The 278,378-nt window shown below is 57.1% G+C and overlaps 5 protein-coding genes across 10 annotated transcripts; 3 read left to right on the top strand and 2 right to left on the bottom strand.

Moving 5' to 3' along the window:
* Nucleotides 1–11,395: 11,395 nt before the first annotated feature.
* ETV5 (ETS variant transcription factor 5) lies at nt 11,396–40,557 on the bottom strand. Of its 4 annotated transcripts, none has more exons than XM_075937333.1 (13): nt 40,430–40,557; nt 37,360–37,507; nt 37,137–37,224; nt 36,969–37,016; nt 36,606–36,656; nt 26,146–26,275; nt 25,231–25,506; nt 21,841–22,100; nt 20,245–20,307; nt 18,649–18,717; nt 18,258–18,427; nt 15,462–15,563; nt 11,396–13,395 (listed from the first exon to the last, which is right to left on the bottom strand). In XM_075937333.1, the coding sequence occupies exons 2-13, from the start codon at nt 37,402–37,404 to the stop codon at nt 13,174–13,176; spliced, it is 1,524 nt and encodes a 507-aa protein (XP_075793448.1). In that variant the 5' UTR covers nt 37,405–37,507; nt 40,430–40,557; the 3' UTR covers nt 11,396–13,173. The 4 variants fall into 4 exon arrangements, with proteins under 4 accessions (XP_075793448.1, XP_075793450.1, XP_075793449.1 ...); XM_075937335.1 differs by having other exon boundaries at nt 37,137–37,221; XM_075937334.1 differs by lacking the exon at nt 40,430–40,557 and adding an exon at nt 37,676–37,829.
* Nucleotides 40,558–49,037: 8,480 nt separating this feature from the next.
* DGKG (diacylglycerol kinase gamma) lies at nt 49,038–178,596 on the bottom strand. 3 transcript variants are annotated; one of them, XM_075937330.1, is made up of 27 exons: nt 178,073–178,596; nt 128,727–129,054; nt 116,833–116,909; nt 109,828–109,848; nt 108,281–108,446; nt 106,578–106,640; nt 105,094–105,351; nt 102,705–102,875; nt 95,532–95,581; nt 94,260–94,334; nt 92,880–92,999; nt 88,720–88,837; nt 88,054–88,142; nt 86,296–86,412; nt 85,454–85,552; nt 84,028–84,144; nt 82,345–82,418; nt 82,075–82,149; nt 81,896–81,981; nt 81,483–81,572; nt 76,871–77,031; nt 75,549–75,613; nt 74,147–74,237; nt 62,612–62,813; nt 59,385–59,505; nt 58,542–58,602; nt 49,038–55,286 (listed from the first exon to the last, which is right to left on the bottom strand). In XM_075937330.1, exons 2-27 carry the CDS (start codon nt 128,791–128,793, stop codon nt 55,188–55,190), a joined length of 2,733 nt encoding a protein of 910 aa, XP_075793445.1. In that variant the 5' UTR covers nt 128,794–129,054; nt 178,073–178,596; the 3' UTR covers nt 49,038–55,187. The 3 variants fall into 3 exon arrangements, with proteins under 3 accessions (XP_075793445.1, XP_075793446.1, XP_075793447.1); XM_075937331.1 differs by lacking the exon at nt 178,073–178,596 and adding an exon at nt 145,844–146,886; XM_075937332.1 differs by lacking the exon at nt 109,828–109,848 and having other exon boundaries at nt 178,073–178,594.
* Nucleotides 178,597–187,799: 9,203 nt separating this feature from the next.
* PTTG1IP (PTTG1 interacting protein) lies at nt 187,800–203,860 on the top strand. Its single transcript, XM_075937329.1, has 7 exons — nt 187,800–187,966; nt 191,781–191,833; nt 194,907–195,015; nt 199,615–199,720; nt 199,839–199,904; nt 200,777–200,823; nt 202,058–203,860. The coding sequence occupies exons 1-7, from the start codon at nt 187,885–187,887 to the stop codon at nt 202,102–202,104; spliced, it is 510 nt and encodes a 169-aa protein (XP_075793444.1). The 5' UTR covers nt 187,800–187,884; the 3' UTR covers nt 202,105–203,860.
* A 17,325-nt stretch (nt 203,861–221,185) lies between these two features.
* Nucleotides 221,186–237,354, top strand: SUMO3 (small ubiquitin like modifier 3). The gene is made up of 4 exons (XM_075937327.1): nt 221,186–221,370; nt 230,867–230,995; nt 233,132–233,203; nt 235,917–237,354. Exons 1-4 carry the CDS (start codon nt 221,350–221,352, stop codon nt 235,977–235,979), a joined length of 285 nt encoding a protein of 94 aa, XP_075793442.1. The 5' UTR covers nt 221,186–221,349; the 3' UTR covers nt 235,980–237,354.
* An 8,644-nt stretch (nt 237,355–245,998) lies between these two features.
* On the top strand, nt 245,999–268,027 carry UBE2G2 (ubiquitin conjugating enzyme E2 G2). Its single transcript, XM_075937326.1, has 6 exons — nt 245,999–246,116; nt 257,804–257,839; nt 257,928–257,973; nt 263,088–263,206; nt 264,972–265,112; nt 265,928–268,027. Exons 1-6 carry the CDS (start codon nt 246,074–246,076, stop codon nt 266,038–266,040), a joined length of 498 nt encoding a protein of 165 aa, XP_075793441.1. The 5' UTR covers nt 245,999–246,073; the 3' UTR covers nt 266,041–268,027.
* The last annotated feature ends 10,351 nt before the right edge of the window (nt 268,028–278,378 follow it).

Raw genomic sequence — 278,378 nt, 5'->3', positions numbered from 1 at the left:
GAGCTGAGTAAACTGAGTTGGGGGAAAGGGCTTGAACTGGCCTGTGTCATGCCTGCCAGGGGTGAGCTGTAAGACTGGTTCAACCTGCCTTGTGCGCCCTGCCCCTCCTTATTCCCCCCCCCCCCACCCCCGGCTTGTTCTAAGGATAGACCTAAAGCAGATTCCATCAGGGGTCTTTTTGCTAGTCCACTGGGAGCTGGAATTTCTTGCCAGCCTAGGTGGTGGCTAAAGAGTTTAAATCATTAAGTGCTGAAGTGCCTGGTTTGGCCTGGAGCCAGACCCATTGTGGCCCGCAGGGAGGCTGGTGGGAATGACAGGCGGGCGGCTGGTAGGAGCAGCAGCAGGTGGGCAGCAGAGTGGCTGGTGGGAATGGGCGGCCAGTAGGAGAAGCAGCAGGAGGCTGGCAGGAGGGACCAGCCAGCAGGGGCAGCACACAAGTAGCATCATATTAGGCTCTATGAGGGAAGTCATCAGGGTGATGTGTCTGGGTCCGCACTGACTGGACAGAGCTGTAAGTGGGGCGTTTGACGTGGGGTACGGGGAACGTTTGGGTATGTGAATGGGACCGTTCCATTGCTGGACTGGTGAGCCATTTGATCTGGGATGGTTACTCATGGGTTGGTTGTGAACTCTGGGGTTACGTCTAGACAGGCATGATTTTCCGCAAATGCTTTTAACGGAAAAGTTTTCCGTTAAAAGCATTTTCAGAACAGAGCGTCTAGGTTGGCACGGATGCTTTTCTGCAAAAGCACTTTTTGCGGAAAAGCGTCCGTGCCAATCTAGACGCGCTTTTCCGCAAAACAGCCCCGATCGCCATTTTTGCGATCGTTGCTTTTTTGCGGAAAACAAATCTGAGCTGTCTACATTGGCCCTTTCGCGCAAAAGTTTTGCACAAAAGGGACATTTGCCTGAACGGGAGTAGCATGGTATTTCTGCAAGAAGCACTGATTTCTTACAGTAGGAAGTCAGTGCTTTTGCGGAAATTCAAGTGGCCAGTGTAGACAGCTGGCAAGTTTTTCTGGAAAAACTGGCCAGTCTAGACACAGCCTGGTTGTGGTATTTTCCCAAGCTAATGCCATGTGACTTCTCTCTCTCTTTCATTAAAAGTTATTTTCTACGCTGTGGAGGGGTAGCCCCGCCCCTCCCGGAAGCCGCCGGGACACCGCGATCGCGGGGGGAAGGCTCACCCCCTGGAGCGGCGTGCATAGCCGCCTGTCGTCCCCGAGCGGGGGGGCCGGCGCACCGGCCGGGTGACGAGCCGGGGCCGGCAGACAGCGCCAAGAGGGGGCAGGGGAAAGTGGCCGTGGTAGTGACGTCACGGGGAGGCCGGCCCGGGGGCGGGCCGGAGGCCGACGAAGGGGGTGACGTCATCTGCCTGCGACCGGCGGGCAGTTTAAAAGGTCGCAGTGTGCCAGCAATCTGGGGGGACGCCGAGGAGACGCACCCCCCCCAGGAGCTGGTGAGCAGACGCAGGTACTGGAGACCCTGGGTCGGGGTCCGGAGCGAGGGCGGGCCCGGACCCCCTTCCCCCAACCGGGCGAGCTGAGCCGAGCAAAGCCGGGCGCATTGGGCCATTAACGACCGTAGAAACCGAGGGGGGTGGACGTAAGCCCCTCTGCACGGGGGAAACCCCTACACACGCTCAGACTCTGTGCTTGCGAGGGGGGAAGCATCGCCCCTCAGAGGCACCCAGGGGTGTGTGAATTTCCCAGGCTACTGGGTGGGGGCTCGAGTCGGTTGTGTGCGAGATGGATGAAAAGGGACCCCTACATATCGCACCCGGCTCCGGCTGCTGCCGGCGCTACTTGGCAGAAGGGTTACACGATGTTACCACAGCCTGTGGCTATGGGTCTTTCTCTGCTCTCCCTATCTGGAGAGCAAGGTTCCCCTGTGGGCAGGCTGCTTCCAGTGTCCCTCCTTCGCATGCTGCTGTTGCGGGGTGGGACAGGAGCCTGCTGCTCCTGAAGCAGCTTGGGACCCGAGACGCCCCAGCTGGATGAGTGCAGGGTCCCTCGCACCGCCGCATGGGGCGGCTCACAGGGGGATCGCCTTCCCACTGGCCTTCACGCAGGCCAGCTTCCCACATCCCCGCGGCAACTGCTGCCATGGAGAAGCATCGCTAGGGACGTGCCAAGTGTATCGGCGCCCGGGGAAGCAGCACCATGCGAGCACCGGTTCCCCACACGCCCAGGACCAGCGCTGCCCGCCCTGAGGAGGTGGGACGTGCCACGGACAGGCTCAGGGCAAGAAGCAATAGATGGGGACGACTCCCCAGCCCTGCGAACCTTTGTTAGGGGAGAGGGGGCACTTGTCAGCTCCTCAGAAGACAGCTGATGTGGGGGGCAGGGGAGAACATGGCAACAGGGGACCCCCAGGAGCTCCTGGGTAGCATGAGCTGGCCAGTGGGGACTCTGCTGCCAGCCTTGGGGGAGTGAGCGGAGCCCCCTTGCCCTGCCCCCAAACCAAGTGGCTCTGCCACGCAGTGCGCAGCCATGATGCCCAGAGCGGGGAGCCAGGGGGCAGAGGCCTCTTCCCGGAGCAGCAAGTTGGAGGGGCTTCTTCCCGGGCTCTGCCATTTCCTCCTGCTCGTGTTCTTCTCCAAGCCAGCCAGCTCACCAGACTCCCTGCCCACACCATCGGGCCAGCAGACCCCCTCCTATTCTGACTGCCTGCTGCTCTCTGTGGTCTAAATGGCACCCCAGGGGGAACAGCCTCCTACAGAGCCAGCCCTAAGATATGGCACATCAGGGCCACCGCATTGGACCCCATGCTCCAGAGTTGGAACAGCCCCTGGCAGCCCGCCTACTAGATCCTACCCTGCCCCCAAGGCCTCCTGCCTGCCAGCAGGCCCCTCTGATCGGCACCTCCCTCTCAGCCTGCCTCAGAACAGCTGTTTCCTACTGTCAGAGGGACTGGAGGGGAGAGGTGCAAGGGTGCAGGGAACTTGCAGAGGAGGGAGTGGGAAAGTGATGGAGCAGGTGTAGGAAGAAGCAGGTTGGGGTGGGGCCTTGGAGGAAGGGGGGAGAGGCGGCAGGGCCTTGGCAGAGCTGGGTGGGGGAGCACCCCTGGCAGAAGAAACCAACTCTGTCCCAGACCCCTGCACCCCACTGGGGATGGCTCTGGACCCCATCACATGATCTCATAGTTAATGTAGTCAGTTTAGTGCAGTAGTTTCTATGCTTGCTGTACAACTGTTTCCTTGAAGCACAACATTGGGGGTCTGGGCTGAGACCGCAGAAAAAGGAGTTACCTGCATGCTGTTTGTGGCCACGCTGTTCCAGGACTTCTGTGTCCCGCCTAACATAAACAGGCACCATGAAGAAAACACCTGGACTCCCCAGTGCTGAGGGGGACAGGAAACAGGTCGGCAAAGCCCTGAGAGACGCACTCACTCGGCAGAGGGGTAAACCGAGGAATATTCTCCGATATTCACTTTTTAAGACATCACCATTTCAGGGAACATTCTTGCCAGTAAGGAAGTTTTATGAGCAGAGTGAACAGAATGCAAGAGAATTTGTTTAGATGTTTGACTCACTGACTACATCTAGACTGGCATGATTTTCCGCTAAAAGCATTTGCGGAAAAGAGCGTCTAGATTGGCACGGACGCTTTTCTGCAAAAGCACTTTTGCGCAAAAGCATCCGTGGCCAATCTAGACACGGTTTTGCACAAGAAAGCCCCGACTGCCATTTTCACGATCGGGGCTTTTTTGTGCAAAACAAATCTGAGCTGTCTACACTGGCCCTTTTGCGCAAAAGCTTTGCGCAAAAGGACTTTTGCCCGAACGGGAGCAGCATAGTATTTCGGCAAGAAGCACTGATTTCTTACATGAGATTGTCAGTGTTCTTGCGGAAATTCAAGCGGTCAGTGTAGCCAGCTGGCAAGTTTTTCCGCAAAAGCAGCTGCCAGTCTAGACACAGCCACTATGTGTGGGCTTTTTTTTTTTTGCATCACTATATCAGATCTCATCAGAGCAGACACGGAGGCCTGTAATGTGTGGACACACCAACGAGGACGAGGGGAAGGCGAGTGGCTAGTAGTGGAGATCTGAATTTTTTCTGGGTCTCTCTAGCCCCAGACATTAGCAAAAAGCAGCAACTCATGCTGTGTCTGCTCCCGACTGGCTCTTTATTCCTTATAAATCAGATCAGTCCCGAGGACCAGATTCAGAAAACTTTAATCCCCCTGCGCGGTGAATCTTTAACCCCCTCCCCCCTGGTGGCTGTGTGGTTCGCTCCCTAGAAGTCACTGTTTATTTTAGCCCAGCTTGGTTTTGTTTGACAGGCGAGAGGCCGGCTTTGTCAATATTGGGAGAAGGGCGAGACTCGGGCAGTAATCCGCTCCTGGCGTTTAGTGGGGAGCGCTGTAACCACACAGCTGTGATACTGGCACTGCCCTCTGGTAAGAGCCCAACAGTGATTCTAGTTCACTGCTAGAGTCGGAAAAGTGTAGCAGGGCCCGTCTGCCCCTCCCCATCTTTGGATCTCACTGGCTTGGCTTCCGGCGCTGGCATTCCAGCTACCCATCACTGCTGCAAGATTATTCTGTTCAGCTCCATCTTAGTGCTGTCAGGTCTTCCACACCCTTTGAAGATGGCAGAATAAGGAGGGATTCCGCTGTCACCCTTCCCTGCCAGGTCTCCTGTAGCCAAAGCTGCCTCCTTCTCTGAGGGCTCCTAGGTTTAGTGATCTCTTTTGTCCCATTGAGATCGGTATGGAACCGCCCTGCCATGTGCTTCAGCACCTTCCTTGCCCCTGTTCCTGGGAGGTGAGGTGACTCCTTGCTTCCCAGCAGCATGTGAGCAGGTTGCAGGACCAAGGCCAGGTGGGCAGGTGAGCCTGCTGCTGCCCACCGACTGGAAGAGGAGTCCGTCAATGTTCTTCTTAAAGGTTCATTGTTCCACACGTGTCCGTTCAAAATGGGCCAGGAATCCTTAAGAAAAATAAGAGATCCATATAGGCAATTTCTGAGGCCACATCTTCACTCTGGGGAAGATAGATGCTGCTGTGATTGATCTTCCGGCATTCGATTTAGTGGGTCTAGTAAGGCCGTGTCTTCACTTGGGGGAAGATCGATGCTATCGTGATTGATATTCTGGAGTTTGATTTAGCAGGTCTAGTTAAGACCTGCTGAATCAAACTCAGAGGGTGCCCCCCTCAGCAGCCAGTATTGCTCCTGTGAGGAGTAAGGGAAGCTGACAGGAGCGTTTGCTCCCCTCGGCCTCCCGCTGTGGGGACAGCAGGGAAACTCAAATCAAAGTACGTCGACTCTAGCTACATAATTAGCATAGCTGGAGTTGCATCTCTTAATTCGAACTTCCCCATTAGTGCGGACCTGGCCTCATAGGCTACAGCAGGGTTAGGTCAACAGTGCAAGATATAGGACTGGGCACTAGTTTGGTGCCAGAAAATTTAGTGCATGGTTGAAGGATTCTACAGTTAACACCAATTCCTACCCCTGGCAAACCCCACAAGAATGCCTGTGGAGTGAAAACTCTTATGGGTCAATGGAGCTTTGGGTGACTTTCCTGGGGCAGGGAGTTGTCATGACCAATTAGGGGGAAAAGTCTTGGTTTGCTGTATTTTGACAGGGTTTTTTCCACCCCCCCCAATTATTTCTTTGATAAGGGTTGGTGCATTAGTGCCATTAGAAATAGAAGGTTTCCTTAGGTCAAGGGTGGGGAACCTTGTTTGGGTCGGGAGGGCCGCACACAAGTGAGAAGCAAAAAAACAAAACAAAAGCCCCACTGACATGGCCCCGACTGAGGAGAAAGACCCTCCCCCCATTCCTCTCACACACCAGAACCTGAGGGGGGCCCTAGCCTAATAGATTTTGTGTGCTCCAGCGTCACAGTGAGGTAGTGGAGCTGGCCTTAGTTACCTCAGACAGCCCCACAGCTCTAAGGCAAAGAAGGGGCCCGGACCCTCGCATGGGGGGGGGGGGGCGCTCCGGAGAAGCACTCCAGAGTCGGACACATCAATGTGCACCCTTTAGGTTCCTGTCAGCCATGTTCTGCTACAGAATGTTCTAGAAGGTTTGCGCTGAGAAGCAAATGCTTGTTGCAAAGCCAAGAGCTCCGCGGCAGAGCCTCTTTCCTCACCGCTGACTTGCAAAAAGCCCACATAGCTCACGCAAAGGCCGCAAGCTGGAGCTATTTGACTGGACTCACCAAACGCCGGCTCCAGGAGATGTTTGCCTAAGCTAACACCCACTGAAATCCTGCATGGAAGGCACCCTGCTCCTCCAGTGGCGAGCTCCAGCCATTTCCCAGGGCTTACACAGTCTACAGGAGCCCTTCTGCAGCCCCGTTTGAAGGGTCTGAGGCAAGAGCGGTCTCTAGGCCTTCTCCAGCTGCAGTTCCTAAGGGACAGTGCGGACACAGGGTGCACCACTCACCACTGGTCTGGTGCATCCTCCTGGTCACTCTGGGAGTTAGCTCGAGGCTGACACCCCCGTCCGTGGCTCCCATACTATTATTCTGTCCCTGCATCTGCCTGCAGCCCCACTCACAGCCTCGGGTACCACAGCGCCCTTTCCACGCCTCAGCTCTCTGGCCGTCCAGAGCTTAGTGCTTCAGTCTAGCAATCACGCCACTTCCCCAAGGGAGAGAGGGGCCTAGGCTTGCCCCTACTATCCCAGGGAGCCTGCTGTGCCTCTTGATCCTCACGCCGCTGCTACAATCCCCTGGGCCACAACTCCAGCACCTTCTTCACCCTCAGCTGCTCATCCTTGCAGCCATCCAGCCAGAAGCTCCCTCTTGCTCCCCTAGTAGTCCCTGCCCGTAACTGACCTGTCCATGGTGCTAGCTTTCTTTCAGCCTGCAAGGGACACAGTCCTCCCTCCTTGGGCTCCTGGCCCTGACTGACCCGTCTCTCACCTGCAGGCCCTCTTAGGTGAGCCTGCTGGGCCTGATTGGCTGCTCCTTGCAGCCTCTTCCCTGATTGGCTGCGCCTCTCACAGCCTCTCTGGGCTGCTCGGTGGACTATGCTTCACTGCTCTCTCCTGAGGTTAACCCTTTCTAGACCTGTGAAGGGCACGCACCCCATCACAGCAGCCCATACCAACACAGCCTTTTGGATGGAGAAGCATCAACCATGCAGCTCTCTGACACCCCAGGCAGAAGGAGAATCCAGCCCCCGAGGGAGGCCACTGGGGACCCTCTGAAGACAAATGAAAGTTGTGTGGTTGCCTCCAATACTGTAGAGATTGTGTGCCCTCCCGGCAGAACGAAGGCTCCAGCTAAGTAGCCTAAATATAAAATACACAAGAGATTCCTGAGCATCTAACTGGCTTGAGTTTAACAGAAGCCATCTTGCATAGTGCAACATGCACTAACAATGGATTGTTCCATGAGGAGCACGCATGGAGGGGGAAGTCTCATTCTTTTTTTGGCCGATGGCTATGGACTGCATGGAAACAGAGTTGCTTTCTCCCCTGCCACGCCGGGCAAAGGTGCAGCTCCTAAACAAAGCCTCTGGCCAGCTGATGAAGGGTGGCAAAGGGTGCTAGGTTTGGGCCAGGCTAGCTGCATTTCCGGATTGCACAGCCAACACAGGGGCAAACGGCTGCTTGGGTCACAGATTCGGCTGGTTTCATAGCATGGCGGAGGCGGGAAGGATAGCTTAGTGGTTTGAGCATTGGCCTGCTAAGGATTGAACTCACAACCCTGAATTTGAGGGGGGCCATTTAGGGATTTGGGGCAAAAATTTGTCAGGGATGTTGGTCCTGCTGAGAAGGCAGGGGACTGGACTCAATGACCTTTCAAGATCCCTTCCAGTTCTAGGAGACAGGCAATCTCCATTAATTTGAAAAAAAAGGACTCGTTTGTTTCCACAGAGGCTGCATTCTGCCTTTGCAAGGGAAAGCTGGCCGGCTGGAGGCTGAGCGATGGTAAATGAGCCATTGAGCTTGGCTAGGTGTCCTAGCCTGGAGCACTGGATTCGCTTCTCTCTGGGCCTCAGCTTCTTCACCTCCAGTGAGGGGCTGGTAATACGGCCCTGTCTGTGAAGAGAAGGTCTCCCGGAGTGTGAAGATAGCACTGGGGGGCTCCCCCGGTTCCCTGGAGAGGGCGGGATGAGCTGCAGGAGACCGCGTTCACACCGGTTCGTGCTACCTCCTGAACATTTGACCTTAGACCACAGGCAGGTCTGATCGCTTTGTTTAGCCCTGCAAAGATCAGCTGGCTTCCCAGTGGTCCCTGCCTGCTGGCAGACAAGCCCTGTGGTAGCCAATTAGGACACGTAAACACTGGACTGGAGGGGAAGCGGGTAAGAAAACAGGACGGCCATTGAATCCAACCTTCAGCATTTGCTGCCTAACTTGCAGGGTCAGGTGCTGAGCTGCCCCGGTCAGATGCGAAGCAGCGGGGGGACTTTCTGGCCGCCCTTGCTGTTCTCGGGGACATCCTACTGCCAGCTGCCTGGTTTGGGGCAGCGCCGGCCTCCGAAGCAGCAGCCATGTTCATCGCTATGGCAACCAGGCCTGGCAATGCAGCCGCACAGAAGCCAGGCTCCGCTCCTGGGGTGCCCCACGGCGCGAACCGGGGAGCGCAGGAGGCAGAGCGACCTCAGCGGAGAGGCCCCCCAGCCCCCGCCCGCAGGCTTTGAAGAGGCACGTTCCCCTTTTGCGCTGCGTGCAGGAGCGCCAGCCAAGTGCTACGGGACTGGCTGAGAGGCTTCGAATCACCGGCACTCGGCCTTGTCACAGCGGCTGCCCCCCAAACCGGCTGCCTGCCAGCTCAGCATCGGCCACTGGGTGAACGAGGGGTAGCCATCTGCCCGGGCGTCGGGGCTGTGACAAACTGAGAGCTCCCCCCTTGGCATGGCGGAGGTTTGGCTCTGGCCACGTTGCCATGCGAAAGGCGTATTCTGCCCCACAGCAGCAGAGGAGAGGCCGGTGGGCTGCACCGAGGCCTGGACCGTCGTAGTGAAGGGGCTCTCCAGGGTCCCTGGGGCAAACAAGTTGGGTTCCATGCTCCACGGCTCCTACAGAGAGGCTGCTGCAGAACCGCTGTCCTCGGAGGGCTGGAAACCATCGTCTCATTCCAGCCTTAGTTCATCCCCGCTTGCACTTCGGCCTAGATTTTCCATTTGCTCCTCACCTTCCCTGAGCTCACTGCACATACACCACGGGAAAGACCAGCTGGCTCAGCCTTCATTGTGCTTCTCCACAAGCCACTCTCTCGCAGGCCTCTCCTCTGCTGGCGTGAGCCGGCCTTTCCCCGAACCTGCTCCCCTGTAAACTCATCTTAATGTGCAAGAACATAAGAACAGCCAGACTGAGACTCGGTCAGCCCAAAGGTCCATCTAGCCCGGTGTCCTGTCTGCCGACAGGGGCCCATACCAGATGCCCCAGAGGGAGTGAACAGAACAGGGAATCATTAAGTGATCCCTCTCCTGTCATCTATTTCCAGCCCTTGACAAACAGAAGCTAGGGACACCACTCCTACCCATCCTGGCTAATAGCCATTGATGGACCTAACTTCTATGAATCTATCTAGGTCTTTTTAATGAACCCTGTTCAAGTCCTAGTCTTCACCACATCCTCTGGCAAGGAGTTCCACAGGTTGACTGCGCATTGAGTGAAGAAATACTGCCTTTTGTTTTAAACCTGCTACCTATTAATTTCAATTGGTGACCCCTAGTTCTTATGTTATGGGAACAATAACTTTTCCTTATTCACTTTCTCCACACCAGTCATGATTTTATAGCCCTCTATCATATCCCCTTCCTCAGTCTCCTCGTTTCTAAGCTGAGAAGCCCCAGTCTTTTTAATCTCTCTTCATAGGGCAGCTCCCAGAGATTCCTCTGCTCTGTCTCCTGCCTCTCGCAACCAGGTTCAGCTCACTGGCTCAGCCACTTCACTGGGATGTGAAGCCACATCATGTGACCAAGCAGTCTGGGAGGGCATGTGACCCCCGCCTGCCTGCGCTGCGTGAGTGAGCAGAACTGGCACAGGACTCCGAGTGCGCTCACACCGCCTGGCACGGCAGCACTGCTGTGTATCTGCTGCCGCTGGCAATGCCTTGCCAGGATCCCAGCTGCCTTTTCCCCAGTCACAGCATATTGGTGGTGCACAGACCCCCTGCCCTTGGCTCACAGGGGCAGCTCTTGCCCCTCAGCCGGTAGAGGAAATTCTTACGATTAGCTCCTAAGTGCCTCGCGCTACGTGTTATTGGAGTCCAAACTTGGACTAGAAGCAGCTGCCTGCCCTGAGGGCATGCTCCTGAGCAGCCCAGGCACACGCGAGTCACCTCTCTCCAATTGCAAGGCATTTTCAAACCCTGTCCCCAGCTCCCGCAGAGGGGAATCAAACCTGAGTCTGCGACACCCCAGGCCAGGGCTCTAAACCCTGGGATCAGTTAGAGCGGCACCCACCATCCCTCCTCTGGCAGGGGGTCTGGTAGTGCACCCCCCAGATCAGTTCCCAGGGGGACGGAGGGCTGCTCGGGTTGGCGCGTGGAGCTTTCTGGGGGTAGGTGCCTAGAGGGAAGCAGCAGCATACGCACTCGGAGGCAGGACGTGAGCCCTGCAGAGAACTTTTACAGTGAGGATTCAGGCACCAGAAGAGTTTAGGTGCCCCCAGGGTTCTAGCTGGCATCAGAACTCAGCGCAGACTCTGAGCAGAGCCCAAGACAAGGCCCGGGGGGTTCACACCCGCTTCTGCCCCTCTGCCTCTCAACCCAAGGCAAAATCCTGCAAGGGGAGGGCAAGTGTAATCACGGTCAGTTTCCTTCTGCCCCTTCCATAACATTGAGCAGGAAAAGGAAGCCGGCGCTAACCCTAGCGAAGAGGCTTGGGGCTGCGGGGAACCCTGAATACTGCCCCAGGGGTGGGGTGGGGGTATTAAAAAGCTCTCAGTAGCAGGGCAGCACGAAAGGCCTGCCCATGACTATAGAAATTCAGAGCCAGGCCCCTCCCTGCGTGTCTCCATGCATTGCCCTGCGACGAGGCATTGCACTAGTCAGGCAGGGCAGCCGGCCGGAGAGCTGCTGAAGCCCCTTCGGGGTCTCTCTATGGCGCACGTGTTTCTAAGTTGAAGTAGGACAGCTCGGAAAGTGCAGCCACAGCCAAAGCTGGGCCACTCGTTCCCAGGTCAGACCTCCCCAGAAGCATCTCCTGCCACATGTGAGCTAGAAGAGCATTCGGAGTGTTGCCATTTCATGATCCCGTTGGCCTCACTGTGCTCCCCCCCCCAAACGCCACCTTGCCCTCCACGGAAGGATTTTCAGAGGCTGTGTGAGCAAAGAGAAACGACTTTCCCAGGCAGGGATCCCTGGCATCGATGGGACCCCCGCACAGTGATCTGGAGGCAAATCAGAAACACCTTCCCCAAGCCTTATTTTCAGGACACAGAGGACACCTGGGAGACGAAAGCGAAAGGAGCAGCCGGGAAGGAACAGAAAGCAAAACCCTTTATTGTACACAGTACAGAATGTAACGCAGCTTTGCAGGGGGCGCCCGGCCCTGCTCACGGAAAGCTCAGTCGTCAAATTAACCCTTTCTGCACTGTCGACTTTCCACCCTGAATAAAAGCCAGCGTCCACCTCTCGGTGCAGGAGCGATGCCTGCCCCCCACATTTCAGGACTGTACAGGCCACTTTATACATCACGGGGAGAGAAATGTAGGCTACAAAGAGTTAATCGTCATACTTCCAAAAAAAAGTAACGACTCAGTCAACAAACCCAAACCAAGTTAACTAAGAAAGAAAAAACCCCCTATACAGCATTTACAACAAAAACGTATAGATAGTCGGGGGGAAAAGATGCATATAGGTATCGTATATGGGAGTGGTGCGGGTTAGTTAGGAAGCGGCAACTGAGTGAGGGTGTGGGGTTTAGGTGAACCAGAGTAAGTTTTGTTTATGGTGAGTCAGCCCTGACCTCCTCCCCCATCCAGGTATTACAGCCTAATTCTTTTTTTAAAAAGCCTGCTCCTATAAAATATGCAGCTCAGCCTAACCACACGGAAGAAGGAACCGTGACGTGCAACTCACAGGGAGGGTTCTATTATTCGTTTGTTTCACACACGGTCTCAAGCCCAAAGAGTGCGGTGGAGGGTTAAAATTGGAGCAGTGAAACGGAGGGGAATAGGTAGTTGGGGAGGACCATGGTAGCCGGGCCACCGGCTGGTACGCCTCGGAGAGTTAACCCAAGGGGATATGCATGGATTATATACACAGAATTCCCAGAGCATGGGAGCTGCATACGCAGGACCCAAACAGCGGCGCCCGGCTGCCTGGCAGAAGCACGCTCCGAAACGCACAGCGCGCCGGCGTTCTGTTCAGTACCCGACGCGAAGTGTGCAAAGCAGGCGCGAACGGGCGTGGCTGGTGGTGAAGGCGCCAGGCAGGACACCACGTCCTCAGAGCACTGGCGCTGCCACGGAGAACAGAAGCCCCGGGCTCGCAAACAGCAGCTTTGCCTTAAAATACAAAAGACTACAAAATTGGTTTATAAACTTTCCCCCAACATGTGGGGGAAAACCCCCTGCCACAACCCCTTCTTCCCCTGCAATGAAAGCCCGCTCCCGAGCATCCAACAGGGAGGAGGCGACGGACTCCACAGATCAGGAGCCAGTTTGGGAGTTATGGGAGCTGTGTGGTGGGGTTTGTTTTTGTTGCGAGAGAAAACGGAGGTTTCCTCGGCTCCAACTGGAGTGCCATGCATTTGAAACCACCCAGAACGGCGTCCCACTGCCAGGATGCCATGCACCACACTTTAAGCCTAAACCAGACTAGCTCGGATTGCCCCCTCGCCCTGCGAATCCATTGTCTGTGCAAAACAAAGCCCTTTCCAACACACAAGGCAGCTACGAGTATTGTGATTGATACAAAGCAGATTGTCTGGACGATGTGCTGTACACTCGCTGTCGAGCCACGTTCCGGGGGGGCACAACGGCCACGCCTCCCACGTATGTCCACAGCAACGTGGCCTGGAACAAAGACTTCACCTTAGCCCCCTCCCTGGAAGTCTCTCCGTGGCTGCAGCCTTTGGCAGACCTACCCCTAGTCCTTAAGCTACCGGATTCTGTCGTCAGCGGGGCCACTGGATGTACATTTGAGAGGCTCCACCAGCATGCTCACAGAGTCCAGTTTGACGAAGAGCAAACATTCGTTACAAAGCCACTGCTCGTTTGCCCCGACGTGGCCATGCAGCGCTAGCGGTCAGCCAGTCAGTAAGCAAAGCCCTCCGCATAGGGCAGGCCGCTGCAGTGATCCATCTCCAGGAGGTAAGCCGGGTTGTCTTCGAAATGCGTCAGAGGCAAGGTGTCATCTTCAGTCACCGGGCAGTCGGGCTCGGTTTTCAGGAAGGGGCGCTGATTGTCCGGATAGGCCATGGAGAAGAGGGCATCAGGGTCACAGACGAATTTGTAGACGTACCGCTCGCCGGCCACCTGGAAGCGGAGACACCGCTACGTTAGGGTGGGAGAACGGGGAGGCTACTGCGCATTCCTGGACATTCGGCTCCTTCTACTTGGAAAGGCTGTTGGCACTGCTTTGCCCCAAAAGGGGGAACAATGCAGAGCCAGGAGCTGAAAACCCCCAAAAAACGGATGGGTCATTTCTGCAGGCTGTCAAATACCCCTATAGATCAGGGTCAATGTTGCTGCTAATCTTTCCTAACCCTGTGCGTATTTTTTTCTATTGGTGTGCAGAATAAGTTTTGCTATGTGCACCAAGCCATGTGCACCACCAGGAGAAACCCAAACTTAGCAGGGCGCCTACAGCTAATCAGCTGGGCGGCATTTGACTCTCTCCTGAGCAGCTGTACAAGCGCACAGCTTACAGGGAACACGGATACAGGTGCGCCAGATAGAAAGAGATTGTGGAAGGGGAGATGTGTATGTGTTGGCAGAGATTTTCCAAGAGACGTCTAGGGAGTCTGGACATATATTGGCCATTACATTGGAATGGAAGATGTGCTTCAATCCCTTCGAGAAGGCTTTCAGAGAGGTAAACCGCAGTGGTTCTTAAGGGAGCTTTAGTGGAGCAGTGCTGTTCAACATATTCGTAAACGATCGGAAACACGGGGTAAACAGTGAGGTGGCAAAATGTGCTGACGATACCAAATCATTCACAAGGGTCCAGTGCAAAGCAGTCCACAAGGAATTACAAAGGGGCCTTACAAAACCAGGGGACTAGGCAAGAAAACGACTGACGAAATTCAATGTCGATAAATGCAAAGTAATGTGCACTGGAAAACGTAATCAACTCTACGTGCAAAATGAGAGCTTAAAAAGACTTTTTGTCTTGGAAAGAGGAGACTCAAGTGGGACAGGAGTGAGGTCTATAAAATCATGAATGACATGGAGAAAAAAAAATGGGTTATATACTCTGTCACATACCACGAGAACCAGGGGTCAACCCAATGTAATTAACAGGCAGCAGGTTTAAACAAAGGGAAGGATTTCTTCACACAACAGTCAACCTGTGACACATGGTTCTAGGGGATGTGATAAAGGCCCAAAATAGAAGTGGGTTCAAAAAGGACTTGGATAAATCGATGAAGGACGGGTCCATCAATGGCTTTTGCCTAAGATGGCCAGGGATGCAACTCCATGCTCTGGGGCTGTGTCTAGACTGGCAAGTTTTTCCGCAAAATCATTTGATTTTGCGGGAAAAACTTGCCAGCTGTCTACACTGGCCACTTGAATTTCCGGAAAAGCACTGACGATCTCCTGTAAAATCATCAGTGCTTTTCCAGAAATACTATGCTGCTCCCATGCGGGCAAAAGTCTTTTTCCGAAAGACTTTTGCGCAAAAGGGCCAGTGTAGACAGCACAGGACTGTTTTCCGCAAAAAAGCCCCGATTGCGAAAATGGCAATCGGGGCTTTTTTGTGGAAAACCGTGTCTAGATTGTCCACGGACGCTTTTCCACAAAAAGTGCTTTTGCGGAAAAGCATCCTGCCAATCTAGACGTGATTTTTCTGAAAATGCTTTTAACGGAAAACTTTTCCGTTAAAAGCATTTTCGGAAAATCATGCCAGCGTAGACGTAGCCTGGGTGTCCCTAAACATCTGACTGCCAGAAGCTGGAAGTGGGTGACGGGAGGGACCATTTGATGATTCCCGGTTGTGTTCGCTCCCTGGGGCACCTAGCACTGGGCTTGGTCCCAGTGGGGCCGTCATGTTCTTAGACTCTCGAATGCCACACGCTGCTTGGGATCCGTGGATGTGGCTTGAAAGGGATGGGTCAGTTCTGCCACTAGCGCAGAATACTGGAGGAAGAAGCCCTCGACCGAGCACTCGTGCGGCCAAGACCAGAAGTTAAGCGGTACAATTTGCATACGGGCCAGAGGGTTCGTTCACCAGGCCCTGGGTGCCAGGGCAGGCTACTGTTCACAGCACTGCCGTTTGGCCGGGGGCATTGATTGCCACTCTACCCACCGTCCGGCTGCAGCAGCCCGCCCCCCTTTCCTCAGGGAGACACTGACCTCACAGCCCTCACCGACCCACTCACCTTCTGCATTATGCCCTTTTCATAGTAGTAGCGCAGAGAACGACTGAGCTTGTCGTAGTTCATGGCCGGTCGGTTCTTCTGGATTCCCCACCGTCGAGCCACCTGAAGAGAGAGAGGGGATGGGCATGAAGGCCCAGGGGTGCTCTGAGGGGTTTGCCATGGGGTAGGCTGACAGATGGGTCACCAAGAGCCTGGGTGATCAGAGTCCTCCAACAGGCGCAGAGCCAGGTACAGGACCCGCGTGTACCTGCTGTGCTCCCACAGGGGGTAGAGGAGAGCCGCCAAAGCCGGTTCACATGTCACGGAGCAGCCAAGCGACAGCCGCTGGCGTCAACCCCCGGGCCCGTGTCCCATTACCAGATCCCGGAGCCACCCGCAGCCTCAGAATCCAGCAGGCTGCCCGAGCCATCACTGCGCCCCAACCCTGGGGTATCGACCAAGAGCCATTAGCACGCGCCAGCTAAGCGCTGTGGTTTCCATTGCAGTCGATAAGGCATTACTGGAACGGTCCCCTCCGAAACCCGAGAGCGAGGCAGCCGCAGGCAGGAGCTGCTAATGGGCTGCAAGCGAGCCCGGTCGTTTCTAAGCAGATTCCAGAATAGCCTGAAGAGGTTTACTCATTTCCGTTCCCTCGGGGAGCAGGCTGATGACACGAGGCTGCTGCCAGCCAACTCCCCCTCCCCAGGGATTCCTGGAACGGACAATAAGCCACATGGCACCATTAGCCACTTGGAGACAGTGTCAGGAAACTTCATTCATCTAAGCGCGCTAAGCCAAGCCCCATGCAGCTGGGGCAGCGTGACAGAGGGGAACGCACACTGGGGCCCGAGGCAGCAACCTGAGCAGGGCCCAGAGCAGCTCACAGGGCAGCTAAACACCCTAGTTCCTGTTGGGGGACCCCTTTCTACTCACAGGGATGAGAACCTGCCGAGGATTTGGGCCTGCAGGAGCCAAATGGCTCCGGGGCGGAGGGCTGGACTCAGAGCACGGAGCAGCACAGCAAGGGCTTAGCGCTGGCTCGAAAGCAAAGCGGCGACCCCCGGAGGGCAAAGGAAACCCCCCCACCCCCACATGGCGCTCAGGGCGTCTCTGCTGGGAGCCCGCCCGGAGCACGCGGCCTCTTCCTGCCACCACTTCCATGCGCAACGAGACAGCTCCATGCAGCCCCGTCGCCATGGTTACCCCATCGTCTCCCTGCACCAGGCCTCCCTCGCTGGAGGGGGCCGCGGAAGGGCCCCACCTGCCCCCCAGCTGCACGACCCTGCGGGCCGGAGAGCCCCGCAAGGTCTACTCCTGGCCAGCCAGGCTCCAGGAGCACGCAGGCCAGTTTGCCCTTCGCCAGAGGAAGGCCTGGCTTCCCGACCTCGCTTGCTCTTGGCTGGGGAGAGGGCCAGCTTCCTGTCCGCTCTGCTCCACGAGGAGAGGCTGCGGCGTCCCAGGCTCCCTGCTCTGTGGTTTCTGCCACGTGCTCCACCCCGGCCACACGCCCCCGCCCCCATCCAGCCCTCCACGGCACTGACGGCAGACTCATGGCGAAAGCATCTGCAGGCTGGAGAGCCGCCTGTCAGCGTTCGGAGGGTGCTAGGCTGGAAGACAATCAAAGCCCCTTGATTAGGGAGCCTGCCAAAAAAGCCGTTTGAAAACCACAATTTCCATGCCGGGCGCAACAGAGATTATGGATCATTACCCACAATGCACCGCTCAGCGATGCAGCTGGTTTCAATTACTTAAACGGCTGCTTCCTCTGCGTCACCCTGCAGACATGCCCCGATGCTCCTCGCACAGGGTTTGTTAAGCAGCAAAGCGGCTCCCTTGGCCTCGCCCGGGCAGATCTGACAGCTGTGCCATGCACCCGCAGAGCGGCAGGGCCCCACCCGGGTTCCCCACAGAGGTCACGAAGCAACAGGCTCCCGGCACAGACTGGCTTGTGTGGGAGGGAACGCTCTTCCAAAGGCGGCCCGGGCAGAGCTCCGTCCTGGCTGGTGGGAATATGGGCCCCATGTGGAGAGCAGGGGTCATGAGTGCAGCTCACACCGCACCCACAGGCCTTCAGGCAGCTGCAAGGTGGGAACTGTTCCCTCTCTCCTCACTGTGCCACCTGTTAACTCTGAAACCTAGTGATGACAAGCAACATTAACCGTTTCCACTATAATCATTATGGAACCCTAAATCTACCTCCATATTCCTGCCCCATCTCCAGCACTCACTCTGCCTGCGCCCTCTGCATTTCCAACACGAGGCAGACGCCATGGCCAGCTCAGTGCTGACTCCACAGATAGCTCGGCCCCCCGTCGTCCTAGGTGAGCCAGAGTCTCGAACCTCCTCCAGCGCTGGGCAAAAGCCAGACTATGTCCTGTAGGGCTGGGGTGCCTAGGGGAGCTAGCCATGGCCTCAGAGTCCTAGCCACTGCCCGACTGTATACCACAGAGGCTTCGTTCGCTCTCTCCCATCACCCCAAGGGCTCCGTCGGCCTCTGTCAGAGGCTGCAAAGCTGCTCCACACAGCCCCTGCTCACGGAGCCCACAGTCTCCCCTCTGGAGACCCCGAGGCCCTGGCACACCCAGCCCCCACCGGAGATGTAGCCTCCCCACGACGTGACCGTAAAGGAGGGAGCCCTGAGCAGGCAGCAGCTCCAGACCAGTCATTGGCTTCTGATAAAAGAGTAACGCCCCCCCACCCGCTCGTTGTTCACCCCACCCTGCGGCACAGCAACGCCCTGAACACCAAGGGGCAGCGGGCTAGGAACCGAGTCCCGTTTCCCGGCCGGATCGAAGGCAGCCGCCGCCGGCTCCATACCTCTTCGGGCTCGATCAGCTTGAACTCCATTCCCCGGCCCGTCCAGGCAATGAAGTGGGCGTTGGCCGGGTCGTCCAGGAGCGTCACCAGGAACTGCCAAAGCTGCAGCGAGCCCCGTCTCTGGTACGGCGGCCCCTCCCGATACAGGGTGGGCTCCTGCTTCACTTTCCCTGCACGTGAGGAGACACGTTAGCTCACCTCGCCGTGGACCCGCGCGCCTGCCGCCAGCGCTGGAGCCAGGCCGTCCGAGGAGGCCACCGTGCCGTCATGGTGCACGGCACGAGTCCAGCGCTGGCATCTCTTCACCACTGGTTTGAGGGCAGGCGGGGGGTGTTACCCTGCTTTTGTAGGAGCAGCCAGACCTGCCCCACCCACCCACCCAGCATCTTACCTTCCAGCCTCTCCGGCACGACGCACGTGTCGTCGAAGTACAGCCGGGCCTCTTTGTCATAGGAAAAGCCTGAGAAGAAAGCGTCCCGTTAGGGCCGCGGCCCGGAGCAGAGTGGTGACCTCTGGTGAAGCTTGCGCCGCACAGGTACACGAGCGTGAGTAGCTGACGGTGCTAACCCGGCCCGGATCAGAAGTCACCTGGGCACCCGGCAGCTCCCACCTTTGCTGAGGGAGGGCACGGCTTTCCCACAAGGCCCAGCACCTTCGGAAGCTGAGCTCTGTCATCTCGCATGATTGCGGCGCGCCCCGGCCTAGCAGAAGGGTTCCCCCCACCCTACCCGGACAGGCATGAATTAACGCCGCCTGGCCGGCTCGGCACGGTCACGAGGCTTTCAAGCGCCCCTGGACAACGTGCGGAAGTCCCCGGCGTCCCAACCACGGTGTCCCAACCACGGCGTCCCAACCACGGCGTCCGCTGGACCCTTGTGCCAGGGTCAGCAGCTGCGGAGTCAGACCCTGTGAAAACCACCGCGATGGACAAACTCATCCCACCTTCCTTGGATGAGCTGATCCAAAGCTCAGCTCCAACCCCTACTGGCCTATGGGCAGGCCTGGACCTGGCGTGGTTCCCCCCCTTCACCTCGAGGCCAGAGCTAACAGCGGGAGAGAGTCAGCGTGGTTCACGGAGAGGAACTCCGAGCACAGACCCACGTCTGGGCGGGACAGGGCATCGCTCCGGTAACTGAAAACCCTGAGACTGTCTACGTGGGGCAGGTGATCCCGGCTCAGAGGCGCGGCGCTGGGGTGTGCGGCTGGGCGAGGCCGTGTGGTTTCCCCTTGCTCTCGCTCACAGCTGGGATGCTCAGGTGAGGCGGCAGTTGACAGGGAGACGCGCTATTATTAGCAGCTGCACCAGGCACAGCCACCGGTACCAGCATCTAATACACTCGAGCGCGGGGCAGGAAGGAAGAACCCTGCTGCGGTACGCAGGAGCCTCAACAGTCGCCCGGAAGGATACCGAGGGCGTGCTGGGGGGCCGATGGGATCTCGAACGAACGCAGAGGGCCCGCTGCAGCTGTGCCCTGCTTCCCAGGGAGCGGCTTTGCCTGACAGCCGGGGGGGCGGGGGAGAGCGAGGGGGTAATCTTTCCAAGGACACCTTGCGCCGTGGGTGGACAGCGCTGCTGGAGGGGAGCCGGGACGCCAGGCGAGGAGATCGGAGGCACGCTAAGCTCCTCGCCCAGGCACCCAGAAGCACCGAGCGCGCTACTGGCTTCCGCCTGCCCCCCACGCGCTGCGGGACCGGACGGGAAAGTGCCCAGCCGGCAGAGCGACGGGGAGGGGGCGGGCCTTGTGCCTCTGCGGAGTGGCTCCAGCCAGCCTGGGGAAACGCCACGGGGGCAGGCCCCGGAGCCGGGGAAAGTCACGCTCACGTCGGCCTGCTTCTCAGGCCTCTCCCTCTTCTAAAGCAATGGCGGCTCGGTCACTGGAGCAGCCCCGTCGAGGGGCCCTTGTCGGGGCCCTGTGTCAGCAGCCACCACCCCCTCCGCCCCCGTCAGCGGCACCCCGGCCGGCCCCTCCGCCTCGCGCAGGCTTACCTTCCTGGCCCGCGGGGAAGTAGCCCCCTCCTCCCATGTACGCCGACTGGCAGGTAGGCACTTCTGCAAGCGAGAAACAGCCGAGTGAGCCTGCGCCGGCCCGGCTACACGCTGGCTGCAGGGCCCCGCAGAAGCAGCGTGCTGGGACCGCCCCGCCCGGCTCCCCTCCGGAAGGCAGCGGTGCGCAGGGCCGGCACGCGCGAGGGCTCAGCTCCTCTGGGCGGGAGCGGCGGCAGGACACGGGCCGCAGTACCGCCCGGAGCAGCAGGGGGCACTCACGAGGCGGCCAGAATTTGTGGCCATTCATAGGCTCTTGCAACTGCGGATCCGGAGGGCCCTTATCAACGCCCCTTGACCCATCCCACAGGGCACAGCCCCCTCGGCATCCACCCCCAGCTCTGCGCTGTGTGGGCGCAACACGAACAGGGGGAGGTACCCGCACCGAGTCCTGGCTCCTTCCTGGTTTGGAATAGGGATGCAAGCGACTAGCCCCCCAAATAGCAAAGAGTTGCCCCCCCTTGACAGAGGCAGCAAGGGGGGGGGAGCAGGAGCCGGTTCCCCCCAGCACTGTCTCTGTGGGGGGTAGGGGGGTAGGAGAGCTAACCCCACTGGGCTTATCGATTTGCCGATAGAAAATCCATCGACTAGTCGATTAGCAGATGCAACAAAATGTAACGTCCCTAGCTGGGAAAAGGTGATCCAGAGCGGACTGGTGTGGGTCCCAGGCTCCCGAGGACCCAGGTTCAAATCCGCCTTTGGAGGCATTCAGCAGGGAAAAGTCTGTTTCTTCTAACCCGTGTTAGGAGATGGTCTTAAGAGACCAAGCCCAATATTTTTTCCTCTCCCGAACAGCTCAGGGAACACGAGAAGGGAGGGAAGTTGGAAATAAACAAGAGTCCATTAAAAACGTTCGATCCCCGCCCCCCCACACATCTGCTCCATCTTGTTGCTGACGCCTGCTCTCAATCCTGCCTTTGAGAGGTCACTGTATTTTTAGGCCTAAGGCGATTAGAGGATTTTCCGCTGGGCAGCGAGGCCCTGCGGTGTCCGCAGCCCACAGAAATCGCACCGTGGGTCACCGCAGCCAGTCCCCCGGGGCCCAGGGGAAAGCTTCGCCCCAGCCCACCTCGCTCGGCCGTGCGCTCGGGGAACTTTCGCCCCTGTGCACTCGGAGGGGGGGGACAGTTGGTCTGCACGCGGCTCTGCAGCGGGCACCGGCCCGGGCAGGACTGCTGTGCGGATTAGGGGAGCTTAGATCTGGCAACATCTGTTGAGGGCCCGAGGCTTGTTCTTTCGAGACACGAAAGGACCGGCAAGAGCAGCGTGTGGGCCGTGGCTCCCCTGCGCCCGCGGCTGGCAGCTCTGACGTCACACCACGCTCGTGCGCCGTTAGCAAGGCACCTGGGAGGGATCCTGGCACAGCTGATACCCCAGCTGTTCAGGAGAGGCCTCCTCGCACCAGGGCCCAGGCCGGCTGTGTGGCTCTGTCCGGGCAGGAGGCGCTACCTTCCAGAGGGCCTCAGCAAAGCCTGGGCAGCCCCCAACCCCCAGCAGGGCCCTGGCGAACGCGGGCAGGGGCCTGGCTCCCGTACAAACCTGAGTCAATGCAGTAATCCCTGGGTTCCTGCTTAATGCCCATCGGCGACTGGTAGCCGTGCCGCGGGGGGCCGGGCAGGCCCGGGGCCCCGTGCTCGTACAGAGGGTCGGGGTACTCCTGTTTGAATCCCTGAGGCGGGTGGGGAGCGGCCGGGACTATCGGCTCAGACATCTGCCTGTGGTAGACGGGGCGACTGTCCCCAGCAAGGCCCGGCGGAGGAGGGAACGGGTGGCAGGGCTCCGACAGCTGTCTCTGAAACCTGGAGGGGAGAGAGAAGGGGGGGGTGTCACTGTACGGTGAAACCACCCATCCCCCACTCCGCTGAGGCAGCCCTGCACTATGGGGGGAGCCTGCCCCTCTCTTTATCCCACCACGTCCCTCACCCCCCGCCCCCGTTTGCAAGGCCCCAGGGACCCTCCAGGGGACAGTCATTAACCGGAGGCTCCAGGCATCACACGCGCCCAGGAGGAGACAAAAGCAGCTGCCAGGAGGGCCCGGGGGCTTTGGCCCGTGGCAGACCCAGGCAGGAGTCTTGGGGAGACGTGGGGGGAGGGGGCAGGGGCTGACCCCTCCAACATCCAGCCAGCCCCCAAGAGCGCCACTCCCCAGGCAGGGCGACGGCTCAGGAGGTCTAGTCTGTGCCACGGCTTCCCGGGCACTGCCCCATGAGCCCACCCTGTGCCAGTGCAGCTTGGCCCCTGCCTATGCCTGGCTGCTCAGTGAGCCACCGCCACAGGGCTGGGGACCGCGCGGGGCCCCCCCCGTCTCTCAGGGACGTCGGCCATCTTTGTGAGTGGGGCATTCGCAGTAGGTCAGTTTGGTCCTTCTCAGTAGGGCTGCTGGCCCCCACGTGCCAGCCCCTGGTCAGCTGGGTGCTGCCTGCCTGGAGGCAATTCCCACCGACGTGGCTCCGGCACCCACGGCCCACGTGGCTGTGACCTGGCATTTGAGCAGGCGAGCGAGATGGGGACCTGCCTCCCGAGCCCCAGCCCTGCCCCTTGTGGAGTTAGAGAGCCCCCCGAACAGGGGAGAGACCTTCCCCCCGGATCCTCTCCCCACACGCGGGCTAAGAAGCCACTGAAAGCTGCCAGGTGGGTGACGGCGGGGAGCCCGAGTTACCACTGGCTGGACCTGGTAGGGGGTACGCCAGGCAGGGGAGGAGAAAAGCATCTTTCCCCAGCTGCGATGCTCCAGAGGCCGAGCGCCGGGACTTGGGATAGATGCAGACAGCAGCCCGGCCTGGCCCCTTCCCCATATATCGCCTCTCCGCTCCGCAGCACCTTGAAAGGCCACGGCGACCGATCAGTGCCTTTCCCAAGCACCCAGGTCCCGTAACCGGAGCCCTTGCAGCTGCCGGGCCTGGATTACTCCACTTCCGACGGGCACCCCCCTAACCTTTCAGCCTGAAACCCTAGCCCCGCGCTGGTATGGCTTCTGCAGGAAGAGGCACTTCCGGATGGGCGCAAGCCAAGAGCCCCGGCATAGCTGGCCGGTCGTCTGGAGCGCACTGCCCTGCGGGCGGCAGGCCAGCGCCGTTCACGAGGACTGTGGGGAGGGGGGAGCAGAGAGACGGGAGCAGAGCTCTCCAGGGCGGTGGGCTCCGCGCGCGAAGCCCCGTGTTGACGGCCGTTCCTATGGTTTCCACTTGGGCAGATTAGCCAAGCATTTCGCAGCTCCTCCGGCTCAGAATAAAACCCGGCGCCCTGACCTTCGTTTGGCGACCTCCCCTGCCCGCCCGGCCTGCCCCTCCGTGGGACCACGCAGCCGGGGCAGCCAGCCGAGCGCCTGGCGACGGAGGTAGCTGCCCCCCTCGCTTTTCCCTCCCCCATCACATGCGTGGGGGGCAGCTACCTCAGGCGAAGGCACACGGGGGGTGCAGACTTCCTGCCCCCGAGCGAAGCACAAGGCCCAGCGAGGCCTTTAAAGCCGTCTCGGGAGCAGCTCCCGCATAAGCGAAGGGACACGAGCAAACTGCTAGAACCGAAAGGATTTTGTGGCAGCCGGTCTGACTGCAGATATATCCCCCAGCGCTCGCCCCGGGGAAGCGGGGTGCGGGGCTCCACAGAGAAGGCTCGGACACACAGCAAGGGGAAGGCTTCCAAGCCACCAGGGGCCAAGGAGGGTCAAACGTCAAGTGACTTCCACACAGGAGGGAGCGAGCCCATCTCCACAGACAGGAGCAGGTGGTACGGCCTGGGGTGCTGGAGAACTGGGTGAAGGGGAGACCATGGGGGGGGGGGGGTTGCCTTGTTCTGCAGAACAGACAGGCGCTCCTAACAAGTCAGCCACACACACAAGCCATCCGCCTGGCTCGTGCAGGGAGGCGTCGCACGGTCCGCATGCCAGGTAGTCATCCGGCTTGAGTTAGGCGCGGGCCCTTCAGAGAACGGGGCGTAGTCCGTCAAGATACAGAATGGGCAAGGGGGTCACAAGCAGCGTTCCCTGTAAGCTGAGCACTTGGGCGGCCACCCAGGAGAGATTCAAATGCCGCCCAGCTGATGAGCACAGTGCCCAGAACTGGCAGCATGCGTTTCTACTGGTGGTGCACATCCACACATGATTCGGTGCACATAACAAAATTGATTCCACACCAGGATGGAAAAAAATCTCGGGGGGGAACATTGGTCACGATGCCGAAAGCGTATCTACAGATATGCGAGGCACGTTCTAAAGAGGAGAATCATCTAAAGCCATTAGTAAGTGAAGACAGACGCAACGTGGGAACGGCCGGCCGACAGTTTGAGAAAATCTCTTCCATTCCCACCCAGGCTCTTTGTGGTCCAAAGACCTGGCTGCTCCGCTTCCTAAGTCAAGTTAGCTGATGAGTCCCAGCCCGAGGACTGGCTGGCTAAGTTCTGCCACAACACTCCCAGCGGGCCACAATCCGTTCATTTATTGTAGCATCCGTCTACAGAGCAAACCGGCCAAGCCAACAGCTCCTCCCTGGAGGAAGCCTCTCAACAGGGTGGGAAGGGCAGTGCTACCAAGGCCAATGCCCTCTCTCTTTGGGGCACGGCCCAGCCCGTCTCCAAGGCTGCCGACCGGTGTCTTTTCAGAGCGAAAAAGCCGCGGCGAGCCCCAGCCGTTGGAGGGTGCTGCGGCAAAGGAAGCTTTCAATATTAATGCTGATCATTTCGGCAACAGAGCAAAGCGCTGGGAGAGGAGCCCTCTGGCCAGGGATCCAAGACAGAGCGGGGAGAGGGCTCTGGAGAGCAACGCCCCATAGAAAACTATTCCCCCACTAAGTCCTCCAAACACGCCATGCGGGGCCTGAGCCGCACGGGTCCTCTCGGCTAGGGGCGTCGACAGCATCACTGAGCATGCTCCGCACGAGCCACGCAGCAAACCCAACCCCACCCCGCCACACGAGCAAAGCTAACGCTGCTTACCTGTGCTCCGGTGGATACTGGTGTTCGGGCATCATCTTTGGCATGTGCATGGGCTGATGCGGTGGCCGGGGCATGACGAAGGTTTGCTGCCGGGGCTCCTGCAGAGCGTGCGGGGCAGGTGGAGGAGCCCCCCGCAGCGGGCCTGCGGGGGCCACATGGGCCGAGGCCTGCGCTGCCGCCGGGGGAGGGAGGGAGGAACCCGGCTGGGCAGGAGACACGGGGGTGGCCGGTGGGGTTAATGGCTTGAACCCAGCTGGGGGCTTCCTGTCGTAGGCACTGCGTGGAGAAGATGGAGAAGCAGTGAGCGCAGTCTGACCACGGCTGCTTGGACCCCCCTGGTCTGTCTGCATTTCTGGGGCCGCCCGATCGCCGGCGGGCCTTTGGGCTTGCCGCGAGCCGGCAGCTGGACCGACCTCGGCCCTGTCACGCCGACAGTGAACACACAGCTGAGCATCGGCAGTGCCCACGAGCAGTCGGACGGCGCTTGGAGGCAGCCGTGCCGCGTTCATTTCCTGCCCCTACACGCAGTGCTAGCCAGGATCCCTGCAGCCCTCCGGATGGCCGAACGTCAACGTACACGGGCCCTCCAAAACCAACTTCTCCCACAACCAAACCCTAACGCGCAGGAGTATTTAGGGCCGTTTTCCCAGCTTCCACCGGCCGCGGTGATGGAAACATCCAGAAGTTGGCTGTTCTGTGCAGCCAGGCGTTGCTCACCCTTCTCTGGCTCTGGAGCGCCATTAGGAAGACGCTTGCTCTCCAAGCGAGCGCGCTTTCCCATCTCCCCACCGGCGAGGGGTTTTCATGAACTCGGGGCAGGCGGGAACATCTGTATCAAACAGACTGCCCATGCCTCCCGGGCCCCACAACACCCCCCACTGTCTGCTCCCCGGGGGCGAGCCCAGAGCTACCTACCAATAGGTGTAGAGGCACTTGTCTCCATAGGTAGCACAGAGAGCCTGTTCGCGGCTGCAGGACGGCGGCTCGGAGGAAGGGCTATGGAGCTCCCGCTTGATCTTGGTCGGAGGCGGGGCGTGGAGGACCACTGAAATCAGAAGCGGGAAGGAAGTGATTAACACGCACCGCAGCTTCGCGTGCGCCCTACTTGGGCCGGCGTGGATTTCAGCGCGTGCCGAGCCAGGCGGGAGAAGGAAGCGGACGGATACGTTCAGTACTTAGCTGCACACGTTAGTTCCCGCGCAACACAATACTTCCCCATCAGGGAGTCCTAGCTCATCGCATTCCAACGGAGGCACCTTTACGTTTCAAACCGGACATTTCAGGCCCTATTCTGGGACAGGGAGACGCGCTCACCGGGTCCCGCTGGGGAGGCCGGGCATACGGCAGGGCAGCCGGCCAAGCGGGAATACATGGACCCAATGGAGTTTTGGGCAGGCCTGTCGGATTGTTCCAGCACATCCTCGGAAGTCAGGAGCTTCCGGCCGGAGGACAGCCGCCCAGGAGGGCCAAGGACCAATGCTCCGTTTCCCGCACAGAAGCGTTCCCAGTGAAGTGGCTGGGATAGCAGGGGATTCTAGGAACGGCAGCACCTTCTTGCTCAGCGCGAAGCAGCCAGCTGCAAAGCGCGATCTGGTTGTGCACTGGGGCCGGAGGAGATGGGCAGGGTTTATTCCCTAGCATAGAGCCGGTATCTCCCCCTGTGTGTGTGTGTGTGTGGGGGGGGGAACCCTTAATAGGAGACCGGCCGAATTCCCCCAGCTCTTCGCAATAATCCTGCAAGAGCTGGCGGAGCCCAGCGGCTCCCCACGCTGCGGAAAACGCTGCGACTTTTCCCTCTCTGCACCACTGAGATGCCACCTGTGGAACAAGAGAGGGGCCTGACCCCTCAGCAGCCCCCAGTGGCATGCCCTGGATGGCCACCGGCTCAGGATGGACAGGCCGGGCCGAGGCCCTCCGGCCGGCGTGAGGCAGGAGCTTGGGCCTGGTTTCCACGGAGCCCTCCCGGCCTCGGCAGCTACGCCAAGCCTGCTGAGATGCCTCTGGGCTTTAACAGGAAGTGGGCCGCTCCCTGGGTGCCAGCCAGTCTGAGCCCCGCACACAACAAACGTGGAGACTGAGGCCCGTCGGGGCTACACGGTTACGTCGACCCAGCCACGTCGCTCAGGAGCGATAAATCCACCCAAGCTACCCCGGGCGCGGGCAGGGTGACTGGCTCTGACGAGTTGCTCACAGCAATGCCAGTTAGATCTGCTCTAGGAAGAAGTAACTTTGCTGCGAATCCCGCTCTCGCTGGCTCCCACCACTAGGCCGTACTGCCCCAGCAGGAGTCCACGCAGAACCTCTCTTTGGGGGGAGGGATAGCTCAGCGGTTTGAGCATTGGCCTGCTAAACCCAGGATTGTGAGTTCAATCCTTGAGAGGGGCTATTTCGGGATCTGGGGCAAATCTGTCAGGGATGGTCCTTGGTCCTGCTGGGAAGGCAGGGGACTGGACTCAATGACCTTTCAAGGTCCCTTCCAGCTCTAGGAGATAGGCAATCGCCATTCATTTCTCTGGTCGGGCAGCAGCTGCAGTCCTGCACCGTCGGGGACCCCATGGCTGCTCCAGCGTGGGAGCATTGACAAGGAGACATTCCTGGACCGGCGGTGGGAGCAGAGCCCCCAGATGGGGCACCAGCGGCTGAGGTCGGGAGCAGAGTTGAGTTCGTGAGGGGGTGGCGGGGGAGGCTGAAGGTTAACTGGGTAACCAGTAAGCACGTACCTGTCCGGCATGCGTCTGGCTAACCCAACCCTGCCCCACCCCAGCATGCCACCGCCCACAAACCATGGATCCGGTTAACGATCCCGGACGGTTCGTACATCCCTCACGACAGTCCCCAGGACGCCAGGCTGCAGCATTAGGCAGTATTTGTATAAGTGGATATTTGTCACCACACCCTAATTTGGATTCAAAGTTTAATCAGGAGCCCTCGGAGCAACACGGAAAGATGCCCAGCTGCTCCGGCGCGAGGACAGGAAGACTCAGCCCTGAACGGAGGCCGAGGATACGGGCAACACCTTTTACCAGGCAGCTTTGCCTCGCAGACAACCCCCCACTCAAACGCCTCCTCCCCAGAGCCAGCTGCAAACCAAGCCGCAGAGCCCAACGTCGAGCGGATTTTACAGCAAGGAAGCGTTCCCTCCAAAAGCGAGCAGCGCACCGACCCCCAGATGCCTTGTCCCGGGAACACCCTGGCAGAAGGACCGCGGAGGATGCTCGGAAGCGGTGGAGCTAAGCAAGCCGGAAAGGCGCACCTGTTGGCCAAGGACAGGCCTGCTCAAAACTTGGGGCAACCACGTTCTGAAGCAGCCCAGATGGGCGGCTCCGGTCTGATCTCCCCGGGGTTCGAAAGGCAGGCGAGGCTAACAGGCGAGCAGGCTGGCGAGACCTGCCCCTGGGGTCGGGCCGCTGAGCCGCCCCCTGGATTTCACCTGGCTCGTTTCCGCTATAAAACCCACGCGTGGCCCTTTGGCGCCTGGGAAACTCACACAAGTATACGCAGTGGCACGAGCTTTCGTGGGCAACAGCCACGGGGGTCAGGCTTCCGGATGCGGTGGCCGTGACAGCCCAGCGAGGGGGACCCAGCCATGGGCAGGCATCTCCCGGCTCTCTGGCACGGGGTGACCTTGGGTCCTGCTCAGTTATCTGATGCCGACGGCTCCTCTGGGACGGCTTTAGGTGACATCCGAGCAGGCGGCAGTCGGGGAGCCGAACGGGGGCGGGAACATGCCCAGCTTGGGCTCCGATAGCTCCGGGCCCATCTGAGTTCTGCTTTCCCGCAGCAGTTACATTTGCTGCTGGGTATCTTGCCTCTCCAGGAGAGGCAGAAGCAGCCGCATCGGCTGGCGTCTTCAGGCCTGCGCCAGCTCTGGCGGCCGGAGGCGCTGCACAAGACGCTGGAGCAAAGCCAGTTCTTTTCACAGGACTCTCCCTCCCCGCTGTGCTTGGTCAGCCGCTATCGGTCCTGTTTCGGCCCGGGTCTGGTCTGCTGGGGAGGGCTGGGCAACTCCCCTCTGATCCGACTTCAAGGCCCCGAGCTGGGATGCCGTATCCCCCCTCTCCCGGCTGATAAAACCCCAGCTTGCGCGAATTGCGCCGAGACGCCGGCGGGCACCTAACCACGCTCCCCTACGTTCAAGGAGCTGTCCCCAAAAACAGTGACCAGCAAGAGCTCCACGCAATCCTGTTCTGGCCTCGGACCTGCCTCCTCCCATGCCCGGGCTGGGCTTTGCCCCCCTCCCTCCTTCCCAATGACAGGATCCCAGCAGACCGGGAGGTCCCAGGCCGGATCGCCTAGCAGCATGGATGGGCCGTCGGAGAGCAAGGCGCAGGAACTCTCCAGTCCAGGCGGAACCTCTCCAGTCCGGCAACATCCGTGGCCTGGCGCGGTTTGAGTCAGCCCAATGTCCACATTTCATGGGGGTGGACATTCCTCCATCCCAAAAAGTTGGCTTCAGCCCCCAGGCCTGGCTCTCGGAGCTCTGTGCTGTTGGTTAGCGCCAGTTTACCCCGGGATGTCCTCCAAGAGCCCAGCAAGCGGTGGCTGTGCTGGCAATGCTGCTAGGCACTCCTGACCTCCGTGGTCTGGCAAATTCTCCGGTTCGGCACCGGGCAGGTCCCAAGGGTGCCGGACTAGAGAGGTTCAACCTGCGGCGGATGGCAGAGCACAGCCAGGCCTTGGCGCCCAGGGAAGAACCGAGAGGCCCCCCCACCTCCTCTCTGAGTGCGCCCCAGCAGCCAGGAGTCGGGGGCAGGCAGCAGGCAAGCGCTGGAGGCCATGCAACTGCACAGGGGGAGGACCAGGAGTCCCATTTTTCTAGTAGACTGCAGGCACAGCAACCCTCCCCCCCACTTGCACAGCAGTTGTGACAAATCCAACCTCCCTCCCTCCCCGGCCGATCGCTGGCCGTCTGAACGGGCACTTGGCTTTGGGGGAACACTGGCAGTGAAGGGAGACAGCTCACGACGGGGGGAGAAAACCCCCACGCCCCCGAGTCATTCAAAGGACAGTGCCCCTTGAAAACCTCAGCCAGATCCCGCTGCCCCCGGCCGGCTCACAGAGCCCGGCCACTATATATAATTTTTTAAACCAACTAATAAATGCTTAGCCTATTTAATGTCTAAAAGCAGCCGCACTAGGCAAGCGCGGACGTCAGAGGGCTTTACCCAGCAATGGCTGAACAAGACAGCCGGGCTTAAACAGCGGCGGAGCATTAACTCCAGGCGTCCGACACATCCCACGGGCACCAGGACCAGCCCCCCGCAGTGCATCGTGGGCCAGTGCCCCATCACGGAACCCCCTGGGCTCAGCTGGTACTGGTGAGGCTTCGCAGCGCAGCTCTCCAGTTCGCCCTCAGGCCGGGAGAGGCGGAGGCAGCTCCAGGCTTAGCTAATTAAGCTGGTCTTAAAAAACACACCACACCACACAACACATTCCCCGAGATCTGTGGGGTTTGCTTGGGCAGCCCCCTGAATGCCAGGCAGAGTAGATTCAAGGAGCCCCATTTCTCTCACCCCACGGGCCAAGGGGCTGTCCTCTGGCATATCTAGGGTTAATCCCCTCCCTCGGCGCAAGGGCCCATCACCCCTAGAGGCCTGGGCTTGCTGAGCAGCCGGGAAGCCAAAGGAAACGAATTTTGGAGGCGCTCCAGCTGCCCATCACGGGCCTGTTTCTCTTCGGCAGCCTCTGTGTTCTCGGGAGCGGGCTGTTTTTCCGCCAGCACAACAATGGGGCCTGGTTATTCATTGAAAAAGTCTGCAAGCGGGCACCGCCCTCCATTCACGACCAATTTGGAACGCTCCATTCATTCAGAGACCCAAAAAAAGCCCCAAAACCCAGCCCGCTCCCTCCCGCTCGGCGCTACCATTCAAGAAAAGGGAAACGACACTTAAGAGCATAACAGAGACCAGCTGTGCCCACAGAGGAGCCTGCGCACCGCACGACATTTACATAAGGAATCCAAGCACCCGGCCCTCAGCGTCTCGCTCCAACCCGGCCGGATTGCGCAACGAGGGCCGGAAACGGCGGTCGGCTGCAGGGGACAGCGAGAAAGTTAAAGGCAGGCTGCTGAGTCCCACACAGAGCGGCTGCGTGCCAAAGCCTGGGCAAGATCCCCCTGCCTCCGGCCACACCTCCGCACCCTTGCTTTGGGGAGCAAATCGAAGCAGTGGCAACCCCCCGATCGCCCCGGCATGTCGGGGGGAGCCAGCCCAACAGGGCAGCTTGGCTGGGGTGGGTGGGAAAAGCTCCAGAGCAGGGAAGGAGCGCAGAGGTCTCAAAAGCAGCAAGAGAACATCCGTGCAGGCGTGCAACCTTGTCAGTCTCCCGCTCAGCCCTAGAAGTAGAAGCGAACCGTCCAACTCCAGCGCGGCTCAGCACACGCCTCTCGCCCCGGCGCTGTGGGGGTGCAGCCCCGCGACGTGCGCACGTCTCACCTGGCCAGGTGAGCGACCGCCCCTTCCACGTTCTGCTGCACCCTGGGAGCAGCAACCCTCTAGGAGCCACTGGTGAAAAGAACCCACCTGCCTGCCCAGCCGGGGGTTCACGACGGCGGTTTCTTACCACCCGATGGTGCGTTCCACGATTCACACCTGAGCCCCCCCGCCCCCGTTCTATTGAACCCACATTGCCAGCCGGCCAGAGTACCCAGCACTAGAGACGTCCCCTTCGATTCTTGAAAAAAAACTCTAAACTTTGCCCCTGTCCTGCCCCCGTTCCCTAGCTCACTACAGCCTCCCGGGACCCTCGCACGGGGAGGGGGGGGTGAGTTGCTGTCGGAAAGGGAAAGAAATGGAGGTCGCCAACTATGTCCCGGACTGGTCTTTGCAGAGGGGGCCAACTATCCTAGGGGCTCTCAACCTTTCCCACACTGCAGGGGGGAGGGATGGGGCCTTAAAGACGGGGTGAATGGAGTTACAAACCCCCGAGGCCCTAAAATAAATTCTATAAATGACTCAGGGCAAGAATCCCAACCCAGCCCCGAGAGCGGATCCCATCTTGTCCCTCGGAGGAGGAGAATGAACGACACTTTTCAAGCTCTAATTGAAGCCTTCAGCTCGCCCACATTTCTCATCAGCCTCGGGCTTTGATTTTCTCGCTTGTAGAAGCCGGATCTGGCCCGGGGGGGGGGGGGGGAGCAGAGTTAGGGTGAGCCATTCACAAGCAAGTTCAAGGGTACAGTCTTAGTCTAACCCTTCCCCCCCTCCCCTGCAGTATAACACCCCCAACGCCTGTCTCCGCTGCACTGACTTGGAAGGGATGCTCGGGACCCCAGTTTCGGCCCAGATCTCGATTCGGCAGAAAGAAGCTCCGAGAAGGGCCACTGAACAGGCGGATGTTCCTGGCTGGTTGTGCAGCTACCCCACGAAGGCAGTGAGCGCCGGTTAATAGGACCGGTCCGCTCCACTGGTTTCAGCTCTCCCAGCGGAGAGCAATGCAAGGCCAAACCATCCGGCACCCCGGCGCTCCCTTGGTTTGCTGGCACGTTTCACGGCTGTGGCTGATACCAGCAGGGCGCCGACACGCAGGGCCGGGGCTGCCGGAGGACACACGGCACGCCGCAGAACACCAGCTTTCGAGGTTTTAACCACAAACCCCTCTCTCCTCTGAAGCGAAAGCAATGTGACTTCATTCGCTGTCATGGCGGAAGGAGCCCCTGGGGCCGGAGGGGAGTTTGCACACGAAAATCACGGATGCTTGACAGAGCACCACCAGCGTAACAGCCTGTTAGACGGGGTGGAGCCCGCACGGCAGATCCCCGTGCGCATCCATGAAAGCAACGCCACAGGGAACAGCCCTTAGGACCAGGGCCTACCCATCCAACGGGCCTGAACGGCCAGCGGTCACGGAGCCTGGAGTCCCACCTCTCCATCCTGGGCGCTGGGCGCATCCACCTCCGGCCATTGCTGGGAGATCAATGTGGCACCTATAACCGGGAGAAGAGCTCGGGGAAAAGACCATTTGGCCTTTGATGCCCGAGAGGAACCTTAGACCAGGCCCCCCGATCCCCAGCAGAGCGAAGGAGAATTTCTCCTGACCCCTAGACTAGGACACAGCTCGGCCTGGCAGACTTCCACTATAAATCCTGCAATTTCCACAGTGTTCATTGTAAAGCCTTTTCCCAACAGAATGATTTAAACGTTGTCAAGTGGGCAAAATTAGGGTTTTTAGTTTCACGGGGCGGGAAGTGATTTGGGGGTGAGAATATTTCAAGACAGTAAACACCGATTCCAACGGGGGTGTTTTACAGCCACATGCAAACTTGTCCCATCTCAAAACATACGAAAAAAATATCCTTAAAAAAAAATCAAACAAGGTCTCAAGCAGCGTTTCTCTCCCAGTGCCTCTCCGCCAGGGCCGGCATTAGGCTCAGTGCCTAGGGCCCACGATACTTTTAGGGGCCCACAAACATGTTTTAATTTCTTTTAAAAACAGAAGAAAAAAAATGAACTTTTAGGGTCGAAGAAAATGTTTTCATTGTTTTCCTCACATCAGAAAAAAATGAAACTTCTAGGGCCCATGAAAATCTATTCAATTTTGCCTCAAACAGAAAAAAAAGTTGAAGTTATATCAAAAATAATTTTTAATTTTTTTTTGAATGGAGGAAGGGGACCACGAAGACAGAAGTGTCTAAGGCCTACGAAAGTCACAATGCGGCTCTGCTCTCCGCAACTGTTGATCCTCACCAACGGAAATAAAGAGCAGCGGGTGAGTTTGGAAAAAAAAAAAAGGAATCGAGGTGTACCCACAGCGGCCAGTTCTAAAGTGAAACCATTCCGCGCCTCGGTGCAGCCCACGGTGCTGTGGCCTGGCCTCCCGTCAGGCTAGAGAACTCCAGCTTGCGGGGGGAGGAGAGCTCACCGAAAAGAGGTGAAATTAACAGCAAAAACGGGTAACAGCTTCCCTCCCCGGAGCCGCCTCCGCTGGGGCAGGCGAGGGGCGACGGAGAGAGCGAGCGAAGGCGTAACCCAGCCACGGAAGGGCGCCCGCTGCCACGGAAGGGTCACTACGGCACGTTCTGTGCCCCGGAGAGGCAGCTGTGCAACCGGAGAAGACCCCCGGCATTCCGGTGGCGGCGGCGGGGCGGCTCCTCCCCCAGCGGATAGCGAGAGGATTACCTCACGCCAGCGCATACGAGCGGGATGAAGCCAAACCGACCACACCCAAAGCCCGGCCAGTTCAGGACAGCAAGCCCCTCCCCCAGGTTAACGCCCCCGCCCGTCTCCGCAAGAGCAAACAAGCACCCACGTGTCCTGTGTGTGGACGCCACGTAGCAACAGGCCTAGGAACCTCACCAGTCTCTGTCCGCGGCGTGCGTGTGCTCTCCGCACGCCCCTTTGTGCTGCTGGGCCGTTCGGCCGGCAAAAGGGAAGCTGCTGGGGGCAAGGCCGCCCTCCAGCCCCAAGGAGGCTGCAAGTGGGGGCAGTTCAGGCCCCCCCACGATCCGGGGCACCACGTAATTCGTGCATCCCCCTTTACAGGCCGGCAGCTACTCGGCGTTAGCCCCCCACGCCAGCCTCCTTTTGTGGCAAGTCCTGGAAGTTCCTCGAGCCACTGTCTAACCAAGGACACGGCCCCCATATGCCTCACTCCCCGCCAGCACCATTAGGAGAGGGCTGCGTTTCCTCCCTCTCTCTAGCCAGTGGTGGAGAGAGGGAGAAGGCTGCCAAGAAGCCGACACTGGCTACTCCCAGCCTTGCCAGAGAGCCCCCCCATCTCACTCCTCCCTCGAGGGGCAGCTCGAGCGGTTCTGAAGCCCCTGGCCCAGGAGGCCTGGAAGCACCCCAGGACAGGCTCCCAAATGCTGCTTGGACCCCTCCGCCCCCCCCACGCTTATCTAACTCCTCCAGACCTCTCCCTTCAACTCACACTTCGGCTCCACAGCAGCCAGCTGCCCGGTGCAGGCCCCGGGTTTCCCCAGGCAAGACGGCGGTGGCACCGCAACCACGTACAGCCCCCCCCGCCTTCCTCTTCCCCCTCTGCCTCAGGCGCTCTAGGTCCCCAGGGCGGGAGGAGGAAGTGCCTTAGCCTTAAGAAAAATTCCGCAGAGCCGGTGGGCACCGCTACGCCATAAAACCGAGATGTGGATTTGCCTGCACGAAGCTCATTTCAGGTTCCATGGAACCCCCCTTTGCTCCATCCTCTTCTGCAGGGACAGGACGCAGTTTAACGACCCGAGCCTCTTCGACCCACAAGCGCACGTCCCCCTGCTCGCGCCACAGCCCCCAGGAGCGGCCCTTTGGGCTCTCGCTATACTCCTCCGGCTCCAAGGCACAAGGCTGCCGAGAGGCCCCGACAGAGTCTCTCCCCAAGAGAGCCCCCCTCCCACACCCACACGGCAGTTTGAACTGCCCCGGGCAAGAACCGGGCTGGAATGTCAACCGCGACCTGTGTGCCCGACTCCCGGCTGCCTTTCATCGCGAGGCAGCCGAACCCCTGGCCGGCGGGAGCCGCGGCGTGGCAAGCTGCCCGCTCCCTCCCAAGCAATCACAGAGCGGTAATTAACGTGCATTTGCGCCAGCCTGCGATCCCGGGCGGCGTGCTGTGACAAAGTCGAAGCAAAGAATCTGTTCGACCGCAGGCTACGCTCGATTCGGTAGCAGGATGACTTAGCACAAAGGCCTATTAATAAAACACCCTGGCGGTATTTATGTTTGCAGCTAACAATCCAGGAACATCCTACTTTGATTTGGCCTCTGATGCCAGCCCGGCTGGTCCAAAACACACCCCGAGAGGTTATACAGACCAGCCGTTTGCTGCACAGAAAAGGGGGGAAAAATATAGGTGCTCTAACGGGCTCAGGTGTTATCTATCAGGCGCGGTGAGTAAGGAACAATTCCCGCTCTGATGTAATTCACCAGGGACTGCATTTTCATCAATCGTCTCTTCAACATGTCTGCTTGCCAGTGACTAATGCACACTGCTCGAGTTTCACCAGTCAGCTTTGCCCTTGACCATCTCCCTAAGCTACAACTCGGGAAGTGCGGTGGCTGTCAAGGCCGCCCCAGAGACACTAGCGAGCCAAGAAGCGCTGCACCTGCGTTCCTCCCGGAGTGAGCCTCAAAGCTATTGTGCGACAGGCAGCGAGTGGGTGTACAAGAGAACCCCAGAGATCTAAGGTCCCAGTGCTACACTATCTTCACACAGCTGCGTAGTCAAGTCAGGGGGCTTAGACACACAGCCCCGCCTCGGCTCCAGGAGCCAACGCCATGCAAGCCCGCATGCGACCTTCCTCGAAAGCCTGGCCCATGACAAGCGCGCGCAGAAAAACAGTGGCACGGCGATACGGGAGGGAACAGCGGCGTGGCATTTTGCAGAACATTCACTTCCATCAGCGAATCAACGCATTTCCCAGCAAAACCCACAGAGTTACTCACAGTTATCGGACGGAAAATCCGGGACAAATTGTTCATCGTCAGGAACTTGGGCTGGAAAAGAAAGACGCGGCTGTCAGAGGCGCGAGTTGCTCCAAAGACACACCCATTAGAACAGGGGCGGGGAGCCTTGTTTGAGTTGGGGGCCGGTGACCCACAGAAATCAGCCGGGGACCACACACACAGCCATGGGCGGATAGTGGGGGACTGGAGCATCAACACAGGCTCCCCAATGTTGGGGGGCGCCCTGAGCCTCGGGGGCCAGATCCAGACAAGCTGAGGGCCGCATCTGGACCCCGGGCCTGAAGTTCCCCACCCCTGCATTAGAAAGTGCTATATGGAATGAGGGCCGAGATGAAGACTTACCTTCAGCTAACCATGCCTCCTGAAGTTGGCTGAGATCTTGGAACAGCTCTGAAACAGAATAAAAGGATTGTGTAGGACAGCTCCAGAAAGATTCCACTCGTACGAAGCAAAAAGGCAGTAGCCACAACTTCAACTGAATCTCAGTGAAGAGCAGGACACGTAGCTAACCTTCTGAATCATGCGCCAGATCCGTGTCCAAAAACTTCCTTTTTCTATCCGTCACTGGCCGGCCTCGACACTCCTCCGGGCAGGGCTGCTGAAAGAGAGAGCGTGTATTTCCATGAAGGACACGGCCAGCGTACGGCAGACAGCCCCTACTAGCCAAAGGCAGGAAACCTCATGGCAGGAGAGATGAAACACAACAAGGACGCGCGAGGCAAACAGGACTTACCCCTGGGACCATGAAAGGGACTTGCTGATCATAGAAGCCGTCCATGGTGCTTCCGATCTCTTTAGTATCCCCTTGAATGTTTTCAGCATGGAAGCCAAGTCCAGAGAAGGAGGCGTTTCTTCAAGTTGCTGCTCTGGCGGATCGAACGCTGAGGAACAAAAAAGATGCAAAGCATCAAGATCCGCCTTTAAGCCTGCCCAGACTTCCCTGTCTCTAATGGCATGGAATGAACCCTGCCTGCGAGCTTTAAAGATTAACTGCTGGGCTCAATTAACACACACACAAACACGCTATGTTTAAAGACTAATCCATTTACTCTCTGATATTTTCTCCCCTTGCCAATTAACTTGCTATGATTGATCATCTTCAGCCACAAGTTTCTCCTCTATAACTTCACTTCTAGCTGGAACAAAGAGGTCATAACCTGTGCTTTGTGATGTCACAGAGTTACCATGGAAACTGCTGTGACATCACTAATGATTGATTGCAACTGCTTAAAAGCAAGCATATGGGCCAAGGCGTGGATTACAAGCAAGCGATCAGATTGCCCAGAGTACAAATATTTTCTCTCTACATGGCTAAAAGATAGCTATAAATAGCAACACGTCCATGGAAAGTAAGTCCCAGTTTACTTAACGATATGAAAGAGCTAATCTATCAGAAGACAACAGAAAACAAAGTTTAACTCTTCTGGGTACTTCCAGGGGAAGACAATCCTTTTCTAGGAAGCATCTCAATGGAATAAAAATTATTGTTTCAAGAAAAGCACTTGCGTCTTCCTGAGCCCCTCACGGGCTGTTCGAGAAGTTAAATCCTCAATAACAAAAAGCAACTGTTTTCTACATGTTCAGTGACACCGAAGCCAACCCGAAGTGGAAAATCACTACTCCCTCGTGCTGTTGATGCAATTCTTGCCGCACCAGAAGCTGGGCTCTTGTAAATTAATCAAAGAGCAACTTTTGCTGAATTGCTTTTTGAAAACCCGGGGTAGTTGCAGTGTGAAATGGAGAGCAAAATTGTCGTGCCTCTACATTTTCAGCAGATTTTTTTTAAAGCATATGCCTTCCACTTCCCCTCTCCATAAACAGAAATAAGGAATTTAGTCGTTAAATATTCAGCACGCAGCGAAAAAAATGTACACCACAAGTTTCATAACACCTAGGAGGGGAGGGAGTTTTCCAGCTTCCACATCCAAAGAGCATTCATCGTGTCTTACAGCCTGAAGCCCGCTCTTAAAATGTCAGAGTCCTGCTCCAACACACAGCCGTGCAGGAAAGAAGGCAAAAGAGACGCCTCGAATCCAAAACTCCTTCCCAACTAGGCTTGGGCCCAGTTATTTCATAACAGCAGCATTTTTAGACCTCGTGTATTTAGCTCAGCCCCTTCCTTGCCTGTTCCCTTCTCTGTGCCCCCAAGAAAGTTTTAACACAGCCAAACAATACAATTAGCATCCCCTCCCCCACAACACAAAACTGGCCTTAGCTTTATGAATGGAAGAGGGAGCAGCAGCAGGTAGAGTGTAACTGGATCCCCAGCGCAGGGCCCCATTCACAAAACAAGGCACACACTTCCCAGCTTTCCCCATTCATGAAACGCCTTCAGATGAGCCCCCCGCCCCCACAGCCCTAGGAGAGACACTCAGCCCCCACCCCCGCGGTTTGAGGGAAGCTCAATGCTTCATTCACACAAAACCCAGCTTCATTCACAAATCGCCCACATTCGCAGAGCAGCGAGCAGCCGCGGCCAAGCTTAGCCATTTCGCCAGGCAGCCTCCAGCTACAACGGGCGGCCGCGCGCCCCTACACTCCAGCCCCATCCACCTGCGCCCGCCCCCACATGCTGTGCACCCCAAAACCTGCCACCCCGAAAACCTTATAGCCACCACCTGCACACCCGCGAACCCTCGTGTACTGCAAACACGCGAACCCCAGGCTCCCCCAAATCTACCTCTAGTGCCCCATCGTACCCCCAGCTCCAGCCTCCTGCGCCCCCGCCTGCACCCCCAAACCTTGCGTGCTTTTTCTAGCGCTCCCAAACCTCGTGCCCCCTGCATTCCCACCCTCTGCATCCCCATCCCTGCGCGCCCCCCGCCTACACCCCAACCCCGTGCACCTTCCTCGGCACTAGCACCTCCCCCCGCACCCCCTCTGCACTCCAACCCCCGTGTGCCTTTTCTGGCACCAGTACTCCTGCAGACTCCCCTCTGCACCCCATGCCCCCTTCTGCACCCCAACCCCCGTGCGTCTTTTCCGGAACCAGCACCCCTCGCACCCCCATCCCCTCTTCTGCACCCCAACCCCCGTGAGCCTTTTCCGGCACCAGCACCCCCCGCACCCCATCCCCGCTTCTGCACCCCAACTCCCGTGAGCCTTTTCCGGCACCAGCACCCCCCGCACCCCCATCCCCGCTTCTGCACCCCAACCCCCGTGCGCCTTCTCCGGCACCAGCACCCCCCGCACCCCTCTCTGCACCCCACCCCCGCTTCTGCACCCCAACCCCCATGTGCCTTCTCCGGCACCAGCACCCCCTCTGCACCCCCATTTCCCCCTTCTGCACCCCAACCCCCATGCGCCTTCTCCAGCACCAGCACCCCCTCTGCACCCCCATCCCCGCTTCTGCACCCCAATCCCCATGCACCTTCTCCGGCACCAGCACCCCCTCTGCACCCCCTGCACCCCCATCCCCGCTTCTACACCCCAACCCCCGTGCGCCTTCTCCAGCACCAGCACCCCCTCTGCACCCCCATCCCCGCTTCTACACCCCAACCCCCGTGCGCCTTCTCCAGCACCAGCACCCCCTCTGCACCCCCATCCCCGCTTCTACACCCCAATCCCCATGCACCTTCTCCGGCACCAGCACCCCCTCTGCACCCCCTGCACCCCCATCCCCGCTTCTACACCCCAATCCCCATGTGCCTTCTCCGGCACCAGCACCCCCTCTGCACCCCCCTGCACCCCATCCCCGCTTCTGCACCCCAATCCCCGTGCGCCTTCTCCGGCACCTGCCCGCCGCGCCCCGCCTGCACCCCTCCCTCGGGAATGGCTGCGGCCGCGCCCCGGCCCGCGCTCACCGAGTCCCGCAGCCCCTCGCCGCCGCCGCCGCCGCGGAATCGCTCGCAGCCAGAGTCTTTGGGCTGCCAGAACCCGAGCGGCCTCCTGAGCCCGCCCCCTCCTGTTCCTATTGGCCCACAGACCCTCCAGCAGCCGTCAATCACTGCTTGTTTACCCTTTCAGCCGCCCAATAGCGCGCGCCGCTGCAATGCCTCCCGTGCTGATTGGTCCCAGCGGCCCATCGGCGTGTTCTGCACCCGCCTCCTCCCAGTACTAATATCCATAATGTGGTCTTCGGGGAGCGCCAGCCAATCGGCGCGACCTGATTTGCATAATCACGGAGAGAACGTTTTTCATTCATAAAAAAACGCGTCCTGAGGGGGAGGCCGAGCGAAGGAAGGATTTAAAGGGACAGCGCCCCGCCGAGACACCACCAGATGGTCGTTAGGCTTCAGAGTGAACGCAGGGGCCTCTCTGGGCCCTTTTACCGCCCCGCCAGGCTACAGACCCTGGATGGTGCCGGGGAAGTGCCCTGAACCCCCAGCACCAGCGCTCAAACCCTGCAGCTACTGAGGGCTGGTAGGGGGGCACCAGCCCCGTCTCCCTTGGAACAGCTCACAGGCTGGCGGGGCCAGCACAGTGCCTGGCCAGGAGTCAGGGTAAGAGTCTTGCCTGAGTATTTTCCATGCCGGAAATAGCTTACATCAAGCAGCGTAGGGCCTGGCCATATGAGAGGCCAGTAAAATCCACTGACCCCCACTCTGAATTTTCTCAAACTGGGTTGATAAATAAAGGAGAGAAGAGATGATTCCCTCCAGATACAGGCAGTTTGGGTCAACCCTTGTCTCAGCCTTCCCCTTCCCTAACTGGAAAAACTGAAACAACAACGAATAGTCCTGCAGCACCTTAGAGACGAACAAAACCTGTTGGGCACGGCCACGCTACCATCTACAACAGGGGTCTCCAACCTTTGTAAGCACAGGATCACATTTTGAATTGAAGTGCAATCCAGGATCTCCCTCAAACCCAAACACCCTGCCCTGCCTCCTTCGTGCTCCTTCTCCGAGCCCCATCCCTGCTCACTCCGGCCTCCCTCCCTTTCACCAGGCTGGGGCAGAGGGCTGGGGTACAGGCTCTGGTCTTGGGCTAAGGGATTTGGAGTGTGAGGGGCTCTGAGCTGAGCCTGGGGCAGGGAGTTGAGGTACAGGAGGGGGCTCAGAGTACAGGCTCTGGGAGAGAGTTTGGGTCCAGGGGGATCAGGGCTGGGGGGGCAGGTGGGGGTTCATGACTGGGGCGGGGGTTTGGAGCTGGCTCTAGCTGGGCCCTGTTTACCTCAGGTGGCTCCTGGGTGGTGGTGCAGTGGGGCTAAGGCAGCTCACCCTGCCCTGGCCCTGGCCCACTCCCAAAAGCAACCAGCAAACCCCCTCCCAAGTCCTGTTGTGCGCCCCCCCATTCTGTGGAGATAGAATACAGAGTGGGGGGGGCACCCTGACATCAACGCCCTTCCTCTCTCTTCCCTGCTCTGCACAGCCAGCAGGAGGCTGGCTGGGGGGGGGGGGGGGATACCTCCAAGGCAAAGGGCAGCAGTGGGGGGAGGGACAGCTGAATACCAGCACTTCACAGCCTCTTGGCCAAACCAGTGAGGATCACCGGTCAGAGGCTCCAGGCTCTACCAGTCGATCCCCGTCCCCTGGTTGGTGACCACTGCTCTACGTGTTTTGTCAGTCTCTAAAGATGCTGCAGGAATATTTGTTGTTTTTTTCAGTTTTCCCAGTTACAGACTAACACAGCTCCCCCTCTGAAACCCTTCGCTAACTGTTCCCGGTTGACAGGCGGGAGGCCAGGGCTGAGAAAAAAAACAGGTGATTGCCCTTGTAAAATGAGTAGTGCTTGGAGTAAATCTGCGATCAATTTCCTAAGGCAGCGTTTTGCTGGCCAGCTGCTATGGTTCACTTCTGAGGGCGCCTTCCTCGCTTATTTAAATAAACAAATACACGGATAATCTCACGAATGATAAAATTGGGGGGAAAGGGAGGTCGGAGACGGCAGTGGTGAGACACAACCCTGCCAAGCTCACACTTGCGTGAACGAGGGCACGTAGAGCGACCCCCTTGGCTGGTAATAGCTAGAAGGCCGCCATCTTTTGTTTACGGTCCAGCTCGCTCCGTCCCAGAGCGCCTTTGCTCCGGATTTTCTGAAATGCCAGTGCTTAAGTTCCTTCTGCGTGTGCTCTGTCCATACCTACAAGTGTGTAGTTTACGGAGCTCGTCACTTTCTGCTTCATGCGCTACCCATGCTTCACCTGACAGAGTTTGCAATTGATTGTCCTTTGGACATGGGTCACATGGATCGGAAGCGGATAGATTTGTATTGGCTTCTCTCTGTGAGTTTTGGGAACCCTCACTGTATTTTTATAGCGTGGCAAAAGAAAAACTCCAATCATTCATTGTTTTGGAGTCAAAATGAGAATGGATCTAGAGTTTTCATATTGACTGATGAAGGAATCCTTGATGAACGGATGTTACTTTGAAGCAACGCTGCCGACGCGGGTTAGTTAGAGAATTAGTCTGTTTTTACAACTGCGCCTTTTATGCACTTCTAAAGCGTTTGGGTTTCTATAGTCAGTGTCCCTTCTGTGAAAATAATAATGGGGTTTACGGGATGGGGCCTCTTGGATTGCCATAGGGCAGGGCGGCCGGGTGTCATAATCCAGCCCTGTGTATTCTTAGTAAAAGTCAGGGCCAAGTCATGGGCATTACGCAGTCAGGAACCCCAACCCTGTCCCTGACTTTCACTAAGAATACACTGCGGGGGGGCTGGGGTGGGGGGAGGCAAACAGAGCACTGGGCTTGCAGGTCTCCAGCCAGTGAGCACGTACACACACACACACACACACACACACACACAGACACACAGATGTGCACACACACACACACACACAGTGACACACACACATGCACAGATACACTAACACACTGACGCATGCACACGCACATACACTGACACACACACAGACACACACACACACACGCACATATACCCCCTAACACACACACACACGCACATACGCTGACACATATGCAAACACACACACTGACACACACACAGAAAAACACACTGACACACATGCACATACTAACACACACTGACACACACACACTGATACACAGATGCACACTCTGACACGCGCACACATGCATACACATACGCACATACGCTGACACACACATGCAAACACACACACTGACACACTGAAATACAGACCACACATGCACACACTAATACACAGACACACACTGACACACACACACATACTGATGCACATACACACCCTGACATGCACTGACACACACATACTAATGCACACACACACACACACACACACACACACATACACACACACACCCTGCACCTGCAATACGCACACATTGCCTACTCTGCCAGGGAATTGCCCCCTTCTGCGGATGAGCTCACAGCTCACAGCCCAGCAGTGCGCCCATGCACAGGGCAGTCACAAGCCCAGCACAGAGGCCTCATTGTGAGGGGTAAGTGTGACAGCAGAGGCTGGAGGAGACAGAGGCACCCAGGGCCCAGCCGAGCAGAGGCCCTGGCACATCCCTGGGCACACGCTCGCTGTCGTGTCTCTCTTGCCGGGCGCACAGCCCCACCGCTCATTCATCCGCCAGCAGCAAGGGGCAGGCCCCAGGACCCCCCCATTGTAGTCGGTCCAAGCAGCCCAGCCGGCATGGACTCCCCCAGCATCGCGCCTGGCAGCATGTGCCACTTCTGGGCCTCGCTGGCTTTGCTCCACGAGACCCTTCCCCTCCCATGCCAGCGCCCGCGGCAGAGCGGGCAGCACAGCTCTGACTGCGGCCCACAAGGTGTCACCCCACAGAGGCAGGGCCCCACAGGGTTGTGGATTCGCTTCAAGACAGAGGCGCTTAGGGGTCGTTGCTTTTATTAACCTCACTACGTCTCTACTTGGAAACGCTTACGCCCCTTCAGTCTGCGGGGAGTCCTGTCCCGGTCACCTCGCACCCAGCCGCAGTGGACGTGGCTCTAGCTAGGGGGAACCAGGGCACCCTTCGAGGTCTGGGTCCCTGGTGAGACTCAGCTAGCCAGCATAGGGAGTTGCTGGTGAAGGCCGTCTGATAAAGAACACCTGGTATTTTCACCAGCAGGGCTCGTGGCTGGCCTAGAGGAATACAAGTTTAACCCCTGCAGGCCTACATATGGCTTTTATGTGACACAAGGGAAGCCACTAGGGCACTGAGCACCTCAGCAGAGTCTAAGCTAGCTCTGCTAATTAGCTCGGCAGAACCTCCCCTTTGCTAGAGAGAAAACGGGTGTTTAGATCCACCAGCTGGCAGGTGGCCCCCTCTTGCTCCTAGCTGGAAAGGACAATGGTTCTAGACACAAGGAGTCCTGGGTTCACAATGGGCATTCTTCATCAGCCCTTATCCATAAATAAATGAATGGGAAGTAGATAGCAACTGGTATAAATTAGAAACTATGAAGTGTAGGAAAATGATAAAGGAAGCTAAAGACACTAGGAAAACTCTATGGCTGGCTAGGCTACGATAAGAAGGAGTTTTTACAGTGCATTAGAAACAAAAGAACTGCTAGCAATGGTAAAGGTCCATTACTAGATGAAGTGACAAAATTATTAATGAGGCCAATGTTCAATAAATATTTGTTCTCTGTTTGGAACATAGCAGGATAGTGTATTCAAAATTCCAGTCCTTTAGTAACTAAGGAGGAAATTACCTTCTATGAGGGATACATATTTTTAAACCATCAGTCTCAGAAAATTTGCACCCAAGAGTCCTAAAAGAGTTGGTTTAGGAGTTGGTTTCCATGTAGGTTAATTTGTAATAACTCATGGGATTACTGGAGACCGCCCCAAAGATTGCAAGGGTGCAAATGTTGTGCCAATATTCAAACAGGGAATGTGGGCGGACTAGCATAACAATAGGCCAGTTAGCCTGACATCAGTCCCAGAAAACATAACGGAAAAGCTGACCCAAGATTCAATGAATAAAGAATTCAAGCGTAAGACTATAATTAACGCCAATGTGGTTTTATGGAAAATAAGTCTTGTCCAACCCGATTTCTCTTGCTCCAGCTGCTAACTGGTCAAAAAGGAAGCGGTGAGGTGACTTGATACAAGTGTGTCGGTGTCGTCAGAGGGAGAAACGGCCCGTATTAAAGGTCTTCAGTTGCAGGGAAAGGCAGAACCACCACCCTGGGCTGGAAGCTGCAGTCGGCCAAAGCAAGAAGTGGGACCGATATTTCCCAGGAGACGAGTCACCATTGGAAGACCTGGAAGTGGGGACGTCACCAGCTCCTGGGACCTTTTCCTCCAGCCGGGGGGCCTTTCTCCAAACTCAGGGGATGGGGTGGGGGGGGAGTTTCAAAGGCCTAGTTCCAGCCTTGGCTTCTATGAACCTCCTGCAGCCAGATCCCAATTCTGGCATGAGCAGGCAACCTGGCTCTGCAGTAGGGGAGTGTGTGGCACACACAGGCACATGCACACAGGCAGGCGTTCTCGCACGCACACAGGCAGGCGTTCTCGCACGCACACACAGGCAGGCGTTCTTGCACGCACACACAGGCAGGCGTTCTTGCACGTACACAGACAGGCAGGCGTTCTTGCACGTACACAGACAGGCATTCTCCCACACACAGCCAGGAGTTCTCGCACATGTACACCGGCAGGCGTTCTTGCACACACAGAGGCAGGTGTTCTCGCACGCACACACAGCCGGGTGTTCTTGCACGTACACAGACAGGCATTCTTGCACATATGCACAGGCTTTGCTTGTGTGTGTGTGCAAGACCACTTGCCTGCATGTGCGCACAAGAGACTCTTTTGCGCGCGCGTGCGCGCACACACACACACGCAGGCGTTCTCGCATGCACACACAGGCAGGCATTCTTGCACACACAGCATTGGGGGAAACCCCAGGCCTCTGCTGAGATCTGTTCTTCTGTCCCTCTGAGCATGGACTGTTTTCTGAAAGCCCTCACCAAATACCCAGTGCTGGGCTGCTGGGGGGGACCCCCACAGGGCAGTGCGCGTGGCTGGGACCCCACGGGGCAGTGTGGCTGGGACGCCACGGGGAGCGTGGCTGGGACCCCACGGGGCAGTGTGGCTGGGACCCCACAGGGCAGCGTGGCTGGGACCCCACAGGGAGCGTGGCTGGGATTCCACGGGGCAGTGTGGCTGGGACCCCACAGGGAGTGTGGCTGAGACCCCACAGGGAGCGTGGCTGGGATCCCACGGGGCAGTGTGGCTGGGACGCCACGGGGAGCGTGGCTGGGACCCCACGGGGCAGCGTGGCTGGGACCCCACAGGGCAGCGTGGCTGGGACCCCACAGGGAGCGTGGCTGGGATTCCACGGGGCAGTGTGGCTGGGACCCCACAGGGAGTGTGGCTGAGACCCCACAGGGAGCGTGGCTGGGATCCCACGGGGCAGTGTGGCTGGGACCCCACAGGGAGCGTGGCTGGGACCCCACGGGGCAGTGTGGCTGGGACCCCACAGGGAGCGTGGCTGGGATCCCACGGGGCAGTGTGGCTGGGACCCCACAGGGAGCGTGGCTGAAACCCCACGGGGCAGCATGGCTGGGACCCCACAGGGAGTGTGGCTGGGACCCCACAGGGAGCGTGGCTGAGACCCCATGGGGCAGCGTGGCTGGGACCCCACAGGGAGCGTGGCTGAGACCCCACGGGGCAGCGTGGCTGGGACCCCACAGGGAGCGTGGCTGAGACCCCATGGGGCAGTGTGGCTGGGACCCCACAGGGAGCGTGGCTGAGACCCCACAGGGAGCGTGGCTGGGACCCCACAGGGCAGGGCACGTGGCTGCCGTGGGACCCCCGCCCTCCCTGCCTGCTGATGCGCTCGGTCCTTGCTCCCCACCTGGCCCTGCTCCGCTCGCCCCGTTCCCCGGGCCCGAGCCGGGTTCCTCTCGCTCGTTGTGCGCTGGCGCTCTGAGGAGCCGCGGGGGTCCTGGGCGTCACAGTGGCCTGGCTCTCTCAGCCCCAGCTGCCCCTGCCCACGCGGGGCCCCACCCTGCCTGGGGAAAGACTTGGACCCTTCCCCCCAGCGGCAGGCCGGGGGACGGGCCTTCCCCAGCTGCGGGCGCGGCTCCGTGGCCAAGGCAGGGCTGCTGCTCCCCGGCCATCGGCGCCAAGGGGCCGTAGCTCTCAGAGCCCCAGAGGCAGGGCCAGGAGCCCACTCGCAGGGCCACGGGACTGGGCTGCCCCTGGCCTCGGCCTCTCTTCCACAGGGCAGGGGCTGGGGGTCTGCCTGCCCAGCCCTGCCCCAGGCCTGTCCCTGAGCAGGAGACGTTGGCGCCTCCCCGGTGCCTTTGTGGCGGGGGAGGGGAGACCGAGTGGGCTAAATTTAGAGGCCCCTCCAAAGAATCAATGGGGCTAAATTTAGCCCCTTACGCCTCCCCCGGAGAGCGCAGCTTGGTGCTGGCAGCGCACAACCGCCCCTCCCCCCGCAGTGGGCGGCCGTTCCCTGGAAACAAGCCACGGATCAGCTGCAAACGGGAGGCCGGGACGGCGCGGGTCGGGCCTGGTCCTCGGAGAGCCGCCCGGCTCCAGCCTCCCGCCGGGGGCCCGGTGAGCCTGGCTGCACCGGGGGCTTTGTGGGGCCCCGTCTGCCACGGGAACAGGCCGGGGGAAAGTCTCACCGCCCCCCTGCTGGTGCAGGGACGGGTGGGACGCCCCAGAGCTCACCGGGGCTCCGCCTAGCCCCAAGGGGCTGCTTACGGCCCCTTCCCGGCCAGCTCAACCTCCCCGCCGCTCGCGCCTCGGCTGCCTGGGAGAGGAGCACGTGCGACGTGATGAAACCTTCTCTGCCGGGCAGCGTGGGGCCCAGGGTCGGGGGTCTGAGCCCCTGGCCTGCTCAGGGAGGCCCTCACCCCACGGGGGCTGGGAGCCGGCAGGCCGTGGTGCTAACGGGCAGGGGAGGCAGCTTCCGCTCCCCGGGGGGTGTGGGGGGCAGGACTTGTTTTGGCCCCATGGGGACTCCTGGCTGGGACACAGCTGAGCGGCCCCTCCCAGCAGTGGGCACCTTGCAGAGAGGGGAGTTTTCCCTCCTGGGCCTGGCTCAGGGCAGGGGCCGAAACGCATGAACGGGGGCACAGGAGCCGACACGGTGGGTCACGCACCCCCAGAAAACAATGCTCAGCACCCACCAGCCCCAGCTGTTTGAGGGCTGGGGCGGGTGCTTGCAGGGGGAGGAGAACCAAGAACGGTGCAGGAAGGATCCTCGGGGGAGAGGTTGGCGCTGGAGCAGGAAGAGGCAGAATGAGGGTGGGGCTTCGGGGAAGGGAGGGCGTGGCTTTGGGGGAAGGGGCGGGGCCTTGGGAAGTGAGGGCGGAGCCTCAGGGAAGGGGGCGGGGCCTCAGAGGGGCGCAGGAGGTGGAAAAATAAAAGCCAGCACCTGTGCTTGGGGCTTAAAGGGCCAACCCACCGCTTCTAGCTGCGCGCTCTTCCATGGCACCGTTCCACGCGCTGTTCTGAGCAGCCTCGCCGCGGCCTGCAGTGCGTGCGAAGGGGCGGCCGGTCCGGAGGCCACGTGGCAACGCACCCGACATACCCCAGCCCAGCCGCCGCTCCCTTAGCCTTTTATTTGCTGTAAAACCACAGGGCTCAGGGGCCACACGTAGACAGAGGGACGCCACAAATCCACACAGATCCATGCAGGGGGCCGCACGTGGCCGGGGGCGGAGGGCGAGGGGGTGCACGGCAGCCCGGGAACCGGGGCTGTGCGGGAGCCGCGCTGCACCTCCGGGGGGCTGTGCGTTCGGTTTGCCCGCCCCGTGGCAGCAGCGGGAGGACACGACGCCTCGCTCAGCGCAGTGCCCTGCAGAGGATGGCCGTGCCGTGCCGTGCCGTGCCGTGCCGCAGCGTTGGGGCAGGGGGCCCGGCCCACAGCAACGTGCCCTCCCCGGGCAGGACACAGAAGGCAAGAACCGGCGATTTCCCAGCCCCCCTCTGTTTCCCAGGGGGTCTTCCTCCCATCTGGGCATCCCCACTGGATGGGAGAGGAGGCAGGACGCAGAGGGGCGAGCAGTGGGCAGGGAAGCAGAGCCTCGTGGGCAGTGGGGAGCTAGCGAGAGGAGAAGAGCCGGGGGCTGCCTGCAGAGAGGCTGTTGGGGGGGTGCACGGTGCTGTACTCTGCCCCACTTGGCTCTGGGGAGCTGGCCAGGGCGTGCAAAGCCCCAGGAGCTTCCCGGCGGATGCAGACGTCTGGCTCTCAGGACGGGCTGAGAGGCAAGGGCCACGTGGGAGCAGGGCTCGGTCCGGCTCTGTTTCTGGGCCGGGCACTCTCTCAGGCCTGCTTACGGACACAGCGAACGTGGGCCCCCGCCGCTCCCCCCCCCAAACTTCCCTCCCAGCTGCCCCACCGGGCTCAGCGGAGGAGCCTCCATTTCCAGCACGGACACTGCAGCTGCTTGTCCCGGCTGTGAGTTCGCCCTCGCGGCGCCACACGCCCGGCGGAGAAGCCCAGGCGCCAAGGGAGAGAGGCCCTGGCGCGGGGGGCGGGGGATTCCCGCTCACGACCGAACGTCGCTGGGTCTTCCTGCCACAGGCCCTCGGGCACAGCCTGGGGTCTGAGCGAGCGAGCGACGGTTCATCGCTACCCAGCAAATTCGGCAGCTGGCACCTGCATGGCTGCCGCAAGAGCAAATAGAGTTTCTTCCAGCTCGCCCCCCCCCAGAGCAGCGTTGTGAAAATGGGGGGATGGGGTGCTCCCCTTTTTTCCAGGCGCGTGAGCCGACAGGACTCGGAATGGGGCCGGGCAGGAGGCGTGTCGGATGAGAAGGGGCTATTTTCACATGGGCACGTTTCGGACCAGTTCCGCTGTCCACCCACCCTTCGCGGGCCCGGGTGCCAAATCCGCTGGTGTGAATCCCAAAGACCACGGAGATTTTCACCCTCTGGGCCAAACAGAGAAGGGCTCTTCTCCTGCCAACAGCCTGTCCAGTTCCAGAGCGAGCGTCCTCATCTCCAGCGCTTCCGGGAGCACGTCTTTCAAGCTAGCGGCCCGGCAAAGTCTCCCCCCGGCAGCGGGTGTGGAGAACACGCACTGCTCGTGTTTCACGTCCTTTCATCTGCTGCTGACTCCCACATACCCCTGTTCAAATCCAAGGGACACGGACGGACACGCTGCCTCGCCCGGCGCCGACGCCATGGGGCCAAAAAGGATGGAGCAGCACTCTCGGGTGCAGCCTTTCCTGGATACCTCAGCCACGGTCTCCAGCCTCTTCTTGACTATTTCCTGTGCTACGCTCTCCCCAAACGCTAGGCTGAGTGACAGACGAACTGACTCAGCACGAGGCGCACGACCAGCCACCCAGTGCGGTGGACAAGCTGCCGAACTTCCTCCCTTCCCTCTCGGAGAGAAACGAGGCCCACCTGCACTCGGACCCACTGCCCCACCCTGCCCTGGCTGGTGAGTTGGTTCTGAGAACAGCACAGCGTAGACGGCAGCGGGTTGGCACCCTCTGAGATCCTGTCACCCGCTGTAGGTGTAGCTAATTCCCATTGACTTCACCTCCTGACGTTAAGCGTGTGTTCAAGTGTGTTGCGGCTTGGCCAGCGTCTACACTGAAATAATCACCTGGGCCCAGGGTAGCTGACTTGAGCTTGGCAATACAACCGTAGGGTAGATGTTTAGTCTCAGAGTCCCGGGCCAGTGGTGGCTTTGCCGGGGGTCTTTTACAACGGCAGAGCTGTCCCCCGAAGGACCATTGCCCTGGCAGGAAAAGCGCCCATGTATGGACTTTGCCTCGATTCTATTTCAAGTTGGCCGAGAATTTTTGGCCAACAATGTTTTTCCGTTGAAAAATGCGGGTTCGTTGTCCCTGGAACAGTTCACGAGCCAGGCGCCAATTCGTTGGGTCTCCTGACCCAGAAAAAACCGTGGTGGGGAGGAGGGAAGTTCTGACGCTGTCCAATGGAAACGTTTCTCCCCTTTCTGAAGGAACCAGTCCAGTTTGCGGCGTGAAGGAGGTTGGGGGCGAAGGCTGCGCTAGCTCGCCCCAGAGGGTTCGTTAAAGGAAGCAGCAGAAAGGTCAGGCCTGAGCTGTCAATTCTCCAGTTCAGAAATAGATTCAAGATTTTGACTCTTCACCCTGATTCGAGAGGGGAGGGTGGGAATAAAAAGTCAAACAGCGGGAGAGCTGTTTCCGACTCCGCTTGGGTTACATCCCAAACCACGGACTTGTTTCTGATTCCTAATCGGCACCGCCCCTGGGGCCCCCCGCAGGCTGGTCCCCGGCCCAGACTGCTCTGGGGCGCGTGGGCCAAACCCAGCCCTCCTGCGGGCTGTGCTCATTGCGCTGACGACGCTACTTCCCGTGCATTTCCAGAACATTTCTGTAGGCTCGCTCGTTGCATTCCTTGCCCGCAGTTCCAACCAGCTCAGTACTGCGGGCTCATTTCTCCAGCCGCTCCGGGGCTCGCAACCCTCGTCGCTGCAGCAGACCTAAGCAGCTGACCCACAGGAAGTCTCCCCCAGCTTCCCTCCACGGCCGGGACCACGCTCTGCTGTTTGGAGTCCAACCCCCTGCTCGGGTCCCATCCAATCTGAATGGACGTTTCAGATTCCCGTCCTGCTTCCCAACGTCGCGCCCACAGGCTTGCTTGGTGCTCGCCTCCTCCCCACAGCTCAGCCCCCTGCAAAGCCACATCCTCCTCCGGGTGTGAGGGGGCTCCCTTGGGCCCGCAGGTGCTGGAGGGCTTTGTGCTACAGCCAGCGCCCTGAGCGGGTGGAGACCGGAGGGACGTGCCAAGCCCCGTGCTAAGAGAGGTCGGCAGGGCCGCCCTGCAAGGGGAAGGGGCAGGCTTGGTGAGCGAGGTGGAGGAACTCAGATGGTTGGATGTTACCAGGCTTTCGGAAGGAGCCCCACTGACGTCATTCTGAGCGGAGCGTGATTTTGATCATCGTACCAGCAGCTCATGTGTCCCCACAGGCGAACAGAGAGGCTGAGAGAACCGTAAACATCCGGGGGAGGAGGATCCATTCCTTGCTCTTCCGAGTGACAGATCAACACCCCGGGACGTGGTCTGCACAAGTCCTGACAGGGAGACACCTCGGATTCTTTTCCAACTGTCGCTCTGCCTCCCAAGCGGTCAGACGTCCATGGAGCGGCCAGATCAGATTAAACAAAAGTTTCAAAGAGCATAGGAGTTGCTCAGGGTGTCGCTCAGGAAACCCGTGGGCCTAGATTGTGGGGACCGCATTCGTGTCAAACTGGACGATGACACGGGACGGACACGCGCAGCCGTCCAGGGAAAATTCAGCATCCAGATCAACCACCATCAAGACCAACCGTGGCGAGCCCAGCAGAAGCTGAAAGAAGAACTCAAAGAGCAAAGCGCAGAGAGGGCGAGTCATGAGAAGACGACAAAGCCAGCATGCCCAGCCGACCACTGGGCAACCGAGGCGTTCTGCGTTTGGGTGACGTCGTTAGAAGACCAGTACGACTTAGGCACCCAACAGACTGGTCCGTACTGAAGCTAGAACCAGCCGCATGTGCATGGTAGGAATATTGGGGGGGGGAGAGGGGCTGCGAATGTGTATTACTCTGTTCCACCACCAGTGGTGCGGGGTTCACCCTACCGGTATCTAAACGAACCACAGCCTGGAGGAGCCTCTGAAGAGCACATCTCGGGGCACAGGCAAGTGCTGGGCACAGCCCCCAGCTGGCAGAGGAGCGGGACCCCCCGGTGGTGTGTTGAAGATGCAGAGCGGAGATTCCACAGGGCTGCGGACGAGATCTGAATGTGGATCTCCACGGCAGGAAAGCGCGGGAGTGAGCCGCCAGCCTATCCCCACCCCCCTCTGGGCTCCCCTCGCTGACGGCTCTTCCCTCCCCCCCGGCACGGCTGTGCCGTAGAAAACCGACGCCTCTCTGCCGAGCGAGCTCAGGGTTGACTTGGATTGCATCCCCAGACCACCGCCCCTTCCAAGGCCGCTCACGAGCCTGCCCCCGCACAGCACAAGTCCTCACGCCGAGGCGCGATGGTCTCTGGTGGCAGCGGGGAGGCCTAGGTTGGAAAACGATTTCCCTGGGCGGGTGGGGAAGCACTAGGATGGGTTCCCTAGGGCGGGGGTGGAATCTCCATCTCTAGAGGGCTGTGTCTAGACTGGCCAGTTTTTCCGGAAAATCAGCCGCTTTTCCGGAAAAACTTGCCAGCTGTCTACACCGGCTGCTTGAATTTCCGCAAAAGCACTGACTTCCTACTGTAAGAAATCAGTGCTTCTTGCGGAAATACCATGCTGCTCCCGTTCGGGCAAAAGTCCCTTTTGTGCAAAAGGGCCAGTGTAGACAGCTCAGATTTGTTTTGTGCAAAAAAGCCCCGATCATGAAAATAGCGATTGGGGCTTTTTTGCGCAAAAGCGCATCTAGATTGGCACGGACGCTTTTCCACAAAAAGTGATTTTGCAGAAAAGCATCTCTAGACGCTCTTTTCCCAAAATGCTTTTAACAGAAAACTTTTCCGTTAAAAGCATTTCCGGAAAATCATGCCAATTTAGACGTAGCCGAGGTGTGTAAGTCCCAGCTTGACCAAGCCCTGGCTGGGCTGATTGAGTTGGGTTGGTCCTTCTTTGGGTAGGGGGCTGGACTTGCTGGCTCCTGAGGTCTCTGCCCGCCCGCCTTTGCCCCCCAGTGAAGGCTGCCATATCACATCTGAAATTCAACTCAGGCGTTTGCCAGCGGGCTAAGGAGCCCTTCAGGGGTGTCTGGGGCTCTCTCTCTGTGCCAGGGAAGTTTCACTGCTGCCGAGCGCTTCCTTCTTAAAGGACAAGACTCTGTTCAATAAATACCCACACGGGAGCAGACAGGTGGGGTCTGAAAGCGGAGCCGCTGGAGGCCAGCAGCCTGGTAAGGCCTATGTTTGACCAGCGGCACGTTCCAAGGGTGGTCTCCTCTGGTTTACCCTGAGTTCAGTTCTGGCCTCCAAGGACGGGCTCTCTGTCAGCGGCCTCCCCCGTCCCGTCTGGCTCCCTCTCTCCAGCTCTCGCTCGCGCCCACACAGGTTTGACACGGAACGACAAACGCGCTTCTGATTAGCCAAAAAAGCGAGGGGCGGGATTTGAAAGGGTGGAAGTAGGGCAGTGTGAGAAAAGGCCCCCTTGCCCTCCCCCTCCTCAGTGTTCTCGAAGCTAGGACAATAAATACCCCTTACAACGCGGAGGATTTGGTGAGCCCCGGCACAGTGCAGGGACACAGCCGGTGTCCTCAGACAGCATTAAACAATAAATAAGTGACACTCGGTGTCTTGCCCGGTTGCCGTTGCACCGGCAACTTTGGGGGACGGGCAGAGAGTTAGTGGTTTAAATAAAAAGAAAGAAACCAACTCTCGGCTGCAGCGTGGGCCAGGTACGGTACCCCAGCCCCACCAGGCCTCGCGGGCGGCTCTCTTTCCAGAGCCTAGCCCATCTTCGCAAGGGAGTCTCAGGCGCCTCCAGGGAGATAGCCCTCCCCCCGGCATTGCGGCTTGTCCTCTGGGAAACGTCTCCTGGTTGTCAAGGCTGCCCGGAAGGTGTGCGTGTGCCCGTGTGCATGTCCAACCCCTCGGCGCCCCGCCGGCTGCTCCTCCCCACTTCACGCCAGGGCCCCGGCGTTGCTGTTCCCAAAGCGGCGCCGGAAGTCAGGAACTCCGAAGAGAGGAAGGGTCCTTCTCCACGCGCTTCCCTTGCCGCAGCGGCTGGCGGCGTTGCCGCCTCCGGACCTGGCTTCTCTGCGCGCTTAGTCCCGAGTTCGGTTTCTTCTCCTCAGGAAGAAGAAGCTGCTCTTCTGGGGAGGGCCCAGCAGCATCGGCACTTGGCTCTTGTGGGTAATTTTGATCTGAAAGTCGAGACAGCAAACAGCTCGATCAGTAAGGCCCCTCGGAGAGGTCACTCTGCCTGGCCTCGTCTCCTCAGCAACGGCTGCCAGCCATGACTGGGGTTGCCAGATGGTTGAAACAAAAATACCGAACACCCCCCTTCCCCCCCAAAAAAAACACCGGGAAAAAATTCTGTTGAAGGGGGGGAAAAAGGGGGGGAGGGGAGACCAAAGTTGTTGAGCAAAAAAAAGGGGACTTATTAAGCCAAAAAATTAAAATAAAATAGCATTAAAACAGCATTGCTTCCCCTAGGTCTTTTGGTGGCAGCCATTTTGTGCCAGCAACCTTGGGGAACCAGGTAAGCATGGGGGCTGGGGTCAGGGGGCTGGAGGTGTTGGGGGCCAGAGGGGGCTCGGAGGGGGAGGGAGGAGACCGGGCGCTGAGTGTTTGTAGGGTTGCCAGGTGCCCGGCGTTTTCAGCTCCTGGCTGGGGAAAAATTCAGAAAACACCAGACAGCTCCGGTGTCCGATATTCTCTGAATTTTTTTTACCGGACAGGAGGCGAAAATACCGGACTGTCCGGGTGGATACTGGACACCTGGCAACCCTCGCCATGGCCACCGGCCCTGCACTTTGGGAAGGCAGTGATGATTGTAGGATAGGTCCCCCGGACCCTTCTCCGAATGGGCCACGCCACGCGTGAAGCCAGAGCCCTGGGGGCCTGTGCCCCACACAGCAGCGCCCCGCTTGGCCCCCACGCTCCCGGCTCCTCTCGAGAACAGGCCGCACTTTGCTCCTCCGCCAAGCGCCGGGTTTCCAGGGCCACGGAGGGGGGTGCCGTGGGGGGCTCCTCGCACGCCAGCTGCAGCCAGGCGTCTCTAGGGCGCAGCAGCGTAAGTGACCAAACCCAGGCACCTGCGAAAGTAAAGGCCTGTCCGTGGCCGTCACCCCCCCGTCACGTGGCGCTCGAAGGGGGAGCCCGGGGGTTCTGACAGGCTTCTGAGGGAAGCTGCCGTGGAGCTGCTGCCACGGGGCCCACACATGCCAGACCCGCCTGGAAAATACACTGTCTCCCCCGGGAGGGGCTGCCCGGCGGGGTGAACGGCTCACAGGATTTTACCATCCGGCGGCATTTCCACGGCAGGACCCAGGCAACAGCATGCAAGACACGAGGGTGGAATACCTTCACGGGGGGAGGGGAGGGCCTTCTGAACAGCGCCCAAGAGATTTGGGAGCCCAAGTGCCATTCTCAAGCATCACGGCCCGGATCCCCGTGTTATTTTGATCACCGGCCCCAAGGGGAGTGAGGCACTGCAGTGCCGTGGCAGGTCTGAGATCCCGTTGACAGTCGGGGGGAATTCGACTCCTCCGTCTGCTTTGGGACATCTCCCCCCGCAGCAGGGACTTGCCGGATTAAGGGCGTCCTAGCTTTGCCCAGGCACACGGCAGAGCCGGGCCGGGGCCGTGTCCCTGGGAGCCGCCAGCCGGCCTCAATGCCATGGAGCAAAGGGGCTGGTCTGATGGGGGTCCTGGGCCGGGACGCTCACTCTCCCGGAGCTCCTGTCCCCGGCGGGTGCTGCACCCGGCCATGCAGGCCCTGCCGCGAGCCGAGCATGCTGCAGGGACAGAAATAGCAGGTTGCCAGGGCTCCGGTGCCACCCACCCGGAAGCTCCCAAGCACTTTCCATGCGTTCTCACGCCAGGGATGGGGGGAGGACTGGTGCCATCCTCGTGCTTCGCTTGTGTTCACCAGGGGGTCGCCTCCTGGCCTGGCACGGGCAGGGGCCAGCGTCCTGGGACAAGCCGCCGCAGGCAGCTGGGAGCCCCAGGATCTCTGCCAGCTGAGCTCGGGGGGCACTCGGTCAGTGCCCCCCCCCCCCGCTCTGTGCCCTGCCTCTGGAGGCCTTGAAGTTACTGAGGTGGGGCCGGTCGTGGGCCTGAAAATCCCCCCATGGAAAAGGAGCCCCAATGCCAAGAGGCTGGAGTTTTGTGCGGGTTTCTAAGAGCCCCCCAGCTTCCCAGGCCCGGCCTCCCCACTCAGTGCTGCGCCGGCAGCCAAGGGCAACCCCAGAGGCTTTGGCGGCGCCTGTTCCCGCCCCAGAGAGGCGCCCCGGCGGCCCCATGCGCTCGGGGCCAGCCCCCCGGCCCTGCTGCCAACGTGTCTCCATCAGAAAGGGGGTCTCGGCAGGCTCTTCGGAGGGCCGAGGCAGGCACAGGGCGGCGACCCAGCAGGGAGACACTTGGGGCACGTCTGCTCACTGCGCTCCCCAACAGCAGGGAGCCAAAAAGAGCCCCCCCCACCGGGCCCCCATTTGTTCGTTAGCCTCGGCCTTTCCGAGCCCGGCGCCAGGGCCACGCACTGTGCGTGGGGCCCCCCGTGGGCTGGGCCCTCCCCAGTGGGGCCCCTGTGGCCAGCCCCCCGCCCGTGTCACGTGCCGTCCAAGGGCCCTTGCGGGTAACCCAGTCCCCCCGGGCTGGTCTGCGGCCCCGTCGCTAGGCCTGGGCACGTTCTAGCCCCTTCTTGGGCGTCTAGCGCCGAGTCTCACCCCTCCTGGGGCTTAGGCCACTTCTCGTGGGGCCGGGGACCCGGCCTGCTGCGCCGGGTGCCAGCCACGTGCTGCCTCCTTCAGCGGGTGCTGCTGCTATTGTAACCGCCAGCGTGTGGCTTCGAACCGGGGACCCCGTCAGCCTCCCCTGCCCCAGCACTCCAGGCGCTGCACTCCCTGCCGGAGCCGGACACCAGCAACAGAGCAGCCTACGCCCTGCCCCTCCTTTTATCTGAGCCCCTGCACTCCGATTGGCTGCTTCTGAGCAGCCCTTCTAGGCCGGGCTGGAGGACCCGCCTTCGCTGCTCCTTTTGCTGGGGCGCTGGGTGGCAGGACAGCGGAGGCCGCCTAGGGCCCGGTGCAGCCCGTCACACGGTGTAACAGCTCCGACCAGGCCCCAGCCCCCTTCCCCTCTCTGCACGTGGGACTCGGGCTTTTGAGCCTCTTTCTGAGGCGGCAGGGCCGGGGGCACATTGCTTGGGCTCTTGGGCCTCTCTGGAGGGGGAGAGCGGCCAGGAGACAGTGACTTGGGGGGGCTGTGGGGTGATGAGGTCCCCTCCCGCCCCAGTGGGGGGGGACAAGGGACAGCTGCCGTCCAGTAGTGTACGTAGGGAAATCTTGGGGGGTTTCTCTGCATTGCTTATCCCGTCACTGAGGCAGGCCCCCGCCTCCAGCAGCTGCTCTTGCTGGGGGTCCCCGGCTTCCCCCCCGGTGCCCGCTGCCGACTCACTGTGCAGGGAGGCTGCATCCAGGGCTCTCCGTCCACCTGCATGGGGAGCAGCTTCGCTGTCCTGGAACCGCAAACACACAGGGCGCAGGGTGAGGCCTGGGAGGGCTGGGGGGACGGACACGGACGGGAGCACCCGGGGATGTGGGATGGACGCAGGAGGCTGCTGCAAGAGTCCGAGGCCAGAGGGACCCCAGAGATCCTCCCGTCCGACCCCCCGTCTAGCGCGGGGCTCCCAGACCATCCAGGCAGCAAACCCGGCCGGGGCAGAGCGAGGCAGGGCACGCCCCAGCCCGCCACGCTCCTGCGACGAAGCGCTCTGGCCTCGCCCCCAGCCTCAGGGCTGGCCCTGGCCTCGGCCACCGGCTCCCAGCTCGGCTCCCGGCCCCGGCTGTGGTCTCACCTGCGGCCCCAGCCAGGCGATCCAGGGAGCTAGCCCACCCACGTGCCCCCGAAGGCTCCCTGCGCACGAGGCGGGGCCCAGGGCTGGGGACACCGCCGGGCGCTAGTGGACTCCTCTGGGGAGGTGCCTGCCCCTCGGTAGCCCACCCGCCAGGTGAAACAAGGGAGCGGCCCGAGACTCGGCGGCCCGCAGGCTCCGGAGCAAACAGCAGCAGAGGCGAGTCCGACGCCCACGGCCTGGGAGCGCCACTCAGGGGAGGGCCCAGCCGTGCGCCGGGCTGCCCACACCCACGCCCCGCTCAGGCCAGAGGGAGGGCGGGGAGCGGGGGCCTGGCGCGGGGCAGCGCCCATGGGAGGAGGGCCACGCTGGCCAGCGTGACCTTGCCACCCACGCAAGGCAGGCGGGGCGGGACTGACTCCCAGTGGGCGCAGGCGGGACGGTACCTGATGGTGACGGAGGAGCACTGGGCCAGTCTCTTCCCAGCACTCTTCAGGCCGGTGTAGATCTGCCCCATCTCCATCGCCCCCTCCAGCCCCACCACTTCCAGGAGCTGGTCGCTGAGGTCTGGGAGGAGAGAGACAAACCGCAGCATGGAGGGGCCGGACGGGCCCATGTCCCCACACAGCCCTCCCCCGGCCGCGGGGCTAGCGCGAATTACCCCTGCTCCTTCCTACTCCTGCTTGAGGACAGGAGCCAGGCCTCGGGGACCGACATTTCCACAGCGACCGCGCTCGCCATCCCCACGAGGCAGCCCCTGAGGAGCAGAACTCGGCAGCCGCTGGAAACACAGCAGCCATGCTGCCTAGTGGTCAGGGCCGGGGCGCCAATACCTCGCCTAAAGGCAAGGCGAGGGGCGTTTGCTGAACAGATGGATTCAGCCTGGGCACTGAGGGGTAAGAGCTGTGAACCCCTGACTGGCCACCCACGCCTCGCCAACCCCCGGCGTTGGGATGTGCCCTGTGGTCACAAACCAAGCCCAGGGCCCCGCGACAGCGCACCGAACGCACATTGCTAGAATGGGGAGAGCCCCCGGGAATGGACAGGAGTCCCCGGGGAACGACAGGAATCTGGCCTTGCCACCAGAGATCCTAGACCACAGGCAAATGGAGCAGCTGCAGACAGGCCCGTGGGGTGTTCAGAGAGGTTCTGCTCCCATGAGAGATTCCTGGCCAGGTGTCTCAGCTTTAAAAGGAAGTTTTCCTTCACACAGTGCATGGTAAACCTGTGGAACTCCTTGCCGGAGGATGTTGTGAAGGCCAGGATTTCAACGGGGTTCAAAAAAGAGCTAGATAGATTCCTGGAGGTTAGGTCCCTCGATCGCTCTTAGCCAGGCTGGGCAGAGATGTGTCCCTAGTCTCTGTTTGTCAGAGGCTGGGAAGGGGCGACAGGGGAGGGATCACTGGTTGGTTCTCTGTTCTGTTCCCTCCCTCTGGGGCACCTGGCGTTGGCCACTGAGGGCAGACAGGACACGGGGCTGGATGGGCCTTTGGGCTGACGTTCTTACACGGAGCCATCTGCACATCAGGCGTTCAGAAAGGTCCCCCAGCAGTGTGCGGGGGCTCGGCCTGCCCCGGGCTGGGCCAGTTCCCACACAGCATATCGCAGAGAACGGGCCACGGCAATGGGGCAACTAGCTGCCCCCTGGCTCTGCGGGCTGGAGCTAGAGCCCTTGGGCTTGCGGCCCAGCTCCCAAGAGCACTGCTTGGAGCAGTCCCGGACAGGGCCCGAGTGCCTGTCTGAAGGTGCTTCTGCTTGTGCCTGGCGTCCCTGGTCCCTGCTGCCTTGCGGGGCCCACTCGGCCTCTGGGCAAAGACAGAGCCGCGTCGGCCTGTGGGGATTGCCTTGCAGGCACTGAGACCCGAGGGACCTTCCGGGAGGACTTCAAAGGCAGAGGCCCACAAAGCAGCCGCCCGCGAGGCTTGGAGAAGGCTGGTTCAGCGGGGCTGGTGGCAGAGGGACAGGCCCCGAGAACGAGGAAGGTGCAAAGAGAAGGAAGAGGGAGGCGGAGAACAGAAAAGGTCGGAGGAGAGGGCCCCCCGACCTCAGCCTGCAGGGGTGCTGTGTGTGCAGCTGGGGAAGGAGGCTCACACACCAGCCCATGCCGCTCTCGGAAGGCCCCAAGCACAGCTCGGAGCCGTGGCGGGAGGCGTTCTCGTGGCTCGGAGCCGTGGCGGGAGGCATTCTTGCAGCTCGGAGCCGCGGCGGGAGGCGTTCTCGTGGCTCGGAGCCGTGGCGGGAGGCGTTCTCGTGGCTCGGAGCCGTGGCGGGAGGCGTTCTTGTGGCTCGGAGCCGTGGCGGGAGGCGTTCTCGTGGCTCGGAGCCGTGGCGGGAGGCATTCTCGTGGCTCGGAGCCGTGGCGGGAGGCATTCTCGTGGCTCGGAGCCATGGCGGGAGGCGTTCTTGCAGCTCGGAGCCGTGGCAGGATGCGTTCTTGCAGCTCGGAGCCGTGGCGGGAGGCGTTCTTGCAGCTCGAAGCCACGGCGGGAGGCGTTCTTGCAGCTCGGAGCCACGGCGGGAGGCGTTCTTGCAGCTCGGAGCCACGGCGGGAGGCGTTCTTGCAGCTCGGAGCCGTGGCGGGATGCGTTCTTGCAGCTCAGAGCCGTGGCGGGAGGCGTTCTTGCAGCTCGGAGCCACGGCGGGAGGCGTTCTTGCAGCTCGGAGCCGTGGCGAGAGGCGTTCTCGTGGCTCGGAGCCCTGGCGGGAGGCGTTCTTGCAGCTCGGAGCCGTGGTGGGAGGCGTTCTTGCAGCTCGGAGCCGTGGCGGGAGGCGTTCTCGTGGCTTGGAGCCGCGGCAAGAGGTGTCCTCGTGGCTCGTGGCTTGGAGCCGCGGTGGGAGGCATTCTCATGGCTCAGAGCCATGGCAGGAGGTGTCCTCATGGCTCGGATCCGTGGCGGAAGGCGTCCTCATGGCTCGGAGCTGCGGCGGGAGGCGTTCTCGTGGCTCGGAGCCATGGCAGGAGGTGTCCTCATGGCTTGGAGCCGTGGCGGGAGGCGTCCTCATGGCTCGGAGCCGCAGTGGGAGGCGTTCTCGTGGCTCTGAGCCGCAGTGGGAGGCGTTCTCGTGGCTCTGAGCCGCAGTGGGAGGCGTTCTCGTGGCTCTGAGCCGCGGCGGGAGGCGCTCTTGTGGCTCGGAACCGTGGCGGGAGGCGTTCTCGCAGCTTGGAGCAGCCGGGGCTCAGGGCTCGGGATGCTGGCCCGATTCCGGCTCTTCCCCACTAGCTCATGGTAAGCCGTCCCCAAGGGAGCTGAGCAGCCGACCGCTCTCTGTCCCCGGGGCCCAACCCGGCCAGTCCTGCCCACCCCCCACTGCATGCGCCCCACCACGCAGACAAGAGGAAGAAATAACCCAGGTGGTGTCTGGGAGGGGGTTCACTGGCAGCTCTCCCCAGCACAGTGCAACCAGCCTCCTCACCTCAGACAGAGCCCTGCCACGGACACCGGCCCCGAGCCTCACGCCGACCTCCCTGAGATCTGCGTCCAACAATCCCGCGCCACCCGCCGGCCTACTGCTAGCCCGTCTCCAGCCGGCTGCTTCTCCCACCCTGCGGGCTGGGCTGCAGGCCCCCGGCTGGCCGGCCTCCCCGCTCCTCCGCCACACCCGGGCACTCTACCCACCACCCCAGGGCGAGGGGAGAGATCTCACTCCCTGCCTCCCCGCACCCGCGGCTCACCTTGGACGCAGAACTTGAGTTCCTTGGCGTCGGTGACCACCGTGGAGTGCAGCTTTTCGGGCACTTTCTTGCTCATCCGGTTGTAGCTGCGCTGCCGCTTGGTCTCGCCCCAGAGGTTGGAGCCGCCGTACATGCTGGGGATGTTGAGCACGGCGATGCCCTCCAGCGAGGTGCTGCTCAGGTCCAGCAGCGTGCCGTCGCACTGCAGACAGACAGACACACTGTAGACACACTGCCGTCGCGCTGCAGACAGACAGACACACTGCCGTCGCACTGCAGACAGACAGACACACTGTAGACACACTGCCGTCGCACTGCAGACAGACAGACACACTGCCGTCGCACTGCAGACAGACAGACAGACACACTGCCGTCGCACTGCAGACAGACAGACACACTGCGTCGCACTGCAGACAGACAGACACACTGCCGTCGCACTGTAGACAGACAGACACACTGTAGACACACTGCTGTCACTCTGCAGACGGACAGACACACTGCCGTCGCACTGTAGACAGACAGACACACTGCAGACACACTGCTGTCACTCTGCAGACAGACAGACACACTGCCGTCGCACTGCAGACAGACAGACACACTGCGTCGCACTGCAGACAGACAGACACACTGTAGACACACTGCTGTCACTCTGTAGACAGACAGACACACTGCCGTCGCACTGCAGACAGACAGACACACTGCATCGCACTGCAGACAGACAGACACACTGTAGACACACTGCTGTCACTCTGCAGATGGACAGACACACTGCCGTCGCACTGTAGACAGACAGACACATTGTAGACACACTGCTGTCACTCTGCAGACAGACAGACACACTGCCGTCGCACTGCAGACAGACAGACACACTGCGTCGCACTGCAGACAGACAGACACACTGTAGACACACTGCTGTCACTCTGTAGACAGACAGACACACTGCCGTCGCACTGCAGACAGACAGACACACTGTAGACACACTGCTGTCGCACTGTAGACAGACAGACACACTGTAGGCACACTGCCGTCACTCTGTAGACAGACAGACACACTGCCGTCGCACTGCAGACGGACGGACACACTGTAGACACACTGCTGTCACTCTGTAGACAGACAGACACACTGCCGTCACACTGCACACAGACAGACACATTGTAGACACACTGCTGTCACTCTGCAGACAGACAGACACACTGCCGTCGCACTGTAGACAGACAGACATACTGTAGACACACTGCCGTCACACTGCACACAGACAGACACACTGTAGACACACTGCCGTCACGCTGCAGACAGACAGACACACTGTAGGCACACTGCCGTCACTCTGTAGACAGACAGACACACTGTAGACACACTGCCATCGCACTGCAGACAGACAGACACACTGTAGACACACTGCCGTTGCACTGCAGACAGACAGGCACACTGCCTTCGCACTGCAGACAGACACACTACCGTGGCACTGCAGACAGACATACTGTAGACACACTGCCGTCACACTGCAGACAAACACACAGCCGTGGCATTGCAGACAGACAGACACACTGCTGTGGCATTGCAGACAGACATGCTACCATGGCACTGCAGATAGACAGACACGCTGCCATTGCACTGCAGACAGTCATACTGTAGACTCACTGCCATCGCACTGTAGACAGACAGTCTGTAGACACACTGCTGTGGCACTGCAGACAGGCAGACACACTATAGTGGCACTGCAGACAGACACACTGTAGACACACTGCAGACAGACAGACACACTATCGTGGCACTGCAGAGAGACACACTGCTGTTGTACTGCAGGCAGACACACTACCGTGGCACTGCAGATAGGCAGACATGATGCGGTGCCACTGCCATATCACTGCAGACCCACAGATATGCTATCGTGGCACTGCAGATAGACACACTGCCATGGCACTGCAGACAGACAGACACACTGCCGTGGCACTGCAGACAGACAGACACACTGCCGTGGCACTGCAGACAAACACACTGCCGTGGCACTGCAGACAGACAGACACACTGCCGTGGCACTGCAGACAAACACACTGCCGTGGCACTGCAGACAGGCAGACACACTGCCGTGGCACTGCAGACAGACAAACACACTGCCGTGGCACTGCAGACAGACAGACACACTGCCGTGGCACTGCAGACAGACAAACACACTGCCGTGGCACTGCAGACAGACAGACACACTGCCGTGGCACTGCAGACAGGCAGACACACTGCCGTGGCACTGCAGACAAACACACTGCCGTGGCACTGCAGACAGACAGACACACTGCCGTGGCACTGCAGACAGACAGACACACTGCCGTGGCACTGCAGACAGACAGACACACTGCCGTGGCACTGCAGACAAACACACTGCCGTGGCACTGCAGACAAACACACTGCCGTGGCACTGCAGACAGACACACTGCCGTGGCACTGCAGACAGGCAGACACACTGCCGTGGCACTGCAGACAGGCCGGCATGCTGCCGTGGTGCTGCAGATAGACGGACACATTGCTGTGGCCCTGCAAACAGACGGACACACGGCCATCGCGCTGTAGACAGACCAGCCGATGGGGTCAGTGAAGGGCAAGTAGGCTTGTGAGTGGGCCGTGTGAGCGGCTGCCTTCATCTCAGTGGGCAGCAGGGTTGAAATTGGCCACGTGCACATTGAATACACGCAGACTATGTCATAACCAGTCACAGAAACGCTTAATCATTTGTATATTCATAGAAATGTCATCAACTTCAAATAGTTCAAGAAAAGTTACGTTACATCACACTCAAATTAAATTACCAGCGCAAGTAACAACCTCCCAGGCCCACTGGTGTCGTACCCAGGACGCTTTCCCAGGACGGGGGTAACTAGCTAACTGCGCTTAGGTACCTAGAATTTGCGGGGGCCTCCCTCTCACTCCTTTTCTCCTGCTCGTACGTGAGCATTTGTTTCTAATATTGTATTGGGGGCGTGGGGAGTGGAGGGTGTACATCAGAAATCTCTAAGGGTGTGTCTACGCAGCACCCTTCGCTCCAACTAAGCGACGCAAATTGTAGCATTTATTTCGATGCTCTTTTGAAATAGCCGATTTTGTCACTTGGCGCAGTCTACGCCGTGCCAAATTTTGAAATAACTCGCTATTCCGAAATGCCTCTTGCGCCTCGTGGAATGAGGGTGACTGGAACATCAGGCTAAGCCCCCCCGTTATTTCAAACTCTATTTCAAAATAACGGGCTGCTTCAATAGATGCAGCATAGCTATTTCAGGATACTTCCGGTATCCTGAAATAGCTCCGCAGTGTAGACATGACCTAACAGCATTCCAGCGCTCACATAATCTTTGACCGTCTGGTTCTCTCTTTTGGCTACAAGATTTTTTATGATATGTTTTAAATGAGCATTTAAAAACCGCAGAGAAGTCAGCTTAGCTTTTTTTTTTTCAAGTAATTTCAAGTAGAACTGATGTCACTAAATGGACAAATATCACCATTCAGAGTTCACCATGTTTTATCTACATCCGCTCAGAAAACTCCCACCGCTCAGCCGCCTTTGCTTGTGGCCTCTTCTCTTATTACTTGACGTGACTTTAGAGAATCATCAAGCCTTATTCCTGTGATGATGGTTCCTTCTAAATGCGCTTTGGAAAACGGCGTTGACTTTGGCAGAAAATAATAGGAAAGATGGGAAAGAAGAAATGGTCAAAGGATTCACTATTTGGGGTCTTTATCAAGGCTTCTCAGCATTATACAGAAAAATTGCAGACTGAAAATGCCATTAAAAGGTGTGTGTGGCTTTTGAAAGGACTAGAGGAGAGGACAAGTAAACAGAGCTGGGAACTTTAATTGTATAAACAACTTTAATTCCTCTGCCAGCACTCAAGCATGGAGAGTATTTTATAAGCACACAGTACTTGGACTGGCATTATCGTCTGATTGGGAAGGCTGATAACCGATAACTGGCAAAATTAAGGGTGGTTCTCCAAGGAGGCAGAGAGCAAATTCCTTCCTTGATATTGCAAAAAACGCCATTCATGTATGCAGGGGAACATATCCTTTTTTTTTTTTGTATTCCAAATGTATTTTCTAGGCTGCAAAGCATCTGTTCTTTTGCCTGCTAAGTTATAGCTGAGCAAGGATCAGAATTTTTTGTTTCCTCTTGGATTTTGATGATGCTGGAGAATTTCTATCCTCCAGGTTTGTCAAAGAAGACGGTGTGTCGGGTAACAAAGAACTCTTCCGAGTCCTCGTTGCTAGAATTTTGACTCTTTTTCTTGCTGAGCAAAGGCCTTAGTCTTCTTTTTCACAGAATCGTATAAACGTTGGGCGGGAAGAGACTTCAAGAGGTCCCCTAGTCCAGCTGTCCATGCTGAGGCAGAACCAGAAAAACCAAGACCAACCCTGACAACTGTTTGTCTCACCTGTTCTTAACGCTCTCCAGTGGTGGGGACTCCACAGCCTCCTTTACAGAATTACAGAAATCCAGGAGTGGGAAGGAAGTTGTAAAACAATTCACGCTCAAGTGAGGACATTTTAAATAGTCATGCTCCAAAAATTAGGGAATTGTAAATATCACTGCATGAGAATATGTGTGATTCTGCCTGCAAATGAATATACCAATACACACACACACACACACACACACACAATGCTTGGAAGTCATGTTTAGCTCATCCTTGCTTGTGAAAAGCCACAAATGGAGGAGGTGGGGTTACACATACACACACACACACACACACACATACACACACACACACACACACACACACACACACACACACAATGCTTGGAAGTCATGTTTAGCACACACACACAATGCTTGGAAGTCATTTTTAGCACACACACACACAAAATGCTTGGAAGTCATTTTTAGCTCACCTTTGCTTGTGAAGAGCCAGAAATGGAGGAGAAGGGGTTACACACACGCACACACACACACACACACACACACACACACACACACACTCAATGATGCTTGGAAGTCATTTTAGCTCACACTTGCACACACACACACACACACACAATGATGCTTGGAAGTCATTTTAGCTCACACTTGCACACACACACACACACACACACACAATGATGCTTGGAAGTCATTTTAGCTCACACTTGCACACACACACACACACACACACACACACACACACACACACACACAATGATGCTTGGAAGTCATTTTAGCTCACCCTTGCTTGTGAAGAGCTAGAAAAAGGGGAGGAGGGGTTACACATTTTAAGCCAAGCTGAAAATCTTGGGTGGTTTGTTTCAGTTCCTCATTCTTCGGTGCATTTTTGAAAAAAATAATCCGTCGAAAGATCCTCCCGCATCTCGAGGTGCACGGTGGGTGCCTGGTTTGATGCCGCTCAGCTCACTGGCCTTTCTCCGTGGGTCTTTAACAGGGTAGCTTCTGGGCATGTCCAGACGTTGCGCTTCCATCCGGCAGGACTGGGCCGGTGAAGAGAGGAAGCGCCCAAGACCCGCCGATGCAATAGGGTCAGGGTCACGAAGGTGACGGAACGCGGTGTCATTCCATGGAGTTCACAGAGCTCATCCCCCGTGGAGCGAGGGGAGCTGGTCCTCCCCTCCTCCTTGAGCAGTGCAGGGGAGGGGCAAGCCACAGGCCTGGGCCTGGGCCGAGAACGCTGGAAGGCCCCGATGTGCTGAGACTGGACAGAGCTGCCCCGTTGGGAGGTGTGAACACCCCGGGGGAGTGCAGCCCCTCGCTGCTAACTCACGCCCACGTGCATGCAAGTAGCCACGTCAGGCCAGATTTACAAGGCAGCTGGCTGCTAAGGATGCAGGCAGGCGCCCTAAGGGAATAAACTACCCCAGAAAAAGCGCACTGGTGCGGGGGGTCCCGTGTCCATGCCGGGGGCGGGGCGCATCGTTTGGATGACTCTGGTAGAAACTGCCATTGCACTGCAGACAGACACACTGCCAGCACACTGCAGACAGACAGACACTCTGCTGGCGCACTACAGACAGACACACTACTGGTGCACTGCAGGCAGACAGACACACTGCTGTCACACTGCAGACAGACACACTGCCGTCACACTGCAATTGCACTGTAGACACACTGTTGTCGCACTGCAGACAGACAAACTGTAGACACACTGCAGTCGCACTGCAGACAGACACACTGCCGTCACACTGCAGTTACACTGCAGACACACTGCTGTCACACTGCAGACAGACAGGCACACTGTCATCGCACTGCAGACAGACACTCTGCCGTCGAACTGCAGACAGACACTCTGCCGGCACACTGCAGACAGACAGACACACTGCCGTCACACTGCAATTGCACTGCAGACACACTGTTGTCGCACTGAAGACAGACAGACACTCCGCCGTTGCACTGCAGACACACTGCCGTCACACTGCCGACAGACACACTGCCGACACACTGCCATTGCACTGCAGACAGACACACTGTAGACACACTGCCATCATGCTGCAGAGAGACAGACACACTGCCGTCGCGCTGCAGACAGACACACTGCCATTGCACTGCAGACAGACAGACACACTGCTGTCGCGCTGCAGACAGACAGACACACTGCCGTCGCGCTGCAGACAGACACACTGCCGTCGCACTGCAGACAGACAGACACACTGCCGTCGCGCTGCAGAGAGACAGACACACTGCCGTCGCACTGCAGACAGACACACTGCCATTGCACTGCAGACAGACAGACACACTGCCGTCGCGCTGCAGACAGACAGACACACTGCCGTCGCGCTGCAGACAGACAGACACACTGCCGTCGCGCTGCAGACAGACACACTGCCATCGCACTGCAGACAGACAGACACACTGCCGTCGCGCTGCAGACAGACACACTGCCATTGCACTGCAGACAGACAGACACACTGCCGTCGCGCTGCAGACAGACAGACACACTGCCGTCGCGCTGCAGACAGACACACTGCCGTCGCACTGCAGACAGACAGACACACTGCCGTCGCGCTGCAGACAGACACACTGCCGTCGCGCTGCAGACAGACACACTGCCGTCGCACTGCAGACAGACACACTGTAGACACACTGCCGTCGCACTGCAGACAGACAGACACACTGCCGTCGCACTGCAGACAGACAGACACACTGCCGTCGCGCTGCAGACAGACAGATACACTACTGTCAGCAGCTTTCTAGTGCAGACAGGGCTGTAGGCCCCCACCACTAGCACGGACCACACAAGAGATCGACAGTGAGGAACAGGCTGCTGTGCCGACAACACGCTGGCTAGAGCAGCCACTGACCCGGTGAAGCGAAAGAAGGAACAGACCCAGGCCTGCAGCTAAGCTGGAAACGGGCATCAGATAAACCGTCTGTAGGCCACCACTGCTCTGAACAGGGAAGGGACGGAGGTGGTGACTCGGTCCAATAAGGACGCCGCCCGCTAAGTCTTACGCACGCTGGTGCCTTCAGGGGGTTGGGGAGGTGAGCGTATTAGAAAGGGCCGCCAGCCACTGCTGGGCTTGGCAGAACTTGGGTGGGTTTGTAGAGGGAGAAACATTGTTCTCCTTGGCCTCTGAGGACAGGGCAGGGAGCAAGGGGCTTACACTGCAGCAAGGGAGGTTTAGGCGGGACAGCAGAAATAACTTCCTGCCTGGGGGTGACACGCTGGAATAAATTGCCTAGGGAGGCTGTGGAATCTCCAGCCCTGGAGATATTTAAGAGCAGGTCGGACAGACACCTGTCAGGGATGGACGGTGTCCGGTCCTGCCAGCCCTAGGATTCTGTGATTAACACGGAGCATCACCCCCGCCTCCCCGACGCAGAGGAGCATCCAAGGAGCAGGGAACGTGTTCCCCGAGTGCCAGCGTGGTACAATGGGTTCTTTGAGAGGGGGCAGCTGGCAGGGAGGCTGGCTGGAGAAATGTGCAGCTGGGGAAACCCAGATTTGTGTCCAGGAGCCGTCCCGTCGCAGTTGCCAATTTCCAAAACAAAACTGCCATTTCTCTGCCCGCATGGCAGTTGCCTCAGAGCCGGAGGGAGGACGGGCTGGGAATTTCAACCGAAACTCCCGCTGGGTTAACGCTTTGCTGCCTGGCATGGCGCTGTCTGCGGCACACGCGCGTCGGATCTGGAGTGCCGGCGCATCGCTGCGTGGTGTGGCTCCCGCGCCCGGCTCAGAGACACGGGGATTTTAACAACCCCTCCACCTTTTCCTCATCCCATGGCCCAGTCGGGTGGGGTCCCTCTGTCCAGAGCAAGCTGGAATTCTTGCCAGGCCACGGACGGACCAGTTCAGGGAGGCTGGCCAGCCGCATAGCTGGAAACCGGGGCTAGGGAGAAAGGCACCACCTTGGGGATCAGGCCAGAAACGTGGCCGCTTGGCAGGTCAGGCCCCTCCAGTGCCTGCACTAGCGATGCTGCCTTTCCGTTAGTCATTCCTCTGGACTACTTCAACCAACCTGTGGAACTCCTTGCCAGAGGATGTGCTGAAGACTAGGACTTGAACAGGGTTCAAAAAAGAGCTAGATAGATTCCTGGAGGTTAGGTCCATCAGTGGCTATTGGCCAGGATGGGTAGGCATGGTGTCCCTGGCCTCTGTTTGTCAGATGATAGGGGAGGGATCACGTGAGGATCCCGTTGTGGTCCCTCCCTCTGGGGGATCCGGCATGGGCCGCTGTGGGCAGACAGGACACTGGGCTGGATGGACCGTTGGTCTGACCCAGTCTGGCCGTTCTTAAGTTCTTCTGTTCAAATCCCGGTGACCGGGGTTGGTGCGGGGACGTGGGGGAGACGCAGGAGTCACTCGACAATCTGGTGGCCCTTGTGGCCTTAAAAGCTGCGACTCTGCTCCCCTGCCCACGTGCCTGATCTCTCACCGAACCACATCCTCCTGCGCTCCCGTTGGCATTGACTGCGCATGGCAGTCGCTGCCAGGCATCTCCCCCCGGACAAGCCCCCTTGGGGCAGGGCCTGGCCCCGGGACCTCCCAGGCTGCAGTGGGCGAGGCTACAATGCGGGGTCCACAGCTCGCCGGGTGAGCTGAGGAGGGGCTCCGCGGAGAGGGGTGTCCAAGGCCAGGGGAGGAGCTTGGGGTGGCTGGGGGGTGGAGGGGGGCCGGCAGAGGCCCCTGGAGCTGGGGGAGGTGAGGTGGCCCTGGCAGAGGTCACCCTATCTGCTGTGCTTTGGGGGCCCTTTGACCCCAGCGTTGGCGCCCGTGTCCTTCTCCCCGGTGGTGACTCGCTGGCTTTGCTGCATCTTTCCTGCCCCTGGCTGCTGTGAGCCCACGCGGGCTGCCCGGGGTGACACAGGGACGCGCCGTTTCTGCCCCGGCAGCCCAAGAGTCTCTTTCACGGGAGGGTGGGCACCCAGCCACGAGGCCACAATGGAGGGGCTGAAAGGGGCGGGGCCTGCTGCCAAGTCTTTGGCACCGAACTGGACCTTCTTTGCTTGACTGACACTCGAGGACAGGACCCCTGCCCCTTGCCCACGCTGGGGAGCGACGCCCCCACCTCCCGGCCAGGCACCTAGCACTGCAATGGATCTGAACTGTGGGGCAGGCCCCAGTCCCGTGGCTCTACCTGGCCACGGGCGCACGGTGCGGCCCGGAAACCGGCTTTCAGAGCGCTCCTCCGCTTCGGCTCCGCTGCCACGCACGGGCCAGCTGGCCTCAGAATTCCACCTGACTCGTGGCCCGAGGGCCGGTGCTGAGGGGTCTGGATGCTTTGCCAAGGAGCAGAGAGGGCGAAGGGGGGTTTCCACCACCTCGCTCCAGCTCAGCATCCCACCCCCAGGCCTCGCCTCAGAGCAGATCGGTTCCTTTCCTGCCTTGCACCCCGGGATCCCTTCTCCACTAGCTCAGCACAGGTCGCTCGGCCTGGCCAGCGGACACTCCTGGGGCTGGCGTTCTAGGCTCGCTGCCTGGGCACAGCTAGCTGGGGGATGGGTTCCCTCCTGCCCGAGGGAGGAGAACGCCACTGCTGGCGGTAAAATCCACGTGCGTGTGGCTGGGCTGAGAGCACAGCGCCGTCTGACTCACACGGGCCCCTCCATCCTACGCCATCGCGCCCTCCTCCCTGGTTCCACCTCCCACCCTTGTCGGGTTTCACATGCAGCACCCTGCCCCCTTCCCGTCCCCTCCCAGCCCTTCCTACCCAGGCTGTAATTAAGGTAAGAGATACACTGGGGAGATTAGGGGTTTCTTTGCGGGACATGAATTAAACTGCAAGCGGCCTTTCTCTTTTCCAGCCCTCATGAATAAGCAATGAAAGGTTCATTTATTCAGCGATAAGGGAAGCGGGGAGTTTACGGAAAAACCCACCGCGCTGTGAAACGGCCGCGCGCTTAGCAACCACAGGCAAGCAGCTCCCTCCGCTAATTAAAGGCTGTTTCCATGTCGCCCGAAGACGGCTGTGCGCAGGCCCGGCGTTCACAGAGAGCGCCTGTTCCCGGCCTGCCTCCGTCCAGCTGCGAGGCACGCCCAGGGGAATTCTGATCTCCCGCCACGGGCAGGAGCGAGGGCAGGGGCCCGGCTCCGAGCGCTCTGGTGCGTGTTTAGAGAGAAGTCCCCTCGCAAATACACAGACGTGACCTGAATATTTCCCCGAGCTTCTTGCCTGTTTCCTTTCCCCAGACGCTTGCTCCTTTCCCCCGGCTTCCTGCCTGCGCCCAGCAGCGCTGGGGACACCCCGCTCCGGGAGGGACGGAGCCAATCAGGCAGGGCTACGGAGCGCCTGTGTTTACACGCCAACTGCTCGGGGCTCTCCCACGAAGAGCAAGAGGCCGGCTTGACGGGAACGCGCTAGAACGTCTGCAAGGCGCAGTGACGTCGGTCCGTTTCAGGTCGGGGCTGGGCTCGCTTGCACAGCCCTACGGACCCCATTCTGCCAGGCGCTGGGGAGCTGCAGAGGGCAAAGCCCCGCCTGCCCCAAAGAGCGTACTGTCTGCTCGCCGAACGCAGCGGCGGGGCCTTGCTGGGGCTCAGCTCTCGGCCTTTGCTCGGAAACGATATTTGAGGGACACAAAACTGGAGGGGGCCTGTATGGTCGGATCCCTGCAGCGACGAGCAACGTTTTCCAAATCACCTACAGGGCAGAGGTGCCTAAAATGAGCAAAAGCACCTAAGTGATTTAGGAGCCTAGGGCTCACTTCCAAGAGTGGCAGGCACTTACGGTCACAAGTTCAAAGGTATTTAGACACCCGAGGACAGACACGTGTCTGGCAGGGCCTTCGAAAGCATCTAAGTAGGTTCAGTGTCTCACCGATCCGATGGGAGTTAGGCACGCAGGTGCTTTCGAACCTAGCTGCATCTTTATGCACCTAAATACCTTTGACAATCTGGCCGTAAGCGCTGAAGCCCCTTTTGAAAAGGGGATTTGGGTTCCTAAGAGGTCTCCTCTGCCAATAAATATTCCGATGCCAGCCGGCGACCCTCCACGATCCACTGCCATCCCGGACGTCCCTGAGGGGGCAGATGGCCGGAGCTCCCCTTTCCTTCCCAGGAGCTCAGCCTCCCGGAGGAGTCGCTTGCGGGCCCCCGTCAGTGCCACGCGGGGGCCAAGGGGGCTCACCTCCACCTCCAGGTACTCGTGCAGCTTCTTGCAGGTGGCAGCAAAGGTCTCCGTCGTGCCGAATTCGAAGTACCACAGCTTGTTCTTCATCCTGGCCCACGGGACAGAGCGGGGACAGGCGTGAGCGTGTCTGCCGGAGACCCGGCTCCCTCCCCACAGCCCCGCTGGCAGGGGACTGGCCGGCCAGGGGCTGAGCTGCTGCCCGCACGCCTGTCTCCCACAACCAGCGGGCTGGCAAGGGAAGGCGTCTCCTCGGCAGCCGCCGTGACACCCGCGCTCAGCCCAGAGTCGAAGGGAATATGGGCCGTTGGGGGCGGGGGGCTGGCGAGGCCCGAGCAGGGCAGTTTCTGCAGCTCTGCCGCCACTGAGCTGCCTTCCGCCGAGCTGGGCAGCCGGGCAGCGTCCGGAGCGCAGGAATTCCTGCTTTCGGCCAGGCCCGGCGTCGCCCAGGAGGCGCCCACGTGCTGGTTCCACCCCCTACCCGGCAAACCCAGCAGACCACTGCGGGGTGCCCAGGGCACCGGTCTGCAGAAACCCCAGTCACAGCGGGGCTCCCCGTGGGCGGAGGTGGCTGGGGCAGCGGCTCCTCTCCAACCCCGGCTCTCCTCTCGGGGGAAGGGGGACGGGGACAGGAGACCTCCAGCCAGCCCTCTGCTCCACCCCCGCCCGCACTGCCCGGGCCAGGGACCCTACCAGCCCCTGGGCCGTCCTGCTGCTGGGAGGGGAGGACTGAGCTGGCCCCAGTGGCAGCGGGGGGGGCACACGGAGAAGGGGGCCGGGGAGCGCTCTGCCCAGGGGATGCAGCGAGGGGTCAGTGGAATCCCGGAGGCACAGCTAGCTCGGTTCACCAGCCACTGAACAGAGCCGGGCCAGGCCGGACAGGGGACCCCACGGGTGAGTGGCTGGGGCGCCTCATGTCTTGTGCTCCCAGGGGTGTGAATCGAAGGGCGAATTCACACCTCGCCAGCCCAACGGGGGGTCCCACAAGGCTCCCCCCAGCTCGGGACAATGCAGAGAGCTCCCCTGCCTAGCTCCTGGGCTGCCCACTGGTCCCAGGGCCACGGCTCCATGCCCCCTTGTGGGGCGCTGGGACGGTGGGGGGTCGGGAGGAAGCCACCGTCTGCGATATCGGAAGCCCCGGAGGTGTGGGCGCCTGGGGCCAGGAAATGGGAGGAAAGACGAACGACGCCGAACCTCGGAGGCCCAACGCGCCCCATGGCCACGGCCACGCTGGCACCACAGGCCTCGGGCGCTGGGTCGTGCGCGCCCGGACCAAAGCCCCCGCAGCGAGATGGGCCGGCGCGGCACGGCCTCCCCCACCGCTCGGGTGCCTCCCGGCGCATTCGCAGCAGGGCCCGGGGCCCTGTCCACAGCCCGTGCGCGCCGGAGCGGCCGGGGGTACCTGCTGTTGAACTTCTCCGGGTGCTTCTCTCTCATCAGGTGGAAGCGATGCGCGATGGAGGCGTCCTGCAGGGAGGGGGGCCACGGGCACGTCAGCTGCCTTGGGACAGGCCGGCTGGCAACAGGGGCCTTGCCCGAAAAATCCCGGCAAAGTAACACGGGCGCGGAGACCCAGCCAAGTAGGCGCCACCTCTTTAGCCGGGAGCAGAGCATTACGCCGGGCTGCCACCTGGCCCCCCCGCGCCACCCCCGTCCCGCTCCACCACCCTGCCCCCCCGCTCCTTCCCGTCCTCACCCCGCTCCACCCCGTCCCCCCCCCTCCCCTCCGTCCTCACCTGGCCCCCCCGCGCCACCCCCGTCCCGCTCCACCACCCTGCCCCCCCGCTCCTTCCCGTCCTCACCCCGCTCCACCCCTGCCCCCCCCGCTCCTTCCCGTCCTCACCCCGCTCCACCCCTGCCCCCCCGCTCCTTCCCGTCCTCACCCCGCTCCACCCCTGCCCCCCCGCTCCTTCCCGTCCTCACCCCGCTCCACCCCTGCCCCCCCCGCTCCTTCCTGTCCTCACCCCGCTCCACCCCTGCCCCCCCGCTCCTTCCTGTCCTCACCCCGCTCCACCCCTGCCCCCCCGCTCCTTCCCGTCCTCACCCCGCTCCACCTCCTGTCCCCCCCGCTCCTTCCTGTCCTCACCCCGCTCCACCCCCTGTCCCCCCCACTCCTTCCCGTCCTCACCCCGCTCCACCTCCTGTCCCCCCCGCTCCTTCCTGTCCTCACCCCGCTCCACCCCCTGTCCTCACCCCACTCCACCCCGCTGTCCCTTCTGCTCCCCCCATCCTGCTCCACCCCCTGCCTCCAGCCCACTCCCCTCCCATCCTCACCCCGTTCCACCCTCCTGTCCCCCCTGCTCCCTCCATCCTGCTCCATCCCCTGCCCCCAGCCCACTCCAGCCCCCCAACTCACCTTTCTCCACCCCAGTCCCCATCCCGCTCCACCCCCCGTCCCCAGCCCACTCTTCCCCTGTCCTCCAGCCCACTCCACCCTGAGTTCCCAGTCTGCTCCTCCCTGCCCCCAGCCCGGCTCCCATCCGCATTGCTCGGGGAAGTGAGATGAGCTGGGGCCGGTTGCTCCGCTTCCCACCTCCCTGATGAGTGCAGGGGTAGGCTGACCCTGCTGCCAGTGCCAGGCCCCCGGTAGCCTCTGGGCAGCCCCCCGCTGAACTACCCTACGGAGGGACGGCTCTGCTTCCAGCCACCGGCCCAGCACGGCCTAGGGGCTCTGCCCCCCAGCGCCTGTAGCCCGGCCACAGCAGGGCCAGCCGAGCCACTCACCACGCCGATGGAGAAGTAGTTGTTGATGATGCTGTACGGGACGGGGTCGCCATTCTCCTCCTTGTCGGCGGGGATGACGTCAATGCGCCAGCGGTCCAGCATGACCTCCGTGCTGTGCTCCACGTCCTTCAGCACCTTCAGCAGGCTGCCCCCCTCGTAACCTGGCGGGCGGAGCGGGGGGCTCGCCGTTAGTGCCGGGCGGGGCCGGGGAGGGGGTCACCCAGGGGCCTCGCTGGGGCAGCACCCAGGCCACGAGGAGCTGGCGGCAGGAGGCCCCGGCCACACCAGGCCCCGTGTAGCGCAGGGCCTAGCTGGGGGGACGGGGGGACAGCCAGGGCTGGTGGCGTCACACAGGGCCCCGCACTGGCTGCACTGGCAGACCTGACCATGCGGCGGGGAGGGCCTCTGCGGGGCCGGGGGCAGGGCAAGACGGGAGCGTGTGGGGGAGCCAGGTCTGGGCAGACGCAGGAGATGGGGGGCACCGGCACTTCCTCACCAAGGGTCAAACCCAGGCCTCAGTGGGGAAGGCACCAAACTCTGTCCAACAGCTCATCAGGGAGACACCCCGCGCTTCAGTGACTGGTGTCAGGGCGGGGTCTGGGGGCCCCGGGGCAGAGCCGGGTCGGGGTCTGGGGGTCCCCAGGGCAGAGCCAGGTCGAGGGCTGAGGGCCCACAGGGCAGAGCTAGGTCGGGTTCCCGGGGCAGATCCGGGTTGGGGTCTGGGGGTCCCCGGGGCAGAGCCGGGTCAGGGTCTGGGGGCCCCCGGAGTAGAGCCGGGTCAGGGTCTGGGGGCCCCCGGAGCAGAGCAGGGTCGGGGTCTGGGGGGCCCGGGGCAGAGCCGGGTCAGGGTCTGGGGGCCCCCGGGGCAGAGCCGGGTCGGGGTCTGGGGGCCCCCGGAGCAGAGCCGGGTCAGGGTCTGGGGGTCCCCAGAGCAGAGCCGGGTCGGGGTCTGGGGGTTCCCGGGGCAGAGCCGGGTTGGGGTCTGGGGGCCCCCGGAACAGAGCCGGGTCGGGGTCTGGGGGTCCCCAGGGCAGAGCCGGGTCGGGGTCTGGGGGTCCCCGGGGCAGAGCCGGGTCGGGGTCTGGGGGTCCCCGGGGCAGAGCCGGGTCGGGGTCTGGGGTCCCCGGGGCAGAGCCGGGTCGGGGTCTGGGGGTCCCCGGGGCAGAGCCGGGTTGGGGTCTGGGGTCCCCAGGGCAGAGCTGGGTTGGGGTCTGGGGCCCCCGGGGCAGAGCCGGGTTGGGGTCTGGGGGCCCCCGGGGCAGAGCCGGGTCGGGGTCTGGGGGCCCCCGGGACAGAGCCGGGTCGGGGTCTGGGGGTCCCCAGGGCAGAGCCGGGTCAGGGTCTGGGGGTCCCCGGGGCAGAGCCGGGTCAGGGTCTGGGGTCCCCGGGGCAGAGCCGGGTTGGGGTCTGGGGGCCCCCGGGGCAGAGCCGGGTCGGGGTCTGGGGGCCCCCGGGGCAGAGCCGGGTCGGGGTCTGGGGGCCCCCGGGGCAGAGCCGGGTCGGGGTCTGGGAGTCCCCGGGGCAGAGCCGGGTCGGGGTCTGGGGCCCCCGGGGCAGAGCCGGGTTGGAGTCTGGGGGCCCCCGGGGCAGAGCCGGGTCGGGGTCTGGAGGTCCCCGGGGCAGAGCCGGGTCGGGGTCTGGAGGTCCCCGGGGCAGAGCCGGGTCGGGGTCTGGGGGTCCCCGGGGCAGAGCCGGGTCGGGGTCTGGGGGTCCCCGGGGCAGAGCCGGGTTGGGGTCTGGGGGTCCCCGGGGCAGAGCCGGGTCGGGGTCTGGGAGTCCCCGGGGCAGAGCCGGGTTGGGGTCTGGAGGTCCCCGGGGCAGAGCCGGGTCGGGGTCTGGGAGTCCCCGGGGCAGAGCCGGGTTGGGGTCTGGAGGTCCCCGGGGCAGAGCCGGGTCGGGGTCTGGGGGTCCCCGGGGCAGAGCCGGGTCGGGGTCTGGGGGTCCCCGGGGCAGAGCCAGGTTGGGGTCTGGAGCCCCCGGGGCAGAGCCGGGTTCGGGTCTGGGGGTCCCCGGGGCAGAGCCGGGTTGGGGTCTGGAGGTCCCCGGGGCAGAGCCGGGTTGGGGTCTGGGGGTCCCCGGGGCAGAGCCGGGTTGGGGTCTGGAGCCCCCGGGGCAGAGCCGGGTTCGGGTCTGGGGGTCCCCGGGGCAGAGCCGGGTTGGGGTCTGGAGGTCCCCGGGGCAGAGCCGGGTCGGGGTCTGGGGGTCCCCGGGGCAGAGCCTCGCCGCTCCTCTGGCTCTTGCTAGAACAGCAGCTTAGGCCCTGGGTGCCCCTGCCCAGAGAGGGACTCAGGCGGTTCTCGTGGGCCCTCTGGCCTGCTCTGTACCCCGTCCTGGAGCCACAGGAGTGAGAGCGGCATCCAGCCGGGAGCTGAGCCGCGGAGAGTCACGGCCAGGCCGGCCGCCCCGGGCACCCTCCCCTCACCGAGGCTCTTCTCCGGGGCCCGTTGCAGGCCAGCCGGGCTCCTCCCTTGGCGAGGCTGGCGCGTGGGTGCATCCGGCCCCTCCTCTCTGCTGCCGGGCTGCTCTCCCCTGTGGCGGCTCATCCCAGGCCGCCGGGGAAGGCAGCGGGGTCCGGCCCAGCATCACAGGAGCCCGGCACCGAGTCACGAGGGCCTGCTCCTGGCTCCGGGTAAAGAAACCCGGAAGGGCACGCTCCATCAACAGCAGGCACCGCTGGGGGCTCGTCAGGTCGCTCCTGCCAGGGTCTCAGCTGTTTTGCCCGGCTTCAGCCCCCATCGCTGCGTCTCTGCCACGTCCCGGCCAGGCCAGCCGGGGGATGAGCTAGCGCCAGCGTCGGGGGCTGCCTCCCCGAGGGGCTACGAAGGGCGACCCATCGCACGGAGCCCCGAGAGGCACGCAGTGGCCATGGCGGTGACGGCGACCGCCCCTCAGCTCCGGGCCGGACCCACAAGGGCCTCTCCGGGCAGCACTCACCGGCTGAGCCTGGAGGCCTACCCGGGCCGGGTCAGTGGCCTTGAATGCTGCAGGAATGCTGCAAACAGCCCTTTGGGACAGACCTCCCGGCTCCGTCACGCACCATCACCAGGAGAGGGTGGTTCGTAGCCAGAGAGAGCAGAGTGCAAACGCCCGGCTGGACCCAGTAAGGCTGCTCCTGGAGAGGCTGGGGACACCTCACTTTGGTGAGGGCCGAACCGAAACTGGGCTGTTCAGCACATCGCACGCTCCACGCACGCTCCATGCACACTCCACGCACGCTTCACACACGCTCCACGCACGCTCCATGCACACGCCACACACGCTTGTGTTGCTCCATGTACGCACTGCACGCTTCAAACTGGGCCATCCAGCGCATCGCACGCTCCATGCACACTCCACGCACGCTTGCGTTGATCCATGTATGCACTGCACGCTTCAAACTGGGCCATCCAGCGCATCGCACGCTCCATGCACACTCCACGCACGCTTGCATTGCTCCATGTATGCACTGCACGCTTCAAACTCGGCCATTCAGCGCATCGCACGCTCCATGCACACGCCACACACGCTTGCGTTGATCCATGTATGCACTGCACGCTTCAAACTGGGCCATCCAGCGCATCGCACGCTCCATGCACACTCCACGCACGCTTGCGTTGCTCCATGTACACACTGCACGCTTCAAACTGGGCCATCCAGCGCATCGCACGCTCCATGCACACTCCACACACGCTTGCATTGATCCATGTATGCACTGCACGCTTCAAACTGGGCCATCCAGCACATCGCACGCTCCATGCACACTCCACACACGCTTGCGTTGATCCATGTATGCACTGCACGCTTCAAACTGGGCCATCCAGCGCATCGCACGCTCCACGCATACTCCACGCACGCTTGCGTTGATCCATGTATGCACTGCACACTTCAAACTGGGCCATCCAGCGCATCACATGCTCCATGCACACTCCACACACGCTTGCGTTGATCCATGTATGCACTGCACGCTTGCATTTCTCCATGAATGCATTGCACGCTTCAAACTGGGCCATCCAGAGCATCGCATGCTCCATGCACGCTCCACGCACGCTTGCGTTTCTCCATGAATGCATTGCACGCTTCAAACTGGGCCATCCAGCGCATCGCACGCTCCACGCACACTCCACGCACGCTTGCGTTGCTCCATGCATGCATTGCACGCTGCACATACGCGCCAGACTCGGCCATCCAGTGCATCGCATGCTCCACAGGGCTCCATTTCCTTGGTGCTCCAGGTTGGGCAGGGCTGCCAGGCAGGAAAACCCCGAGCCTTAGATTGGAGTTTGGCGCAATGCCCCTTGCCAGGCTCGGTGCAAGAGAGCAGAGAGCCACCCAGCGTGACTCCAGAGTGGGGGCTGGATGCGCACGCTGGCGAGAACTCCCTCCTCTACCTTCTGTAGAGACACAGCAGCACCCCTCCATAGGCCTCCACGCGCGTCACAACGGAGGCCGGAGTCCGTATCCCCATTTTACCGAGGCGCAGAGCGTTAAGCGGCCTGCATAAGGTCGCACAGCCAGGAATAGAACCCGTGTACTGGGTCCCAGTCCGGTGCTCTGCCCACTAGGCCCCACAGCCCCCACCAGGGCATAGGGAGGAGCCCCTCGCCCCCTTCCGGAGAGCCCAGGAAAGCCTCACCTCCGCCCCAGCGCAGGCACCTGGCCAAGTCGTTGCCGGTTCCCAGCGGCAGGACGGCCACGGGCGGGTGCTTCGGCATGTTGGCCTTGTCTGCAGCGCAAAGGGAGAGGGCCGTTAGCATTGACCCCGGCCGGGCACCGCGCGGCTGGGCGCCCCCGACAACCCCACCACGCCAGGAAGGGCTAAAAAGTGTCTTCGTGGCACTGCAGGGCGGGAGCAGACCTGGGAGAGCGCAGCGTTCTCCGCCCCCGGCCATTCCTCCCACACGGGGCGGGAGCTCCAGGCCCTCCCCGACCCGGGCAGGCTCCAGCCCACGACGGGAGAGAGCCAGCTCCCATCCCAGCGTCTCTGCCGGGGTCCAAGCTCGCCCGCGCCACGGCGCTACCGAGCTCCGGCCCCCGCTCCCTAGTCACCTATGCAGTCCAGGATCCAGCCGACCGTCCCGTCCCCGCCGCAGGCCAGGACCCGGAAGTGGGGCGTGTCATGGAAAAAGTTCAACCTGGAAAGTGGCAGCACAAGGCGGGGGAGTCAGGGGCCGGCTTGTGGCTGGCGGGGTGGGCGAGGCGGGGGGGGGGGCGGGGACGCGGCATACCCCGGCGTCGGGCCCCCTCGGTCCAGGTTGTACACTTGGCGGGGGTTGAGCAGGTAGTGGAACTTCCGAAGGACTCTGCGGAGAAAGCGGCGAGTGAGGCAGGAACGGCCCCTGGCCACGAGGGAGAAATGGGCCGTCTGGCCTGGGGGAGGGCGGCCAGGGACCCACCGCAGGGCCCGGCGGGTCCCTGGGGATCCGGCTGCCCAGATCCGGGGGCCTGCCTGGGGAGGCAAAGGCTCAGGCGGTGGCTCCGGGGAGCAGAGGACGTACCTTTCTCCTTGTCTCCCTCCGCTCTTCGGGTTCACGAACACCAGCAGGGGGTGGGTCCCAGGCCGGGGGGTGATCTGCAACACAGACCGCAGAACACGGGCCCGTGGGACAGGGCTGAAAGGGGGGAGGGCGCCTCGGAGAGCCGGAGGGCCCTGCCGTAGAGGAAGTGGCACAGGACGGGCCGGCCCGGGCTCTAGGGAGGGGGGAGGAAGGCGCCAGCGAGGGACACGGCGCCAGCAGGTGCTGGGGGACACGACAATGTGCGTCGGGGTGCGGGTGCCAGGCCTGTTGCGCCAGGCGCTGTACAAACACAGATCGAGGGGCCAGTCCCGGACACCGTCCGTATAAGACGAGAGGCGACAGGTGGATGCCGGAGGCCGAGGGGGAGCATGGAGACGATGCTAGTGCCATAAAATGACCGGGCCTTGGCGTTTCGGAAGCGTCATCTCAGAACCAAGAGGCTCCGAAAGGGACAAGTAAAGGCTAGTGCAGGGACGGGGTCACAGAGTCACTGAGCGTGACCCCAGCTGGCCAGGACTGGCAGGGGCCTCGGGAGATCGAGTCCAGCCCCCTGCCCTCACGGCAGGTCCAAGCACCGTCTAGATCATCCCTGACAGGCGTCTGTCCAACCTGCTCTGAGATATCTCCGGTGATGGGGATTCCACAACCTCCCCAGGCAACTTATCCCAGTGTTTCACCACCCTGACAGGCAGGAAGTTTTTCCTAATGTCCAACCTAAACCTCCCTTGCTGTAATTGAAGCCCATTGCTTCTTGTCCTATCCTCAGAGGCCAAGCTGAACAATTTTTCTCCCTCCTCCTTGTAACCCCCTTTTATATACTTGAAAACTGCTCTCATATCCCCTCTCAGTCTTCTCCTTTCGAAACTAAACAAGCCCAATTCCTTCAGCCTCCCCTCATCGCTCATGTTCTCTCGACCTTTAATCATTCTTGTTGCTCTTCTCTGGACCCTCCCCAATTTCTCCACATCCTTCTTGAAATGCGGCACCCAGAACGGGACACAAGACTCCAACTGAGGCCTAACCAGCACAGAGCAGAGCGGGAGAACGACTCCTCGTGTCTTGCTCACAGCACTCCTGTTAATGCCTCCCAGAATCATGTTTGCTTTTTTTGCCATATTGTCACACTGTTGACTCCTAGGGTATGTCTACACTGCCAGCCTAGTTCGAACTAGGGTGGCTAATGTAGGCAACCGAAGTTGCAAATGAAGCCCGGGATTTGAATTTCCCCGGCTTCATTTGCATCTTGCCAGGCGCCGCCAATTTTAAAGCCCCGCTAGTTCGGACTCCGTGCCCGCGGCTACTCACGGCACGAACTAGGTAGTTCGGACTAGGCTTCCTATTCCGAACTACCGTTACTCCTCCCAAATTTGACCCCTGCAGAACCCCACTTGTTATGCCCTTCCAGCATGACTGTGAACCATTGATAACTACTCTCTGGGAACGGTTATCCAGACTCTTACGCACCCACCTTACAGTAGCCCCGTCTAGGGTGTATTTCTCTAGCTTATTGCTAAGAAAGTCAGGTGAGAACAGTCTAGCCCCCGTCAGGCCCACATCCCCGACTGGCCTAGGCCTGAGACGTCAGCGCCCCGGCCCTGGGCTTGTCGCTCCCAGCCCAGCGTCTGCGCCGCCCGGAGACGGAAGCAGCTCGGAGCCACCTGCCTGCAGGCCGTGCCCGTCCAGCGTGGTGGTGTTGAATTTGAAGGTCTGGGTGGTGTCATCTGGGCAGGTGCTGGCCGGGGACTCGCTGTCGGATTTCCTGGGGTGGGACTGCCGGTCCTTCGGGAAGCACAAGGATGCACAGGGTGTAAGATGGGAAGGAAGAGCGGCGCGGAGAAGGGGCTAGGCCAGTTGCCAGAGCGGGGGCGGGGTCTGGGACAGGGTAGAGGCGGGTTCTGGGGCAGAGCAGGGGTGGGGCCTGGGGCAGAGCGGGGGCAGGGCCTGGGACAGGGGAGAGGCGGAGCCTGGGACAGAGCAGGGGCGGGGCCTGGGACAGGGGAGAGGTGGGGCCTGGGGCAGAGCGGGGGCGGGGCCTGGGACAGGGGAGAGGCGGGGCCTGGGGCAGAGCGGGGGCAGGGCCTGGGACAGGGGAGAGGCGGGGCCTGGGGCAGAGCGGGGGCGGGGCCTGGGACAGGGGAGAGGCGAGGCCTGGGGCAGAGCGGGGACGAGGCCTGAGGCAGGGGGGAGGCGGGGCCTAGGGCAGAGCGGGGACGAGGCCTGGGGCAGGGCAGGGGCGGGGCCTGGGGCAGGGCAGGGGCGGGGCCTGGGGCAGAGCAGGGGCGGGGCCTGGGGCAGGGCGGGAGCGGGGCCTGGGGCAGAGCGGGGGCGGGGCCTGGGGCAGAGCGGGGGCGGGGCCTGGGACAGGGGAGAGGCGGGGCCTGGGGCAGAGTGGGGACGAGGCCTGGGGCAGGGGGGAGGCGGGGCCTAGGGCAGAGCGGGGACGAGGCCTGGGGCAGGGCAGGGGCGGGGCCTGGGGCAGGGCAGGGGCGGGGCCTGGGGCAGAGCGGGGGCGGGGCCTGGGACAGGGGAGAGGCGGGGCCTGGGGCAGGGCGGGGGCGGGGCCTGGGGCAGAGCAGGGGCGGGGCCTGGGGCAGGGCGGGGGCGGGGCGTGGGTGGTGCTGCGGGCGGAAGAGGCAGACCCGGGAGCTGCCCTGGCGGAGGGGAAGCGTCGCCCCCGCCCACGCGGGTGTGGTCTGCTGTGCCGCGTGCCCTGCGAAGCGGAGCCGATCTCCGAAGCCCCGTGGAAGGCCGGGGATGCTGCGGCCGGGTGCCCTGCCTGACCCCTCCGGCCCGTGGCAGGGCAGCGCTCTCAGGCCGTCTGCCCTCGCAGCCCTACACTGTGAAGGGGCCGGGTGACCAGAGTCCAGGCTGTGCCGCGTGGTGCCCTGCGGGCGGCGGCATCGGGACACGGCGCCGTGTCTGTGGCGAGAGCCGGGAGCATGCCGCAGGGCCGGGCTGCCGGTTCAGGGCCGGCTGCCTGGGCTGGGGTCACCTTGCTCCCCGGGCTGGCAGGGGGGCGCCACGCCCTGGAGCAGGCTGGCTGGGGGGCTGGTGAGGGCGTGTGCGCGCCCGTGTAGGCACGACCTACCAGAACCACCGGGCAGATGTCGGAGGGCAGCAAGACGTGGTCCTTGAGCTGCCCCCCGTCGCACTCCGGCTTCACGTGGGAGGCACATTTGTTGTGAAGCTGGAGGGAGAGAGAGGAAGGAGGGTGAGCGTGGGACCGGCCTTCCCCTGGCCCCGGAGAGCCCGGCGCTGTCTTGGGGCTGAGGCGGGGCAGAGTCGGCCGCTCTGCCGGTATCGCTGCTCGGCGGGGAGGGGCAGGCCAGAGGCGAGACTCCCTCAGCCCACAGCTCACCCGCCGCCCATGGCGATGCCAGAGCTGCTGAGTCCTCTGCCCTGGGCTAGGCCCTGCCCATTGACTGTCCCTGCCCGGGCTGCCCCCCAGGGCTGGCCCCCCACGGAAGGGAGGCTAACGTGGGCTGGGAACCCCCCGGAGGCGTCTCCAGGCCTGTGACTGGCGGGACCCTGCCTGTGTGTCGGGCCCGGGAATTGCCAGCCCCTGCGTGGCCGCGGGAGCAACAGCGGAGCTTGGAGAACCCAGTTCTCCGGGGAGCCGGCCCCATTCTCCTGCCCCCTCGCACAGCCCAGCGCTGCCGGCACGGCCGGAGGAGAGCCAGCGTCCCGGCCCAGGGTCACCGTGGGCCGCTCATTCCCTCGAGCCGGACGCTGGCTGCTCAGCCCTCGGGGACAGCAGCTCACGGGGGGCTCACGAGGACCGGGACCGGGACCGGCTCGTTTCACACAGCCCGGCAGCTCACCTCCAGCCTGGGGACCCTCTTGGCTGGGAACCTAGCAGCTAGTGGCTTTGTGTGCCCCCCGCCCCCAGGTCCTTCCGTCTGCCCGCACGTCATCCCCGCGTGTGCTCACTGAGGTCTGGCACCATGCACAGTGCAGCCCGGTGATGCCCTGGTAGCACTTGATGCTTTTGTGGCACCGGTCGCACTTGACCGGGGAGTTCCCCTCGATCCAGGTGTGCGGCATGACCTGAAAGAGCAGGCGAGACGTGAGAGGCGGGGCCCGCGGGCCCAGCCCTGCGACCCAGAGCCAACCGGCCACAGGGATCGGGCACAGAGCGAGGCCACTGAGTCTCTCTCTGGGGGCCCTGGGAAAACGGGGCGTGGAATAGGGATGCTGTAGCGTCAGGCCCGGCCACAAGGGTCGCAGGGCCCAAAGCGGCGTCCTGTACGGAGGTGTCTGATACAAGGGCAGCAGGGCAGAGTGGCAGGGGGCTCCTCAGGAGCGGGGCCGGAGTCCACTGGCAGCCGTCCCCGCCCCGCGCTGGCAGCCGTCCCCGCCCCGCACTGGCAGCCGTCCCCGCCCCTCGCTGGCAGCCGTCCCCGCCCCGCGCTGGCTGCCGTCCCCGCCCCGCGCTGGCAGCCGTCCCCGCCCCTCGCTGGCAGCCGTCCCCGCCCCGCGCTGGCAGCCGTCCCCGCCCCGCACTGACAGCCGTCCCCGCCCCTCGCTGGCAGCCGTCCCCGCCCCGCGCTGGCAGCCGTCCCCGCCCCGCACTGACAGCCGTCCCCGCCCCTCGCTGGCAGCCGTCCCCGCCCCGCGCTGGCAGCCGTCCCCGCCCCGCGCTGGCAGCCGTCCCCGCCCCGCGCTGGCAGCCGTCCCCGCCCCGCGCTGGCAGCCGTCCCCGCCCCGCGCTGGCAGCCGTCCCCGCCCCGCACTGACAGCCGTCCCCGCCCCGCGCTGGCAGCCGTCCCCGCCCCTCGCTGGCAGCCGTCCCCGCCCCGCGCTGGCAGCCGTCCCCGCCCCGCACTGACAGCCGTCCCCGCCCCGCGCTGGCAGCCGTCCCCTCCCCGCGCTGGCAGCCGTCCCCGCCCCTCGCTGGCAGCCGTCCCCGCCCCGCGCTGGCAGCCGTCCCCGCCCCGCGCTGGCAGCCGTCCCCGCCCCTCGCTGGCAGCCGTCCCCGCCCCGCGCTGGCAGCCGTCCCCGCCCCGCGCTGGCAGCCGTCCCCGCCCCGCGCTGGCAGCCGTCCCCGCCCCGCGCTGGCTGCCGTCCCCTCCCCGCGCTGGCAGCCGTCCCCTCCCCGCGCTGGCTGCCGTCCCCGCCCCGCGCTGGCAGCCGTCCCCGCCCCACGCTGGCTGCCGTCCCCGCCCCGCGCTGGCAGCCGTCCCCGCCCCGCGCTGGCTGCCGTCCCCGCCCCTCGCTGGCTGCCGTCCCCGCCCCGCGCTGGCAGCCGTCCCCGCCCCGCGCTGGCAGCCGTCCCCGCCCCGCGCTGGCTGCCGTCCCCGCCCCGCGCTGGCAGCCGTCCCCGCCCCGCGCTGGCAGCCGTCCCCGCCCCGCGCTGGCAGCCGTCCCCGCCCGGCACTGGCTGCCGTCCCCGCCCCCCACTGGCTGCCGTCCCCGCCCCCCACTGGCTGCCGTCCCCGCCCCAGGGACTATAGAAGAGTCGAGTAACCGAGAAGAATTCATGAGGTAAATCGACTATTCAGTTAACCGATATTGAACATCCCTACTGTGGACCCTGGCAGCGTGGGACTCTCAAAGCGACACTCCTCGCTCGTGGCGAGGCCGGGTTGGGCAGCCGAGCTGCCCGCTACTCTGGCAGGGCAATCCCTGGGCTCGCGGCAGAGCCGGCGGCGAAACGGGCCGGCGGGTGTGTGCGCACGGGCGACTCACACTGGCGTTCCTCTTGGATTTCACGTAGGTGCTGATGCACGAGGCAATCTCCTTGGACACGCACCTCTCGTGGACGGTGTATTTGCAGACTGCAGCGGAGAGGGGAGAAAGGAGTCAGTGGCAGGACCTCACCTCATGTACGGCCCGTGCGTTTCAGAGCTGCTCCGGGCCACGGAGCTGGGCCGTGTGAGGTGCTGCGAGGGGAACGAGGCAGCTACCTGCGCCCTGGCCGGTGGGGAGAGGCGGGGGGAGCTAGCCACTCCCTGCCTCCAGACCCCACTGAATTAACAGGGGAGCAGGCAGCCGGAGGGCGATACCGTGGGGTGCAGGGATGAGCAGCTCCCCCTGCTGGCCAAGGTGAGTGACGGCGCAGTGTCACTGCAGGGACCTGGGTGCGGAGCCGGGCCAAGCTTGCAGGGCCGTGAGGAGAAAAGGCCCCAACTTAGCGGGCACTGGGGTGCACGGCAGCTGGCAGGCCCTCGACCTTCGGCCTGGCGCGCGAGGCCAGGGGCTGCCGGGCTGAATGCTACGTGGACGCTGCGCCCTCTGGCGCCCCGCTGGGCCTGGGGCTCCCCTGGGGTTACGGGCTCAGCCCAGGGCTGTGCGGCAGGGCAAGGGCAGGGGCTGCCTGCCGGGGAGGGGCCGGGCGTGGGGCGCAGGACTCACAGGAGCAGCACAAGCCCTGTTTCCGCACCCCCAGCAGCATGGTGCGGCAGAAGTTGCAGTAGGCGGGTTTCTTGAAGTGCTTCAGTCTCCAGGCGTGCTGCCCGTCGTCCTTCACGGTCTGCAGGCAGAGCACAGGGGCAGTGAGGGAGGGGCCCGGCGGGCGCCTGGGGGGCGGGAGGGGAGGGTGGGGCAGCAGCTGGCTGGCCCCAGGGACTGTCCGAGGTCCATTCTGGAAGAGCAGCTGACCTGCTTGGGCACCCGTGTGCTTTCCCACTGTGTGCGCGTCCCGTGGGTGGCTTTGCCCTTTGCTTTCCATTGCTCGTACCCCCCAAGCTCCTAGAGTCACCTGTGACAAAGCCCCCTGCCCCCAACTTCTTCCCATCAGCAAACTGCGGGGCCATGTCTCGTGGGGTCCGTCCTGCGCCCGGCGCAGTCCACCAAGCTGGGAGGGGTCGCCAGCGCTTCCGAGACAGGATACGAATTCCCAAGGGCCTCGCCCGATTAGCGCCGCCGTCTGAATTCAGCCCGGTGGGATTCAGCGCAGATCAGGGCAAAGCACGCCGCTCGGGAAGGAGAAATCCAACGCCCGTGTGTGCCGGGGGGACCAGCGGGGGGTAGGTCGGCTGGAAAGGCTGAGGGGCGTGAGGGGGTCACCAATCGAATGCGATAGCAGTGGGATGTCGTGGTAAGGCGGCCACGGTAAGGCCAAGGTAAGAGGTGTATTAACAGCAGGGCCCTAGGCCACAGCGGGTGAGCTGTGGCCCATTCTGGGTGTCCCGCACTAGGGGAGTGGAGGCCAAACTGGAGAGATCCAGAGGGGAGCCACACAAACGATAAAAGCGTTAGAAGACGTGGCCAGTGAGCAGAGCCAACCCCCCCGACTGCGTTTAGCCTTGAGCCGAGAAGACAGAGAGGGTGGGACCCACACGCCTCCGGGGGGACGGAATGTCACACGTCTGGTGGCACCCGGACCACGGACAGCTGGAGACGTCGTGGGGGGCTTTGAGAAAGAAGATGGTGATCAACCCGCCGCCATTTTCTCCGCCTGGAGGAGCAGACGCAGGGAGATGAAGCCGCAGCAGAAGAGACGGGCTGGAGATTAGGAAAAGCTTTCTGCCACGCGGCGTGGGCCGCTCCGGGGGCCGTGGCTTTGGGAATTGCCATGGGAGGTTCCAAGGAAGCGGGGGGAATCACCTGTGTGCTGGGGACCCTGAGAATCCCTGCACTAGGACTGTCCACGTGGGTATGTCTACGCCAGGCTGGCGGTATCATTCCCCGCTCCCGGCGACACCCCGCTCTGGCTCTGACCCATGCTAAAGACAGTGTGGAGAAGGCTGGAAGGGGCCAAGCCCCCAAGTACTGGCCCCGGGTTTCAGACAGGGGCATACTTGAAGCGGGGAGGAGATGGCTAACTCATGCAGCTGCTCACTTCTATTTTCAACCAGCTGGAAATCACCCCCCCCCCGGGTGGCCACGCCCACCGTGTGCCCGGCGAAGAGGTGCACAGGAGCTACTACACAGGGTACGCTGTGCTCTAGCGTTCTGCTCTGCCGGGATACTCGGCCGAGGGGGCCACATTCCTTAGCGGAGATGGGTGAGGAAAAACCACACGGCAAATAAATGCAGAAGCATCTGGCACGATTCAAACGTCTTCCACTATTAGCCCGATAAGAAGACTCAGAGCCAACAGCCGCGTGCTCTGGGCTGCCCTCTCTTATTTCCTCTGGGGCCACGGCCACAGCTTTCAAGTGCCTGAAAGGGGGTCACAAGGAGAAGGGAGAAAAATTGTTCTCCTCGGCCTCTGAGGATTGGGCAAGAAGCAACCGAGGTTTACGTCGGACGTTAGGAAAAACGTCCTGTCAAACACCGGAATAAATTGCCCAGGGGGGTTGTGGAATCTCCATCTCGAGATATTTCAGAGCGGTTGGACAGACCTGTCAGGGATGATCTAGACGGTGCGTGGTCCTGCCGTGAGGGCAGGGGACTGGCCCTGACGACTTCTCAAGGTCCCTGCCAGTCCTGCCAGTCCATGATTTGCTGGGCTGCAAAGGCCTTTCTGTACGGACCAACGGGAGGTCGTTTCCAGGCACGCAGCGGGGGCTCGGGCCGTCGGGCGAGCTCAAGAGGAATTTCCCAGGTAGACTTCCCCTCCCGCCCTTGAGTTTCACAAATAATTCCTTCCACTCTCTGTTTGCCAGACGCCCACAAGTGGCTTCCAAGTGAGTCTAACGTGTTTGCTGGGCAAAGCCGTTCGCTGGCAGATGAAAGCAAAATCTGCCCAGGCCCGGTTTGCTCAGCCTGCGAGCGGCGCTGCCCCGGGGCCTGCACACGAGACGTTTGTGTGCCCCGGCTGGGCACAAGCACTTGCCAAGAGTCACTTCAAAGTCCTTATTTCCGTCCACACGCCTGCCAATCCGCGTGCGCCCTGGCTCAGCGGGGGAAGCCCAACGCAAACACAGCTGCAGGGCAGGGGTCGGGCACAGCAAATGCCTATGGGCAGCACATTTTGCTGGGAGGGCTGCAGGCTAATACGCACCTTAAATATAAGGAGCTTAATCAGAACGAATGAATCACCTCGGGGAGTCGAGACATTTCAACTAAAGACCTTCACTCTGCCCCTTGTGCTTCCTCACACAGTGAATCAGTCCCATAATTGATCTTTGTAGAACTGGCAGGGACCTCGAGAGTCATCGAGTCCAGCCCCCTGCCCTCACAGCAGGACCAAGCACCGCCTAGATCATCCCTGACAGGTGCCTGTCCGCCCCGCTCCTAAATCTCTCCAGAGATGGGGATTCCACAACCCCCCTAGGCAATTTATTCCAGTGTTTCATCACCCTGGGAGCTAGGACGATTTTCCTCATGTCCAATCTAAACCTCCTTTGCTGCAATTTAAGCCCATTGCTTCTTGTCCTGTCATCGGAGATTTGGTCACGACTGAGTATTTTACTCACAATTCATAGTTTTGAAATGATCGATAATTTTTCAACAGTGTTTTTAAGAAGCAGCAAGCCTTGTGCATCTGAAATCCCAAATTGCTGTGACACGAGACTGAAACCGTAGGTAGGAACCACGGGTGTTGGAACAGAGGGGACGGGCCATGGCAGTGGGGGGAAGAGATGGCATGGGGGCGGGCCCTTAGCAGGAAGGGGTTGCGCGATGGGTGGGGCTTTGGGGGCAGAAGCCATGCAGGGCGGTGGGGCCATGGTTCCAGGCACCTGCTGGGAACAGCTTTTACCCCTCCACTGCAAGATCTAAATCTCTTGTCCTCATCAGTGTTCCCTGTAAGCTGGGTGCTCGTGTGGCTGCTCAGGAGAGAGTTAAATGCCACCCGGCTGATTAGCAGAGCGCCCACAGCCGGGTGTTTAATTTCTACTGGTGGTGCACATGCCCCGGTGCAAGTGAAAAAAATTATTCTGCACATGGAGGAAAAAAAGCCACACCTGGATGGAAAAGATTAGAGGGAGCATGTGTCTGCATGTACCTCTCCTTAGAGTGGCGGAAGCCCGTGGCAGCTGAAGCAGCATGGCCCGTAGATTATAGCTCAGGATACAGAGACATCTCAGAGCCTGGACCCAGGCTTGGGCAAGCAGGGGGCCAGAGACGTTGGGCCAGGCTCCTCCCAAAGGTAACTCTGGCCCCGGGACTTGCTAGCGTCCCCGAGCTGCTGGCTGTCACCCTGCCCACCCGCTGCAGGTAAGTGCTCACGGGTGTTTGCTGGGGAGCGGGCTGCCGACCCAGCCTGTCCCGCCTGCGCTCGGGGGACCTTCTCGAGAAGGCCCCGTGCATGCTCTGTCTAGGCACCGAGCAGCCTGGCTATGCAGGGGGGCTGGCGAAGGAAGGCGGGCGAGAAGCCATGGCCGGGAACACTGGGTTTGTGAGGCTCTGGCGCCCCCCGGAGCCTGACCGTGCTCAGTGGATGCTCCCCGAGCTGCCCACCGCCCAACCTTGCTGCCCCGCTGAGCGTCCAGGGGGCTGGCTCACGCTCTGCCCCTGCGGAGCTGGGGGCTTCGGGGCAGAACAACGGCCCCAGGGTGTCAGGCGGGTGGAGCTCTCTCCGGGCCCATGCAGCCATCTCGGAGGGGGGTTGGCATGGGGGCTGCTGAGTTACATCTGAGCCCAGGGCTGGGCGCGGCCGTCTCTGCCCAGACCCGGCGACTCACAGTCTCCATCCCCAGCAAGACCAGCAAGGGGATGGTGGTCATGCCACCGCGGATCCACTCTTCCAGCGTCACTGTCCCATCATGGTCGAAGTCGATTTCCTCCATCATCTCCTTCAAAATCTAGAGGAAACACGAGTCCAGGGGAGTCACCATGTGCCTGAAGGTAGCGATCCTGCACCTTGCACACACCATGCACGATGGCCAGCGATCCTGCACCTTGCACACACCATGCACGATGGCCAGCGATCCTGCACCTTGCACACACCTTGCACGATGGCCAGCGATCCTGCACCTTGCACACACCTTGCACGATGGCCAGCGATCCTGCACCTTGCACACACCTTGCACGATGGCCTGCAATCCTGCACCTTGCACACACCTTGCACGATGGCCAGCGATCCTGCACCTTGCACACACCTTGCACAATGGCCAGCGATCCTGCACCTTGCACACCCCTTGCACGATGGCCAGTGATCCTGCTTATTGCATGCACCTTGCACAATGGCCAGCGATCCTGCACCTTGCATACACCATGCACAATGGCCAGCGATCCTGCACCTTGCATACACCATGCACAATGGCCAGCGATCCTGCATCTTGCACACACCTTGCACGATGGCCAGTGATCCTGCTTATTGCATGCACCTTGCACAATGGCCAGCGATCCTGCACCTTGCACACACCTTGCATGATGGCCAGTGATCCTGCACCTTGTAGATCCTGCACCTTGCACACACCTTGCACGATGGCCAGTGATCCCGCTTATCTCACACACCTCACACAATGGGTAGTGATCTCACTCATCACACACACCTTTCCCACTGGCTGGTGATCCAACACATTGCACACTCCTTGCACTATAGTCAGTGATCCTGTATGTTGCACGCACCTTGCCCAATGGCTCTTGATCCTGCTCCTCACACACACCTTGCAGGAGGGGTCCGTGCATTCCCATCATTTAGGGACCCGATCAGTGACACAAGGCAGAGGCCTGCACAATCCCAGAAGGCCGGCACAGCCCACAGGCCCCAGAATATTTACACCAGCCCGGTTCAGTCCTCCCACCGCAGCCCTCTCAGGCTCCCTGCCCCCCAACCAGTCCATCAGGCCTCCGACAGCGCGGGATCATTAGGGGCAGATGCAGGAAGCCAGGGTCTCTGTCCTGTAGGACCCACTGCAGCCCCGGCTCAGCGGGGGTCCCACCCCGGCCATCTCTACGATCTCCAGCCAAGCGCCAGGAGCCGACGGGAGGCACAGCCCCTGTTTAGAAGCAGTGGCGGGGGGCAGCTGCTCAGGGAGGTGGAGTTCACCTCAGCCTGGCCCGCTCGGTCGCTCCCACCGCGGTCCCGCCCAGCCGCGTCGAGGCCCCCGCTCACTTACCGGCTTGAGCTCCGTGGAGTCCCACTCCAAGTATTCTGCCACGTGCACCATCTGGCTGATGATCCGATCCAGCTCCTGAGCGCAGACAAGGGAGGGACCAGAGGCAGACAATCGCAGCTCAGAGCCCCGGCGTGCCGGAGGCTGCGTGCGGACACAGCCCTCGTCCCCCAGGGCCCCGCCGTCCGCCCCAGCCAGTCCCCTGGGCTTCAGGGGGACATTTCCAGACACCTTCCCCTCAGGAAACAGCGGTGGGTTGACCCTGGGATTCCTGCCAGCTCCCAAGCAGCCCGCCCAGGGACGGCCGCGTGGCACCGGTGAACCCGGGCATCAACCCAGTGTGGACACACCCCTGGCTCGGGGCATCCCGTCAGCCCTGGGACGCCCAGGCCCCGGCATGCCCGGCTGTCAGGGGGACACATCGGTCAAGGGCCAGACGCCGGGCTTCCCGCATCAGGGGAAAGGCAGATTTCACTCTGCACTCGGTCACAGCCCCACTTGGTTTTCACCAGGGCGTTCCCCGGCCGTGGGAATCCCAGCTTCCTGCTCCCCCCCAGCAGGCTCCCCACGCAGCCTGGTGACTGTGTCAGACTCCCCTCTGTGGGCAGAGAAGTGGCGGGAGGAAGAAAGACAGGAGGGGGCCCCATGTAGGGCCAGACAGCGCAAAGCCCAGAATTAAAGGGGGGGTCCCTATCTGCCCTGGCGCTGACGGGCTCTGGCTCTGTGGGGGGCACTGACCCCGAGGAGATCAGGCCTTTCTCTTCGCCCTAGAAACAAGCCGGCCGAGCGGCGGGTGATTGACTGCGGGAGATGCTCTGGCTGCCCGGGCGTCTGGGGCGCTCTGTACGGCGACTGCCAAGAAGGGGCCGCCCGCCGCCCCCCAGCCGAATGGCCAGCGGAGACCGGAGGCCGCGGGGCACCCAACCCCTCCCGGGGCTGTCGGGCCGCCCGCTGAGCGAGCGCTCTCCCTGGGGACCGGACGACTCTCCGGGGCCAGAGAAGGAGGTTGGGCCGGCGAGGGGCCCGGCCCGGCCGGCGAACAGAGGAACGGCGCGCCGAGGGCGCAGACAGCCCGTGCGGACAGGGCCCATGCCAGGGAGGACGGGGCTGGTTTCTTCCAGCCTCTCTCCAAGGGACTCCGAGGGGCCTGCGGCGGCCTGGCCTGGCCTGGTTCCCCCCCGCCCGCATCAGCCAGCGTGGGTGCTACGTGCAGGCCTCGCGGGGCGCGAGCAGAGCGGTGCAGCCGCGGGGCGTCGGCGCCGGGCCAGGGCGTACCGAGCTGTCCAGGACGCCGTTGCCGTCGGTGTCGTAGAGACGGAACATAACTGCAAGAGACGCAAAGACGGGGCCGTTACGGGACAGCGGGGGGCAGGGAGGGCGCCCTGGGGAGCCTCTGTCGGCCGGCGCTCGGCCCGGGGCGGAACGCAGCCCCTGACGCCGCAGCCTCCCGCCCGGACCTTCTCAGGCGAGCAGGGACAGAACACGCACCCGCCGCTTGCCGTGCCGGCAGCTTCCCAGCAATGCGCTGCCCCAGCGCCCACTTCCAGCGGCCTGGCTGTCCATGGGCTCCACAGGGCGGGAATAGCACCATTAAACCAACAGGCGGGCAATAAACCTGACTGCAGAGGGACAAGCCATGCGCTTTACAGACAGTGCAGCAAGCCCCAGGCGAGGGCTCAGGCAATCTGGGTCCTGACCTGGCCTGCTGGGCAACCTTGGGCCAGTTATGTCCCAGTTGTGTGCCTCAGTTTCCCTATCTCTGAAATGAGCTCCTCTGTAAAGCGTCTCCAGCTCTACAGACAGACCGTGCCAGGAAACAGCTGGGGAGCAGCTCATGTCCTGGGGGTGGCAGGAGACGCGAGAACACAGGCAATGGGCATCTTCAGCACTTTGACCAGCACGGCCATGTCTGCCTGAGTCTGCAGGCAGCCTGAGCCAACTGCTCTGCAATGTCTCACCTGCCCCCGGCAGTTAAAGAGCCGTTGACTCTGGAGTCTAATGACCACCACGTAAACAGCGACATTGTTCACTGCTGCTCAGAGCCCGGAAGACAGGGAAGGACGGCTGTATGAGGAAGAGAGGTGGCTGTGCGGCGTGGGTGAGCATTTCAGGGGGCGTCACGCCCAGCGAGTGGGACAATCCCTGCTCAGATTTGCTACGGCCAGCACCTAGCGGGTCAGCTGCTGGTCTCCAGCGCTTTTGGCTACATTTCCTCTTTTTTCCAGCATTGGAGCAATGTGCCCACCCTGTCTGAGAGCAATGAAGGTGGAATTGGTCCAATACACTCGCTTTAGGGCCAGCTTCCATAGTCCTCTGTTTATGTAGGGCCACTAGAAATCCTGGCACAATCACACAGATTTTAAGATGCTTTTAAGGTGGTTTCATCAACTGCCCCCCAGAAAGTCTTCCCCGTTCAACCCCAAAACACTGGAGCAGGGGTGGGGACCATAAGAACAGCCAGACTGGGTCAGAGTAAAGGTCCATCTGCCGACAGTGGCCAATGCCAGATGCCCCGGAGGGAGCGAACACAACAGGGAATCCTCATGTGATCCCTCCCCTGGCACCCATCTCCAGACAGAGGCCTGGGGCACCCTTCCTACCCATCCTGGCGAAGAGCCATTGATGCACCTCCATGAATTTATCTGGCTCTTTTTGGAACCCTGTTAAAGTCCTGGTCTTCACAACATCCTGTGGCAAGGAGTTCCACAGGTTGTCGGTGCGCTGCGTGAAGTAAAACTTCCTTTTGTTTGTTTTCAACCTGCTGCCTGTTCATTTCATTAGGTGACCCCCAGTTCTTATATTGTGGGAACAATTAAATAACTTCTTTTAATTCACTTTCTCCACTCCAGTCATGATTGTATAGACCTCTAGCATATCCCCCCTTAGTCTTGGAACCTCAGGCCTGAGAGCCAGATGTGGCCCCTGGCTTGCCCGGATCCAACCCCCCCAGGCTCAGGGCTCCTCCCTGGCATTGGGGAGCGCACACTGGCACCCCAGCCCCCCCACTGCCTGAGCGGGACCTTGTGCCACCAGGGCCGCATCCTGGAACGTAACACGATGGCTCGTGCGCCAGCACCGCTGGCCCTGCCAAGCGAGCACCCGCCGTGGGCCGCTGCGTGGCCCTGGGCCCCTTCCCCTTGCAGTGGCTGGGCGCGGACGGCCTGCGGCACACAGCGGCCATCCAGCAGCCCAAGAACACGGCAACACGCTGCAGGGCGGCTCACACGTCCCGGCCCACCACCAGCAGCGCCTTCCCCAGGGAAGGACTCACGCCAGCCCCTGGCGGGAGGCCGAGGGGTTTCAATGAGCGGAGCAGAGAGATGAGTTGTTCTCGCCCATCGCCGCCCGGCCTTTGCAGTCCAACCGCTGCTCACAGACGGTCAAGCAGCGAGCCTGGGGCGAGTGCCGAGAGCCGTCGCACACGGACATGCGCTAGCTCCATTGCCCTGCCGGGCTCATCTGTAGAAGGGATTTAGGCACCCACATTCCAGGGACAGGCCACGGGACCGAGGCTCCCCGGGGATAGAATCACCGAGCTGGAAGAGATCTCAGGAGGTCGTCAAGTCCAGGACCAACCCCAACTCCCTGGGAACTGGGCACCCGCTGCGGGGTGAGGTGCCTCCCCCTCCTCCCTCTCCCCCACCCCGGTTTGCTGCTCTGTGCTCTCTTGCCATGCTCTAGGACGCCGTTATGGCCTCGCTTTTGCTCTTGATACCAGAGGGGAAAGGAACCGGGCACGCCCGGGTAAGAACCCAGCCGGCTGGAGCACTCGGCTGCAGCTGCTCCCAGCCGGGCTGGGCTCCGGGGCTCTCCTGCAGGCTGCCTTGGTAGCCAGGCAGGTGTACAGCCCTTCGCCACCCGCTTGCCCTTTTGGGAGGGCAGGGGGCGGCAGCCGTGCATAGTGGGTCGTCTTCCTCGCCCCCCGACTCTCAGGGAGCAAGGGGAAGGTGCTCAGATCGCGCCTTTGTCTCGTGCCCGGCCGCTGAGGGGCGGGCAGAGGAGGATGCAGCCGGCTGCGAACTTCCCCCTCGCTCCCCGAATCAGAAGAACAGCAGTGACCTGGTATGTGCAGCTGCAGCGCCCCCCCCTCCCAAAATGGCGTCCTTGCCCCCCTGCGCTCACCCTTGCACCCCCCAGCCCTGACTCCTGTACCCCCCGCATCGCCCTGCCCACTAAACGCAGCTGTCCTAAGGTACCTCGGTGGCAGGGCCGGCCCCCAACGTTTTGGCCCCTGAGGCGGGGAGCTCAAATGACGCCCCCAAACCCCCTCGCTTGGGCCAGAACTTTGAAAGGTCTCGATTCCTCCAGCACCGCACTCCCCCATCTCGGTGCATCCAGAGCAGACAGGACACATCTGCACCAGCAGCAGACACAATCTCTACCCTCTGGGGCCTAGTGGCGCCCCCCCCACAGTCTGGCACCTGAGGTGCCTCATTTCGGCTCATGGTAAGGCCGGCCTTGCTCGGTGGCCACCCTAGCCCCCAAACATAGGCAGAGGCGGGTTGTCTCTGGCCAGGCAGACTTCCCGGCTCAGGCTGGGCCTGGGCTCTAGGATCCTGTGTGTTGGGGGGAGGGGTCCCAGAGCCCGGTTTCTAGCCTGAGCCTGTGACTCTGGGGGAGACACCCCCAGTGTGAGCCCATGAGCCCCAGCTGGCTGGCGTGGGTTTTTCGTCACTGAGTGGCCACACCCGCAGCGCCTCAGTTCTTTGGGAAATGAGCCGTCGGCTCCTAAATCCGCTGGGCGTTGGAGGCAAAGCACAGCCTTGCTGGGATCCCTTGAGACGTCTCTCCCCGAATCCCCAGCGCCGAGAGCTGCCAGTGTTCAGCCCCAGCCCGGAGTCATGCCGGAGTCACGCCAAGGGACAATGAACTGGCTCTTTCTACCAGACAAAGACGTGGCTGTGGAGGGCGGAGGGCGGAGGGCGGCCTTAATGGGTCACGTCCTTGCCTGCCAGGGCTGGGCTTCAGGAGAGACGCGGGAGGTCGGTGCGTAGCCATCTCCGCTGGGCGTTCGGTTGAACCGTGTGGGGCTTGGAACTCCATGGGACGCCTCAGGCCTGTGTCGCATGGGAGGGACGCTCAAGCGAGAAGACACGATTCCTCCTCTCCGCCCTACCTGGCGCTCCTCCGACAAGTCTCCAAGAGCCAGAACTGCGCCCGGGGGGTGACCCAATGCAGTGGGAAGCAGGGTGGCTACCACAGTCTAGCCCTCGCCCTTGGGGTCCCCATGAACATGCAGATGACCACAGCGGTAAGTCCACGGCGGCCTGGGAAGAGCTTCCAGAGGATTTCCCAGGAGCGGGCGAGGGGGGAACGAAATGGCAAATGGATTTCAATGCGGATAAAGGCAACGGGAAGCCCATTGGGAAGCAGAGTCCCAGCCACGCCTAGAAAACAACGGGGTCTCCCTTAGCTGTTACCGCGTGCGAGAGAGGCCTTGGAGGCCCTGGGGCTAGTTCTCGGAGAACATCCACTCAGCGCGCAGCAGCCGTCAAAAACCAGAACCGAGCGTGGGAATCATGAAGAGAGTCGAACAGGAAATATCATAGCCGCTGTATAAGCCCACTAAGGAGATGTACCGGGCATTGCTCGGGTCCTTAGTGATCTTTTGGGGGGTGCAGGAGTCAGGGCAGGGGGCTTGGGGGGTAGGAATCAGGCCTGGGAGCTGGAGAGTTGAGGAGGGGTTCAGGACAGGGTTCAGGGTTCAGGGAAGGGGGTGGGAGGCTCAGGGCAGGGGGCTAGGAGGTCGGGGGGGGAGCACTGCTCCTGTGGCGGCACCTCCTGAGCGGCTGGGGCTGCGCTGCCTGGCTGGCGGTGCTCCCGGGGGGGGGGGCGTTGGGGGCTGCGCTGCCTGGCTGGCGGTGCTCCGGGGGGGGGGAGCGTTGGGGGCTGCGCTGCCTGGCTGGCGGTGCTCCCGGGGGGGGTGTTGGGGGCTGCGCTGCCTGGCTGGCGGTGCTCCGGGGGGGGGGAGCGTTGGGGGCTGCGCTGCCTGGCTGGCGGTGCTCCCGGGGGGGGCGTTGGGGGCTGCGCTGCCTGGCTGGCGGTGCTCCGGGGGGGGGGAGCGTTGGGGGCTGCGCTGCCTGGCTGGCGGTGCTCCCGGGGGGGGTGTTGGGGGCTGCGCTGCCTGGCTGGCGGTGCTCCCGGGAGGGGTGTTGGGGGCTGCGCTGCCTGGCTGGCGGTGCTCCCGGGGGGGGTGTTGGGGGCTGCGCTGCCTGGCTGGCGGTGCTCCCGGGAGGGGTGTTGGGGGCTGCGCTGGCCAGCACTGGTTGGTGGCTGCTGCTGGGGGGTGCTGGCATGTGGGCTCCTCCCCCTGCTCCGGCGCTGTGGCCGAGGATTGGGGGGGAGTGGTTTGGCTTGAGGCTTTGGGGCAGAGGGGCCATTTACCCTTTGCTGGTGGCCTGCAATGTGCAGAGCCCTGTCCCCAGCTGGCCACTGTTTTACTGGTGTGGCCACCTCCCTGTGGTCCCTCCTAGCAGCGCCCTCCCTCTCCATGACTGATGTGGAGAAAGTGACTAAAGAAGAATCATTTATTCCTTCCTAGAACACAAGAACTAGGGGTCACCAAATGTAATGAATAGGCAGCCGGTTTAAAACAAGCCAAAGGACGTTTTTCTTCACGCAGCGCACAGTCAACCTGTGGAACTCCTTGCCACAGGGTGTTGTGAAGACCAAGACTTTAACAGGATTCAGAAAAGAGCTAGATACATTCATGGAGGACAGCTCCAGCAATGACTGTTAGCTGGGATGGGTAGGAATGCTGTCGCTAGCCTTGTGTCTCTTGGGAAGGAGGCTTAAGCTGAGCCAAATCAATGCACGTTCCTACTGGAACAGGAGTGTCCCCATGTATAACCGCTAAAACTTTCCTATGTAGATAAGGCCCGATTTCGCCAGGAGCGCATGACAGTCCCTCAATCCTGCTTCCATCCAGCAGAGGGCAGTGGGGTGCCACCATGAACAAGTTCATCCCACTACAGCACTTCTATAGGGACCGAGTCTCGGTAGCCTCTCAATCTTGTTTGTCTCGTTAACTGGCGCCAGCCCCAGACGTGACCTTCCCCAGCCTCATCTCTCTAGTACCCCGGGACTGACGTGGCTACAGACTGCAGTAGACGTACGAGGGACAGGACTCATTTAAAAAGGGATAGAGAATGAGACAGAGAATATCTTATTGCCTCTATATAAAGCCATGGTACGCCCACATCTGGAATCCTGCGTGCAGATGTGGTCGTCTCATCTCAAAAAAGATACATTGGCATTGGAAAAGGTTCAGAAAAAGGCAACAAAAATGATGAGGGGTTTGGCACGGGTCCCGTATAAAAAGAGGTTAAAAAGACTGGCACTTTTCAGCTTAGAAAAGCGGAGAGTGATGCGGGATATGATAGCAATCGATAAAATCATGAGTGGTGTAGAGAAAGTGAATAAGGAAAAGTTATTTATTTGTTCCCATACTAGAAAAACTAGGGGTCACCAAATGAAATGAATAGGTAGCAGGTGAAAAATAAACAAAAGGAAGTTTTTCTTCACTCTGCACACAGTCAACCTGTGGAACTCCTTGCCGGAGGATGTGGCGAAGAGTAGGACTTTAACAGAGCTCACAAAAGAGCTAGATAGATTCATGGAGGTTAGGTCCATCAATGGCTATTAGCCAGGATGGGTAGGAATGGTGTCTCTAGCCTCTGTTTGTCCGAGGTTGAAAAGGGATGATAGGGGAGGGATCACTTGATGTTTCCCTGTTCTGTTCCCTCCCTCTGGGGCACCTGGCATTGGCCACTGTGGGCAGACAGGACACTGGGCTGGGTGGACCTTTGATCTGGCCCAGTGTGGCCGTTCTTAGGTTCTAAGGATGGAAAACACTGAGGCTATGTCTACGCTACGGAGTTTTTGTGGAAAAACGGCCATATTTCTGAAAAAACTCGCGGAGCATCCACACTTCAAGCGCGTTTTTGTGCAAGAGCTGTGTGTGTGTGTGTGTGTGTGTGTGTGTGTGTGTGTGTGTGTGTGTCTGTGTGTGTGTGTACGGGGAAGAGGGGCTTTTTGTGCAAGAAGAGAAAAGAGAAAAAGCACAGGTGCCCTGGCGGCCATTCTGTGATTGGCCATCAGAGCTTTCTTGCGAGAGAACGCAGTCCACGCTTTTTCGATGCGCTTTCGCAGTGCGGGCGCTCTCTTGCGCAAGACATTTCGCAGAAGATCTCTTCGGACAAAAGCTTCCTGCGCAAAAAGCCTGAAGGGTAGACAGAACCTGAGGCCTCAGCTGATTTCTCTTTGCTCCAGCAATGCTCCTCTCAGATGTGTTTTGCTTTAGGCCAGGCATGTGGTGAGGCTCACAGGGAGCGCAGGAGCCAGCTGGGAACACAGGACTCTCCCCACTGTCACACTCGTTTCTCTCCTCTCCTCCCAGCCCGCCCCACCCAGCACCACCGCATGGTCTCCGTGGCTGCCAGCACTTACACTCCAGCTTGTCCTCAGCCCGGCCCCGTTCCAGCAGTGACAGGTAGCAGACGATGTCCTTCAGGTAGGCCACTTGGGATGCCAGGGCCGGTGGGTGCGCATTGGCCATTTTCAGGGAGTTGTGGTTCTTGCGCAGACCAAAGGGTAACCTCTTTTCTAAGCTCCGGGAGCCTGTGGGACGAGAGGAGAAAATTCAAAGCCACCCCCAAACGCCAGCTCCGTCCTCCCAGGTCTTTCCTGCATGAGCGGACCCTTGGCCACAGCGTTTTGGGCTCTGTTCCCTGGGTGGGGCTGAGGGGTCGTGAACGGAACGTGTGAAAACATCCCACCGACTCTTCACAGAGGCCACCAGACGGCAGCTGGCCAGCATGACTCTCAGCCACTATAGGGTCACTGACCCATGGATGGAAGCCAAGCCAGGTTGTGTCGGACAAGCCAGTCCCTGAACCACATGCTTTTCTCAGCACCCCACACCAGAGCTGATGGAGGAAATTACAGTGAAAGGGAGAGGGAGGCCGTTAGCTTGCAAGGGGCCCAACCGGACACGGCCTACACGCCACACAGAGCCCACCCCCCCGTCTCTAGGGCCACTGCTGCTGTGTTATTCAGACAGCGAGGGACTGAATGACAGGGAATTTATGTTGCCAGTCGTAAGCCAAGGTGCTTAGCTGCTCTGGCCCTGCTGCGGTCAAAGTCCTGTTGGATGGGACATGGATTGAAACGGAGCCATCCTTCTGCAAAAACACTTCAGAACGGGATTACCCAGGGCAACAGCTGAACTGTAGCTTGTTGCATAAAAAGCCTCCGCCTGAGCTGACTTGATTTTACACATGCATTTTCTGAAAATGCACTAACTGTGAGGTCTAAGGTGAATCTGCAACTCATTGTCGTCTTTGTCAAACCTTGCCACTTGCTGTCATCTTTGTCATCTTTGTAACTCTCAGAAACTTACTGGAAACTGCAACTGTGCAACCTTTGTAACTCTCAGCCACTTTGTTTGTAACTTGCTCTAAACTGCATTCTCCCCTGAGTGGCGGAGGGAGAGAGAGAGTGTGAGTGTGTTTTGTGTTTGAACCTGCAAGGCTAAGGCTGGAGCACATGGCGATGATTATGAAATCATGAAAGCAAACGTGAGTCTGGGAGGCATTAACAGGAGTGTTGTGAGCAAGACACGAGGAGTCATTCTCCCGCTCTGCTCTGTGCTGGTTAGGCCTCAGTTGGAGGATTGTGTCCAGTTCTGGGCATCGCATTTCAAGAAGGATGTGGAGAAATTGGAGAGGGTCCAGAGAAGAGCAACAAGAATGATGAAAGGTCTAGAGAACATGACCTATAAGGGAAGGCTGAAAGAATTGGGTTTGTTTAGTTTAGAAAAGAGAAGACTGAGGGGGGACATGGTAGCCGTTTTCAAGGGTGTTACAAGGAGGAGGGAGAAAACTTGTTCATCTTGGCCTCTGAGGATAGAAGAAGGAGTGATGGGCTTTAACTGCAGCAAGGGAGGTTTAGGTTGGACATTAGGAAAAAGTTCCTAGCTGTCAGGGTGGGGAAACACTGGAATAAATTGCCCAGGGAGGTTGTGGAATCCCCATCTCTGGAGATATTTAAGAGTAGTTAGATAAATGTCTATCAGGGATGGTCTAGACAGTATTTGGTCCTGCCATGAGGGCAGGGGACAGGACTCGATGACCTCTCGAGGTCCCTTCCAGTCCTAGTGTTCTATGATTCTATGATCACAGACTACTGCTTTGCTGGGGCCATACAGACACAATATAAAGACAGGGAGCACATGGGAGACTCTCTCTTTCTTCCCCTGCTCTTGAGAAGCAGCTCTGTCTACAGCCAAGTGTCTTTCCTGACTAGCTCCCCAGCCAGGATGAGCAGACAGACCCTCCAGGATCCACATGCCTTGGCTCCTTCTGCAACCCATATGCCTGTGGAAGAGTGTGAGCGCCTGAGGGCAGGAATGAATGTGTGTGAATGAACGGAGGGGTGTTTGTGCTTGTTTGTGTGAGACACAGAGAGATAGCTGGTTCCCTCTTTAGTTTAAACCTTTGGTGGCAGCTCTATTTTTGTAGTGCATACAGTGGATTGCTAATTCCTCAAACAATAAATCCATACTAGTGTAACCATAGGTGGTCTCCAGTGGGAATTTTTGGGGGTAACACAGTTCATTTACAGATTCAATACAATCCAATTAGGCCTGAATACAGATCTGAACTGGCTAACGCACTACAAAGGCAACTTCCCCTGCTCTTGATATTCACATCTTCCCATCCACTGGGGCGAATGAGCCACATCCCCCCTGACTAGATGAGCTTTGTTAACACTTGATAAGTAACTTCTGCTTTCGCTGGACTTTCGTATCTATAGCCCTGCCGGCGCCAAAGCGTACCTGGGGACTGCGGGCTGAGCACAGACCCGGCGGAGATCTTGGAGGACCCCGAGGAGTTGCGAGCGGAGGGCGTGCCGGCGGTGGATTTCTGAGAGGAGGTCCTGGACCAGTTGGGAGAGGCGTTCACCAGGGCGCCGGGGTGGGATGGAGGCGCGGGGGCCAGAGAAGAGGCTGGCTGCTCTGCGAGGCTAGAGGGGGAGCTCCTGGCCTCCGGAGTGTGTCTGCCCACGGCACTTAAGAGCATTTTCCCATTGATCCCTGCGAGGTGGACACGGTACCATGAAGAGCACGCCACCGACACGCCGAGCCCAGCAGATGGCACCTCAGGCTAAGCCGAAGGAGCAGGCCCCAGCCAGCGGCCCGGAGTCCTGCTGGGGCCTGGCCAGCCCGGCATGGAGAACCCGTTCCGGGGCCGAGCACCTGGGCTGTGTAGCACGTGCCCTGCCCTGCCCTCTGGGGTCAGGCGCCAACCCCAGGCCGCGTGAAATGACAGACAGGGCGGTGTGGCTCCTCCCTCCCTCCAGATGTGGGCTCTGCCTCCTCCCCATCGCCCCTGGGGCCACCCCGCTTGGTCAAGGGACACGGCTCGAGGGGCTCCGTGTGCTCTGAGAACCCCCGCTTGGCATCTCCCCTCCCCCGCTCCCCATTGCTCCGGCCTTCGCCCCGCGGCTGCCTCCCCACGGGGCCTGTCTCCCATCCCCCAGGACTGGTCTGCGTCCCCTCCCTCTCTCCACTTCCCCGAAGGATCTGTGGGGAAGGTCCTATGGGGCTCTGTGCTGCTGCGGAGCAGAGAGCCGGCACTATGGGAGGGGGTACTGCATGGAGAACCTGAGGAGAAGCTGGGCTGGCGAGGAAAGGCCACTATGGAAAAGTCCTACCGGCCGTCACAGGAACGCCATCCCCTGAGCTAGCCCATAATCCCTCTATAACACTGCCAGGGACATAAGTCTCCATGGGACACTTAACCCTGCAGACAGCTGGAACCGAGGCAGGGAGATCCACACCTCAGTATCCCTGCCTGCAGCCCGGCCTGGCCAATGGACCCTGACTGATACGCCTGAGGGCCCACGCTGCTGCCAGTTTCCCCGGCCTCTGAGCTGGGTTCTCTCCAGCATGCTGTCAATTGGCCAGAAGGAGTCACTGGGGTGAGGAAATTCCATCTCCTCTGTAAACCAGCTTCTCACGTTAATCCCTGCATAGGCCAGAGAATTCTGGAGATCTGGGCTTTCGTCTGCACTCAATTGACTTGAGTAATACATTTCCCTGCACTGCAATTCCAGACATACAAAGCTGAACCCTACCAGGCCAGCGATGGTGAGTAGGGGGGTGTTGCAGCAGTCCTTGGTAAACAGGGGAGACAAAGCTGGAACTCAGGCTGGGTGGAAGCCCATTGATTCCTGTCTGTCAGTTGATTGCTTTCCCTCCCGTTTTAGTTGGCCTGCGAGTCCACATATCATGCCATGAGTCACAAACACAGCGGGTACCTGTGACAGGAGCGCAGACCACTTCAGTCTGGATGGAAATGCCCGCATCAATAGATTTCGGCTCTGAGCACATGAGAAAAGGAAAAGAATAAATACACTGACTTTAACCACCATCATCGGAGCATTATGAGAAATCGTGCACGAGTCCCCTCCCCATTTTTTAGCCAAGCTCCCTTTCCTGGAAATGAAAGCCAAGGGAGCGAAGCCTTTAGGAGCAAGATAGGTCCAAGAGCGTTTACCAAAGTTCAGTGGTTGGCCGTGGCCACCTCAACACAGACTCCCGAGCCACGTGAGCCCACTGGCATTCGGTGGAGGATCCGCGATTCGTTGTGGTGCCACAGACACAGAAAAGGCCTGCTCATTTGGCAGTGCCGGAGGAGCTGTGATAGGAACATGCCTTCCCCTCCGGAGCCTGGGGGTGCGCAACTCACGTCAGGGAGCAAAGCGTCCCCTTCCCTCCTGGTGACTCTCACGTTACACTAGCCCATCCCACAGGGCCGCCACGGATACGCGGCACCTCCGGGAGCGCTCGGAGCGCCTGTGGCCCACCCCAGTCCTGAGAGGAACGTGCGGCACTAAGCTGTGCCCAGGGGACGGGCGCCGGGGCCCAGGCGTGTGCAGGCCCTGTCGTGTCGCTGAGGCGGAACGGGGAGGCAATGGCCCAGCTCCAGCCGACGTGCCTCGGCCCAGTCTCCCCTCGGGCAGGCCGCTTGGAGCACGTCAATCCAGCGCTCTGGCCCTCCACTACCCTCCCACTGCCTGGCCCTCACCCTCAACGCTGGGCACGGAGCGGGGCCAGCCGGGGGGGCCGGAATGGGGGGCAGGGACCGTGTCTCCCCCACACTTTTAAGAGCGGGAGGGGCTATGCCACTCACTCTTTATTGGCCGTAACAGTGACTGACAGGGGAGGGGGCGAAGAGGAGCGAGTATTGGGGGGAAGAGGCGGCATGGGAGCAGGGCCTCGGGGGAAGGGGTGGTGTGAGGGCAGGACTCAGGGAGAAAGGGAAGGTGCAGGGGTGGAAATTCAGGAGGAAGGGACTGCATGGGGCGGGACCTCAGGGGAAGGGGCGGGACCTCAGGGGAAGGGGTGGGGCCTCTGGAAAGGGACATGATCTCTGGGAAGGGGCGTGGCCTCTGGGAAGGGGCGTGGCCTCAGGGGAAAGGGCGGGGCTGGGGACCACAGTAGCGGCAGTGGTGGCCGGGAGCTCCAGGCCCGTTTGTATCTCCACACCCCGAGGCAGTTGCCCCCTTCCCTCCCCTTCGGCAGGCCTGGCCACGCCTGATGCCAGCTACAGCAAATGCCACGTGTTCCCGGGCAGTTTTCGACTGGGACACCTGGTGGAAAAGGGACCCTGGCCACTCTGGTCAGTGCCACGGAGCGGGCCATTGAGCGCTGGGTTGGTGCAGGGCAGGCAGGCTCCCCACTCGCGTGGCTCCCGGAAACCGGTGACTCGTCCCTCCAGACCCCAGGCGTAGGGGTGGCCACAGGGGCCCCACACCTTGCCCCTGCCCCGAGCACCAGTCCGCGGCGCGGCGCCACTGCTCTGCCCGGGGCGGGTGGTCATTAGACGCGCCATTTCCCTGGGTGCCAACAATTTACAGTGAGATGGAGACCTGAGCAACTGACGGGTCCTCCCTGACCTGGGAGCGGACCACTGCCGGGCGGGCCCATGGAAGGGCGGGAGCGGGCTGGCGGCGCTTACCCAGGCTGTTGAGCTGCGAGATGCTGGCCCCCGGGCGCGGCGCCTCTGGGGAGCGCTGGCAGATCTTGCGCTTGAAGGACATGAAGAGGTGTTGGCAGAGCTCCTCCGGAATATCCACCTCCAGGTACGTCTTCATGAAGAGCTGGAACCCCTCGTAGTCGATGGGCTGTGGAGGGGACCCATGGGAGGCTGTCACAACGGCCCACGGCTGACACGCTCTGACACGCTCATGGACCAGGCCTGCAGGGTTCCCCAGCCCCCGCCAGCCCCTGCGCCTGAGGGGGATAAAACCGGGGAAGCCACCGCCCCCCCGGCCCGCTGGAACGTGCGCCATCTTGTCTGGAAGATCTCCACAGGACTGCGCATGGGGCCGCCGCTTGGCATTTCCCCCAGCCCCACCCAGAATGTAACCGGCTGCCCTGAAAGCTCTGCCCAAGCTCCCACCGCTGCTCTTGCAGACGTCTGCCCAGTGCCCCCGGCCAGGCTGGGCACAGGGCGAGGCTCCCCGGCCTCCACTGGCCCCGAGAGGAGGAGCTGCCTAGCTCCATGGCCACCGCAGGAAGCAGGTCGCTGGGCCCCGGAGCCTCCCGTTCCTGGAAGGGACGCTGGGAAGCCACCCCCTCGCCTCTTCCCGCACGGCTGGATCTGGCTGGCACCGGCGCGGTCGATGCACGGAGGGGGCCAAGGGAAGCTGCACCCTGCTCTAGCTGGCTCTCCTGCCGAGAGCAGGGTCTCCACGGAGCCCAGGCGGCCCGCTGCTCAGGCGTTGGGGCACAGAGCTGGCTGCTTCGGCTGGGCCGGGGTCCATTCTGCTACCCGCTGACCGCTCCCAGCTCCCAGGCTAGCTCAGCCCACGGGCAGTGGTCACCCCTCGGCGGCAGGCCAGGCCGCTCCCTGAGCAAGCGGCCCTCCAGCGTCTCGCCCTTTGGGCACATCTCAGCCCCGGCACCGCTCTCCCCCAGCTGCCTGCATTTACTCACACAGGAAGTCCTGCCCGACACAGGCCGGGGCCTCGAGGCAAGGACGGCTCTGCTAACATGGTGGCCTGCCCCAAAGCTCCTGCCACAGCCACGCTGTTTCCGTGGCTTGTTTGTGGGTGGTTATGGGGCATGCCCGATAGCCACTGATTTCTGCACTCCCGCGAGCTGTCCCTGACCCTGCGGCGAATGGGTAATGTTGTGTCTTCAGATCACTATGCACGGTGCTGGCAGGAGGGGTTCCCCGGCCGGCCAAGGGGTCTGTACCGTGCTGGTGGCGTGGAGGACTGCTGGGCTGTCTATGGCCTGGCAGGGGCATACCAAACCCCTTTGCGCTGGGAACGGCCGCAGAGGGGAGAGCTGGCTGCCCGGCTCTTTGCTTCCAGGCTTGTGGGAAGCAGCCGTGGGTCTGTTCCTTTCTCCTGGTGCTGACTGGTCACTGGAGACCTTTCTATGGACCCCAGGGGTTACCCTGCCGGGACTTCTAGTGAGTGGGTAGATGCCAGCATGCAAAGCAGACGCTACCAACCTGACCACCCCTAACCCCCGAGAAGCAGGCAGGTCTCTTACTTGGTTGAGGGTGTCTTGCTTCTGCAGCAGACAAGAGTAGAGGAAAGAGAGAGGAGAGATTAGTGAGCGGGTGGCGGGCAGGAGTCCCGGTGGGATGAGCCGACGCTCAGAGACACGCTGCGCAGGGACCGTGCTGCCCTCGTAGCGCACAAGCACCCGGCTGTGCGCGGTTCGCCCGAAAGCCCCGCCTGCTCTCAGAAGAGACGGGGAGGGGGTCTCAGCAGTCGCGGGTAAGCGAGAGAAGTCGAGTCCTCACGGCTGCCGAGAAAAGCTTGGAAATGTGAGCCCGGCAGGCTGCAAAGCTGGGAGGAAAATAAAAAGAACCCGACATCTATTTAAAACCCGCCTGTCTCTCGATTTGGGGGGGGGCTCTCACTTTGTGAGCGTTTGGGGCTGGTCGTGCGGGGGGAAGAGAAGCCCGCGAAGAGTTCAGCTAAAATAATGAAGTGGCCAGTGCCCCAAGGACCCCCCCAACACCCGCCAAGCTCTGTGGGGTGGCTGGCCTAGCAGGCAGCAGGGCCCAGCCCGGCTTTGGCAGTGGCCTCGCTCCTGCAGAACTCGGGAGCAGTCTTGGGAGGAGGCGTGTGAGTCCGGGTGCGGCTCCACCTGCCCCCCCCAGGGGTGGAGGAGGCTGCCAGGCCGAGCACGCCGCAGTGAGGCTGCGGCCCATGCAATGGGGTCACTGAGGGTGGCAGGACGGCGGAAGAACCTCAGAAGGTGAAGGGGAGGCAGGGGGAGGGGAAGACGGGGAGGCAGGAAGGAACAGCCACGGAAGAGAGGAGGTGGAGGGAGGGGAGGAAGGGGAGGCGGGAAGGAACAGCCACGGAAGAGAGGAGGTGGAGGGAGGGGAGGAAGGGGAGGCGGGAAGGAACAGCCACGGAAGAGAGGAGGTGGAGGGAGGGGAGGAAGGGGAGGCGGGAAGGAACAGCCACGGAAGAGAGGAGGTGGAGGGAGGGGAGGAAGGGGAGGCGGGAAGGAACAGCCACGGAAGAGAGGAGGTGGAGGGAGGGGAGGAAGGGGAGGCGGGAAGGAACAGCCACGGAAGAGAGGAGGTGGAGGGAGGAGAGGAAGGGGAGGCAGGAAGGAACAGCCACGGAAGTGGGGAGGTGGAGGAAGGGGAGGAAGGGGAGGCAGGAAGGAACAGCCACGGAAGTGAGGAGGTGGAGGGAGGGGAAGAAGGGGAGGCAGGAAGGAACAGCCACGGAAGTGAGGAGGTGGAGGGAGGGGAGGATGGGGAGGCAGGAAGGAACAGCCACGGAATAGAGGAGGTGGAGGGAGGGGAGGAAGGGGAGGCAGGAAGGAACAGCCACGGAAGAGAGGAGGTGGAGGGAGGGGAGGAAGGGGAGGCAGGAAGGAACAGCCACGGAAGAGAGGAGGTGGAGGGAGGGGAGGAAGGGGAGGCAGGAAGGAACAGCCACGGAAGTGAGGAGGTGGAGGGAGGGGAGGATGGGGAGGCGGGAAGGAACAGCCACGGAAGTGAGGAGGTGGAGGGAGGAGAGGAAGGGGAGGCGGGAAGGAACAGCCACGGAAGTGAGGAGGTGGAGGGAGGGGAAGAAGGGGAGGCAGGAAGGAACAGCCACGGAAGTGAGGAGGTGGAGGGAGGGGAGGATGGGGAGGCGGGAAGGAACAGCCACGGAAGTGAGGAGGTGGAGGGAGGAGAGGAAGGGGAGGCAGGAAGGAACAGCCACGGAAGTGAGGAGGTGGAGGGAGGGGAAGAAGGGGAGGCAGGAAGGAACAGCCACGGAAGTGGGGAGGTGGAGGGAGGGGAGGAAGGGGAGGCAGGAAGGAACAGCCACGGAAGTGAGGAGGTGGAGGGAGGAGAGGAAGGGGAGGCAGGAAGGAACAGCCACGGAAGTGAGGAGGTGGAGGGAGGAGAGGAAGGGGAGGCAGGAAGGAACAGCCATGGAAGTGAGGAGGTGGAGGGAGGAGAGGAAGGGGAGGCAGGAAGGAACAGCCACGGAAGTGGGGAGGTGGAGGGAGGGGAGGAAGGGGAGGCAGGAAGGAACAGCCACGGAAGTGGGGAGGTGGAGGGAGGGGAGGAAGGGGAGGCAGGAAGGAACAGCCACGGAAGTGAGGAGGTGGAGGGAGGGGAGGATGGGGAGGCAGGAAGGAACAGCCACGGAAGTGGGGAGGTGGAGGGAGGGGAGAAAAGGGAGGCGGGAAGGAACAGCCAGGGAAGCGGGGAGGTGGAGGGAGGAGAGGAAGCGGAGGCGGGAAGGAACAGCCACGTGAGGTTGGGGAGGGGAGGAACAGCCACGGAAGTGGGGAGGCGGGGGTCACGAGAAGAGCAGGGAGCCAGGAGCCGAAGTCAGATGACGACTCTGGAGCAGGCAGATGAGGAACCAGGCAGCCGGCTGGGCGCAGGGATAAGCCAGCGCAGAGGTAACAGCTTGGGGGACAGAGGGAAAGGGAAAACATCGGCCAGCTGGCCACCAGGGTCCAGAAAGCAGATGACCACAGATCCAGACACAGCCATCCTCGATCCACCATGGCCTTGAGCCAGGGTCTCAGCTGGGGCCTTCTGGCCTCTGGCGGGGGCAAGCCCCACCTTCCTTTCCGTCAGGGGTAGGTGTGGGGCGGCGGGCCTGGAGTGTGAGCTTTCCCCAGTTCCAGCAGCCCACCAGCCCCCTCCCCGTGCTAAAGAAGAGGACCCGCTGGCAGGGTGCACCCTGGCCTGACTGGGTTGATGGAGTTGGGTTGGTCCTGCTCTGGGCAGGGGGCTGGACTCGGTGACTCTCGAGGTCTCCTCCCTCCCTGGGATTCTGTGGCCTCTCCGACTCGGCCACGGGGACGTATTTCGCACTGGCTGACACCACGGTTGGCACAAGCAGGGCTCTTGCCTGCCTGGCTGGAATCGGAGGGCAGCTAAGACCTGGAGCGTGTCACTAAACAATCCGGACATCGTGACCACGAAGGGAGCTTTATGTTCTTCTCCCCACATGGCGCCCGGCAATCGGCTCTCCTGGGCTCCTCCGCGGCTGTCGCTTGACAGAGCCGCACCATGGCCCTCGGCGGGAGAGATTCCAACCTTGCAACCAAGTTTCCTCTCCCTAGCTGCAATGAACCATGAGTCATCACGTGCCCCAATGGGGCAGCGTGGGTGGGTGGAGCCCTGGGGTGTGTTTTATCCTATCCCCGGCAGCTCACTTTTATCACCCAGAAACGTCCCTGCCGTTTCCTTCTGTTGCTCAAACAACCTTTGGCAGCCGCACACAGAAACAAGGCTGAGGGGCGTTGTAAAGGCCTCCGCACACAAAGCATGTGTCACCGGAGCTCCAGGCGCAAGTCACTTGGCTCTTTGTCTCCCTGAGCCTGTTGTCCAGGCCTTGCTCGGTAAGGTCTGAGCCACCTTTGTGGGCGGGAGCGTGGCAGAGAGTTAAACCTTGGCAGAGATCAAGAACCGATTGGAAAACTCACTAGCCCCCCTAGGTCATTGGTGGTGGGCAGGGGAGGGGGGGTGAGGGGGGGTTGCTGGTCCTAAAGCCAAAGCAGGTTTGCTAAGCCATGATCTAACACAACTCGATCCAAGGCCCTTTTTTTAAAAAAAATTAACAGAGATTGCCTGTCTCCCAGAGCCGGAAGGGACCTTGAGAGGTCATTGAGTCCAGTCCCCTGCCCTCATGGCAGGACCAAGGACCATCCCTGACAAATGTTTGCCCCAAATTGCCTCTGCAAGGATTGAACTCACCACCCTGGGTTTAGCAGGCCAATGCTCAAACCATCAACCTATCCCTCCCCCCTTAGTCCCCTGGCTTGTAGGGAAAGGACACAGGCTGCACAGAAGCCTCAGCCCAGAGACCACCAGGCTGGGGTTACTGGCCTGCCTTGGAGCAGCGGACAGAGACTTTGTGGATTCCCTCCCGGGACCCGCGTAGGGCCTCAAGAAGGAGGCGTAACAATGAGCCGGAGACAGGGGGCTCTAGCCGCGTGCTGACAGCATCCATAGTCACTCCAGTCCCAATTAACGCCCCGGAAGGACCAGAGAGGCATAGAAGTAACGAGCAGCGGTGGCAGGAGAGTGCAGCCCGGGGGCAGTAACGAGCCAGCGTCCGTGTGCCGATGGGGAGGGCGGCGTGCAGGGGCAGCGCGGGAGATGGATGCTCGCAGCTGGAGGGAGCTGCACCATCGGCTCTTCACGGAGCCTCCGGCGTCCCTTCTTTTGGCTCACTGCAGCCCCGGGGATTTGGGGACCAGACAGACGCTGGCGCATTCAATGGAGTTCAGAGAAGAGCAACAAAACCCTCGGGGCTGGCAGGACCCATTCCGGAGGAAAGACTGGAGAGCTGAGTCCGTGGATGGCGTGGCCAAGGGACAGCGGCGGGAGAGAGGGTGGCAGGCCCTGGACGGGTGCAAACAGCAGGAGAGGAGAAGAAATGAACAGGAGAGGGTCTAACCATCCAGTGAAGGATTCCTCCCCACTGCACCCTCGCCAGCGTCTAACGTCCTACGGGAAGGAACAGGAATCCCGTTGCCATCTCCAATGCCCGGTCCGTACGCCCCCGTCTTCGCCGGGCCGCAAGCTTCACACACATGCTCCTTTTGAAGCAGCCGGAGAAGTGGGACCTCTGAGAGCAGTGGGAGGAGCAATTCTGCCAGGACGGTTTTGAAGATGCTCGGGAGGGGGAGAGGGAGACAGGGAGCAAACCCACTAAGCTTTCCCCTGGTGGTGCCAGCGCAGGCGGGAGGAAGGGGCCACGGGGCGTCTCCCCTACGAATGGCCGGGAATAAGCGCAGGCGGCAGCTCTTGCTCTGCTCAATTACGAAGAGACGCTGAGGAAATTTTTCACTTGGGTCCACTCGCCCTCTCCCGCAGCCGACCGGCATTTCGAGGCCGTTTGACAGGGAATTAGTCGTTACCGTAACTTCCCCCGAAGGCTTCCCACCTCCGCGGCCCGCCCTGAATCCACGGGACATGCTCGCGGCGAGAGACGCGTCCTAGGCGGGGCACAGCCAGAGGCAAGCTCGGCACGAGGCAGCTGAGACACACTGAAGTCCGCTCGCCCCGCGTGCGCTCCTAAATACCCGTCCTCTCTCTCCAACACGCTCTCACTCGCTGCTCCTCACGAGGCCTTTTCTTGCTCTGTCCCGTGTGGGTATCTTCAGGGACAGAAACTTCCCCCGAGCCCTCCCGGGCCGGCTCCTTGTCTAAAGTCCATCTGTGTTCTCTGGCTCTGGAGCCTGCGGTCTCCTGCTCAGCTCTGCCCCCTCCACCGCCTCTCCGAGCTGACGGCTTCCAACGATTCTAACCCACTAGTGCCCGCTCACGGCCCTTTCCTCCCCGCCCGCCGCCTCCATCCACAACGCCCAGCCCTCCGAGGAGACGGGCGAGAAGGGGCAGGCGCTTCCCGGACCGAGTCGGACTGGCGGGGGAGCCCGGCCACGCAGGGAGAAATCGGGGCGAGGGGACTTTTGTCTGCAAGGAGCGACGCTGCAGGCAGGACTTGTGAAACCTCGCCCGCGGCTCCGTCCGTCCTCGAGGCCGAGTGGCTTCCGGCCTAGCTCTGCTGTCAATGCCCCACACTGTAGCTCTTCAGGGCCTTGGGCCCCTTCCCCCCGCTTGCGGAAGCTGGGTAGCTGCCCCTTTCTCAGGGTGTCAGCAAACACCAGCCCTCGCCCTGGACAATAGCTGGAAGCAGTGAAGGCAGAGGCGATGAGTGGGGGAGGGCGGGCATGCAGGGCCATGTGTCCCCCAAATGCCGTGGGGGGAAGGGGCCAGCAGAGCCATCTTGTCCAGGGGAAACTGCTGTGGGCCCTAGGCTTTGGGGGCCCCGTGGGGCCCACAGTGGCTCAGGCACTAGCAGGGGGGCCGGCCCCAGCAGTGTGGGTTGGGCCCAGCCCCACACTCACCGGCAGCAGGAAGCCACCAGACTCAGCGGGGCTGGGAGCTGGGGCAGCAGAGTGGGCTGGGTCTGTGTCGCTCCACTTCCCGCTGCCAGAGCCACGGTGTGGGGCCAGAGACAGCAGGCCACGCCCCCACTCATCCACCAGGCCACGCCCCCGCTCATCCACCAGGCCACGCCCCCGCTCATCCACCAGGCCACGCCCCCGCTCATTCACCAGGCCACGCCACTCCAAGGAAGAGGCGGGGAAGGGACAGAGCGGGCGGGGGGCAGTTCACGCCACAGAGGGGAGGGGGCAAAGATCAGACACGTGTGTACATGGTGGCAACTCCGCCAACCCGTGGAGTCCGGATATCCCTGGCGGAGGGGACGGGACGGCGGTGAACTCCCCTCTCTGGGACAGGCATGGAGGGCCGTTGCGATGCACAGCCCAGCTACAGAGAGCGAGTCCCTCTCCGATACCGGGACCACGGCCCGGCCCTCAACGCTTGCATTCAAAGGGGGCAAACAGGAGTCAGCCGTGCTCCCTGGGGCTATCCCACTGTGACCCCCAAGCCTCCCCGTCCTGCCTGAAGACCGTCTCCCCCAACCCACCGCTCCGCCTCCATCTCCGAAGGGCGGCAGGGCCAGTCCCGAGCGGCGCTGCGGCCCACCGCAGGCCCGTGGAATGCTGGGAAGTCCAAGTGACCAGCTCCAGGAGCTGCCCTGGTTAAAGAGCTACTTGCTTTCGGTCAAGGGCGTGGGTGGCCGGGGCTGCCTGGGGAGCTGTCTGCGAGCTCTGCTGTGAACCCACGTGCCAGTCTGAAGAAGCACGGGGCTCCCGCAGCTCCAGGGACCAGCGAGCCGCAGGGAGAGGCAGGCGTGGCCAGAGGCCGGCCATTGTCGTTCAGATCTGTTTTCTCTGAAATTAGTGCTAAAGGAACGTCAGCTCCTGCTGTCACCGCCCTGGGAGACCGGACCCCCACGGGCTCCACGCACATCGGGCCTGCCGAGGAGAAGGAGAGCCCCACGGCTCCATCCTTAGGGAACGGGTGGCACAAGACTTGGAAAGACCGGCGAGGGGGAGGCTCGTAGCTGTGTCACACTCCTCAGCCTTCCTGGCCTGTCGGAAGGGGAAGAGTTCGCAAGACCCGATATTCGGACACTCCCCTGTAACCCTCCTTACCTGCTCTGGGTTGTATTTGGAGAGGACCCCGTCCCCTTGGAACTCTTCCAGGACATCCTTCAGCTTCTTAGTGGAATCTAGGAGGACACAACCTCGTGTTACTCCCCGCCATGCGGACACGCGGAGCCGGCTCTTCATCTGGCCGGGAGAACCCTTGGCGGCCAAGCAAGCTGTGGGGTCACAAGCTCGCCCGGTGATAGGAAACCACCCGTTGGCAGCAGGACAGCGAGAGGCCTCGCGTGCTAGGAACGGTCCCGCCTACTTCTCCACCCGCCATCCCCCTTCTCCGCGGCCCCCCAGGCACCCAGAGTTTCACCTCCTCCTCCCCTTCCAAACGCCTCGCTCTTTATCGCGGACCTCCCGCTCTAGCGTCACTCCAGTGGGGGGCGGCGCTGCCAGGCACTGGGCCCCGGCGGAGAAGAGGGGCTGTCGGGCTGGTGAACGCGAGGGGGCACGCGGATGAAAGCGTCAGCAGACGAAGGAGACACCAAACGCGGAAATGCAGCCAGATCCCAGGAGGAGGGAATCCCCCGATCTCTCTGCGGGAATGCTCCCCAGGGGAGCAAGGAGCGGCTGAGATATTCCAACTGCAGCGTCATGCAAAACTGGGGGACTCCCGGGGTGCCGTTACCGTGGGGACGTGGCCAGCAGCCAAGCCAGTCTCCACAGGCGGGAGAGAAACGCCCGACTGCACCACCCCACAAGGACAACGCCTCTGTTTTGAGGGAGGGATGTAACAGTATCGGCGATGAACCCAGTATCCAACCAGCAAAAGCTTAGAGGTTAATGCTATAGACGACAAGCATTTCGCTCCCTCCACCCTGGCCAGTTCATTTTTTGCAGGCTGGCTGTAGGGTTACCAGGTAGTCCCAAAAAACATACCAGACACACTTGATCGGGAAGGGGGGGAGGGACCAGCCGGGAGGGGAGCAGGGCTGGCCTGGAGGAAGGGGGGGACCCGGAGGAAGTGGGGGACTGGGAGGAAGGGGGGGACCGGGAACCAGAGCTAGTGGGGGGGGGCAATGGAGCTGATTGGGGGAGGGGTGGCCAGCAGTGGGGGGGTCGGGGGCAGCAGGGCTGGCCAGGGGAGGGGTGGCCGGCAGGAAGCAGAGCTGGCCTGGGGGGAGCGAATCGGCCGGCAGGGAGCGGGACCGACCCGGGCGTGTGCAGATTCCAGGGCGCTGCCCATCCCGCGCACGGTCCTGGCGAAGCGAGTCCGGCTGCGGCTTCACCAGCGCTTAGGAGCAGGGACTGGGCTTCCCCATCTCCTCTCATGCAACCAGGGCTCCCAGCGCCGATCGCGCCCCGCCTCCCAGCCACTCCCCCCGCCCCTGCCAGGCTCCCGTCTAGCGCCCCGCCGGAAAACCAGCAAACACTGCACCTTGCACGTGTCCGGGATTTTCTCCATTTTTTTAACTGGACAGAGGCCCCCAAAACCGGACTGTCCGGTAGAAAACCGGACACCTGGCAACCCTCGCTAGCCAGCAGCCCAGCTTGGTTCTGGCTCGCAGCGGCTGCCTGCCCCACTGGGGACTATAGACTAGTCAACTAACCGCTAAGAATTCATGAGGTTACTCGACTATTCAATGAACCGATATCTAGCACCCCTCGTTTGAGGTGCTGGCTGCAGACCGGGTATCACGCCGCAACGTCACTTGATGTTCTACGCAGGAAACAAGCAGCCCTCACAGGACGGGGCATTTTTAATGGGCCATACGCCTCACGACCCGCTGAATCTACCTCGGACAATAGTGCACACGGGGGCCAGGCCAGGAGGCTCAAGGGGGCAGGAAACAGAGGACGGCCGCCCCACCGTCGCTGGGCCCGCTTCACTGCCAGGTTCTCCTCAGACACCAGTTTCCTGCTGACTCTTGCCCTCAGAAGCCCTTGTCCTGGCAGGGGGCACTGAGGAGAGGGAGGCAAATCAGCACAAGACTAGAAAAATCGCCTGCCTGGAATCGGAGGCTGGCGAGGCCCCAGTGGAATCTCCTGCCCCTGCAAGTCGAGGGGAGCCAGCGAGGCGCAACCTGCCGTCGCTACAAGGTGGGCAAAGCCAGGCAGAGCCTCCGTGCTGGGAGAGCGGTGCCTGCGAGCAGGATGGCGATCCTGCACTGAGGGGTGATGTTGCCGTTGGGGCGTGGCGCTGCGGGGAGCCTGGCGTGCGGCTGGCGATGGGCGTAGAGGAGGGCACGGCACAGACCGGGGAGCAGCCATCTTGATGCGCTGGCCTGGCCAGGGTGCCACCAGCTGGACGGCAAGGAAGCACCTTGGCAGGACAGGGACCCGGACCCGGTGCCCGTCTCTGAGCGCCGGGAGTGGGGCCCGCTGGACTGCAATCCCCTCTGTGCATGCCCTGCACACTCGCCGCTGGCCTCAGACCACGGCCACGTCACGTGTGGGCCACTCGTGAGCGACTGGTCTGGGCAGCGTCTCAGGGAATGGCCCAGCGGGGGTGTCCCACGTCCGGGCCGTGGCAGCGTTGGCTCCTGGAGGCTGTGGGGCTACGCCCCGCGCCCGGGGCACACACCAGGGAAGGCGACTTGCCCACAGACAGACAGCTGGCCAAGGAACCCCCCCCGGGGGGGGGGGGGGAACCAGGATCCTGTGACTCACTGCCAGCATGCGGCCTGGTGCCAGGTTCCTCCAAGCCTTCCCCTCGGACCCCAGCCTGCCCCCTTCTCCCTGCTGCTGAACCCAGCTCACCCCCAGCTCACCTCACCCCTCCACGTCCCCCCAGCACTGCGCCCCCCACATCCTGCAGCACATCTCCCCTGCCTGCTGCTCTGGGGAAGGGGGACTTCTACCCGGCTGGGGGGGCTGCCACGACAGCCGTTCTGTCCCTGTCTTTCTGCTGCCCTCCCTCGCCGGCGCGATAGCCGGCTACAGCAGGGGACGTGGCAGCTGCCTCGGTTTCCCTCCGCTCAGCTGGCAGGTGGGCGAGGAAGCCACGTTCCACCTGCATGGGAGGGACCCCGAGTCGCCCCTGTTAGGGACTCACACGAGCAGAGGGCAGGGCAGAGTGAGCGGACGCCAGAGCAAGGGGGCATGGGACTCCCCAGCCTGGACGAGGGGGGCCCGGGTGGGAAGGATGCCCAGGTCAGGCGAGGGGCAGGCCAGGCAAAGTGGCGGAGGACCCAGAGGAGAGGGAGGGCCCGTGGGACGGGAAGGGAGGAGTCTGGGGCCCGGGCATGGTGAGGCCCAGGTGTGGCACCGAGGTCCAGCCGAAGAGCGGAGCCGGAGCGAGCCGGGCCAGTACAAGAGTCCCAGACGCACCAGAGAAAAGTAGACCCGGGATGAAACTCGGGAGGAGCAAGGGCTTCCCAGGGCATGGGACTCTTGAGGGCGGGAGGGGCCGAAGTCGGTCGCTTGGCCGCGGAGGCAGCGCACGACACCACACCCCGTGGTGGACCAGCGGGGGAGCTCGCAGCTGGCCCGGAACCAGGAGGGCTGGGCCGAGCGGCTGAGCACTGGGCCGGAGGTGCTGGGTCTCAGGAACGCGATGCTAAGGACGAAGGGGGCTCCCACCCATTCGTGCGGGTGGGGCTCGGACGCCGGCTCTGAGTGCCAGAGAGAGCCCTCGCGAGAGAGCTCCCGGCCTCTGGCACGCGGGCCGGCTGCGCCTCTGCTCTCGCCTCCAGGCCGGCCCGGGAAAACGACATCTCCGCGGGACGCTGCCCACGAGCCTGGCACTGCTTGTGCGGCTCTCCGGCCTCCTCTCCCGCGGGTCCCCGGCAGCCAGGCGGCTGTGGGTGGCCGCACCAGTCCCCACCCTCCAGCTGTAGGGCGGGGGAAAGACTCCACAGGAGTCTCTCGTCCCTGCCTCTGTGCCCAGCTGGAGCTGGAGGCTTCCTCGTTACTCAAACGACTCGACAGCGTAACAACAACCCGTCCCTCCCAACCCCCACCTCCCACCCGCCGTTGTTTTTCCCTCCAGCCCTTCACTGAGTCTCTCGCGGAGACGGACTGTCTGCCAGAGGGGAATTATTCGTGCCAGCGGGAGTGTAAGGGAGCCTGTTTGTCTCCCCTGAGAGCTTTAGATTAGCAGAGTTCGCTGCGATTGCAGAGGGACCCAGGAACCCAAAGAGCAGGCATTTCCGCAGCCCCTTCGCACCCTGCCTGGCTATCCCGGCTTCAGAAGCAGTTAGATTAGCAGACTAGACATCCCTGTTTAGTCCCGTGCCATTACTGGCTCCTAGGGATGTTTTTGCTGCACTAAAATCCTATAACCAGGCTGCTCAGAATCAAAACGATCTGTTTCCGATAACAGTGAAATGTAGATCAGCGCCCACAGATTAAAACAGAACGAGGCTGGTCAAATTAAGGACATGCACGATTTAAACACGAGGCCCTGTAAATGAGACGTTAGGATAAACGTGTGTTTTACGTAGTTCTCTGAATTCACTGGTACAACTGGTCTGTCGGGGCATGTCCTTTTCGGCCTCCGATTGTAACCCACCTTTCTCTTACTATATGGAAGGATGTTGCACATTCATAAACCCGTTAGCAGGCAGATCCCTGCACTTGCTACTGGGGAACACGGGACAAGACAGAGTGGGGTCTGGAAATCGGCAGATTACTCACAGTTTTGTGATATACGTTTCCCTTGATAGTGCTATGGTAATTCTAACATAGATAAGGTGAGTCATTTTCTCCATCAAACTAAGCTCTTGAGTTTCCAGACGCAGCATTTCTTGCCAACCCTCAGTTAAAATGAAGACGTTGCGTATCTTTTTTGGACTAAGCAATATCATGGTTATTTTATGATCCAAGCTTAAATAAAACAGAACCCCCTAGCTGAAGCAGCGGAACTTGAGTCAGATGCGGAAAATTCCACAGACATCACTGCTTCCCAAACACTAGCTGTACTTTGCAATGTTTTCTTTGCTTGTTTCTTCTTAATGCCTTTCTTGGCTCTTTGTTTCCTGAATGGCCACGAAGGTGCAAATCTCATTCTTTATAAATGTTCACGATGGAATGTTTTGCGCCTTTCTGACTCGTCTCTGGGGTGTTCCCTTTGGTAGACTTTCCAATGCGCGAATTTCCTTCTTTAGAGAAGACTTTCTATGTGAATTATTACTAGACCCCTGCAATTTCTCCTCTGCAAAGGGGTGTATGCAGAACTGCTGCGAAGAATGAATAGAAACAAACTTTAAAACCAGCTGTATTTTCAGCTCTTTAAAAACAGAGGGCACACCACCGGTCTGCTTTTCTCTGTTTACGGGATTGACAAATGGGTGAGCTGGCGAAACTTCATATTAACAAACCCACGGGGCACTTTATACATTGATCAGTTTTATTGAAGAGTGAGCTACTTTGCACTCGCAGCTAATTGGGTGGCATGCAGGGGGGCTGACAGACTTGCTGGGTCCCTAGGCAAGGTGTGAGGAGTCTGGAAGGGGCGGGGCCTCAGGTGGAAGGGGCGGGGCTGGGGCCAGACAGCCCTCAGTGCCCCCCCGGAGTGCACCACTCTGCTCCCTCCTGGAGCATGCACCATCTGGAACATGCGCTGCGGTCACTGAAAGGGCTCAGGGCTCCAGTGGCCACCACTCCTGCGGCAGCGGCGGCCAGGAATCCTGGGCCCTTTTGAATCACTGAGCTGTGGGGCAACTGCCCCCTTTGCTCCCCCCGGGTTGGCAGGCCTGGTGGCGTGTAATCTGGCTATGGCAGGGCAAGCTGGTCCTTTAAGGGCCTTTGGGCCCAGTCCCACCTGCGTCTGGCTTTCCCCTGAATCGCGGGGCATCCGGAGGTGGATGCAGGCTGCTCTAGAAGGAGCTCCCCTTCTCTCGGCCCGGGAGTGGGGTGCAGATTTGGGGAGGGGGGTTTGAGAGGACGGAGGAGCGCAGAGCAGGGCTATCAACCAACCCCTGAGGCAGTGCCCAGCCCCAGAGACAAGAGCAGCCTCTGCACTGAGCAGCCAAGGAATCGCAGAGGGCAGCGTGAGCGTGGAGAGGCCCGGAAAGACGCCGCCGCGGGCCGGGAGCGAGGGCGGCCGGAGAGGGCGCTGAGCGTATGGAGACGCTCTGAGAGCCGGAAGGGGAAGGATGACCACGGAGCTGGAGGCCCAAGACACCTCTGGGCCCCGCAGGAGTGGAAATGCTCCTGGCGGGAGAAGCTGAGGTGCGGAGCAGTGCATGCTGGGAAGAGGTCCCGTATTGCTCTGTGGCTGGTCATAGCCCGACCCCACTCAGCCCCCTCTAGCGCATTGTAACGGCTTCCCCCTTCTCCGGCCAGATTCTCAGCGTGGCTACGCCGAAGCCAGACTGTCCCCTTCCACGGGCAGAGGGCGACAAGCCTTTCCTCCTGCCGATTCTCGACAGCGTGCCAGGGCTCGCGGGGCCTGGCTGGCCGTCACAAGGAGCTGGACCCGAGGCAGCAGTGGAGGGGAGGACGGGGGAGGATACAATGTGTGAGGGATGGGTTGGAGGTTGAGTCAAAGAACGGGCACGACAACGTTAGCTCCCCCAGGGTACGTCTACACTACAGCGCTAATTCGAACTAACTTAGTTCGAATTAGTTAATTCGAACTAAGCTAATTCGAACTAACGCATCCAGACTAAAAAACTAGTTCGAATTAGCGTTTTGCTAATTCGAACTAGCATGTCCACACAGAGTGGACCCTGAAGCGGGGTTAAGGCTGGCCGGAAGCAGTGCCGGCAGGGCATCAGGTTAGGACTTAGAGCGTGGAGCTGCTGTCTAAGGCTACCCGAGGGCTGTGCTTAAAGGGACCCGACCCCCACCCCGGACAGACAGTTCTAAGGGGTGCCCCGCTTGCAAAGCAGTCCTGGCTTGGATTGCCCAGAGTGCCCACACTGGGCACATCACACCACTCGGCCATCAGACCGGCTGCACTTGCCGCAGGCTGCTATCTGGGGAGAGGGGGCAATTGGGGGGCTGCAGGAGAGCTTCCACCCCCAGAAGCCCGCAGAGCCAGCCCAGTCCTCCCCATTGGGGGCTCGTACCCCATTCCTCCCTCACCTCCTTCCACTTACCCCTCCCTAGCCCCCCTTCCTGATGTACAAAATAAAGGACAATTGTGTTCAAAAATAGAATCTCTCTTTATTGAACAAAACTGAGGGAGACTGGGAAAAGGAGGTGGGAGAGGGGAAGAGAGAGGGTGGGAGAGGGGAGGGCAACTACAATGATGAGGGGTTGGGAACAGGTCCCATATGAAGAGAAGCTAAAGAGACTGGGACTTTTCATCTTAGAAAAGAGGAGATGGAGGGGGGATATGATAGAGGTCTATAAAAGCACGAGTGGGGTGGAGAGGGTGCATACAGAAAAGTTCTTCATTAGTTCCCATAATAGAAGGACTAGAGGACACCAAATGAAATGAATGGGTAGCAGGCTTCAAACTAATAACAGAAAGTTCTTCTTCACAAAGCAAATAGTCAACCTGTGGAACTCCTTGCTGCAGGAGGCTGTGAAGGCTAGAACTAGAACAGAGTTTAAAGAGAAGTGAGATCAATTCATGGAGGTTGGGTCCATGGAGTGGTATTAGCCAGGGGGTAGAAATGGTGTCCCTGCCCGAAGTTTGTGGAAGGCTGGAGAGGGATGGCACGAGACAAATGGCTTGGTCACTGTCTTTGGTCCATCCCCTCCAGGGTACCTAGGGTAGGCCGCTGTCGGCAGACAGGCTACTGGGCTAGATGGACCTTTGGTCTGACCCAGTACGGCCATTCTAAGCTCAGGGCTCAGGGTCGGGGGTCTCAGTGGACCCCCTTGATTTTCATGCACACCTGCTCCTGGGTGGCCAGGCTGGCAGCTCTCCTGCCCTAGACGGCCACTTTCCTGTGCCTAGTGCGGAGATCGTGGGCGAGGTCCACGATGTCTGCACTAGACCAGGCGGGCGCCCGCCTCTTGCGGACCTGGGCAGGCTGCCGAGAGCCGCCAGCCTGGTCCCGGGAAGAGGGGGAGGGCTGGGGGACATCAGGTGGCTGGCTCGAGCCGTGCCAGGTGCAGGGTCTGCTGGCTGGGTGCTGGCAGGCTTGCACCTGGCATGGGCACCGTAGCCAGCCCTTGCCCCTTTAAGGGCTCCGGGGCTGGGAGGGGGGCAGAAGAGTTTCCCTGGTGGTTCCCAGAGTGGCCACCAGGGAAAGCTGGGGAGGGCTAGCCTCCCACTAGTTCGAATTAAGGGGCTACACACCCCTTAATTCGAACTAGTAAGTTCGAACTAGGCTTAGTCCTCGTGGAATGAGGTTTTCCTAGTTCGAACTCAGCGCTCCGCTAGTTTGAATTAAGTTCGAACTAGCGGAGCGCTAGTGTAGCGCCTATCAAAGTTCATTCGAACTAACGTCCGTTAGTTCGAATTAACTTTGAAGTGTAAACATACCCCCAGCGACTCCGGAGCGGCTGAAGTGAACCGTCACCTCGGGCGGCTGCCGATGCCGAAGGCGGGAGGGATTTCTGCCAGGCAGCCCGAACGCAGTGGCGAGCCTCCAGCTAGTGATGTAAAGCAGGCTCTGTTCTTCCTCCTCCCCGAGGGATGGAAAATCGCTGGCCCCGCCGCACCCCCTGCAAAGGAGGCCGAGCGGCTTTCAGACCAGCACCATCCCCTCCTCCGCACTGCTGCTATAAATACCGGAGAAGAGTTTCTTCCCAGACTGCTCGAAGGGGGGCCAGTTTCTGCTCTGATCTCAGGCCCCCCGCAGGTGCAGCGTCGCGGTGGGCTCAGCTGACCCCGGTTGGACACGCGGGAGGCAAACGGCGCCGAATCCCACAGCAAAATGCTGCCATTGCCTGCAAGCGGGACTAGACTTCAAAGGTTGAATCCAGCCACTGTAGAAATAAGCCCCCTCAACCTCCTCTCTGTTTGTGGAGACAGCGTTGCCTGGTCAGTGACCCGGCTGCTGAAAAATGACGTTCGGCTAATCTCCGAAAGATTAAAAAACGGTACTAAGGTCAATGGGAGGAGGACGGACTTGGCTGATCTTTCCCCGCGGTGGCTCAGCCGGGGCTGGGGTTGTCCCAACCAATACGCATGGCGGGCAGGGCATCCCTGAGGTGGTTTCTGCCACGGAGCAAGCAGAGCACTGCTGCTACAGAAGCGCGGCAGCCATCTTGTCTAGTCAGAGCGGTCCCCGAGGAGGGGACTAGTCCCGTGGAAGCGACAGCCAGTGTTGTAGTTGTGTGGTGGCCAAGTGTGGCGTAGTGGGGGGGGCTGTCTGCTCTGCAACCCGGGGTCCCCCTGCGGTGTGATCTGATCGCCACTGACTCACCCACATGTGGTGATATAGTGTCAGTCCCTTGCTGGTTGCTGTGCCTGGGCGGTGGGCGGCCCCACGGGCGGTGTCTGTAGCACGGCCCAGCAAGGGGGGCCTCAGGACAGTGGCCAAACCGGTTCTACTGGATAAGGGATGAGAGGGACAAAGGGAGTGTGTGCTGGGGGAAGGGGCAGTCCTGGGCCGGGATCATGAAGGATCCAGTCTAAGGAGAGGGCTGGAATCCAGGGCTCTCGCGCCGCCCAGACGTCTCCCGGGCTGACGTCAGGTGGGGCGACGTCGGGGAAGCCCCGGGGCGGGCAGAGGGAGCGAGGAAAGGCCCCGCCTCCCAGGAAGGGGGCATGGTGCTGGACATCCCGGAGCCGGCATGTCATGCCGGGACACCGGCGTAAGGCGGAGCTGTGGCCAGACGTCATCACGGCCCGCACCGGGGAGTGGGCGAATGGGGCGGCGGTGGCCATTTCAAAAGCCCCGCCAGCCCAGCCAGAGAAAAAGCCCTGAGCCTGGGAGAGGAGAGGCCCGGGCCCTGAGAAAGCGGCCAGCCGCGGGCAAGAGTGGTTGCTCCTTCGTCCGCAATCCTGTCCCAAAAGGGGAAGGTGAGCTCCATGGTGGAGAGACCCTCGGGGGAAGGGAAGTAGCCCAGGGCAGAACCCGGTGTGGTTGGCGGGTTAGTGCGTTTAGGCATCTCGCCCCACTGGCCGGACCGGATCCTCCACGGATCTGGGTCCTTAGGGCCCTGGGCTGGGGCCCGTGAGCGAGGGTGGGTCCGGGCCCCCCCTGCTCCCTTCCACGATACCCCTTGCCGCCGTATCGAGGGTGTCGGGGTGGCATTATTAGCGGGGTGACAGTAATGCCGGCGATGAGCACCCCAGGCAGACTGTAGGCGGTCCAGCATTGGACTGAGTGGAGACAGTCGACTGGGGCACTGAGGCACGGTGGAGGGAGGCGGTCACGGGAGCGCCTCCTGACACCATCTGAAGGAGTCTGGGGCATCCTGGCCCAGACTCCTGTAGACACATCACGTCTACGCTGTGCTGTATCCCGGAGAAGCAATAAACCTCCTCTATTCTACCGTCTGGCAGAATCTGTTCTTGCTGCTATAGGGGTGCAGCGTCGGGGAACCCCGACCACGTCGTCACACCAAGTAACGCGGCGGCTTTGTCCACAGCGAGTTCCTGACACAAACAGTTCTTCCAGCCTTACAGGCCAGACTTGTGACAAAGGGTCCGTCTACACTTGCTCCCTAGGTCGAACTAGGGATGCAAATGTAGGTGATCGAAATTGCTAATGAAGAAGGGATTTAAATATCCCACGCTGCATTAGCATGATCGTGCCGGTGCGTTACTCCGCTCAACAGCGGTTTTGAAAGTGAAAGTGTGCGCCGGGAGTAACATTTTTTGAGGAGTAACGTTAGTTCGAACCAAGGGTTTTGGTTTGAACGAACGCGTCCCGGCGCGCACTTTCACTTTCGAAACCGCTGTTGAGCGGAGTAACGCGCCGGTGAGCTCAGGCTAATGCAGTGCGGGATATTTAAATCCCCGCTTCATTAGCAATTTTGGTCGCCTACATTGGACAAACGTCTCAGACACTTCGCCAAAGGATCAATGCCCACAAAACAGATATCAGACAGGATCACAAAGAAAAAACAGTTTCTTGCCATTTCGACCAGAAAGGACACTGTCTCAAGGACTTAATTACCTGCATCCTGCTTCAAAAGCCTATAAGACTGCACTTGAAAGAGAATCCTCTGAACTGTTATTCATGCTAAAATTCGACACTTTACACCTGAGTCTCAGCAAAGGTTCTAGTTATCTTACCCATTACAAAGATAGCTTCCCCAATTATCACCTCTAATGTCATTAGCTCCCAGACATTAACCTCCCCCCCCATTCCCCTTCTGTTCTGAAATTTGATTTGTCCTTTTCATATGTGTTCATTTTTTAAATTGTATCCTTTGGTATATACGGTTGTGACTATTTTCTTCCACTATTTGATCTGAGGAAGTGGGTCTGGCCCACGAAAGCTCATCATCTAATAAACCATCTTGTTAGTCTTTAAAGTGCTACATAGTCCTGTATTTTGTTTTAATTCCATAGGGGCACTTATACCCCAAGTAAATGCCCCCTCTGCCTGCCTGTTGCTTGGCGAGTCTCCCTTGTGGCCATCCGGCACCTGGGAAACCTTTCCGACCAACGTTTTGTCAAAACCAACGGGCAGCCCTGTACCGTTCAATGTCAACCAACTCATCGTCCAGCAGAAGAAATGTAGCTGAAAAATTCCCAGCCAGCTGCACAGCTAAGCCAGTGTGTCTTCCCCACACCTGCCGTGTTACTGCACCCGGGCGCCTCCCGGCCACAAGGTGAAACACAAACCGAGAAACGAGACTGTGTTCCCTCCCACAACGGGGTTCAAGGCCTGGGAGAACACACATGACTAGTCGCTGCTACAGGATCTAGAAAGTTCTCTGTGGGTCCTTACTGCTCAGCTCTTTAGTCTGCGTGTTTCCCAGGCCCCGGGAGCAGGCCCGGTGCCGCACCATGGAAAAGGAGAATTGTATCATATTTGTCTCGTACCAACATGTCTGGGTGTCGTCATGGCTACTCATTCTCCCTCCGCCCACCGCCCCCCGGCGTGACCCGGCGCCAGCCACACGACAGCAGAGCCGGGTGTACTCACAGTCTGAGTATTGCTGGAGCTGTGCAAATTCCGTCGGGCTGAGGGAGATCCACATGCCATCACTCATCTTCCAGAGGTGCCAGGCCACGTTTCCACGGTGAGGGGGGAACGAGGATCCACACCGATGCGCTTCCTTTGGAGCTAGTTGCTGCTCAGGTTCATTGCCGCCGTGCAGCGCCCGTCCAGTCCTAGGGGCACGGTTCAGATCAGCATCTGGGCAAGCGCGGAGGCCTCACGTTTCACAGCCACCGCCAGGACCGTGGCCAGGAGGGATTCCATAAGCAGGCACCTCAGACAGCACGTGGCAGCTGCGTCGGGGTCTTCACTCCTACAACGGGAAGAAATGCAGGCACAAGAATCACTTACACGGACCACCTGCTTGCTTCTCAGGAGCTCGGAGGATCGAGGGCTGCTTCAAAGCCCTAACCAAAGCGTATTGTTTGGGAGACTCGGGTAGAGAATCGGTCAGAGGGAGAGAGGCCTTTTCTGTAACCAAAACTACACCGCTTTATCGAACGGGGTGACCTTTAAACTGGCGCAAACCCCTGTGGCCAGACTTTAATCCAAACTGAACGTGGTTACACTGATTTAAATGATACCCCCACGGTTTAATCACCTCCAAACCGGTTCCACTTTGAACACAGGCGACGCCAAAGACGGCTACTTTCCGGTCTATGGGAGAGGCCTGGTGGGATCCCTGTTCTCATGCACAAAGGCGTGGGATGGGGGATGTGTGTTAGTTGTTCTGAAGTAAAACCAACAAACACGACGCCTGTCCCAGGTCCCTCGCACACTCACACCACGATTTCAATCTTAGCAGCGTACACACATCGATTCAGCAGGAGCTCAGACGACGGCCGGTGAGGATTTCTCTCCACCCTTTCACCACTGCGGGAAGCCCCCTTCCCCACCCCCTCCATAAACCCTATTCCGCATGCGTGGAAGTCACCAAATTCTGGCTGTTTTGGTCCAGAGAGGACCAAGTCCCAGAGCCTGGAGCATGGGTTCCCAAACTGGGGGGCGTGCCCCCCTGGGGGGCCGTGAAGACATTCCAGGGGGGGCCTGAGGCGACCCAGACCCTCCCATCAATCTTCCCCCCTAAGTTTCGCTGCTATTTTTGTTTTTCGGCCCAGTCAGTTCCTTTTTTTTTTCTCAACAAATTTTGCTGCTATTGGGAGGTGGGGGCATGAGGGTTTCTCAAAAATCAAAAAAGGGGCGTGATGCCGAAAAGTTTGGGAACCACTGGCCCGGAGCCTGTGCAGAGAACACCCTGCCGGCTGCCCCCCTCGTTGATACCAAAGGGGAGCCATCTTGAATGCTCCTGTGGACCACAGCTGGGACAGCGGGGGAGGAGGATGGCGGTGATCCCTGAGGTAGGCCAGCCCAGGCCGGTCAGGGATTTCCAGGTCAGCACGAACACTTTAAACTCTACCCGGCGACCAGCGGACGGCCAGTGCCAACCCCCAAGCGCCGGGAGCGTGTGTTCTTAGTGAGCCGCCCGCGTCCTCCACCAGGACCCGTCTCAGGATGGCCCCGGCTGCCACAGCCTCACCCTGAGGTGACAAAGACCGGGAGGACAGCGGCCCAAAGGAGAAGCCACCGCCTGCTCGCCGGGCGCAGCTGGTCCAAAGCCGGCTGGCTCTAATACGACCGTCGGACAGCAGCAAGGGGCCTGGAGTCAGCCCTGAATACCAAACCCTAGTGACTAATGGCGGACACACTCCCTCAGACTGGTATGACTCCTGCCACCTGCCGCCAAGTGCTGGAGGCTGGGAGTGGACAGTCAGGCCTGGATGACTCGATAATTGCCCCGTTCTGCTCGTTCCTGCTGAAGCACCTGGCATTGGCCACCATCAGAAGACAGGACACAGGGCTGCATGGAACACGGGTCCCACCCAATATGGCCATGCGTACGCTATCACCCCCATCTGCTTTCTCCACCCACCATCCTCTCTCTTGTCTGGGCTGGCCCGAACCAGTTTGTACCCATGCCTGCCGCACCCCGTTCCCCAGCACCAGAGCTGCCCCAGGGAAGGTGCAAAAGAAGCGTGGGAAGCGACTGAGACTCTACAAAAAGCATCACGAGCCATTTCTTTTAATTCAGATTTCTTCTGTAAGGCGGTTGGGACAGTTTCGGAGGGGTATCGCAGGCAAATGAACAGAAAGGCACGGTGGCTGGTTACCGCTGTTAAAAAGATCGGAAAAAATATTCTGGACAGAGCAGAGACGCCGTGCGAATTCCTGGAACCGTGGCTTCTTGGGACGGCACTTCGACATGTCAGGCAAGCTTACAAGTAGACTAGGTAGAACACGGTCCTAGCTGGAAATTGGACACGACAGCTGAGTTAACATCAGGCTCTTGTGCTGAATCCTTCAAGATCTCAGCCATACACAGTGACTGCCCTAAAAATTCTTCCCCTTGCAGAAATTCTCCCTGCCTGAGGGATTCCCGTTAGCTACAGAAATAGGAAATACCAGTAGTATCTGTAACCTCTCACTTGGTGTATTTACTGCTTATGTTTCCCAGAGAAAATTCAATTTGATAGGAGCAGAAAGAACAGCACTATTCATTAGCGACAGGAGAAGATAGGAGGCCGGAAAGCTGGAAGATTTAAACAAGTGGAAACTCTCACATCAGTCCTTCATCTATCAGAATTGCTCCTAACCCTCTGCAATTCAGATTCAAACAACACCTATCACTCTGGTTTTCACCCTGCGGTCCGTGATCGGCGGTCTGTGTCTAAGATTTCCAAAGAACTCTGCACCGCCATGTGACTTTTTTAGGGGCTCACAAATGGAGAAAGGCAGAACACCACGGCTGTGTCTAGACTGGCAAGTTTTTCCGCAAAAGCAGCTGCTTCCCCGCAGTCTACACTGGTCGCTTGAATTTCCGCAAGAACACTGACGATCTCATGTAAGATTGGCAGTGTTCTTGCGGAAATGCTATGCTGCTCCCGTTCGGGCAAAAGCCCTCTTGCACAAATGCTTGTTTTGCGCAAAAAAGCCCCGCTGGCGAAAATGGCGATCGGGACTTTCTTGCGCAAAACCGCGTCTAGATTGGCACGTGTAGGGATAACATATTAATGTATTGAAAATGATTCCTCCAAATGGAAGTGACTCCCCATAATTTGTTCCCCACAACTTAGTGTTTAGATTTATTATTAATTCTTCTTCTTCTTATTATTATTATTTGTTAAGATTGTTAAATGTTTAGATTTATTATTATTATTGTCCCTTTAGAATATAATATATTAGGTCATGTAACTTAGAACTGTTAAAAATATAATCCTAACTGTTAAGAATATAATCCTATGTAGCCAGAAACAGCCCCCCCCCCCCCCCCTCTGCGCTCCAGGGCATACTCAAGCTTGTGCAAGGGGCTGCTTGAAATTGACATTGCAGAGATACATTGTAACAATGCATTGTCAAGCCACTAACTCTGCTATGGGAGCCAAGCCCTGTAATTGACTTAAGGGCATTGTTACTTAATTGAGGCCTGTTCTCTTTAAAACATTGTAACTTTATTCAGCACTCAGAGAATGTTTTAAGCAATACCACCCAGAAACTTTCTGTAACTACAACTTTTATTATTATACAAAATACTGTATGAATGTATGAGAGAGTGCTTGGATGATGAGTGAATGGTTCTGAGAGGTGCCAGCCTGAGAATACAGCAACAAAGGGCTGAAGAAGGCGTCAGGTGCCAGTGCAACCAAAAGGTGTCAAGTGGAGAAACTGGAGGTCCACCCGATGAGATCACTGATGAGCACCTGGCAGCCACCCTGGAGACATCAGCATGATACAGCAATTTCCATAGACTGGCATAGGAAAAAATTCCTATAAGAACTGGACTAAAAAACTATGGAATCAGAGTCCAAGGTTCTGCTGCCAGCCTACCAGGAGCTTCAGATGCGCATCTGATCAGGACTTCGCTCCCCACTACCATCACTTGTGTACAGAGTACCTGGCCAGTGTTCTGTCACAAGCAACTTCCAGGCTGGTAACTATACACAGAACTTGAATGAATGGATGTATGAATGAATGGTTATATATATATATATATATAATATATATATAAGTGTATAAGGGTTAAGTAGTGTTAGGAATAAGTAGTTAAACAACGTTGTTTGCTTCTATCTTTTCTTTATTTTTCATTATTATCTTTACAATAAATGTGGCTTTTTGCCTTATCCCCCTCATAAGATCCTGCTTGCTTTTATTTGGTACAACACACGGACGCTTTTCCACAAAAAGTGCTTTTACGGAAAAGCATCCGTGCCAATCTAGATGCTCTTTTCTGCAAATGCTTTTAACAGAAAAACTGGTTTACATTACCAGCCGGCTCGGAGGGATCACAAAGGACTAAGTCCTACCTGTGGCTCCCCCCACATCTCAGCCATTGAGGAAATGTCAGAGCGCTTGCGGGAGGGGACAGCTCCCCACAATCCATCTGCAGCCCTTATGAATCTGTGTGTTCCTCTCCGGAGCGAGCTGCTTGCGGTGACATTTGGAAAGGGCGGCTTTTCTGGGAATTCCATGCAGAACATCGCGGCGCTAAAGGACAGATGAGAGCCGTCTTGCTTGGCCTCTGCCCGCTGAATGCTGATTCTCGATTTTAATCTGACTCTTATTCTACTAGATGTTCTACCGAGCGACCCGGCGGGGCTCGGGAAAAGCCAGCCAGCTTCAGCAACACCAGACAAGAGCCCTCATCCATCAGGTCCCACCACCCAACAGTCGCTCTTGCGATAGACGAGAAAGGCATTTCATTGAGGAGAATGAGCGTATTTCTTTAGAATGAGCACAAGGAATGTCTGAAGGCAAATGCCAGGCTGTTAATTCCTCTATCTGTGCTGGAGCAGCCGGTGCCTGCCACATTGAGCATACAGGTATTCACAAAACCTCTCTCTTTTCCTCCGTAGCTTTATCAAGGAGATCAGGAGCACAGCGCTGACCTTACTAAGGTGGAAGTGAGGTCACAGGTCACCCCGCAGCTGAGCCAGGAGACTTAGATTCTGTTCCTGTGCCCTTTCCCCTAGGGCGCACTGCCTCTGGACCTATCCAGCACGTGTCGAGGCATGCTGGGGTGGGGCGGAGGCCAGACGGTCACTTCCACAGTGCGTGAGATATACCCAGAGCTGTCCCATCTGTAGGACGAATCAAGGCGGCTGCCCCAGGTCCTGCACTTTTGGGGGCCCTGTGGCGGCCGCCCCACCTGTCCTATGGGTGGGAGGTACTGAGGAGATCGTGGGAGCCTCCTCCTCCCACGCGGGTGGCAGGAACCGGAACATCCCAGCAGCCTGCTCTGCCTCGTGGAGGCGCACCCCCGGCCTGCTGCGCTCGGCTTCTCCATGGCGGCGGGAAGCAGGGAGCCCGGCCCTAGGGCGCACCACTTCCCGGCGTCACGGAGAAGCGGGCGCAGCGGGCCGGGAGAGGGCAGCACGGCGGGGCAGAGCTGGCTGCTGGGCTGCTCTGGCTCCCAACGCCCATGTGGTGAGTGGGAAGGGCGACCCCTCCTGCCGCTCCACGCCAGGCCCCAGGAATCCCCTGGGCTGGGTTGCTTGGGTTGGGGGCAAGCGGGCAGAGCGGGGTTAGAGCTGAGGAGGGGCTTAGGGAAGGGGTGGGGGTGGGGCCTGCGGTGAGGGGGCTGCCCTGACCCCCACCCCCATGGGGACAGCCCCCCATATCTACCACACACTCACCAAGCATGCTCGCCACACTCTGCCCTACAGCCACTGGGCAAGGCCGGAGCCCGCCCTGCATGACCTGAGCCCCGCTCTTCTTCCGCTGGCTTTGGGACGTGGGTCAATGCTGTCCAAAGTGGTCAGGGCCCGTGTCAACGTAGCAGCCCAAGTTCCTGGGCTCTCTGGCCCATCTCTCCAGCCCGCTGGCTCTGTGGCGCAGGGGCGCAATTGGGGGCAGAAAGGGGCCTTTGCTTCTAGGGCCAAAATAACCCAACGCAACGGGTGGTTTTGGATACCCCACTAGAGAGACCTCAAAGGGGCCCAATCTGCAGAGCGTTCTGTGCACGTTGCAAATCAGACCCTTGAGGCGTCTGTCGGGCACCCAAAGACACTTTGGAAGAGAAAGTCACTCCGCCTGTTCTTCCCCATGCCATCGGTACACCTACCGCTGAATTTCTCTGTCACGCACCAAGGTACCGGTGTCTCCACATGCTGCATAAATAGGCCAGGCCCAAAACACAACCAGCGTCTGCAAGGCTGACAGGCTGCATTGCCTGTCAAGGCTGGTAGGAAGGGATTGCTTGGCCGTATTCGTCAGTTCGTGCAGTGCTCCCTCTCCACCCCTCAGCGCACAAACTCAGCTTTTAAAACCAAAGTAGAAGGGCTCCCGTCTTCTCTACTCCTCACAGCTTTGGGAGTGATCACCAGGATCAGAGAGTACTGTGGCTTCTACGTCCTCTGATTTTGGGGGACATGCAGTCTGACTGTCCTGGGTTTTGTTGCATTTTCCCTGTTCCCTTTTTTCAGAGAAGCAAAGAACACTAGAAGTGGAAGGGACCTTGGGAGGTCATCAAGTCCCGTCCCCTGCCCTCGCGGCAGGACCAAGCACCGTCTAGATCATCCCTGACAGGTGTCTGTCCAACCTGCTCTTACATATCTCCAGTGATGGGGGTTCCACAACCCCCCCTAGGCAATTTATTCCTGTGTTTAACCCCACCTGACAGGTAGGAAGTGTTTCCTAAAGTCCAACCTAAACCTCCCTTGCTACAAAAAGGGAGAAAACCTTCATAACTTAAAGGGGGTAAAACAATCGACTACACAGGAGAAACTGCACATTTCATAGCACTTGAGATAGTCAGGTTAATCAGACAAAATGAACAACAGCTAATGAATCTCTTCTGGGTCTAGTCATGTTAGTTATTTCTCATGACTCTGGTAGGCACACTGCCATACCAAATGGAGGCCTTGATTCTGCAAGTATTTCCACAATGAGTAGCCCCATTGCATTCTTACACTTCCATTTTGGAAAGGACACGCTCCTAAAAAACTTCAGGCACACAGAAACTGACAGCAGGAAAAGGCGAACGTTCAGGGGAGTATTGAGCAGCCAAATGTCGCAGCTTCGTGCTACCAGTTGCTGATGGTGAAACTGACAGGTCTAGAGCTTTGGCCTGGCCGACAGTACATGACGTGAAACGGAAATTGGATTAAATCAACTCCTTCTGCCTGCAACCGGTGATAGATTGAGAGTCAGATTTTCAAAAAGCCATCAGAACATTGGATGCACAATATGGGATGAGTACTTTGGGCCTAATGGGTGTGGTGAGGTGGAAATTGCTTTCTTGGGAAAAATATGGCCTTACGTGTCCAAGCAGAGACATAGAAACATCCTGACCTTGGCTCTGACACTAAAGATCACAGGAGCCAATATCCTTATTAGACCAACCTGCTTTTTTTTCAACAGCCAAACAACTAAAGACTTCAGAGTGGGAATTGTGTCCAGCAGCCACAGAATTATGAATGTGCCTCCCCGTCTACAAGAAGCACCGAAAGGAAATGACTTTCTAGCTTTCTCTGAGCCGGATCCCATCTGCTTGCTACTCTTAGGGTATGTCTAGACTACATGGCTCCATTGAAGGAGCCATGTAAACTAGTTTACCCGGCATAGTCAATGAAGCGGGGATTTAAATAATCCCTGCTTCATTAAAATAAACATGGCCTCCGTGCTGTGCCGATGATCAGCTGATCCTGCACAGCGCGGCAGTCTAGACGCGGATCTGTCGGCTGGGGCTGCCGACGGATCCTTTAGGCCTCGTGAAACAGATTTACCTGCGCCGGTCGACAAAGGCTTCCTTGTCGACTGCGGCGCGTCTAGACTGCCCCGATCTGCCGACAAACAGCTGATCAACAGCTGGTCGGCAGAGTGCAGCAGCCATTTAAATTTAAATGAAGCTGCAATTATTTAAATCGCGGCTTCATTTCCCTATGCCAGGTAGCCTCATCTACATACCTCTGACTACAGAGGCATGTAGTCTAGACATACCCTTTGACTGCAGCCCATTTTGACTGACCGAGGCGGCTGCAGCTAGAACTAGCCAAAGGAAGGTGGAAAATTGCCTGCCAATTGCCAAGACATGCGAACGTTAATTGGATGACTTCTTCACAGATCATTCACCCGGCATCAGCACTCAGCCCCAGGTACTTGCACAATTTCATCCCATTTAAGGCGATGGGCTTAAAATAAAACTCCTAATTTGCTCTCCCGCGCCGACCTGCCTCTCCCGCGCACGTTTATTCTGGGTGACTGAGGAACTGCTACAGCGTCTCAGAAATCCCTGGGCCCGTTTTATGTCCACGTCTTTTCTCCTGGGTCTTCCTTCATATACACATCCAGGAAAAAGAACGTGGGGCCCCGCTGGATAGTCTATGACGGGCCCTCCCGCACCACGTTTGCTGGGATGGCGTTCTCCTTGGCAGGGCCTGACCTTTCGGGAGACGTCACCAGCGTCACCACACACAGAGCGGCAGCCTCAGTGGTAGAAGCCACGGCCGCAGCCCGATCACGTGCGCTCGCTCTGTGCTTCGGCCGGAGCGGGGCACAGAGATCAAAGCCTCCGTCGCTCCTGGCTCATTTCTGCTGGGACGGGCGGGGGTCGTAGCGGGTCCCTGTTACTGTTCAAAAGAAAAGTCCTTTTGAATCCAAACATCGAAATGCTTCATGTTTGTTCTGCTCTTGTCTCTCCTGTCAAGGGACGCGGTGACTCGGCCGTGACTTTGCATCATGTTTCAGGCAGCCCGAACCTGGGATTTCCCCTCCCGAAAAAGCCTTGCTCCACGTATTTTGCGCAGTTTTCGAGTGCAAGTGGACCCCCCCCACTCACACACACATCTGAACTCCAGTTTCTGAGGCTGAAGTGTTTGGAAAATGTCTGTTAATTCCTCCCCCCCCCCCCCCCCCCCGAGTTAGTATCCAGCCCTCTCGAGGAAAATAGCTGCTGAAGGGGATACACAGCAACCATGTGTGCTTGGCACCCCCGTTAGACTCATCGACGGCGTCGCATCCGTGCGGGGCATATGACACGCAGCAATGCATGATGCCTATTGTTCGTCTCTACTGCCCTAACCACTGCATTAGCCCTGTGGTAACGTGGGGGCTGCACCGAGAGCTCCGAGGCGCGTTAAATATCCCCTCCCCCCCACTCCCTTTGTCTCCGGCCCCCACTCCCAGCTTTGTACTCGCCTTCCCGCTGCTTTGGCTGCCTGGAGCAGCCTGCTCGCTAATGTGGAGTGGGCTCCCTCGGCGAGGGGGAGAGCGAAATCACTCACTGCCTTTTAGCGCTGACAGGCTGAGAGGGGGAAGGCTCTGGGGTGCTGGGAAGCGGCAGGGAAAATGCAAATGGGGACATCCCAGGGGGCTCCCCACAGCAATTTTTGGAAGCAGCCAGGCCGTTTCCTGCGGGGTCGAGTTCGATGTTCAGCGGGGGAGGAAACCCAGCTGCCGCTCATCTGGCATCGTGGACGTCAGCAGCAGCAAATTACGGCCTATTAAATCACTCGTGGAGGCCTAAAAATAGCTCCCCGGCCAGCGGTACAAATAACATCTGATTGCTCTAGCTGGGAGGGGGGGGGGGACAATCCTCTGGTCCCCAGAACCGCTCTGGGCATAGAGAGCAGATTTGGGCACTCCCCCCCCCCCCCCCAGCTCCATGGGCCTGGGTCTCTCTCAGGCGGCAGCAGGCGACCGTCAGGCAACAAAACGCTGGCTGAGGGACCGGGGCGGTGGGGCGCGGGCCGGGGGAGAGGTCAGTCCCTGGACGGGACTCGCTGTGCCAACTGGACTAGGTCTGACATTGGCCGTGCCCGTCCAGAGCCCCTCAGCCCGCCCTTGCGTTTCCCACCACACGCCCAAACCAGGGGGCCCGGCCCCGGCCGCGGTGGGAACAGGGGAAGGAAAGGAAGCGGGTAATCCTGTCTCCTCAGACCCCGCCGGGCCACCCTGCCCCCGCCCTGTCACCCAGACCCACACATCTGTGGGGTTGGTATAATTCGCTCACGCCCGTCCCCCCGCTCTCCCCGTTCGGACCACTGGGAACACCTCGCACACGCTGTGTCCGCCCCCGCCCCCCAACTCGCAGGGCAGCAGCGCTCTGCACCAGGCACCATGGGGTAACACGCCCCTGGGCTGTGGCCACACGGGGGTGCAACGTGGGCACACGGGGGGGCCCTCGTGCGTCCCTTGAGAAGCCAGCCCCACCTCTGGCCCCAGTTCTAGATCAGGCTTGGGTCAGAAGGCTGCACTGCAGCTGCCCTGCAGACGACGCGAGGGCCTCAGGAACAAAGAAGTAAATAGGACGCTAGGAATTCTTAAGAAAGAGATAGACAATCAGAGGAAGAATATCTTACTGCCCCTGTAGAAAACTAGAGTTACCCCCCAAACAACCCCCCACCGCTCCACCAAGCTCATCATCAGACCCGAAGCGGAGCTCTGTGTAGCCCGAAAGCATTTCTCTCCCCAACGGACCGTAGTCCCCTCACCCACCTCGTCTCGCTCTCAAAACGGTCGCCATTCCCCTGCTACAAGAAGCGGGCAAGAACCGGGCACCCGAGGCCTAATGAACCCACGCCCAAGCCCTGTCGTCTGGGGATTTCTGTCGGAGAACCTGCCGGGCAGGGGGAACCTCGCTCCTCTAGCCGTGCGGAAGGTTGCCAGAGGGTTTCAACAAAAATACCGGACACACTTGACAGGACATCACCGTCTACATGACATCTTATCTAGAAACTATGGGACAGTTCGAGTTTCTCAATTTGTTTCCTGAACAGAAAGCTCCAATACTGGACTGTCCGGTTCCAAACTGGCCACCTGGCCACCCTCACTGTGGGGTTTTGCGCCCCATTTCTCAGGAAAAGGCAGAAAACTTCACCCCACACACGGAGGAGGAAGCTTCCGCTGCCACATCTGGTGCAGGCCTGTTGTGGGCCTGCAGGTAACTTGTCCCATAGGGAACCACTAACAACCTCCCATTCACATGCAGAAACACCCTGGGTCCCCTCAAGAATGGCAGTTTCCGGCCAGGCTGGCCAGCCTTTCATGCAACCCACCTCTTTTCACGACTCTGGAGAGGCCCGTGGGGCAGGGGGTGGAGTATAAACCTCGCTGGGGCTCGCCCCGCTTTGCGGCTGTGACGGCGCGTTGGGGGTTCCCCGTCTCCTGCACCCCGAAATGGCACAAACAGACTGCACCAGCCAGTGGAATTGAGGGTGGTTTATTGCTCCTCCAGCACAGCGCAGCACAGATGTAATCTGGTTACAGGAACTGGGCTAGGATGCCTCAGGCCCCCTTGAGATGTGGGAGACTGGGCCCCTAAACTCCAGCCCCTTCCCCTAGGCTCTCCTCCATGCCCTCAGACAGCCAGCAACCAACTCCCCCAGTTCCAGCCCTGCCCCCCAGCCAGGGCAGCATCCACCTTCCTTTGTTCCTCTCCATGGGGGGTGTCTGGCCACTGGTTCAACAAGTTTGGCATTACCTCTGCCTAGTGAGGTTTTCCCTGCTGGGTCTTGCTCCAGACAGCAGGGGTCACCACAGCCCAGCAAGTACCCCCACTACGTCACAGCGGCGACAAGCAAAACCCAGTCAAGTCACGCTCCGAGTATGCGGTGCAATTACACGAGGGCTGATTGGGATGCCCGTCCAGCCGGCCACGGATCAGCGAGGAAGCAGAGGGAGCAAAGGCCCTTCCTTTGCACTTTTCCCTTCGCGGTGGCTTAGGGTCCATTCCTGGTGCTTTTCACTACCCACACCTCTGCCTGCCTTTCCGACGAGTTCACGCAGCCCCCGAGAAAACTGTCAAGCTCTGCAGAGAACAGAGGGGGGATCCCAAGCGCGGCTCTACCCCCCAGGAGCCGCCCAGCCTGAGGACAATCAAACGCCGCCACACACGGCCGGTGCTGGAGAGGGGGCAGAAGCCAGCGGGCCTGATAAATAGGGTCAGCATGTCTCCGGCTGTATCTGCCCTGCAAATGAAGGCATGATTGTGGCAGAGCTGGGTTAGCTTTCCTCTCTCCAGCAGAGGACAGGCGGTGGCACAGAATTCGGCCCGGGCGAGCAACCAGAGTTTGTATCCGGGGTGGAGTGCCTGCCCTACGTAGTGATCTGCACGTGGTGAAACTCACCCCAAAACAGCGTTACCAACGGCTGGCCTGCTAGCCGAGGCCTCAAGTCAGCACCCTTGCTCCAGCGGGTGCTAGCAGGGGCGGCAGGTATGCGAGGCAGGAGAAGGCATTGCCTGGCTCCGCCCACCGTCAGCCTGGCTCCGCCCACACTCCGCCCCCTGTAGGGGTACCGGGGTGAAGCGTTGCTGTCCCCGAGCGCCTGCCCACCCCCGTGCTCCGTGCTCTTGTGCCGCACGCTGCCCATCCTCCCCATGCTCTGACCTGGGGAAACTGGGGCCGCATGCCTACCCTTCCTCCCCATAGTGGAGGGGGCCGGGGAGGCAGCTGGGCTCCCATGGGGGTGGGGCCTCAGCAGAAGGGGTGGGGCTGGGAGCTTGCCTCCCCCCAGCCCTACCTTCACCCGCCACCCATGAGTATTAGGCATCTCAGTGTACTAGACTACCCGCCTTGCCCGCCCTCCTGCGCTCCCCTCCTGGGGGGATTACGCGTGGCCCGGTGACACACCCCATGTGCACCCGTTTTCCGTTTGCTCCGGAGCTCGCTCCGGGCCCCGGCTTGGGATCCCCACCGCCCATGCACACTCCCCTCTCCACCCGTCCTAGCCCTGGCTCCCTTTCAGGCACAGAGGGGACTCCCCTGGCATCGCAGGGGTCCTGGGGCTGGCAGAGCCCTTCCCATCCCAGCCTGGCTCTCGGTCCCGCCACAAGGAGGCCTGGCGGGCGCCGTGCCGAGCCCGTGTAACGCCAACAGGTGATGGAGTCCTGGCCCTGGGGAGCCGTCTGGGCACCAGCCCCTGTGCGAGGGGAGCGCCTCGGAGCACGCGGGAACGCTGCCAGGCAGGCGCTGGCTCTGCAGAGCGGCCCCGTGGCGCAGAGGAGGCAGGCCCAGCTCCGCGGGCGCCTCGGTGAGTCACAGCCGTGACACCCGGAGAGGCTGCGCTCCCCAGCGGAGCCGGCTGCCAACGGCCAGGCCTGCCGGGGCTCTGCGGTCCATGGGCCCAATGACCAAGGGGTCCCTGCTGGGAGTTGGGGGGGGGGCCCGCCAGCCCAGCACCTCTCAACCTACTGACCGCTGTAGGCCACGTGTGGGCCACATCCTGCCTGGACGGCCCTCAGGCTGCCCCATGGGCCACCGCCAGGTGCTAGCTGGGCCGCAAATGGCCACCGTTGTTCTAAACCCGGGGCAGGGAACCTAAGGCCTGGGGCCGGATGCAGCACCTGGGTCTCTGAGGCTCGGGGCTCCCCCCCAGCACTGGGGAGACCACGCTGGTGCTCCAGCCCCTCCCCCCCGTCTCCCTGTGGGGCTGGAGCATGTGAAATCTACTAGCCTGGGCCCCCTAGGCTCTGGAGTGTGAGGAGAATGCGGGAGGGTCTCTCTGCTTCTTGGGGGGTTGGTTTGAGGGTTTGGGGGGGGGGTTTGCTTCTCATTTTTGTGTGGCCCCCGCCTGATTTTTCTGGAGGTCAGCAGCCCCCCAGACCCACCAAAGGCTCCCCCTACACCCGTGGGGGCTGGTGGACGGTGTTTCTGAAGAACATGCGACCCTCGGTCGGTACCTCAGTGTGACCCACGGCGGCAGAGAGGCACGAGTACCCAGCCCTGGGGCAGCCTGACATGCCGGATAGGCTCCACCCTCCAATTACAAACACCGAGAGTGGGCGTCCCCGTCTCCAGCCCCGCGCCGGATACTGGGAAGGGCCAATGTACAGACGGCTCCCTTCCTCTGGCTCCCACCCGGCAATAAACTGACCCGTGCGGCGTAGCCGCTGAATGGTGCTGTTTCCAAAGGCATAATAAGATAAGACCGCCTGAAACCAGTAGGTGTGTGCTCACCAGTAGGTGTGTGCTCACCAGTAGGTGTGTGCTCACCATGGTGCAGCTAGGCCTTCCCCGCTGCTAACAAACCACGTTTCCTGACAATGCTCTGAGCCACTGCACAGTCCAGTTAGTCCCCGAGATCTAGGGGGGTTCTGCCTGCTCATGCATCACACCTCAATACTTACCAGTTTAGCGTGGACACCGTTCCACCTGGAATTCTCTGCTCCCAGGGCGGGCGGCCAGGCGGAACAGCGTGCCTTCTGCCTCAGCGTGCAAGCGGTTACAAGCAAAGCCCAAGAGCCTTGCCTGTGACACGGGATCTGGGATGGACTAGCACAGCAAAGGGAAGCTGGCACCATGCTGGTTCCCTAGATGGATTGGCACAAGAACTAGGGGCCACCAAATGAAATGAACAGGGAGCAGGTTTAAAACAAACCAAAGGAAGTTTTTCTTCACGCAGCGCACAGCCAACCTGTGGAACTCCTTGCTGGAGGATGTTGTGAAATCCAGGACTATACCAGGGTTCAAAAAAGAACTAGATACATTCAAGGAGGGTAGGTCCATCAATGACTATTAGCCAGGATGTGCAGGGAAGGTTTCTGTAGCCTCTGTCAGTCAGAGGCCAGGAATGGGTGACGGGGGAGGGAATCGCGTGATGGTTCCCGGTTCTGTTCACTCCCTCTGGGGCACCTGGCATGGGCCACTGTGGGCCGACAGGACACTGGGCTGGGTGGGCCTTTGGTCTGAGCCAGTCTGGCCGTGTTTATGGTCTTAAGTTCTCATGCCTGTCCTCCGTTCTCCCAGGCCGCTGGAAGTGAGGTAGACTCGCCGAAAGGTGGGCAGGCTCTCTAGGGTCTGAGCTGTGTCACTCCTTTCCCCGATGATCTTTGTGTTAATCAAGCCAGGTCCAAGACACAGGACTCAACCCGAACCGGAGTGGGGGCTGCATTTAGCAGCCTGGTTCATGCACCAACCCATCCGCCGAGGGGGATTTCACAGGGCTGGGGATGGAGAAACAGGCATTTTTGACTTGACCAGAGCAGGCGAGATACCAGCGAGACACAACAAACACAGCCCTGCCCTGTACGAGTACCTGTACGTCCTCCCCCGCCCCATCAGCCGCACGGCGACGGCCAACTCTGTTCTGACTAGAAGTCCAAGGTTCCCCAAGGAATATCTACTCGCTTGGGGTTAATGAACCCGATGGCTGGGACTGCCAACAGCAGGGACCAAGGAGGGCCGGTGTGCCTCAAATCACAGCGCACACACCGCACCAGCGTGCTTCGTGAGCATCTTGCTTTTCTTCTGGCACAGAGCAGTTTTGGCAGGCGGACACAGGAACAGGCTGGACGACACCAGATGTCCTGTAGACCAGTCTCCACTCTCTGGCTCTGGGTGCTTCTCAGGACCCTGCTGCAGTCAGTTAAGGGATAGCCCCAGGGAAGTTCTCCTAAATCCTCATTAATCTGAGGTTGGCTCAGGCTCAGAATCAAAAAAGCGTACAACCCTCCAGAGCTTTCAAAATACCCATCCCTACATGGTAACGCGAACTTCCAGTGTCATCCATAGCACACGGCTGATCCTTTTTTAAATCCTGATACACTCTTGGTCTCCGTATTATCCTGTGGCAATGAGTTCCACAGGGTAACTGTGCTTTGTGCAACTTGCTGTTCCTCTTTATTCCTTTGGAGTTCACTACCTTTCCATTTCTTAATGGGACCAGATGACGATACATTCCTACTCAGCCTCCTCCAAACTCATTCATTATTTTAAATAGTGTCATGTCCCATCTCCTGCTTCTCCTGTAATGTGAACCTCCCCAATATTTTTCACTCGAGTGGAAGGAAACCAGAGAGATTACCTGAAATCACAGAACAGCTGGTGGCTGTGCCTTCACTAGGGAAAAAAGGGTGCACGCTTTTTAGCTGGCTTCCCCCCGGTACCATCTCCTGCTCCCCTCCCCTTGCTGCCTCTGATATAGAGGCAGCAAGGGGGGGGGGGGGAAATGCGAGTAGTAGACTATTCGACTACTCTTTTACATCCCTAGTGCTTGTGCGGCTGCCCAGGAGAGAGTCAAATGCCGCCCAGCTGATTAGCAGAGCACTCCCAGCTAGGTTTGGGTTTCTCCTGGTGGTGCACAAACAAATGCGTCGGTGCACAGAAAAAAATGATTCTGCACATGGATGGAAAACATTAGAGGGAACGCTGTTCCCCATCCCCTGGTGAAAACAAGGCCTCAGTCCCATTCCCTCTGAGTCCCCAGGGCTCGGCGCTAACCAACAAACCCCAGAACTTCCTTAGTTTGCTCCCAAAGCGCGTAATTGCAAGCACAGATTGGGAGGAGGACATATGGCAAAGCCTGGAGTTTGCACCCCCATTTATGGCACGTTTGCCTCTTGCTCCCCTTCAAGTGGGCACATCTCACAAAGCAAGGTAGGCTCCTTCTGCCTGCGAGCCCCGCGCCTTCAGCCCACGGATGGGATCAAGCTGGTCTCTTTGCACCTTGCAAAGCACGGCCAGGAGGAAAGGTTCTGCCCGCGACACTGGGCCCGCAGGGATCCCTGAGTCACCCCCCGCCCGTCTCCAGATGTGGGTGCCGGTGACAGCTCCTCGCCCCGTTGCCTGCAGTTGGCGGGACAGACCGGGGCTGGTACCCAGGACGGACTGCAAGGCACAGCTCTCCCGGCACCAACTGGAGCGCAGGGGACGGAAAACTTCCCTCCCTAACGTGAGCAACGGCCACGACCACCCTTAGGAGGGAGGCTGCTTTGGTGGAACAAGCTGCTCGACGTTTGCACAGTCCTGGTGTCAAGAGGACCCAGAGCACCTCCCCCTTCCACGGAAAAGCCTCCCGTAAAGAGGTCCATTCCGGGGGAGATGCAGGACTCCGTGGGGGGAGCGGTTCCTCCTTCCCCCTCGCTGCCCCACACCACGGCCCATGCTCAGGCTGGCCCCCAGGATCCCCCTTCTTCCCAGGGGAGCTTCCCAGGCAGGGCACCCGGAGACAGACACCATTCAAATGCAACCGATGGGGCCCCAGGATTTGATTTCGCCTCCAGTTCTGCTGCGCCCCTCTCCCACACGAGCATGAAATAAAAGCAGGCAGCAGCCCGGGACCCAGGCCAGCCGGAAAGGCCAGGGCACTGTCATCCCCAGGGTCGGCCTTACCTCTCCGCATCACCCCAGCTCCTCCTTTTGCTAGTGCGTCCCCTGGGCTGGGAGTCCCGAAAAGCAAACCGTCCTGCTCCCTGCGCGCTCGGCCCTGGGTATCCAGAAGGGTTAGCCGCGGCTGGCGGCTGGGGGCAGGAGATTGGGGGGCGGCGTCTGTTTTCTCCTCCCGATGTTGCACTGGGATGGAGCTTGGCTCCAGTGCAGCCGCTGTCTCGGCTGTTCTGAGTGCTTCCCCGCTCCGCCTGACAGCTCCGGCTACCCCCGTTAAGGTGGCTCTCCCTCCATCCGCGGCTGCAGGGCTGCTCTCCTGCCCAGAGCGATGTCGGTCCGGCTGGGCTCCCCTGCCCCGCACAACACACTTGTTCCGCCTGCTCCCTGTGAATGGAGCAGAGACTCCAGGAGAAAGAGGAGGAGCTGGGGAGAGCAGCCATGCATCTGTTTAACTCTGTCCTGCCACTGGGGTTCCTCAGCCCAAGCAAGAATCGTCGCCAGGCAGCGCGCCGAGGTCGCCTCGCAATGCCCTTGCGGGTTTTGTTCTGCCCAAAACTCTGGTGCTCCCTTAAATTGACAGGTCACGATTAAAAACCAACACACCCTCCTCCCCCTTCCCGGTTCATTTGCTTTCATCGTTTGGGTTTGATTTTCCCAAGCCTCCACGCGCTTCGCATGAATCTACAGGCCATCCGTCCTGGGAATGCAGGGCTCGGACGCACATGCACTTCTCATCCACGCTGGCTGGGGAGGGGTTATTGTGGCCTGCCCTTTGTTTCCCTCTTTGTTTGGATTTCTGGCCCAGCTGGGGAAAGACGCCCTCCCCCCCGATCTCCGCGGAGAGGCATTATAAAAAGCGCGTCTCCCCGCGCCGGGATGGGCTCTCTCCCATACTGCTCTGACGGCAAACTCCCCGCTCTGTTTCAGTCCATTGGTCAGTGTCCTTTTTTTTGGCCAGTATCAGCACACTGCCATCCCCAGCAAAGGTCGCCCTTTCCTCCGGACCGGAGCAAATCTCCCAAACGGCCAAGAGAGAGAAAAGCCCTTTTCTCCCCACTTTCCATGACGTCCGAGCTGGAATGCTCCGGGGCGAGGCTATTTCAGGCATCGTATTATTTATGTTTCACTATATTTATATCTATTAAAGAAGTCCTGCCTACACAGAGCTCTCCGACTTCAAAAGGCAGGAAAGGAGCCGTGACCGCTGCCACGGAGAGAAATAGCCTGGGAAGAAGGAGCGACCTATATAGTGTAGAGGACAGCATGCCAGCTTCCTTATACCATTCCCATCCCAAGCGCCTGGCCCCTCCGCCCAGCCCCATCCTACCCAAGAGGCCAGCTCGGAGGCAGAGGATCCCAGTGGCAAAGCTGTGACTGCCCAGAGGGTCACACGGGAATGCGCACCATGTGCCCAGGTGGCTAAATCAGGAATGTTGCCTGGGAGAAGGAACGGGCACCTCCGCCCCACCTTTCCGGCTAGCTGAGCACACCTGACAGAGGTAGGCCTTGCAGCGCTGGGCAGCAATGGAAGCCGGTGGATTTGGCTTGAGGGACTCTCCCCATACACTCCAGAGGGGATGCCGAGATCCCCGAGGAGTCCTCAAGCCCCGGTTTCCCAAACCCTTCGGCGAGGTTCCCGGGTTAGCGCGTCCGGAGTCCAGAGAGGACAGGCAGGAAGCATCGGGTGCTGCACTTGACAAGTTCTGTCCCCCATATGGAGTCTGCCCAGGTACTACACTCATGTTTCTCCAGGAGACCTGGAACGCCACTGGCCAGCCCGGATTTTACACCAAGGTGCCAGCAGCACCGTGTCTTCAGGGTCAGGAGCGTCTCTCTCCAGAGCGCCCATCTCCAGGGCTGCCGCTCGCGCTCAGAAGGGCAGAAACATGGAGGCCTGTCTCCTTTTCCCGCTACTCCTCTGCCAACACCCGGAAGGGTTCGCTCTGGCCGAATGCACACGGACGGGGAAAAACCACTAAGACCATTTTGAAACCCTTTCTGACTGTCTGAGTCAGTTCAGCACCTCGGTGCCACGACGGGCCCATGTCAGCCAGGGCAGCAAGAGCAACTCAGCTGTTTGCTGCAGCTCCTGCGCCGAGGATTCGTTCTTCCTTGCGTGCTCCCCTGGGTCCACGGGGCCACACCGTGCAGATGCACACGGCTCTCCAGATGCCTCTGCTCACTCCTGGCACTGTTCTGCCGGGGCCTGAGCATTCACACCCCCGGCACTGTGCACAAACACACCTGTGCACACACGCCCGCATGCCCCAGGAGTCCCATTCACCCCCCCGGCGCTGTGCACAAACACACCTGCGCACACATGCCTGCCCATCCCAGGTGTCCCATTCACACCCCCGGTGCTGGGCACAAACACACCTGTGCACACATGCCCGCACGCCCCAGGAGTCCCATTCACACCCTCAGCACTGTGCACAAACACACCTGCGCACACACCCCTGCATGCCCCAGGTGTCCCATTCACACCCTCAGCACTGTGCACAAACACACCTGTGCACACACGCCCGCACGCCCCAGGAGTCCCATTCACCCCCCCGGCGCTGTGCACAAACACACCTGCGCACACACGCCTGCACGCCCCAGGAGTCCCATTCACACCCTCAGCACTGTGCACAAACACACCTGCGCACACACCCCTGCATGCCCCGAGTCCCATTCACACCCCTGGCACTGTGCACAAACACACCTGCGCACACGCGCCTGCACGCCCCGAGTCCTATTCACACCCCCAGCATTGTGCACAAACACACCTGCGCACACATGCCTGCACGCCCCGAGTCCCATTCACACCCTCAGCACTGTGCACAAACACACCTGTGCACACATGCCTGCACGCCCCGAATCCCATTCACACCCTCAGCACTGTGCACAAACACACCTGTGCACACGTGCCTGCACGCCCCGAGTCCCATTCACACCCTCAGCACTGTGCACAAACACACCTGTGCACACATGCCTGCACGCCCCGAATCCCATTCACACCCTCAGCACTGTGCACAAACACACCTGCGCACACGTGCCTGCACGCCCCGAGTCCCATTCACACCCGCAGCACTGTGCACAAACACACCTGCACGCTCCGAGTCCCATTCAGACCCTCAGCACTGTGCACAAACACACCTGCGCACACATGCCTGCACGCTCCGAGTCACATTCACACCCCCGGCATTGTGCACAAACACACCTGCGCACACATGCCTGCACGCTGCGAGTCCCATTCACACCCGCAGCACTGTGCACAAACACACCTGCACGCTCCGAGTCCCATTCACACTCTCAGCACTGTGCACAAACACACCTGCGCACACGTGCCTGCACGCCCCGAGTCCAGAACAGCGCTAAATATTGGAACAAGACACGGGAGGGAGCTGCCGTGTCCCCGAGAGACTCATTCGCCACCCACGTGGCTCTGCCCTTTGGGGCGTGTCCGAGCACTGGCTAAAGTGATGAAATCATAGAACGGAAAAGCGGAAATGCCAAATAATCGTTTGTGGGCCCACTGTCCGGGCTCTGGCCAACCCTGCTCTGCCCGTCTTCCACCCGCAGGCCCTGCCTCCCCATTCTGCTCCCCGTCCGCCCTCCTGCCCGTCGCAGGTACCTGCATCCCCCCACTGGGCCCCCAGAGCCCTGTGCATGGGTGGCACGTAATGGCGGGGGGGGGGGCTGCCCGAGGGTCCCACTGGACTGCTGGCCGGGAGCTGATTAGGTAAGCGCCTCCCAGCCAGAGCCTGCCTGTGGCACCCCCACCCCTCCCTCACCCCACCCCTCTGCTTCCCCTCCTGCCCCCAGATCACAAGCCCCTCCCTTGCCCAAACTTCCTCCTGTGCCCCTCCTGCATCCCACCTCCTTACCCCACACTCCCTTCTGCACCCCGCCTCCGTCCCACACCCCGCACCTCCTCCAGGAAAGTCAGGGACGAGTGCGCCCCTCCACCACATTCCAAATTCTTGGAGTAGCCCCCCCCCCACCCAACCCATGAAAAACTATTGCCCGCCCCTGCACAAGACACGGCTCACCGCCCAGCCGCTTGGAACCTGCGTCTCCTGAACCCTCCCTCTCAGACTCAATGTGGGTCCTAACTTAATTAATTAGGTCCTAAAATCTAAATTGACCAGGGCTAGTGCATCCTGCCCCGAGCCTGTCCAGGAAAGAATCCAATTTGTCTGGGGACAGATACTCGCTGCCAGCCTGGGCGGGTGATGCGCGGGGGTTTGGGGAGAGGGGCACGTCTTTTTCTCTCTCATTTTCAGGAAGATTGGTAACGAGCTCCCACCGCGACTGCTCCCGGCGTCATTGTCTGAGCAGGGAAGCCATGCAGGGGTAATGGCTGCAGCTACTCCCACGGTGCCGGCAGGTGAACAGCTGGGCGGCTAACATGCCGAACGAGAACAGAGTCTCCAACAGCCAGTCCCACCCCCGCCCTTTCGCTCAGCGGCCCCCCCCCCGCTGAAGGCAAAGGCGTCCCCCCCAGCCGGGCTGCCACTCTGCCCTCCCTCCCCTTTTGTCTGGGGAGAGCCGTGATTTCGGGGAAGCGGGGGAGGCCGCAGAAGGTCTGTTTGCCGCTCAGAGGGACCCGAGAGTGCTTTGTGCCCAAGAGCAGCTGGGCGCTGGGCCCCCGCCCAACCTCGGCCACAATCCACTCCAAGCGCAGACCCGACTGGAAGGGGAACGATTGGGATCGAGGGCCCCCCCACAGGCTCTGGGGTGGGGGAGGGAGTTAACACTCCTGCCCATTTCAGGCTGGGGGGGGTTACCTCAGAGCTGCCTTCTGAAAGCCACCCGGTGTCCGTGGGGACGGCTGTGCCGCTTTCATCCCAGTTGAAAGCATCGCCGCGGGCAGGCCCGGGATATAATGAAACCAGGAAAAAACGGACGTTTGAGTCCCCCCTGAAGAAGGAAATAGCCCCTGGCAGCCCGGAGCCCCAGGAATTCGGCTCCCAGCTCCTCCTGAATTCAGACTTGTGCTAAAAACCCGGACGCGACGGCTGGGCAGCTGCGGCAGCCTGTAGGCCCTGCTCGCGGGGAGGCTGCAAAGCAGCGTCCCTCGGCCCTGCCTCGCCTCTCCCGCGCAGGACGCCCCAGGTGCCAGAGCTCAGCCAGGCCGGGAAGGAAAGGAAACGAGTAGCAGAGGTAGAGAGGGTTGGTGAAATCTAATGACAGCCCAGTGCCAGCCTGGGGGCTCTGCCCTGCGTGTACACGGTCTGCCTGAGGCTGGCTGTCCTGTCGCAAAGCACTGCAGCCAGCGTGGCGGGCGCTTTGACTAACAGCCACGAACACTGGAGAGGAACCTGGCGCACACGGCACAGATGAAACTGACCTGCAGCGAGCCTCAGGCAAGCAGCTGTAAACAGGGAGGGGGAAATAGGTTGCTTACACCAGGGGTCTCAAACTCCCGGCCCACGGGCCATAGCAATTGTGCAATCTGGCTTGGAATTCCGGCCCCCATTCCATTACTGGCCCCCAAGCTCCTCCCGTCCCATCATTGCCCCGCCCTCTCCCTCCTGAGGCAGCCCGTCCCCCAAGAACGCAGCTTTGGGGATCATTGGGGGCCTGATACGGTGGCAGTGGTCACGCCCTTTTCCCACACCCGTGGCTTCCTTCACTTGGAGTGGGGGGGTGACCCGATGATCCCCGAAAACCATTCTGGAGGCGATGAAGTGCCAGGGGAGGGAGAAGACGCAGTGACAGCAGGAAGGGGTGGGGCTTGGGGGCCGTAATGATCTGCCAGGAGCCCAGACTGGATTGTGCAAAGGCTCCAACTGGGGCTGGCCCCCAGGCCGGGAGTCTGAGACCCCTGCTTAAACAGAGGAACATCAGGTAGGAACAGAGAGGTGCTTCTACCTCCGGATCTGGCGCTGGGGTGACGGGCGCGGGAATCCGGTGCCCAGTCTCAGTGCCCACAATTTAAGGAGGACGCGGATACACCGGAGAAGAGCTACGAGAATAACAAAGGGGGAGCAAACCTTGTGATAGACTCAAACGGACGGGGTGCCTCGAGCTGTAAGCCTGTAAGTATTTCCATGGGAAATAACTAATAACAGGCCTTGAGCCTCGCAGAGAAAGGTCAAAGCCCGTCCCGGGGCTGGAAGCAGATGTTAAATAAAATAAGACGCAGGATGTTGAAGATGAAAGCAATGCCCCTTGTGAGAATTTACAAAGGGGCACTGTAGAATCCATCAACCCATCTTACAACTGTTTAACTCAGTTGAGGGGGGTGGAATTATCTGCATAAATACGAGTCATATCAGGGAAATGTTTGGGTTGAGACCAGGCCTCGGTCTCTGCCTCGTCAGATCTGCAGATTCACCGGCTAATTCCCACTCGGCTGAGGTCCTGTGGGTTTCCACAGGCTCTTATGGCTCCCGGTTTCAAGCTTTCCAGCGACGTTTGCTTTTCCAAGTGTCCCAAAGATGATCAGTGGCTATTTTGCAGCCCGGCAGACAGATCTGACGTTGAACTAGCTCTACGCATATCGATTAACCATCAGTCTGTCCCTCTCACCTGCAGTGAGACCAACCAGCGGCTAGTGACTTACAGGTTTCGCTCCAAGGATATTAGTAACAGAATAGCAGGACTTCGTTTTGACTAACTGCTGTGGGTCTGTATCCTGGCCAGAAAAGCACTAGAGTGTGGGATTTCCATTTCTCATACTATAAGGAGTTGGAAACATCACCACACTGAAGACCGCTGGAATTGGGTGTCTCTATGGACGGCAGATTCAGCAGGGAACGGGTTCAGGAGATTTCCCCTGGACATATTGTTATGAGCAGTCTCTGCTGCGCTTGAATTAGCTCATTACAGTGCTAATTGCATTCTATTGGCATCTTCATGGGCTGCTTCCTGTTACGCAGACCCGCACGGATCCCCTTGCCCTCGTAACTGGATTATTTTACTGCCCGCGTAATTGAAAACGGGACTTGCAAACCGTGTTGACATCTGAGCGCTGGGCAAAGTGGTGGAGAGAAAACCAGAACACACGCAAAGCCCCCATCACCCCGGCCCCAGAGAGAACGTGGGGTTACGGGAGTGACTCTTCAAACGCGGAGAGGGGGACTGTCGGGAAATATATTTTCCTGACTTCCCACTATCTAGTGTTAGGCCAAAACCCCGTTCTCGAGGGATTTATGGCCAACTGGCTCAGCCGCAGGAAAATGACCCAGGAAAAGCTGTTCCCGAGACATCTCCAGCCTGAATTTTTACTGCTTTTGGTCAGCCACTTTTCCTTCTAGGGAAGGGCAATGAAAGGGAAATGTTTTCAGGTTTCTGCTTGCTGCATCGTATCGACTTTACATGGGCATAGCAAGAGAGCTGAACCATGTCCCGGTTAGCCCCATCCCCCCACCTTCTGCACAAGGCACTACCCCAGCTGCCGACCGAAGTATTTACTGAAGCTTGGCTACACACACACGCACGCACGCACACACACACACACACACACACTATTCTCACACCAGAACAACTGACCCAACGTTTTATCAACTCCAATTGGTTCTCGACATAGCAAGAGAACAATATTCTTGCCAGCAAGTTAAGGGAATGTGGATTGGATACATGGACTGTAAGATGGATAGAAAGCTGGCTAGACTGTCGGGCCCAGCGGGTAGTGATCAACAGCTCGATATCAGGTTGGCGGTCGGTTTCTAGCGGAGTGCCCCAAGGATCTGTTCTAGGACTGGTTTTGTTCAACATCTTTATGAAGGATTGGGACGAGGGGATGGATTGCACCCTCAGCAAGTTCGCTGATGACACTAAGCTAGGGGGAGAGGTAGATACGCTGGAGGACAGGGATAGGGTCCAGAGTGACCTAGACAGATTACAGGATTGGGCCACAAGAAATCTGATGAGATTCAACAAGGACTAATGCAGAGTCCTGTACTTGGGATGGAAGAATCCCAAATACTGTTACAGGCTGGGGACTGACTGGCTAAGTAGCAGTTCTGCAGAAAAGGACCTGGGGGTTACAGTGGATGAGAAGGTGGATTTGAGTCAACAGGGCGCCCTTGTAGCCAAGATGGCTAATGGCATATTAGGGTGCATTAGGAGGAACATTGCCAGCAGATCCAGAGAAGTGATTATTCCCCTTTATTCGGCTCTGGTGAGGCCACATCTGGAGTATTGTGTCCAGTTCTGGGCCCTCCACTACAGAAAGGATGTGGACGCATTGGAGAGGGTCCAGCGGAGGGCGACCAAAATGCTGAGGGGGCTGGAGCGCATGACCCATGAGGAGAGGCCGAGGGATTTGGGTTTGTTTAGTCTGCAGAAGAGAAGAGTGAGGGGGGATTTGATAGCAGCCTTCAACATCCTGAAGGGAGGTTCCAAAGAGGCTGGAGAGAGGCTGTTCTCAGTAGTGACGGATGGCAGAATAAGGAGCAATGGGCTCAAGTTGCAGGGGGGGAGGTCTAGGTTGGACATTAGGCAAAACTGTTTCTCTAGGCGGGTGGGGAAGCACTGGGATGGGTTCCCTAGGGAGGGGGTGGAATCTCCATCCCTAGAGGTGTTTAAGTCTCGGCTTGCCAGGGTCCTGGCCGGGTTGATTGAGTTGGTATTGGTCCTGCCTTGAGCAGGGGGCTGGACTTGCTGACTCCTGAGGCCTCTTCCAGCTCTAGGATTCTAAGAGCATCCTGATGGTGAATAATTCAATCCTACAGCATGTTATTATCGCGTGCTGCAAAGAGCCGCAGGAGACCCACTAAAGAGCCTCTTGCATCTCGCAAGCCACGGTCCATGAGTCACAGCTCTCGACCCCTGGCGGGGGTTTGTCCCACCGTGCGTAGAACCGCAGTGACCGAGGAGCCGGAAGGCCCATCACTGCCGCAGTAGGGCCCCGACGAAAACTCATCAGCACCACAAATCCAATCAGAACCTTTGCTCTCTTGAGAGTTCCTGATCCACAAGAGCCAGACCAGCTTTACTGCACCATTCCCGCATTCGGATTCCCACTGACACACACCCCCATGTCAACACGCTGCCAGACCCACTGGGGCCACAGGAAGAACCTGGATCCCACCTCAACTCCTTCATCCGCCTGGCCCAGATTTCGGAAACCATCCCCGGGTGTCAGGTTTCCAAAACGTGCTACATACATTCCTGGGGGACAGGTCCACCCATGGCTACTAGCCAGGGTGGGCAGGTGTGGTGTCCCTGGCATCTGTTTGTCAGAAGCTGGGAATGGGCGACAGGTAAGACCATAGGAACGGCCAGACTGGGTCAGACCAAAGGCCCGTCCAGCCCAGTGTCCTGTCGGCCCACAGTGGCCAATGCCAAATGCCCCAGAGGAAGGGAACAGAACAGGGAATCATCCAGTGATCCCTCCCCTGTCGCCCCTTCCCAGCCTCTGACAAACAGAGACTAGGGCCACCATTCCCACCCACTGGCTAATAAGTATTGATGGACCGCACCTCCATGAATGTATCTAGCTCTTTTTTGAACCCTGTTAAAGTCCTGGTCTTCACATCCTCCTCTGGCAAGGAGTTCCACAGGTTGACCGTGTGCTGCAAGCATGGCCGGCCCACAGCATTTTGGCACCTGAGGCGGGGAGCTCAAATGACACCCCCATTGCCCCTCACTTGGGCCAAAACTTTGCAAGGTCTCAATTCTGCCTTCTTCCTGTTCTACTCCTCCCATGGTCCTGCTCTGCTACCTACCCCAATAAAGGAGAAGTAACCAGCAGCAGACACAATTTTCTACACTCTGGGTCCTAGTGGCGCCCCCCACAGTCTGGCACCTGAGGCGGCCGCCTCAGTTCGCCTCATGGTAAGGCCGGCCTGGCTGCATGAAGAAAAACTTCCTTTGGTTTGTTTTAAACCTGCCACCTATTCATTTCATTCAGTGACCACTTGATAACTCCCTGTTCTGTTCCCTCCTTCTGGGGCATCTAGTATTGGCCACTGTGGGCAGACAGGATCCAGGTCTGGATGGACCTTTGGTCTGACCCAGTATAGCTGCTCTTATGAAAGCACTTAAGCCCATGCCTGAATATCATTGAAACCAATAGCCCTGTAGCACGTAAGTACGCATGTGCTTTGGGAGTCGGGCCCCCCGAGAGCAGACCCGGCTACTCAGAACATCCTGTCCACAAGCAAAGGTTGATCAGATGCCTCTGGTTTCCCGCTGACGCCCATGGGAACCCTCCAGGATCCAGGCCCCGATTAGTTACACCCCGGCCAGGCGGGGGATAGACGGGCCTGCCAATCACAGAAGGGCTGAAAGTTTTGCTTGAAGACACAAGGCTCATAAGATCCTCGCTCTGAGCGGCACTTAAGTGAAAGACGCCCCAGACAGCAGCAGCTTGCGGTGTGCACTGGGTCATGTCAAGCGCACTGCTGACTAACTTGCCTGCCTCAGCTGGGCGGGATTCAATCCAAGGAGAAACCCCGAGCCTGGCATTAAAGTGCTCAGAGTAAATGGCTCCAGCACCTCCTGCCCCAACGCTGCCATGGTCTCGGAAGCTGCCTCGGGGAAAGGGAAGGGCGTCTAGGAGCTGGCAGGTGCCGTTAGCGGCTTGACGTCTCTTAATAAGACATCTCTTGACGTCTCTGCCTGGGATGCTCTAGCGCTGGCAGGAGTCCCTCCGGCCAGATGGCCAACGCCTGAGCCAGGGTTTTATCATCAGTGCTAATAAACAGTCGGGTGGTAACTGGCGCAACAAACTGCAGGCGGCCCAGGCGGGAGAGTCCTTGAGGGGAAGTAACGGGAGAGTTCCTTCAAAAGCGCCCTGGCAGAGAGGCAGACAGCGCCGCAAATCTGAGGTAATCGGGCATCCTGTCCAGAGAGGAGAGAACCGAAATCTCTGCTCTCTCTCTGAGTTCTACGGGAAATATTTAACCTCCAAGCACACTGCTCGGCCTCCACGCTGCTCCAGTGCTGCAAATCCACTGCGTACTGAAGGCAAACGTTTACTTGCCCGCTTCACTGTACACATGCAAAGCAAAGCCGCAGAGAGGACAGGCCAGGTTTTTACAGGTAGTTAGGCACTTAAAGGTGCAGACAAATCCCAGCCGGACTCTGTCCTTACCTGTCGTTGCCTAAATCCATTTGACGCGGTAGCCTGACGGGGTTTTGTCTCAAGTGTGAAGGCAAATGTTTCGTAAGCACCTTTTGCGGTTGAAAAGCTGTTTCTGTACACCCCGGGGCTATCCAGTCACAAAGACTGGACCCGTATTTCTGCACTAAGTCTGCGCACTAGGAAGAAAACTCTTCATGTATTTACTTTATTAAATCCTTGCAACTAATGAATTAAAAGGAGGAAGCCGCTGTGACGTTTTTCCAACTCTGTTTCGAGTTATATATCATCACTAATTTCAGGATTTTAAAAATATTTGGAAAGGCTGTATAAATAGCTATTTTATCACCCGGCTTCACGCTGCCCACGCTCGCCCCACCTTTTACCCAAGTAGCAGATTAAAGAGAAATATGCGTGTCGCTTTGCAACCTCCGTTCTCATTCCCAATAGGTCTACAAATGTCACCGTGCCTGACAATGGTCCCAAATCTGCCAGCACCCGCCTGTGAAGTCTGACCCCACTGGAGCACCCTTTGTGGAATTACATGTTCAGCCGCGATATGGCTCAGTCTCGCGGTTCATGATAAACGTCCCATTGACTTTGACAGGCGCGTGATCGTGTCCGAACGCATATGCATGTAAAAGGAGCTGAGTTAGGGACCGAGTTACAATGGCCGTCTTTGCGTGGCCATCCACGCATGGTAGGCATGATTCATGGAGACCAGCTGGGTTGACTGGTTGACCCCGTAATGAATGTACCGTCACATCCGTGTAACCTTAACTTCACAGTCCTTTTCTTGCAGATGTTTCACGTTGACCTGCAACGACAGGCTTTTGAAAACGACAATACTAGCAACGGTTGACAAAGCTTACAGAATTTGGTGGCCTCATTTCCTGGAGTTTTGTGCCTGCCTGGGAGCAATTGGCCAGTGCAGGACAAAACCGGGGAGTGCAATGAATACAGAGTGATCCGGAGAGGAACCGAGATCAGTCCGCAGAATCTGAAGAGATATCCCTAGAGAGAGAATCAGGGATTCATTATGCGGCAAAAAACGGATCCTCTCTTCATGACTGAGGGAGGCGTTTCCGGCTTCAGAGCTGCTATGCTCCAGAGGCATAACACTCATCTTCTGCCACGCTTCCAAGCATTGCCAAGATCTGATGCTGTGTCTGACCTTCAGCAGCCTGCTCTATAGTTCCTCAGTGTATACTCATCCGGAAGAACTCACACAATAACCAAGTTCTCCTCTCCACAATATTCCGAGGACCCTGGGCAACGAAGAAGTGAGCCACCAACAGGGGGGTAGCCTCAGTAGATGCCAAGAAGAGTAAGACGTGGCTGATGACTTTCACTGTCAATCAACACATCAGAAAAGCTACCGACAGAGACAGAAAGCTTGGTAAAAACAGCAGGCCAGGAAGGGCTCAGGATCTGCAGCCTCAAACCACGCAGCCTGGAAACTCACATGCCAAGCAGCAGCATCACGTTACACACCGAAAACGAAAAGGGAGTAGAACAGTTCACCTACGTGGGCAGCAGCAGAATGGCTCATGGAGAGCCTGGGAAGGAAGTGACATCACTGAATCCAAAGCATTCAATAAAGTTAACAATGTATGAAAATCCCAGGAGCTACAGCTCCGGAGCAAAACTCCAGCTCCAACACAGTCTTGGAGCTATCCCAACCCGCAAGTGCTGGAGAACGACAGGAACATCAGACAGAAAACGAGAGGCCTGCAAAGACTCAGGGCAGTGGAGGGGTTGGCTTCCTCACCAACCAAGAGTCCAAGAAATCACCACCGAGCAGCTGGTATGGCCGACAGACTCGGGCGCCCCGTGAGCCAACAAGAGACGCCCACGTGAACCTCTCACGTGGAAACCAACTGGAAATGAGGTTCACCGCGAGAAACCCAGCGAGGAGCCCGTAGGTAGGAAGGGCAGAACCATCGCTCTCAACTCCACCAAACACATGGGAGCGGCAGCGAATGACGGAGAGCAACGGAAGACGCTAGTTTCCGCCTTGTGTGCCGACATTGGCCTGGGAAAGATGGAATAACCCTTCGACTTGCACTCACCCTCACCCTCCGGCTCTGTGGCTCTGTGTTGGAGCCGAGGGGGGCGGATTTCGTCTGGCGGTGAGACGCGTCTGCAAGCTTTCAGGTCCCGTGACAGGTTGGGGAGGGGTGGGAACCGCGGGCAGCTGGGCTGTTCGTGCCGCGTTAGCTGGCGGCTGCTTTGACAGCCCGGGTGCTGGGAAAATTGGGTGTTTGGTGTGAAGGGATTTCCCTGTTTTTAAAACAAACCGTGGAGCGTCTCTCCCCACACGAGGGCCTGCACACCAGCCACTTCCCCACACTGCCCACCTGGATTCCCAGCATGCCACCCCTCTTGGTACCTTCCCAATGCTCTGCCACACCCCCCACGTGGCCTGGACACCCTGGTCTGCTGACCCCCTTCTTTGTGGCCCACTCCTCTGAAGTCCCCCTTCTGCCTCTTCCCCCTGGGAACAGGGAGACTTTGAAGCAGTGGACATGTAATGGAGCAGGACCAAAGGGGCTAGGGAGGGGGATGCCACAGGGGTGAGGAGACAGCATGGAGCCATGATCCCGGAGACACGTGCCTCTTGGCTCCCCGACTGCCCTGTCCCATGCTCTGCACCTCCCCCGCTGCCCTACCAAGTGGGGGACCCAGGTTGGATGGCTGTTCCCCCAACTCCAGATGTCCCTGTCTCCGCTGCTCTCCTGGGGGGCCAGCCCTCTTCTCGGGCTGCCCGTGTTCCCTTTGGGAGCCCCCAGAAGCCAGGCAGAGCAGCAAGTGGGCGTAGCTGGGCCCGGCCTGGTTGTGTGGCTGGCCAGTATGTTAGGGTGGAAAGCTTTGTTCTTTTTATATTTGTATTTTAGGTTTAGCAATAATAGTAATGTAGTCTAATAATGTAGCACTAATATTGCAATATATATTTAATATTGTATTGAATAAAGTCCTTTTAGTTACATGTTGATTCCTTTGCCCTAAAAGTGAGTTTAGTAAATGGGCCTAAGTGGACAGACAGTTCTGGGCATTGTGTCTGTGTTAATAAGATTAGAAAAATGTTGAAGGCCGAAGCCTTATTTGCTTGATTTACAACGCCTCTTTGCTTTGCCCGATGCAGATCTATGGAACCTCGAAAGTCCTTGTATCATTGCTCATGCGTGTGAGAGGAGTGTGAATGTGTCGAGATAAGATGCAAAGTTATATTGCTTAGAACCAGATGGCCAGAGAAGGGGGGTGAGCGAGCGTGGGCGAAGGCCAGAACACAAGACAACCTGGCTGCAGAGAAGCCACCTATAACCATCGACGCATACCCCCTACTCACAAGAGGATTGGCAGAGTGGCAGACGGGCGCGCCTTGAAGCGGAGCGAGCACCCCCAAAAGACGGTTGATGACAGGATGAGCCTTCCAGAGATGTTTGGGAACGATTGACATCAACAAGATAACATTCCGGTCACAGGCCGACAGAGGGGAATCCGTGCATTTCAACAGAGAAAAGGATTCTAAAAGCAGGATGCTTTGCTATGGAACTTTGGGTTCATCTTGCCACCAACTTCAGAGGAGCATCGGATCAATCGATCGACGGACAAAGGCCCTGCTCCCCCCTGTGTTTGATCCAGCTGGCCACTGGATTGACACAGACTCTGGACTGGTAACTATGACATCATCTGGCAAGACTGTGTGTGCGTGAAAAGCACGTGCAACTGTTGTATTCTCCATAAACGCGGCGTCCTGCCTTTTCCCCTATAAAAGAGCTCGTGTGCTTCGTTTAAGCATAACAAGTAGAGTTACCGGAGGCCGAACCGCGCCGAGGTGAGATCACCGGGCAAAGGGCAAAAGACGGGACTCCCTGCCCCGAGACTGCCAGCCCTAGGGGAGTCACCGGTGAGAGCCTCAGACCCGCTAAGCTCACGAGAGGGGACTCCTCGCAGGGTTGTCACGTGTCCAGTATTGGCCTGGACAGTCCCTTATTTGTGGCCTCTGTCTGGTAAAAAAAATCTGTTTTTGTTGGATGGATGGCCGCTTGGGACAATCTTCAGTTGCTGCGGCTGGCGGGGGCGGGGAGTGTGGGCACAGCGCTTTATTTTAAATGCGGTTCTTTTTTTTTTTTACTCAACAAGTTTGGTCTTTCCCTCTTTTTTTGCTCAACCGGTATTTTTTGTGAAAGTATCTGGCAACCCTACACACAAGGGCTGTGTCTACATTGGCACCCTTTTCCGGATGCTAATGAGACCAGTCGGAATTGCAAATGCCGCGGGGGATTTAAATATGCCCCGTGGCATTTGCATGAACTTAGCTGCCGCTTTTTTCTGGCTCAGGGTTTTGCCGGAGAAAAGCGCCAGTCTAGACGGGATCTTGTGGAAAATAAACCCTTTTCCGGAAGATCCCTTATTCCTACTTGAAAGTAGGAATCCCGTCTAGACTGGCGCTTTTCTCCGGCAAAACCCCGAGCTGGAAAAAAGCGGCAGCCATGTTCATGCAAATGCCGCGGGGGATATTTTAATCCTCCGCGGCATTTGCAATTCCGACTGATCTCATTAGCATCCCTTTTCTGGAAAAGGGTGCCAATGTAGACACAGCCAAGGAGCCTGCATTCAGCACAGCCAGTACAGCCCCTGGCTCAGTTGTGCATCTCTGGGGGGTAGGGGTCCGGGCGTGGGGCGCAGCGCGGGGAGGCAGGTCGAGGGTACGTATCAGCTGCTCTCTCTCTGCACCTTGCAAGAGTGCCATGGTTAGAGGGGGGCCCTTTCTCTGTGTAATTGCAGCTCGTTGGAACTGGCTCAGCAGAGGTGCCGTGGCGATGCAGGCGTGTGCCTGGCTTGCAGGCTGTGGGGCACGTTAACCCGGGACGACACCCCTCCAGGGATGTTTGCAGGCCCTGCCCCCAGGCCAGCAGGATCTCTGGGGGGCCATGGGGTCTGGGCCTAGCCACCACCGGGCTGCAGGGCACCAGCCAAAAGTGGGTGTGGGTGCTGCCCCTCTGTTAACAATGGGGAAGCACAAGGACGTCAGGCAGCCAGTTTTCTCTACCCGCTAGTGGGATCCCTGGAAATCCCACTGTCCTCTGACCAGCCAAAACCTCCGGGCTTCCTATGAGTCGGCCGCTGCCCACACGCCCACGCATCCATCAGGGGAGCGGATGCAGGGAGGTGCTGGGGGATCCTTCGCCGGGGAGCAAACCCCCCACCCCCAGCTTCGCGATCAGCTGGAGACATGTATGGAGGGGAGGGGAGGGGAGGATGGGGCTGGAGCCCTCGGGCCACTGTCAGTAGCAAAACTCACCCCAAGCCGGAGAAGAGACTCGGGCTGGGGAGAGCTCAGGGTCACTAGAGCACCTGGCCGCGTGGAGTCTTGACCTCAAGTGTGAGGGGTCCAGCCACTCGGCCCGGAGGGTGGCAGGAGTGCCTGGGGGGTTCTGTGGCCTGCGACGGGCAGGGAGTCAGCAGAGGGGATCAGGAGGGCCCTGCACGGGCACGCGGTCCCTGACAGGCCCCTGCCAAAGGAGGACGGTCCCCGGGAAGAGGCTTGTTCCGGAGTTACCGGGCCCGGCGGGGCCTGCCAGCGACCGACAGGCCAGGAAGGGAGAGCGCTGGGCTTATGAAAGGCTTCAGCGTAACCCCCCGGCCTCCCCGTCCCCGGGCTGCTGGGGCGAGCGCTGTCGCCGCGGCGCCTCGGAAGACAGCCAGGGACGAGAACCGTGGGCCATGTGCTGCGGGGTGACTTCGGCACGAGGGAGCCTTTGGCTGCCCAAGGATCAGGCTTTCCAAACAGAGCCTGACTCCCGGGTGGAGAGGTTCCGGCTAAATATAGCCACTGCTCCGAGTGCGCCGAAAATAGCCTGGCGGCCCGTTCCTGCCCTGTGAACGAGGGGGAGGGGCAAGGGGCGCGCAAAACCTGGGGGGAGAGGGAGAACGGCTCCTGCGAAATGCGGGGAACGTGGCTCAAAGACGGGGGGGTCCCCCCCCAGGAGCCCTCTGACAGGTCTCCCGCTCAGCTGGGGAGGGGGTAAGAAATGTGGAATTACTCAGCGCAAGGGGAGCTCGGTTCACATGTGCAGACACATGCTCCCGGTCCCTGCTTCCAGTCTGGGCAGGCGCTGAAATACGCCCACCTCTCCCTGTCCTCAGCAAAGCTCCTTCCTTCTCTCCGTGCAGAGTGCCGACACCCCTGGGTGCACCCTCTAAGCTGTGCACCTGATTGGCCACCCAGGAGAGATTCAAATGCTGCCCAGATGAATAGCAGAGCATCCCCAGCGAGGAGCAGGCAGCTGCATGTGTTTCTACTGGTGGTGCACATGCCTCAGTGCACATAACAAAATTTATTCTGCACATAGAAAATTTAGAGGGAGCTGGGCAAAGCTGTGCGATTCCCTGCTCGGAGGTTTACTGGCCCATTCAAAGGCCCTTTTCACAACCCTCCTACCCCTCCCACGACCCGGCCGCCTGCTCCCACCAGAGGCTGGAGAGACAGAGGGAGGGCATGTCCCACTTTGCTTCACCCTGGGACTTTCTCCTTCCAGTCTGGCCCATCATCTTCACTGCAGCCCCACCCGCTGCGCATGGGCGGTGGGTAATGCAGGCAAGGGCAGGCGTTGCCTTCCCAAAACTGCCTGCACTGCCCAGCTGCCCTCAGCTGGAGGGGCGGGGCTTGGCTGGGGGCGGGGGCAAGGTTGCGAAGGTGCATGGCCGGGAAGGGGTGTGGCTTTGGGCAGAAGGGGCGGGGCTTTGTCTGCCTTCCCCAGCTGAGTCCTCACCCTCCATCCATGACGCCCGCTCTCCGCTCACCAGCTCTCACGTAGGGCCAGAAAGACGTCGCCCTGCAAGGATCCCAGAGGAAGTGCACGAGCGCATCCACACTCCTTTCCTACTGCTCCGGCGTCCTCCTCCTGGAGTCAGACCAGCACCGCCCCAGCTGTCCGGCCTGCCCCGGGAACCAGCAAGGCCCCCTCGTCCCCTGCTCAGGACGTCCCCGGATGGGCCAACGCCAGCCCACACGGCCCACAGAAAGCCAGTGGTTGTGACTGGCTCCGGGCGGGTAAAACAAGCATCCAGGGATGGGGAGACTGGAGCAGATGCTGAGCCGTCTGTGCTGGGGGAAGCGAGAGGAGCCGGAGGGGGAGCAAGCGAGAGCCCCTCGGAGAAGGAGGCAGAAAGTTTGACAGACTTACTCCCCCGTGAGGCTGCACAAGACACAGGAGAAGGACTGGCCCCACCCCGGAAGTTTCCAGAGGAAGCTCCAGAAATAAGCAGAACCCTCCTTCCCCTGCTGCTCCCTGACACCAGGAATCCGGCAGGTAGAAACCAAGTACCGTATATACTCGAGTATAAGTCGACCCGAATATAAGCCGAGGCACCTAATTTTACCCCAAAAAACTGGGAAAAAGTATTGACCCGAGTATAAGCCTAGGGTAGGAAATAAGGCAGCCTAGGGTAGGAAATGAGTCGGGGCGAAAGCTGCTCCGGTGCCCCTGGTCTGCTGGAGACCGTCTCCAGCAGACCAGGGGCACCGGGCGGGTTCTCGCGCTTCTGAGGCTTTGCCAGAGCAAAGCCTCAGAGGCGCGGGGAACCTCCGCTGCTGCCGCTTCAATCTGGGTGCCTGTGGTCTGCTGGGGACCGTCCCCAGCAGACCACAGGCTCCCGGACTGAAGCCGCAGCCGCGGGGGGGGGGGGGGGGTCCCGCGCCTCTGCGGCTTTGCCCGCCTCAGTTCTCGAGATGCTGACTCGAGTATAAGCCGAGGGGGGCATTTTTCAGCACAAAAACTGTGCTGAAAAACTCGGCTTATACTCGAGTATATACGGTACTGTGTCCCTCTCAGAGTGAGGGGCAAGGAGAGCAGAGACCCCTCTGGTTTTCCTGGTTCCTTTTGCCACCTGTAAGCTTCTGCAACAACTACTAATGCCCCGAGGCAGGCCTGTGTTCAAAGGGCTTTGCTTACATTTACAATCAGACCCTCGCACCAGCCTGGCGAGGGAGGATGGGGGAAACTGAGGCAGGAACTGTCAAAGCCAGAATCTCAAGAGGGCTCTGCATCTGCATTCATAACCCCAGCACACTCAGCCCCCAGCAGCTCCCATTGTTCTAATGCGGAACCACCGCTAAGTGACGTGCCCAGGGCCGTGTGCTGTCAGTGGCAGAGTCAGGATTCGGACTCAGGGCTCCTGGCTACTAGTCTCATACCCGCTTCATTAGACCTGACTTCCTGGAATGCAAAACCTCCTGGAGCATAACTGGACGACTAACATGGGTCCACACTGGGTTAATGGTGTAAAGAGCTAGAAACTAGTATGTCAGTCACATTTCAGAGTCCCCAGGGCGAGGGAGTGGTGTGCCAGCGCACCGAATTCTGTCCAGAAACATGCAGGTGGTTTGAGGTGGACCAGATAGCAAGAGAGAGAAATCAGGATGGGGAGTAATGGAACACACATAAGAAAAAGCCCCAAATAGCAGGACTGTCCCTTAAAATGGGCGCGACCGGTCCCCCCTTTCACCTTACAGGAACGACAGAGGAGGAAGGAGACCTCAGAACGTGCTGTTTCCCGTGCCGAGAGGCAAGGCCTGGCCTCTCTGGGCGGTGTTTCTAACCCCTTGCAAAGCAGCGGGACGCACTGTGGGTATGGTGCATCAGACCAAATCGCCCATGGGTTGTGTCCCTCACCTAGATACACAGACTGCCGGGGACGGCTCTGAAACCGCAGGGGAAGCTTTTGTTTCATGTCCAGGGCTCGAGCTATTTGGAGCCTGCAGATCCTGAGGATTTTTGCCGGGGCTGTTGCAAAAGCAAACAGCTGAGGATGGGGGGAGGAGGGGGTTAATTTTTTTGTGACAGGCAGGGTCTGGCGCTTCGTGTTGCCCTGTGAGCCACTTCCCTGGGGGAAGAAGAGAACACGGCAGAGACGCAGAGGGAAGATGCTAAAGTCAAGTTGAAGCCAGTGGCCAGTGCTTACCCGACCTCTTCCCTTCTCTGGGTAACGGACCTTCCCTCCACCTCCAGCGTGGAGCAAACCCACACCTGTCAATCACTGGCTAGAAGGGCGTGGCCCACATGCTGAATTCCCAGCCGATCAGAGAGACCGAAATGGCATGGCCCATGGATCCTTTCTGCAGGCCTCCAGCCCGGCAAGTATGGGATGAAATCCTCAGCCGTTCTGAACCCAACCAGAAGCCGCCCTGGGGCTCAGCCAGCCTGCGCTTGATGGGTTGCCTTTGGGGCCGTATTCCTCCGAGAAAGGCCCTGCTAGGGCGAGCACAGCTGTTGTTGCTTGCTCTCTCCTCCCAAGAGCCCCGGGCAGTGGATTTTAATAGCATCATGGAGCCAGAGGGGGAGAATCTCTGGAGCACGTCTCCCCCACGCAAGGGCCCCGAAGGACTGGACATTCAGCCTGGAACGCTCCGAGGATGAATGAACCAGTGGCCGTCTCGTAGTGGGGTGCTTGCTTTCCCTACCCTAGCCCGGGTGCGCCGTGATGGGGGCCGTAATCCCCCTGGGAACAACTTAGTGGAGAGGCTGCACATAGACCCCTCTGTCAAGGTCATCAGGGACTGGGGGGGGGACATCGGAATTAGGACCAGGGCTGCGGAGGAACAAAGAAGGTGCACTCAGTCCTTTGAGACTGCACCTGCCATCTGTGTATCTCAGAGCAGGTAAAGAAAGCGTCTGCCCCACCCAGCGACTCAGCAGGGCCTGAGCTGACAGGCACACCATGTGCACGCCCAGCTCCGTGCTAAAGGCTGGCGGGGAAAGAGGCTTTGCTTCGGATGTTAGCCATGGGGTGGTAGGCGCCCCTCAAGGCGGGGACGTTCTGTTGACCTTTGCCCATGTGTGGGATTGCCACATTCTGCTGGTCCCACCGAGTTCTTTTCCTACCCGTTTTACTAACGTGACCCACCCCCATGGAGTGAGGTGGGTGCTGATTGCACACAGCATTGGCCGGGAGAGTGTTAGATCTTTCTCTGCTCCGTCGAACAGCCCAGTAGCAAATATTTGTTCCTTGTGTAACTTTTACAGACTTTAAGCACGTCGTTCCGTAAGCATCTGTCTGTTCAGCTAACTGGACGCAAGGAGCTCCCTCTAAGGCAGGTCTTCTCGTCCTTAGTCATTCTCACGCACGTCTCTGACCCCTCCCCAACGTCCCACCTTCCTGCCTGAGCCCCCGGAACTCGACTTGGGATTCCAGCAGGATTTTACCAGTTCTGAAGCAGCGACCTGCCCTCTTCCGTATTTGTCACTCTCCCAATTGTTGTGTCATCTGCAAACTTTATCGGTGGTGTTTTTATATTTTCTTTCAAGGCATTGTTACATAGTGGAGGGCGGGGGGAGGATCCAGCCTGCCGTTTAATTTCATCTGGCCCATGGCAGATCTCTACACCGGGGGTGGGAAGTCTCACCCTGGATCTGTGTCATTAGCTCTGCTGGCCATAGATTTCTCTTTGTGTCCCTTGGCTTCCCTTATGAATTTTCTACACTTCCTAACATCTGATTAATATTCATTGCTTCCCATTTCCCCTCTCTTGCTTTTACTGTGTATTATTTTTACACCTCCCTTCCCTTTCCCTCTATACCAGAGGGGTTTTAACCAGCATAGTCTTCTTTCACATTTGTGAGATTATTGTCCATTGGGTATCTGCTAAGGGCTTCTTAGAATTTAATCACAAAAAATGTAAAATAATAACTGGGAATAATTTTTCTCCCAGCTGATTTGACTCCTAATTATTTGTAGCTTTAGGAAACTGGCCCTGGTAAAGCACCAAGAAAATATATATATTGCTAGTCTGGACTGTATGTTGCTTTGCACAGTATAAATCGAGTCATGATCGCTTGTACCTGAGTTACTTTTTGTTCCATGAACAGTTCTTTTCTAGCTCGTGGTCTAATATTGAATTCCCCGGTGTTGGCTGCAACACTTCTTGATAGAGGAAATTGTCATCCATCCTGTTTATGCGTCCCAAAGGGCACGTGAAAGCTCCAGCAAATGTTGCTTAGATTGAAGTTCTCTGTGATTTTTCCCCTACACGTTATAGATAGATGTATAAGGAGCTGGTCGTCCTGTTCCCTAGTGTGATTTGCTCTGTAACAGGCACCAGCTCACACCCCTGCTTGTGCTCTCTCTGCTAGGGTGTTGATTTGTCACCATTCCAGATTTTCTTCCAAGTTGTCACTGACTCGGAAACAGAAACGGCCGGCGGTGGCAGGATGGGGAGAAGCACTCTCTATCTGCCCACTTGATCCTTCCTCCACAGGTTTGACTCTGATTCTGTCATTCCCATTGTCTGGACCATCCCACCGGGTTCAGTGATACCAGCCAGCTTCAATGTATGCCTCTAAATGAGCAATGCCAGTTCCTCGCGGTGTTTGCTCCTGGCACGGGCAGACAGGCAGTTCAAGGAGTTCTTCTCTGCGTGTCCTTCGGTTCCTTGATTCCTTTTCTTTCTTGATTTTGCAGATTCAAGTCATCCCTTTTTCCCTTTTGCTATTCGTTTTACCCCCTCCTGACTCCTCTAGCCGGCCTGTCTTCAGAGATCGGTCCCCCTTCTACAGAGGTGAAAGCCGTCCAAGTATATAGGTCCCTCTCCCCATAGAAGATGGACCAATGTTCTACAAAACCAAAACCTTCTACCTTACATTGCTTACTTTGCCAGGGGTACACGACCAGAACCTTCTGCCTTCTGCCTTCCTTTGGTCATGAGGCAGGAAGGCTCCCAGGGAAGATGGCTTGGACAGTCTCTTCCTTCAGCATGCTTCTGAGTGCCTGTCAGGGTGCACGCCCCCACCGTGCCTCAGTGCCCCCTGACTGTCCTCATCTAGCCCCTCTCAGGCAAGTTACAGTCTGTACAGGTTACTCATCATTGGCATTGGGGTTATCTCTGCTGCTCCACTTACCTAAGCCGCATTATGATCCGCCTCCAAACCCTGGGCCTTGCCTCCGGCCCCTAGCCAGGGGGAGTCTTGGCTGGAGCTGTCCCAGCCCTAGCTGGCTATCCCCAGCTTGTCTCCCTCCTGGGAGCTCCTGCTTCCTTGGCAGTCAGCCCTTCACTGGCTCCCCCTCTAAGCAAACTGTGCTTCACTAGATAGCTGCCAGCTGGGCTCTCACTAGCCCTAACAGCTTCAGCTGGCCTCTCTGTTCCCAGCCCCGGCTCAGGCCTGAATCCTGGTCTTAAAGGGCCAGTGCAGGGCAGGCGCCCGGTCACAGTGCCTTAAAGTCCTTTCCTGTCTGTTCGGCGTCTTTAGCGCCGATATGAACCAACACCGTTGGATCCTTGTCGGGAGATTCCAGGCTCAGAGTGATGTCTCGTGTCTTAGCTCTGGGAAGGCAACACACTATCCGGGTGTCCACCAGTCCCTGGAAAGAATGTTCTTTCGATTCTTCTGAATAACGAATCCCTATCAAGGATTGTTTGCCAGGACGATCCTGGGACGGTTGAAGAATTCTTTGCAGACGTGCGTGATTATTCGTATAGGTGAGGCTGCACTGCTATCCACCCGTGTCCTTATGTCAATGTATAGTTCTCCATCCTCTTGGACCTGCTGGATCTTGAGAAATATCATCCATAGTTTCCATGCTGAGGTCCTGGTATCAATCTGAAACTTCTGGCTGTGTAGAACTCCTCCAGCCTCTCCTCTCTCTGGTGGCCGCAGCCTGCCCATCCTCTTCTGTCTCTAGCCATGTAGAACGACACCGTCACCTCTTGCCTCCAGTGGTTATTTATATACCCTGGGTGGCCACGGACTGAAAATTCTGCCGATGCCACGGACGTTACATCCCTGTTCTGGTCTAGGCTTTGTCCAACAGCATTCCAGAGGGCAGGAGATAGTCGACGTCTGCGCCGACCATCCCTCGCGCATGATTTCCAGTTGGCAAATCTCAACACAACTCCCATTTTTTTTCTGACAAATTCCACCCATGCTAGAAACACAGGTCACAGCAGCTTAACCAGTAGCAGATTTCCACTGTAAAACTTAGTATAAATACAAGGCATTCTGGGAATGGATGTGATTGGCTACCAGGGCGATGTTCCTCCCTTTTCCCTGTCCACTGCCATATCAGCGTGGGCTGCGAGCTCTCCAAGGCAGGGACTGCCTCTCGCTGGGGCTGTTTGGTGCCCAGCCCAGTGGGTATCGGAGGCACTTTAAGCCATTTTACTCTTGGAGCTTTCTCTCGCCTTTCCAAATCCACGTCAACGCTTTGGTGTGCACAGGGCTGGCCCAAGCCCTTTTGGCACCCTGGGCCCGGGCGTGCGGCGCCACCCCCGGGTTCAGGGTGCATGCACAGGCCCGCCTGTGGGGTGCAGGCCCACCCCCCCAGGGTGCGTGGGCTTGCCCCAAAGGCGCACGGCGCATACGCGTGCCGGCCACGGCCACTGGCACGAAGCCCGGGGCCTGCCCCTGGGGTGCTCAGCGCATGTGCGGGCTGGTCATGAACACTGGCGCGCAGCCCGGGGCCCGCCCCTGGGGTGCTCAGCGCATGTGCGGGCTGGTCATGAACACTGGCGCGCAGCCCGGGGCCCGCCCCTGGGGTGCTCAGCGCATGTGCGGGCTGGTCATGAACACTGGCGCGCAGCCTGGGGCCCGCCCCTGGGGTGCTCAGCGCATGTGCGGGCTGGTCATGAACACTGGCGCGCAGCCCGGGGCCCGCCCCTGGGGTGCTCAGCGCATGTGCGGGCTGGTCATGAACACTGGCGCGCAGCCCGGGGCCCGCCCCTGGGGTGCTCAGCGCATGTGCGGGCTGGTCATGAACACTGGCGCGCAGCCCGGGGCCCGCCCCTGGGGTGCTCAGCGCATGTGCGGGCTGGTCATGAACACTGGCGCGCAGCCCGGGGCCCGCCCCTGGGGTGCTCAGCGCATGTGCGGGCTGGTCATGAACACTGGCGCGCAGCCCGGGGCCCGCCCCCAGGGCACACGGCGCATTCGCTGCCCAGCCCGGCCCGGCCAGCGCTGCTGGCGCATGCACTGGGCCATGCAGGGCCCCGCAGCTGTGGAGGGAAGGGCGCTGCTGGCTGGCGCCACAGGGATGCGGGCGGGCTGGCGCTGCAGGAGCCAGGCGCGCGGCTCCTGATGGCAGCTGTAAGGGACACCTAGCGCTCCTTACAGCTGCCATCAGGCGCCTCCCGTCAGTTGGCACCCAGAGCAGCTGCCTGGCTCGCCCATGCCTCTGTCCGGCCCTGGGTGCGCGGCAGGGAGTTCTCTGGTATCAGGCCCCAGCGGCTGTAGGCCCCAGCTCTAAGGTGCTCGTAGCCAGCGCTGTCGCAAACAATAGGCACAGCGCAGCACATAGCTATCGGCGTGACAGCAACAAGGTCCAGGGCGGAGGAGGAGAAAATTCCTCCAACGTACTTAGCTGAGCCCCGATCCTCCGCTCTGTGCAGCGCTAGATCCCTGTTTCCCAGGCCGCCTGCGTGCTGCAGCCATTTAAACAGCACGACCGGCCCCCAGAAGGCAAGGAGGGAGCCAGAGAAATGCCAACTCCCAATGCGTCTGGCTGTGTTTGGTGGCAGTTTTATGTGTCAGGAACCCCTGCCTGTCCTCTGCCTCTCGGGTGAAAGTGAGAGAAGCCATCTGCTCTGGGCAGAGGCGAGAATGTTTCCATTGCTCAAGCTAGCTGGACTTCATTAAACCCGCCCCGCCCCCCTCTGCCCGGGCTATTGAGCAGATCTTGGCTCCGGGCTCTTGGCCTTCTTTGGTCGAGATGATTGAATGCAGCACGGAGCTCCTGGAAAATGCTTTGTTTAGAAAAACCAGCTCTGTCCGAGGTTGGGAACTCCCTTGGCAGCCTGGAAACTCCCCCTTCCCGGGCTGGCTGACTGGAGACAGCGCAGTGAAATGACAGGCACCACGGTAAGTCCCAGCATCTAGCTCCCCCTCTACTGCCTCCCGGCTCAGAGCTCACGCTGGGGCCAGAAAAGGGAGGCAAAGCCGGCCCCGGGACTGGACTCGCTCTGAGGTGCCGCAGAGGCCACGAGACACCTGGCTGGCTTGGTCCTTCCCAGTGCTCCTGTTTTCCTGGGACAGCCGTCCAACTTCTCCCTGCAACCGCGTGATGAGCGAGACCCGGCTCTCTCTGGTTTGGCACGTCCCCAAGCCACGTGCCTTGCCGCGTCCTGCCCAAACACCAAACTCCTCAACCAAGGCTTGGTCCCCCCTTTTCCGAACCACTACGGGCTACGCTGGCCTGACGGTTGTGGGGAAAGGGTGAGAGCAACAGCCGCACCTGTCACAGTGCTAGGATTGCCAGGTGTCCGGTTTTCACACGGACCGTCCGGTATTCAGGTCCCCCGTCCAGTAAAAAAAACCCAGAAAATACCGGAAAGTGAAATATCCGGTATTTGGCGGGGGCAGGGGAGTGAGGAGCGCCGGGCCATTTAAAGGCGCAGCGACCTTTTTTTCTTTTCTTTTTTTGTTGCTCCACCAAGTTTGCCACGTTCGGGATTTTTGCTGAAAGCATCTGGCAAGCCTCCATGGTGCACACAGCCGAACTCGGCTCCCAGAGGGTGTAGTCATGCAGCCGAGGTGTTGGAGCCCGGGGGAGGGGAGAAGGTGCTACAGAGCACAGAACCCCAGGGCTGGCAGAGACCTCAGGAAGCCACCGAGTCCAGCCCCCGGCCCAAAGCAGGACCAAGATTCTGGTGGAGTCTCTAACAACCGATTTGCCATTAATCCAAACATGCATGCGTGGAACCGGCAGGTTCCTTTACAGCGCACCCCCGGCGTGAGCTTTGGTCGTGATAGTGCCTCTTCCGGAAACGTGAAGCTCGGAATCTTCTAGCCAGCTGCTCCCCCAATCTGTGCCGTCCTTCGTGGTAGGCCCCGCCAACCCTGGCTGAGTTTGGGAGCGATGGGAGCAGAATCTCCTTGCGTGGCGTCTGCCCGTGAGATGCCTGCGTTTGGCTGCTGTGATCCAACCCCCCCACTCCTCCCTCTCTCTGCACTGCATGCCGGCACAGCCAGCCCGGTTCCCAGAGAGCACGTTTCGGGGCTGCTGGCAGCGTCTGTTTAACCCTGACGTGAAGCGGATGGGGTGACTAACCACGCTTCAGCCCCAGCCCGGCTATTTGACGAAGGCCAGGCCCTGGCTTAGCAACCCGGCGGCTCAAACAGCCAGGAAGGGATCCTGAGCGCGCCGAGGACTCCTTGTTTGCAACACGCCCCAGAGCAACCCCCAGAGCCGGCTGTTTGTTTGACAACAAGTTGCGGAGTGGGGGCGGGGGTGGCAGCTCGTGAAAGGAGCTAACCGTGTGCCAGTTACTCCTGGCACGTTCCTCCAGCCTGCTCTCTTGCCCTTCTTCTGTAGCCTGCTGGCCGCCAAAGAGCTGCCTCCTCATGACCCCTCCCTAGTTATAACCAGGGGGCCGAGAGGGGGGTCACAAGGGGACACAGACCCAGCAAACAAAATGCGTTTGAAACCGAGCTGGGTGCACTTTACACATTGCGCTGCCGCCCCCAGATTGTGGTGAACCTGCCCTCACAATTTTCAGGACTGCGTCGGTCGCCACAAAATTGGGGGCACCACATTTTGTGGTGCTCTAGGCAGCTGAGTATACAGCGGCGCTGGCGCCATCCCGACCCCATTCTACCCCTCCCCTGAGTGACGCGGTCCGGGGGACTGGCAGAGGGGCCCAGTGCTGGCAGCAGGGGTCGGGCCCACCCCTACACTCATTGGCAGTGGAGGGGAAGTGGAGCCACCCGGCCCCAGCCGGCTCCACTCCGCCAGCTTCCAGCCACGTTGCTCCGCTGCCGGTGAGCGCGAGGGGCGGTTCCACTCCCACACAGGACTGGCACCTGCCGGTCTCCTCGGTGTTTTGGCTCGTGTGTCCAGTGCCAGCTGGCAAGCCCTGATGCCTGAGTTTTATTAAAATGTTATTAAAACGAGGATGAAATGAATAGGGAGCAGGTTTAAAACAAACAAAAGGAAGTTTTTCTTTACACAGAACACAGTCAACCTGTGGAACTCCTTGCCAGAGGAAGTTGTAAAAACCAGGACTTTAACAGGGTTCAGAAAAGAGCTAGATACATTCATGGTCCATCAATGGCTATTAGCCAGGCTGGGTTAGGATGGCGTCCCTAGCCTCTGTTTGTCAGAGGCTGGGAAGGGGCGACAGGGGAGGGATCACTTGAGGATTCCCTGTTCTGTTCACTCCCTCTGGGACACCTTGCATTGGCCGCTGTGGGCAGACAGGACACTGGGCTGGATGGGCCTTTGCTCTGACCCAGCATGGCCGTTCTTTTGTTCTAAATTGGGGGGAAGAAGCGGATCAGAGGCAGGGACTTGGGGGAAAGGGTCAGAGAAGGGGCAAGGCCGGGGGAAGGAGCGATGAAGGGGGCAGGGATCCAGGGGAAGAGGAGGAGCCGGGGGCAAGGGTCCATTACCAGTCATTAGAAACGTGTCAATCCCTGTCCTACCACACACTTGAGAGGCTAATGGCCGCCAGGACGTAGCCAGCTGCCAGCTCCCACCCCTCTGTTGTTCTCAGGCTGTTGCCGATACGTGGTACCTGCACTAACGGGCATGTGCCCACGGGGAGCCAGCCCTGGCTGCAGTTCTCATGGCCTGTACTTGTGCTGGTTGTGTGGGCGGCTGTGCTTCCCCCTAGGGCCGGCGGCTGTGCAGACGCTTGCGGCGGGGGCTCTCAGCCCTTTCTTTTCTGCAGACCCCCTGAAAATGGCTGTGAGTCTTTGCAGGCCACTTGCTGACCCCTCCACGTGGTGTCTGCGCGTGCGCTGGCGTACAGCACGGTGGATGGACGCGCGGCAGGAAAAACCTTTACTGCTAAGGCCTGGCTTTGTTCTCCCAGGGAAAGCTCCCAGCTCGGATTGGCATATCAGCAGGGGGCTCTCCTCACCCCACAGCATCGAGGCTGGGAAGGAGGCGGGGAGGGGTCAGTCACAGCCCGGAGCTTTCTCTGCCCCCCTCAGCCCCATATTCCCCCCGATCTTCTCTATCCCCCATAGGTTCCCTCCCGCTTACCCGCTGTACTCCCCCAGGCCCCATCTCACTTACACGGGACAGTCCAGGCAGCTAAGTAGCGGGACCACACCTGCAAGCCCTGCATTGGGTGGCCAGCCCTCCTTTGTCTCCTGTGCGGCTGTCTAGGGAACTATCCACGGACCACCTGCCTAGCGCTCATGGGCCACCAGTGGGCCACAGCCCGCCGTGTGAGGCCTTCTGGCTTCCGGCCACGCCTGAGCTCACGCCCCCCGAGCTGTGCCGTCACATCCGTGGGGCTGCTACCTGTGCGGGGAGCCAGCCCGTGTGTTGCCTGCTCTCCGCAGGAGCGGGGCCCTAGCTCCTGAACCTCCATGTCCTCCCCCGGCCGTGGCTAAGGTGCCTCGTGGGCGCAGAAGTGCTTTTGATCGGGGAGCCTGTGACGGGGCCGCGGGGCCCCGCACTAGCTTCGACAAAGCCGCCACCGCTTTCCCGGAGGCCGGGGAGGCCGTGCGGGGCGGAGACGTCACACTGCTCACGTTGGCCCCGCCGCCCACGTATGCTGACGGGGAAAGAGAGCAGGGGTGACGTGGCAGGACATCGTGATGGCGGAACGGCCGGCCAGCACACAACATGGCGGGGCCATTCAAAAGGGCCAGGGCCAGCGGAGCGGAGGGGAGGGGAAGCCAGGGAGCCGCGGAGCTCCCACAGTGAAGAGAGGCTGTCTCACCCCGGAGCCGGAGGAGAGGACTGGCCGACACAAGAGGACCGCCACTGCGACGAGGGAGAACAAGCCTGGGAGAACCCGGTAGGAATCCCGGCTGGTGGGCGGAAAGGCAAAGACAGTGAAGGGGGAAGGAAGCAGCCCGGGGCAGGGCAGTATAGGTGCCTATGGGCTGACGAGTTTCGGGGCTGTACCCTGTCAGCCAGCTAGGGAATCATTCGTCCCTACGCCTTAGGGCCCCAGGCTGGGACCCGGTGGAGAGGGAGGGCCCGGGTCTCCCTTCCCCCTTCCCAGTGTACAGGGGTCTTCGATATCTACAGTGGGGGATTATAAAACCCCACATCTGACAATTGAACCTACGGGTGCAGGGTCACGAAAACTCCTGGGAATTTGGGGGGGCGCTAAGGCGGCAGAGGGCTCTGGACCCCGCTCGGACACAGGAGCAGGGGCTCCGGGCCAGACTGAACCGCCACAGACCCTCTCGTATGCCGTGTGTGCACAACAAGGCGTCTCGGCGCCTGGCTCCAATGCGCAGCACAATACAAATGCCTTCGCGAGGGGCCAGGACGCCGCTGGGGGGCTCGTGCCAATAAAGAAGGCCCCATGGCCCGTGCCTTGCCTCGTTGGAGCAGGTTTGGCAGCCGATGGTTTTCCTGCTCAGGCAGCAGGAGCAGGTGGGAAGGCGAAAACGTCTCCCGTCCTGGCCCGGGAGTCCCTTACAGCAGCTGGAGCCTTTTCCCAGAGACTGACCACCCGCAGCGCGCCTGATTTCGCTGCCTCGCGGGGCCCACTACCGCAGGTGTGAAATGCCGTAGCCAGCTCCCCGAGTCCGCCCGTCAGTGACCGCCCGGCCTGGGCCTTGCTGCAGCAGCACCCGGGACTGCCACGACCCAAACCGCAGGAGCACGTGAGCCCGGCGTCGGGGCTGGTTTATACACGCAGGGGGAGATGTCTGCAGCCGCAAACGAAGGATGAAAATCTCAGATTTGGAAGCAGAGGACAGAGCGTAAGTAGTGTCACATGGGAGTGACTGGAGATTGAAACCCCCGGCTGGTTTCTACCACCCGCCCCCCGTCACCATCTAGCCGAGCTCACTCCCTCATCTGCCAGAGCTAGCGCTGGTCCGTTCCGGACATGTGCACAGCCTCAGTTTCCCCAAGTTTCTGAGCATGGGCTGGCTTAGGGAGGGGAAGAGCGGGGGCAGCTGTTACTCCCCACAGCTGCCAAAGCAGGACTCCTGGCATTCTGCACCAGAGCAACTTTGCCTCCCCTTTGCTGCTGTATGTGTGTCACAGGAGGGCAGCAATTGGGCTCGGAAAAGACAGAATGCTCTTGATAATCTGACAGCCATTCGGGAAGGAGGGGACCCAGCTCCTCCCCTCCCCCCAGCGCCTGCTCCGGCGCCTTTCCTTCAAACCCACATGGCTTTACTGAGTGGCCTCATCAGCAACTGAAGTCACGGCACGGCAAACACAGCAGGGCTCACCTGTCTACTCCGCCATTTCTGCCATTGCTGCTCTCATTCCGGACACAGCCCTTCATACCTCTGCCCAGGCACCTCCACACACCCTGGCGCGCCAGGGCCAGCACCTCACAACTCCCCCTGGGCACACAGGGACCCCACATGGCTGTACCTCGGTGCCCTCGGCCCCAAATCACCAAACACCAGCAACGCAACCAGGCATCTCAGCATGCCTCTCAGATGCTCCACAGGACAATGGGGGCTCTTTGCCCCACTTCCCACAGGACGCACCCCTCGCCGTGCCCCCCGAGCTTGCAAAGCTGCACAGTCAATGCCGACGTCGCCCTCGCCTCCGCCCCAGACTTCATCGCCAACCGTACCAAAGCAGCAGCCACCCTCGGGGAGCCTCCAGCCCGGGATCCATGTTGGCTTGTGTAAGGGTGTGCCCACAATGCACCCGTAGTTCGAAATAAGCTACGCCATTTGAGTGACGCAAATCGCGTTTCGAAATAGCTTCATTCGAAATCTGGCGCTGTCTTAACAGTGCCACATTTCGAAATAACCCGCTGTTCTGAAACGCCCCTTCCTCCTCGCGAAACGAGGTTTACAGGGACGTCGGACTAGCGAGCCCGTTGTTTCGAAAGCTGTTTCGAAGTAACAGGCTTGTTTAAAAGACGCGGATCGGCCATTTCCAGACACGAAACAGCGCCACAGTGTAGACGCACCCTGACTCTGCACTGCAACCAGGCTGAGGTCGAGACGACCAGGTACGGCCCGGAGGACAAAGCCAAGCGGCCCAACGGTGGGCAGCAGCATCCGGGGCTGTCCCGGGGAGAGCCATGGACCGTTGGCGCTGCCGTGCCCTTGTGGAACTGGTGGAGATGCTGAGAACTTGGGCGGCTAAGGCAGGGTACGGCAGGCTCCCTTCCAACTAGGGGCTAAACTCTTCCATCAGGCGCCAGCCCGCAAAGGGCAAAGGCGCCAGCTCGTGCCCCCGGCTGCTGCCCGTGAGGCTGGCAGGCCCGGGATGCATGGGACAGGGTGGAGAGGGGAGCCCTGAAAAGACAAGAAAAAGCATCAGCGTCTTACCTTGCAACGTCCTCCCCGTCGGAGCAGCTCTGTTCTGGTGGGACTTCCCGGGCCCAAACAAGCCCTGGGTTGTGTGTGACAACCCCGGCGCTTCCAGGCAGAGCGTGCACGCTGAGTTAATTTTATCCACCCCCCCCCCGGCCCCCCCATCTCCTGGAGATCCTCCGGCGGCAGCCAATCGGCAGGCGCAAAGAGCACGTTGCCCACTCATCTCCAGTCTCCTTCTTCCAGGGAAATATTTATATTATGCCACAGAGAGGGTTTCCATGGCAGTGACGACTTTAACACGGTTGCCTTGGTAACCGCTGGAGGCCATCTTGAACCGTCTGAAAATGCCCTTCATAGACAAATAAGGAGAGCTTGGGAGGAGTACCAGCCGGCCCGGGATGAGGCGTCTCTCTCGCTCCCTCCCGCCCGGCCTTGCCCCGCTGCCTCCGCTTGCATGTTGTCCCCTTTCCCCACCTCGCTGGGCTCCCCCCAAGGCCGAACTGCCTGGCTGGCCCTGCCCGCCCCCCATCCCTAGAGCCCCCCATTCAGCACGGCTCCCGTCTCCTGGGGCTGCCAGGCCTTCAGCCCTGCCGAGGCTGGGGCCGTGCTGCCAGCCATCCCTGGGCCAGGGGCCACCCACCACGTGCCGCCTGCCTGCTCGGTTTTGGGGGGCCACTGCTCCTGGGGAAGGCTGGGGCCGTGCTCCCACTGGGAGTTGGTGGCCTGCAGCTGCTGTGGGGGGCGCTTGCCTCCCCCAGCCCCACGGTTCTCCCCTCATTTAACTCTCCTTTCCCCCGCCCCGGGAGGTAGTTGCCCGGCTGGGGCAGCCTGGCTCTGACAAGAGCTGCTCTCCGTGCCGTTCCTGGAGCGGCCCGGGCGTGCGGTCTCCTCCCCGGCGCGTCCCCCTCACGCGCGCGTTTTGTTCCGCTCTGCCCCCTCCTGTCGCCACGTCGCTCGCAGAACGGGCCCTGAGTGATTTAGAGGGCGAGAGGCGCATGAGCCAAGGCACCAAAGAAAATAGTCTTGGGTCCCTTTAAGCGCAGCCCTCGGCAAACCTGAGACAGCAGCTCCACGCTCTAAGTCCTAATCTGATGCCCCGCCGGCACTGCTTCCGGCCAGCCTTAACCCCGGTTCAGGGTCCACTCAATGTGGACATGCTAGTTTGAATTAGCAAAATGCTAATTCGAACTAGTTTTTAGGCCTAGATGCCCTAGTTCGAATTAGCTGAGTTCGAATTAACTAATTCGAATTAAGTTAGTTCAAATTAGTGTTGTAGTGTAGACATACCCTAACTAACTTCCAGCCCTGACCCCCCCCCCCAGCGAGGGATCCACTCTCCTTCTTCCCATTGTTCCGCTCCCTGGGAGATAACTGGTCGGACATGTTCGTAGCCCCCTTGCATAATGACTCATCCCTTGCCCTGCTGGGCCGTGCTGCAGCCAGCAGGTCACCCACAGCCCACTGCCCAGCACAGCAACCAGCAAGGTACCCCCACTACGTCACACCCTTGCCCATGGAATTCGCTCTAGGGGGCAGAACCACGCTCCTATGATTCTATTTTAAAAGCTACCGGGGCAGGCGCTCACTTGCCCCCCCCCCCGAAATATCCGAGCTGGTGTGCCGTGGTCAGCGCTTTCTCAGAACTCAGGGGGTGAGGACAGCACTAAAAACATGAACCCGATGCCACCTGAGCCAGACCTGTCTACCTGAGTCTGCTGCCAGCCTGGAGCCACTGCTCTGAGGGGCACGAACGCTCCTCTCTTCACCCCTAGGGGCTGCCGAGCCTGAAACCGAACGGCGGCCATTCAAACTGCTGGCCGTTTTAGCACAACCAGTTAGTTATCCCATAATCCCTGGCTGCTTCCCATCCCTCTCTTAGTACCAAAATCCCCGCGTTCCCCCTGTCTAGCATCCAATCCCCTCGTCCCTCCACCCCTGAAAGCTTCTGCACCGTGGTTAGGCACTGTCAGCACAAAATACGTGAATTCGGGATCAGGCGCGTTGGGCTGAGTGTGCCATTGATCTTCAGGGCTGATTACTGAGGAGGTTCCCTGCCGTCATGTACCCACAGCTGCGGCAGCATTTCCACCCGGGACTGCAGAACCTACATCGGTGCTAACGTGCCAATGAGCGCACAGGGCCCCGGGCAGCGAGGACACTGCGATGTCCCCAGCCGGACCTTCTAACCAGGCCAGCAGCTGTGCTTCGCTTTCTCGGCGGAGGCTCCAAACAGCACGGCCGCCTGCACGGGCCAGTCGCCTCGCCGCGCTGGCTACGCGAGCCCGTGGAGAGGCCATCGCTGCGTCAGGGCCCTGTCCCCGCCGGTTCAGGCGGAACGTATGCAGGGAAGGGACAGGCTCTCTGCACTGTGTGCGGCGCGCTTTGGTAACCATTGTGCCGGGGCAGCGTTTTGCATTGGGGAAGAGCCTGCGCGCGATCCAGGGCTCTAGAAAACCTGGCCTGCGGGCTCCTGAAATGCCACTGCCGCCACCGGAGCATGCCCAGGGAGCGGGTTTCAAACGGGTTTTCTCACGACCCAGTTGAAGAAAACGGTTGGTGCCTGTGACCGAACATAATGTGACTAGAGTGGGGGCTCTGGGGTGGGGCTGATGGGAGCTTTGGGCTGCAGGAGGGGGCTCCAGTTTTAGAGGAGACCAGGGCTGGGGCGGGAGGGGCTGACCGTGAGCGGCTCCTGGTCAGAGGTGCAGCGGGGCGGCTAAGGCAGCTTCCTGCCTCTCCTGGCCCTGCAGACCAGGCTGCCCCCAGCAGCAGGTTCCCAGCCAATGGGAGTGCAGAACTAGTGCTCGGGGCAGGGGCAGAGCAGTGTGGGGAGCCCTGTGCGCTCTCCCTTCCCCTCTGCTCCCCCCCGACACACACACCTAGGAGCCGGGCCTGCTGCCGCCTGCTTCTGGGGCACAGCGCAGTCTGCGGTGCTAGGACAGGCAGGGAACCTGCCTTAGCCCCCTCACTGGTCACCTGATCCCCCTGTAGCAAGGATCCCCAGTGCCCGACATTCCATGACCCAGCGCTGGGTTGCGACCCCTAGTTTGAAAACCACTGGCCTAGGAAGTGGACTGACCCTCAGCAGGAGATCTGGAAGCACTTTACAATGGAGGAGAGGGAAGTGAGTGTAAAACTGGACACCACACACAGATAGATGAAGTGACTTGCCCAAGGTCGTCCAACCGGTCAGTGGCAGAGCTGGGAATGGAAGCCAGGTTCCCGGCCCAGTGCTGTAGCCACTAAGCAGCCCGGGTTTGTTCCCAGTACAGATGCTGCCAAGGACAGTGAGTAGCACCTAACGAATGGCAGACAGCCTGGCCGCTTGCCCCGAATGGGCAGCACACGGGAAGCCACACAGCAAATGAGCAGTGACCAGACCGTCTTGCTTCCTGGGTCAGTTGCCAGGCGGCGCGGGAGGCCGGGCCACACGTCAGTCGGTGCTCACGATCGTTCCGTTTCCGCCGTGGCAGGCCGCGAAAGTAGCCCAGCTTGTGCACGGCAGGCCATTTCCTCTAGCCCGGGAGGAGAGCCTCATTAAAAAGTGGTCCCGCTGCCTGATCGCCACAGTGCAACATTCAATCTGCATCGCTCAGCCAGATCACGCTGGGTTCTTGCCGTGGGCGGGCGGGAGAAGTGGAGTAAGCCTTTTGCTGACGTTGGCACCGTTGTTTCAAGAGTCCCTGTAAACCCAGGTGACGCTGGAGCCGCACCAAGCGTCAGGTGTGTCAGGCAGAAAGCCCAGCACTTGGTGTCAGCCACAGGAGGGCTCCATTCAGGTACCTGGAAGCACCCGGCACAGCTGAGTCCGGGGCAGCCCGATCTCAAGCCAGAATCCGTAGTCGCAAGACAGGAATCGAGCGTCAGCTGGGTTGGACACCAACAAGGGATACCTTACAAGGAAAACGGGAAAGCTCATCACCTAATAAACCATCTTGTTAGTGTTTAAAGTGCTACATAGTCCTGTATTTTGTTTCAGTTACAAGGAAAACGTGTGTCACAATAGTGTATAGGGTGTAAATACAGGAGTGTCTCCCATCACACCCCTACTCCCTTGCAAGGCTGTCGTAGGGTTAGCCACTGGCTTACCTAGCGGGTCAGGCTCTCATTCCTGGACAGGGCATCTTGTTTTCTTTTCCCTCTGTATGCACAGTCTCCATATCAGATTCTCATTGTATACGGCTCCAGTGCAGACGCTTGGCATTTGAGCCTTCAGCTTTGGTTACCCGGATCTCTGGACGCGTAGGACCCATTAATACCTGGAACGTTCGGTTAAAAGTTAGAGCGTTACAAGTTTGGCTGCTCAGTGGCACACCATTCTTTCTCCGACAGACCGACTCTGTTCCGAGGGTGTCCGTTTCTTGTGTATGAAAGCAACGGGGTGCTCCCTAGTGTTTTCGCCTGTTGGCCCCTGTGCAGCCTCTCCGGCAGGGTCTGATGCTTGTTCTCATCGACGTCTGCATGGCTAGAACAGGTTTTCAGGCAAGATTTGCTTTGCCTGAGTGAAACATCCTTGACTTGTTTTGATCAGGCAGGCCATTCCTCTTCGATGGGCACAGTCTTTTTACGCAGCTCTGTGATTGTACCTGCAATCTCACTGACCCCACATGTGATCGGTGACCTGACTTAGGAAAGATTGGACTGGTTTTTCTGGACTGGGATACAGGCCAGTTTACAGCAGCTTTAAAGGGTCATGGAATTTTTTGGTGATCAGCCCTAGTGTTGCTAAACACCATGATGTCATCCACCCAGGCCCATGCAAACCATTTCACGCTTAGTTGGCCAGCCTCTGAAAGGTGGCTCCTGCCTTAATTAACCCCAAAGGTAACACTGTGAGCTCAGAATCCCATGAGGATGAAAGCAGCTTTCTTCCGTGCATCCTCATGGAAAGGAATCTGCCAATAACCTCTATCCAATTCAAAGCACTAAGACATTTAGCTCTGCTTGAGATATCCAGCATATCAACTATTCTAGGCACAGGTTAAGCATCTGGGACTGCGACAGCACGGAGTTTTCTATAATCAACACACAACCTTCCCCTGTTGTCTGTCTTAGGGACTAAGCCCACACGTGATGCCAAGAGCTGTCAGACTCGTTCATTATTCCCAAGTCTAATATGCTTTGGATTTCTGTACAAATTTGCCCCTACACCTTGCCAACAGGAGGTGGGTGTGTCTTTCTGTAATGATTTTATGAGTTAGACATCTCTGCCCTTTCAGTTGGCATTAATTCACTAGAGATCAATGCTTTCCAGTCATGAATCACTCTGGCAATGGGTGTGCCTCAGTTTCCCCTTCTACCATGTTTACCATGGCTTCCCTGCTGTGATAGGCATTGTCTGTTTATATGTGCATAACCATGCGGCCTCCATCACCTCAAAGGTCCTTCCGAAGAATTTTACACGTATTTTTTCACATACCTCCCTCTCTCAAAAGAGCATTTACAAGTACGTTTCTCACACTGCGCTTTTTGTCGGACCAACTCGCTTTGAGGTTAGTTTGAGCAATTCCCCATCATATCTTTTTAGCTCTCTTGAACCTTGTATGTCTTCAGTTATCTGCCTCAGTGTCCCCTTCCCAGGAGTCCCTGATGAGATCTAGGGGCTCCTCGCTTCCTTTCCATAGGCGATAGGAGGGGGAGAACCAGGTTGATTCTTGGGGTAGCTCCCAGTAAGCGAACAGAAAATATGGCAGCAACTCATCCCAGTCTTGAAGTCTCTTATTTGCATATTTTCCCAGCATAGAGTTTGGGGTCCCACTGAATCTTTCCACCAAACCATGTCTCTGGGTGCCATGGGGTAGCATTTCGTCGTTTCACCCCATGCAACTTCCACAGCTCACTGAACAGCTGAGACGTGAAATCTGACCCACAGCCAGATAAATTCTCTGCTAACACTAGTGGGAGGGGCTCTTGCCACTGAGTCTGCCTCAGTGTTACCTTGAAGCAGTAGCTCTATTTAGTGGCAAAATCCACCACTACCCGGTTACATTTCTTCCCCCTCTGGCTGGAACATGGCATTGAATCTACAGTGTGCACTGTTAGTCTCTGAAATGCCTCTTGTATCACATACAAGGGACGCAGAGGAACTTTGGGGGTGCCGGGGGAGGGGGGGGTAAAGGGGAATCTGTAACCGCCCCCCAGCCCCGAAATTTGAATCCTTGAATTTCACACTTGAGGTCTGCTTACCTAGCTCCAGAGGCTGCTCTTACCTGCAACAGAACTTGTGCTGCTTCCTGCTTTACCTTTGGGGCAGAGAGTTTGTTTATACACAGAGGGAGGCAGGATGATTAAGATAACAAAAGGCTTGTCATTCCTGTAACTGAAGGGTCGTTAGATGATCTTGAAAACATTGCTAGGTACTCCACTTAAAAGATAGGCAGCAAAGGGTAGGAATAAAGTAGTGATGCGCTCCAGAAGTCTGTACTGAGACCAATGCTGAAACATCTTGAAAAAGGGCTGACCAGTAAGGTGGCCAAATTTGCAGAGGATAACTAATTTGAGTAATTTTGTAAGTCCAAAGCTGACTGCAGAAGAGCTACAAAGAGAACTCACAAAACTGGGTGACTGGGCAACACAAATCCAGACGGAATTCAGTGTTGATAAATGCAAAGTAATGCCCATGGAAAAATATAATCCCAACTATACATACCAAATGATGGTCTCTATGGGTGTGTCTAAACTACATGGCTCCATCGATGGAGCCATGTAGATTAGGCTGATCGGCAAAGGGAAATGAAGCCACGATTTAAATAATCGCGGCTTCATTTAAATTGAAATGGCTGCCGCCCCGAGCCGACAAACAGCTGATCAGCTGGACAAACAGCTGGATTTTGGTGACACCCTTTCATGCAGCATGCCTCAGAGTGCAACCCCTGCCCTTACAACCTGAAAACGCTTTTTATATATTAAACACCATGGCTGCGTCTAGACTGGCATGATTTTCCGGAAATGCTTTTAACAGAAAAGTTTTCCGTTAAAAGCATTTTCAGAACAGAGCGTCTAGATTGGCACGGACGCTTTTCCGCAAAAGCACTTTTTGCGAAAAAGCGTCTGTGCCAATCTAGACGTGCTTTTCCGCAAAAAAGCCCCAATCACCGTTTTCGTGATCGGGGCTTTTTTGCCGAAAACAAATCTGAGTTGTCTACACTGGCCCTTTTGCGCAAAAGCTTTGCGCAAAAGGGACTTTTGCCTGAACGGGAGCAGCATAGTATTTCCGCAAGAAGCAGTTTTCAGACAGTAGGAAGTCAGTGCTTTTGTGGAAATTCAAGCGGCCAGTGTAGACAGCTGGCAAGTTTTTCTGGAAAAACGGCTGATTTTCCGGAAAAACTGGCCAGTCTAGACACAGCCCATTAGAAATCCTGGAGGCAAAGCAGGTTTGGGCAGGAGGCTGACTGCTCAGGATCCTCCATTTAGTAACCACCCAACCCCAGTAGGGTCCCAATCCCCAGTTTGAGACCTCCCAAACTAGTCTGACCTCCTGCTTCACACAGGCTAGAAAATCTCACCCAGATGACTTCCGTTTGGGCAATAGCAGTGGTTTTCCACCCGTGAGCCACCGACCTCTGGGGTCTGCAGTGTGCATCTAAGGGGTCTACAAAAGGTGACCGAAAAAGAACGTTTCTGATCCCAGAAAAGACATTCTGTTTTTCTGGTCAATCAAAAGTATGAGACTAACCCCGCCTACAGGTCAACACCCAGAAGTGCTGTCGTTCCCATCAAAGCCCACAGTTGCCCTTTCTCACACTTCTATTTTGTTCTGTCATTTTTCAGTCTAAGGTTTCCAGGGTGTGTGTATATGTGTGCGGGCTCCAGGTGGAAATCCCAAAGGGTGTCCACACCTCTTAGGAAGCTGCAAATGAAAAACACCACCACCACGGGGTGACAGCATATCTTTTGGAAAGATATCCCAACTTTAATGCCAAGGGCTGTGTCTAGACTGGCAAGTTTTTCCGCAAAATCATCTGCTTTTGCGGAAAAACTTGCCAGCTGTCTACACTGGCCACTTGAATTTCCGGAAAAGCACTGACGATCTCATGTAAGATTGTCAGTGCTTTTCCGGAAATACTATGCTGCTCCTGTTCAGGCAAAAGTCTTTTTCCGAAAGACTTTTGCACAAAAGGGCCAGTGTAGACAGCACAGGACTGTTTTCCGCAAAAAAGCCCCGATGGCAAAAATGGCGATCGGGGCTTTTTTGCAGAATACCGTGTCTAGATTGGCCACGGACACTTTTCCACAAAAAGTGCTTTTGCGGAAAAGCATCCTGCCAATCTAGACGTGCTTTTCCAAAAATGCTTTTAACGGAAAAGTTTTCCGTTAAAAGCATTTTCGTAAATTCATGCCAGTGTAGACGTAGCCTTAGGGCTTAAGGTCAGAAGGGACCATCATGATCCCCAAGTCTGTCCTCCTGCATGTTGTAGGCCAGGGAACCTCACCCACCTGCTCTTTTAATAGACTCTGAACCTCTGGATGAGTTACAGGACTTCAAAAGCTAGGCTGGCTCCACCAAGTCCTCAGTTAGTAGTTCCAGTTGCCCGCAGTTTAAAACGTGAGCCTGATTTCTGGTCTAGTGATGGAGATGCAGCGTGTTAGTCTGGTCCAGCTGAAACAAGACAGACCTATGGATTTCTGGTCTGAATTTGTCTGGCTTCAGCCGCCACTCGCTGGCTCATTGCTCGCTCTGTGAGCCAACAGCTCTTTACGGGACCTGTCTCCCCCAGCTACCTCCACGTGCCAGGCACGTTCACACCCCACTGTCCCGCGGGCTGGCCGCCACCGTTAACACCCGCATCGCAGAGGCGAGAAGAGCCGCGGGGCTTGCTCCAGACCGAATCACTGGCGCCGCCTGCCCCGGGGGATGTGCCGCTCCGCTCCCGGTGCCCCGCGCCCAGCCTCGCCCTGTAGCCGCCGGGGAAAGGGGCAGCGCGTTGACCCCGCAGCTCGCCCGCCCCGCTGATCCGCGGGGGGGTCAGAGCCTCCGCCTGCTGGGCCCGAGCAGCCCGCCGGGGCCGGGGGGAGGCGCCGCTGCAGCCCGGCCCCGAGCGGGGAACGCCAGGCCCGGGCTGCAGAGCCCCCCCCCGCGCCCCCGCCCGGCCCCCTGCCCGGCCCAGCCCCACCCCCGGCTGCAGAGCCCCCCCCGCACCCCCCGCCCGGCCCAGCCCCGCCCCCGGCTGCAGAGCCCCCCCCCCGCGCCCCCTGCCCGGCCCAGCCCCACCCCCGGCTGCAGAGCCCCCCCCGCACCCCCCGCCCGGCCCAGCCCCGCCCCCGGCTGCAGAGCCCCCCCCCCGCGCCCCCGCCCGGCCCCCTGCCCGGCCCAGCCCCACCCCCGGCTGCAGAGCCCCCCCCGCACCCCCCGCCCGGCCCAGCCCCGCCCCCGGCTGCAGAGCCCCCCCCCCCGCGCCCCCGCCCGGCCCCCCCCTGCCCCCTGCCCGGCCCCACCCCCGGCTGCAGAGCCCCCCCCCGCGCCCCCGCCCGGCCCCACCCCCGGCTGCAGAGCCCCCCCCCCCGCGCCCCCCGCCCGGCCCAGCTCCGCCCCGCCCCCGGCTGCAGAGCCCCCCCCCGCGCCCCCTGCCCGGCCCCCTGCCCGGCCCAGCCCCGCCCCCGGCTGCAGAGCCCCCCCCCCGCGCCCGGCCCCCTGCCCGGCCCGGCCCCGCCCCGCCCCCGGCTGCAGAGCCCCCCCCCCGCGCACCCGCCCGGCCCGGCCCCGCCCCCGGCTGCAGAGGGCCCGGCTCGGGGCGGGGCGGGGCGGCGCGCGGGCCCGTTGCCGGCAGGGGGCGGGCGAGGCCGGAGCACATAGCGACGGGCGGCGGCGGGGCCCGCTGGGTGCGATGGCTCCGGGCGGCGGGACCCTGCTCTGCGCCCCCCTGGCGCTGCTGCTGCTGCTGGGCCCGCGCGGCGCCGCCCCCGCGGGTAAGAGCCCGGCCCGGCCACCCCCCCGCCTGCCCCGGGCCCGACCCCCCCGCCGGGCCCCTCACCCCCCCGGCCACCCCCCCCCCCCCGCCTGCCCCGGGCCCGACCCCCCCGCCGGGCCCCTCACCCCCCCGGCCACCCCCCCCCCCCCGCCTGCCCCGGGCCCGACCCCCCCGCCGGGCCCCTCACCCCCCACAGCCCCCGGCCACCCCCCCGCCGGGCCCCTCACCCCCCACAGCCCCGGCCACCCCCCCCACCTGCCCTGGGTCCAACCCCTCCCCAGCCCCGGTCACCCGCACAGCCTCGGTCACCCCCCCCCCCCCCCCGCTTGCCCCGGGTCCGACTCCCGGCCCTGGTCACCCCCCCCCGCCGGGCCCCCCACAACCCTCCAGCCCCGGTCACCCCCCCCCGCCGGGGCTCCCATAAGCCCCCGGGTCCGCCTCCCTCTGCCCCCCCCGTGTCTGGTGTCGCCCCTGTGCTCCCTCCCCCGGCCCCAGTCACCCCCCCCACCTCCCGCAGGTCTGACCCCCACCTCCCCCTCAGCCCCGTGCCCCCCTCCCCGCCTCCTGTGTTTGGTGTTGCCCCCGGCCCCCCCCCCGGCCACAGTTGCCCCCCTTGGATTCCCCCCCCCCGTGTCTGACCCCCACCTCCCTCTCAGCCCCGGGCCCCCCCCCCCCCGCTTCCTGTGCCTGGTGTTGCCCCCGGGCTCCGCCCCCCCCCCCCGGCTGCTGGGACCAGCCCGCGCCCTCGTGGAAGCCCCGCGAGCTCCCCTGTGCCTGCCTGCTACTTGCCACTGGGCACCCTGCTTCCAAGGCCGGGCCTGCGGGCTCCTGGCGCGTCTCGCCGCGCCTGCGAGGGGCCAGCCCCTTCCCCCCGAAATGCCCCTCCTTGGGGCAGCGCTGGTGTGTGGCGGGCCTGCCACTGCAGGTTATGCACCGGCTCCCCAGGGGCAGGGCTGGGGACCTGGCTGCAGAGCCTGGAGCGAAACCCCCTGGGGAGGCTTCGCTGAGGGCTCTGCTCTAAAGCATATTTAAGGGTTTTATACTGCAGAGCCCCCGGGTGTGTAACTGCTGGGATTCCTAACTGGAGTCGTTTTAAAATGACTTTTTACATCCCCACTGGAAACTAAGGGTGTTAATGTGTTCAACTGTGTAACTCCTTTAAATGTCCTACATGCGGGGGTGGCAGGCAACTCCTGGGGAGCCCCCTCCAAAAAATGCAGTCTTTACCCACCTTGTAGCCTAGTAAGAGAGAGGCTGTAGGAGTTAGGGCACTTCAAATCATGTTGGCAAACTCAATTGTTTTTAAAGGACCTGTTGCCTAATCTAGACAGACTATAATGCAAGGTCTCTCTCTTGTATTAGGGCTCTCCCATTAGTGTGGATTTGTGAGTCTCTGACCACTAAATTGTAGGAATGTAATAGTGTAGTTGGTTAAACAATTAACTGATAAGTAATGCTACTGTCTACATGCATCCCTGATTAACAAATTACACGCTTCTCAACACCCCTAGTAAAATGTGGAGTCGTGTGTATACGCCTACCTTGTCTATGTTCATAGAATGCTGACTCACTTCAAGGGCTGTACCCTGAGGATATAACCTAAAAGAAACCATAACTGTGGTCATGTGATTAGGGAGCAATCTTGGCTGTAAATGAAAACACAAAACGGATCTGCGTTGTAGCTAATGGAAAATCATTTCTGCAATAACACCCTTCTCTCTTCTGGTTTACAAAAGAGATGGTCGAGGGTCTTTTTCGTGTGTAGTGGATCATCTTCCACAGACCACTGTTGGAATGTTCAGTTTCACTAAAATCTTATCAAGAAAGGCACTCCCCTAAATAGGGCATGACTCAAATTTTATAGTTTGGACAGGACAACTTTCTCAGCTACTCCTCAAACACTCTTTAAGTTTATTTCCTTTTCAAATGTTAATCTTCCTGAAGTTTTTGAGGGCGAGGGCAGAGGCAGGTAAGGCAGTAGGCAGCATTGTAGTGAAGTGGAGAGCTCTTGTGTCCTGTATTTCTAACAATCCATTTTGGTTGAAGAGAGAAATCTTTGTGGAGCAAAAGCACGCTAAGGTAACCAAGAGACTATAGAATATGGATGGGAAGAGGCCGGAGATGTCTTTTCTGGTCTTTTCTGATCTGGGTCCACCCTTGTCATTGCAATCCTCTTGTTTCCATGTGTTTTCATATCTCTCCTTGGGGTGGGTGGGAGGCAAGTCTGTAAAGCCAGATGAAGACAGACATTGTTTACTTCCCCAGCTTTATATAGAATTTTCCAAAGGCAGGAAAACTTGTGGAAAGTACAAAATTCAAGATGAATTCCAGCACCAGGTGACTTGGTCACATGTCTTTATAGCACCACAGAGTCCATGAGTTAATAGCAGTGTAGCGAAAGGACTCTCTACTCTAGTCAAGGATCTCTCTCTAATGGGTCATTAGCTCCACATCTGGCTTCTTCATCGTTATTCCTGCAGGGGTGGTAATAGGTTTTCTCAACATGAACACATTGATAAATCTACAGTCAATATTCATCAAGAAAGTCATTGCCAACAGGTGGCTGAGCAAAACTGGTGTTCTTTTTAAAGCTTTTATGTAATTACAGATCTGAGCGTTGAGCCCTGGCATAACCTGCTTTCCCAACAATTAATAAACACTGGACTAAAATCATGTTTTCAAAGTTAAATGTTAGAACATCCCACAATGGGCCTGCATGGAAAAGAGGTTGTCGTAATACTGTTTAGTCTCTGAAGTATGTTGTGGAACCTGTGGAAGCCCTTGAGATCCTGGCATGAAAGTCCCCTGTTGATACACCAGGTGCTAGGCCACAAGAGTTGCACTTACGGCAAGAATACGGACATAGAGTGGGAATATACTGAGGGTATGGTGCTGTTTCTCAGGTTTTCTGAGACAAAGCACGAGTGAACAGTGAATAGGGAGGAAGCTGTTGCACTTTACACTATAGTTAATTAGACAAGCAAAACTATTAAAGGTTTTTGGGGTTATTTTGGAATATGTAGTGCTGCCTAGCTGCAAAGATATAGCACAGTCAAATGTGCATGTAGTGTTTATTTTCAAAACTTGTATGAAGTGGCGGATAGAGGGCAGGGCGAGCGGGGCAGCCGCCCCGGGCCCTGCTCTTCAAGAAGCCCCGCGCATGAGCCGTGGCGCCACTGTGCATGCGCGTGACACCACTGCGCATGCGCCGTGTCAAAGGGGGGGCCCCGCAAAATTGTGCTGTCCTGGACCCCACAAAATCCTCATCTGCCCCTGCTTGTATGGCTCACTTTTTTAAACTCAACAGCAGTGTGAGCTGTTGAGCACTGTTAGCTCTGGACAATCGTATGTAGTGGTGTCTCTCTGACTTGGGGGAGAGTGACATTTCAAGAGCAGATCTAGAGGCTTATGTGCATAGTTTGGGACAATGGTTCTGTCAGCTCTCTCACTAGTCACCTTTTAAACTGGCTTATTGGGGATCTCAGCTTGCCAGGTAGGGCTGTAAAATCTAGTGAACTTTTTAAAACGGGTTAAATGTTTAAATTTAAACAGGGATCCGGTAGGTGGAGGGTCACTCCATCCTGGCTGGGCTACTGGTTAACCACTTATGCAGTAAGAATCACCTGGTAAGAGTGATGATTACTGGGTAACTGGTTCACCATTTAACCCTTTATATCCCTACTTCCAGGAGCCCCCCCACCCCCCTTAATAAAAGGTGGGGGTGAGAGTTTACAATTTTTACTTTCTAAAATCTTAACAAACTTACTCGAAGCAAAATACTGACATGGTTTTCTTTTTTCCCCTTTCCACAGCTTGTCACCAGTACACAAACAAAACTTGTGAAGAGTGCCTGAAAAATGTCACGGTAAGTAGTAGATTTGTGAGAGTGAGCTTGCTGTGTCAACATAACATTAAAAAAATGAGTGGAGATTGCCTGTCTCCTAGAGCTGGAAGGGACCTTGGAAGGTCATTGAGTCCAGTCCTCTGCCTTCCCAGCAGGACCAAGTACCATCCCTGACAGATTTTTGCCCCAAATCCCTAAATGGCCTCCGCAAGGATTGAACTCATAACCCTGGGTTTAGCAGGCCAATGTTCAAACCACTGAGCTATCTCTCCCCCTTAGGTTTGGCGTTTTTGAAGCATTGAGTGTAGGCATGGCTTGACTTCTGTTTGGAGGGGCTGGAGGGATTTGGGCCAACTCCTCATGGCAGGGTTGAGGAAGGCAGTGTCGCCTCCCAGCCTGGCAGGGTTGCAGGTGGTGGAGGGTCAGCTCAAAAAGTTTGAAAACTGCTCAAGGTGCAGGCAGAGAGCAGTTTGGGTTAGGAAGAGGGCAAATGGGGCTCCCTTGTGGTCACTGCTCCCCAGGCGGCTCTGCAGCAGGACACAGGATGTTGTGGCTGCCGGCTTCGGGCACTGGCCAGAGCGGCAGCTGCTTGCACTGTCAGACTCTGGCCCCTGCCTCGGGGTGGAGAGAGGAGGAAGTGTGTGTGGGGAGTGGCTCTGCTCTTCAGATTACTCTGCTCTGGCCCTGTGGGGAGGGGAGGTTACCAGTGCTCAGGGCTTCAGAGTCTGGGCTCCAGCTCTTGCTTCCAGCTGCAGGGTCCCTGAAAGGGCTCAAGGCCCCCAGGGGCTGTGGAGAACTGCTGGTTCACACAATCTTCCAGGTGTGTTTGATCCAATAAACCGACATGCCCTGCTTCACAACCTGAGAGTACCAATAGAAACGTGGCTCTGCTCAGCCCTCCAGAACGAGTTCCGCGTTCCAGCTCCTCCACTGTTCCTTTCTTCCGCGACCCAGCCTTAGCCTAGAACTTGTGGCATCAGTGGGAACAGCTTCTTTGTGTGGCCGTGGTTCTCTTTTTGTGGGGTTCTGGCTATTGAGTTTGATGAAGCCAGCCCTCTGAGACTGCAGCAGTCGTGTCCTTAGCCTGTCAAGTCCCGAGACCCTCTTGAAAGCTTGTCACATCTCTCTTGGGCCTGTGCACAACACATTGCATGTCTTCCTCAGGGCACACATTTTAGTCCTCGTATCGTAACTTGTTGGAAAGCCAGAGAGGAAAATCTGTCTCGGACGCACAGACACAGACACAGACACAGACACATGGACGGTAACTGAGGAGCGATGGGATGAATCTCAGGGTTCTGTTTCTGAGCCCCAGTCGCTTGGTGTGTGGATACTAGGATACACTTAACTATCTGTGAAATTCCTTCTGCTCCCAGCCCTGATCAACTTGTGGTGAGGCAAGAAGGCGGCATTTTATTTGGAGTTTGTGAGAGGTCTCTAATGTACATTGCGGTGCCTGCGTATTTCCTGATATTACCAATCAAATCTTTGATAAGCTTCTCTTTAAACACCTCGTGATGCACTTCTTGTAGCCGCCTCTAATCAGATGATAGTCTTGTGAGTGCTCAAGTCTAGCTGCATTGCCCATTGTTCTAGGACCACAGGACTGCGCATGACCACATCATGATTAACTGTCTTGTACAGTTTCCTCTACGAGGTGGGATTTGTACCGATGGCTAGCTCCTGTATGAGGAGATAGCAACTAATGCTCAGAATTTACTAACCGGGTATATTGGAACAATAGCTGGGTTAGATTTGATAGGTAGGCAGCAGGACAGACTTGATTCCCCCGACTTTGGTTCCCCCATCAAATAGAAATAGGGCTCGGTTGTGGTTGGAGGTGGCGGAGGTACTGGGACGAATGGGAGCTGGGGAAAGTTATCAAACGTTGGTCTTAAAGTCAGCAGACTTTGTTCAGGTTCCAGTGGGGCTAAATTCTACCTTCAGTCGGTTAAACCTTTAATTGGTTCTAAAAGGGTTCTCGGACAAGGCTCTGGCTATGCTGCAGCTCCAGACCGCTTTGAAACCGTCGTCATGGGCCCTGTCTACACTGCCAAAAACACCACAGTCTGTGGTGCCGCTCTTTAGAGCAGTGCCTCGCATTGGGGCCATGGGGAAAGGAGGGCAGCTGTACATTCCCCCCCCCCCCCCAAAAAAAAGCATGTGGAACACCTGTTAAACACTGTGCACTCACATGCATCCTGTTTCACAGGCGTTTAAACTGCCAGCCTGACCACATTGACTTGGATCAAGTCCTACGTGCCAGACGCATAGAAGGCACAGCTGCGTTGGCTCCTTCGATTTATCTCTCACTCAAAATGTTAAGAATCCCGCACACTTAGGTCCTTGCCTCAGCAAACAAAAAAGGCATGTTCCTTTGCCAAAGAGCTCCTCTAAATACAAAGCAAGATGCAGCTATCGTTGGTAAAGGATGCAGGGGGTGGTAGGGCGTATGCCACACTAAGATCACAGGTGGGTAAGATGTGCACACAGCTAAACTAAGTCCTGGCTTAGGGTGTCGTTTCCATTTATTTATAGAGTTTCCTCGCTTTATTTTTTCAATGCCTTCATCTAGAAAGTGCATTTGGGCCTTTTGTCTTGCAAAAATGGGCTGTAACTATTATAAATCCATAGCTGCATAGAAAGCTTCTTTCCGGACAGACTAGGCTGAGGCATACTTTCCATACCATCAAACAGCAGCAACGCTTTCCGGAGAAATGCTTTCTAGCAAAGTTCAAGGCACTGACAATACTGCACTTTTGAAACGGTTTGCAAGTCAAGAAAGATACTGCGCTTTCACAATGCCTCAGGAGTCTGCTGTTCTGTATCCCCACAGCACCATGTAACTTAGCACTTAGCCATCGTAGGTCTCCACAATACTTTAACTGTCGATCATCAAATACAGGTCACTCACATCAGCCCTGTGCACTTGTCTCGCTATATTCCGATATATCTGCATGTCCTACATCTTGGTTTGCAAGCTTGCCTGGCTTGAATTCCAGCGAAGAGCATTGCATCGCTTGTGCTACCTAGTATTATCATGGCATCCAAATCCTCTTGCACTTCCAGCTCACTTGCTTTGCTTCTCTTTCAGTGTCTGTGGTGCAGCAGCAGCAAGAGGTGTGTGGATTACCCGGTTAAAAACCTTCTCCCGCCTCGCTCTCTCTGTGAGCTGAGTTCTGCACGCTGGGGAGTCTGCTGGGGTAAGTGGATTTTACTTCAGTGACTTCTGGAAAACATAGTCACTTCAGATGGCTGGCACCATATTAGTTCAGCAGCCTCTGTTGCTTGTTACACCTGTTGTAAGAAGAGGAACTTCCAAGTGTCACTAGGGTGATGCTACACTGTGTTAGCAGAGACCCTCGCTATATCAAGTGTTTTCAAAGACCACCTCTTCATGCAGAGTCTTCTGGACCATCTCCTTTTCTGCTGGCAATAGAATAACTCCGTGGATAAGTAGGATTTGACTACAGGTCTGTGGATAAGTAGGATTTGAACACGAGGTAGCTTCTGTATGTCGTTAGGGGCTGGGTGAAACGAACCAGGTGTCAGAGGGACATCAGCAAGTGCTTCATACACCACTGGTGTCAGTAGCCTTGCCTCGCCTCTGGGAACTGGAGTCCAGGTTGTCCCCTTCTGTGGTGAAGAGCAGATGAGTTCTGTACAGCAAATGTTGCAAGACAAACGGCAACGTGCAAGCTATACTTCCCTGTGTGTGGCTCTTTGGTGGCCTTTTTTTAAGGCTAGAAAAGACCTGTATTCGTATCTGGTTTGATGTCCTATATAGTACTGGTCATAGAAGTTTACTGGGCTAAATGAGCATTAACCAAGGGTACGTCTATACTGCACGTTTATTTCGAAATAAGCTATTTCAGAATAACTATTCCGAAATAGCACGTCTACACTGCAGGGAAGCCTCAAAATTAGTCCAAGGCAGGCTTCCCTAATGTTGATGTGCTACCTTGATTTCAAGCCCCAAGAGGTACTGGGGAGGAAGAACTTGGAACGGCCCTGGGGAGGGGCTATTTCAAAATAGCAGCACTGGAGCGTCTACTTGTGCCTTATTTTGAAATAGCTCTTTCGGAATAGGCGGTATTCTCGTAGAATGAGGTTTACAGATTTCTGAATAAGCCATCCGTTATTTTGAAATTATTTTTGAAATAACGGAATGGCTGTGTAGACGCTCGCGTTGTTATTTCGGAATAACGCTAGCTATCTCGAAATAATGGTGCAGCGTGTAGACACCCCAAGTGACTTGTGGCTGGACCATCTTCTTAAACATCCAGTCATGAGTTAAAGTCCCCAAGCGACTCGGCACTTGCCTTAGCCACTGAAATGGATTAAGGATAATTGTCCCCTTAAAAATCTGCATCTTGGTCCTAGATTTACATGACTGAGCTCGCGGTCAATATCCTCTAGCAAGCTGGAGAACCCCTGCACATGCAGTGGTGTTGTAGTCCATGAAGAACAGCTCCATGTGGCTCTAACATGTCTCTCGCCACCAGAAGTTAGTCCAATAAAATACATTACCTGACCCAGTATTTGTGCCTGATATGGTCCACAGTTTTTCAGCCTCCCATTCCTGTAGGTGCAGGCACCTCTTCCTGCTCTTGGTGAACTGGGTAGGCCTGTATAGGGAATCATGTGGCACATCTGCAGGTATCTAGAAGCTATACACGCTTTAATAATGGCTTCCCCTCCCTTTTGTGTCACTGCACACGGTAGTGATCCCTTCATTAACGGACCTAACAGAATCCCTTCTTTAAAAAGATCTAAAAGATGCTCTAGACGTGGCATTAGAAGGCAGAATAATGGGGTGAAATTCTCTGGCCTGTGTTATGCAGGTCAGATTGTCATCATAGACCCTTCTGGCTTGGAGTCTATGAATGAAGTTCCTCACATGCAGCAGGCTTGAGGGCAGAGACAAAAATGCACTGTTGTCCGCTGGCCGGTGATCCCGGACGTGGCTGGCCTAGTTCTCCTCGGGGTAGCTTGCAAGGCTTTGGCTTTGTTAATGTTTCAGTAGAGGTTACGTAAAGCGAGTCATTGAGTTGGATTTTCGTGAAGGAACTGAAGTGCCTTGTCAGACATCTCTTGTGCCTTTAGAGCAAAGTGCGCGTTTGTTGTGTGATGGCTTCTGTTGTCCCCAGCCTTGGGGGAGGGACCAGTCAGGGGTCTGACTAAAATACTAAGCGTATGAGGAATCCTAGTAAGGGGGGGGGGGACACAAAATATTCCTAAATTCTAAATGAGCGTCCTGCAAAGGACTGATCCCTGCCTTTTAATCGCTTGAAGGAACAAAATGTATCCGCTGCTGAGCTGGATTTTGTGATTTAAAGTAAAAGGTTCGGAAATGTGGCTAGTCCCAGGGAGGCGCAGAAACAGGCAAACTATTACTAAATATCTTTGAAACTTTTATTAAAGGGCTTCTACGTATAAATTATGATTTTATCAATTTCTTACATACGTAGGAACCAAATAATTATTAGAATGTCCAATAAGCAAAATGCAATACAGTAAAGAAACTTCCTTGAGGTTTCTCTAAATCCCAATAGTTGTTAACAAGGGACTAGGGATTATTAACAGTTACATTTACATCAGTGTTACTTATCAGACTAATCATTTATCTAAAACTTTTAACACTACTACTTAACAATACCTCTAAACAATTTCAGATAACAATACTTACATTGAACAGACACACAAACTACAACAACAACATATTTGGTATGCGTTATATTTGGTATACGTTACGCTCTACAGGAACTCATTTGGTTCAGTGAGCGGGAGGTGGCCCTCGGGTGATCAGTCCTCGGACCTGGCTCATATTCTGCCTTGCAATGTTTATTCGGGATTCCTCAATTTGATACAGGAGGGGAAGCTGTTTTATAGAGAGAGCTTTTGCATGCTTTTTGTGATAGGCTAGCAGACCCTGTCTGTTAAGGGACAGGAGTAAGGGGGTGAGATGGTTTCCTGTTTTTTCTTTTCTGCCTTATCGGGCATGGCACAGTCAGCACAACCAGCATGAACTTTTCGGGTCTTGTTTTGGTTCCTGTTCATCACTGATCTTTAAGTTACATAGTGTAAGGGTTTTTCATCAAGGGGAAGTTGACCTTTTGCTTGGATGGCAATACGCACGAGAGGCGTGGCCAGCAAAGAGCCTGCTTCCACAGATTTGTACAGCAACGTGCTCTTTGGCAGTTCAGTAACAGGTGTGGTACACCCAGTTTCGTTTGCTGCTGATGGATGGGGATCATTACCCAGGAAAACTTCACAGCATGGAGTGGAAAATCGACTCTCTTGCCTGATCCGGGGGTGGAACCCAGGCCGTAGCATCCTGAATATTGGCTTACAGACTCTGCTGCTGCCGTGAGGCATCAGTTGCAGCCTTTGAGGGTATAAAAAACGGAGAGGCGGGCAGAGCCTAGCAAACAGTGACTGAAATTAACTTTGGCTACATTCTGAGCTGGGCTGGATTTAATGCAGATGTTTCAATTTCAGCTAGATCCAAAAGCTCTGCTACTCAAGTCTCTCCTGCAATTTTTAGATAATAGACTTAACCCCTTCTCCTCCCCCCCCCTCCCCCTGCATTGAGGGGAAGGAAGATGGGCTTCCAGTCTGGACTTGCACTTAATTCCCATTTGTGGTATGCTGTCTCCTTGGCCTGCCTCTGAAGTGGTATCGTCCAGAGAGAGGAGGCAGCGGGATGTGGAGGCAGGTCCATGGAACCGGCTCCCCATGCGTTATTGACTCCCACCTGCCCCTCGCCCTCCTGCCTCTGATACAGAGGCAGCAAGATCTGGGGGGGGGGGAGGGAGAATGCATGTTGTCAACAGGATTAACCGGTTAATCGTGTGGTCATCTACACATTGGCATCCCTAGTGTGTGTGGGAGGGTTCTGTCCATCTCGGCCCAAGAGTTGGTGATTGTTGTCAGATACACATTACACCAAGGAAGGAATCAGACTTGCTCTTGAACTTGTCCAGGAAGTTTGTTCTGGAACTGGGTTTCTACCTACGAGTCAAAGATCCTCCATTTCTAGTCACGTTCTCATTGACGTGGTGTTGGTATACAGGGAATCATCAGGCCTTTTTGGATTTCTATGACCTTGTGAAGAAAGCCATTTTAATGCTCGTGTTTTGTTTTCTGCTTCTAGGGCAGCTTAAATAAGACCTGCTACCAGTAGTATGACTGCCATACAACTGCTTAAAAACAGCTTCATAATTTAACTACATGTTCTGACTTCAGTTGGTGCTGTTGCATATTTTTCAAGTTGGTTACAGCAAAATAAACAACTTTTTTTTTATATGTGACTGTATTTAAATTGCCCCATCCTGCAAGCATACAATCAGGTGGTACGTGTTTTCACAGGGGCATTGTCTGACCCCTCAGAACACATTGGTATCTTCGCAAGTTCTTGATAGCTGCTGTAATAGCTATAACTTGGTGTACAGTTATGCTAGGGTTGCCAGTTTGGCTTGGATACATTCCTAAAGGTGTCGTCGTGTTACAATCTTTAATTTAAAGATTTGATCTTTTAATTCCTGTAGACAATCTTGGAGGACTGACAAGCCTAAGTTATGCATCAGTTAATTGTAGAACACCTGTATGCTCTGGTAACCTGTTTGCTTGTAGTCGTCCGATATCTGCACTGCTTTCTAAACAAAACAAATGGGTCAAGCTAATATAAATGTTTTAAAGCGAAACCAATGGCTTCTGTGTCATAACTCTATGTGCTCAAGATTGTAATTCTCGCTTAACATCTTCCAGTTTTGTGTTTACCAATGTTTTCTCCTGTCCAGTGAACTTTGAAGCCTTGATCATCACAATGTCCGTGGTAGGAGGCGTGATCCTTGTCTCTGTCTGCATCTGCTGCTACTGCTGCTGCAGGAAGAAGAAGAGCAAAAAGCAAGTATCTGAAAGGCTGATCCCTACTGCAGCTCTCTAAAAGAGCTGCACAAAGCTTAAGTAGATGCTAAAACGCTGGTGAGTGCCAAACACACTGACTGCCTGTTGTTTCTGCCAGGCCAGACAAAGAGGATGAAAAGGCTGCCAGGGAGAAGGAACAGAGGCGAGTACGTCAAGAAGAGAGGTGAGTACCCCATGGGAGGAAACGGGGCAAAGCAGAATAGATCATCTTCTACCTAAAATAACTTTCCGTGAACAGCTCGGCACACCTGTCTCCATACTGGAGACATGGGACGGCATAGCGGTGAAATACCCATCTATTGTGCGTATACCAGTCTCCCCACAGCATGAGGCAGTGGTTGGTCAGTAATTTAAATGTATCGTTGCGCACACAGTCCTTGGTGCCTGCCACTTCTGGCTAAGGATAATGTCACGTTCACCTTGAGCAAGCATCTCTGGAGACTGTTGCCATGGGTGACCAGTTGAGATTATAATGCAGCTTGGCAACATCCTTTTAAATTGACGATTAAACGTGAGACGATTTGGAAGCATTGGTTTACTAACTTCTTAGACTTTGAAACTGTTTCTGATCCTCTTAGTGGCAAGGTGGGTGAGGCAATATCTTCTACTGCACTTCTGTCGGGGTGAGAGAAGCTTTTGCGCCTCTCTCTGCTCTTCAGCATCTGTGTAAACTCAAAAGCTTGTGTCTCTCAACAGAAGTTGGTCCAGTAAAAGACTCTGTCGTCCACCTTGTCTCTCTAATAACTCCTGGGAGCAATGGCTACAACACTGCATCCTTAGTTGCTTCCATTTATTTATTATTATCTGACCTGGATCTTTCTGATAGGCTTGCTCTCGTGTCCTGAGTTGCTGCATTTGATGCTCTTTCTCCAGGCCTTTTGGGGGCAGGGAAACACAGTCTGTATGCAGTCTGGTAACTGTCTAACCCGATAGATACTAGTTCCAGACAGGGGTACTTGGGAGGGAAAAGGTCAGGAGGAGACAACTTCATTAGTTTATACTTCTTAAAGTCTCTCTCTTATGGCTTTTTTGTAGGAGAGCGGAGATGAAATCTCGCCATGATGAAATCCGGAAGAAATACGGTAAACCTCCTGATTTTGCAAGTGACTTTCTCTTTCAAGTGCTTCTTCAAATCTTTGTATTGCACTAAAGTTCTTGTGATCCCTTGCCATAAACAAAACACTGGCTGGTGGACAGGCACCCAAATGATCAGTTGCACTTTAGCTATGATAGCAATTGCTGTGTTCCTCCCTAGTATGTGTTTGGTAAGGTACCCCGTACCACCTATTAGTGAGCAGGAGGGGAACAGAAACTGCATAATTATAAAGCTGTGAAGTCACCTGTTCATTACGTTATACCAAATTGCTTTCCACGAGACTTCAGTTACACTCCACAAAGGCCAGACGGAGGCCACAGCACTTTTACGGTGAACACTTCAGATGCAGCCCTTCTGCAGCTTGTTCTGTGGTTTTTCTCTGCTTTCCTGGGGTTGAATTGAAATCTGCTGAAACAAAGAGGAAGAGGAAGCTCTGACGTTCCAGGCGGGGTGCAGCAAGACTGATTTTCATGTGATTATAATTAGTCCTAGTAATAGAGATACAGCCATGTTAGTCTAGTCTAGCTGAAACAAAAAATAGGACTATGTAGCACTTTAAAGACTAACAAGATGGTTTATTAGGTGATGAGCTTTTGTGGACCAGACCCATTTCCTCAGATCAAATTGTGGAAGAAAATTGGCACAACCATATATACCAAAGGGATACAATAATAATAATAAAAAAGTGAACACGTATAAAAAGGACAAACCAAATTTCAGAACTGAGGGGGGGAGGTTATTGTCTGCGAGCTAACGATATTAGAGGTGATAATTGGGGAAGCCATCTTTGTAATGTGTAAGGTAATTAGCATCTTTGTTGAGACCCAGACATAAAATGTCAAATTTAAGCATGAATGACAGTTCAGAGGTTTCTCTTTCAAGTCTAGTGTTAAAATGCCTTTGAAGCAGTATGCAGGTAATCAAGTCGTTGAGACAATGCCCTTTCTGGCTGAAATGGCAAGAAACTGTTTTTTCTTTGTGATCCTGTCTAATATCTGTTTTGTGGGCATTGATCCTTTGGCGAAGTGTCTGAGACGTTTGTCCAATGTTCGTTCAACATTGACATTTGTTCAGCCAGAAAGAGCATTGTCTCAACGACTTGATTACCTGCATCTAAGATCAGCGTGCACTCAATTTATCCCCTTCTTCTTCCATCCCCACCTCCCTTCCAGCCCTGGAATAAATACATTAGTCTGACTGGAGCTTTTTTTCTTTTTCAGGCTTGTTTAAGGAAGAAAACCCTTACGCCAAATTTGAAAACAACTAGCCAGCCTCTTAGAACTGACAAGCAACACCAGAGCTCCTCTGCCTTTGCCGACTGGAGCTTTACTTCAGAGACTTAGAGACTTTGCATTCCAATCACCAAAAAACCAATCCTATTGCTGAGATGCATGATAGCCAGTTGCCAGAAACAGTCATGTGCTTCAGTAGAAAGCTGTGGGCCAATTTGAGACAGGACCTACTGTAGATGCAATGAGCTATTACAATCGGTGAGACTGAACCAGAAAACTTTCTCTCGAAACGTTCCAGCGTGGCTCGCCAGACGGTGCAGTAGTGTCTGGGAGTCCATGGGAACTCTTTGCTAGTTGTGTTTGGCAAGTCAGACGCCTTTGTGGCAGTAGTTCTGTCTCTCGGACTGTAAGTAGCGCATCAAAATTATTCCACCATTCATTTATACCAAAACACCTGGTTTGCTCATTCACGCCAAACCGGCGGAATACAATGACTGTGAAGAGCAGCTCATTGGACCAGTCTTGCCCTACTCCTTCCTTGTCACCAAATAAAGCTTTAAATCTCAGAGCAGGGCACAACTAGGGTGTGTTGGTCCTGTGTAAGGTAGAGCAGCAACCCAGAATATCAGGGTAGATGCATAAAAGAAGACTTCTTAGATCATCAAGGCCTTAACTGTGTCACTTAAAGTGCCTGGACAGTTGTGTGTGTTTTACTCAGCACCACTTTCAACTTGCGTAGGTTTTCTCTTTTTAATTATTCTGAGAAGGGGAAGGGAGTTGTTAGTTTTATTGGCAGGTCTCATTGAGTAGATGCTCATTCTCCTTTCAGAATTCCTTTTGTCTAGATGGCTTTTACTTATGTTTATCCTACCTCTGCTCTGTGCCTTTCTATGGCTTCTCCTGTAATAGTAATTCAAGACTGATATTTTGTAATACAAGACTTAGATGTAACACTAGTATTTTGATCCTTTAGCTAATATTATATAGACTGAAAAGCCTCAGCAATACTGACCTGATTACTCTTAAACCTGATTGTGCTGAAGCAAAGTAAATCCAAGTCTAATTTGCCTTCAGTAATGTGTTGGAAAATCCGTACTGTAGCCAGCGCAGCATGTAATCTCGAGAAGAATGTTCCAATAACCAAATAACCAGGTGCATGAAAGGGTGTTTGTCCAGAAGGTGCAACCGTTCAGCCTTTGGTTGAGTGGCGGTGTGGTTCATGCTCTCCATTTGATATTATAATCTGCACATGTAAGAGCCGTAGCCAGTTTTTCGGGTAGTTCTGCATTGTCCTAGGTAGCAGCATCTGGAATGTTGCCTGGTGCCTTAGGGCTGGAGCCAAGTAGCGAGAGAGAATTACTAGCCCGCATATTGAAAGTGCCACAGAGAAGCAGACAGATAGGCTGAACCGTGAGAACAGCCATAGTGGATGGGTTTTAGTCCTCTATCGAACTCTGATTCAAAGAACTAACCCCACCGAGCAGCCACCTGGGGTTTTGAGGGTTTGGGAGTTTTTTTGGTTTGGACACTTCTGAACAGGTGAGGCAGCTTGGGGTTTTGTGTTTGTGTTGTTTTTTGAAAGTGGGCGGGCACATGAAGAAAACCAAATGGTAATAACATTGTCGCCTTCCAGACCATCTGCTCGGAGAGCTCTTTCCAAGTCGAGGGCAATTGTCAGTGTACGAAAGAGCCATACCTATTTGGATTGAAAATGCCAATTTTGTACTCCCAGGAAGCGATTTTTGTATAATCCTGTGCAAAGTCTTTTGAGTAAAACATGCCTGCCCTGAAGAGACTGGCTGGTGACTTGGGCTCCCTCTCCCTGTGACTTCTAAAAAGGAAGCTGGCGGTGAGATTTCAGTGCAGCAGCTGGGCTCCTGTAGTGGGTTCGGTGCCCAGCAATATTGTGTCATAACATTGCGCCGTTCCGGCTCTCAGATCTCCTGGAACGGCGCAAAGGCCACACCCTGGGGCTGCCCTTTGAACGGACTTCAAAGCACAGTCCTTGTGTGCGAAGACGTTACGGAAGTTGCTGGGTAGTGGGTCAGGGTAGGGCTGGAGGAGGCAAGGACCCCTGTGGCCAGCCTCCCCTGCAGCGTAGGGGCAGGCTTCTCGCCCAGTGCACTCCCTGGCATGTGGCAGGGGAGCATGGGGAGAGTGGACTGCCCCAGCTGGCACAACTGAGGCCTGGGCAGCCCTGGAAGACTGGACTGGAGGGGGTCAGCAGCTGTGCTGAAAGGGAGACTGGGGGGGACTGTGAGAGGGGCCAGCCTGGCCGTTTGGGCAGGCATTGCCTTCCTCTGCCTCTGATTCCTACCACCCCTGCTCAAGGGCAAAGTAGCACTGAGCCGTGCACACTGGAGCTACAGTGGCCTAGAGGCGGTAGCACTCTACCTTTCCCTCCTGCCGTCCGTTTCAGCCAAGCACGCCCCAGCTAAATGCATGGCCTGGCGAATGCGAAACCCATTCCATGTGGGCAGTGCCGTGCGTTCCCTCTCAGGCAAACTGCTGCTTTGCACTGCCCTCTCTGGCATGGTGTTAGAGAAGGGGGTGCTGTTCTCTCACTTCAGAGTCCTATGTAGTGCCAAGGGGGCCCCCCGGGCTAGTCTAAACTGTGCACCCCTAACGTAGCTCTTCCCTAGCAAGAGCAGGGTTAGGCTAATTGCTAGGTGAGGCAGGGCCGGGTGTGATAACTTGACAAGAGAGTCGTAAGCTGCTGCCCTCCGCAGAGTTTCTCCGAAACTCTAGCTCTTGCTGCTAGGAAAAGCTGTCGAACGTTTCCTCTGTCTTGTGCTGGTTTCTGTCCACTGGCAGGAAAAAGCTACGTGGTATTAAAGTGACAGGCACGTGAAGCCAGGGCGTGTGCAGTCCAGTGCGGGCTGATGGCACACAGCACTGTGTGAGCTGGCCGCTCCCTCGGCAGCCAGTCCCAGCGCTCCTCCGCTGCTCGGGCATCCCCCAAATTCTAGGGGGACAAGCGCAGTGAGCAAAACTACCCTGTCTCAGGAGACCCACTTGGTTACGACAGTCTTGTGGCCTACTCACAAATTGAGGTTGCCCATCACTGTCTTAATGTGTTCATGTCTGTCTTGTTGGGGGGGGGCAGGGGTAGGTTTGACTCCCAATCTGGGGCTTGGAAGAGCAGGATGGGTACACAGAACCATTCACTGGATTCACTTCGTCCATTTGCTTTTTGCTGCCATGCAAGGAAAATAAAATTTCAGGGGGGAGGAGCAGGGGTGGTTGGCTAGTGCCCTAATCTGGAAGCCTGCTCATTTACTTCAGAATACAAAGTGTGTGTCCTACAATGAGTTCAGTAATCTGGAGAGTGGGGGAGGTTTGAGTGGCAGCTGTCTACCTCCTAGCCTGTCTGTGTGCGTGACTCATGCCAGATATCTGGGCAGGTGGGCCTAGTTCATGTGAGGCGACATGGGGCAAATTTACGTAACACTTTTTCAAGGGGTGTAAGCTGGCCCAGGAGCCGAGGATTCAGTGAGCCTGGGAACCGACTTCTGTGCGTGCCTTTCGCAGCGCTCATGGCATCTCCCTAGCCCGGGAGCCTGGTGCATCTTACCAATCAGGTGCCCGTTGCCCAGCCTGGCTTACTTCCGTCACAACCGCCACTAGAACCCTGATCTCTACCTCAGGGCGCTGGGGTGTGTGAACCCTGCGCTGGGGCTGAAACAGAGGTGCTCTGGGCAAGGCTGGCTCCACATGGGGGGGGGGGTGTCTTAGAAGCAGACGGTTGCAGACAGGAGTGGGTGTAGGGGAATAATCCCCCTTCAGACACGGTGTGAATATTTCATTTGATTACGTCACCGAGCCCCCCTGCTGAGGCAAACGGGGACACTATTTCAGCATCCAGACGACAAGCTGTAGCATCAGCCACGCAGCTTTGCAGCCAGCATGTTCCTGGGCCGGGCTTGGCTGTCCTGCCCGGAAACCCTCACCCGCGTTCTGCTGGACGGCCCGGCCCGGGGATCAGCCATTCCATTGCTGCCTCCAAAAGTGGTGGAAAGCCCCTGGGAAAGGCTGGCTTGAGCCCTGCCCTAGGGGCTGGTTGGCAGAGGATAACTGTGCCCTGGAGCGACCGTTGCACCTTCGGCATGACTGGAAGCCAGCTGGGCTGTGGCTCTGAGGGGCCCGTGTGCACACCTTGCGTGGGGAGGCGCATGCGATCAGAACGCACGTGCAGCTGGTCGGCTGCCTGGGAGAACCCTTTTTTGGCACGTCCCACCTCTAAAAGGTTGGACTTTACTATTTTCAAAGCAATGGTGGTTTGTTCTTTTAACTGAGCCCTGGCCGGTCATGGGAGGGCCCTGGATTCACTGCCGTGCGTGCATGAAGCTCCCCCGTCCTTGTCTTTAGAGGTGAAATGGGCTGTTGTGTGGACATTGGCTTGAGTAGGGTGGTGCGCTCGCTGGCTGGGGCCGGAGCCGGGGGGTGGTGGCCAGAGAAGGAGACTGCCCGGTGTGCTCCAACAAGGGGAGACCTTGGCAGGAGAAGCTAGAACGCAAGTGCCATTCTTGAGGGCGTCAGGGGAGCAGGAGCTGCTACTCGGCATGTTGCCCCAAAGCCCTTCTCCCATCACCCGGGGAAGGCCGCCCAACTCCCCAGGGCCTAGCAGCTGTGTGCAGGCCTATTCGCAGCGCGTCCGTCTGCATGGCTGGCAGACCCGCCTGAGGGGCCCGTGGTCCCACGGCTCCTTCAGGGGCTACGTTCCCTAGAGGCCGGCTGGCAGGGCAGTGGGGCGGGTGAGGATGCCCTCTGCTGATAAACAGAGTCCTTTTAGCAGGGTGTAGTTCGGACTCCCCAGGCTGGCAGCTTGATTCTGCCTCCAGGATCTGACCAGTGTCCCTAGCTGAAGACAAGGTGGGGCCATAGGCCTCCTTTTAAATGTCCTGCCAAGGCCCCCAGGGGGTTCCTCCATCCAGGAGGAGACAGACTACACCTGGGAAGGAGCTGACCCCTGCCTGGCCACCCACCCTCCCTTTGATTTCACCCAGTAGAGCTGGCCCCTCTGCTTTCCGAGGATAGGCTGTGTCTTTGTGGGAGGGCCCCCTCTCCACACTAGGCTCATGCCTTTCACCAGCACTGACTCCACCCCCTTGCCAAAGGGTGAAGTGCTGCTGTATGCAACTTAGCTTGCTTGTGCAGCATGACACTACAGGGAATGGCCCCAAACTTGGTCCCCGTGGCTACATGCAGCCGAGATCTGTTTGCTCTCCCTAGCTCTCCTCAATGGGGCGGTCGCCCTCGCTGCTGGCGGCGGCGGTACCCCCCCGGGGCGGTCGCCCTCGCTGCTGGCGGCGGCGGTACCCCCCCGGGGCGGTCGCCCTCGCTGCTGGCGGCGTCGGTCCCCCCCCGGGGCGGTCGCCCTCGCTGCTGGCGGCGTCGGTCCCCCCCCGGGGCGGTCGCCCTCGCTGCTGGCGGCGTCGGTCCCCCCCCTGGGGCGGTCGCCCTCGCTGCTGGCGGCGGCGGTACCCCAGGATGCTCCTGAGAGGGGAAAGAATGTGCTGGCAGGCGAGGTGCGAACCGGAAGTCACAAGCTGGTACCCACCTGACCAAACCCATCGTGCCAGCCCTGCAGCCCCTGTGCTTTTATCATTGCTCACTTCTGCCCCTACCTGCTTTGCCCTGCCCATTGACTCAGGCTCGCTTGGACTGCACTGTCCACGCTACCAGCTTTTCACCCTCCCGTCTCCTCCGCTCCTTCCTTTTTAACTTCCATCTCCTTGGCCAGCCCTCCTCCCCCGCTCCTGGCCTGTGATGCTGTATTTACTGCCAGATCACTCTCAAAAACTACTGAATGGCACTGGGCCTAGCTCTGATTCCTCCGGCAGCTTCCTTAGACATCCAGACCAGGATCAATCTGACCACTGCTTTGAGAGCTGGCAGCCACCTCTTAACCCTTGGAATATGCACGAATAGCAGCAGCTAATTTTTAAACCCGTGTGCTGGGCACTAGTAAGTCAAAGGGCTTAGACTTTTGTAAGCCTATTACAGCTACAGCGTTACCGTTAGCAACCCAAGCTGTAATTTGACCGAGAAAGTCATGAGAACTTTTTTTAAAATGTTGGTTTTGATTGAAGCATGTGCACAAGCGAGTAGGTGCCTGGCTCTGCTATCGGAGAGGGTTTGTGGGTCTGTCTGGTCAAGAGCCCTCCTAAACCGTAGGGCTCTGTCTACATTGGCATGATTTTGCGCAAAGGCAGCCACTTTTGTGCAAAAACATGCTACCTGTCTACACTGGCGGGGAGTTCTTGTGCAAGAACACTGATTTTCTGATGTGTGAAATCAGGGCTTCTTGTGCAAGAACTATGACGCTCCCACTCAGGAATAAGCCCTCTTACGCAACTGTTCTTCCGCAAGAGGGCAGTGTAGACAGGCAACATGAATTTCTTGCGCAAGCAAGCCCTATGGTTAAAATGGCCATCGGAGCTTTCTTGCACAAGAGAGTGTCTACACTGGCACGGATGCTCTTGCGCAAAAGCACATCTCTTGCGCAAAGGCACATGCCGGTGTAGACGCGCTCTTCTGCAAATACTTTAACACAAGAACTCTCGTGATCATGTGCAAGATCATGCCAACGGAGACGTAGCCTCAGAGTTAAGAGTACCACATTCGGTCGGGTTTGGTTGTGCTGGGACAGTGGGCTGTGCCTGGAATGGGATTGGGTCTCTCAAAACCATACGGCAGAGACAGAATCACAGGCCGGTGCAAGGGGCTGGCTGCAGGTGTGCTCCTCTCCCCCCTATCCAGAACTGCCCCAGTCCTGAGCCTTCTACTCCCCCAAATGCCCTTTAGGGAGGGGGGCTGCAGTCCCCTCCAATTTGTATAGGAACACTGCTGGCTGTTCCCCTTTGTCGGGAGTGAGGGGAAAGTGCCCATTTGGCTGCATTCCTCACTCTGGCTGGGAAGTGCAAGGGGCAGACCAACCTGGACCTGCCCCAGCCGAGGGACATGCCCCCTCCCCCGGCTGTACCCGCTGGAGCTGCAGCAGCCATAGAGGTACTTCTCATATGGCCCCAAGCTGCTGTGATGAGAGGGGGCTGTGTTGTCCTCTCTCCTGGGGGCAGCCTGCACCTCGAACCCCTCCTCCCCTGCCCTGGCCCAGAGCAATGATTTAAATGAAGAAAAGCAAAAATGGAGTTAACCCAAGTGCTGCTGGGTACATCTTCTAGTCTTTTATATGAGCAATAAGAAGAGACACTCCAGGATCTAACCAGGAGGGGCAAACTAATTTAAGACAAGAATAGGACTAAAAAATACAGTATGTGGGGAAAAAATGTCATGTCCTAAGATCTGATGCAAAATGCGAGTAGTTAAGGTGCACAGGGCCAGGAAAAAAGACATCCCCTTTCTACAACATGGGCTGTGGTGGTAATTTTGGCAAATGAATTTAAAACCAATTCATCTTAATCCCCACCTGCAGCGGGAACGCCCCGGATTTCAAAGCAAACCATTGGAATCTTTTTTCAAGGACAAATTAATTGAATTACTCAGACAAGAAAATAAGTCTGCCTTTTCTTATCAGCACTGATCCCTCGAACGTAGGCAGGAAGCTAGTTGGTGCACTGCAAAAGCAGGAGAGCTACATGTTGTCCAACTGAGTTTACTAGCTGTTCGGCATGGGATGTCAGTAACGGTGAGAAAAGGCAAAACTTGTTAACCCTCATTCCCCTGTCAAGGGCCGTCGCTTCTCACAGAACTCAAGGCCTGTTGGGAATTGCCAAAGAACAGCTTGTGCCTAGATAGAGTTGCCAGATGGTTTAACCAAAAATACTGAACGCCCCCCCCCAAAAAAAAGCGGCGGGGAAAGAGGGAGACCAAAGTTGTTGAGCGCAAAAAACAACAACAACAAAAAACAGAATTATTAAAACAGCATTGCCCCTTTCAGAGTGCATGCAGATCAGAATCGAGATAGGAACGGGAGCGGTTGAGCACTAAGACCCAGGGAAGGCATTGCTTCCCTTTGGTCTTTAGGCATTTTGCCAGTGGCCATTTTGTTTTCTTGATCAAGCCAGAATGCAGCTTCCCTGCAGAATCAAGTAAGCAGGAGGTCTGGGGTCAGGGGGGAGATGTCAGGGGCCCGGGGTGGGGTGGGGGAGGCCGGAGGCTGGGCCCAGTTGCTGAGTGTCATAGGGTTGCCAGATGTCTGGTATTTTCACCTCCTGGCTGGGGAAAAAAAAAATCAGAAAATACCGGACATTAAGTGTCCGGTATTCTTGGTTTTTTTTTTACTGGACAGGAGGTGGAAATACCAGACTGTCCAGGTCAATACTGGACACCTAGCAACCCTATGCCTAGAAGATGTCAGTAGTTCTCTCTCCTGCAGTTAGTGGCGTTGACAGGCCTGGGAAACACAGACAGGTATGTGAGCGATCACTGCAGTAGACCAGTCACAGCTGGGCTCCTTTGAGCTCTTCCCCTATTGGTACTGCTGCAGGTTGTGCTCCCAAAGCCCTGAGCAAGGTTGCTGCCCTGAGTTGCAGAGGCTGGCCTGGAGTACGTACAGGTGGCGCTCAGGCAATGACTAGCAGGCACAGCGGATGGATGGCTTGTGTTGGCACCACTGGTCTATGGGCTGAGTGGGTTGGCCCTGCCGTTGCCAGGGTGCGGGGCTCCCTCCCTGACCTGGCTCTGCTGGGGTCACAGGAGGGTCTCTGGTGAATCGTCCCACAAGGCCCAGACACTCCCAGCCCTGCAGGCCGTATGGTGGGAGGAGCGCCCTTCCCAGCCTCCTTAAGGATTCCTTGGGCCCTGTCAGCCCCCCTGCCGTTGTTGTGGGAAGGCCCCACAATGCCTGTGGCACCCTCTGCCCCTCACAAAGGCGGCCGAGCAGAAGCCAGGCTCAGCCTTCGGGGTCTGCCTTCAAAGGGAGTGGAGAATCATGTTTTGGGTCTGTCTAAACTCTCAGCTTGCCCAGCGGGGGCGCTAGACAGGCTGCAGCAGGGTCTGCCCGAAGAGCCGCCATAGCTCGTGACGTTTTAAGCTCTAGCAGAGCAAAGGTCTTTGTGGGGAAACCTCCCATCAACAGACTCTTGGCACCCTGCTTCCACAAGGAGCACGGGAAGTTGGAGGGAGAGTGCTCTTCCTTCGACTTCCTGCTGTGTGGACAGCGCCAAAAGCTGAGGTAAGGGACTTCGACTTCAGCCACGCAGTTCATGTAGCTGAATTCAACCTTATCCCGTAGTGTAGATGTACCCTAAGGGCGTAGCCTCCAGGTAGCAGATGGCCTAGTCGGTCACACCCAAATATACTGGTATCCCCTTGCACTTTTCTTCAGGGGCCCTGCTATATTAGCTCCTACCCGCTACAAGAGCGTAGTCAGCAGGGTTGAAGGGACCAGGGTTGGCTACCCCCTTCCTTTGGGTGTTACCTGCAGGCACTAAGGGCAGGACACTTGAAGCTGCTACCTCTGTGGATACATGGCCAGTAGTTAAACCAGGGTCTTGTCCCTGCCTACGCGCCCGAGTGAGCCATCGGTAGGACTTGCCTCAGAGCCAGTTGGCACCAAAAAATGCTGCCAGACCTCCCCCATTCACCAGGGCCATTCCACCCTGGAGAACAAGTCATCTTGTGATTTGGAGGGGAGGAGCAGACAGGCCTGGGCCTCTGAGGTGACAGTCCCATTGACTACCACAACCTGCACAAAAGGCTCCAGCGGCCTGTTTTCTGCACACCCGGGCACAGGTGCTTGTCAACCGTGCCCCGCTGTGACCAGACCGAGAAGCAGCTATGGGGTGGTGGCTACTTCTGGGTGTCTCCGTTTCCGCCTCCTTCCCCGGTAGGGTTGCCAGATGGTTGAAACAAAAATTCTGAACACCCGCCGCCCCCTTCCCTCTTCCCCCCCCCCCCAAAAAAAAACTGGGAAAAAATTCTGTTGAAAAAAAAAAAGGGGGGGGGGGGGAGACCAAAGTTGTTGAGCCAAAAAAAGACGACTCAAAGACTTAAGAAAAAAATTAAAATAAAACTGCATGTCCCCTTTAAGAGTGAGTGCATGGATAGGAACAGGGGAGAAGTTTTGCACTAAGACCCAGGGGAGTCATTGCTTCCCCTTGGTCTTTTTGCTGGCAGCCTTGCAGAACCAGGTAAGCATGGGGTCTGAGAGCTGGGGGTGTTGGGTGCCGGGGGGAGGGGGGGATTGAAAGGCTAGGCGTTGAGTGTTTGTAGGGTTGCCAGGTGCCCGGCATTATTGCCTCCTGGCCGGAGCGGGGGATGGAGGAGGCGGAGGAGAAATCAGAAAATACTGGACATCTTAGGAGTCCGGTATTTTCTGAATTTTTTTACTGGACAGGAGGCAAAAATACCAGACTGTCTGGGTGAATACCAGACACCTGGCAACCGTATTCCCAGGACCTGCTCCAGACTGACTTCCCGTCACGGCTTCCAGCGTTTCCTAGGTCGAGAGAAGCCCCCCAAGGGAGGTGAGTCAGCAGCCAGAGGAGATCATTCCACTGCATGGGCACAGCCTTGGGATGGGGTGGAGGGTCTGAGGGGAGGATCAGTCCCTGCCGACAGGACTGATCAGGGCAGTCCGATTAGTCTGACAGGACTTTCCAGGGCAGGCAATTCACCGCACCACTCTGGTCCTCCCCGTTTGGTTCCTTGCGCTCAGCACTGCCTGAGCAGAGGGCCAGGAATGAACGTCCCTGCGGATGCAGCTTTCACTCCTTAAGCTGCAGTACATTGGGGTCCACAGACAGATGGCAGCCCCTTGCGGCCTGGACGACCCTGCGTGAGGCAAACCCGCAGTCAAACCAGGGCCGCTCACCCAGCTACTTGAAGGGATCGAGAAGACAGAAAATACCCAAATGCTCCTACATCAATCCATGGCATGCCCACATCTTGACTACTGAGTGCAGGCCTGGCTGCCCCATCTCCTAAACAGGTAAGAATCGGAAAAGGCTCAGCGTAATAAACGATTATGGGTATGGAACGGCTTAGGGAGAGAGAAAAAAGACTGGACCTTTCCATCTGGGAAGAGTGACAGTTGAGGGGGATATGACTGAGGTCTAGAAAACATGAATGTTGTGGAGAAAGTAATTAAGGAAGCCTCACTTACCCCTACACCTCACACGAACCAGAGGTCACCTAATGAAATTAAAAGGCAGCGGGGGTAAGGAAGCACCGTATCGCTTTACACAGCGGATGGGCAGCCTGTGGGACTCTGATATGAGGCTTACTCGCCTCTCAGGAGCACCTGCCATAGCTTGAGCATGTGCCTGCATGTACGTGCTCTCTACTTGCAGCAGGGCCGTAGCAATGTAGCCCTCTGGACTAAGGATGTTAAGGACTGGTCAACTATCCGATAAGCAAAAGCTTATCAGATAGTCAGTCGACTAGTCGATTCCCTCCCCCCACTTGCTGCCTCTAGTAGAGGCAGCAAAGGGGGGGGGGGGAGAACAGGGTACTTCAAAGGGGAAGAGACTCCCCAGCTGATCCCGGACTCCATGGCATTTCTGTGGAACCCGGGATCAGCTGGGGAGTCCCCAGCTGACCCTGTCTCTGTGGGGCATTTCAAATCCAGTGCAGCAGGGAGCCCAGGGTCAGCGGGGGTCTGAGTACTCAGTGCCCCACTGACCCTGGGCTCCATGCTGTGCTGTGGATTTGAAATACATAGGAGCCCTCACTGGGGACTCTTGTACATTTCAGAGCTGGCACCTGCATGCAGCCGGAGTCAGCGGGAATTCCTGCTGGCCCTGGGCTGCACTCGGGGTTCTGCATTCCTCCTTTGAAATATACAAGAGCCCCAGTGGGGGCTCTTCTGCACTTCTGCATTCCTCCTTTGAAATGTGCATTGACTAGTCGAGTAATGGATGGAAATTCACCGACTAGTCGAGTAGTCAGTTACCGATATTTAACATCCTTACTCCGGACAAGTCTCAGAGCCTGTAGGTGGACAGATGACCCCCTCGTGGGTGAATGCTCCAAAGGAGGCCTAGCACAGTTAACTTCGGTTGAGCTCTCTTCCTGTCGGCCTCCCTGGGCTCAGGACTTTGGTCCAACGGGGCTCCCTCAGTTCTCCTTGGCTGGAATGTCTCAGACCTCCCGGGGCTCAGGTCAGTCTCTCCAACAGAGCCGGTCTCAGTACCCTGGCTTGTTCCCTGTAGCCCTCCACTGGGCTCAGTCTTTAACCAGTCCCGACTGGTATGCGGGCCAAGCCCCCTCCCTACAATGGTTTTATCCTTTCTGGCCCCAGCTCTTCAGTGGAGTCAGGCAGGTCACTCAGTTCCATAATTATTGACCCTCTTCAGAGTCTTACTCCCCTCTCCTGGGCCTATGTAAATTCCCCTTCTTCAGGACTTGTGTCACGTCACTAATGGCTGGTGGGTGGGAGCGGGGCAGACTCACTATTCTGGGTTCCAGTCCATAAATAGCCAGCACCAGCTGCGTTCCTTTTCTGTGCGCTACAGTTCCCTGGGCCGCTTCCTTGCTGCCTCCACTACCTTCCTTTAGTCTTAGCTCAGGGGCAGTCCTGTACTCCGTTCCAGCAGCTCCTCCTGGCTCCCAGACCCCAGCTTCTCTGTCCATGCTCATGCAGGTCCTTCAGCCAGCCAAGAAGCACCATCCTCAAGCCTTTGACGCCACGTACCAACCAACTCTGTCTGCTGCTGCAGTTTCTTTTGTAGGAGCCTGCAACTCTCTGATTGGCTTCTCTCTGTAGCCTCCCCCTGATTGGCTACCTCCCACACAGCCTCTCTCAACCACTTGGAGGACTCTCCTCTACTGCACTTTTTCTGAGAAGGGATGTGGTAGGACCTCAAGGCCTCCAGCACAAGATTCCTGGAGCTTAGTTCCATCAATGACTAGTAGCCAATGCAGTCAGGAAACAACTTCATGTTTTCTGTGTCCCTGGCCTTTGTCTGCCAGATGTTGGGCCTGGAGGACAAGGGATGGATCACTTGAGAATTGCCTTGTTCTGTTCGTTCTCTCTGCAGCATCTGGCACTGGTCACTGTGGGAAGACTGGATACTGGGCTAGAGGAACACTTATGTGACCCAGTGTGGCCGTTCTTATGTTTCTTACTATGCCCCAGCAGCAGCTGTACATAATGGCTACGTCTACACTGGCCCCTTTTCCGGAAGGGGCATGTTAATTTCACCTATCGTAGTAGGGAAATCCGCGGGGGATTTAAATATCCCCCGCGGCATTTAAATAAAAATGTCCGCCGCTTTTTTCCGGCTTTTAAAAAAGCCGGAAAAGAGCGTCTACACTGGTCCCGATCCTCCGGAAAAAGCGCCCTTTTCCGGAGGCTCTTTGAAGTAGGAATAAGAGCCTCCGGAAAAGGGCGCTTTTTCCGGAGGATCGGGACCAGTGTAGACGCTCTTTTCCGGCTTTTTTAAAAGCCGGAAAAAAGCGGCGGACATTTTTATTTAAATGCCGCGGGGGATATTTAAATCCCCCGCGGATTTCCCTACTACGATAGGTGAAATTAACATGCCCCTTCCGGAAAAGGGGCCAGTGTAGACGTAGCCAATCCGTTGGGAAAATAGAGCTGATTTAAGGCTCAGAACAGAGAATGGGAAGAAGTCCTGATGCCTGGCCTGGCTCAGTGACAGGAGTCCCTTCCAGTCAGCCCCCAGAAATCTTAAAGAGGGGCTGGATTTGGGAATAGAGCTGGGCAGGAAACAGGTTGTGTCCACCTGGCAATAAAAGTCCCATTTTGTAGCAGGATGAAGCCAAGACCTTTGCTGAAAAATGAAAGTGAAAGTAAGAGAATTGCCTAGTGGTTAGGGCTTTCATCTGGGAGACCTAGAGTCGAGTCCTTACTGCAAATCAGGCAGAGCAAGGTCTTGAAACTGAGTCTCCCAGATAAGTTCTCCTAGCCACTGGGATGGTGTCTATTCGGAGTTCTTGTGTTTTCACTCTGGTTTGGACCAGCGATTCTCTTTCTCAAGAATGGCTACAAGTACATTGCAGCCAACATACGTGTGCAGCACTGTCCTCTACTGGAGAAAATAAGAACGGATTCACTAAGTTATCGGCCATTTTCTGCTCAGTTTAATGATCTCAAGTTGTAGGGGGCCTATGCTTTTTGAGCAGCTACTCTAGTATGACTCCAGAAAGTTCCAAGAAGCCAGGTTGTGCAGCAGAGTGACAACAGTGAAGTACCTGGAAAACTACCGATTTATTATACCACTGATTACAAATATTATACTGGTTAGGGTTCAGTTTTGTCTGCCCCAGCTGTCTCCATTGATAAAATAACTCACCTGTTTGCAGGTGCTCTGTCATCCCACAGGACGTGCTCTTTAAGGATAAGTGCTGTAAACCATATGGCACACATAGTAATTCCTAATAGAAAGTAGGTAGAAAAACTATTTCCGGTAGGATCCTGGATGGTAGGCAATGAATATGGCTATTATACAAAAATCATGGGGACCAGCAATCAGTTTCTCTCTCACATACCAAAACACAGCAATTTATGGTGTAAGCAAGCCAGGAACTGCTATCTCTGTTCCTTATGTGTATTGTGTAACTTGTATTGCTTCTACAAGGGATGTATGTCACACTGATGTATGTGAATTATTGCTTTGTATGCACATACGTATTCTCCTTTGCAAATGTATGCTTACAACTCCTTCCACATACATACATGTATTTATATGTATACATTTATGTGGTTTTGTATGCAAGTCTTTTAATAGAATCTATGGCTAGAAGGAATGTGCGAGATCTAGTCTGACCTTTTGTATAACATGTCTTGTATATGTATTAGCACAACATGCCAGGATCCATAGGAGCCAAATACATTCCCCAGTGTATGTATACGTATGTGCACTTTTTGTGCACTGGTCTGAATTGTGTGCATTTATTTGTATACATGTCTGTTACTATTGTATATGCAGGAGTTGTGCATACATGTATGTTAGTTGTGGGGTTTGTGCATCTATGCATACTTTGTGGGGGAAATAGCATCTATGCATACTTTGTGCATGTTTTGTACATGTGTGCATCCATGTTGGCATGTGGATACACTATAAACAGCTCAGGATGCATGTTTATGCATGTCTTTTCATTTACAAAAACATGTGCCTGTTTTCCTATATGCTCATACATGTTTATGCAGGCATATTCATTAGTGTATATTGGTTCATGTTTATTTCTATGTGTATATATGTTGGCCATTGGCCACACAGAGGGCTATAGCTATCTATATGTCCATTAGTGTACATGGGGGTGTATTTTGCATGTGTACACGGGAGAGTCATGAGCAGTCACACAAGGGAACACAAGTACAGGCGCTCCCAGACTTGTGATGTGATTGGTTCTGGGGGAAGCGGTGCAAGGCGGGGGCGTTGTAACTCGAACCTACGTTTACAATAGGTGCCATGCGGTGTTGTAATTACAGGCCAAGGATGTAAGGCGGGGGTTTCCAGCCCCTTCCACACTTACAAAAACGGTCGTAAGTGGGTGGGGGGGGGGTCGCAACTTGGGCTGGATGAAAGGGGGGGGTTTCCTGTATTTGTACGCCTCTATGCAGCCTCAGTTGCCCCATCTTTAAAATGGGGAGGACAGTACCACGCTCAAGCTGCGGGTGCACAGTGGCGGCTCGGAGCCGGACATTGTGTGTCTGTGCTGGGGGGTGTCAGACAGGGAAGGGGCTGCCAGGGGCTACCCCCTCCACCCCCCCCCTCGCCCACCAGGCCAGTACTCCTGGAGGGCAGATGTAATTGTGGCAGTACCAGGACTTGGGGGAAGCTGCCCCCCCTCCCTCAGGCTGTGGGAGGCGCTGCCCCAGGGGCCCCTGTGCTGCCCCCCCAGGCTCTGAGAGGCGCTGCCCCGGGGCCCCCGTGCTGCCCCCCCAAGCTCTGAGAGGCGCTGCCCCGGGGGCCCCGTGCTGCCCCCCCAGGCTCTGAGAGGCGCTGACCCAGGGCCCCATGCTGCCCCCCCCAAGCTCTGAGAGGCGCTGACCCAGGGCCCCGTGCTGCTCCCCCAGGCTCTGAGAGGCGCTGCCCCCCCCCCAGGCTCTGAGAGGCGCTGACCATGGGGCCCCCGTGCTGCCCCCCCCAGGCTCTGAGAGGCGCTGCCCCGGGGCCCCCGTGCTGCCCCCCCAGGCTCTGAGAGGCGCTGCCCCGGGGCCCCTGTGCTGCCCCCCCCCAGGCTCTGAGAGGCGCTGCCCCGGGGGCCCCGTGCTGCCCCCCCAGGCTCTGAGAGGTGCTGCCCCCCCAGGCTCTGAGAGGCGCTGACCCGGGGGCCCCCGTGCTGCTCCCCCCAGGCTCTGAGAGGCGCTGCCCCGGGGGTCCCCGTGCTGCCCCCCCAGGCTCTGAGAGGCGCTGCCCCGGGGCCCCTGTGCTGCCCCCCCAGGCTCTGAGAGGCGCTGCCCCAGGGGCCCCCGTGCTGCCCCCCCAGGCTCTGAGAGGTGCTGCCCCCCCAGGCTCTGAGAGGCGCTGACCCGGGGGCCCCCGTGCTGCTCCCCCCAGGCTCTGAGAGGCGCTGCCCCCCCCAGGCTCTGAGAGGCGCTGCCCCCCCCAGGCTCTGAGAGGCGCTGCCCCGGGGGTCCCCGTGCTGCCCCCCCAGGCTCTGAGAGGCACTGCCCCGGGGCCCCTGTGCTGCCCCCCCAGGCTCTGAGAGGCGCTGCCCCAGGGGCCCCCGTGCTGCCCCCCCAAGCTCTGAGAGGCGCTGCCCCGGGGGCCCCGTGCTGCCCCCCCAGGCTCTGAGAGGCGCTGACCCAGGGCCCCATGCTGCCCCCCCAAGCTCTGAGAGGCGCTGCCCCGGGGGCCCCGTGCTGCCCCCCCAGGCTCTGAGAGGCGCTGCCCCAGGGGCCCCCGTGCTGCCCCCCCAAGCTCTGAGAGGCGCTGCCCCCCCCAGGCTCTGAGAGGCGCTGACCATGGGGCCCCCGTGCTACTCCCCCCAGGCTCTGAGGCACGCTGACCATGGGGCCCCCGTGCTGCTCCCCCCAGGCTCTGAGGCGCGCTGACCCGGGGGCCCCCGTGCTGCCCCCCCAGGCTCTGAGGCGCGCTGACCCGGGGGCCCCGTGCTGCCCCCCCAGGCTCTGAGGCGCGCTGACCCGGGGGCCCCGTGCTGCCCCCCCCCCAGGCTCTGAGAGGCGCTGCCCCGGGGCCCCCGTGCTGCCCCCCCCCCAGGCTCTGAGAGGCGCTGCCCCGGGGCCCCCGTGCTGCCCCCCCCCAGGCTCTGAGAGGCGCTGCCCCGGGGCCCCCGTGCTGCCCCCCCCCCCCAGGCTCTGAGAGGCGCTGCCCCGGGGGCCCCCGTGCTGCCCCCCCCCCAGGCTCTGAGAGGCGCTGACCCGGGGGCCCCCGTGCTGCCCCCCCCCCAGGCTCTGAGAGGCGCTGACCCGGGGGCCCCCGTGCTGCCCCCCCCCAGGCTCTGGGAGGCGCTGCCCCGGGGGCCCCGTGCTGCCCCCCCCAGGCTCTGAGAGGCGCTGCCCCAGGGGCCCCCGTGCTGCCCCCCCCCAGGCTCTGGGAGTCGCTGCCCCGGGGGCCCCCGTGCTGCCCCCCCCCAGGCTCTGGGAGGCGCTGCCCCGGGGGCCCCCGTGCTGCCCCCCCAGGCTCTGGGAGGCGCTGCCCCGGGGGCCCCCGTGCTGCCCCCCCCAGGCTCTGAGAGGCGCTGCCCCGGGGCCCCCGTGCTGCCCCCCCAGGCTCTGGGTGGCGCTGCCCCGGGGGCCCCCGTGCTGCCCCCCCCAGGCTCTGAGAGGCGCTGCCCCGGGGCCCCCGTGCTGCCCCCCCCCAGGCTCTGAGAGGCGCTGCCCGGGGGGCCCCCGTGCTGCCCCCCCCCAGGCTCTGAGAGGCGCTGCCCCGGGGGCCCCCGTGCTGCCCCCCCCCAGGCTCTGAGAGGCGCTGCCCCGGGGGCCCCCGTGCTGCCCCCCCCAGGCTCTGAGAGGCGCTGCCCCGGGGGCCCCCGTGCTGCCCCCCCCCAGGCTCTGAGAGGCGCTGCCCCGGGGGCCCCCGTGCTGCCCCCCCCCAGGCTCTGAGAGGCGCTGCCCCGGGGGCCCCCGTGCTGCCCCCCCCCAGGCTCTGAGAGGCGCTGCCCCGGGGCCCCCGTGCTGCCCCCCCCCAGGCTCTGAGAGGCGCTGCCCCGAGGGCCCCCGTGCTGCCCCCCCCCAGGCTCTGAGAGGCGCTGCCCCGAGGGCCCCCGCGCTGCCCCCCCCAGGCTCTGAGAGGCGCTGCCCCGGGGCCCCCGCGCTGCCCCCCCCAGGCTCTGAGAGGCGCTGCCCCGGGGGCCCCCGTGCTGCCCCCCCAGGCTCTGGGAGGCGCTGCCCCGGGGCCCCCGTGCTGCCCCCCCCAGGCTCTGGGAGGCGCTGCCCCGGGGCCCCCGTGCTGCCCCCCCCAGGCTCTGGGAGGCGCTGCCCCGGGGCCCCCGTGCTGCCCCCCCCCAGGCTCTGAGAGGCGCTGCCCCGGGGCCCCCGTGCTGCCCCCCCCAGGCTCTGGGAGGCGCTGCCCCGGGGCCCCTGTGCTGCCCCCCCCAGGCTCTGGGAGGCGCTGCCCCGGGGCCCCCGTGCTGCCCCCCCCAGGCTCTGAGAGGCGCTGCCCCGGGGCCCCCGTGCTGCCCCCCCCAGGCTCTGGGAGGCGCTGCCCCGGGGCCCCCGTGCTGCCCCCCCCCCAGGCTCTGAGAGGCGCTGCCCCGGGGGCCCCCGTGCTGCCCCCCCCAGGCTCTGAGAGGCGCTGCCCCGGGGCCCCCGTGCTGCCCCCCCCAGGCTCTGAGAGGCGCTGCCCCGGGGCCCCCGTGCTGCCCCCCCCAGGCTCTGAGAGGCGCTGACCCGGGGGCCCCCGTGCTGCCCCCCCCCCAGGCTCTGAGAGGCGCTGCCCCGGGGGCCCCCGTGCTGCCCCCCCCAGGCTCTGAGAGGCGCTGCCCCGGGGCCCCCGTGCTGCCCCCCCCCAGGCTCTGAGAGGCGCTGCCCCGGGGCCCCCGTGCTGCCCCCCCCCAAGCTCTGAGAGGCGCTGCCCCGGGGCCCCCGTGCTGCCCCCCCCCAGGCTCTGAGAGGCGCTGCCCCGGGGGCCCCCGTGCTGCCCCCCCCAAGCACTGTGGGGCGCTCCCTTGGCCCCTCCATGTTGGCGCCCCGCACCAGTTCCGGTTCCCCGATGACGCACTTCCGAGCGCCCCGCCCTGCCTCCGCCCCTAAAGCGCGCCCCCGACAAGCATCGCTCGCGAGCGCGCCTCGTGAGCGCGCGCCGGCACGTGGCCCCCGCCGGAGCCAATCAGGGGCCGGGGATTCGGGGGGCGAAGCGCGCGCTCGCGGGCAGTTGCGGCGGTTGCGAGGCGGGAGCCCGGAGCGTGACTGTGCCCGCGCCAGGCCGGACTCGTCCGACGCCGCCATGTCCGAGGAGAAGCCCAAGGTAACGGCCTGCGCGGGACGGGCTCCCCCCGCCCCCGCCCGCGAGGGATGCCGGGAGCGCGGCCTGGCTGCGGGCCAGGCCCCGGGAGCGGCCGCGCGGGGCCGTCGGGGGAGCGCCCGCCCCGTGGCCCCGCCCCAAGCGCGGCCTGAGGCCTGGTGTGGGGGAGGGGCGTCCGGGTAGGGCCTGTGGCAAGTCCCTGGGCCCGGCCCCGCCCCCCAGGGGACCCCTGGCCCGGGAGCGGGGGGGACGTGCCCCGGCCGAGGCCTCGCCCGGCTAGCCGGAACGCCCAGCGTGGCCCGGGGGCTCCGGCCCGGCCGTGGGGTGAGACGCCCAGCCCCTTTCGGTACCAGGCGCGCTCACACAGAGAACACGAGCCGTCGGAAAGCGGGACCTGGACGTCGTCTGGAAAGCCACCGGCTGGATTGCCACTTCGGGACTCGCCATTGAAGAGGAAGAGATTTGTGCCAAAAGATGGAAAGCGAATCCGTTGATTAGCCAATGCCTCTTTCAGGTGGTCCCTGTACATTCTTTAAGGGACGGTGTTGCAGCAGTGCACAGAAAACGTCCTTGGTACGGGCTGGCATTGGGCCTCATTGATGGAGGCAGTGGTACTTGGTGGGTTCTTGCTCAGTTCTTTGATTCTGAAACTTGTGGAAGCTTCTGACTTTCCTCTTCAGGGTTTTAACAATTGTCGGTCATCAGCAGCGCTCGACAAGTCATTGAATCTACTCGCCACGTTTCTTCCGGTCGCCCCATTCATCGGCGGCGCTTGCATGTGCAATGCGGGTCTTGCGCATGCGCACTGCGGGGCTGGTGAACAGATTTCGCCACTGTTTGTCAAGCCCTGGTCATCAGGATCTTGAGAAACTGAAGAACTTCTTGTCACCTGGAACTAGAACACTCATTCTTAAGCTGATGATAATTGAGAAACTGTTAAGTTTATTTAGTGGGATGAGGAGGCCAGAAATTAAGTGTTTGGGAATTACTGAGAAGACCTGTGTGACTAATCTTCAGAGCCCATGTGTCAGGAGGTATGGTTCAGGAGGAGAAAGTTCTTCAGTCTTCCTGTTGAGTTGATGGGCTCCTTGGCTGGCAAGATTTTGCTGTATAGAAAAGACGCTTCCACCTGTTGCCTGATGCAAGAAAAGAGATGAAAGATTTGGCAACCCTGGATTTGTTGGAAGTTGTGGTGACTGAAATTTTCCCTTGAATCCCTGAAAGAGCATTGGTTGGGCAAGAGCTCATTTAAGTCTCAAAAATTCTTTGGTGTCTTTTTGAGGGATCCCATGAAAAGTGTAATTTCACCAAAAGGCGTTTCAATGACAGAGGTGATGGTCACAGGAAAGTATCTTGAAGAGCCTGCGGTCATGGCATTGTTTACGTTGATTGAGAGAGAGAGACCCACAATTGGTCAGTTCAGTCCAGTCAGTAGTCAGGAGTTCTTTTGGATTCCTCACTAACATTGATTGAGCTCTCACTTGTCAGTATCTGCAAGCGGTGCTTACTTCTGTGTCTGTTTAGCTAGGGAAACTCTGTCCCATCTAGATGGACAAAGAGCTGCTAGTGCAGAAGGCTACAGCACATCAGCAGCAACACAGACATATCACATCTGTCCTCTGTCCTCTATGCTGGCTTCCCATAGAACCAGCAAATCAAGGTTTCAGTTGTTACCTTCAAAGTGCTCCTTGGCCTGAGCCAAGTACCTAAAGGATTGTCTAAAACTCAGAGGCAAAGAGCATGGTTAACAGCTCTGCTCCTGTAGCACTGTAGAAATCTCAACAATAAGAGTAAAGCTTGTCTGTGCAGGAGACCGATTTCTTCAGAGGTTGTCTGAGATGCTGGAATGAGCTACCCCAAGGATGAAGTACCACCACAAACCTCACCATTTTCTGATTCAAGGGCAAGACCCATCTCTTTCATCTAGCCTTCTCCACTCTTTAACAACATATATTTATATAAAAAAAGCCGTAGGGGTGGAAGCAGACACTACTGAACAATCATACTTCCCTGAACACGTTTCTCCCTCTAGGGAGAGGATGAGAACAAATAACATATGACAGTAGTCACATCACGCAGCATGTTACTGGAAGGCGTTCAGATGCTATTGAGATCCGTGCATTGTAAAAGCATATAGAATGAGATTGACCTAGTAGGTCTATGTCCAAAGCGCTAAGCCAAGCTAGAATGTTTCAGAAAGAGTCCTGCTAGAAAACTTAGCAATGATGTAGATTGTTATATAGGAAACAGAGTGCTAACTGGTCAATCTTTAGCTTTTTCTTGACTTTTGTGGGCAGTCTTAGATTTAGGATGTTGCATGGAGTGTATAATAAAGATGTGAGCAAAAACAGGTGGTGTAAAATTGTTTTGTAGGACAGTGAGCAGATATTCAGAGACCCTTTCCAGTGAGTTTTTAAACATGTGGCCCACAGAATCCTTAATGGTTCTTTTCCTTCCACTGAGATTAGAAAGTTCGTGTGCTGGAAGCAGTCTTAAGCTGAAAGAAGGGAGGCTCAATCTAAGGGCAAGGAGGACTGGATTTTCCTAGCTGTACTTGGTGTAGCTTTTCTGTAGCTCTGCTCTTAGATATTTTTTTTTCTCTGGATTAGGGATGTTATCCGGTTAACTGGCAATCATCACCCTAAAAGGCTAATGCTTATTGGGTCGTCTTAACCAGTAGGGTGCTGGAGCAGTAAAGCCTCCTGCTCAGGAGCCGCTCTTACATGCAGAGCTTACCCATTTGTGTTGATAACTTGTGTGAATGTTTATGATAGGGATGTTAAATTGCGTTTAATCAACTAATTGACTAGTGGCTCTTAATACATTTAAAAAGCAGAGGCGCAGCATCCAGTCTCCTGCTACGCCTCTGCTTCCCCTCTCCCCTGTGGAGATAGTGCTGGGGGGAACCAGCTTTTAAACCAGTTCACCCCAGCACTGGCTCCTGCTCGTAGGGTGGGAGGAAGGGACTAGTCAAGTCACTACTCAATTATCTGATAAGCTTATGCTTATCAGATAGTAGACTAGTCGTTTACATCCCTAGTTTCTGATAGTTGTATGATTCTTAAGATGGAGAGCATGGCTAGGACTTTGCATTCTCACTCATTGCTGGTTAAAAATCTAAACAGAACGTATCTATTGATTTGGGATGTAAGGCATTTGGTAGTTGAACTAGGGATGTTGTTTCATGGAAACAGCTGTGCTTGCTTTGGGTAGATACCAGAATTTCGTCTTGACTGTCAGAAGTTATCTTGTTTCCTCTTGATTATAATAGCAGTCGTGTTTGGCTCGCATGTTTAACACCAACAAAAGATGGGAAATAAAAAGATGATTGTTTCAGGCTTCCAACAATGTTAGAAAATTATTATAGTACCCAAAAGTGTGCTAGGATATTTTTGTCTTGGGGCTCTCTTGCAATTGACATCTAGATGCTACCACATTTTTCTAGTAGTATACAAACATAGTGATAATCTCTGTCCCAAAGAGTTTATAATCTAAATAGACACAGGGTAGGGCACAGAGAGGTAAAATACAAACGGTGAGAACCCAATGATGGTTTGAAAATATTAGTGCCTTGGGATTTGGGGGGGGAGGCAGAGGGACAGGGAAATTGTGATTAGATGGGTTGAAGTTAACAGAGGAAGGGAGGAGGGAAGTGAAGGAGGAGGAGTGGGGAATGTAGATGGAGTGAGATTTAATTGACGAGACCATAAGGGTGGGGTAGAGCAAATGGCTAATCAGCAAAGTTGAGAACGTTCAGAGGCAAAACTAGAAAACAGATTGTCTGCACTACATACCTTGTGGTATATAGGGTAGGCTGTGTGAAGCTGCACTGCAGTGTCCATGTGTCAGTGAAGGCTCTGGCACGGAGAGCAGAAGTGAAAAGCTTGGCTGTGCTACCTCCCCACTGCCAGAATATTTCTTTGCCACAGAGAAGGACCCCCAGCTGCAGGACAGGTGGTGCTTGGGCACACAGAGAGCCATGTCGGGTACACAAGTGTGTACATACCCACAGAGTTCAGGTAGATCGTTACCTAAGCAGTGCCTCTCTGTCTTCAGTGCTAGGGATGCATGTCGTCTATGTACTCTATGCATACCAAAAGGAGTGTGTAGTGTTGACGTACCCTTTAGATGACAACATCAGTGTCTAATAGTGCCAGGTGCAACTGCTTCTCTGTTTGTTGCCAGCTGAATCTTTATTCATGCAGCTTCCCCGGAGCCACATGGTTGGGGAAGGGATAGTGCTAGTGATTCTGATCTCTCAACTCGCTGAGTGTGCACGCCTGCTGCCATTGAGCACCTCTCCTCTGTTTTTTGTGAAGGTGGAGGACAGTGTTTGGCTGACTTGATCTGTACCATTGGCCTGCAGTGCTACTGCTGACAAAGTGGTGGTTTGGGTCTTTTCTGGGAGGGTGGTGAGCACTGTAGTCTAGTGCCCTGAAGCAATCTCCCATGTCTACCTAAGGAATTGGGGGTGCAACGGGAGGGAGCACTTGAGAGGAAGCATATGGGAGAGAGTGTGCCATGAATAAGAAAATATTTGGAAATGCTTTGAAAAATATACAGTTAAAGATAACATTTAGTGAGAAACATGTTGAAGTATATAAGCATTATAAAATGGGTTCTATAGTGGGGTTGAAATAATGCTTAAGATGTAAGCATTTAGGGTGGGAATTTTAAAAGCATTTAGCATTCGTGTAATTCTAATGAAACTTCCATTTAACTCTGAATAAGTCATAATTAGGTTCAACTACAAATTCAAATATTATTTCTATGCTAGTCCTTTAAAAAATGCTGACGCTTTTAATGGAAAATTAGTGAATGTTGTATAACTTGCAGATCTTTGCAGTGGTCTTATTACTAGCTGGATCCTATTTGGTGGCCCTTCCTTGCTACCATATAGTTATGATTGCATCAAGACTTCTGATTCAAGGTCGACCTTTTGAAATCCTCTAACATTATGTTTAGAGTCAGATTATTTGGAAATTTTGGTGTGCTTCAGAAGGATGTAGAATAGGGTTAGTGACCCACATTTGGGGGCATCTGAGATAAGTTCTGGAGATTATATGCTCTGGGGAAAAGTAGCCATTTTCCAAAAAGTTCTTTTTTTGTTTGATTTGTGTTTTTTGCATTGGTCTGGAGATTAAACTATGACACCATTTGCACCCCCACCACATCCAATCTCTCAGGTTTTACTTATAAGGTAGCACACGACACCCACCAATCTTTGGGACATCCAACTATAGAATGGTATTTAAGAAAATGCACATTTTCTGTACTGGTGCGTGGATGCTTTGAACAATGACTAGAGGTTTTCCATTTCCAGTATTTATTGTTAACTTTAAAATCAATTTTCTCTCAAGCTCTAAAATTCATATTCTTTATCAGATTGCCTTACAAGTGATGGGGCATAGAGTGTGATTAGCGATCTACATCTGGGGCCATTTAATTGATACACAAACTGTGGGGGCAAATACTTTTCTTAAAGTTGACACATCTGGCAATGCTTCTGTGTTTACAGATAGAGCTCCAGCCAGGTCTCAGATCATTGCGTGTCCGAGAGCCTGGTGCAATGATTTACCCCAAGAGAGTGCATGGCACTCACAGGCCTTTGTCAGAAATCACATTAAAACATTATTTCAAAAGGAGTTTGCTTTACCAGTTAGGCGCATGAAGGCTCATAAGTCTGTTCACACACCTAATGCATTATGCTGAGCATGCGGAAACAGAGGAGTTAATAGGCTTGTTAGCCTTCAAAGTTTCCTAGCAGGTGGATAGCTCAAGATGACAAAGTCGTCCTTTGAACTTGAACTACCTGGAGATTATGTGGGTGTGTAACTTACCTGTGTATTTCCTGGTTTTCTGAAATGTTGGCTTTGTGGCACTCAGTGTTTTAGAGGGACGAAAGATGTCACCAGGCAACTTTGTCTGTCTGAACTATGTGTTTTGCCATCCAAGGTGCTTTAAAGCTCCACTCTTGAACGGCTCTATTATCAGGTGATGTGGATTGTTTGGAAATTTGATGTGCCTTGTGAGGCTATGGGCAGATCCCTACAAGCAAATAGTGCAGAGAATTATCCAAATGTGGAGTCGTTTGACTGAAGAGTTACCAGGGTACAAGCCTCCCTACCAAAACTGCAAATGCATCAGTGATTTGTGTCCTGGAACTGTGATTAAAGTGTTCTTTAATTTGGCTAAGCATCTGAATAATTGCTATAGTGACAACATGAAAGCTTCAGGGGGTGGCTGAGTTACTCTGTAGCAGGAAAAACTTAAAAAACAACAAATAGTCTGGTAGCACTTTATAGACTAACAAAACATGTAGATGGTATCATGAACTTTCATGGGCACAGCCCACTTTTTCAGATGACTGTAGTGTTTGAAGTCCAGAACCAAGAATAAATAAGGTGTGTGTGTGGGGAGGGGGGGGGAGGGTAGAAATAAATTGGAGCGGGGGGTGGGGGAAGAGGGACATTGGGTAGATAAGTTTCAAAGGGATAGCCTGTAACAGGAAAAACAGGGATAGCCAGTCTGTAACAGGAAAAACTTAGAAAAGAACAAATTAGTCTTTAAGGTGCTATTAGATTAATAGTTAAAAGAGGCTGATAAGAACCATTAGTTTGCACTAGGCAAGGAAGAGTACTAACACCAGATTCTACACAGACATCAAGAACCACTGGCACCTTCATTGTTTGGTTGGTTTATAATGTGCAAGCCATCCGATATCGTGATTTAGACCATTTGCATGAGAGTTAAACTTGATAATGAAGTGGAGTTCCAATCCTTCCCTGTGTATTTGGCTTGTGGAATTAGTCTGAAACAAAACAGCAACTTGTAGGTCCTTTAATGAGTGTCCCGGGAGGTTAAAGTGTTCCCCGACAGGTTTTTGTGTGTTGCCTTTTTTATCTGATTTGTGTCCATTAATTCTTTCCCATAGAGACTGTCCAGTTTGTCCAATATATATTGCAATTGAGCATTGTTGGCATTTGATGGCATAGATCACATTACTGGATGTGCAGTTAAATGAGCCTCTGATTTGATGGCCGATATAGTTGGATCCACTGATGAAATTGCTTGTATAGATGTGTGGGCAGAGTTGGCACCGGGGTTGATTGCAGAGGTTGGTTCCTGGATGCTTATGATGTAGCTGTGTAGCATGGTTACTGGAAAGGATTTGTTTCACGTTAGGGGGCTGTTTGTAAGCGAGAATAGACCTTTCCCCAAGGCCTTTGAGAGTGAGGGTCATTTTCTAAGATAGGTTGTAGATTGTGGATAATGCGTTGGAGGGGGTTAAGTTGTGGACTGTAGGTAATGACAAGTGGAATTCTGATGTTTTCTCTTTTGGGTCTGTCTTGAAGTAGTTCATTTCTGGGTACTTTTTTGGCTGTCGATCTATTTTTTTTTTTCACTTGACCAGGTGAGTATTTCAGTTTTATGAATGCTCTATGTAGATCCTGTAGATGTTTGTCTCTGTCTGTGGGATTGGAGTAAATCTGGTTGTATTTTAGGGCTTGGCTGTATACAGTAGATTGAGAAATGTGTCTGGGATGGAAGCTAGAGACTTATTTATTCTTGGTTTTGGACTTCCAGCACTCCGGTCATCTGAAGAAGTGGGCTGTGCCCACGAAAGCTCAAGACACCATCTACATATTTTGTTAGTCTTTCAAGTGCTACCATTTATTTCACTGAAATTCATGTCCTAGTGGAATGTGACCCCTACCTAACACATCTGAAATAGCTGTGAACCATAGCACAGGCTGGGTGGATCACCTTATATAGACACTGATTTACTGAGAAGTTCCTCCATTGCCCCATTCATGGAAAAGGTGCGGCAGGACCAAGGAGCAGCTCCCTGAACTCACAACACATCTTTGCTCCCGAACTCAAAAGAGGAGGGTTTTGAATGGCTGGGGATTCCGTGCAGGCTAGGCAGCATTCATTTGTCTTTCTGGGGCCGCATTGTACTATTTAGGCTAGCAGGATTCCATTGAAATGGCTAGTTCTCAGTGAAAGTTGATTTTTGCCTCACATGCTGAAATTGATGGAAAAAACCCCTGTTGGCCTCTCTGCACTATTTACAATGGATCTGCATCACTGTTCCCATGGCTGCACAGGGAGCCCGCTGCAACCCTGTTGTCACAGCCCAGCTCACTCACTGGTTGGGGGCCTACCAGGCAGGAAGTTCAACAGCAGGGTGGCTTCCTCTGTGGCTGGGAACTTGTTGTCCTTGTAGTCCTGGCTGCGGGTTACTGTTGTGCCCCGCAAGGACAACAGCGCTTCCTGCACAATGCTCCTGCTGGGATCCAGTGCTGCCCAACAGTGCAATGCGGCTCTTGCAGCGCCACCATGATTAACATTGATCATTTCTACCAAACCTCGCCCCAACTTGTGCCAGGCCTGGTGCTGTTGCAGGGGGAAAGGTCTTTACATGATGTTTATGTGAGAACTATCCCTTGGTCTAGACTGGGACATGCAGGCTCCCATAACGCATTGTCCTATTGTTAAACATGGTGTCTATCCTTGAGGGATTTTCAGTTCATTCACTGAGTCTTTGGGGGATGCAAGTTGTGAACCGTGTTTAAGCGCATGCTCACTTCTTGGCTTGCATGGAATTGCAAACTGGTACGAGCACAGTGTGCGCACCAGTAAAGAACAAAACCAAGGGGGGCTTTGTGCAACTACTCATGCTTGCCTCGGTAGGTTGAGAGAACATGCCAGTGCTATTGCCTTGGGTGAGTACCTCACTGCTCCCATTTCTAGGCTGCACCTTTGTGCACCCGTGCAATAAACATTCAATAACTCCTGTTGCTTGCTAGAAGTTGTCTGTGTTATAACATGTTTGTCACAGCTGGATAGTCAGAAGCCAGTCTAACCAAACATTCTTTGTATCAGGTGGGGAAAAGCCAAGGGCTGGGACAATTTTTTTTGGTCTTTTAACAGGAGTAGTTGGAATTCTGTGGGTGAGAGTAAATGGGTTGTAAAAGGAGGCGAAGACCTCATGCATTTCAGCAACTCTGGGGTTTGCAGAGTAAAAGTAGGTTGTTAATGGGGCATTACTGAAAGAGAGCAGAGCTAAGATGGCCAATGCAACTGTAACTGTGTATTTCTTGGTTTTCTCAACTCCGTGTCCTGCGTAGCATACCATCAAGCATCCTTAACTCTGTGTGAACTTTGCCTTTTGCCATTGAGGATAAATAATCTACTAACTTCTACTCGGGATGGTCTGAATTTGCAGATGAAAATGTTGGAATTTGTTCAGTTTTTAATAATTGGTTTGAAAGTTTCTTGCTTTTACAAAAACTTTTCCTCTGGGAGCCTTAGAGGCAAACACAAAACTTAGGAGGTTTTCTCTTTGTGCTGTGGAGAACATCCAACCTTTATACGTAGGAAGGAATGCTTTTGTTTTGCAAGAGTTTGCTACTGTATTATCAGTGTTTTACAGATGCTTAGGATAACTTGTATTCATAGGTAGTGATGTTCATCTTTGCATTTTCTTTTGCAGGAAGGAGTAAAAACAGAGAATGACCATATCAATCTTAAAGTAGCTGGCCAGGATGGATCAGTGGTGCAGTTCAAAATAAAACGGCATACACCCCTAAGCAAACTAATGAAGGCTTATTGTGAGAGACAGGTATGTATGTTTAACATACCTTTTATATGTTTTGGTCAGTTCATCACAGTGTCTGGTAGTCAGTAGGATGACTTATCTTATGAGAGACCTTGGCATTATGGAAATGTTTCTTCTTTTCATAAAATGTATGTAAATATCAATGCACCAGAGAATGAATAAACCCCATTATATGGAAATTTGGTAAAATATGGATTTTGGGGCCTAACTTTCTCTCAGGTTCAAAAATGTGGTTTCATTTATAATTCAATCAAAATGATTTTCTCCTCATCCAGAACTTCTGGTTCTCTAAATTTGGTACTCGGGGCCAAGAACTTCTGAACTCTAATCCCAGCTCTGCTGCTAATTCCCTCTGTTCCTTTAGAGCTCTTAACCTCAGTTATAAAGTATACAAAATCCTTTATCCCTCTGAAGGTGTGGGGTGAGGGTTAAGCCGTTTGCAGAGTGTTTTCAAGATGAAAAGTTGCTGTTGGTCTTTTCAGTTTTGTTCTTTTTCCTCTTTGTGTTTTTTCTGTCTCCCCATCGCCCTGCATTGCTCTCCCTTCCCCCACTCAACAGACAGCTGTATCCTGCCAGGTGCAAGGGGCATACCTTGGTGCCATCCAAGGCTAAGCAGAAGAGTGGCTTAAGCTGATGGCCTGGGTCCTGAGCCTGCACCATGTACATAGGAGATACTCCCATAGCCAGCTGTTACAGGCCACAGTGGGAGAAGGGAAGGAACGTGAATGGCTTTCAGGAAGCAGTATGCAGCTTTACCTACTGACAAAGCAACATATTTGCTGGGGAGCTATTTAGGGTCCTTCTGCTTTTACTCATCGACACAGATCCTCTCCTCTGCCCCATATCACATCCCCTAACCTCTGAGGTTGGAAAACACAGGGCTAAATGTATAATGAGCACGTTCTCTTGGAATCACATGGGACAGTTTGTATCTTGCTGTGGTTGTTCAGAAGTGTCTGTATAAACCAAGAGCTCCAACAGATTTTAGAGGGCAGAACCATTTTTAAAGATCTGCAAACTGAATGAAGCAGAGGTCCTGGGGAAAAATAGCATGTGATAAGATAACTGAAGGCATAGGCCCGGTAGGGCAGAATTAAGTTAGAATGGGCAAACATACTTTTGGCATTGTCTAACTTTTAAGTACTTGTCTTGCAACCTTAACATTTTTTATGTTGTTTTTTTGTGTGGAAGTCTGTAGAAAGCCTTCCTGAAAGGCTTTGTCAAAGTAACTACTACTTGATGTTTCCCTGGTTTTTGAGAGCTAGGGTACTGGAGTTGGTGCCTGGGTTGAAGTAGAATCTGATGTCTTTTGAGTGAGTATCCAAGACTTCAGATACGATTTGACAGAAAATTTTCTGCTTCAGTTTTTGGGCAGTGGCTGAAGTTGTCTTGTCCACCTCAGCACTTGGCATCTCTTTACTTAAGTTTATTTTTAACCCCTGCTTTTGGTATTCTCCCCTGGCTTCCCCGTCTTCCTTACATCCCTAAATACAAGTAATAGTGTAGTTGATTATATATGCTATATATTACATGCATTTCCTCCCCCCCTCCCCCCCCCCCCCCCCGTATATTTTTTAGCAGGCTGGCCAGCAGCTCTGGCTCAGGGGACCAAACCCCGCTGCTGCTCTGCATTTAAAGTGTATTAGGAGCTAGGCAGGCAGGCAGCCTGGCTCAGTTCTGGCTCATGCTGGATCCAGGAGCTCAGTCCCCTCCCTCCCTGCCCGGACAGGGTCTGCTGCCACCCCACGCTGCTGCCTCTCTATCAGTATTTTACTGTATTTGTTGGGGGAGGTTAGGTGGTGGTGGTTTTTTCCCCTTTACTGCTGCCAGATTGTGTACTTCCAGTTCCAAATAAGGTGGGTGGTTGACTGATTGGTTTGTAATGCTGAGATTCTTCTGTGGATGTCCTGCTCAGATAGCCCAATATTCCAGGGCAGGCACTAAATTAGAATTTTGACATCTGGGTCAATGTGTACATTGTGACACATTGTGACATATGTGTGTCACAATGTCACAATCTCCTGTCATTTCAAATTTTCTGAATCTGGATTTTTTTAAAACACGTTATAGCAAATACTTACTCCTAATCAGTAAATGTATTTGGACTCCGTATCTCATGTTAACCACTTTAACTTCCAGGGTTTGTCAATGAGACAGATTAGATTCAGATTTGATGGACAACCAATTAATGAAACTGACACGCCCGCACAGGTACGAAAATATGTTGTAATAACTGTAGCAGAGCTATATTTTTAGATACCTGCACTTAAGAGACAACTCTTTTAGGGGGCATTTTGATGGCAAACTCTCTCTCACAGGCCTTGGAGTTCCCAAAATGAGCAGTAAGATTCCTTTTTCTTTTCAAATTTCCCAGAGTTGCTAGCACTTATAGAGCTTGACCCGGTTAGCGAGAGTGAGTCCTAGTGTAGACATGGCTCTGTCCAAATATCTGCCAGTTTTAAGGATTGTCTTCCTAATCATGCTCACAGAAGGCCTAGACCAGTGCTTCTCAAACTTTAGCAACCCAAGGACCCTCATTTTGATTTAAAATTCTTCAGACCCAACCCCCCAAGTTCCCTGCTCAGCCCCAGGTCCAGCCCCCACTCCACCCCTTTCCCGCAACCCCCCACACTCCATTCTCGCCCCTCCTCTTCTCTCCCCTGACCACACCGTGTGCTGGCCTCTCCCCCACCCTCCCAGTGCGGGTGTGCAAAAGGCCCTAGAAGGGAGAGAAGGGATTGATCAGTGGGGCTGGCGGACTCCCTGGAGTACTCTTGTTTGCAGACCCTAGTTTGAGAATCACCGGTCTAGACACTACCATGATTAAAATGCAGATGGATGCTGGTGCCTTGTGTACACTAGTGTCACCACCATTTCTGCCTCTGCTTAAACCCAGTCAGTAAGGGGAATTGGGGATGTAATCGACTAGTTGACTATCTGATAAGCAAAAGTTTATTGGATAGTTGACATACTAGTCGACTAGTCACTTCCCCGCCTTGCTGCCTGTGTCACAAAGGCAGCAAGGGGTATGAAGAAAAGGGGGTGCTGGGGAGAGCTGGCTTAAAAGCCGGTTCCCCCTAGCTTCAGCTCTGTGGGAGGCGGCAGGGGCTCAGCAGCGGCATTCCAACTTTGAAATGTACAACAGTCCCCGCTGGGGCTCTTTGAAATGTAAAAGGCAGAACAGCTAGTCCTTATCGACTAATGGAATAGTCGATGGAATCCCATCGACTATTCGATTAGTTAATCGAAATTTAACATCCCTATTGGGAATATTGATAAATTTCAGGGAGGAAAATTCCTGGTGTGGACAAGGCCTGTGGTGGGGAATACCAGAAGCAAAGCCTGGATGTATTCTGGATGGTGTGGATTGGACTAATGAAGCCTCCTGTGGGGTTGAGAGAGAACAACAAATCATTGACCAAACTGCTTTGTTCTGACTGGGCATGCCCTGTACAGCTATTTTGTAATTGGACGTAAAAACTGTAAGAGAAATGATATGATCTGGGCTGAAAAGGAACACCCTGACTGCAGCTGATTGGAGTGTACTTCAGAATGGCTTCCTGAAAAGACCAACTTTTTTGTGCCCACAGGGCAATCCCATGGAACTAATTGAACTACTCTAGTGAAGAACTGTTCACAGTGGTGAGCAGTAACTCACATAAGTAAAAGAATTCACCATCTGGCCTTTTGAGTTGAGTTCCAGGCCCTCGCTGTTCAGACAATAAATTGAACTGCACAGTAATTCAAAGTGCACTGCTGCAGAAGTTGGCTGGGAGTGGATGAAGAGTTTCATTTGCAAGTTTCGGGAGATCTGTAGATTAAATGAACAGAAACCACACATTTAGCAGTAAGAGAGGAAGATGTTCTTATATAAACAGGTAGCAGGTTTAAAACAAAAGGAAATACTTCTTCAGCAATGCACAATCAACCTGTGGAACTCCTTGCCAGAGGATGTTGTGAGGTCCAGGACTATTACAGAGTTCAAAAAAGAGCTAGATAAATTCATGGATGTTAGGTCCATCATTGGTGATTAGCTAGGATGAGTAGGAATGGTGTACCTGGCCTCTGGTTGCCAGAAGCTGAGAATGGGCAACGGGATGGTTCATTTGATGATTCCCTGTTCTGTTCATTCCCCTTGAGGCACCTGGCACTGGTCACTGTTGGAAGACAGGACACTGGGCTAGATAGACCTTTAGTCTGACCCAGTCTGGCCATTTTTATGCTGCATAGCAGAGAATCTTGTCCCACAATTCTTGGAAGTATACTAGGTATGCTTACACTACAGTGGCATAGCTATGGTGCTTCAGCTTGCTTCTAACACTGTAGATGCTCCCGATGTTGACAGAAAGGGTTTCTCTGTTGATGGAGGTGATTCATCTCTGAGAGGCAGTCCACTAGACTGATGGAATTATCATTCTATTGACCTAGCTATGGTTCTCAGGACCTGAAATTTCCACTTCCCTGAGAAACAAAGTTAGGTTGGTCTAATTTGTAAGTGTAGACAAGGCATGAAACTGTGGGGAACAGGGGGATGAATGGAGGACCAGAATTGTACCTTGTCAAGCAGGAACAATCTGATGACGGTTGAGACAAAAGGAAAAGCATAGACTGACACGAAGCACTTAGTACCTTGGATCTTAGACCCCGCTTTATTGTCTGTTCTCCAACACGCAGCGCCAGTCAGCCTGGCAGGCCTTAGCTGAAGGGAAACCAAGACAACCTATGACCAGTGCTGGGAAGAGACTGTGGGGAGAGGGTTATGTTGCTTTCTAATTGGGTGAAGAGGGGAATTTTCAAAGCATTAAAGTTTTAAATGTATATATTGTTTCTTAAGGAGTAACACTCTTAACAGTGCAAGAACAAATTGTCCTTTTAAAATGTACGACTGTCTGTCTATTAAAACATTTGTGTATTAATCCAACAGCTGGAGATGGAAGACGAAGATACTATTGATGTGTTCCAACAGCAGACAGGTGGAGTATGTTAAACATGCTGTCCTTTTGGGAAGAGGAATTAAGACCCTTGTCAACACCTCACTTTCTCATCTGTCCTTGGATTTGCTATTAAATAGTAATTAATGAACATGCCAATCACACGGGATTCTTCTAAAACTTTAGAGGACATTTACCAAAATTGTTCTGCTGTCCCTCTGACATACTGCGTGTGCAAGTCAAAACTGTATCGGCAGGGATTAACCTACATCTTAAATTGGGCCCAAAGGAATTAACTTTTCAGTTTAAGCAAAAGATGGGTTATCTGTCTGCCGTTACCTTGTTTATGTAAACATGTGGCCTAAGTATCTCCTTGTATTCCGGAACACAGGCTCTTGTTCATGCTTGGCTCTTGTTATCGTATTGCCCCATTGCATAATTCTAATCATGTAAATATATTCTCACTGAAGCAGTGAGTTTAAAATCTCCTCCTCCGATAAGGCACCTGAAGGGAAGAAAAGGTTATTGATTTAAAAGTTTTTACTATTGTTGTAAACCGTTATTACTGTAAAACTTAAAACCTATGATACAAGGACTGTACATGCAGATATGAGGCGTAGGATAGAGTAAATGCTTAAAATATTGCAAATGTACATGTGCTTTGTTATAATCGGCTAGATTGAAATTTAAATTTTTTTAAAAGTGAAATAATTGCCCACAATTAATGTCAGCATTTGAGTTATTACCAGAATACTGGTCCCAACCTACTGGTGTATCATGTTCCATAAGATTAAAAAGAAAAGGCCATTGCCACAGCTCACTGCCAATTTACGAGATGGACAAAAAATTGTCTACACGTCCCTCTTGTCCCCTTTAATACAAACCTCGACGTTGTATCATTATTACTCATTTGGTACTAGGAAATGCGTGGCTTCTGGTTTCTTTCAATACATGTCTCTTATGGATAATTGTGGTCTTACGTAAAACAAAACAACCCCCCTAAGCTTGTGGCCAAGGGGCGTAAGCACAAAAACCTTGAACAGGTAACTTAGGGTTCTTCTGAGAAATTCCTGCTCTGCTGCTTCTCTTGTATTGAATTTTAAATGCATTCGTGTGGTGACTTTCAGTTCTGTATGACGTTTTGGGCTATACTCCAAATGAAACTTAAAGGTCATCCTATTGTCCTTCAGTAGGTTGTCCAGTGCTGCTTGATTAGGTCATTATCTGCCTTTTATATTTACCTGACCAATCAGACAACATTAGATCATCTCTGCTTGAAATCTTGCTGGGAAAAGTCCTTATTTTCTTTTTCACGTTATTGTATATGGGCTAGGGTGGGGTGTTCTGTTAGAGCTCATAGTTTATTCACCAATTTGTACATTATTTGTTGTCCTTTACTACTGTATACAGTAAATATAGTTTGGTACTCTGTCTCATGGTTTGTTTGCTGCTGCATTTCAGATGGCTTTACTGGACATAAGGCCATGGAAGTCCATTGCATTATTTGTTGGCATAGCTTGCATTGATCTCCTCACCTCAAGTAGTTCTGATCAGCTACACTGAACGGCTATGTCTAGACTGGCATGATTTTCCGCAAATGCTTTTAACGGAAAAGTTTTCTATTAAAAGCATTTTCGGAACAGAGCGTCTAGATTGGCACGGATGCTTTTCCGCAAAAGCACTTTTTGTGGGAAAGCGTCTGTGCCAATCTAGACGCGCTTTTGCGCAAAAAAGCCCCGATCGCCATTTTCGTGATCGGGGCTTTTTTGCGCAAAACAAATCTGAGATGTCTACACTGGCCCTTTTGCCCAAACGGGAGCAGCGTATTATTTCCGCAAGAAGCACTGAGTTCTTACATGAGACTATTAGTGTTCTTGTGGAAATTCAAGTGGCCAGTGTAGATAGCTGAAAAGTTTTTCCGCAAAAGCAATTGCTTTTGCGGAAAAACTTGCCAGTCTAGACACAGCCAAGCAGTTCAGGCTACTTATAAACAACTAGGATTACAGTAAGGCTCACTCATCTGATAATCCAAACTCTGCTGTTAACTGGTGCAGAATATCTAATGAACTATTTATTAAAGAAAATTACCTGAACGAAAGAGTAAGCGGGCAGGAGGGTGGGAATTGGCTTCTGCATTAACAGCAGGTGGGCTGAGTTGTTCCAGAGGCCTGCTCACTGTGGGTGAGAAACAAACCGGGAACTGAACCATAGCTGCCTGGCTGACAGCAATACGTTTTTAGGTTTGCTGCTAGGCACAAATACAGTTGGTATATCCAGAGTGCACACAAAGATAAGTGATTCCATCTCACATTGCTTTTGTGCCAGGCAGCTTTCGCCGAGTTCCTGAAGAAACAGTTTGCAGTAGCTAGTCGTCCTTTCTAAGATGAGGCTTCTAGAGGACAATGCATGCAGCTTTTCCCTTCTGATGAATTAGAGTATATCCCACAGTGCCAGACACTGACACTAGACATGTTCCCCTTCCTCAGCGAAAGTTGTAGAGTGAAATTCAGCACCAGTGTTTCTCAGCAGAGTTTGCTTTGACATTTTACACTTAACGTACTGTCATTTGTCTTCAGAAACCTCTCCTGTAGCCCTAAGCAGGGGAGCTGGAACTTATCTGCCCTGCGAGGGACTAGATCTTTCAAAAATGGAGGAAAGGAAAACACTTGAAGCACTCACAACAGGTCCTTTGTGCTCTGAGCAGACAGCACTATCTGTGGCGTATCCTGTTGACATGGGGCTCCCCTTTTCCAAGGTCCCCTCCTTCACACCTGAAGAGGGACCGAACCATTTCGTACGCTGGAGCATGGAGTCTACCCTGTAACCTAGGCCTCTGAGAGCAGTTAGAGGGGAGTGGAAAGTGGATCAGGAGAAGGGGGACCCATCTGCTCCTGTTCCCTCACACTACTCTTTACTGTAGGGTGGTCAGATTCCAGCTCTCTGAATGGATTCCACAGGCTTATGTAGAACCAGCTAAGCCCCACATGCCTGATCAGCACGACAGCCTGCAGCTCGCAAGCTCTGCAAGAACCAAAAACTAGGGGCCAGTTTGAATTTCCCATCTGTCAGTGAGCTGCTGCATTTTACATGGCAAACTCCATTTCGCATCTAAAGGGAGCCCCTAGTCTGAAGTAGAAATTAGCCTCCAGGGAGGCCCAGGCTGTTCAGAATGCAGGAATATGCCATGCTACCCAAGGGGGCAGGGATTCTCCATCTTTAAGAAATGCTCTACTTCACCTGTGGTGCAAGAATCTGCATGAAAATGTGTGAGCTGTGTTACGCAAGGAGTCAAAAGGGTGTTGGGTGTACCCTGTTCTTCACAGCTTCCCATTTAGGTCTTTGAAATGAAACTGTCCAAGATCTCAGTTGTGTCCCTTCTCTCTGAACTGGAGTCTTTTGGGAGGTACCACCAACTCCACACTGGATTGCATCCTGCAGGCCCTCTACCTGGGAGTCAAGATGAGCGTCTTTCCTTGGCCAGCTCTGTAAGTTTGTCCTTGGAAAATCTTCCCTAGTCCTCAAAAGCTGCGTGGAGGATTCTTTCCTCACATTCCAGTCTCTCCTCCAGGAGCTGATCTGCCCACAGCTTTCCAGCACAACCACTTGCTGGTTTTTGCAGGTGCCAAGCGATCTTCAAGTTGTCACCTAACCAGTGTTCCCTCTAATCTTTTCTGTCCAGGTGTGCATTTTTTCCATCCAGGTACATAAAATGTATGTGCAGCAAGGCCTGTGCGAATGTGAACCACCAGAAAAAGCACAAAACCTAGGTGAGAGAGCTCTGCTAACCTGCTGGGTGGCACCTGAATCTCTCCTGAGCGGCCGCACAAGAACTCAGCTTACAGGGAACACTGCTTCCCACCCTTGCTCTCAACAAACTGAGCAACAGCTGATTTAGTTATTAAAGGGCCGGCCCCCCTCTAACAGGTCACTTCTGGCCTTGAAGCCTATCACTATTCATAATCTCAAAATGGTGTACACAGACCCGGTTTGAATTTGGAACATCTGGTGCAACTAATGGAATCACACAGATCGGCAGGCTAATGCATTCAATAAGAGGCTAAATTAGAAAGTGAGTGAGTGTGTGTGTGTGGCCATTCTTTTCTGATGCTAAATCCTCTCCCCTATAATTATAGGCTTGGGCATGAAAGGTGCTTGCACAGTGTGAGTAATTAAAAAAGCCCTGGCCATTTTCTCTCAACTCTCAGAAAGCTGAGTCAGCACAGGAAGAAAGAACAAGCCGTGCTCGTGAAGCAATCAAACGGGCTGTCGTGCATTCCAAGGAACTGCAAGAGCCAGCCCTGGCATTGCAGCGCCCATGTAAACAGACTGATTTTTAGTTTCACTGCACGTGTAACACAATGCTTAGCTGCAGACTGCTGACCTTGGCCGGCCCAGAATGCGCCGGTGTTGCAGCTTCTTAAAGCAAAACGCCCCGCCTATGGAAAAGCCATTCACAGCTGCCACCCCAGCCTATTGCTCAAACCCGGTGTCTGCTCCTGATGCTAGGTCATCACAGATCCTATGGACCGTCTCTTGGGCTTGCTCTAAAGCGGTGGTGGGGAACCTAAGGCTCGGGAGCCAGATGCGGATGCTGGCATGTTTGGATTCAGCCCCTGAAGCTCAGGGCTCCCTTCAAGCATTGGGGTTCCTGCGCTGGTATGCCAGGTCCCCGCTAGGCTGGTGCACACACAGTCTGTTAGCCTGGGCCCCCCATGGCTCTGCTGTGGGGAGGGACTTTGAGGAGTGGCTTTCTCCTCAGTCAGTGAGCACCACGTCAGGCAGGGTTGGTTTGTTTTTGCTTTTCAGTGTGGTCCCCAACTGATTTTCCTGGGGTCAGCGGCCCTGACCCAAACAAGGTTCCCCACCAACGTCTCCCCCTTCATGCTGGCCTATTCTAAAAAGGCCAGTGTTTCTCAATCTTTTTTTTTTTTTTTTTTTTAAAGTACCCCCAATACCTACAATTTCAGATGCAAATTTCTTTTCTACCATTGCAACACCGTTGTTTAAACAACTTAATCGGAGCCAGGCGGGCGATGAAATTTTTGGGTGTAAAAAGTACAAAAATAATAAAGCGCTGTAAAACTTCAAATAAAAATTCAGTTTTCTCCAAATTTCAGTTGTTGATGTACCCCCCCCAGACTTCTCTCGATTACCCCTGAGGATACTTGTACCACTGGTTGAGAAATACTGGTATACACAACACAACCAAAGGCCCCTAGATGAAGCCGCTGTGCCCCTTGCACAGCATCACGGGCAGGGCTCAGGTGGCGTGCTGACCCTTGGCGCCAGGCCCATTTCCCCACCGTGCTTGGTGTATGAACAGCCCAGGCCTGTCTCCTACCTCTCCACATCACATGCTGCCACCCTTCCTGCCACCAGCAATACTCAAGCTTGCAGCAGAGCAAAGCAATAGTCAGTTTTAGCCAGGTTCCCTTGTCAGCAAGATGGGTCTGTAGATGTCAATTTCAGTGGCGTAGCTAGCAAAAAGGATCGGGGGTCACAGTGCACCCTCCCCCCACCCCCTCCAAGAGAGCTCTCTAACCCTTCTCTATGCGAGTGGCTGAGCTGCAGAGGGCTCCCTGCCGGCACAGGGTGCCAGAGAAGGTTGCAATCCTGGGTCCTGGCAGGGCAGAGAAGAGCCCTGGCCAGGACAGCAGAAAGGACTGGGGGGAGTTCTCAGGTGCAGGGGAGGCTGCACAGCTCCTGGGCAGAGCAGGGAGCCCTCTGCCCTGCAGCCTTACTGTCACATCCCTTTCTCCAGCGATGGACAACCGAGGCTGGAGAGTGGGCTTCAGGAGAGGCCTCCATCTCAGATAGTCCTAACCAAGACGCTCTCCCGGAACAGGGCAGTTTTGCTCACTACGCTTGCGCGCTTAGACTCTGCGGGGTGTGCCCATGGCACCGTCGCAGCGCTGGGATTGGCTGCAGAGGGAGCGCCTGGCTCATAGTCAGTGCTGTGTGCAGTCAGCCCGCCCGCATCACGTTAGTAATACTGGTAGGAAAGCGGCGGAATGTGGCAACCCACAGAGAACCCTGATGTGCCGCATGCAGCCCGCCAGTTGCCCATGGTTGCCTTACTCTGTCACCCCAGCTGGGAGTGCCAGGAGGCTCTGTTCTGCCCCACAGGACTGCCGCCTTCCTGGCACTTTGCATCTGCAGGAATCTAGAATTGCTGGCTCTGCAGCCACTGCCTGGCTCACTCAAACTCCTCAGCCTGGGTGCAGGAGCCTCTCCCAGCAGGAATTGTTCAGCAGGTTCCTTCCAGTCCTGGTTGGGGGGGGCTCTGCTTTGCTGAGCCACAGCCTCCCTTGCCCCAACCCACACAGGGAGCCCCTGGCAGCCTCGCCAGGACTGCTCCTGTCACCTCCCTCCTCCCACTGTCCAAACAGAACACCTCTTTAAAACCAAACCTCAGTGAAATCATTGACATCGGTAAGGAGTCAAGTTGAATTTTGTAACCGTGCTCTCCTCGGCACTGGGGATGCCCCAACAGGCCTACTCCATCCCTTTCTCAGTCCCCCAGGACGGGGGCAAATTGGAGGACCCAGAGGAGCGCAGCAAAAACCCATCAAAGGTTTAGAGCCCTGACCTGCAAGGAAAGGTTAAAATACTGGGCAAGGTTTCTCAAGAGTAAAAGAAGGCTGAGGGGAACCGATAATCTACAAAGAGGATGTTGTAAAGAGGATGGTGATCAACTGATCTGTGTCCACTGGAGGAAGAAGTAGTAGTAATGAGCCTAACTTGCAGTAAGGGGGATTTATGTTAAATAGTGAAACCTTTCTAACTCTATGGCTATGTCTACACTGGCGGCTTCTTGCACAAGAACATCTTGCGCAAGAACACGTCCACTGTGCCATGTGCGAGCTGTGCTTTTGCGCAAGAGCGCCCATGGCAATGTGGACGCTGTCTTGTGCAAGAAAGCTCTGATTGCCATTTTAGCCGTTGGGCTTTCTTGCGCAAGAAATCCCTGCTGAGCGTCCACACTGCCCTCTTGCTCAAGAGTTCCTGCGCAAGAGAGCTTACACCTGTTAAAAAAGAGCGTAGCTCTTGCGCAAGAAGCCCTCTCTTATCACGCCGTACTGTAAATCTTCTTGCACAAGAGCAGGCAGGCAGAGTGGACGCTCTGTGGATTCTTGTGCAAGAACGGCTGTACTTGCGCAAGAAGCCGTGAGTGTAGACATAGCCTAAGGGTAGGAAGCTCTGGAATAGGCTTCCATAGAAGATTGTGGAATCCCTGTCTGTGGACACTTTTAAAAACAAGTTGGAGAAACACCTGCAACGGATGTTCTCATTTTACTTGGTCCTGCCTCAGCTCAGAGGCCTGGCCTTGATGACCTCTCAAGGTTCTTTCCAGCCATTTCTATAGTTAAGACCCACTTGCTGTTTAAAGTTCAACTCTTCTAAGTGCTTTGTGCGCCGACAGTTACTTGGATCGCCTGGAAATCTGGTGTGCCTGATGCAGGTGCAGGCTTCTGCTAGTGATCCAAATGCGGGGAGGCATTTGATTGAGGGGTTCTGGGATATAGTCCCTCGGGGGAAAACAAGTATCAGAGGGGTAGCCATGTGAGTCTGTAGCCACAAAAACAACACCACGGACTAAAGGAGAAAATCCATTGCAATTGACATACTACACAGACTTTGGTGGGTGCAGGCATCTGACATGAAATTGGAAGCCCAAATAAATCTGCCACAGGACACCTCTTTTTTGGGGAGGACCCCCCCCCCAGCTTTTCTTAAAAGCCCATTCTACTTACAGCTGTACCCTTGCTGCTGTAGGATCTCTTGTGTAGCTACCCATTGGCACAGAGTAGGGGCTCTCTCATTGACTTACTTAAGCCACCCCCAAGTTTTGCTGACATGAGTGGCAGTGTAGATGTCTGGGTCTGGCAATGTATTTCTGCTCACAGCTCGTGATCAAGGCAGGGAACAGAGCATTGCACCACCATCTCAGATACTCAGGGGTTACCCCCAACAAAGTGCACAGCCTCCACCAGCCTGTTGCGGGTCAGGCAGGAGCAAGAAGCTCAAGAACCCAGCTGGGTGTTCCAGGGGTTACACGGAGCATAAGCGGGAAGAGGCGTTACCGGGATTGTTACCTGTGAGTGTTCCTCCCCAGCTGGCGAGTTTCACGGGGCAAGACAGTCGTCCTGTGAGCCTGACTCAGCCAAAGGCTGTTCCAGCCCCACCGTGGGCAGCCATCTGGGAAAGTTTGGCAGGGGTGGTACTGAACTCTGGCAGGGTTTTGTTTTAATTGTTGGGGAATGTAACCAGTGTTAAAAAAAATTAGTTATGCAAGCAGTTGATGACGTGGGAGGGGCATTTTAGGAGGTGTAAGACTGCACAGGAGTGAGGGGGCTTTGGAGCCCATCAAGGGGATGCTGCCCATCAACTGTTCAGAGAAAGGCAACTAAAATGATGAGGGGTTTGGAACGGGTCCCATATGAGGAGAGATTAAAGCGACTGGGACTTTTCAGCTTGGAAAAGAGGAGACTGAGGGGGGATATGTTACAGGTCTATAAAATCATGAGTGGTGTGGAGGAAGTGAATAAGGAAAAGTTATTTACTTGTTCCCATAATATAAGAACTAGGGGCTACCAAATGAAACTAATGGGCAGCAGGTTTAAAACAAATAAAAGGAAGTTCTTCTTCACACAGCGCATAGTCAATCTGTGGAACTCCTTGCCTGAGGAGGTTGTGAAGCCTAGGACTAGAACAGGGTTTAAAAGAGAACTAGATACATTCATGGAGGTTAAGTCCATACATGGCTATTAGCCAGGCTGGGTAAGGAATGGTGTCCCTGGCCTCTGTTTGTCAGAGGGTGGAGATGGATGGCAGGAGAGAGATCGCTTGATCATTACCTGTTCGATTCACTCCTCTGGGGCACCTGGCATTGGCCACTGTGGGCAGACAGGACACTGGGCTGGACGGACCTTTGGTCTGACCCTGTCTGGCCGTTCTCATGGGCTAAAGGAGGTGGGCGGTCCGGGAGCTGAGAGGGTTTTGGAGTCAGGTGACGAACAGGGCAAGGGACATATGGGTGTGTGTAGCAAGGAAGCAAGGGAAGAGGAGGAGCAGGGGCACCAGTCAGCCCCACATTCCCATCCTGTATGTGGGTTAAGATCTGAGAGGGGATCTGAGCCTCTGCTCCTCCATATGTGGTGGGATATGGGGTGTGGGTTAAGATCTGAGAGGGGATCTGAGCCTCTGCTCCTCCATATGTGGTGGGATATGGGGTGGAGGGGAAGGGAATGCCTGACTTCTACTCCCTGCCCTTCTGTGTGTCAGGATCTAAGGAGCCTCCAGAACCTCTGAGGGGGGGGGGGTCTGAACCCCTCTTCCTGCCCTTGTGCACTGGGATGTGGGAGGCTTTGCTTCTCTGGAGGTGTCTAAGCCCCACTCCCATGTCCCTGTGTGCCAGGACCTGGGGGACCCCTGCCCATTGGTGGAGATCCAACCCCTTTCCCTGTACTCCCTCATGGGGACCAGGTTCTAAGTGGGGGGCTTACCGTATCAGGGGGAGGAGCTGAGCTCTACTCTTTATCCCCGTGTGAGCCTTGATCTGGGGAAGCCAGGCCCCTGTGGCTGGGGAGCGTAGCACAGATGTGCTCTGAGTGCACACTAGGACACAGCGCTGGACCTGGGTGTGCTTGGCCAGTGCCTGAGAGCAGACTGCTGCACGCACCTCAGCACTACTGCCCCAGGCTGGATCTGCCCCACGGGGAGTGTGCCTAGGTGGGATCCCACCGAGGGGGCTGCATCTCACTGCTCTCCCTGCGGGGGGAGGCAGGGGCTGCCAGCGCTGTTAGCAAGCCGTGAGGGGACGTGCACTGACCCCTGGGGGGCACGGAGGAGAGCCCGGGGCAGAGTCTCGGCCGGCGCGTGCCCCACTGCCCAGCCCCACCCCTGGCACCAGCCGCGTCGCCTTAACTCGGCCCTTCTGCGCGCCCGGCCCCGCCCCCCGCGCTCAGACACGGGGCTGCGCTCGGCCCCGCCCACAGAGCCGCGCTCAGGCCGCGGGGCGGAGCCTCGCTGACCCCGCCCCTGGCGGACCCCGCCGCGCCAACGAGAGGCCGCGGCGCGCGCGCAAGGCGGGAGCGGCCCTTCTAGGCGCGCCGCGGCCTCTCTATGGTGCGAGGCGGCCCGGCCGGGCATGGCGGGCACGGCGCTCAAGCGGCTCATGGCCGAGTACAAGCGTGAGTCGGCGCGGCCCCCCCGGGACAGCCCCCCCCCCCGGGCAGCCGCGACTAGCCCCCCCCGGGACAGCCCCCCCCCGGCCAGCCTCCCTCCCCCCGGGCAGCCGCGACTAGCCGCCCCCGGGACAGCCCCCCCCCGGCCAGCCTCCCTCCCCCCGGGCAGCCGCGACTAGCCGCCCCCGGGACAGCCCCCCCCTCTCGGGGCACCCGCGACTGGGATCCTCCGGCCCCGCCCCCGCCCCCCCGGGGCTGCTCGCCCCCCCCCCCGGGCAGCCGCGACTAGCCCCCCCCCCCCGCGCCGGTCCCCCCCCGGGACAGCCCCCCCCGGGCAGCCGCGACTAGCCCCCCCCCCCCGCGCCGGTGCTCCCCCCGGGACAGCCCCCCCCGGGCAGCCGCGACTAGCCCCCCCCCGGGACAGCCCCCCCCGGGCAGCCGCGACTAGCCCCCCCCCCGCGCCGGTCCCCCCCCCGGGACAGCCCCCCCCGGGCAGCCGCGACTAGCCCCCCCCGCCGCGCCGGGCCCCCCCCGGGGCGGGCGCGACTGGGACCCCCCTGCGCCCCGCTCCGGGTCCCGCTGGCTGTTCCGAGCCCTGCCCCTCCCCCCGAAGGCCCCCCCCGCTGGGTCACGGGGCCGCCCCCCCGCCCTGGGGCCCGCAGGTCCGCGCGTGTCGGTGCGGGGCGGGGCGGGGCGGGGCTGCAGGCTGCCCCTGGCGAGCCGGGCCCGTGCCCCCCCCAGGCTGCCCCGCGCGTTGTCCGTGTCGCTCGCCTGGCGCGGGTGCGACCCCCTAGACACATCGCACCGCTCTAAGCGCCGGGCCCCTGCACCGCGAGGCAGAGCCGCGCACCGGGACCCTTCCCCTCTTAGTTCGGAGGCTTGGTGGCTGCATCTGCATTTCACACCCCAAGTGCATGAAACCCCGAGCTCCTTAGCGTTAAAAGGGGGTCGGGACTCGCCGCCAGGCGCCTCCTGCTGCTCGTCCTGGGAATTTGCTCGGTGCAGGTCCTATGTAGAATAGTGATAGAGATGTAGCCGTGTTAGTCTGGGGTAGTTGAAGCAAAATGCAGGACAATGTAGCACTTTAAAGACTAACACGATGGTTTATTAGATGATGAGCTTTCGTGGGCCAGACCCACTTCCTCAGATCAAATAGTGGAAGAAAGTAGTCACAACCATATATACCAAAGGATACAGGGTTCATTTTTTTTGATTGTATCCCTTTGGTACATATGGCTGTGACAATTCTCTTCCACTATTTGATCTGAGGAAGTGGGTCTGGCCCATGAAAGCTCATCACCTGATAAACCATCTTGTTCGTCTTTAAAATGCTACAGTGTCCTGTTTTTGGTTCTATGTATGTTCTTCAGGTAAAGTCGCACCTGCTGTCCGTTCTGCTGTATCTTAGCCACACTCAGACTTAGACTGGTATCTTAGTTAGGGCACGATCCTCTGGCTGTGCCGCAACTCCGTTCTCCCCTCTCTTAAAATCCTCTCTCCTCGCACCCACCTCATCCAGCAGCTGCAGCCCAAAGTCTAGCCCTTCGCCTCAGAGGCGAGCTGCAGTCTGGGTTGGACATGCTCCTCAGAGCAAGCATGGTGCAAGGAGTGGAGGGAAGGCCTTGATCCACCCACTACTCCATGTCTTAACCCTGGGACGCTCTAGGCAGCAGCCACACACTGACTCCTGCAGTCCACTCTGTTTCCCTGGGCCACTTCCCTGGCCCTTGTATCGGGGCCCCAGTCATGCTGGAGCTCCCCAGACACTGTTCTAAACAGCCAGTCCTCTTCCTCCATCCTCCAGCCAGAGACTGAGCTCCCCTTTGCCCTGCAGCCCTTCTTATAGGGCCCAGCCTGGCCCTGTTTGGCTGTTTCTAAGCCTTCCCCTGACTGGCTTCCAGTAAGTCTTTTCCTTCCCCTGACTGGGCTCCAGGTAGTCTCTCTGAGGCCGCTGTGGAGGTTAATCCTGGCGAAACCACCAGGGTCGGAGACCTCCTGGACTATGACGGGGAGACTGGGAGGATCCCCGAGCGCTCACTTGGCACATGGGGTTCTCCACCCTCTGACAGTCCCCTCCGCCCCCGTACGTACTCTAGGAGGTGAAGGCGGCTTTGTTGCAGCCCGCTCTCAGTTTCTTTCCCCCTCCCTCCCGCAAGTCCTCTGCCCCTTTTTCTTAGGCCCCTGTTCCTCAGGGTCCCCGGCCTCCCCATCCCTGGACCCCCAACTGGCTGGAAGATCTGCAGCTGGTCTGTTTCCGAACTGCAGCCAGGGACAAATGGTACACGCTCATGTTCCACACTCTGCATTTCTTCACCCTTGTGTCCCACCCGGATACCATGTGGCAGGACTACCTAACCCCTGTTGAGGGTGAGGAACCCCGGTGGGCCAGTGTGTACTCCACCCTGATTCCACGACCCATCGGTGACATCAGTTGGTGGCTCCTCCATGGAGCTGTGAGCACGGACGTGTACCTGGCACGGTTCACCCCCATCCCTGACGCCTGCCCCTTCTGCAGCAGGAGGGAAAACCTGGCGCACGCCTGCCTTGAGTGTGCCAGGCTGCAGCCCCTTTTCCAGCTCCTCCAGAACCTCCTGCTGAGATTCTGGCTACACTTTTCCCCACAGCTTTTCTTTTACTGTTATGCGCACCCCATCTGTGGCCCCACAAAACCACGAGACCATCTCACCAACCTCCTGGCCCTAGTGAAAACCACCGTATAAAATACCAGGAGAGGGATGCTGGACGAGGGGGGTGCTCTGTGACTGTGGGGCCTATTTCTGCTCCTCCCTAGTGTCACGCATCCAGGCAGAGTTCCTCTGAGCAGCATCCACTGGCTCCCTGGATAGCGTGGAGGAACAGTGGGCGCTGTCTGATGTTCTCTGCTTGGTGTCCCCATTCGGTTCCCTCATTTTAAACCTATGACCCGCACCCCTGACTCTGTTTTTCATCATTTGTCCCACAAAATCAGTTGAATTCTGGGTCCAGTTGTCCCTCCCGCAAAGCTGGAGGAGGGGCCTTTAGAAGTGGGCTCACTTGTGCCCGCCCACCTCCCATAATGCAAATAGACTCTGAAGCAGCTTTAGACCCTTCTTGCTGGTGTGGGGCAGCCACCCTGTTACAATGGGGCATAATAGGGGTAGGTGTCTATGACTAGGAACCCAGGGAAGCCATGCTGAGATTGCAGTTTGCCCTAATTGAGCACAGAATGGGTCAGACAATCCCCCAAACTGTTTGTTTCAATACTTCGCTCCGCCAAGCTAGCAACAGCGCAGTTTCTGCAATACCGTACTGGTTACCGAGAAGCCAAAACACAGTTTCCTCAAAGCAACCCAGCCTTAGGTTTTCACCTGGACAGCCAAGTCAAATATGAGGAGGATTACGGAAAATCTTGTTTTTCATATAAAAAGTTCTGCCAGTTCCAAAGGATTGGACACATTACCTGCCCCATTAATGAATATTTCAGACCTTACAGCCAGTCCTTCAGGATTTAATATCGAAAGGCTTATTTATAAAAAGAGAAAGAGGCGAGAGTTATAAGGGGTTAAAGGAATTAAATACTCCAATCCTTGCAAAGTTCTTGGATTAGATTTACATCAGTGATGGCATAAACTGCTGACTGGTTAAGTCTCGGGTTGCTCTCAATTAATTGGAAGGTTCTCTATCTCGTGGCTCGAGTGCCCTCATTCGTGTAAGTCCATAGTCCAGAGACCAGAGCAGCAAAGAGGCAGAATGTAGATGTTTCCAGTAGGAATGTGAATGTTTAACCAGTTAACTGGAGGGGGCTGGAGCAGCCCCTGCCTATGGCAGAGGAAGAGGGGCCATTCCAGCTGGGCAGGAGATACCCTTGCATGTGTTGAAGAGTTCGGGCAGCTCTTACCTGTACTATTGCTAGAAGTCATTAGGTGGGGATAGGCTTCTTCTGTGGCCCATTGGGTTCCTTGAAGGGCCATCACTTGACTACTTTCTTCACAATGTGCTGGCGAGGCTCCATGTGAACTGCCTTGTGAGTGTTACTACAGCGCAAGCATTTAACATACAGGAACATAGTCATATAATATCCATAACTTCGGATACAGAAATGATAAAAAACAAGGAGTCCTGTGGCACCTTAAAGACCAACAGATTTATTTGGGCATAAGCTTTCGTGGGAAAAAACCACTTTGTTAGATGCAGGGATCACTGCATGGATGCACTCCGTACGTCTGATGGAGTGGCTTTTACCCACAAAAGCTTATGCCCTAATAAATCTGTTAGACTTTAAGGGTACGTCTAGACTACGTGACTCCGTCGACGGAGCCATGTAGATTTGTTGTTTTGGAAAAGGGAAATGAAGCCGCGATTTAAATGATCGCGGCTTCATTTACATTTACATGGCTGCCGCACTGAGCCGACAAACAGCTGATCAGCTGTTTGTCGGCTCGCGCGCTAGTCTGGACGTTCCCCCTGTCGACATCAAAGCCCTTTGTTGGCAGTCCTGGTAAACCTCATTCCACGAGGAATAACAGGGCTGCCGACAAAGGGCTTTGATATCGACAGGGGGAACGTCCAGACTAGCGCGCGAGCCGACAAACAGCTGATCAGCTGTTTGTACACTCAGCGCGGCAGCCATGTAAATGTAAATGAAGCCGCGATCATTTAAATCGCGGCTTCATTTCCCTTTGCCTACAACCCTAATCTACATGCCTCTGCCGACAGAGGCATGTAGTCTAGACACAGCCTAAGGTGCCACAGGACTCCTCGTTGTTTTTGTAGAGAGAGACTGCCCCCTCTGAAAAATGATACATGCATGCAAATAGGGTAATCGTTCAGCAAATCCTTAAATTTTCCATAAATACCTTGTGACATACTTTGTATAAGATGTGTTACGAGTCTATAACAGTGACATACAGGGTGCTGTATTCATTATATAGCATTACAGCATTGGATGTGTATTGTTTGCACAGTTCTGCCTGTACAGTTTAGCCATGACCTCCAATATATGCTATTCAGTTCTGCATCTCCCTGAGAAGAGACTTCCATACTGTAATGGAATGTCATCTTGTGAACAGTTAATGTCATCTGCCGTGGTTAATTTACTGTGCAATGATTTCACCTACGGAGACTTAAAAAACTGACACATTTGTGCATCTCAGCCTCCCTAATTTTCCAAAACTCTTTCTATGGGAAAATAACTGTAAGTCTGACATGTTTTCTGTCTGAGGCATGTAGTTGTCAGTTCTTGTAGGCCATGATTTCATGTATCTTCTAACATTTGAACAAACAACACAGTAAAACTGCTTATGCAAACAATAACTTTCCTAGCTAGCCTCTTCTTTGTTCAGCTTTTGTTACAAAAAGCAGAGGTAAATCTAGAGCACTAATCCGCATCACGCCTTTTACTGATGTTTTGTGCTAACGATGTACAAGTGAACACACAATTATAGTTGTCGAGTAGTATTCTTTTTTTTAAAGCCCAAAGTAGCTTTCAAAAGTAAAAATATGAAAGCTTTGTTCATAGTCTTAAAAGTTAGATCCTCTTATTGTGCTTTTTGTCCTTTATTGTGTATGGATTATTAGGTAACTCGTGTATAAACTGAAAATGAGAGTCCAGTGCTTCTGGGGGAAAGCTTTTTATAAATATATATTTTTCTCACTTCCTCTTTTTTTCTGATTTCTCCCCTTCTCCCAATATCTTTTTCTCAAGTGTGACAAATACCAATTTGGCATTTGACTTTTTTTTCTTCTAGTGTACTGTCTTTGGAATTCTTTGTTTGTTGTGGGGTTTTTTTTATTTTTAATTTTGCTTTAGTCTCTGGACTTTTTTGTATTGTGATTTAGAGAGGTTGGTCATGTTACTGCCTCTTTGTGGAATAAAAATTAAAGCCCTCATTCTTCAAAGCCCTCATTCTTATCTTCACTACTGTGGGTGGTCCTGTTCATGTCATAGGGTAATGAAATGGGTGCTGAAGTGTTTGTAGAATCTTGGCCTTAATTGGGTTTTTGTAAGGTAGCAACATCTCTGTCAGCATCTCTGGTCTTGTAAAGAAGTTGAATCATTCTTTTTTCAGTTGAATCCCTTGTCTGCTAGAATTGTGCAGTTCTGTTCCAGCTGGTGCTTTATTTATTTACATCTGTACTGAAGGTTGCATGAATATTACAAGGCTTTGTTTTCAGTTTTTCATAGTGTTCAGGGATTTTTTTGCGTATCTTGGGCCTTTGCTGGGGAGACCAGAGCTTTTGGCTCAGCAGGACAGGGTGATGGGGCACCCCAGAGGGCAGGTAGACGGGCTCAGCGGTATGATCAGCACGTTGGGTGATAGCCGCAAGGAGATCTGTCATGCAGCCCCTCACGGGCACTAGAGTCAGAAATATCAAAGGCAAGGCTGCAGGTAGACACAGGGGTAATGTGGGGATCTCAGGTGTTACTGCTGCTCTTACAATAACTTAATCCTCTGATTACAAGGCAGGTAGCTGGGAAGAGCTTTTTTTCAGGGGGTGCTTGACGCTTCAACACCTCATAATCTGCCAAAGACCAAATGTGTCGCTTTTCAGGCATATTTTTTCCCTCCGACTTCTTGGGGAGGGAGGGAAGGTGGTTGAAGGGTGTGGGTGGTTGTAGGAGGGTATTTTTTCTTTGCTTTTTTTTCTGGCAATTTGCATTTGGATTGATAATCCCCAAAGCCTTCTATTCCCTCCCATCAGGGATGTCAAATCCCCTTTAATTAGTTAACTAGTTAAACATTATGTTTAACTGGTTAAATGATTCAACGGGGCAGGTGGAGGCTGCTCCATTATTGACGGGGCGGGGAGAGCCCTTGGCGGGAAGAGGCAAGGCGGTTCCAGAGCCTGTTGCAGGCTGAGGGCCCCGGCCACCAGGATACACTCCTGGCCCTCAGCCATGGGGCTCTGCAGCCACCCTCTCTCTTCCCCCCCGTCCCTCCCCCCGCCACTGCCCCATCCCTGCTCCTCCCCCATCCCTCCATGAGCTTGAGTGCTGCGAATGAGCTATTTGCGACCCTCCCAAAGCTCTGAGACTGCAGGGGAAAGTTGCTGAGGGCAGGGCCCGGCTTTTCCCCATGAGTGCTCTGACCGGGGAGCACCCCCGGGGATGTTGCTGGACGACGGAAGTCTGGAGTACAGAGGACAGACCTGTGGTGGCACAGCTGCACCGCCGTCACGCTTCGGCGAAGACACTACTGTGCTGACGGCAGGGCGTCTCTCCTGTCGGCGCGGTTAATCCACCTCAACGAGGGGCGGTATCTGTAGCGACGGGAAAAGCCCTCCCGTCAACCTAATGCTGGCTACACCAGGGGTTAGACTGTTCACATCCCTGAGCAATGTATTTATGCCAGTGTCAGTTTATAGCAGGGGTGGCCAATCCGCGGCTTGTGAGCCCCATGCGTCTCTTCAAAGGAAAAATTGCGGCTCCCGCACCCGCGGCTGTTCTGCGTTCCCCTGCTCTGACCTTTTTTCCTTGTCCGGTCAGGGTGCCGCTTGGGGCAGCGAAATCTGACGCTGTGGCTGACGGAAGCCTGCTTGGGCCACACGCGGACATGTGGCTCTTAAAGAGACAGCACTTTGGGGGGGGGAGCGGTTTCTCAACAACTTTTTTCCCTCGGCTCTTGGCGCTGTATCCACCGCTATTTTGGCTCTTTGTCTGTAATGGGTTGGCCACCCCTGGTTTACAGTGTAGACCTGAGACCTGGTCTGCACTTCCTGGATTTTGTGCCATGTTCAATCTGAACTAGATTGAATTTAGTTTTTGAGGAAACGTTTTTTGCTTGAAGCATGTGTTTGTGAGAGCTAGTCGATTGGAATCCTCCTGCCGAATCTGGTCTACGCTACAAAGTAAGGTCGGCTTAATTACATTACTGATACTGCTGCGTGCAACGTAATTAAGACGACCTAAGCCCTGGTGAAGAGACGGCTAGTAATTCTTCTGTCCATCTAGCTACTGGCTCTCGGAGAGATGGGTTTACAGCTGTGGAGGAACCTCTTCTGTCCCTGTAATGTCTACACTACAGTATTTCTAGTGTAGACATGCCTGCAGCTTTGGCAGTAACATGCAGTCTGATCTTAGGCTGTTCTTTACTCGCCTGTGTCTGAATTGCCACCTCTGGAAAATGGAGATTATTTCATGTAATTAGAGCTGTAGAACTGCAAAAGAGTCCTGTTTTGCTCCCCGTCTGCTGGTCAGACCAGGGAGACGGGGAGCAAAGCCTCGGAGGACGCCCGCAGCGGGACAGCTGCGGCGCGCCTGGGCTGTCCCGCTGCGGGCGTCCTCCGTGGCTTTGCTCCACGTCTCCCTGGTCTGCTGGGGGGGGGGGGGCGCAGCTAGTGCCCCCTCCCCCCCCAGCAGACCAGGCTTTTCTGCCCACGACGCCTGGGGTAGAGCAGCTGGGGCGCTGCTGGGTTGGTCCCACAGCGCCGCTCCTCGGCGCTACTGGACCAACCCGGCAGCACCCCAGCTGCTCTGCCCCAGGCGTCCCCAAGTCAGCCGCTGCTGAAACTGACCAGCGGCTGACTACAGTAAGCCCGAGGCAGAGTTGCTCTGCCCCCCGGCTTCCTGGAATCAGCCGCTGATCAGTTTCAGCAGCAGCTGACTTGGGGACGCCTGGGGTTCTTAAGTTGAATCTGTATGTAAGTCAGAACTGGCATACAGATAGTGTATCAGTTTCAGCAGCGGCTGAATCTGGACTCCAGTTCCGACTTACATACAGATTCAACTTAAGAACAAACCTACAGTCCCTATCTTGTACGTAACCCGGGGACTGCCTGTATATAAGAAAGTATTTCCTTTTTAAAAAAAGAGATATTTAATCTGTGGAATTTATTGCCATGAGATACATCTGAGGCTAAGAGCCAAGTAGGATTAGGAAAAAATTAGACACTTCTATGGCAGAGAACATCTACAATTACATTAGACATGATTAAAAAAGAAAACAATTAGAAGAGATATAATTGTTTATGCTTCGGGATATAAGCCACAGCCTCATTTCAGCCTGCACACTCTGACATGAAAATTGGAAAGATTCCATCGGAAGCAAAAAGAGAAAAATCAAGCATAGCAGTTGGACAGGTTGTGATTAGCAGCTGCTCTCATGAAATAAAAATAGATAATTATTTAGGCAAGGTTTCTGCAGCTGGTTAACATAATTAATATTGAAACCACTGCTTTGAAAATGCCCTTCCTTTCCTAAATGTAATATTTGGGGCTTTTCCCTAGCTGGCTATTAAGCACAATTCTAGGAGATTTGAATGTTCAAAAATGTAGGAAATGGCATCGTATAAATATTGACGCTTCCCCAGATAGTGATAATGGATTCACTTAACACAAGGGGGAACCAATAAATATGATGGGTGACTTCAGGACAGAGAATGTTTCTATTGTCTCTAACGGAAGCTATAACAGTGAATAATATTTGCTATAGAACAGCTAAGTATCTTCATAGGTCCATGTACTTGGCAAAGGAAAGTGTCATTGTTCTCCACAACTGACAGCTGTAGGGAGTGACTTGCCCAAAGTCACACAATAAGGCTACAACAATGCTGCATACAACAATAGGGGAATGGCAGAGTGGGGAATAGAATTGGTTTTCCCGAATCTCAGGTCAAAGTCCTATCATTTGTCTGCACTAAGGGAAGAAGGTGCATTTCCCAGGTAGACTGTGTTTAATAGTTTGAACACCCTCAGGTTAATTAATAAAATGTGTAACGCAGTTTTCAGAAGGTGTAATGTTCCGCAGATAATTTAAGAACATAATCAGGCTCGATTAAAATGCAGATTCTTGGTATGTTTATACAATTGCTCTACTTAGATCAAAGTTTACTTGGACCATAACTGTTTTATACTTTATAACAAACTAAACCTTTTCTAAAAATGTGGGCATCCAGAACCTGCCTTAGTGGTGATTATGTGCACCAGACATGCTCAGTGGAGACTTGCAGATGAATAGATCTCATTCTGGCTTAAAAATGAATTAGAGACGCTTAATCTCTAACACAAACAAACCTTAAGAGTGCGTAGATGGCACCTAGTATTAATAATGAGTAATGGAGCCTTCCTCTTCTAGTTGAGCAGTTAAAATCTGGCTGCATTATGGGCTTTTTTTTTTTTTAAAGCAAAACCTGCATTTGGAATGTAGTTCGACCTGTGTCCTGATAAAATCACATAATTTTGATTCTCATCTTGATTTTTAGTCCTCTGAAGTTCTAATGTATTTTTAGCATCTAATGTTTCACAAGCTAACGTCAAGACGGCCATAGTGGGTCAGACCAAATGTCCATCTTTCTAGCTAGTCCATCCAGTCCTATCCCTTATTGGCTTTCCTTGTATTGTTTCATATGTGACTGGCTGGCAGGCTAAGGAGTAAATTTCTCTTCCAAGTGTTCTGCAGGGCTAAAATCATTCCAAATCTCTGTGTTTCAATCTATTAGGATTGGTTGCTACAAAGTTTTTATTCTGTTCAGAAATTAGTTAAATTGCCTTCACATCCTCTAGATATTGGGGACTTTCTAAGGATATGTCTACACAGCAGCGTTATTTTGGTATAACTAACGTTATTCAGAAATAACAAAGAGCACGTCTACACAGCAAGTCTTTTATTTTGAAATAATGATGAGCTGTAGGACTTCTTACTCCAAGTCCTGTAAGCCTCATTTCACAAGGAGTAAGGGAAGTTGAAGGATGCCTGTGTGTTCTTCCTTTGACTTCCTGTTGTGTAGACCATGCCAAAAGCGGAATTAAGATATTTCGACTTCCGCTACATAGCTTAATTTGACTTTTGTCCTGATGATCTGAAATCTCAGTTTTTGTCCTGCTGTGGAGATGTGCCCTAAGTGATTGCTTCAGTAAGGACATAAATTCTTGCCTTGGGATACTCTCCTTATTGGATTATCTGAAATAAAGGGCTGATGATTTTAAGTCTACTGTAGCTTGGTGGATTGGGAATTATCAGCTAGCTAGGAAGCTGCAGATGAACTGTGCTGTGATGAGATAACAGCTTGCTTTCATCAGGCTGTGGCTGTCCAGCGTTGGAAAGTCTTCTTGACTAGCCAGCCAGTTGTTCACAGCCGTTCTGTGGTTACCTTGCCTCACATTTCTTAAACCATACAGAGAGGATGTAGTCCTCAGCAGCTGCCGTACAGAAGCCTGAAGCCAGTTCTTCCCATCAAATCTTTCTGCTTCCGTTCCTCCTCCTGGCTGTGTTTGGGGTAAAGTTTCCAGTAGTTCTGAATTAATGCCGTGAAGCTGTGGCAGTAAAGTCTTTCCCTGTCCATTGGACTTTGAGAGCTAGGGGTGCTAGATGAGAATATCCCACCCTGAAAAAGGGGGCATGTTTTCTGTGCTTGGTTGGAAGGGTGGTTCTGCCCCTTACAGTCCAAATTGTTGGGTATGAAGCTTTCAGGGAAAGTTTTAAAGCCAGGTTGCCTAGAAAGTCGGTTGTTAGTTGATGAAATTACTTCATTCTGTCAGCTGAATGTCAGTCAATTTCTTCTCTGGAGCACTCAACTAGTGAGGAGACTAGAAACCCAGTAGGAGGAATCAGAACATTCCCAGTTTTTTCCTCCTTGCTTCTTACTGTTTGGCAGGAATTAGCACACTGAGCTATACCGATCCTGCGAAGGGGTTGAATGGTCCTGTTCTTTGAATTTTCAGGAATGTTAAGCTACTACTGTATCAATAACAATATTCTTTTATTTCTGAATTTTAGAGCTAACCCTGAATCCACCAGAAGGAATAGTAGCAGGTAAGGAGCTATGCAAAACTAAGGTATTGTAAGTGTGTCCTGGACTGTTGTTTGTAAAGCAATGATGTGTTTTTTTTTTTTTAAATAGGGCCTGTGAATGAAGAAAATTTCTTTGAATGGGAAGCCCTGATCATGTGAGTTGATGTTCCTTTGGAGCTAAACTTCATCTTACACTTAAGTTTTGGAGTAGCAGAATATAGAAAATCTTAATTTAGTCTTGTGTATGCTTGTGTAAAAGAGAATTCCAGGCATTCTGCTTGGTTTGTATCCAGAGGGGGAAGCTAGGAACTTCACTGCCATCAAACAACAATCTGGATTTTAAAGTAGAGCACACTTGCATTTCGGTTGTCTTGTGCTCATGGTCATACTGTTGAAGGAATAATAAAAGTTTGTGATGGTGAAGTAAGTGAAGTAAGGTGTAGCAGCATAACCAGGGATCAATGCTGGGACCATAGCTATATAATGGATAGAAAAATAGCTTAAAAACCGAGTCAGTTGCCTGATTTGCAGACTGAATTAATAGATGTCTGCAGGTTGGATCTTTAGATAAGGGGTGATTGAGTCACACAACATAGTGATCAATTGTTCCAAAATGTCAAAGGATTTAATCCAAATACTGGGTGATACCTTAACTCTGTGTGGGGTCCAAAATTTTGTTGTTCACATTCATTAACTTCAAAAGCTCATCTTTGTGTAAAAGAAACAGCCAAGCCCACCAAAATCTTACAGAACTCGTTGTTAAGAACTTGGTTAGCCTAATGATCACTTTCTAACATGTAAACAGTACATATTTAAGCCAATTTTTCAAAGATCTGTCTTGAAAAATACTTAGACCTGTGTTTAGATCTCAGGACTTTTGTTTGGAAAAGGGCTTTTTCTAGCATGGATTTCCCCTTTGTCAGGATCTGATGAGATTGTGGTTTTTGGTGATTTTTCCAGCTTTCACAAGTACAGGAAAAGCTATTTCCAAATGTACATAAATCAGTGATTATAGTAGCATTAACTGCACTCTCCTTAGTGTGTCTCACGCTATTACTTTGGCATACACCTTGATGTTGATTTTTCACTCCATAGTTTTGTTCCTTCCACCTTAAACTAGGGATGTTAATGACTAATCAACTAAGCATTTGCTTATCGGATAGTCAGTTGACTAGTCTATTCCCCACCCCCTTGCTGCCTCTATTGGATAGAGGTGGGAAAGGAGGGTACTTGAGAGCGGCAGCGTGGCATTTCAGCGGAACCTGGGATCGAACCCGGGTTCTGGAGAAATGCTGCGTGGAACCCGCGGTCAGCTCCCAGGCTCTGTGGCATTTCAAAGTGGCAGCACAGCATGGAGCCTGGGGTCAGCGGGGGACTTGAAGCCCCCACTGGGAACTCTTGTACATTTCAAAGGAGGAAGTGCCTATCGACTAGTCGATAGAAATTCCATCGACTTCTCGACTAGTGATTTAACCGCTAGTTAATGTCCTTACCATAAACAGCGTTTTAATGATGCGCGTTGAACAATGCAGTGAGCCCAGGCCTGTCCCCACAAATCTGTCCCCTTGCCTCAGGGGCACGCTGCCGTCTGGGTGGACTATTGGGGAGAATTCTGGATTACGGTTGTGGGGCTTTAGCTGTGAATGGTGTGCGCACACAGGACTTTTACCGCCCCCCTCCCCCCAGGGCCATCTGCGTTGAGAGACTGGTGGGCTTCTAAACAGGAAACTGAGGCAGGCACACCTGTCAGCCACCGCCCGTCAACGCAGGCTCACCCTATGACACTGCACTTGGTTAGTTTATGAACTAGGGGCATGTGGCACTTCCACAAGAACTCTGACACATGCAGTCGCACGCAGCAATGCGCGCGTGGCGTGGGTGTGTCACAGAGCAAGCGTCTGAACGCTGAGGTGTGTGGGGACCCCGTTTGCAGCAGTCATGCTTCCTGAAGTGGTGTGTTAAAACCCTGAGGTAGTGTTTTGTCTCAAGCAGTAATAAGTCCTGACATGTGGCTATAGCTGTTACCGACGGTTCAACGCTTCGTAGGTCAATTAGATCAGTCCCCACCTAATCCCTGTTTTATAAAATGCTTTTGGAGCGGCTGGATTTAACATCCCTGTCCGTGCAGCACAACCGTATCTTCAAAGGAGCAAAACCTTCACACCTGCCAGCTATTTCCCCTTGACGTGCAGACACCCAAATCCTGGAACATGCCTTGGAGACAGATTGCTTAATGAGCAGGGTGTGTGGCTATAATGGAAGAGAGTTGTGACCTCCCTAGTAATTTAGCATGCAAGCTTTGATATCCCCTTCATCCCAGCCCCCTGCTTGGTTCCCAGTTCCTGGGGAGTGGGAGACCAGCAGGTTAGCTGTTTGTCATCTGCAGAGGAGCTCAGGAAAGTGGTGCCGGAAAGCTGAGCTCTTACTAGAGGAGGGTTTGGTGCCCTAGCGCAAGGCCCTAAGTGGAAAAGACGTCGGTGGATGCATGATTATTGACTCCTGTGTGTCCCAGCTGTGCTGCCTAGGGGCTGGGTGAGGCATGGACGGGGCGAAGAGCGTGATGCTCTGGACGGCTTGTAACCCCTGGAGTCCTGGATCTTGTTTCCATCTGCTTCGACCAGGCTGCTGCTGCATTGTGGGAGCAGTTCTGCCCCCCGACTAGACCTGCCAGCCATGGCAACAGACGAGCACAGGGAGACCAGCCAGCCTCGCACTGCCCGTAGGAGGGGAGTGCCCCCGGGGGAGGGAAGAAGGAAGCTGCCAGGTCTGTGTCTATCTCTAGTGACATCAGAGATCTGGAGGTTTTGCCACATGGTCCCATTCGGTGCGTGCTGGGCAGTTTGTTCGTACGTAGACTCGGGCTGAGCAGCAAAAGGCTGATAACTCTGCGGCTCCCTGGCCTTTTCCTCCGTGCTGCTCCAGGCCTCCGGCTGCCCGGCTTGCTGCCGTGCCGTGCTCTCTGTGCGCCTGGGGGGCTGCGTGTGCGCCACCTTTCCAAGGGAGGGAACGAGGCTTGTAGGGCTAATTACTGCTGACGGGGTGGCCGGTGCCCTACTGCTCTGCTTACGGCAAATATTTGAGGCTGTGTACCACTTGCAGTAGGTGTTTGGTTCTTTCCCTTATCTGCAGGGCTCCTCTGGGGGGAAGGGGGGAGACTGCAGATAGCCAGGTTGTCTGAAGGGCCCAGGGCTGGCTGGATATTGGTGTGGGATAGTACCGGTTAGCCTTTGGGCCACCATTTTGAAGTGAAGCCAAATTCATCTGCCGCTGTCTGGGCTGCATAATGGAAAGTGCAGAACTTTGCCCTATCTCTTTGCAATCTGTCTGCCTTCTCCCTGGCATTCCTGACAGGCCCACGTAGCCCCAAAAACAAGGTCTCTGGTTTTGGTTTTCTGAGAGTAATCCAATGCCAGCAGGCCTCTGCTCATAACAATCCCACAACAGCACAGCTTCGGAAGTGTCCCATAGAGAGGCTGAGACTTCAACTCCCAGATTCCACGTGGCTGTCAAAAGCTGTGTGAAGAGCACTTGAAACCAGAGAAACAACTTAGCTGTGCCATTTCAATCCTTGTTCCTGTGCTGGCAATGAAACAGAGGTCATATGGGGCAAACCAGGCTTTGTGCATCATGATGGTGACAAAGGGTCCTGGCCCGGATCCACCCCTACATCTTTGCCACGGGAACGTTGCGGGGCTGCGTTTCATGCGTCGAGGAGACAAACCCGGAACAGCCGTGACCGATGCGTTGCTGTAGCTCCACCTTCCTCCTGGAATGGAAACTGGAAACCAAATATCAGACTTTTTAAGAACAAGTTTAAACAAGATCTTTGCCATGAGCCACATTTTTAAATGGGGGTTATTGGTGGTAACGCTAGCCACACCCGGGCAGGAGAAATCTGTTGCTTAAATAGACATGAGCATATATCGCACAAGAAGTGTCCTGCACGCTCTAAATAAGAACTTGCTGCTACTGATGTTCCATCTTCTCAGATGTTTGTCATGCAGTCACAGGCGGTGGCCCCGTTCAGTTCTGTGCGCGGTGTTATGAATGTACAATAAGAGACAGTCCTTGCCCCAAACCGCTGTCAGTCATTTAGGGTGTGTCTAAACTACATGGCTCCGTCAACGGAGCCATGTAGATTTGTTTGTTCGGCAAAGGGAAATGAAGCCGCGATTTAAATAATCGCGGCTTCATTTACATTTAAATGGTTGTCGCGCTGAGCCGACAAACAGCTGATCAGCTGTTTGTCGGCTCCGCGCGCTAGTTTGGATGCTCCTGCGTGACCTGAAAGCTCTTTATCGACCTCCCCTTATGCCTCATAGGCTGTTTGTCAGCTGTTTGTCGGCTCAGCGCGGCAGCCATTTAAATATAAAGGAAGCCACGATTACCGTATATTCTGGCGTATAAGACGACTTTTGATGTTGAAAAACATCCCCCCAAAATCGGGGATCATCTTATACGCCGGATATGCAGCTTTGCAAAGCCTGGGGGAAGCTGGCGGCAGGGCAGCTCAGGCGTGCCTGGGATGCCCCGCCGCCGGCTTCCCCCGAGGCTTTGCAAAGCTGCGGAGGGGCTCCGGTGGCGGGGCAGCCCAGGCGCGCCGGGGCTGTCCCGCTGCCGGGGTGTCCTCAGAGGCTTTGCTCCCGGTGTCCGTGGTCTGCTGGAGATGGTCCCCAGCAGACCAGAGGCACCGGGAGCAAAGCCGCAGCGGTGGCGGGACCCCGCCGCTGCTGCGGCTTTGCTCCTGGTGCCTCTGGTCTGCTGGGGACCGTCTCCAGCAGACCAGGGACACCGGGAGCAAAGGAGGCACAGGGGCGCTGGGGTATAAGACGAAACCCTATCTTTTAACTAAAAAATTAGGGGGTCGTCTTATACACCCAGTCGCCTTATACGCCGGAAAATACGGTATTTAAATCGCGGCTTCATTTCCCTTTGCCAAACAAACAAATCGACATGGCTCCATCGACGGAGCCATGTAGTCTAGACGTACCCTTACAGATAACCCTTTTGTTGTGCTCAACTGCTGGAATCTTTTTCTTTTGGTCCCTGCCATAACCGTGGTATTGGAATTGTAGTGGAGTGCTGGGGGGGTGTAACGTTTGTCTTCACAGTTTGGCTTGGACCGCAGGAGTACTGGTAGGGTGGCATACTTTTCTTTGGGATTTTTCTTCAGTGTTCATAACACCCCGCTGCAATTGTATCTCCAAAGAACTGCCGAGAGAGGCATTTACACTGGGGTCAGGTACTTCATTGTTCCATTTGTTTCTAGGGGCCCAGAGGACACCTGTTTTGAGTATGGTGTTTTCCCTGCTATCCTGAGCTTCCCTCTTGATTACCCTCTAAGTCCTCCGAAGATGAGGTTCACGTGTGAGATGTTTCATCCGAACAGTAAGTGTGATTCAACAGTTTAAAAAAAAAAAGACTTTTTAGTACATCATTTTTAAAAAGGGCAACTGTCGTAGCAGGACACCAGGTGTTCTCCCAAAGGCTATTTTCTCTCATTATCCCCAGATCTGGAGTGTGTGGTAGGAGCTCTCCTAGTCACTGGAGGGTTTCTTGTCTTTCTGGGACTGCCTTTTCTCCTGAACTAACTCCTTGTGTGCTTTCCTGGCTATGGTACCGGAAGGGCCACTTGAAAGTGACTCTGTCTTGAGTGGAGGATTCCAGGAATTCTTGCAGGTTTACCACAACTGGATCTTCTCATGGTATCTGCCTTGTGGTGTATGGTTAGAAAAACAATCAGAAGCTGAGGAAGACTCTTCCGTGTGGTTCTGTAACTTAAAGTGAGGAATATTCTTGTAAATGTAATGCCAGGAATATTTTTAAGAGAAGAAAAAGTGGCATCTGCTGCTCGGAAGGGTTTAATGAGATTCCCGATGTGACCTTCCTGTGAGGCTTGGATTCTTGGATGTGGCTCGAGCGGAGTTTTTAGTCTCTTAACTGTTCACTGTAATGCCGAGAGATTTGGAGCGTCACTACCACAGTGTTGTCACTGGACTCCTCTCCGGGGGGAGGGGCTTAAAAACGTTCTTCCTCACCATTCTAAGAATGGTAAAGTCCATCTGTTTTAAACACCCGCATTGAAATGCTGCTCCAGGACTCGGTTCTCGTTCCCGAACGGGCTGGTGGCGTTCCGCACAGAGCGGCTGGTTACTGGTGTAATAAGTTATTAAAGCAGCTCTGAAACCATGTGAACCTTTTATTATGATGCAAATTATGTGCCCGGGCCCATCCTCTGATTCATTGAAGTCTGACAACTCTAGAGGGAAAACTGTGGTCGCACCTGCCCTGCGTACTCCCCGCCCCTCGTACGCAAGCTCTGGAATGTCAACCACTGCACGTTCTGGCTGCGATTTCAGGGCCTGTTGGTGCCATTTTTCATATCCACTCAGGGAATTTGTGTGGCTCCTGGCCTGCGGTGCCCTTCCTGCACACTACGGGGTAGTACTCTGTCAGCAAGGGGGGCCTTTGCTCCCCCCAGCACCCTCATCTCCGCCTGATTATCAGGGTTCTAATGCCCTGCCTGCCACCATAGATCCTGGCCTCCCAGTCCAATCCTGTCCAGACCCACCCGGCTTAGCTTTGCGTCATCCATTCTCTTGAGGGGGCTACGATTGTCTACGCCACAGTGAAAATCCAGCAAGTCAACGTAGCAGTGACCAGCCAAGGGTGATGTTCTTGGGGTGTCAGAGGCTCTTGGGTCCAGTTGCAGAGGAGGAAGGGGGACTAGCAGAGTCTGGTGAGGTGGGGGTGAGTTCCACTATCTCCATCTCTGGTCAGGAAGGAGCATGCTCATGCCTCCTGCAGGTGAGAGTAATTTGGAATGGGTGTGAGGACACTGGAAAATGTTTGGCTCCAGTTTGCTGCCTGCTTTTCACTGGGCGGTTCTCCCTGGGCGCGAGAGCTAGTCTTTCCAGCTGCCTCTGTGACCTGAGCCACAGTGATGGCAAGATTAGAGCCTCCCTTCCTGTTTTAGGGGATCTAACAGAGCCCCCACAACTCGTCCAGAAGGGAAAGTGTCCCCTTGGGCGCGGGAGCAGCCGTGTGGAGACAAGGGCTGTGCCGATCTGGTCACCTCGGCACGTAAATCTTTGCTGGGCCGGCGAGCCCCAAGGGCCAAGTGCATCCTTCATCTCCTCTGCTTCCTCTTCAGTTTACCCCGACGGGAGAGTTTGCATCTCCATTCTGCATGCTCCAGGGGATGACCCCATGGGGTACGAGAGCAGTGCTGAGCGGTGGAGCCCGGTGCAGAGCGTGGAGAAGATCCTCCTGTCCGTGGTTAGCATGCTAGCAGGTAAGGGCGAGGCCGTCCCGGGAGCGGCTGAGCGAGGGTGGCACTTCCAAAGCATGGGTTATGTCTCTACTTTGTCTCTGGGCTGGCAGAGGGCTCAGACCTTGCTCTGCAGCTGCTGATGCCAGAGCAGCCTCCCGCTGCTTCAGTCATGTCCCAGTATCCTACAAAGAGCTAAAAATACCCAGACTGGACTAGGAGCTTGGTGGCTCCAGGTTTGCATGCAGCCTCCCACCCCTCCTCCCCAGGCCCGTGGAGCTGCCATAGTGGCCTGCGAGACCCCGCTAGTGCTCTCTGCTGTCACATGTGAAATCAGGGCCCAGCTTTTGTTCCTCACTCTGGTAAGTCACCAAGAGGCCCGTGTTTCTGCTAAGGGAGTAACATGTAACCCAGCTGCCTGGCCTGGAGATGGGTTGCAAACCCTTGGCCAGCTAGTAAGTGGAGAAGATAGAAACGTGCGCAGGATGATAAAAACGGAATTTCGGTGCCGCGATGCTACTGGGCTAAGGGTGGACTCGGGCCCTAGGGAGGCATTCTAGCTGTATACGCTCAGGGAAGGAGCACTGCAGCAGACACCAGTCACTTAACCCCCCTTACCCCTACCCCAGCCCAGCCGCCCGTGCTGAAACTCTCCTGCGTCCTGGCACCAAAGGGGAGGGGTGTGCACCGCATGTGGAGCGGGACCTTCTCTGTCAGCCTCCCCGCATCCCCCGGCGCGCAGGGCATCTCAGGCACCCGGAGGGCGGCTGTACAGAGGCAGCGCGCGAAGAACTGAGGTCCTGGTGTGTCACCCACATCCCACTTGTGTCTCGTTTCAGAACCAAACGACGAAAGTGGAGCCAATGTCGATGCCTCCAAGATGTGGCGGGAGGACAGAGACCAGTTCAGCAGAATTGCCAAGCAGCTTGTGCAGAAATCCCTTGGGCTTTAAAAAGAAACAGAGAGCCGAGCCGCCGTGGTTTGTGCTCCTCTCCAGGGACGGAGCGGTGCTGGTACCAAAAAGGCAGACTGGCCTGGCTTTTCCCTTGCTATTTTTTTGTTACTTCCCCCCCTTTAAAAAGCCTCTGGCTCCTGAACGCAAATGTGTGGGAGGGGGACACGTTGTTAGAACTAAAACCGGACTCCACCCCATTGCAAAGGCTGTGGAGTGCTACCTCATCCGTTGCATCGCCGCCGTGACGACTCTACACAGCATGAATTTGTTGCAACCGCCTCCTCCCCTCGCCCAGTCTCCCCAGGAGAGTGCACAAGTGATTGTGCATTGTGGAGCAGTGGGCTTGGAGGCCTTCCCCCCCCCAAAGTCAGTGATTCAGAGTAAAGGCTCCCTACCTAAGTATTCATCAGCCTCGCCCCGTTGGCAGGTATTTCCATTTTGGCAAGTCTGCTGTCTGGACCTGTTCCGGAGAGAAGGCGCGTTCGGTAACCTGCTTCAGCAATCAGCGTTCCGTTTCTGTAACATCAGACCCGAAAATGTGTCCAAAGCGAGCCGCTTTGAATGTCAGTGCCATTTGGAATTTGAAAGGCCAGGTTTGCAGAAAGCCCAGCGAAAGACGAGAACACGTGCACTTGGGTTTCATGTAGGGAGCGATTTCAAGTGTTTTAGCTAAGGTGACCCAAATTCTAGATGGCCGGTTCCATGAATGGCTGGTACCTTGGACCCAGCTGTCTAGAATAGCCCAACACTTGTGTCCCATGCTGTCCGTCTAAATCTAGCCTTTGGCTCTGCTTTTGCAAAGAAGCGAGCCAGCGGCTGCTCCAATTGCCCCTTAAAATATTTATCACTTCCGGTTGCAGTCAGAGGTAGGACTAGCAAGCCAGTCCGTTCCCAAACCTCTTGGTCAGCTGTCTTGGGAGAGTCCCGCATGCCGAAATGCTAGCGAGGTCGTCTGTGCTCGAAACATTGGGTGGCATGGGCTCAGCCAAGTCTGCTGGGGAAGGAAACTTTTCCACGGGGCTATGGGCTGATCTGCCCCTGTTCTGCCAATGCTTGAGCGAGCAGCGCCCTGACTCGAACAGTTGTCGTGACCACCCCGGCTGCCCGGGTTACGGTGTAACCCGTATGCAGGCAGGAATTGCTATTCCTGGATGCTAGTGGCTTTTGCATACTTGAGTCATTGCTAGGGGAGATGCTTCTCACCATGCCATCCTCTAGTGCCTACTGACCCTGTACGCCGGGTAGCAGGACTGTGACCCCTTCAGACACTACTCGCTACAGTGCCCAGCCAGGTTGGGGCACCTCATGTCACCTGTCTAGCCTCAGTGTTCTGTAGACATTCCCAGCGACTGCTTACGCGGCAAGCAAGAACACACGCCTCCGTTGTGTGTGGCATCACATATTGTTGGCTCTCTCCGGCAGGCTGGGTTGGGAGAGGAGTTCCTCTTTTTGAATGAAAAGAACCAAGCAATCAATCGATAGGAATAATTCTATGAGGGGGAGAGCTTTGCTGTACATCGCTCTCGTTTCAGTATCCGGGGGCTTGCGGTGCGTACTGAATACGCAGGTGGGCTGCATGTTGCCTTTCTCCATCACTGCACAGACTGGGCTGGGCTGACTGGATTTGCTTCCATCGCCGGCGCCAATTCCTCTAGGTGCGGCGGAAGCCGAGCACGGGGGCAGTAAGATGCAGTAGTATTGTACCCAGCGAGTGTTTGCAATTGTGCATGAAGATGTAGCGTTTGTAGGTGGCGGGAAGGCGGAGTCCCTTAGTCACATTCGCAAAGGACTCCCTAAAGGAGGGGCGGCGTGTCTAACTGCAGGCAGTGTGATCAATCAAGAAAGGGACGTGGCAGAATTAGTCTTGTTGTAGAAGCAAAATATTTTTATTCATGTGTATTCAAAGATTCTTTAGCCTGATTTTTATGGTGGAACTTGATCTGTGTATTGACAATAAAGTGGTATTTTCTCCTTTCCCAACCGACTGCATTTCTCCTCGCTTGTTTCTCTCGGGAGGGGAAACGGTAGATGGCCAGGAGAGTCCAGCTGTGACTTGGCCCCTGCGGGAGGGGATGGAGTCCACCTTCGTTACCCTACAGCTGAGCTCTTCGGAGACCCAAAGGGGCATAAGTCAGGTGGGATCAGACCCAAGGTCCATTCCACCCAGGAGCCTGTCTGACAGTGAGCAGCACAAGCGGCTTGAGAAGAAGGTGCGTGAATCCTGCACGGGGCATGGGGGATCTCTGGGTCTTCATAGTGGCAGCTGAGCTTAGACGTGATCACGTCCATTCCAGGATTTGCCTTGGCACCAGCTCTGGAAACAAGCAATTTGATGCCCATCCTACATAGACTTTCAGTGGGAATTGAGCATCCAGCTCCCAAATGTCTTCGGAAAATGGCCACATCTCCTTGACTCTGCCCTCACAGCAAAACCTGTATTTTTAGTGAGTGTCGCGGGGTGGTAGTCACTGCCCCCTTTGGGGAATAGTCAAGTCCCGAAGGTTCTTGAAATCGAGTCCCCAACCCTGCCTGTTCTACTCTTCCACTCCTGTCCTAAACACATGGCCCTCTTGGGGTAGTGCAGCCTAGCAGCTGGAGTCAATAATAAACACCCCTTTCTCTAGGGCAGAGTGGCCTACCAGCCAAGGTCAGCAATAAGTGGGTGCAGGCCTCATGGGCTGAGGACTGGGGAGGCGGTAGGAGGCAGTGTTGTCTTCAAGTCGTCATTGTCAAGTCCAAGTTGAGTCTCACGTCACTACAGTTCGAGTCTCAAGTCGAGTCTTAATTTTAAAAATGTCAAATCACTTTTGTACAAGCCGTCAATGTCGGCACTTTCGGACAATTTTTTTCACCAAGTCGATTTAACAAAATTAGCAAGTCTCCCGTCGAGGCTCGAGTCACAAACAATGAACCCGAGTCGAGTTGCCTAGGCGTCTTACGTCGGACTCCAGTCCAAGTCGTGGGACTCGAGTCGACAACTCTGGTAGGGGGCCCCGGGACCTCCCTACTCCACCGGGTTCCAGCCCCGTGGTGCGGTCCACTGCTCGCTCGGGGGAATCCCACTGCAACGCGCTGAACTCCACGGGATACAGTCTCCTGCACAGCTGCGGCTTCCGCCGGAAAGATCAGAGGATTTCATAGCCCTGAGGGACGCAAAGGGCCGTTTGCCCCACCTGTGCTGTCGCAGCGATGCGGTGCCTGCAACCCTGCACCTGGCCGATTCCTTGCTGCTTAGAACAGCTGGCAGAGCTCTGGCTTACAGCTGCGGTGGTAATATCGGATGGGCCTCAGTGAGGTTCAAGTTCCCACGTTCTGTAATTCGAGCCCCTGGCCAGTTCGCCTTTCTCAGTGTCTGACGTTCATCCCGAACCTGTTTTCTGGGGAGTGTTCGAACGACCGGTGCCAGGCAGCGCTGTGCGCAGGCCGGTAACATCTTCATCTCGAGTAACTTTGCCTCCCTCTCTCCGGTGGCTTGTTGCTTTAGGCGTTATTCGTTTGAAAGGGGACTAGCAGCACCCTTGTTAAGGTGTTTTCCCTCCTCTTTGGCGCCTGTATCCGAACACACACCGTGGGAAACGAGGGGTTCTTTGAACATACCCTTGGCCTAAACGTGTTGAAACCACATGAAGCCGGCTCCGCTGGAGGGCAGAGCGTGTGCCGGGGAGGGGCAGTCTCGGCAGCTGCTTCGGTTTGGACCAGCCCCGGCATAATGTCAGAGCCGTGAATTGAAGGCAGCTGCTTTTAAAACGAAACGAAGGTGCTGGCTGGAGCCGATTCCCGGGGCGAGAGCTGCACCCGGGGCAGCGTGACCTGTCGGGGTCCCTTGCCACAGAGCCCTCGCGTTGCCCAGGTGTTGCTCAGAGATACCCAGGTGGGGCGGCTTGGCCGGGGGAGCTGCTGGTCCCTATTAGAGCAGAAAAACAGAGATTTTAGGTGCCAAACTGTGTCGTGCTCAGGCTGTTCCCTACTTCATCCCGCCTCCCCCGTGGTCCAGCACCGCTCCCATTGGCCTCCCGACTCGGTCAGTCGGTCCCTCACCCTTACCTGCCTCCCATGCCCCCTCTCTGCCAGGATGAACCCCTCTGCCCCTTAGCCTGACTGTGGGTGGGGTTCCAGCTGCAGTGCCGGCCTGCCCCCCCCCCCACCAAGCACCTGATGCCTTCTGCCCAATCCCCCTCTGCCAGCCCCCCTCCATGCCCCTTTCCGTGCTCTGACCCGTCCCCCCCCATTGCACCCTTGAACAGTTGCCCAGCCCCCCATGCCCTTCAGCTGCTCTGCCCAGCCCCCCACATGCGGCTTTGGGAGCTCTGCCCAGCTCTCCCCCCCCCCCCCATGGCTACTATCACTGTGTCCTTCCCCAGCTCCCCACAATCAGCCCTGTCCCCCAACGCACCTTCCCTCCCACAGGCACCATGGCAGGCCCCCTCCCCTGCCCTGCTCTGCTCCCCTCCTCTGAGGCCAGCAGCAACGGGGCGCGAGGAGAATCCACATGCCCTCATCCCCAGCTGTACGCCCAGTGCACCACGGGCGGTACTAGTGCACACACCAGTTAGCGTGCAACTGCCTCGTGCGTTGTACGATTCCAGCCGCTTTGCTGCGCGCTACCCGGCCGCCTCCATGAGCTCTCAGCAAACCGGCTCCAGTCCTGGCTCGCCCACTGGCATCAAGGCTGAGCCTCAGTTTCCCCATCTGCACGAGGGGGAGAATGATTTCCCCCCTTTCTCAAGCACTTCGAACTCCATCAGCGAAAGGTGCCCCAGAAGAGCCCGTTGTCCTGTTACTGGCACAGCTTGGCCCCCGGCCACTCCTCCGCCAGCGTTCTCCCTGTGGGCTAACGCTGCCTCTGGACTAGTCCCAAACAGGGCTCGGAAACCTCTGTGCGCCAAAGGGCAATGTTACCGCTGTGCCGGTTTCGGTGCCTCCTCCCCATGCTGGACGGAATTGACTGATGGCCACCAAGAGGCATTGCTCAAAGATGCTTTGGACCAAATATCCCACAAGCCCTGTCCATGTTAACGTCCCAGGCGGCAGGTTCTATCTCTGACTTTGGGGAAGGGCTCCCTCTTGGATGGAAAGGTCGGCGCGTGGCGTATGGAGCGGTTTGTGGGTTTCAGTGTGCGGAGGAAAGCCAGCGGGGTGTTTCCCTCCATGTTGGGGTGATCGCCTGTAAACAGCCTCCTTTGTCCTTCAAGTCTGGTCTTAGAACAACAAGACACCCCTCTCCCTCCAGCTGGTTGGGTGTGAGCGGATGAGATTCCAGGGAGGGGTGGAATGACAAAGAATTCCTGCCAGCAAGGGAGGCTATTTAGGGTGCAGAGTTTCAGGCCCTTGGTCTTTGGTTGCTGGGACAGCGCAGTGAGGAGCCCCAGAGAGCAGGAAAGTGTGTCAGTGGCTTTATCCCCCCACCCGGGGTCTTCTGTGACTACCCCCGTCACAGTAGCCAAAGGGCAAGGGCCTGAAACTTTGCACCACTAAGCCTTCCTTTGGGGTGGGAATTCTGGCAAGAGCCAGCCGTTCAATTAAAGCCACTTAGTAATATGTTGAATGCCTTTATAAATGCAGGAGGCAATGTGGGGTGTGGGCTGACAACACACAACCCCCGCCATGTAATAATCTCGCAGCCCCCCACGGATCCTGCCCCAGTCTGAGAACCCCGGTGCTAGCTGCTTTGCTCTTCACCCAGTGTGGCCCGGTCGCTGGTCCACAGCTTCGCCCTGCACCTCTGAGCGGCCCCGGGCCTGGCCTGCCACGCTGAGCCGAGGCTGATCTAGGGGAGGTGTGAACGCTTTGCTGGCCAGCCTCCCGAAAGGAGACCGAGGAGGCGACCCGGCCGGGTGCCCTCTGGCCCGGGAGGTGAGTTCAGGGTTCCAGCGCTGACCGTGCCCACAGCTCTCTGCAGCACGGACGGGGTGCCACGCCCTCCTGTCGGAAGCCAGGCAGAGGAAGGAGGAGCCCTGTCCACCTCCCCCCCGGCCTGCACTCGGAGGAGCCTTAAAACCGAGCCGAGTGGCTCCCTAAGCAGCACTCCAGCATCCAAGCACAGGGATGCCCGCGGGGGCCCACGGAGCCCTGGCTGTGCAGCTCTGGACCCTGGCAGTATGTTCAGCGGGCGCTGCTGCAGCACGCCACACCCTCAGCACAGTGACCACATGCGGCAGGGGGCAGACGGCTGGGCTTGTGGACCAGCGCAGGTAAACCTCGTTTCCCCTAAAAGAAGCTTTGAGTCTTTGGGTAGCTGTTCGGGTTCTTTTTTTGCCTTCTGAATGAGATTTTTACACTTCTTTTTATGAAGTTCAGGTTCTATTTTCCTCTCTCAAGGCGTTTCTTCTCACCACCTCACGCGTTCCTCCACACCCCCTCCGCCGCAAAACTGGGAACTTGATCCATTAGCAAGAGCAGCGGGGGGGATGTGCCCTGTTTTGCCAAGAAAAGTTGGGATCAGTCAGGACCGGGCTTACTACGGGAGCTGTCCTGGCCCAAACGGGATGTATGGGCACGCCAGAGTTGCTCCTTCTGTTGTGCTTAAAAGAAGCACCCGGGATCTTTTTCAGGGGGATAAGGCAACACGCCACATTGATTGAACGTACATAGATCAATCAATACTTGATCACATGCATATGATACATGACACTCATGCATTCACACACACATGCACAAGCACACTCCAATAGTTGCTCCCCCTAACTGCACTGGCCAGGTGAGTTAGATGGGGGAGGGGTGGAGCCGGGCTTCTGCTGATCCGGATTGATGCTCCCATGTTGACAAGACGAAAATCTGGGGTCCCTCTGCAAGATGCCTCCTATTTATCCCTCTCCTGCAGCCAATTAGTCATCACCTCGCCTTTCTTAATGCTGCTTCAAAGAGAATCCTTCCAAGGGCAGGCACTTGCTGCTCCACTCCCAAGGCGTCTGTCTGTCCAGTCTTCTTAATGAGCTCACTTTGCAGGTATTGTCTTGGATCTGGCTCCCAGCCCTTCCACCCTTGCAACTGCTGCTGGAGGTGCTCCCCTTCCAGTCTCCATTCACACCTCATTCATTTCAACAGGGCAATCAAGGAAAGGGGAGAGATCTATTCTATGCCTAGCAAAAGACATTTTTCTTTACCTTAACTATTCCTAAAACCTAGAACAGTGGTCCTCACCGCGGTGCCCACGGGCACCATGGCGCCTGCCGGGGCATTTATGTGCGCCCACCGAGTGATCCGGGCCGGCCCTGCCCCTGTGCGCGGCGCATGCACAGTGCCGGCCTTGGGCGTGTGGCCCCTGCCCCCAGGCGCCCGGCAGCCCCAAACGGTTGGGGACCACTGACCTAGAACATAAAGAGCTTGATACACAGTGTCTATGGATAAGACCAGATACAAGGTTTCTCTTAATACAAGGGATTCTAGAAGAAGGCTTAACATAAAGGTAGATCTAAAAGGACTTACAAAGTTTCTCTTAATACAAAGTGAAATGAGAACGATACATGGTTAGATGGAAATGTTACAGAGATTTGCCCACACTTCCTCCATTCTCCTGGGTCGAGCAGAGCATGTGTTGGGGTGATGTATCCCTCTCCTCCCCCAGCCCCTGCCTGCTCGTGCTCATGTGGTCCTTAACAATCTGCCTTTGCGAAAACACGGCAGTGAAACAGAGCCTCTTAGAAGAAGGAAAATGAGAGGCAGAAAAGGCAGCAAGGCGCCTTCTGGAGGACTGCCGCGAGGAGTTCCAGAGGGAGGTACAGTATTTAGCGTGAGCTTGTAAAGGACACGCACCGACGGACAACAGCCGGAGGTTTCATGAGGCTGTACACGGCCATTTCCTCTCGGGTGGGACACCCCTCTGACTTCAGCGACATGGTTTGACCCGGGGCAGTGGAAAACGGAACTCACCAATGAGCCCAGGCGCGGTACGGGAAGAGGTCACTGCGGGGCAGGCAGGTGGTTAAGCCTGCGGGGGTGGAGCTGTGCAATGCTCCAGGGCTGGTGAGATTAGCACACGTTCATGGCGACCCAGGCGTGGGTCTGCTGGGGACCGGCCGTGGCACGTACAGCACCGCTCACTCAGAGGAGCTCTCGGAACCGCCTGGCTGCAAAAGCCCCCAAAGGGGGACAGAGGCTTCCCTTGGCTGCACGGCTGCAGCGTGCGGAGGAAGGGTTATCATTAGAGCCGAGATCCAGGGGTTACTTGTCGGCCTTCCTCACAGCGTTTATCTCTGGCTCTGCGAGGCCAGGCCTCTATTTACTGGCCTGTGGCTCCGGGATGTGAAAGTAGAAAGAATTATACTGTAAGAGAAAGATGAATTATGCTGTAATCATTGAATAAGTTGAAGGAATACTGTTTGTCTCTGAACAGGAAGAAGAAAAGTATGTTAATGTTGTTTGTAGGGATGCAGATCAGAGTGCTAGCCAGGTGGGCCTGAGTTAATAGGAAAAGGAACATTAGGTGTTAGGGAGAAAGCAATTGAGATAACCAGGGCGATATGGACAGGAGATTGCTGTGTGCTTGATGTGGAAATGAAGATACTTGACTAGCCTCACACTAATCATGTGAAGTTTTGCCTCTTTTAATCCTGTTCACTTGGCTTTCTTTTGACTGTATAAATCAAGAAGTTTGAACCTTGTGGGGTGCTCACATTTTCTGGGTGCATTTAGCAGAGCGGCTTTGCTAATAAACAGAGCGGTCTGACAAATCTGTGAGTCCTGTCTGACTTTGACAGAGAGAAACAAGGGCAAATTCAACGCCGTCTTCAAACGGGAGGGGAAATGCAGGTTCTCCTGGGATCACCTCCTCTTGTCTTCTCCTGCCTGTGCTCACAGGGCCGCCCTGGCTCATCCCCTCTGCTGCCAGGCTCAGGCTGCGCCACCCACAGAGAGAAAGGAGAAAGCCGCGTTGGCGCAACCCCCGCGGCACCGTTAAGGCAAGGAATTATCAAGGAACATCCTGCAGACGCGGGGGCCGTTCTGGCTTGCTGGCCGCGGGGAAGCTCACGGCCCTTCCCTCGTAATTGCAGGGACTTCGGCCAGGTGGGGATGGGCCCAGGACGTGCCTGGCAGCCAGAAGGACTGGTCACGCCCAGAAGTCATGCAGACCAGAGGATGCTCTGCCAACAGCAGCACCTGCCTGATGTGACCCGGCATTTCCCGAACGGTGCCTTCTGAGCAATAGAATTAGTCAATTCCAGGGCAAAGGTCTCTGCAGTCTGGCCGAGCTCCTCTTCGCTCCGTGCCAGAGGCAGTAGGACAACGGGGTGTCTTCTCCCAGCTCTTCTCCCGGGTCTAACTTGAACAACACATTGCCAGGAGGCTACATGCCCAGTAGACACCAGCCGTGCGGGATTTTGTTTCACGAGGTGGGGAGGGTTTCACTGCAGCATATTTCTGCAAGGGAGGGGCGTCCGGTGAGTCAGGAAAGCCGGGCTGTGTTCCCAGCACCACCGCTGAGAGTTCTGGGGCCTTCGGCAAATCATTTCTGTTCCCCCGGCCTCAGTTTCCCTCACCACCAGTTCGCTGCTGCATTGACTCTGGTGTCACAGTAGCGATTCTCCACTGTGCCCAGATGCTGTGCATAGGCGCCCGACTGTCCCGGGGGATACCACCGATTTCTGAACTATAAACCTGCCCTTGAGCTGGCTGCTATTCCGATCCGCTTCTCCCTTGTGGCAATGCCCCCTGCACACAGAGCTGGTTAAAGTCCGGTTTTGCCCATGTGTGTGTTGGTGCAAAATTTTCCCAGCCAGGGTCTGCTCATAACTGTGCCCCGGCTTTGCTCTACGCCAGGGGTCTCCACCCTTTGTAAGCAGGAGATCGCGTTTTGAATTGAAGTGCAATCCAAGATCTACCTCACTCCCAGATACGCTGCCCCGCCCCCTTCTCTGAGGCCACGCCTCCTGCTCACTCCGTCCTCCCTCCCTTTCACCAGGCTAGGGCAGAGGGTTGGGGTGCAGCTCCCAGGCGAAGGGCAGGAGATGCACAGGGGTGGGGGGAACGGCAGCCGAAGCACTGGCGCTTGAGAGCCTCTTGGCCAAACCAGTCAGGATCCCGTCAGAGGCTCCAGGATCCACCAGCAGATCCCGATCGATGGTTGGTGACCCCTGCTCTACGTCATTGGGTGGCATTTTGCCTTCTGGGGGTGAGTCCCTTCGTTGGCTTGTTTCGTGGGAGCCATTCATGACTGTGGTCTCGGGCAGATCTTGGCCCGGTGGCCTGGGATCTATCGCTGCCCCTTGAACCAACAGCCAGACTCGCTAGCCGGCTCCGGGAGTTGCCTCTTCTCCCCAGCTCCTGCGGCGCGACACCAGATGGAGCCGAGAGTCCAGCCCGGGCGAGTATTCGGATGCGGTGGACGGGCCGTCTGACCACTGGCTCTAGAGCTTGTCCTGAGATGCAGGCGTGGCATCCCGCGGGGTGAGGGAAGTAGAGTCCCTTTGAGCAACGCCGATAACACCGGGGAGCGGTGCAGGGATAAGCGGCTCATTTCTAACTTGTGTTCGCTCCCCTTTGCCCCTCACTGGCTGGAATTGGAATCCACCCCCTTCTGGCCTGGGTGTGCTGGAGCAATCCAGAGTGGACCCCTGGTGCCTGGGAATCCGGTTCCCAGAATTTGCTTCTCTAAAACTGTCTGAAGCGGGAAGCGCCTGTTGTTCATCATCTTCCCTCTTTGGGCTCTTGCCTCCTGATCTTCTAAGGGTCTTTGTTCCAGGCCCTCCCGGCAGCCTTGCTGGCAGCTCCAGGGGATGGTTCCTGGTGTGATTTATACGCGGATGAAAACGTGCCGGGCTCTGTCAAGCCGGCTTGCTCCACCTGCGGTTTCCCAGCTGGCACGGAAGCTGCTCTGCGTCTGCTTTGAAATTGACACCTGCTCAGCTGTTCTCCTCCCCCCCCCAGTGTCAAGCAGCCCGGAACAGCTCGTGCCGTCATGCAAGGGCCGTTTACAGCTGGTTTGGCCTCCCCAGGTGCATCCAGCTCTGGCAGGCTGAGCGATCGCTCGCAGCTTTCCCTGTGGCCTTCCCCCTGCAGCACGCGGGGCATGGTCTCTTGGCGTGGGCGGAGGGGATGCAAAGGCCCATCCATGCAGACAGCATTGGCTAATCCTCTGCGTGGCTCCTTCCCAGGCCTCCTAGGGGAGCCACGCTGCCGTGGGCGATGGAGGACATCCCCGGGACAGATCAGAACTCCATGGGCTCCCAAGCACCGTCAGGCCACCCTGCTGGAGATGATGCAGCAGAGAACAAGTCCTGCCCCACCTCTAACGCTCAGTAGGGTCCCTCTGTGGGTCGCCCCGGGGCGGGAGCAGGCAGCACCCCCAGCCCGGGGAGTCTCTCGCAGAGAGTTCTGCTGAGCTGGCTTTGTCCCTGCCAGCCGGGCCAGCGTGAAGTGTCGGCCCTTTGGGGCGGCGAAGGCTCCAGCAGCCGAGGGAGAACACGCCTGGGCTCTCCTTGTTCCTGGGCTTCCCCGGCCGCTCGGGGGGCTGTTCTGAGGACACGGAGCAGACACGGCCACCATGCAGCCCCCCAGAGTGGGGCAGCCCCGGTGCATGGCCAGGTCCGCTAGCTCCGCAGCAGGGGACATCCCTGGGAGACAGATTTCCAGACCAGTCCAGTGTGGGCCGCGGGAGATCTGGCTTCTATCCCCAGCTGGGCTCTGGCCGGCCATGGGACCGTGGGCCAGTCGCCGGCCCTCTCTGGGGTTCGGTTCCCCACTGCTTAGGTAGCGGGGGGAGCTAGGATGCCTCAGACTCGGCCCTGGCCGTCGGCAGGAGAAACGCATCGGCCGGAGGGAAGATGCCAGGAAGCCACCGCCCAAGGCCTCCCCTAGACGTGTGGTGTACGTCGTGCCTCATTGTGCCAACATCCTGCGAAAACCTGGATCCCAGCGTCTCAGCAAGCCCCCGGTGTAGTTCCCCAGCTGTGCGAACAATGCCCCGGTGGCTCATGCTGGCCCAGTGGCCAGACACGAGGGGAGCCGGGTGGTGTCGGTGGGCACCAATGCTCCTGCAGGATAACTGTCGAATCCAAAGACCCAACGCTACCATCTCGCACCCACCTTTGTGTGTGTGAGTGACCATGCCCCTCCCGCTGCAGGGGGAAGGCCACAGGGAAAGCTGCGAGCGATCGCTCAGCCTGCCGGAGCTGGACGCGCCTGGGGAGGCCAAACCAGCTGTAAACGGCCCTTGCACGACTGCATCAGCTGTTCCGGGCTGCCCTGAGCCACCCCGGGCTCTCTCTGACCAGGAGTCATGAGTTAATGGCAGATGCAGCTTGGATCTTTTTCTTGATGGGCCCTTTGCCCCTCTTGCTGCGGGCTGGGTTCTTTGGCAGGCCTCGCCTGTGTCAGTTTTCGGCCAGCGGCCTTGCCAG

This window comes from Pelodiscus sinensis, chromosome 10 (assembly GCF_049634645.1).
Source record: "Pelodiscus sinensis isolate JC-2024 chromosome 10, ASM4963464v1, whole genome shotgun sequence".
Taxonomy (NCBI): Eukaryota; Metazoa; Chordata; order Testudines; family Trionychidae; genus Pelodiscus; species Pelodiscus sinensis.
The sequence above is the reverse complement of the archived record's forward strand: the minus strand, read 5'-3'. Positions and strand labels throughout refer to the sequence as shown.

Bases quoted from the DNA above. Each gene is read 5' to 3' on its own strand.
- ETV5 (XM_075937333.1), bottom strand. From the start codon at position 37,404: ATGGACGGCTTCTATGATCAGCAAGTCCCTTTCATGGTCCCAGGG. The intron at 37,225-37,359 runs GTAAGTCCTGTT...TCTCTCTTTCAG, and splicing joins TCCCTTTCATGGTCCCAGGG to CAGCCCTGCCCGGAGGAGTG. The intron at 15,564-18,257 runs GTATGGAGCCGG...CTCTCTCTTCAG, and splicing joins AGCTGATCGAGCCCGAAGAG to GTGGCTCGACGGTGGGGAAT.
- DGKG (XM_075937330.1), bottom strand. From the start codon at position 128,793: ATGAGTGATGGCATGTGGATCTCCCTCAGCCCGACGGAATTTGCACAG. The intron at 86,413-88,053 runs GTGAGTCGCCCG...CTGCTCTTTCAG, and splicing joins AATCCAAGAGGAACGCCAGT to GTCATGCCGCACACCTGGAT. The intron at 82,419-84,027 runs GCAGGTGGCTCC...TCTGTGTTGCAG, and splicing joins TGGACGGGCACGGCCTGCAG to ATCACCCCCCGGCCTGGGAC.
- PTTG1IP (XM_075937329.1), top strand. From the start codon at position 187,885: ATGGCTCCGGGCGGCGGGACCCTGCTCTGCGCCCCCCTGGCGCTGCTG. The intron at 187,967-191,780 runs GTAAGAGCCCGG...CCCTTTCCACAG, and splicing joins GCGCGGCGCCGCCCCCGCGG to CTTGTCACCAGTACACAAAC. The intron at 191,834-194,906 runs GTAAGTAGTAGA...CTTCTCTTTCAG, and splicing joins AGTGCCTGAAAAATGTCACG to TGTCTGTGGTGCAGCAGCAG.
- SUMO3 (XM_075937327.1), top strand. From the start codon at position 221,350: ATGTCCGAGGAGAAGCCCAAG. The intron at 221,371-230,866 runs GTAACGGCCTGC...TTTCTTTTGCAG, and splicing joins TGTCCGAGGAGAAGCCCAAG to GAAGGAGTAAAAACAGAGAA. The intron at 230,996-233,131 runs GTATGTATGTTT...TTTAACTTCCAG, and splicing joins AGGCTTATTGTGAGAGACAG to GGTTTGTCAATGAGACAGAT.
- UBE2G2 (XM_075937326.1), top strand. From the start codon at position 246,074: ATGGCGGGCACGGCGCTCAAGCGGCTCATGGCCGAGTACAAGC. The intron at 257,840-257,927 runs GTAAGGAGCTAT...TTTTTTAAATAG, and splicing joins ACCAGAAGGAATAGTAGCAG to GGCCTGTGAATGAAGAAAAT. The intron at 265,113-265,927 runs GTAAGGGCGAGG...GTCTCGTTTCAG, and splicing joins CGTGGTTAGCATGCTAGCAG to AACCAAACGACGAAAGTGGA.